A 288,358-nucleotide genomic window follows, 5' to 3' on the forward strand; every position below is an offset into this window, starting at 1 on the left:
AGGCAAAAGGGAGAGTCAGTCCTGACAAACCTTATGCCCAAAACAAGTTAGAACCCAGAGGAAGTGTAGTATTTTTATCCCAGAAAGCCACTGACTGCAATTCACTCTCACTCATAGTGACCTGCCCCACCCACTCATGCAGGCCAGGGGCCCACTGCTGCTTCCTGGTAGTGTCAGACAACTGTTGAGCATCATCTGGTCTCTGGTTCAAATATGGTTTACATTTTTAGAGACACTGCAGTGAACGTCTTTAAGAAGCAGATGTGGGCCGGGCACAGGTGGCTCACGCATGTAATCCCAACACTTTGGGAGGCCAAGGTGGGTGGATCACCTAAGGTCACAAGTTCGAGATCAGCCTGGCCAACATGGCGAAACCCCGTCTCTACTGAAAATACAAAAAATTAGCCAGGCGTGGTGGCGAGCGCCTATAATTCTAGCTACTTGGAAGTCTAAGGTAGGAGAATTTGCTTGAACCCAGGAGGCGGAGGTCTCAGTGAGGAGAGATTGTGCCATTGCACTCCAGCCTGGGCAACAAGAGTGAGACACCATCTCAATAAAAATAAAAATAAAAATAAAATAAAATCCCACAAGAGAAACTAAAATGTCATCTTAATCTGATGCATCTTAAATTTTAACTTTTAGATCCATGCCATAGAAGAGAAAAGATGATTATTGCTAGAGCTGTATAAGATGAAAAGAGGAAGAGTAGACTGAGGAGACAACAAATCTGAGTTGGACAAATATTTGGTATCAGAATGTCAGAATAGGCCGGGCATGATGGGGTGGCTCATGCCTATAATCCCAGCACTTTGGGAGGTGGGCAGATCACTTGAGGTCAAGAGTTTGAGACCAGCCTGGCCAACATGGTGAAACCCTGTCTCTACTAAAAAAAAATACAAAAATTAGCCAGGCATGGTGTCGAGCACCTGTAACCCCAGCTACTCGGGAGTCTGAGGCTGGAGAATCACTTGAACCTGGGAGGCAGAGGTCGCAGTGAGCTGAGATCGCGCCACTGCACTGTAGCCTGGGTGACAGAGTGAGACTCCATCTCAAATAAAGAAGAATAACCTCGGAACAACCCTTTGGGGAGCAAGGAAAGCAGCTCTAGCTGTAAAGGCACTGACTGATGCAATCCTCAGCCAACTCTTCATCCAAAGACAGACTGAGTTCCAGAGGGAAAAGCTGCTCCACAAAGGGGTGCAAGCCAGCTGTAGAAAGATGGGAGACTCAGGCTCATGGGCAAGGGACTCAGCCCCAGAGGAGTGGTGGTGGTGGGATAAACTCAGTAGAAAGGATCCGAACACAGCTTGGTTAACAAGAGTTGCTAAGGAGGCTGATTCTTCAAAGAATGGCTCCTCAGAATCCCTAGTGTAGAGCCAGGTCACAGGCTGAAGCCACAGTAGCTATGCAGGGCCTCCCTGCTGAGGCTGAAGGTGCAGGAGCTGAGCATGTCTGCACCCCAGCTCTCCTCCTGAGGCTCCTATAGTTAGTGAGAAAATTTGAAGACTCTGGGCACTAGGCTGGGCATCTCTCCTTCACCCCTTCTACCACCACCACCACTAATTTTGACAGCTTTGGTGCCGTACGCATGGACATTAGCTCCAAACTAGAGGCAATTTATTTTTGTTTTTCAAGGACTTTTTGTTAACTAACTTTAATTGAGGTGTTATAAGACAAGAAAAAAGAAGGAACTAATATTGATTGAACACCTACTTGTGTTGTATAGTGATTTGTTTTTTCCAGTAACAAGCTATGTTAGATAAGTATTGTCATTTCAATTTTACAACTGAAAGAAACTAAGGCCCAGAGGGGACAATTAACAAGTTCAATTCCCAGAGTGAGGTGATGATGGATCCAAGCATGTCTCACACCAGCGGCCCTGTGGGCGCTCCACCACCTCCATCAGGGGTGTCCAATCTTTTGGCTTTCCTGGGCCACATTAGAAGAACTGTCTTGGGCCACACCTAAAATACACTAAGGAAAGCTGATAAGCTTTAAAAAAAATCGCAAAAAATTCATAATGTTTCAAGAAAGTTTGCAAATTTGTGTTGGGCCACATTCAAAGTCGTCCTGGGCCGCCAGGTTGGACAAGGTTTTGACCTACAAGGGTCTCACACCAAGAACAGTGAGTGCTGGAGCGCTGTCCATGGTATTCTTGCTTTACACTATTAGTCTGGGGCTCAGTTTTGAACTGTCTCAACTGAATGACTACAAAGCGTCCAATGCCTGAAGGTTATACTGTCACCTGAAAAAGGTAGCTTCAGATAATTTATTTTGCGGATATCGGCGTGCCCTATGTCACGTGGGTCTACAGCCTCGCCAAGACAACTGGGTAAGGACAACTAAATCAGTGTTTCCCAAACCTTAAAGTACATATGTGTCACCTGGGGCTCTGTCATGACGATCAAATAAGAGACAATTAGATCAGAGGCAATTGAGAAGGTGGGTGGTGAGAAAAGTTTAGGATGTTTTGAGTGTGGGCCTCTCAAACATTACCGTGTATATGAGGATATTGTTAAAATGCAAAATCTGACTCAGTAGTTCTGGGGTGGGGCCTGAGAGTCTGCATTTCTAACAAGCTTCCAGGTGATACCAGACCACAGTTTGTGTAACAATTGTTTATACCACTGGCTTGTGAGGAAGATCAAGAACTCTGCCCACCAGGTGTACCCCATGTTAGATGGTTTCTAATCAACCCAATCAAGTCACCACCTTTTATTAGTTCGAACATCATACATTGCAGATAAGTTTGGGGCAGTAGTAGAATGAGAAATAGGAAGAAAATAAATCAAGACCCTAGAAGAACAATTAGAACAGAGAGTAATGTGTATTTCTTCTGAGAGACTGACCTGATGCCCAAGTGCTGGGAGCTGAGGGAGGAAGTCATGGGGAAGGAGAGATGTAAGGGAAGGGGACAGGAGATAAGAGAGAAGACAGAGAATAGGCAATTTATTATGTCTCTGTTTCACTACCTGGGTGATTAATAATATCTGGAACATTTTTCAGGCATCAATACAAAGAGCATAAACAAATGAACAAAATAATTTACAAATTTAATTTATCCTAATCATCTTTTATCAGAATGATATTACACTTGATGTTTTAAAATCGAGTTTAAGAGATTTAAAGCCTTGCTCCTATAGTAATAAGTGGATATGATGTGGCACTATTGCTGGTTTTTACATAGTAACATTTACTATGCTGTTGCATTAAAATATCTCTATGTTATTCAAATGTAGATACTTTAATTGATAATATTTCTGTGAATTTTGTTGTAAACTGCTTTCTTGGCTTGATTTGTGGAGAGGACATCTCACACCGAACTACCCACCTGGCATAGCAGAATTCTTTTTTCTTTTTCTTTTTTTTTTTTTTTGAGACAGAGTCTAGCTCTTTTGCCCAGGCTGGAGTGCAGTGGGGCGATCTCAGCTCACTGCAACCTCCGTCTCCCGAGTTCAAGCGATCCTCCTGCCTCAGCCTCCCAAGTAACTGGGATTACAGACGCCTGCCACCATGCCCAGCTAATTTTTGTATTTTTAGTACAGACAGTGTTTCACTGTGTTGGCCAGGCTGGTCTCAAACTCCTGACCTCGTGATCTGCCTGCCTCAACCTCCCAAAGTGCTGGGATTACAAGCGTCAGCCACTGCACCCAGCCCATAGGAGAATTCTGAATCCTAACTAACATTATAGCTGGAAGCCAGTCTCTCACCTCTCACCATAAGGTACTTTGTCTATATAATTTCTGATCCACTGGACTTGAGCATTTTATAAACCATTATGCAACTCTCAGAAAGCATGTCCTGTAAGATTAACTTGATGCTGAGAAAAGATATGCAAATAATAACCAGGCTCAGATGAGTGAGAGGCAATTCAGAAGGTGAATCTTGAGAAGTGTAGAACATTTTGAGTTTGGACAGTGTATTAGTTTGCTAGGGCAAAGAACAGAACCCTAAGAACATCATATTTAGAGAATGGGCAAAGAAAGAGGGAAACTGAGAAGGAGCAACAAGTGGGAGGGTGTCAGAGCCACAGAACGGAATAGGGAGTTTCGAGAAATTTAGGGGCAGGATCAATAGTGTCACATGCTCCCAAAAAGTCAAGTAAAATAAAGTTAGCCAGTAGGGCAGACATTACTGACCTTTGTGGGTGAGTGAGTGCATTCAAGTGTTGCGGAGGCAGAAACTAGCTTGAAAAAAATGTTACTGTGAATAGTGTTCAAAGTGTCCGTTTCCTCGTCCTACCCTTACCGTACATGATATTGTTAAATGTTTTGATCCTCCCTAATTTGAAAAAGCAGTGTCTCCTTGTAGTTTTAAATTTGTGTTTCTCTTATTATGTGTAAGGTTGAATGCATTTTTTGGAAAGATGTATTTCTATTTTTTTGTGAACTGTTCATTTGTTTTGTCTTAAGCGTCAAGTCTCACTATGTTGCCCAGGCTACACTCGAACTCCTCAAGTGATCCCTCCATCTCAGTCTCCTGAATAGCTGAAATTATATGTGCATACCTGGTCCTGAACTATTCATTTTTCACTTGGCATTATTTACTTATTTATTTATATGAGCTCTTAATAGAAATAACTCTTGGTCTATAAATCAAAGTGATGCAAATATTTTCCCCAGCTTGTTATCTTTCCATTTTTCTTTTTATTTTACATATTTATTATTTTGAGACAAGACCGCTCTGTCACCCAGGCTGGAATGCAGTGGCATGATTACGGCTCACTGCAGCCTCAACCTCCCGGGCTTAGGTAACTTCAGATAATTCCCTGAATTATCAAGCGATCCTCCCACCTCAACCACCCCAAGTGGCAGGGACTATAGGCAGGCATCACCACTGCCACCTAATTTTTTTTGTGTGTGTATTTTTTGTGGAGGTGGGGTCTCACCATGTTGCCCAGGCTGGTGAACTCCTGGGCTCAAGCGTTTCATCTGCCTCAGCCTCCCAAAGTGCTGGTATTACAGGCATGAGTCACTGCCCCAGTCTCTTTCCATTTTTTCTTCTATGGCTTCTTGATTTTCTATTATAGTTTTAGAGTGGCCTTATCCTCTGAATGGGATGCTCAAATCTATTATTTCAATGTTCCAGGGTGATCTCAAGTGCTGGGGTGTATTAAAGAAAAAATTATTCTGATACTTGTTAAAGGCAGTAAAGAAAACCTTTTTCAAGGGACTACTTCAATGGGGCTTTGCAATAGGGGAGAAAGATTGAGCTTAACTCCAAATACAACAGGAAAAAGTGAGGATTTACAGCCAAGTGGCAGGGAGAGGGGAGAAGATGTCAGGGGATGGAGAATTACTACGAGAAGACATCAAGGCTAGAAGGCTCAACTGGCCAACAAGATTCCTGATGAAGACAGCCCTGGGTGATCAGATGCCACCTGGGAAATGAGATATTTGATCAGATACTGAAGGTGATCAAATATCAAGCATGGGGGAATCTGGCTAAACTGACTTAGCAGAATTCTCTCTAAAATTGGGCAATGCAAACATAGACACAGAAGTCCAAATGTTGAGGCTTAGTTGAGAAGAAGGCTTAGTGGAGCCTGACTAAAATTTCATCAAGGAGAGGTCTTTGTCAGTTGTGACCAGGAAGGTAGAAGCCTTTAGAGATAAGGGTCTGTTGCTGACAAGATAGGACACAGACCATCCACAAGGACAGAGGAGTTATTCATGAATATGGGAAGACTTAGGAAGAGTAGAAGAAAAAAGATGCTGTGATTGAGGGGTGTGACCAGAAGTGGGAGTTTGGAACAGAGGAGGAGTAGAGGATGAGAGAGCTAGACCTGAAATTTGGAGAAGCATGAGCTTTTACCCAAAAGTAATGGCAGGGAATGAAGAGGATATAAAGCCCATCTCCAAAGTCTGAGGTTCATAGAAAATGTGGGACTTCTTCCGGGTGAAATCATGTCCTCATAGGACAGCAGGTTTCAGTTGAGGTAGGAAGTAAAGGGCACTACAAAGAGGACTTCAGAAGGTAGGGTAATTGGTATATCATGAAATGGGCCTTATAGGGGTTGTAGCAGAAAATTATAGAAGATCAATGGGAGTTAGGCAAGAAAAATTCAAGAAACACTCTTAAGGAGAGATTCTGAGAAAGAATCACTATGGGGTGTCTACATGTTGGGCAATGACTAGGGATAGCAGAGATCCTTATCAGGCTATAGGAATGGCACAACCATCTGGACTCAGTGGCTCCCGGGAACACCAATGACCTGCACTTGAACTGATTGTTCCCAGGAAAAGGTGTCATCTAAGGAGCACAGAGACAAACACCAAGCCTGTTTTAAAGTCAAGAAAGGAATGGAGATCTTGTGAGATGTCAGTGAGTTCTATATCCATTTGGTTCTGTTCCTCAATGAGAAACAAGGATTCAGATCTAGCTGAAGTGGGAACATCTCATGTCCATATTTACTTTGAAACTCTCTACTCCCATTCTTAGCTCTGCCACCACATCATCTTGAGAACATATTTTTTTTCTTTGGGTCCAACTGGTGCCTTTTATCTCCTAGACAATGGTTCTTTATATGTGCCGCATCACTTTTTTGCTCAGATACAAGAGGTTTATTGAACTCACAATCCATTTTTTTTACTTAATTTTCATGCAAACAGTCAGTGTCAGCATTTTTGATACAGAAAAAGTTTGTATGTCATTTGCATCTCATCAGTAATTGTCAAGTAAGAATCTCCCTTCTAATAGAGTCACATTGTAAGTTAATTAACATCATAAGTTAACCAAAACAATTATGTGTTGGCTATACTAACACTTTTATCTCGTCTTGTTTCCATCATTATTTCTACATTGACATTTTCTTAGATGCTCAGACCTCCTTCTGTAGCCTATAATAATGTAAATATGTTAAATGGAATTGTGGGGACCTCAGCAGTCCAGGTTTAAAAAATATTCCCAGTGAGCATGACTTGAGCTTATGCCTGGTTACTGAACAGTCTCTAAAACTTTATGCTTCTCAATGTTATATCTATTCCAGGCCAGTAGTAACACAGAAGCCCTCTTGAGTGTCCCTAGGACACATCAAAGGGCTATTTCAAATAGTGTCCAAAATTTTGACTTTTGTGCTTGACTAAGATACTTTCAATGTATTATATTTTAACTTGATGCTTTTCTTCAAGTTAACACTAATATAATAGTAAAACATCTAAGTATAATACAGAGAGTAAGGATATAATTTTATGCAGGGTATTTAAAGCATTTTTATAAAGTTGCAATTAGTAGCTCGTAGTTGTTTTAATCATAGAAGGGGAATTATTCTTTAAGAGAACTGAGTCAAGAGTCCAGACTCAGGCTTGCTGATGTTCTGTCTGATTTCAATATTTTTGAAGATGCTGCCTTGCATACAGACAATTCAAATATGTCATTAAAATAATCCAGCTGTGCATGGCTATGCTACTGCTATGACTATATGATGGCATGGACACTAGATACAAGTATAAAAGGGGTGAAATGCACAGGCTCAGGAATCAGACTGCCTGGCTTCAGATCCTGGCTCTGTCTTCCTAGCTGTGTGATGCTGAACATGTCAATGTCACTCAACATTTCTGAGAAATGAAGCTAACAATAGTTTCTACCTCATGCTGTTGTGAGGATTAAGTGAGATTGCACGTGCATAGCATTTAGCACAGGATTTGGCACTTCATAAATCCAAAGGATTACAGTAAATAGCCAAGAGTAACCATAATTTTTTTTTTCAGACAGAGTTTCGCCCTTGTTGCCCAGGCTGAAGTGCAATGGCACAATCTCCATTGACTGCAACCTCCACCTCCTGGGTTCAAGTGATTCTCTATCTTCAGCCTCCTGAGTAGCTGGGCTTCAGACACGCCACCACCACACCCGGCTAATTTTTGTACTTTTAGTAGAGACGGGGTTTCACCATGTTGGCTAGGCTGCTCTCGAACTCCTGACCTCAGGTGATCCGCCCACCTCAACCTCCCAAAGTGCTGGGATTATAGGCATAAGTGACCGCGCCCGGCCAATCATGAATTCTTTTTAAAATGAAATGTGACACAGAGACAATAATCAATGTAGGAATTCTTTTCTTGGCCAACTCAAAATCATAATTTCACTAACATTTTCTGCTAACTTTTGATTTTGAAAATTTTCAAATTAATAGAAAAGTTGAAGGAATAGTAGCCTGTGTACCCTCATCTAGACTCATCAACTGTTAGTCTTTTCCTACATTTACTTCCTCTGTTTCTACATAAGCAGGGACACACACACTCTCAGAAACTTAAAGTTCTGAAAAGTATCTCATCTGTCTTTCTTTATCTGACTATTCCCATTTGCCCCTTATCAGGTTCTAACAACATGGCCTGTTTCCATTTTTTTTTAGCCCTTTGAACATAAGTTGCAGGTATTTTACTTTTCAGCACGCAATTCCTTAGAACAAGGACATTTTCTTTCATAAACATAATATTATCACACACAAGGAAATATATAATTCCATAATGCTATCTCATGTCCAGTACATATTCAAACCATATTCAAAATTTTCCAGTTGTCTCAAACATATTTTCTAGTTGTTTGGTTGTTGCTGTTGTTTTTTCTGTCTAGAATCCGGTCTTGCATTGCGTTGGTCACTTTTAACCTACATCCCAGTTTAGGCCTGTTAATTTGTAGAATGCCTCACATTTTGGATTTGTCTGGCTTTCCCCTTATAGTTTCTTTTAACGTGTTTCCCTTTGTCCTATATTTCTGGAAACTTAAGCCTAGAAGCATAATTAGATTTAAATTTTTTTTTTAGCAAGGATACACCATAGATATCATGTACTTCATATTGCATCATATCAGGAGGACATAATGTAAGGCTATCCCACTATGAGTGATGCTAAATTTAATCTTTCCATTGTAAAAAAAAACACTTACTCATTTGGAATTAGTAAGTAATCTGCTGGGTGATACTTTGACATCCAATAAACATCCTGTTCCCCTCAACTTTTATATCAATGGTTTTAGCTTTGTGGAAGTTATCAGTATCAAAATTGAGTCACTTAAGTCATATTCTTTCAAAATGCAGCTGAGAAGCCACGAAGAAGGAGCCCTCACACATCTATATCTGTAATGGAAATTATTGCAAGAAATTCCTCAAACCCTCACTATTCCAGATAAGCCACTGGCAAAGGACACTCGCCTAACAATGGCTGTCTCCAGTAATAGGCCAGTGCCAACTCATGCAACAAGCCTCTGTAACCAATGGATTTGTTTCAAAGCAGCTTACATAGATATCTCCTTTTTTTTTCACTTAAAAACTTTCCCTTGCCCCAGCCTCTTTGTATGTGCCTATGGTGAATCGCATTCTGAATGGCAATTTCTTGCTATTCCCAAGTAAATTCTTTGTTTTGGAGAGTCAGCCTCTCTTTTGCTTATTTTAGATTGACAGCTTTCAGTGATGACCATTGCCTGAATCAATTATTACATTGTAGGCAATGCAAGTGCTTTTAATTTTCCATTTGAGTGCCTGAATAGGTCAGTTAAAAAAGAGTAGAGACAGTGCTTAAAGGGAAGAAGAATATCTAAAAGTCGACAGAAATCACCATGGGCTTGGAGATTGTGTTCCTCCACCATGTGTAAAAATGATCTCATTTTATAAGTATGTATGTTTCTTGGCTAGATTTCATAAGACAAGTATTTATTCATTTCAACTCTTATTTAATAGTGGCTGTATGTGCCAGAAATTACACTAGAAATATAGAGATAAGACATGCAGTTCCTACTCACAAAGAGCTTCCTAATAGAGAATTAAGGGTACTAAGATGTTATAAACACTTGATAGAATAAATATAGGATAACAGAGTGGGGCAGGTAGAGGATGGAAAAGGGTGGCTCTAAGATGTGAATAATCAGTTCTACTTGAGTCAGAAAGCTGGTCAGGAATGGGTTCATGGAGGCGATGTTTGGGCTGAGTCTGGAAGCAGGTTAACTACTCACTCAATGGACAAGAGAGAGAAGGGTTCTGAGTGAATAAAGACATGGACGTCTGCCATTGCCTCTCAATTGTCTTCATCCTTATGTCATCATGGTCCCCTAGACCTGAAGTGGTCATTCTTATAATGATTCCTAAATCATTGCTTTCCTTTGTGTGGGATCCTCCAATCAACAGATGTGAGCTTTGTTTGGGTTATTTATCCCTGCTCTCTAAGTGGTAATTTGGCTCTAGGTCTGGATGTTATGGTAAAGCAAGCTACAATAAATTAAGATTTTGGCTGTGAATGACAGAAAACCCAAACATCAGTAGCTCAAACAAGTTGATTCTCTCTGCCTCTCTGTGTTTCTCTCTCTCTCTTCTCTCAAGTATGGAAGTAAACAGCCTAGGGATAACATAGTACTTCACATCTCAGGCTTCTCAATCTTGTTTCTCCAACTGAAAGTCTGAGATGACTGCTCCAGTTTAAGCCATCATGTCCTCTTTTCAGCCAGCAGGAAGAAGGAAAGGCACAGAAAAGGGCATATTCTTAAGGACACTTCTTGAAAGTTACACATATTATTTCTATTTACATTTCATTGGCCATAACTAAAAGGCATGGCCACATCTAGCTGCAAAGAAGGTTGAGAAATGTAGCTAAAATACAGAGTTATTTTGCTACAGAAGGGAAGAGGTTTAGAGAACATCCATCAGACTTGGCTATGTCTGTTCACAGGTGGCTAAGAGGGTCACTGAGGAGCAGTTAGTGGGGAACAAAAAGGAGGCTCTCCAGGCATTGGGGATGGCATGGGTTAATCTTCAGAAAGATGAAGACAGGCCATATTCTTAGGAAAAGATAAGGGGAAATTGAGAATAAAGACAGGCAGATTAAATACTTTTCAAAACCTCAAGAAAATTGTTTTTATTTATTTGGCCTTCTCTGAAGGTGGTAGTCCCAAAGTGAAAAAAGCATAAGTTTTGAACCTATTATTCACAAAATTGGCTGAGCGTGGTAGCTCATGCCTATAATCCCAGCACTTTGGAAGGCTGAGGCGGGTGGTTCGCCTGAGGTTCAGGAGTTCAAGACCAGCCTGGCCAACATGGTGAAACCCCGTCTCTACTAAAAATATAAAAATTAGCTGGGCATGGTGGCACATGCCTGTAATCCAAGATACTTGGGAGGCTGAGGCAGGAGAATCACTTGAACCTGGGAGGTGGAGGTTGCAGTGAGCTGAGATCACGCCATTGCACTCCAGCATGGGCAACAGAGCAAGACTTCGTCTCCAAAAAGAAAAAAAAACCTACAGTAGTAACCTGTCAGATATCCAGATTACTGACTTTATTGGAACTTTGTTGGAATATATTACCAACACTTCATTCATTCATTTTTTTATTCAATAAACACATATCATGTGCCAGGCACTAAACTGGGTCAGGGGATGCAATAGTGAACACAGCAGAACAGTGGTCCCAGCCCACACAGTACTTATGTGAGACAAATTCGAATCAAATATTCACATGAATAAATCTAAGCCTGCAATTGTGGTAAGTGCTACAAGAAAGGAAATAAAGTATAATATTAAAAGGGTATTGCCCTAGTCAGGGAGGTCAGAGAAATGTCCCCAGGAGAGGTGATGCTTGGGCTGAGGTCAGACGGAGAAGTAGAGTGAACTAAGTGAAGGGGTGGGTGGCTAGTGGTGAGAGAGTTTAAATGTTCCTGACAGTGGAGGGAGAACTGAGCAACAGTTCCCATAACAATGTAACAACATGAAGCCTGGGACAAAGTGCAAAACACTACCAATAGTTTGCCACTTTTCATGTAAGCAAGAGGGGAAATAATATACATTTCTGTTCATTTCTGCAAAACCCACAAAACCAGAAGAATAATGAGATTGGTCACTTACAATGAGTAAGCAGGAATGGATGGAAAGAATGGGGCAGATGGAAACAGAGTAGAAGGGATATGGGGGAGTGACATGTCTCTGAGTATAAATTTTGTATAGTTCTGACTTTCAGTACTATGTTAGTGGCATGTATTTCCAAAGGAAATAATTTAAATTAGCCAAGATGTGGGCAAAGACAGACCCAAAATTAAATATCAGGCCAGATGCAGTGGCTCACGCCTGTAATATTAACACTTTGTGAGACAAAGGCAGAAGAATCACTTGAGAGCAGAAGACCAGCTTGGCCAACATAGTGAGACCCTGTCTCTGCAAATGATTTTTAAGAATTAGCTGGGTAGGGCCAGGCGCAGTGGCTCATGCCTGTAATCCCAGCACTTTGGAAGGCCGAGGTAGGCGGATCACGAGGTCAGGAGATTGAGACCATCCTGGTTAACACGGTGAAACCTCGTCTCTACTAAAAATACAAAAAAATTAGCTGGGCATGGTGGTGGGCACCTGTAGTCCCAGCTACTCGGGAGGCTGAGGCAGGAGAATGGCATGAACCCGGGAGGCGGAGCTTGCAGTGAGCCGAGATCATGCCACTGCACTCCAGACTGGGTGACAGAGCGAGACTCCATCTCAAAAAAAAAAAAAAAAAAAAAAAATTAGCCGGGTAGGCTGGGCACAGTGGCTCATGCCTGTAATCCCAGCACTTTGGGAGGCTGAGGCGGGCGGATCACTTGAGGTCAGGAGTTCGAGACCAGCCTGGCCAACATGGTGAAACCCTGTCTGTACTAAAAATACAAAAATTAGCTGGGTGTGGTGGTGTGCGCCTGTAATCCCAGCTACTCAGGAGGCTGAGGCATGAGAATCGCTTGAATCCCGGAGGTGGAAGTTGCAGTGAGCCGAGATTGCACCACTGCACTCCAGCCTGGGCGACAATGTGAGACTCCGTCTCAAATAAAATTAGCCGGGTATGGTGGCATGCACCTGTAGCACTAGCTACTCAAGAAGCTGAGGTCGAAGGATCATTTGAGCGCAGGAGTTCAAGGCTGCAGTGAGCTATGCTTGGGCTACTGCATGCCGGTCTGGAGTGAGACCTGTCTCAAAAAATATAGATACACACACACACACACACACACACACACACACACACACACAGAGTACCATAAGAACCCAACTGTGTTACAAATGAATAACATGCTGAGACAGATGAGAAGGAAAAGAACTAACTCGCAGTGGTATGGGTTAGCAATTGTGAAACTAAGCATTCTGGAATTGAGTAAATAACTGAATATACTGTGACTAATGAGAGCTAGGTTTCTCATTGTTAGAGAAAGGGTTACAAATAAAGAAAGGAGGAACGTTGGAATAAACCCTGTGATGTTGGATTGGAATCAGAGGTATCAGTATGAATTCATTATTATATACACACAAACAACACACCACAGATACAGAAATAGAGATATGTATATTTGTATGCATTCACATATTTCCTAGCTATCTGCTGAACCTGGAATCAATGACACCTCAGTAGTTACAAGAGTAATTAGTGCTCAGATATTGGTTTCTAAATACCATTCTCCAATTAAAGGTATTAGAGTCCTTCAATTTCCAGGGCTGGTTCAGGAAAAACGCAAGTTGAACCCAGAGCATCTTATGGTGCCAGAAAAAATGTGGTGTTCAAAAAATTAGGCTGGGCATGGTGGCTCACGCCTGTAATCCTAGCACTTTGAGAGGCCAAGGCAGGCAGATCACTTGAGGTCAGGAATTCAAGACCAGACTGGCCAACATGGCGAAACCCTGTCTCTACTAAAAAAATACGAAAATTAGCTGGGCGTGGTGGCAGGCGCCTGTAATCCCAGCTAGTCAGGAGGCTGAGGCAGGAGATTTGCTTGAACCTGGGAGGCGGAGGTTGCAGCGAGCCGAGATCACTCCACTGCACTCCAGCTTGGGTGACACAGCAGGACTCTGTCTCAAAAAAAAAAAAAAAAATTATGGGGACATGAAAGGACACAGGAGTGGTTCCAGTGGCCAAATCTGGGACAAGTTGAAAAACAAAATAATAATGAATAATAATTTCATGAAATGGTAATGAATAATAATAACCCATCAATGATAATAAATATCCATGAGTCTATATGGATGTAAATAAATAAATAAGTAAATGGAGGAAAAGGGACAGCTCTTCCTTTCAGAAGAATTCCATTAATAAGTGTAGAAAGAGACAAACATCATAGGCATAATAGTTTCTTTTTTTTTTTTCTTTTATTATTATTATTATTATTATTATTATACTTTAGGTTTTATGGTACATGTGCGCAATGTGCAGGTAAGTTACATATGTATACATGTGCCATGCTGGTGCGCTGCACCCACCAACTCGTCATCTAGCATTAGGTATATCTCCCAATGCTATCCCTCCCCCCTCCCCCCACCCCACAACAGTCCCCAGAGTGTGATGTTCCCCTTCCTGTGTCCATGTGTTCTCATTGTTCAATTCCCACCTATGAGTGAGAATATGCGGTGTTTGGTTTTTTGTTCTTGCGATAGTTTACTGAGAACGATGATTTCCAATTTCATCCATGTCCCTACAAAGGACGTGAACTCATCATTTTTTATGGCTGCATAGTATTCCATGGTGTATATGTGCCACATTTTCTTAATCCAGTCTATCATTGTTGGACATTTGGGTTGGTTCCAAGTCTTTGCTATTGTGAATAATGCAGCAATAAACATACGTGTGCATGTGTCTTTATAGCAGCATGATTTATAGTCCTTTGGGTATATACCCAGTAATGGGATGGCTGGGTCGAATGGAATTTCTAGTTCTAGATCCCTGAGGAATCGCCACACTGACTTCCACAAGGGTTGAACTAGTTTACAGTCCCACCAACAGTGTAAAAGTGTTCCTATTTCTCCACATCCTCTCCAGCACCTGTTGTTTCCTGACTTTTTAATGATTGCCATTCTAACTGGTGTGAGATGGTATCTCATTGTGGTTTTGATTTGCATTTCTCTGATGGCCAGTGACGGTGAGCATTTTTTCATGTGTTTTTTGGCTGCATAAATGTCTTCTTTTGAGAAGTGTCTGTTCATGTCCTTCGCCCACTTTTTGATGGGGTTGTTTGTTTTTTTCTTGTAAATTTGTTGGAGTTCATTGTAGATTCTGGATATTAGCCCTTTGTCAGATGAGTAGGTTGCGAAAATTTTCTCCCATTTTGTAGGTTGCCTGTTCACTCTGATGGTAGTTTCTTTTGCTGTGCAGAAGCTCTTGAGTTGAATTAGATCCCATTTGTCAATTTTGGCTTTTGTTGCCATTGCTTTTGGTGTTTTAGACATGAAGTCCTTGCCCATGCCTATGTCCTGAATGGTAATGCCTAGGTTTTCTTCTAGGGTTTTTATGGTTTTAGGTCTAACATTTAAGTCTTTAATCCATCTTGAATTGATTTTTGTATAAGGTGTAAGGAAGGGATCCAGTTTCAGCTTTCTACATATGGCTAGCCAGTTTTCCCAGCACCATTTATTAAATAGGGAATCCTTTCCCCATTTCTTGTTTTTGTCAGGTTTGTCAAAGATCAGATACTTGTAGATATGTGGCATTATTTCTGACGGCTCTGTTCTGTTCCATTGATCTATATCTCTGTTTTGGTACCAGTACCATGCTGTTTTGGTTACTGTAGCCTTGTAGTATAGTTTGAAGTCAGGTAGTGTGATGCCTCCAGCTTTGTTCTTTTGGCTTAGGATTGACTTGGCGATGCGGGCTCTTTTTTGGTTCCATATGAACTTTAAAGTAGTTTTTTCCAATTCTGTGAAGAAAGTCATTGGTAGCTTGATGGGGATGGCATTGAATCTGTAAATTACCTTGGGAAGGACGGCCATTTTCATGATATTGATTCTTCCTACCCATGAGCATGGAATGTTCTTCCATTTGTTTGTATCCTCTTTTATTTCCTTGAGCAGTGGTTTGTAGTTCTCCTTGAAGAGGTCTTTCACATCCCTTGTAAGTTGGATTCCTAGGTATTTTATTCTCTTTGAAGCAATTGTGAATGGGAGTTCACTCATGATTTGGCTCTCTGTTTGTCTGTTATTGATGTATAAGAATGCTTGTGATTTTTGCACGTTGATTTTGTATCCTGAGACTTTGCTGAAGTTGCTTATCAGCTTAAGGAGATTTTGGGCTGAGACAATGGGGTTTTCTAGATATACTATCATGTCATCTGCAAACAGGGACAATTTGACTTCCTCTTTTCCTAATTGAATACCCTTGATTTCCTTCTCCTGCCTAATTGCCCTGGCCAGAACTTCCAACACTATGTTGAATAGAAGTGGTGAGAGAGGGCATCCCTGTCTTGTGCCAGTTTTCAAAGGGAATGCTTCCAGTTTTTGCCCATTCAGTATGATATTGGCTGTGGGTTTGTCATAAATAGCTCTTATTATTTTGAGATACGTCCCATCAATTCCTAATTTATTGAGAGTTTTTAGCATGAAGGGTTGTTGAATTTTGTCAAAGGCCTTTTCTGCATCTATTGAGATAATCATGTGGTTTTTGTCTTTGGTTCTGTTTATATGCTGGATTACATTTATTGATTTGCGTATATTGAACCAGCCTTGCATCCCAGGGATGAAGCCCACTTGATCATGGTGGATAAGCTTTTTGATGTGCTGCTGGATTCTGTTTGCCAGTATTTTATTGAGGATTTTTGCATCAATGTTCATCAAGGATATTGGTCTAAAATTCTCTTTTTTTGTTGTGTCTCTGCCAGGCTTTGGTATCAGGATGATGCTGGCCTCATAAAATGAGTTAGGGAGGATTCCCTCTTTTTCTATTGATTGGAATAGTTTCAGAAGGAATGGTACCAGCTCCTCCTTGTACCTCTGGTAGAATTCGGCTGTGAATCCATCTGGACCTGGACTTTTTTTGGTTGGTAAGCTATTGATTATTGCCACAATTTCAGCTCCTGTTATTGGTCTATTCAGAGATTCAACTTCTTCCTGGTTTAGTCTTGGGAGGGTGTATGTGTCGAGGAATTTATCCATTTCTTCTAGATTTTCTAGTTTATTTGCATAGAGGTGTTTGTAATATTCTCTGATGGTAGTTTGTATTTCTGTGGGATCAGTGGTGATATCCCCTTTATCATTTTTTATTGCATCTATTTGATTCTTCTCTCTTTTTTTCTTTATTAATCTTGCTAGCGGTCTATCAATTTTGTTGATCCTTTCAAAAAACCAGCTCCTGGATTCATTTATTTTTTGAAGGGTTTTTTGTGTCTCTATTTCCTTCAGTTCTGCTCTGATTTTAGTTATTTCTTGCCTTCTGCTAGCTTTTGAATGTGTTTGCTCTTGCTTTTCTAGTTCTTTTAATTGTGATGTTAGGGTGTCAATTTTGGATCTTTCCTGCTTTCTCTTGTGGGCATTTAGTGCTATAAATTTCCCTCTACACACTGCTTTGAATGCATCCCAGAGATTCTGGTATGTTGTGTCTTGGTTCTCGTTGGTTTCAAAGAACATCTTTATTTCTGCCTTCATTTCGTTATGTACCCAGTAGTCATTCAGGAGCAGGTTGTTCAGTTTCCACGTAGTTGAGCAGTTTTGAGTGAGATTCTTAATCCTGAGTTCTAGCTTGATTGCACTGTGATCTGAGAGACAGTTTGTTACAATTTCTGTTCTTTTACATTTATTGAGGAGAGCTTTACTTCCAAGTATATGGTCAATTTTGGAATAGGTGTGGTGTGGTGCTGAAAAAAATGTATATTCTGTTGATTTGGGGTGGAGAGTTCTGTAGATGTCTATTAGGTCCGCTTGGTGCAGAGCTGAGTTCAATTCCTGGGTATCCTTGTTGACTTTCTGTCTCGTTGATCTGTCTAATGTTGATAGTGGGGTGTTAAAGTCTCCCATTATTAATGTGTGGGAGTCTAAGTCTCTTTGTAGGTCACTCAGGACTTGCTTTATGAATCTGGGTGCTCCTGTATTGGGTGCATATATATTTAGGATAGTTAGCTCTTCTTGTTGAATTAATCCCTTTACCATTATGTAATGGCCTTCTTTGTCTCTTTTGATCTTTGTTGGTTTAAAGTCTGTTTTATCAGAGACTAGGATTGCAACCCCTGCCTTTTTTTGTTTTCCATTTGCTTGGTAGATCTTCCTCCATCCTTTTATTTTGAGCCTATGTGTGTCTCTGCACATGAGATGGGTTTCCTGAATACAGCACACTGATGGGTCTTGAGTCTTTATCCAGTTTGCCAGTCTGTGTCTTTTAATTGGAGCATTTAGTCCATTTACATTTAAAGTTAATATTGTTATGTGTGAATTCGATCCTGTCATTATGATGTTAGCTGGATATTTTGCTCGTTAGTTGATGCAGTCTCTTCCTAGTCTCGATGTTCTTTACATTTCGGTATGATTTTGCAGTGGCTGGTACCGGTTGTGCCTTTCCATGTTTAGCACTTCCTTCAGGAGCTCTTTTAGGGCAGGCCTGGTGGTGACAAAATCTCTCAGCATTTGCTTGTCTGTAAAGTATTTTATTTCTCCTTCACTTATGAAGCTTAGTTTGGCAGGATATGAAATTGTGGGTTGAAAATTCTTTTCTTTAAGAATGTTGAATATTGGCCCCCACTCTCTTCTGGCTTGTAGGGTTTCTGCCGAGAGATCCGCTGTTAGTCTGATGGGCTTCCCTTTGATGGTAACCCGACCTTTCTCTCTGGCTGCCCTTAACATTTTTTCCTTCATTTCAACTTTGGTGAATCTGACAATTATGTGTCTTGGAGTTGCTCTTCTCGAGGAGTATCTTTGTGGCGTTCTCTGTATTTCCTGAATCTGAATGTTGGCCTGCCTTGCTAGATTGGGGAAGTTCTCCTGGATAATATCCTGCAGAGTGTTTTCCAACTTGTTTCCATTCTCCCCGTCACTTTCAGGTACACCAATCAGACGTAGATTTGGTCTTTTCACATAGTCCCACATTTCTTGGAGGCTTTGCTCGTTTCTTTTTATTCTTTTTTCTCTAAACTTCCCTTCTCGCTTCATTTCATTCATTTCATCTTCCAGGGCTGATACCCTTTCTTCCATTTGATCGCATCGGCTCCTGAGGCTTCTGCATTCTTCACGTAGTTCTCGAGCCTTGGTTTTCAGCTCCATCAGCTCCTTTAAGCACTTCTCTGTATTGGTTATTCTAGTTATACATTCTTCTAAATTTTTTTCAAAGTTTTCAACTTCTTTGCCTTTGGTTTGAATATCCTCCCGTAGCTCGGAGTAATTTGATCGTCTGAAGCCTTCTTCTCTCAGCTCGTCAAAGTCATTCTCCGTCCAGCTTTGTTCCGTTGCTGGTGAGGAACTGCGTTCCTTTGGAGGAGGAGAGGTACTCTGCTTTTTAGAGTTTCCAGTTTTTCTGCTCTGTTTTTTCCCCATCTTTGTGGTTTTATCTACTTTTGGTCTTTGATGATGGTGATGCACAGATGGGTTTTTGGTGTGGATGTCCTTTCTGTTAGTTTTCCTTCTAACAGACAGAACCCTCAGCTGCAGGTCTGTTGGAGTACCTGGCCGGCCGTGTGAGGTGTCAGTCTGCCCCTGCTGGGGGGTGCCTCCCAGTTAGGCTGCTCGGGGGTCAGGGGTCAGGGACCCACTTGAGGAGGCAGTCAGCCCGTTCTCAGATCTCCAGCTGCGTGCTGGGAGAACCACTGCTCTCCTCACAGCTGTCAGACAGGGACATTTAAGTCTGCAGAGGTTACTGCTGTCTTTTTGTCTGTCTGTGCCCTGCCCCCAGAGGTGGAGCCTACAGAGGCAGGCAGGCCTCCTTGAGCTGTGGTGGGCTCCACCCAGTTCAAGCTTCCAGGCTGCTTTGTTTACCTAAGCGAGCCTGGGCAATGGCGGGCGCCCCTCCCCCAGCCTCGCTGCTGACTTGCTGTTTGATCTCAGACTGCTGTGCTAGCAATCAGCGAGACTCCGTGGGCGTAGGACCCTCTGAGCCAGGTGCGGGCTATACTCTCCTGGGGCACCGTTTTGCCCGTCGGAAAAGCACAGTATTCGGGTGGGAGTGGCCCGATTTTCCAGGTGCCGTCTGTCACCCCTGGAAGGGGAACTCCCTGACCCCTTGAGCTTCCCGAGTGAGGCAATGCCTCGCCCCTGCTTCGGCTGGCGCACGGTGCGCTCACCGACTGACCTGCGCCCACTGTCTGGCACTCCCTAGTGAGATGAACACGGTACCTCAGATGGAAATGCAGAAATCACCCGTCTTCTGCGTCGCTCGCGCTGGGAGCTGTAGACCGGAGCTGTTCCTATTCGGCCATCTTGGCTCCTCCCCGGCATAATAGTTTCAAGCAAGAAGCATCAATGGATGATACAACTAATGGGTAAAATATGATGAAAAACAGAATATTTATATATTTCTAGGGTTATCTTGCTGCAAGATATTCATCCATTTCAAAGGGAAAAATACTAACTTTACCTTGAAGGAACCTGGTAGACACCACCTTAGTCAAGTGATGAAAGTTAACATCACCAGTAACAAGGCAAATTGACATTATGTATCTCCTGATAGGATGCACTGAGGTGGAGAAGAGTACAGTATCATGTCTGTGGTATTCTTTCCAAAAATGCGTTATCAGAATTTAATCACAAAGAAAATTCAGAAAAACTCAAGTTAAGATACATTCTAAATAACTCTCCAGTGCTCTTCAAATGTCAAAGTTATGAATGTTAAAGAAGGATGGAGGAACCATCCCAAATTAAAAGAAACTAAGAAGACATGACAATTTAATGCAATGTGGGATCTCGTTTCAAAAGGAAAAAAAAAAGAACCCAACTAGTGGCACAATTAATACAATTTAAATAAGGTTTTTAGATTAGATAACTGTATTGTATCAAATTTATTTAATTTCCTGGTTTTTATAATTATAATGTGGTTAAAATTGTGAACATTTGGAGAAGCTGAATAAAGGATATATGGGAACTCTTTGTATTACTTTTGTATCTTTTATTCTAAGTCTGAAATTATTTTTAAATTATTTTAAAAGGTAAAGTTTAAAATAATGCAAAAGTCTGGGCGTGGTGGCTCACGCCTGTAATCCCAGCACTTTGGGAGGCCAAGACAAGCGGATCTCTTGAGATCAGGAGTTCGAGCCCAGCCTGGCCAACATGGTGAAACCCCATCTCTACTAAAAATACAAAAAAATTAGCCATGCATTTAGCCTGTAGTCCCAGCTACTTGGGAAGCTGAGGCAGGAGAATTGCTTGAACCTGAGAGGTAGAGGTTGCAGTTAGGCAAGATCACTCCACTGATCTCCAGCCTGTACAACTGAGTGAGACTGCATCTCAAAAAATAAAATAAAATAATGCAAAAGACTTGTAATGAACTGTTCTGTCATTCAAATACAGCAAACTTGTCAAAAAGCAAACAAACAGGCTTGAGAAGTAGGTAGGGCAACATGTGGGCACTTGGTAGCCGTGTTAAAGGATTTAGGTCTTGTATCTTAGGAGCAATGAGAAACCACTGAAGAAGAGGTCGGGGCATGGGGTCAGTATATCTTTGAGGCTTCCAACAAGAAAGAGATGGCATGCTCAAAATAGATAATTTGAGGAAGATTTGTTTACATAGAGATTGGGTAAATTATGCTCCTATGTAAATGATACTCCTGACTTCTAAATCCTGACATTATCATCAAAAATAGGAAGTTTTCTAAGCTTACAGTTGTAGTAACAGTGACATTTTCATTTGAGAACACTCAGGCATAATTTGAGGAACGGATGCTGACAATTCTAGTGCCTCCTGAAAGATGTAAAATAAAAGAAAGATTTTTGTTGTCATGTTTTACTATGAGGAAATATGTAGAACATGCACATGATGTTTTATTGATTTTATTCATTACCGTTGCTAGTTTCTGGAATCTTGCCAGAAGGCTCCTCTAGGTTCTATAGGTGTTTTGTGTGTGTGCTGGGTGCTGGCTTCTATGGTTCCTTATGGATGTTTTTGAAAAAGCTACACCACTTGACTTCTCTCTTGTGTCTCTTCCTACCATCATTTATTACTACTTCCAAGTGGTGAAAGTTTTGCTCTCCTAGTGCTCATAGGTCTGAGAGTCAACTTTAAATGGTCTAGGAGTTTTTATAATTAGTAGCCCCACTGAGCAATCTGACTGCCTTCATGAGGCCTATGTGAGTCATCTACTTTTATAAGTAGGGTATGCATATTCATTCAGGTCATCTCTCAGCTTCCCATTGCTGTTCCTCTGACCCTAAACCAAAATCCCAAGCAAATTCACCTTCCTGCTCTTTCCAGCCTTGTTCTTTTTCTTCCTAAGACAGATCTACGGTCTCTTTTGCTGGACTATCAGCCCTGAAGTTTCCACCATTATTTATTGCAGGGACTCTTACGCCCCCAGGGTTCCTAAGGGAAGATTTGCATATTAAAGTTCCTACTATAACTGTAATTGATACTTTCCTGGTTTTCAAAAATAGGTAGTTCTCAAAATTAGAACTTTTCAGCTGGGTAATCCTCACTTTACAAATACACATTTAAGAAATTGTAATGTCTTTTAAAAGTCTATTTCTTCTGGAATATGATTGAAGTTGGCCTGCAAGATCAAATTAGATTATATGTAGAGGCAAGATATATTTTTATCTATTAATTCCAAAGGAATTAATAGAGGTTACAGTGAGCTGAGATGGTGCCATTGCACTCCAGCCTGTGCGACAGAGTGAGTTTCTCAAACAACAACAACAATTTAGTTATGGAAATTTCCTTTTTCAGCTAACATTTTTATGATGAAAAGGACTAACTTGAAATATATTTTTATGCCTCTTGAAGTACGTGACTCTCTGGCTTTTTCTGAAAATCTGGATGCTGCATAAGGACATACACAGAACGTGTTGGCCAAATGTGACAACACAGATGGATGCTGTGTGGCCCATGTAGAGGTCAGCTTTTACTTTCTGCCTTTTCCACTTTTCAGTTCATAGGTTTTCTATATTCTTTTGTCAATGTCTGTTGGTTTAGGTTCCTTGGGCAAACACTTCCCAACTATCTTAGCTTTTTTTTTTTTCAGTGGCATTTTAGGGGAAGAAAGTGAAATTTCAAGAATTAGAAAAAAAATTTTAACTTCATTTGCCAGTGACTAATTAGGGGACTAAAAATTAGGAGTTTCCACCAGACTTCATCTAAAAGTTTGATTCTTAGTCTGTTTTCTAGTGGTTTTCTTAGTAAATTAAGCCTCCTCACTCTATCTATTAGAAGTATTGGTATTAAAGATTAATCTAAGAAATATGTAATGGAATTGCTTCAAAAGCAGTCCCCAAAACAAAACTCATTTATTGTAGAAAGAGATGCCTAACTTTCACAGTTATTAAATATATACATTGTTAAGTACTAGAAATTCAAGATGATTCAGTAATAATTGCTTCAAGATGATTCAGTAATAACTGCATATCACTTATATTTGAGAAGATAAAACATTTTTTTTTCCTTTAAATTTTACTTTGTTGGAAACCAAATGAGTTGTTAAATATGTGCTGGATTTGGATTCAAATATTAAATTCAAGAATTTCAGGTTATTTTGACATACTTTTGTATACGGTTCCTTAAATGTTTTATGGTGCTTTTTTTTTAAGTAGAAAGGATTTTTTAAACACTCAGTTAAAAAATTTAGCTATAGCACATGGACACAGGGAGGGGAACATCACACACTGGGGCCTTTCAGGGAGCTGGGGGTAGGGGAGGGATAGCATTATGAGAAATACCTAATGTAGGTGACCGGTTGATGGGTGCAGCAAACCACCATGGCATGTGTATACCTAGGTAACAAAACTGCATGTTCTGCACATGTACCCCGGAACTTAAAGTATAAAAAAAAAAATGAGTTATGGGTCGGGCATGGTGGCTCATGCCTGTAATCCCAGCACTTTGGGAGGCTGAGGTGGGTGGATCACCTGAGGTCAGAAGTTTAAGACCAGCCTGGCCAACATGGCGAAACCCTGTCTGTACTAAAAATACAAAAATTAGCTGGGTGTGGTGGCTGGCACCTGTAATCCCAGCTACTCGTGAGGCTAAGGCAGGAGAATCGATTGAACTTGGGAGGCGGAGGTTTCAGTGAGCCTAGCTATGAGATAGCGCCACTGCGCTCCCACTTGGGGGCGACAGAGCAAGACTCTATCTCAAAAGAAATAAAAATAAAAATAAAAAATAGCAAAGCATGGTGGTGCATGCCTGTAGTCCCAGCTACTCAGAAGGCTGAGTTATGAAGATTGCTTCAGCCCTGGAGGTTGAGGCTGCAGTAAGCCATGATCATGCCACCACAATCCAGCCTGGGCAATAGAGTGAGACTCTATCTCAAAAACAAATTACGGCATATATATATATGTATACATGCAGAATATATATATATATTTTTTATGTATATATATATGTTTTTTGTATGATGAAATGAATATGCATACCCTAGTTATACAACAAAGGTTGAGGAACTTAAACTCCTAGATCACGCAATATCTTGACAAAACTTTTTGTTCATAGAATCACTTGAAAGTAGCTATTAGACGAAATAACAAAAACTTTTGTCCAAGGTTTTAGACCTTTTTATTGACCTTCTTTTCTTCATGATTCTCTCTCAAAGGATAAATTGTACATTTCTTGTATTTGAAAACATCAGATATCCAAGCCATATTACTACAGTCCTCAGAAACAATTCATTTCTTCAGCTCTTCATGCACAGCTGGATTGGTGCAGGCATTAGCTTGGAGCTCTTCTGTTTCTCCCTTTAAAACAAACTCAGCAGAGGTTGGGTGTTCCTGGACCCTGGATTTCATAGCATGAGCTGCATAGTTAAGGCTGGTATTTTCAGTCCAATGCCAGTAACCTGAGAAGGGGTTATAGAGCATTCCTACCACCGTTTGAACTGACAGACCATCTGAAAAAATCAGAAAGAGTAGATTTAATAAATATTTTCCTTCCAATTTCCAAGAGTTTCATACAACTCTCTGTATTAAAAATGCTGAGAGCACACTAAATTGATAGGAAAAGAAGAAAAAAAAAAGGATTCCTAACTTAATGGGCAAGCATACTTCGTAACTATGCACTAATCACAATTTACTGCAGAACTTCAGTAAGTCGCAGTTAGGACACATACTCCAAAGCAGTCTGCCTGGATTCAAATCCCAGCTCAGGTGCCTATTATATGGTGACCATGGGCAGGCCACTTAACTTTATAAATCTCAGTTTTCTTAACAGGTACAGAACTTGTATCATAGAACTGTTAGAATTAGTTGAGGTATATGTGTAAACTAGCACAATGCTTGGAGTTTGGTAAGTACTCAATAAATGTTAGCTGTTATTAAAAAATATGTGCCAACAGGAGATCGTCCCCATAACGCATCTTTAAAACATTTTTTTCCTACTTTATTTTCTTTCTTTCTTTTTTCTTTACTTTTTCTTTTTTTGTGTGTGAGACAGAGTTTCACTCTGTTGCCCAGGCTGGAGTGCAGTGGCACAATCTCGACTCACTGCAACCTCCATCTCCTGATTTCAAGTGATTCTCCTGCCTCAGACTCTCAAGTAGCTGGGATTACAGGCATGCGCCACCACACCTGGCTAATTTTTGTATTTTTAGTAGAGAAGGGGTTTCACCACATTGGCCAGGCTGGTCTCAAACTCCTGACCTCAAATAATCTGCCTGCCTCAGCCTCCCAAAATGCTGGGATTAGAGGCATGAGCCACTGCGCGGCCTTACTTTATTTTCAACAAAGTTACTCACAGAAATCTTTAGAATTTACTACATTGCTATGTACTGATAATATTCCAAGTAAAATCAAGTCTACTGATAGACTTATATGAAAAAAAAAAAGCATTAGAAATATACGAGTCTAAGTACTCAACAGGAATACCAAATGCCAAATAAATGAACTGACAAGCACTATTACTTGACTGGAATTCATCACATAAATCGAGAGCTCACTCTGTGTAAAGCAGAGCTAGGCATTGTAGAGAGTACAAAAAGGAGACATAGTCTTGCCTTCAAGTAGCTTACAGGCCATAAAAGGATGAAAAAAAACACCAAAATAACTGTAAAGTCATGCTGTAAGTCATATAAAATACATAAAAAGTGATACTGAAGTTCAAAATATATGTAACTGTGGTAGAATCAGGAAAAATAATATGTAAGATAAGCTGATAGAAGCAGGGCTCAAGAGGGCAGACTGAGAATGTGTAAATAACAGACACTTGTATCTCTTTCTTAAACAAGTAAGGACTAAATAGCCAAAAAGTATTCATTGATCATCTGTTATCTGCTTGGCCCTGGGTTAGGTGGCGACAGGTAAAAGAGAAGTGATATCTACTACTTAATCCTAACTTCAATGAGTTTATGACCTAGTTGAGGAGATAAAACCAACATTCAAAAACATAGTGGCCTATTTTATTAAGTGCTAGGCTAAGTGCGTAATAATTACTGGCATATTAAAAGTTCAGCTAGGCCTGGAAAATTGGAAAAAATTCTCTTAATACTTACTTGATTCCAGAATGCTCTCTAGTGTTTCAGGTGAAACAAACTTCTCCCATGTATGAGTACCTTTTGGTACAATACCTGCAATTTGCTCTGAAAAAACAATTCCCAAGGCATAGGAAAGTTGTGTTTTGTTGATTGTAGTAATGAATAAAGAACCACCGGGCTAAAAGAAATGAAATTATATAGAAGTAAAATGTAAAAGGTTAAGTGTATCAGTTAAGTAAAAGCTAAGTTCCCCCTCCCTCCTCCTTTCTTCCAAATAATCTGAGTGCCGTTAAAATATATATGTATGCATAAAATATAATTCACCAAAATAGCATTTTTTTTTCTCTTGGGAAATTCACCATAAAAGGCATTTGAGATGTACTCAGTGAGTATATACAACAGTGCTTACAACTCTTAAGATCATATATAATTATGATTTATATTTATATATTCTTTTGTACATATCAAACACTTTACAATAAAAATGAGATCAGGCTGCTCTTCCTTGTTACATGTCCACATTCACATTCTAACATATGTCAAAATGGTTTTCATTGTAAGGGCTGAGCCTGTCTTAACTCGTTTGTTACAGCACAGAGCTATACATCTTGCGCAGGGAAGTACCACCAATAAGTGTTCTCTCACTGAAACATTAATGATTAGGTTTGAACATTTTTTGTTTTTATTTCATTTTTATAAAAAATATAAAGAGTGGCCAGCCGTGGTGACTTACAAACTGTATTCCCAGCACTTTGAGAGTCTAAGGCGGGCAGATCACTTGAGATCAGGAGTTTGAGACCAGCCTGGCCAACATGGCGAAACCCCCGTCTCTACTAAAAATATAAAAATTAGCTGCGTATGGTGGTGAGTGCCTGTATTCCCAGCTACTCAGGAGGCTGAGGCAGGAGAATCACTTGAACACACGAGGTGGAGGTTGCAGTGATATATATTTATATAAAGAGAACAACATGAGCACTGGGATGAATGCAAAGGATTTATAGGACTATTCAGTGTGCCAGTTTATTTTATCTTTGAGACAGAGTCTTGCTCTGTCGCCCAGGGTAGAGCGCAGTGGCACGATCTCAGCTTACTGCAACCTCCACCTCCTGGGTTCAAGCGATTCTCCTGCCTCAGCCTCCCAAGTAGCTGGGATTACAGGTGCCTGCCACCACGCCCGGCTAATGTCTGTATTTTTAGTAGAGACGGGTTTCACCATCTTGGTCAGGCTGGTCTCAAACTCCTGACCTCGTGATCCACCTGCCTCGGCCTCCCAAAGTGCTGGGATTATAGGCGTGAGCCCCTGCACCTGGCCTCGGTCTGTCATTTTATAGTAAATATATTTATGGTGTTTCCTATATTGTCTCACAAATGGCAAGGATATTAATGTCCCCTCTCTCTTTTATACATTCTCATTAGCCTGATGAGGAAAAAATGCCAAAGATTCCCTCCAAAATAATCATATTACTATAGACATATAGAAAGAAAGCGAGAAAGAAAGGGGAGTTAGGAGAAAGAGATAATGTATCTTAGATACCACTCTATGCCAAAAATAAAAAAGACAAGAGAGGGCCCTGAAATATTGGAGTATGCCTTTAAATTAAACAAAAATATCATACACTATATTATCACACATTTTAACTTTCCTCTGTAAAGCTCTAGTATTCTAAAATATCTTTTTTTCCCTTTAATGGCATGATCACAGCTCATTGCAACTTCAAACTCTAAAATATCTCAAGAATCACTTCTAGGCCAGGCATGGTGGCTCATGCCTATAATTCTAGTGCTGAGGCAGGAGGATTGCTTGAGACCAGGAGTTCAAGACAAGCCTGGTCAACATAGTGAGAACCCCATCTCTACAAAAAATTTATTTAAAAAAACTGTCAGGCATGGTGCTGAGCACCTGTAGACATAGCTACTTGGGAGGCTGAAGTGAGAGGATCACTTGGGCCCAAGAGTTTGAGGTTTTAGTGAGCTATGATGGTGCCACTGCACTCCAGCCTGGGTGACAGAGGAAGACCCTGTCTCTGAAAAAAAAAAAAAAAATGTCACTTATGAATAGCTAATCTGTGTTCTACATACTCGTACTTTAAGGAAATGGTAGTAAGCAATAGTCATTTTTAAAACATAGGCTTTCCATTAAAGCAAAAATTAGTTTTCAACCCTACAATGCCAGCATCCCCCATATGTGTCAAAGAACCTCCATTCACACACACTGACATATAAAACAAGAATTAACAATCAATTAAGAAGTTTTATTTGGAAAATAAGAGATAAGCCTAGTAAAACTCTACTTAAGAGGAAACAAGGGCTAGGCACAGTAGCTCACACCTGTAATCCTAGCACTTTGGGAGGCTAAAGTGGCAGGATCCCTTGAGCCCAGGATTTTGAGACCAGCCTGGGCAACAAAGGGAGATCCTGTCTCTACAAAAAAGTAAAATATAAAATTAAAAATTAAAATTAGCTAGACATGGTGGCATGCACCTGTGGTCCCAGCTACTTGGGAGGCTGAGATGGGAGCACGGCTTGAGCCCAGGAAATGGCTGCAGTGAGCCGTGATCTTGCCAGTACACTCTAGCCTGGGTGACAGAGTAAGACCTTGTCAAGAAAAAAAGAGGAAACACCAAGAAACTGTCACAGATTAAAGAAGACTAAGGAGAAATGACAACTAAATACATGTACAAGTCTGGTTTGGATCCTGTAACAGCAAACTGACATTAGCAAAAAAAAAATTAATAAAATTTAACAAGCTCTGTAGTGCAGTTAGTAAGTATAATGCTGATGTTAATTTCTTAGTTTTGAGAACTGTACCATGTATAGGGCTAAAACTATAGGGCACAGAATTGAAATAGGCAACCCCTTTCAGGGTATGCAAGTGCAGGGTCAGCACCTGAGAGGGGCTGTCTCCTGCAATTTTGTGCCCTAGGTGTCTCACTTGACTCATCCTAGTTCGTACCCTTATGATGTGAGACGTTAACCTAAGGGGAAGACAGGTGAAAGGCACACTGTACTATCTTTGCAATTTTGCTATAAATTTAAAATTACTTAAAATTTCGATAAGAGCTAAGCATTTCATTCTTTTAGCTTTTGACCTTAGGATGTCACCTCCTAAATATGTGAACGACAGAGTCAGTATAGTAATAATAATAATACTTTAGGGGTATTTATTAAAAGAAAATTTACAGCCACATTCAGAGAACAAAGTCTGTTGTAAATTATACTATATAAGCATAGTAAGTAATGGAGAGAACCAAACTTGGAGTCAAATGGTCTGGCCTTAAGCCCCACTTAAATGCCTAGTGACCTCTGACATCTCATAAATCCTGAGTCCTCGTAGGTGAAAGGATGTGATAACAATACCTGCCTTTCCTTCCTCACCTAGTTGTAGGTAAGATCAACTGAGATCATATTTATGAAATATTCTTTTATAAGCTGAAAACTATTATGCATTTACCATGTACAGAATTACTTGTTATTTAATTAAACTTATGCTAATAATTATTTTTATTGATGTTTAAGTATTCATCCAAATCAATTTTTTTTTTTTTTTTTTTGAGACAGTTTCGCTCTTGTTGCCCAGGCACGATCTCGGCTCACTGCAACCTCTGCCTCCCGGGTTCAAGCAATTCTCCTGCCTCACCCTCCCGAATAGCTGGGATTACAGGCATGCGCCACCACGCCCAGCTAATTTGTATTTTTAGTAGAGATGGGGTTTCTCCATGTTGGTCAGGCTGGTCTCAAACTCCCAACCTCAGGTGATCCACCCGCCTCCGCCTCCCAAAGTGCTGGGATTACAGGTGTGAGCCACTGTGCCTGGCCTCAAATCAATGTCTTATAATTGTCATTCAATATCTATTAAGTATTTAATCCCAACTGCACCAATGGAAAAATACTGCTATAAGTGTATGGTTTTCCAGTGTTCAGCACCAATATTTTTCTTTTCTTTTCTTTTCTTTTTTTTTTTTTTGAGACAGGGTCTCACTCTGTTGCCCAGGCTGGAGTGCAGTGACACGATCTCGCCTCACTGCAACCTCCACCTCCAAGGTTCAAGCAATTCTTGTGCCTCAGTCTCCTGAGTATCTGGAATTATAGGCACGAACCACCATGTCCAGCTAATTTTTTCTATTTTTAGTAGAGATGGGGTTTCACCATGTTACCCAGGCTAATCTCCAACTCCTGGCCTCAAGTGATCTGCCCACCTTGGCATCCCAAAGTGCTGGGATTACAGGCATAAGCCACCATATCCAGCCAGCACCAACATTTTTCAAGATCCCTGGACATCCAAGATATTAACAGGACACAGGAAGACCTTGGTATTGAGGGCAAGCTGAGGAGTAGAAGAAATCTACAGCAGAGATGCTGTCCCCTTATCCAGGCTTCCTGGTTTCTTCTCTACTATACCTTGCCTGCTGGACTGCTAATGCATTACGGACCATTTTGTTGCTATAGATATATATACACACACTCAGAAGAAGAAACCAAGACGTAAACTCCATAAGCCTTACTTTTAACACTTGACAGCAGCACTGTAAAAATGTTTCTAGATCAATCACATGTTCTACAACTTCAGAAGCTACAACAGCATCAAATGTTTCTGCAGTCTCTTCCACAATCTCTTCCAGGGAACACACTGTGTACTCTATTCTCTTATCCAGGACGGGATCAAATGATTTATGGCATTGTGCTGTTTTAATGTTCTCATCCACAGGATCGATTCCAATAACTGAAGCCCCAAGCCGCCCTAGAGGCTAATGGCATTAAAAAAACCGTTACTCTCAGGAAGAAAATAGAACACGTTAGCAATAAAAAGCTTATCAAAAATGAAACAAGATTAACCATGAGGTGATAAATACTGGACATCATTTATGGGTACGTGGAAATTCATATACCATTTTCTCTAGTTTTTACACATTTGAAATTTTCCATAATCAAACACTTAAAAGTTAAGAAGAACAATGAAAACAACAAAAAACTGATAAAAAACTACTTGAAGACAATGAAAAAAATTTTGTCTATGTACTCTAGATACACTTACTTGCACATAGTACAGTATTAACATATTTAAAGTGCAATAAATGTAACATTGAAAAAACAGCAATCATTTCTGAAATATTCAAATTTTCTAAAGAACAATCTTTTCTCAAAAGTTTTTTTCTCTGACTAGAAATGATTTTTCATAGCTAATTCTTCTCTCAGCTTTTGTATTTAGTCATTTCCCACGACATGCCCAAGTTTTTAAACACAGATTGGCCAGGCACGGTGGCTCACGCCTGTAACCCCAGCACTTTGGGAGGCAGAGGCGGGTGAATCACCTGAAGTCAGGAGTTCAAGACCAGCCTGGCCAACATGGTGAAACCCTGTCTCTACTAAAAATTAGCTGGGCATGGTGGCGGGAGCCCATAATCCCAGCTAGTAGGGAGGCTGAGGCAGGAGAACTGCTTGAACCTGGGAGGTGGAGGTTGCAGTGAGCTGAGATTGTGCCATTGCACTGTAGCCTGGGCAACAAGAGTGAAACTCTGTCTCAAAAAAAAAAAAAAAAAAAAAGATTAAAATCAATATTATGGACTTTGTTTTGTGACAGAGTCTCTCTCTGTTGTCCAGGCTGGAGTGCAGTGGTGCGATCTCAGCTCACTGCAACCTCTGCCTCCCGGGTTCAAGCGATTCTCCTGCCTCAGCCTCCTGAGTAGCTGGGATTACAGGTGCCCGCCACCACACCTGGCTAATTTTTGTATTTTTAGTAGAGACAGGGTTTCGCCATGTTGGTCAGGCTGGTCTCGATCTCCTGACCTCAGGTGATCCAACCACCCCGGCCTCCCAACATGCATTTCTTTTTTTAATGAATAATATTATTTGTTGAAAGAATAAATGAGGCACAAGTCTACTTCTTAATTTTTTTCCCCCAGTTAAAAATGGCAGCAAAGCTGTCACTTACTTCAGTTAACAGCCCACCACCACAGCCAACGTCAAGAATCTTCATCCCCAACAAAGGTTTTCCTGGCTGGTGATCAGGAATTGTTTTCAGAAGATTGTCCCTTTTTTAAAAAATTCAAAACATACCAAAACAAATAATTAATTTTATCAATGAAAAGTCACAAATATATGTAGTTTTCAAGGAAATATTAACCTCCATTTAAATAAATTATTTATATTTTTTGATAAATGGGTCTTTCAACATTGACATTTAATTTATAAAATATTTTCAATAATCAAAAGCAGGAGGCTTAAAGGTCTGAAATAATCTAGTAGCAATTATGACTTAATTATTGTTTTAGTAATAATATAAAGAAAAAATTTCAAAATAATCTAGATTAACCTAATTTCAATTGCTTGAGATATCACGACACGTTTTGGCTTTGCTGTCGATACTTGCCAGACCCATTTCATGTCAGCAGCAAATAGGTTATTTTATAGAGCTTAGAAAAAGCAGATGGGAGACCTATATTTTCAGAATTTGTCTATATTCCCTTCAAAATAAAATTTCTTTTAATCTTCTAAATGAGTGGTGTTTTCATGTATGAGCATGTAAACAGGCATCTAAATCAAGTAAACTTACTTCTAAGATAATCATGGTAATTACTTTACCTATACAAACATATGTATACAGACATATACACACAAGTATATATACACCTAACAGTATTGTAAACTAAACATATATATATATTTAGAGAGAGAGAGAGAGAGGACTATGTATAAATTTTAATTATACTTATATTAAAATAAATATTATTCATAATGAGGATATCTTAAGATATCTTCTATTGCCATTAAAGTTAATTGAATTCTAAGAATAACATGGATAGTGGTTAAGTAGATCATTTTGGAAAGTTATAACATACAGAAAAGACCCATTTCAAATGAAGTCGATCCATTCTTTAAATCGCAGCTAAAATGACCCCTTTATATCATAATTTAGATCATATCACTTTCCTTCGATGGGTTCTAATTATGCTCAAAATAAAATCTAAACTTTAACCATAGCTTGCACTGCCCTGGGTTATGTGTGATGTCTAGTTATGTGTGGTGTCTCAGTAGTTTGTATAGAGTAATTATGTGTTACGTGTGGTTTATGTGTGGTGTCTCAGTAGTTTGTATAGAGTAATTCTCAAACTTAGTATACATCAGAATCACATAAAAAGTTTGCTTAAAATGGAGTGCTGACCCCTCCCCAGAGCAGTAGGTCCCTGATGAGACGGGATAATTTGCATCTCTAATGAGTTCCTAGGTGAACTAATGTCACTGTCCAGGGCCTACACTTTGAGAACCAGTGTTCTAGCTTACAAGAATGACATTTCTGTTTTTCTTTGCTTTGCTTTGTCAGTGGTATTAAAGGATGTCAGTATTTCCCTTTTTGGTATACTAATTCTGGATGAACCAGCAAAAACCAACCAGGAAGTTCCTTGAGGGCAAAGTCTGAGTCAGATATTCTGTGTCTGTTACAGTGCTTTGCCCAAAATTGTTTGATGAATACATAAATGGACAGAGGAACAAATGAACAATTTCTTAAATGTAAGCCCTGATGAACTCTTGCCTTTCTTTAACTCCCACAGCAACCTATAAGTTCCCGAAGCACACAGATTATGTTTCATTCATCTTAGAGTCTTTTACAGTCTAGCCCCTGAGCTCTGTATGAGGTAAGTTCTCAAAAAAATTTGTTGAATCAAACTTTACCAGAACTGCCTAAGTCAATGACGCCACTGTAGGTCTGTAGTTATAAAATGGCCTTGGGCCAGGCACGGTAGCTCATGCCTGTAATCCCAGCACTTTGGGAGGCTGAGACGGGCAGATCACCTGAGGTCAGGAGCTTGAGATCAGCCTGGCCAACATAGTGAAACCCTGTCTCTACTAAAAATACAAAATTAGCTCTACTAAAAATTAGCTGGGCATGGTGGCAGATGCCTGTAATCCCAACTACTCAGGAGGCTGACACAGGAGAATCACTTGAACCCAGGAGGTGGAGGTTGGAGTGAGCCAAGATGGTGACATTGCACTCCCCTCTGGGAGACAAGAGCAAGACTACATCTCAAAAATAAATAAATAAATTAAATAAATAATAAAATAAATCAAATAAAATGGCCTTGATGCCATAAGACCCTAGTTTGCTTTTATAAGAACTTAATTATAATTAACTTGATAATGTACAAATAGGCTTCAAATTAAGCTATGAAAGCAGCCTAGACCTTGCATGATATTATTAAAAATTAATGGTTTCAAACAGTGGTAACTGAAAAGAATCTCCCTAATTTCCAAAGCAAACTTAATGTGCAGCATTTTTTAACTAGGTATAAACTAAGAAAAAAATGAATGTGAAATATGAATTCTTAAAAAGTTCCATTTAAAAAGACTTAGAGTTTCTGGAATGTTACCTAATAAATGGCACCCTCAGGTCATTCATGGAATGAAGAGGTGCATATACTCCTTGCTCATCCCACCATTTGTGAGCCAGGGCCAAGAAGGTTTTTACCTCACTGCTGTCGACAGTGGTTTGGGAAGTACTGTACAGTCTCGCCCAAGGGTACCTAAGAGGTGAAAACAAAGAACCAAGCAAATACTGCTGTTTTGAAGAAATGTTTAACATGGGATATATTATGTAGAAAGATAGTCTTATTTATAATTTATTATATTCTAAATCTGTATATTGCTCAATATTGATGCTTTAAAACCAAGTTTTCTTATAATCACACTGCTTATAAATACATATATTCACAGACGAAACAAAATTACTTTCCAAGTAAGTTTCAATTCAAAACAGAACTTTATAAAACTTAGCCTTCTGGGTCATATCTAATAATAATCACAATAATAATACTAATAGCTGGCTGGGCGCAGTGGCTCACATCTGTAATCCCAGCATTTTGGGAGGCCGAAAGGGGCAGATCAAGAGGTCAGGAGTTTGAGACCAGCCTGACCAACTTAGTGAAACCCTGTCTCTACTAAAAATACAAAAATTAGCTAGGCATGGTAGTGCATACCTCTAATCCCAGCTACTCAGGAGGCTGAGGCAGGAGAATCGCTTGAATCCGGGAGGTGGAGGTTGCAGTGAGCCGAGATTGAGCCACTGCACTCCAGCCTGGGCGACAGAGTGAGACTCTGTCTCAAAATAAATAAATAAATAATAATAATAGCTACCATTTATTGAGTACTTATTAAATTCCAGGTATTGTTTAAGAGCTCCACATATATTACCTCACTTAATCCTTCCCACAACTCTGCAAGGTGGGTATTATTATTATCCCTGTTTTACAGATAAGAAAAGGGAGGCTCAGAGAGATTAAGTAAATGGTGGAGCTGGGATTTGAACACAGGTGGCTCCATCTTCTCTGCTCCATTTCTGCTGCCATAATTCTAACCCAAGCACCCATCATCTCTTGCCTGAACTAGTGTCCTAGCCTTCTAACTGGTAGCTGTTTCCTACCTCATCCCTTTCCAATCTGTTCTCCATGATGCATCTAGAGTAATTGCTCCAAAATACAAATTTGATTGTTATTTTCCTGAATAAAATGCTTCCATATCTTCCCAGTGCCATTAGAAAAAAGACCAAAATCCTTAGCATAGTTTACAAAGTTCTGAATTATTTAGTGCCCAGTTTTCTCCCTTTCCAAACTCACTTCCTTCTATTCTCATCCTTCCCCCTCCAACCACGTGTCCTTTTTCAGTTCTTTGGACTGGCCGTGCATGCTCTTTCCTCAGGCACTTCAAATAGGTTGTCCCCTCTGCCTGAAACATTCTTCCCACATGCTTCCTTTCGTCTCCCAAACACCTAATTAATTCCTTCTCATCCTTCAGATCTTAGTTTCAATGGAATGTTATCTAAGAATCTTCCCTGATCTGCTGCATGCGGTGGCTCACGTCTGTAATCCCAGCATTTTGGGAGGCTGAGGCAGGTGGACCACCTGAGGTCAGGAGTTCCAGATCAGCCTGGCCAACATGGTGAAACCCAGTCTCTACCAAAAATACAAAAATTAGCCAGGTGTGGTGGCAGGTGCCTATAATCTCAGCTACTTGGGAGGCTGAGGCACGAGAATTCCTTGAAGCAGGGAGGTGGAGGCTACAGTGAGCTGAGATCATGCCACTGCACTCCAGCCTAGGTGAAAGAGCAAGACTCCGTCTCAAAAAAAAAAGAATCTTCCTTGATCCTCAAAACTGGGTCATGTTTGTTCCCCTCATCCCCCATCCCCCTATTTTAACTCCTATACCACTTTGTACTTCTTCATGGGGCTATGTGATTATCTGATCGATCATGTCTGTCTTCCACTAGACCACAAGCACTATGAAGGCAAGGCATGGACTGTCTTCCTTACCATTTTATTCTTAGTGACTAGTACAGTTCCTGGAAGCACTTGGCAAATGAATAATCTGAAGGAAAAAGCCCAGAAAAGTATATAATTTGCCTAAAATTTTATTTAATTAAATGGGATAAAACAGGAGTAAAGAGGAGTTAGATAGACACTATACTGACTTCCATGTAGAAGTATATAGTATAGAAAAATCCTTCAAAGGGCTGCTCAGGTAAAACATAGTAAGGATGTTAACTTAGAAAAGGTAATGCCATTCACATTTTTATTAAGTTTTTTTAGCCACATAACGATAGCATATTCTACATTCATTACTTTTTATTCTTTTAAGATTCAAATGTCATTCCTCTTTAATATTAATATTATCTTAGGAATATTAGCCCCCTTGTCCATGCTTAATGCAAAGCCTCAGTAATCAAGGACTAATTTACAATAGGTAACAGTAGGTGGTTGCTCATTTGACTAAGAATGATTTCATATAAACCCAAACTCAAAGGGGCTCATTTACAAGGAGGAACAAGCACTTAGAAAACAGAGTTCAAGGCTGGGCGTGGTGGCTCATGCCTGTAATCCCAGCACTTTGGGAGGCTGAGGCGGGTGGATCACCTGAGATCAGGAGTTCAAGACCAGCCTAGCCAACATGGTGAAACGCCTTCTCTACTAAAAATACAAAATTAGCCGGGTGTGGTGGCGCATGCCTGTAATCCCAGCTACTCAGGAGGCTGAGGCAGGAGAATTGCTTGAACCTGGAAGGCAGAAGTTGCAGTGAGCCGAGATCGTGCCTTTGCACTCCAGCCTGGGCAACAAGAGCGAAACTCTGTCACCAAAAAAAAAAAAATTAGCTGGCTGTGGTGGCGGGCGCCTGTAATCCCAATGACTCAGGAGGCTCAGGCAGGAGAATCGCTTGAACCCGGGAGGAGGAGGTTGCAGTGAGCCAAGATTGCACCATTGTACTCCAGCCTGGGCAACAGAAGTGAAACTCCACCTCAAAACAACAACAACAACAAAAAATAGAGTTCAAGTATTAATGCTATGCAATATTTTCACAAGGTTAAAAGTTGGCTTATAAAATACAAATACAGAAAGATATTACTTTCATTCAATTTTGCTACCTTAGCCACCTTATCATATTTATGCAGCACCCAAATCACTTATGATTTCTAAAAATGTTAAAATATTGTATTAGGTATTATAAGTAATATTTATGATTTTAAGCACTGCATTGTTTCTGTCTTGTCATAAGGACATTATGAGGAAATAAAAATTCTTCTCTAAGTAATAGCCTTATATTGAAAACAAAAGCTATCTCTGAATCTGAATGAAGGTTATTTATTGTCTATATACTGTATTATTCTATTACCATTTCTGTGGGTTTGAAACTCCCCAAATTTAAAAATTGTTAGACAATAAATTAGTTGAGACTACTTAAATAAACACAAGCTACTTTAATCAAGCCACATGAACTATTACATACTGACTGGGTTTATTAAAGATAATACTAAAAACCTATTACATATAATTACGTGAATATTTGCCACAATAATAATAAACTCACCTGAAACTCTTTATTCTGTTCAAACAGGAAAAGATCGTCCTGTAGGATTTGAACCATATGGTTCTGTATTCATTGAAAACCCCTGATTTAATCTGTAGAGTCCAACTGAGCTGGTTCTTCACATAAACTGAAAAAAAAAATTAAATATCTAGAGAAAAGCATTGCACAGTAAGAATCCCTGATATGCATGTAATTGAAGATTCTATTTTATTTTATTATTTATTTTATTTTAGAGTCTTGCTCTCCCACCCAGGTTGGAGTGTAATGGCACAATCATGGCTCACTGTAGCCTCCACCTCCTGGGCTCAAGCAATCCTCCCGCCTCAGCTTCCCAAGTAGCTGGGACTACAGGCGCAGGCCACCAGGCCCAGCTCATTTTTGTTGTTATTGTTGTTGTTGAGATGGGGTCTCCCTATGTTGCTCAGGCTGGTCTGAAACTCCTGGGCTCAAGGGATACTCCTGTCTCAACCTCCTAAAGTGCTGGGATTTACTGGGCCTGGACAAAATTTTATTTTATATGGTAATACTATGTTACATTACAATTGATAAACAAAGGGTTTTTGTTTGTTTTTTACTTAATTTAACATTTTACCTAAAAAATAAAATAAAATAAAGGTCTTATATTCTGGTATCTAACTCTAACCCAGACATTTCTAAAATTGTAATTAGCCAAAACAAGTAATGCATATGTTTTTAAAGTTTTTCATGCCATTAGTTTTTACATCTACATTATGTACATAAAATGACAGGAATGATATTCAAATATAAAGTGTTATGTTTTAAACTAGGATAATATTAATTCTGAAATTATTTGTCAAAACTAGTTCAAATTCTGTCAGTTCCATATTAGCTACATGAAATGAATTTTTGCATATGCTCAATACCCTTTACAGAGGAAAAAAATGTATGTGTATATATAAAACCTAAAATAAACATTCACCCAGTCTATATGCTCAACTTACACAGGGGCCTGCTTTATGAGCCAGCAGCTGTGTTGCAGAACACTCAGTTGTTCAATAAACATTCAGACAAAGTAGACTTTAGAGCAAAGAAAGTACCAGAAACAAAGAAGGGCATTACATCACAATAAAAGGGATAATCCACCAAGAAGAAAAAGCAATACTAAATGTGTATGCACCAGCAAGGCGCAGTGGCTCACGATTGTAATCCCAGCACTTTGGGAGGCTGAGGCAAGCAGATCACCTGAGGTCATGAGTTCAAGACCGGCCTGGTCAACATGGTGAAACACTGTCTCTACTAAAAATACAAAAATTAGCCAGGCATGGTGGCGTGTGCCTGTAATCCCAGCTACCCAGGAGGCTGAGGCAGGAGAATCACTGGAACCCGGGAGGCAGAGGCTGCAGTGAGCTGAGATCGAGCCATTGTACTCCAGCCTGGGCGACAGAGCAAGACTGTCTCAAAAAACATGTGTACGTACCAAACAACAGAATTTCAAAACACATAAAGTAAAGACTCATAGAAATGAAATGAGAAATAAACAAATCCACAATTGTAAGTTGGAGACTTCAACACTCTTCTCTCAGTAGTTGATAGAACCACTGGATAGAAAACCAGCAGGGATAAAGAAGAACTGAACAAGACCATTATTCAATAAAATCTACTTAAAATGTGTGAAACACTTCCCCCAAACAACAAAATATACATTCTTTCAAGCATGCATGGAACATTCATAAAGATAGACCATATCCTGGGACACAAAACAAATCTTCATAACTTTAAGTGAAATCACACAAACTATAGTTTTGACTGTAATAAGATCAAATAAATAATAGAAAAATAATGGTAAAAAGCAAAACACTTGGAAATTAAACAACACACTTCTAAACAATTCATAAGTCAAAGACAAGTCTCAGGGATATTTTAAAAATTGAAGTAAATGAAAACAAATATACTACATATAAAAATCAGCAGATATAGCTAAAGGAGCACTGAGAGTGCAATTTATATCACTGAAATAATCATATTGAAAAGGAAGAAAGGGCCAGGAATGGTGGCCCACACCTGTAATCCCAGCACTTTGGGCACTTTGGGAGGCCGAGGCAGGCAGATCACATGAGATCAGGAGTTCGAGACCAGCCTGGCCAACATGGTAAAACCCTGTCTCTACTAAAAATACAAAAATTAGCTGGGGATGGTGGTACACACCTGTAGTCCCAGCTACCCGGGAGGCTGAGGCAGAAGAATCGCCTGAACCTGGGAGACGGAGGTTGCAGTGAGCCAAGATTGCGCCACTGCACTCCAACCTGGGTAACGGAGCAAGACTCTGTCTCAAAAAAAAAAAAAAAAAGAAAGAAAGAAAAGAAAAGAAAAAACAAAAGGAAGAAAGGCCTCGAATCAACAATCTAAGTTTCCACCTCAAGAACTAGAAAAAGGTGAGCAAAATAAACACAAAGCAAGCAAGCAGAAATCGGAAAATGATAAAAAATAGAAATCAGCCGGGTGAGGTGGCTCACATCTGTAAACCCAGAGCTTTGGGAGGCCAAGGCAAGTGGATCACTTGAGGTCAGGAGTTTGAGACCAGGCTGGTCAACATGATAGAAGCCTATCTCTGCTAAAAATACAAAAATTAGCCAGGCATGGTGGCACATGCCTGTAATCCCAGCAACTCTGGAGGCTGAGGCACAAGAATCGCTTGAACCTGGGAGGCAGAGGTTGCAGTGAGCCGAGATGGCGCCTCTGCACTCCAGCCTGGGTGACAGAGTGAGACTCTGTCTCAAAAAATGAATAAATAAATAAATAAAAATGAAAATCAATGACATTGTAAACGAAACAAAGCCGGAGAAAATACATCAAACCTCAAGTTAATTCACTGCAAAAATCAATAAAATTGATAAGCCTCTAGCAAGGCTGACAAAGAAAAGATGTAAATCACCAATATCAAGAAATAAAGAAAGGATATCACTATAGATCTGACAGACATTAAAAGGTTGATAAGGGAATACTACACATAACTCTACACTCAGAAATTCTACAATTTAGACAAAATGGACTAATTCCATAAAAACCACAAACTACCAAAATTCATATAGAGAGCCTGAATAACTGATAACTACTAAAGAAATTGGATTCATAGTTAGAAGCCTGAAAAACAAATCTCCAGTCTCGGATGGCTTCGCTGGTGAATTCTACCAAACACTTAAAGAGATAACAACCAATTCTACTTAATCTCTTAAAAAAATAGAAGGGTGAGGAATACTTCCCAGGCCATTTTATGAAGCCAACATTACTCTGATACAAAAATCAAGGAGTACAGCAAAGACTACAGACCAATTCCTCTCAGAACAGACACAAAAATTCTTAGCAAATATTACGACAATATAATTCAGCAACATATAAATAGAACAATACAGCACAACCAAGTGAGATTTATTCTAGGTATGCAACACTAGTTCAACGTTAAAAAGCAGTTAATATAATCGACCATATTAACAATAAAAAAGAGAAACACACCAGGCAGGGTGGCTCACACCTGTAGTTCCAGCACTTTGGGAGGCTGAAGAGTCAAGATTGTTTGAGCCCAGGAGTTCGAGACAAGTCTGGGCAACATAATGAGACCCTATCTCTGCAGAAAAACTTAAAAAATTAGCCAGGTATAGTGGTGTGCACCCATGGTCCTTGCTACTGAGGGGATTGAGATGGGAGGACTGTTTGAGCCTGAGAGGTAGAGGCTGCAGTGAGCCATGATGGCACCACTGCACTCCAGCCTAGGGTACAGAGCAACACTGTCTCAAAAAACAAACAAATGAAAACCAAAAACCAAAACAAAACAAATACCAAACATAATCATGTTGACTGATACAGACAAAGCATTTAACAAAATCCATATCCATTATGATTAAAAACTTTTGGCAAACTAAGAATGTAAGGGAAATTATTTTACAAAACAGCTATAAAAACCTATAGCTCACATAGTACTTAATGATGAAAGACTAAGCCCTTTCCCCCTAAAATCAGAAACAAGGTAAACACATCCATTCTCACTACTCTTATTCAACATAGTACTGAAAGTCTTATTCAGTGCAATGAGGCAAGAAAAGGAAATAAAAGGTATATAGAATGTTAAGAAAGAAATTAAACTGTCCCTATTGCCTATGTAGAAAATACCAAGAAATCTTTAAAAAGCTCCTGGAACTAATAAGTGAATTCAGAAAGGTCAAAGATTACAGGCCACACAGTGGCTCACACCTGTAATCCCAGCACTTTGGGAGGCCAAGGTGGGTGGATCACCTGAGGTTGGGAGTTCGAGACCAGCCTGACCAACATGGAGAAAGCCTGTCTCTACTAAAAATACAAAATTAGCCGGGCATAGTGGCACATGCCTGTAATCCCAGCTACTCGGGAGGCTGAGGCAGGAGAATTGCTTGAACCCAGGAGGCAGAGGTTGTGGTGAGCAGAGGTCGCACCATTGCACTCCAGCCTGGGCAACAAAAGCGAAACTCCATCTCCAAAAAAATAAAATAAAATAAAATTAAAAAAGAAAGTCAAAGATTACAAGGCAACACAAAAAAGTCAGTCTTGTTTCTATATATTAACAATGAACAAGTGGAAGGCAAAATTCAAAATGTAAAATGCTTTATCATTTTAAATCATTCCAAAAAAAATTTCATTGTTGCATAAATCTAACAAAAACATGTACAGAATCTATATGCTTAAAATTACACAACACTGATGAAAGAAATCAAAGAATAAACGTGAGACATATTGGAAAATTCAACATAGTAAAAACATCAGTTCTCCCCAAATTGACCTATACATTTAATACAATTCCTATCAAAATCTCAGTAGCCTTTTTTTTTTGATAGACACAGACATGCTGATTTTTAAATTTATATGGAAAGGCAAAATAGGCCTGGCGCGATGGCTCATGCCTATAATCCCAGCACTTTGGGAGGTTGAGGCAGGTGGATCACTTGAAGTCAGGAGGTTGAGACTAGTCTGGCCAACATGGTGAAACCCCGTCTCTACTAAAAATAAAAAAATTAGCCAGGTGTGGTGGTGGGCTCCTGTAATACGAGCCACTCAGGAGGCTGAGGCAGGAGAATTGTTTGAACCCAGGAGGCAGAGGTTGCAGTGAGCCAAGATCGCACCATTACACTCCAGTATGGGTGACAAGAGCAAAACTCCATCTCAAAAGCTAAATAAGTAAATAAATAAAACACTAATGTATACACGCACACACACACGAGCACACACACACACACACACACACATCCTCACTCTCTCCCACAATGAGTGCATGTACAGGTGGCAAAAACCAAATAAGGTCTGTAGTGGAGTCAATTATCATTCTAAAGTTGATTTCCTGGCTTCAACAATGTACTATGGATGGTATCACCAAGGAACTGGGTGAATAGTGTATGGAAATTCTCTCTGTTTGTTTGGGGTTTTTGTTTTGTTTTGTTTTGTTTTTTGGGGGAATAGGGTCTCACTCTGTCGCCCAAATTGGACTGCAGAGGCATGATCTCAGCTCACTGCAATCTCCGCCTCCCAGTTTCAAGTGATTATCCCAGCTCAGCCTCCCAAGTAACTGGGACTACAGGTGCACACACCACCATGCCCAGCTAACTTTTTGTATTTTTAGTAGAGACAGGCTTTCGCCACGTTGGCCGGCCTGATCTCAAACTCCTGACCTCAAGTGATCCGCCCGCCTCGGCCTCCCAAAGTGTTGGGATTACAGCCATGAGCCACCACACCCAGCCTCTCTGTGCTATTTTTGCCACTTCTTGTGTCTTAAATTATTTCAAAATAAAAAATTTAAAAAATCAAAAAGTACAAAAGGGTACAGTACAAAGCATCTCTCCTACCCGACTGTAGCTATCTAGTTTCTCTCCCTACAAACAACCAATCTTACTAGATTTGTATGTAAGATTCCAGAGGCATTTTATACATATGCAATCATTTTAAAGTATCAGTTTCTCTCATTTTATATAAAATGTGGCAAAATACACTCATTCTTCTGAATGTTTCTCTTCACCTACCAACATATCTTGGAAATTATTTCATATTTTTTAAAAGGCTGTGTGATAATTCATTGTATGGCTATATTATTTATTTAAGCAGTTCCCCAAAAATGAGCATTTGGGTAATTATCAAAACTATGAGATTAGGGCTGGGTGTGGTGGCTCATGCCTATAATCCCAGCGGTTTGGGAGGCTGAGGTGGGCGGATCACTTGAGGTCAGGAATTTGAGATCAGGCTGGCCAACATGGCATTAGCCCGTCTCTACTAAAAATACAAAAATTAGTCGGGCGTGGTGGGGTGTGCCTGTAATCCCAGTTACTTGGGAGGCTGGGGCACAAGAATCACTTGAACCTGGGAGGTGGAGATTGCAGTGGGCGAGATCACGCCACTGCACTCCAGCCTGGGCGAAAGAGTGAGACTCTGTCGCAAAACAACAACAACAACTAGAGATTAAATTATGTAGGTTATTTCATTTCATATGTGTTTCAGAGTCCCTGTAGGTAAAATCTCAAGAATGATGTCAAAGGGTACGTGCATTTGTAAATCTGTAATTGCCACTAAATAGATGTTGAACCAATTTACAATCCTATCAGTAATCTATGAGAGTGTCTCGTGTTGGTTTTCCCACACTGTCACCCATACAATGTTAAACTTTTTTTTTTGAGACGGAGTCTTGCTCTGTTGCCCAGGCTGGAGTGCAGTGGCAAGATCTCAGCTCACTACAAGCTCCGCCTCCCGGGTTCACGCCATTATCCTGCCTCAGCCTCCCAAGTAGCTGGGACTACAGGTGCCCGCCACCACGCCTGGCTAATTTTTTGGATTTTTAGTAGAGACGGGTTTCACTGTGTTAGCCAGGATGGTCTCGATCTCCTGACCTCGTGATCCACCCGCCTCGGCCTCCCAAAGTGCTGGGACCACAGGCGTGAGCCACACACCCGGTCTTTGTTAAACATTTTTATGTTTGCTAATCAAATACGTGAAAATGGCATCTTAGTGTAGTTTTAATTAGTTTGTTTGTTTTTGTTTTTGAGACAGGGTCTCACTCTGTCACCCGGGCTGGACTGCAGTGGCACAATCTCCACTCACTACAACTTCCACCAAGGTCACCCAAGCGATCCTCCCACCTCAGCCTCTCGAGTAGCTGGGACTATAAACATGGGCCCCATGCCCAGCTAATGTAGTTTCAATTTATCATGAGTGAGGTTAAGCATCCTTTCTTATATTTAATGGTCATTTATATTTCACATCTTGTCTTTTTGTAGTCTCTGCATACTTTTCTCCTGAGCTTAAGTTTATTCGGTTTTATTTTTTAATCAGCCCTTCACAGTCCATCCCAAACCCATTACAATGTTTTTTTTTTAATAAAGTTCATGTGTCTAGGCTTTTGCTCATTTTATTTATTTATTTATTTATTTTTGAGACAGGGTCTCACTGTGTTGCCCAGGCTGGAGTGCAGTGGTGGGTTCATGGCTCACTGTAGCTTCTACCTCCTGGGTTCCAGTAATCCTCGTACCTCAGCCTATCCAGTAGCGAGGTCCACAGAAGCACACCACCATGCCTGGCTAAATTTTGTATTTTTTTTTTTTGTAGAGACAGGGTTTTGCTATGTTGCCCAGGCTGGTTTCAAACTCCTGAGCTCAAGCGATCCACCTGCCTCGGCCTCCCAAAGTGCCGGGATTAAAGGTGCTCGGCCGGGCTTTTATTCATTTTATTTCCCTTTCCACCAACTCTATCTGGACTACCTTTTAAGACACAGTTCAAATATCACCTCCTGCATGACTTTAGGTAGATACATGAGATATTATTTAAGAATAAAGTTTAACTATGTAAACTGTGATACATAGATAAGGACATATAAGGTATTACTATTATGAAACTAAGCCTTAGAAATTTTAACAATATCTGCCTTCTACAGACAGACAACCCTTGATCTCTCTCTTACTTCCTCTATTTCTGGAAAATGAATCCCTAAGTCATCAGTATTGCTACAATTCTCAAGAGGTTTAAAAACCACCTTAGGCCAGACGCAGTGGCTCAACGCCTGTAATCCCACCACTTTGGGAGACCAAGGTGGGTGGCCCACTTGAGCCCAGGAGTTCAAAACCAGCCTGGACAATGTGGTGAAACCCCTTCTCTACTAAAAATATAAAAATTAGCCATGCATTGTGGTGCCTGCCTGTAGTCCCAGCTACTTGGGAGGCTGAGGTGGGAGGACCAATTGAGCCAGGGAGGCCAAGGCTGCGGTGAACTGTGGTCATGCCACTGCACTCTAACCTGGGATACAGAGCAAGACCTTTTCTCAAAAAAATAATTAATTAATCTAAAAAGTAAAAATAAAAACCACTCTACCACCTTACCACAACTGAAAGAGAGTAATTGAGTTTGTATTTAAACAGAATGCTACCAATTCCTTCTCTACCTTGAATCTGCGATCATCCTGGTATTTGAGATTTTAAAGGAATGGGAAAAGGTTTTTTTCATTTTATTTATTGAAAAGTCATTTATTCAGCATCTACCAGGCACCATGCTGATGGTGAATAAAACAGGTGACAGACTTTTACCCTGCCAATACTTTATTTCCAGCAATCCTAATTTATTGTCTGGATTACTCTAAGGTCTTCCTGGGCCTAGACTTGCCTGACTCCATCCCACTTTCTATGTAGACAGCTGCTGCCAAGTGTTATTTCTTAAACATAAATCTGCTCATGTTGCTTCTTCAGTGATTTCCACTGTCCGCGGGATAGTCTACCTCAGGAGGTGTAAATGGCCTTTCATGAATGTGTCATGGCCAAAAAGGCCTCTTGCCTCATCCCTCGCCACCCCCTGCCTTTACCTCCTGCCCTCCACACTTTACTTTTCAAGGAACCTTGCAGTTTCTCACAAACTTTCTCACAGATTCTCAAGCTGGTCCTTTTCCCTCTCCAACTGTATTTTTTTTTTTTTTTTTTTTTTTTTTGAGACAGTCTCACTCTGTTGCTCAGGCTGGAGTGCAATGGCGTGATCTTGGCTTACTGCAACCTCTGCCTCCCAGGTTCAAGCGATTCTCCTGCCTCAGCCTCCCGAGTAGCTGGGATTACAGGCACCCGCCGCCACGCCCAGCTAATTTTGTATTTTTAGTAGATAGGGTTTCACCATGTTGGCCAGGCTGGCCTCAAACACTTGACCTCAAGTGAGCTGCCTGTCTCAGCCAACGGCTTCTAAAACTGGCCACCTCCTTCAAGATTTCTCTAAATATCCCATTCAAGAAGTTTCCTTGATCCCAAATATGGATTAAATGCTCCTTCTATGTTCACCCCTCAAAACTTGGAACTAGGTTTATTATATCTTTTCTAAATTTTTGATTATAAAAGACACATGTTTACTAAAAAAAGTTCAGAAAAAGAAAAGTATATAAAGGATAAAATGATAGAAAATCACCTACTCTACCACAGGCAATCACTGCAAAATTTCTCTATATATCTCCACCTATAAGTCCAAGTTCACTATACATACCGATTTGTAACTTTTTTTTTTTTTTTTTTGGCTCCTTCCAGGAAACAATTAAACTTTACTTTCTTAACACTATACCTTACTACTTTTCCATGTGGGTACAAATAGATTTAAATCATTTTTATTGGCCGTACTATTTTTCACTGTATGATAGTACCAACTAATAACCTTTATTAATGGGCGGTTAGATTCCCCATTTTTTTGTTCATTATATCCTGATCTTAGGTTTATCCTAACATTTTTAAAGAGATCCTTGTGGTGTCATTCGTTTTTAAATTCCCAGTGCTCATAACAGTGTCTGGCATACAGTATTTGTTAAGAGTTCCATGTAAAAATGAGCTTAAGTTTCTACTTAATACTGAGAGTTCGAAAATCAGACTGCTGTCTACAAGCACTGAGCAGTCCGTTATTTTCTTGATCTCATTTGCAAATGCAGTCTGTTGGATTAACCTATTAATCATAAAGTAGTACAGCTGCCCTAAATTCTTTCTGAAAAAACAGCAAGCTTTGTGCACACAAAACACAGATACAAAGCTGTGCATAACTACGAGGCGTGAGTTATTCCTGCCCTGGCAAAGGAAAGATGCATGACCTTCAGACTGCAGCACACGCAGAGCGGGTCGCCGGCTCCTGGGGCAAGGAGCTCAGCCACAAGAGACCCGCGGCCTGCGCTTTTCCAAACAAAACCACCGGTCCTGAGCTCTTTTCCCCGGCGTCCGCCAAGGGGACTATGCGAGGTTTACAACGGAGAGAGATGGGGCCAGGCCCAAGCCTTAGGTTTCGAGCTGACCCCTCGCGAGGTCCAGAGACAACCCACCGCCCCACCCCCAGCGCATGCGCAGAGACGCCAGCCCGCGCAATTGACTGCATGCAAGGGACCTCCGCGCACACACTCACCCGCCGAGGAAATTAGGGGACGCGCAGCTTTTGTATTCCGGCCTCCAGGCCCCAGCACTCTTAAAAACCAACCCCCGGAGGAGCCCAGCTTACGGCCACCCCACATCGCGACAAACGATCCCACCTCTTTTCCGGTCCCTCCCGAAAAAAGATCCCCAACATAAAGGTTCCGAGATCACTTTCGCCATCTGCAGCCGACTTTTTTTTTTTTCTTTTGCCGAGTCTGTTCTGTTGCCCAGGCTGGAGTACAGTCCCCATCTCGGATCACTGCAATCTCCGCCACCCGGGTTCAAGCGATTCTCCATGTTGGCTGCTCTCGAACTCCTGACCTCAGGTTATCCGCCCGCCTTGGCCTCCCAAAGTGCTGGGATTACAGGCGTGAGCCACCGCGCCCGGCCTGCAGCCGACTTTCATGATTGTATTGTTGAGTGTTATGTATGTATGGCTATACTTTCACGTTCATCTAGCAAATTGTACATGGAATGAAACTGTAAGACTTAGTTTTTACTATCTAACAACTTTGAAGATCCTTTATTTCTATAGGACCACCCCAAACCTCATGTTCGAAGTTGACCTCAATCAGGCCATTACTTCGTGCTGTGTCTTCTTTTATTGCCATGTAGCTCTATTTCACACTTAACAGATGTCTCTTCAAGGACTTTTATATTCCTGTAAGACACTGACCCTACTGCTAAGAATGCAAGAGTATGGGAGCACTTCTTCCTCAAGGGAAGAATTGTTTCCCCTTTCAAGGCACTCAAATATCAGATGGCCAGAAGGCCAAATATAAAACTTATTTTCTGCAAATGACTATTATCTTGTACAGGGTATATACATCATGTAGTAGGAGGATTCTGTGGCTCAGTCTAGGCAAACTTCATTTAGAGCTAGGAACAGTGATCAGTAACATTTTACCTCTAAATGCAGTCTTTCTTTGGGTAAGAATAATGACAAATCTCCAACATTGAAGACAAAAAATTATTCTGTATTTTCAACACGTAGGGTCAAATTGGTAAAGGGTTCTTTCACTTAGTGAAATTTACCACTCAGGAATCTTTTTTCTTTTTTTTTTTTGAAACAGCCTCACTCTGTTGCTCAGGCTGGAGTGCAGTGGCAGGATTTCAGCTCACTGCAACCTCCGCCCCCCTAGGCTCGGGTGGGATTCTCGTGCCTCAGCCTCCTGAGTAGCAGGGATTACAGGTGTATGCCACCATTCCCGGCTAATTTTTCTATTTTCAGTCAGGGTTTCACCATGTTGGCCAGGCTGGTCTCAAACTCCTGACCTCAGGTGATCTGCCTGCCTCAGCCTCCCAAAGGGCTGGGATTACAGGTGGGAGCCACCTCACCCAGACAGGAATAGTCTTTCATTCATGGTTCTTAGCTAAAATATTGACCTCCTCCTAAGGGTGGTCGCACTTTTTAGTTGCTATGTCCTCTTCAGAGCTCCTCTACCCTTAGATACATGATCCTCTCTCCACATGAAGGCAGAAAGCTCTGCACAAAAGAAAATGTAGCACGTGTTGTATTTATTGGAGTGACACATCCAAGGAAAAAGCAAAGTGCAAGCACGATTAAATAAAGTTCTAGGAGTTTATATGTACTTTCTTTGAAGGCACCACACATCACTGGGCTTCAGAGCCTTTCCACTACATTTTAACAAGAAGGGGAATCAATGATTTGCTTTATGCTGACAAGTACGTCTTTTGAACACCCAGAACTAGTCTGGCCCAAGTAAGCAAAACTAGCTCATAGTATTTCTTGCTACAAACATCAACAAAGGGCTTTCCCAATGACCCTTAAGCCTAAGTGGTATTGGAAAGTTGTAATGGCTGTAATGCAGTATATGGCCATCGTTGGAGATATTTCCCCATACTATTATTATTATGGTCTCACCCGTAAGTCTACATATTTATTTTGCTCTAAAACTTTTAATGTCTATTTTGTAATTCAACTTTATAAACATTTTTTTCCATCCAAGGGTAAAGTGCTCCCTTGAAGCTTTGAAATGATATACAGCTGGGCATGGAGGCTGACGCCTGTAATCCCAGCACCTTGGGAGGCCGAGGTGGGCGGATCACCTGAGGTCAGGAGTTCAAGACCAGCCTGGCCAACATGGTGAAACCCCATCTCTACTACAAAAAGTACAAAAACTAGCTGAGAGTGGTGATGGAAGCCTGTAATCCCAGCTACTTGGGAGGCTGAGGCAGGAGAATCACTTGAACAAGGGAGGTGGAGGTTGCAGTAAGCTGAGATCACGCCGTTGCACTCTAGCCTGGGCAACAGAGCAAGACTGTGTCTCAAAAAAAAAAAAAAAAAAAAAAAAAAAGAGATATACCACTACATCCACTCAGTTTAACTGGTAAGTTTTCACATTTACTTAAAAATTTTACATAAATTGGTAACTTAGAATAATTCTATCAGAACTTCTACCAAAATCAGAATGTGGCAGATTTAACCAAGCTATGCCAACATGAAACCCTGTCTCTATTAAAAATACAGAAATTACCTGGGCATGTTGGCGCACGCCTGTAGTCCCAGCTACTTGGGTGGCTGAGGCAGGAAAGTTGTCTGAACCTGGGAGGCGGAGGTTGCAGAGCCAAGATCATATCACTGCACTCCAGCCTGGCAACAGAGCGAGACTCCGTCTCAAAAAAAAAAAAAAAAATCTAATTCCTCCCTTACACAGCTGAAGAAGTTAAGGCCCATGGTGATTTAGTGATTTGCCTAAAACACATCAAGAAACAGAGCCAGCTCAATCCAATGACACTAATACTACTTCCATTTACGCAGTCGGCTGGGAGCGGTGGCTCACGCCTGTAATCCCAGTACTTTGGGGGGCCAAGGCGGGTGGATCGCCTGAGGTCAGGAGTTCGAGACCAGCTGGCCAACATGGCGAAACCGTTTCTACTAAAAACACAAAAATTAGCTAGATGTGGTGGTGGGTGCTGTAATCCCAGCTACTCAGGAGGCTGAGGCAAGAGAATCACTTGAACCCAGGAGGTGGAGTTTGCAGTGAGCTGAGACTGCACCACTACACTCCAGGCTCGGCAGCAGAGCAAGACTTCATCTCAAAAAACAAAAAACAGCAACTATGCAGTTGCTTAACTTGGGGACATGTGACAAATGTGTCATTAGGTGATTTCATTGTGATGTGAACATCATAAAGTATACTTACATAAACCTAGATGGTATAGACTACTACACACCCAGGCTACATGGTATAGCCTATTGCTCCTAGGCTACAAATACTATATTGAAAACTGTAGGCAACTGTAATATCATGGTTTTGTATATTCAAACACAGAAAAGGTACAGTAAAAATACCACATTATAATCTTATGGGACCACTGTTGTATATGTGGCCCATCATTTACTGAAACGTCGTTATGTGCTGTATGACTGTACTCAGTACATTTTAGAAACTTCAGTAAATTAAAATACATTTACATTTATATACGAGAAGAAAAACTCAGTTTAGATGTAAAGATTTCCATAAGGCAACACTACAGGGACTAGAAACCTAATACAACTCCTATGTAAAAATTCCCAAATACAGTAAAAAATTCTTTACTATTACCTTTCATGTGTTTAAGGAAACAAAAAACTCAGGACACTAAAAATAGATTGCGAAATTTACCTACTTGGTATTACACCACTAGAAACAGATGCTAAAAAGGTAATTTTATAGTGGCAGAAAACATATACACTAATGAGATTCCACACCAATTTTTATTTATATTTTGGGGCCTGAAACAAATCTTATAATCACCTCTTTCAAATTACATTTTATTCCCTTAATGGTGTGGTTTACCCCCACTCCACAAAAACAATTATGACTAATACACTAGAAATATTTTTTAATAGAACCTCTTAAACAAGACGTTTTCATTAATCAATCCAGACCAAGGATTGTCTCAAAAATTTAATCTGTTAATTTTCTGGTGGTATTATTTTAGAAAAGATTTCATAACCAAATTATACATCTAATTAACTTATGTGTAAGTTTTCGCATACATATCCTAAATCACGGAAACCGTACCTTATAAAACCTTACCACTCAAGGTAAATAAATACTGTATCACGTCAAGAAAATAAAGAATTCTCTAAATCTGCCACTAAAAGTCTGAAAAATCCAAATATCAAATTATAACACTAGTTTATGTACTAATAATCACAAATATCATGACGGCTTTTAAAAAAACTACAGACTTAACTGATAAGCTTGCAAATTACGGCAGAGTAAATAAAACTGTCAAATACTACTTTTGGCTCTAGTTCATAACTTGCCCAAAAATGTGCATATCATAGCCAACAGAATTTTTCTGTAGAATTTTATTTTGAAAATAATATTTCACTTCAAGATTGATCTAAAAAACATTTTAAGATATGAAAATGTTATACAACTTATCTATTACAAATTAATCAGATAATTCTGCAATTAGGTACACTGTGTTAGCTCGCCTACATAAAAAATATTGCACATTTTCCTTTGTCTCCAGATGTGATTGTTGTCTAAACTATATAGAATTTCAAACTATTTTAAAGTTATTCTGTGAAATGTCATCTTTATAAATATCAGAACTAAATGCACTGTAAACAGCCATTTTGGTAAACATGCATTTATTCACAGTTGATTTATTTCCTTTAGATAAATGTGTAACTGCTCAAAATTATATAATAACCTATGTAGAGGTACAAGAGCACACTATACAAATCTATTTCTATCTTCATGTTGAGGAAACACTGATCTTGGCAAAAATCTGGCATGATTTTTAAAATGAACTATTGCTGGTAAGAAGGCATACTTTAAAACTTTTCTGTGGCCTGCACCTGTTTTCTTTTTAAATTAAAATGTAAAAGCATTTGTTTTCAGAGATTCATTTATCACTGAATAAGTGATTACATTAAAAAATGGACCCTGAAAGCAACTGAGTTAAAATGCTTTGAGAGCCCCATTCTATTTGTAAGTTATCAATGCCTTAAACTGTTAGACCACTCACTAATCATAATTTTAAGAAACGGACAAAATCAGACAATTTTAATGTCATGAAATTGACACAAACCTGCATAATACAGCATTCCTCCATTGATTTGAGGTCATATTATACTTTAAAAATATAAATAAATATATTGAATCATGAGTCTTATTTCTATAACCCCAAAAAGTGTTTCAAAATGCTTCTAAAACAGAAGTGGGTGACTGTAGAATATAGTTCCAGACTTGACTATTACTGTCAAACACAATCGTTCCTTACAAATAACTCTACTGGTGCACTGGCTTGATTGATTCCAGCAATTTCATTTTACAGGAGTGAACCACACGTTATACACACAGAGAATATATTACTTGAAAATCCCCAAAATAGGAAGAAAAGTTTAGAAAGTTGTCAAATACTTCCAAATGAAAAGTAAAGGTCTATTTCTAGCCCTCTTTCATACCCTTAAAGTTGGAATCTGGCAAAAGTCCATGGGTACAATTTACAAACTTCGACAAACTATTAAGTAAAAACCATTTTCTTTGGGGGAGGTGAGAGAAGGTACCTTTAAAACCTGTTATACAAAATTCCAGCTGCCTTTTTATAAAAGTACGTTCCTTAGATTAAAACCATAAAATTAAGGTGCAAGAGTTTAACAAAAATGAACTAAAGAGCTTTATTGACATCACAGTACATTCAAGAATAATTTTAAGAACATTACAGCTGAAAGAGAATGGCATGTTTATAGTCTTATTATGCACTATATTTTTTGAAAAAAAAAAACGTAATACAAAGAAATCCTATTAAGTAACTTGGAGCAGCATTGGAAAAAGTACACCTATTTACAGATTAAAAAAAAAAAGATTCTGGTTTCACCTACACAGCCACAATGTGCCTCTATAATGAGACAAGCCCTTAAAACTCATGGAATTTTTTTAAACAACATCATGGCATTCTTGCCACATCATTCCTCAGCGTTTACGACGGGGAGGGGTTGTTGATCTGAAAAAAAAGGGAAAAGACAAAATTTAAAAATAAAAATGTATTTTAAACTAAAAATCTGCAATTTTAAATAAATAATATTATATAGGATTTCTAACATTTAAGACTATGATTATTTATCAAGTACCAAACTGAGTTTATTAAAGAGAGAGAGAAAGGACACTTTCAACTTTGAATAAATTCAGTCAAATTTTTTTAAAAATCAGACAAAATACTTTAAAAAGTATACTACCTTGATCGGGACTTAGACTTGTGTTTGCGGCTTGCCTTCTTACCAGACCTTTGAGATTTCTCCATGGATCGCGATCGACTATGTTTAGGCTTCTTAGCCTTCTTTTCTTTGCTACTTCCTGGAGACTCAGAACTGCTCCTTCCACTAGAATCAGAGCCTGAATGTTTTTTACTATCTTTGGTAGTACTTTTCTTACTATCCTGTCTAGAATCATGTCTTATGATTTTAACAGATACAGAACCACTCCTAGAGAATGTTCTTTCACTTTCTCGTTTCCTTTTTAATCTATCATCCTGACTACTGAACTTAAAATCTTTTTCTTCCCTTTTTTGTTTCTCTTTTCTTTTATCCTGTTCACGTTCCCTTTCTTTGTCTTTCTTTTTCCTATCTTTATCTATACTTCGACTCCTCTCCTTTTTCCTCTCTTGTTCTTTAGCCTCACCTTTATGCTTATGACTGTTCCCACTAAGATTTCCACGTTGATCATCAATTTTACGCCTATCTCGACTCCTACTGCGACTGGCACGATTGGTTCGTCTATCCCTTGAGCGACTTCTACTTCTACGTCTCTCTCGGGAAGGACTCCGATTTCGTCGTCTTTCTCTTTCAATGCTATTTCTATTAGATCTCCTCCTATCTCTAATCTTTACCCTAGCCCTATTGCTCTCTATTTTAATTCTGCGAGAGTAGCTTCTACTCCTGCTACGTCTAGCTTTGATTGTTGGAGATCTACTCCTACTGTGTCTCTTTTTCCTTTTAGGAGAAGAAGACCGAGAAGAAGTACGACTACTACCTGAGCTAGAACTGTATGAAGAGCTAGAGACAGTACTACTAGTACTACTAGTTCTGCTATTGCTACTGGAACTACCACTACTAGAACTTCCCGACCTACTCCTTCCTTGTTTTTCTTTTTCTTTATGCTCTTTTTTTGGTTCTAAAACTGATGTGGTTTCATTTGGAGTTCTCTTCTTTTCATTAACCACATCACCGTCTGCTTCTCTTGCTTCTAGTAGTGATAAACTATTTTGCTCTTTATGGATAAATTCATTCATCTCTTTTGTAACCCTTTCTGTTTGCTGCTTTTCTTCTGAAACAGAAAAAGACAAAAACACTAAGAAAATGTGCATGTAAAATTCTCATGCTACCAAATGTCAAGCTACCAGACTGTAATAGAACACCACTTTCAATAGAATTACAATGCAAGCCATATAAGTAATTCAAAATTTTTTAGTAACCACATTAAAAAAGTAAAAAGAAACAGGTAAAATAACCCAATATACCAAAAATATTATCATTTCAACACATAATAAATTAAAAAAAATTGTTTTCTTTTTCAAGTAAAGTTTTTGAAATCTAGCATGTAATTTATATCCACAGCACATGCCTAGCCACATTTCAAGTCTTCTATAGCTTGTAGTTAGTTATGTTACCCCTCCTGGACAGTGTAGCAAAATACAGTATCAAGATGTAGAGGTGCGTGTGAGGCAAGTAGGAAAAGACTTCCCTTTTGTCCAACTAAAGCAAAATTTTAAATGCAAGTAAGTGGTTTATAGGGAAGTCTTAGCTGCTAACTCTTAATTACCTTTCTTAGATTTTTCAAAGAAGAAATTCTAAGTAAATTTTCTCTTTTGTTATTCCTAGTATTAGGTAAAGTATCTTAAGTTAAAAACTTCTAGGTTCTGTATTATCCTTATATATCCTAGCTACAAATTACTTTTCAATAGTCTTACAAATATATTTTTTCCATTTCAAAAGTCATCTTTTTCATTTCAAGACTTTTAACAAGAAATAAAAATACCCTAAATAGCTTGGCTTATAGCCACTGCAATGAATGGCTCCTAAAACCACCAAACAAAAATTGTGACTTTAGTTTCAGTTATATCACATATTATTTATAATATAGCCTTTATTTTATCCTTTGATATTTTTAGGTTGGTTAAAAAATAAAAAGAAATACAAAACTGAACCAAAATTAAGTCTAAAAGGTATACTACACCTTCCATCTGTTTATCATGTAATAGCTGCTGTTCTTTTTCTTTTCTCCAAAAAGCTTCCTGTTTTTGCCGGATTCGATGCCGTAATTCTTCATCATCAGTGTCAGATGACTCAGATCCTCTGTCACTCCTCTCATCTTCACTGTCTCCTGATCCATAACCACCCAGTCCACCTGTGTGCATAAAGCTCAGTCTATCATATGAAAAAAATTATACTATGCACTAAAAACTTTTCAAGGTCTGAGAAGAAAGCTCATTTCTTTTTTCATTGCCTTTTCCCAGAAGAATACGCTTATTCGGGGTGGGGAGAAATATACATTCAAATGCTTAAGGAGTTCACAGAACCTTCAGGCAAAGGTTACTTAATATCTTATTCTTTCTGGACTATTTCATATTTTTCTCACTGTAAAGGAATCATAATGGGTTTGCTGTACTGTCCATACTAACCAACAAAACTACTTAACAGGGCAGTAACAAAGCCACGCTAAAGCTTAATGATGACCCTGAAAGTATTTCTAAAATTAACTTTTATTGTTCAAAGTTTAGAAATCCCTAGAGCTAAGCAATTTTTCCCTAAAAAAATTAGAATCCTATAATCTCCCTGGTACAGAAATATTATGGTGCTGAAAATACTCCCCACCCTGAAATGATCTAAATAACCATAACAAAACCACATGGGCATTTGGTTCTACCCACTACTCTGGGTCCTCACAAAAATTAATTTGAAATGAAGGTGTGGAAAAGGCAAATTCAAGCTTTTACAGCCTTGATAATATACCATGCAAATAGTAAATTATGAACACATCACTACTATTTTACTATGATAAGATAAACCCTTTCCTTTATATTAAAACTTGACTTGCCACAACACAATCTATGTAAGTTATTAAAAGCATTAGTGGATAGGTTCTTCCCTAAGGCATGTATGCAATAATTCTGAAAGTGAGCTTAGATACTATCATGGCTAAATTATGAATTATTAAGTACAAACTATAGGTGTTCATATATAATTATATATATATATAATGCATATATTGGAGCAATAAGGAAATCTTCCAATATAACCTGCCCCAATAAACCATGAATTAACCATCACATTTATAAATTTCTCACTGTGAATGCATTAGTCAAAAAAATAGGCAAACCTTTTTAAGACAGGATGACATAACCCTAAGACCTGGGTTTTTATAAACTGAGTAGGACTAATACAGTTTCAAAACAGAACACGTAGAGAGACAATGTATGTGTGATTTTTCCCTTTAGGCCCTCTCACAAATATGGAAAACACTTACCGAGTCCAGTGAGGGAAGCCAGTGCACTGGACTGTGCCAGCTGTTTTGCAGGAGCTTTGTATCACATCAACAACAGGAACAACATGTTAACACAAATAGCCACGATTTCATAGTCATGAGTCTATGGTATTGTTAAATCTACTACTATTGCTGCTTTTTGGGGAGAGAAGAAACATTAAAAACATAACATTCATTTTAAACCAGTATCATGTCTGGCTTTGAAATTATAACTCTGATGTGAGCTGAAATTGGTTTATAATGAGAAAAAATGTTGACAAGTATATCTGTATGTCTACTTCTGAGATTATGACATGTAACTTAATTTTTGTTTTCAATACATTTTTAAGGTGTTACTAAAAATCTAGGGGTAGGGAATCACTTGCTTCTGTAAGAGATAAGTGGTAAACTAAAAATTGTAGGTTGATAATTCAAAATTCATTAGTCAAAATAAACTGTTATCAGAAGTCACACAACAATGCCATGTTATCTATTGAAAAAATCAGGTGAAATAAACTGAACATCAGGAATTTTCCACAATACATTTTAGAGGACAACAGCATGATTGCTAATTTGTACTCATGTAGGTCAGATAAAACAAAAATATTTGTATAGCTTTAATATGGTGTCTACAAATCTAATCTTTAAGAGTTAAAACATGCAAGAGAATATTCAAATATCTGGTAGAAATCCAACAAGGACAACAAAAAAGGCCAAAATAGTCATCAGAACCAAAATACCCCAGGAAAAGCAAAACCAGAAACACCAAAATATACCTTTCGTTGCTTTGCGGTGTGCATCTTTGGCTACGTAATAAATTTCTTCATCTGTGACATCCAGTAGAATTTCTGTCAGAAGCATTTTTGTCAGCAACATCTAAAAAAGAGCATTTTATACAGTATTTCTAATTATTATAGCTACTAATAGTGTGACATCTTCAAAAATATTAAAATGCAAAGCCATTTTTTTCTTTTTTTTCCAGACAGTCTCACTCTGTTGCCCAGGCTGGATCATACTGGCATGATATTGGCTCACTGCAACCCCTACCTCCTGAGTTCAAGTGATTCTCTTGCCTCAGTCTCCCAAGTGGCTGGAACTACAGGCGTGCACCACCACACCCAGCTAATTTTTGTATTTTCAGTAGAGATGGGGTTTCACCATGTTGGCCAGGCTGGTCTTAAACTCCTGATCTCAAGTGATCTGCCTGCCTTGGCCTCCCAAAGCGCTGGGATTACAGGCGTAAGCCACCGTGCCCAGCCACAAAACCATTTTATAAAATATTTTAAGACATCAGAGCAGCCACTCCAAGGAATAAAGTATCTTGAACATTTTTCTGTGACATCAAAACTTCAACAAAATTCCAGGCTGGGTGCAGTGGCTCACACCTGTAATCCCAGCACTTTGGAAGGCCGAGGTGGGCGGATCACCTGAGGTCAGGTGTTCAAGACCAGCCTAAACAACATGGCAAAACCCTGTCTCTACTGAAAAAATACAAAAATTAGCCAGGCATGGTGGTGGGCACCTGTAATCCCAACTACTCGGGAGGCAGAAGCAGGAGAACTGCTTGAATCCAGGAGGCAGAGGCTGCAGTGAGCCGAGATCCTGCCATTGCACTCCAGCCTGGGCAACAGAGTGAGACTCCATCTCCATAAATAAATAAATAAATAAATAAATAAATAAATAAATAAATAAATATTCCAAAATCATACGGATCAAAGAAAAAAATATTATAAATGTATCTGTATAGTAGAGATACTGAATTCAAAACACTTTTTTCTTTCTTTTTTTTCCGAGACAGGGTCTCACTCTGTCACTCAGGATGGAACACAGTGGCACTACCTCGGCTCACTGCAACCTCTGCTTCCCAGGCTCAAACAATCCTCCCACCACAACTTCCTGAGTTGCTGGGACGGCAGGTGCACCTCACTATGCCCGGCTAATTTTTTGTAGAGACAAAGTCTCACTGTAGTGCCCAGGTTGGTCTTGAACTCCTGGACTCAAGCGATCCTCCTGCCTTGGCCCCCTGAAGTACTAGGATTACCCCAGCCTGAAATCAAAACATTTTAAAAAGTCCCTATTAATAAAAGTTTCTATAATTGTTTTAAGTTAAAAGGAGTATCTCTTCAATTAATAATACTGGTCAGCAGTTCTAGTTTCTATTTTTTCCTCTAATTCTGTCTCCAAAAAAAATTGCAAACAAAATAAATCCGTGTACATAGTAAGAACTTTAACATTCTACCATTTGATACTCTTTCTCCTCTTCAGTCATCTCAGGGTCACTGTGCTCTTCTTGAGGAACTGGGGAAGGACTTCTGGTGACTTTCCCACTACTTGCAGCCTCAACATTTTCAGTGTCTTCTTCTTCCTCATCACTATCCTATAAAAAATAATAGTATGGTAGTCCAAATTCATGTGTATAATGTAAAATCCTTATCTTACATACAGAAAATCTTAAACCCCAAATTAAAAAGTCTATGAAACAGAAATATGAGTGTAACTGCTATCTAAATTACATTTACTACAGATTTCATTTGATAATTTAAAAAGTATAACCTGGGAAAAATGTAAAATTACAAGAAGGCTTAGGAAAATAAATTGTTTTTTCAATTTTCTTTTTCCCTTAGTCAATTTTAACCTTATTTTATAAATACCCAGAAAAACATAATGCCCAGAGACTGATTTAATTACTATCTATTACATATAATGGGCCTGAAATGAGACGCTTATAGAACTTTGGATAAATGGACCATAGACATATTATTCAGTATAACTTTTACAGCTATATATTTAAGCTATTTACCTAAAGTTGCACGACTTAAAATGAAAAATCTCTAATCAGATTTTTCAGGGCCAAGATCTCAGCTGGCCCTGAAACTCAGTAAAACTTGCTTCTTTTTAGCTCATAATAAAAAGATAAAAATGAGGTCTACTTCAGATTAAACAAATGCCAGCAATTTGTCTCCTGTCTTTGTATGGTTTTAGGTTTCAGGATCCAGATAGCATGTGACCCTTTCCTTTGTCAGAGAAGTGTCCCCTAGTCACTTCTAATAATCCCACTAAGTAAAAGACAAGATGACCACCTAAATACTACTGTGGAAAGACTACCTGAACCAGGGGAAAAATATATGTAACACAATCCCACACGCATTTGGAAGGAAAGAGGAAGGATAATTTCCAAACAAATTTTTGATGCTTAAAAAAAATTTGGAACACCACTATTTCATGTAAAGATTTTTTTTTAAAAAGACTGGACAGAGTGGCTAACATCTGTAATCCCAGCACTTTGGGGGGCCAAGGTGGGAGAATCATTTGAAGCCAGGAGCTCAAGAAGCCAGGAGTTCAAGACCAGCCTGGGCAACACGGTGAAATCCCATCTCTACAAAAAATACAAAAATTAGGTGGGAGTTGTGGTGTGCGCCTGTAGCCCTAGCTACTTGGAAGGCTGAGGTGAGAGGATTGCTTGAGTCCAGGAGTTCAAGGCTATGCTGAGCTATGATTGTGCAACTGCACTCCAGCCTGGGCAACAGAGTGAGACCCTGATCCCCCAACTGCCTAAAAAGACAAAAAAAAAAAAAAAAAAAAAAAAAACAAGACTAACTTTTAATAGTGTTTTTCTGTTGTTTCTTATTTTTGTTAATTAACATCTAGAATAAAAACACAGATTTGGCATAGGTCTTTTGGGAAAAATAAAAGTAATTTATGGAATTTAAGCAAAACTAATGCCTGCCAAAATCTAGTTATTCTGCTCTTCTTGAGACTTATTTCTAAAGCAGAAAATGGCCGTGGAAGACAGACCAATTTCCTGAGTTGCATACTGGCCAGTGCTGTGGCTATCATACCTGCTGAATAAAAAAGTTCCTAAACTACTCAAGCCATCTAACTGATGAAGATTTAAAGACTTAAAATGTTGTTATACTTCCAGTGCTCACGTCAAAAACAATCAAAATTATTACATCTTCAGGTATATGTTTAAATGTTCAAAAGAGGGAGATTTTATTTCTCCATTACTATTTTAATGTAGATTTGTTTTATAATCTACCACCAGGGAGTCAACTGTACCACAATGAACGAATACAGATTGTTTATCAAGATCTAGCCAGCTCTCTGGAATGAAATGTTTATAAACTTGTTGTCCCATTTTCTCCTTACTGTATCTTCAGTAACACATACATAAAATCATAATCCTCAATATACTTAGTGAACGTAATCTTAGGAACATCACTCTAATACTTTCCTATAGGCTAAAATATCTATTTCAGTAAAGTTTTCACACAAACAAGATTTTCACATGGAGTTTCATGTTGGGGATTCTACTTACAAATTTACTTCTCTGAGGTAAACGAGGGCCATCCGCTCCTTCAGCATCTTCTGTGGCCTTTTTTTCTTTTTTGGACAATTGTGAACGTTGTTGTTCCATTCTTTCTTTCTCCAATTTCTTCTGCTTTTCACGTTCCATTTTTTCAAGACCTTCGCGAATCCAAGCGGGAAGAGTCCTGCGTTTTACTGCATCTGTTTCACATGGGAAAAATATACACAAGTCAGTTAAGTAAAATATTTCTACAAACTTGTGAGGAAATTTTAAAAATATCCCATTAAATATCATGCTTTTCTTCAATGCCATCACTTTTAATAACAGCAGGGAACACTGCTCTAGTGCTTACAATCCGCCAGGACACAACAAAAGCATGTTAAACCATCATCTAATTTAATCCTTACAAAAGCCCTCAGAGCTCACTACTATTACTCCACTTTTTTCCACAGGTGAGGAAACTGAGATCAAAAAAATTAAGTGATTTGCTAGTAAGTTAGAAAAGCAGTAAAGTTAGAATCTTCCTAAAATGTAAAAAGTAAAGATTTATTAACAAATGCTCCTGTCCATTAAATACTGAACAATTTAGAACTTTCCAGATATAAAGTGGCATAAATATGTATTTGTCACTTGAAATAGGCTGGCTCTACAATGTTATTTAAAAAATTGAAATTTTCTGCCAAAATACTTAGGGGAAGTGAAATAACCAGAGGAAAATTAATCTGACAGCAGTGCATCAGATGAACTAAGAGTGGACAGAGATTGAACAATTAGATTTAAAAGGAGAAGGGCTCATATATCTGTATAATGTACTGAAATGCCTACACTGAAGAAAATACCAACATGCTATGGCTAGCATAAATTTTCACTTCATCACAAAATCTGGAATTTAATGTAAAGGTTTAAAGAAAATTATTTAAACCTTTTTAGACCAGTATCATTTTTGTAATTTTAAGCTTTATGACCATAAAAAATAAAGTGTCAATTCCTAATACATCAGAGATACTCAAACAATTTTAAGAAAACAAGACATCCTTTTTATATGATAAAAAAGTCAAGCCAGTTGTGGTCCACTAAACTAAGTTAAATAGCTACCAATTTGTGGAGGCTCCTGCTTCACAGGAAGTGCAATAGGCGAACGCTGACGATCCCTGAATGATGATGGCCTTTCTCTTCGATTCTGGGGAGGTGCTGGAGGTCCTGGAGGTCCTGGTTGCCAATAAGGAGGATGAAATCCACCTTGCGGTGGACCAAAAGCAGCCCCATGCTGAAAGAGTATTGCAGTTTATTTTTTCTTCAAATTAATACAATATACTCTCTGGGACACACGTGTGTTATGAACTGGGACAGTAGAAATCCATGTGTGCAGCACATCCAAGAATTCCATGGCTCTAATATCCACCGATACTTCTATAGTCCCAAGAACCTAGGCTTACTTTTCTTAAGATTTTCCAGCTATGTAAATGCAAAGAGGCTTCTAAAAGCCAGCTGATAAGCTGCTTTCAAGAAGTATATGAAATTCTTCATTCTGAATCCATTTACAAGCTAATCCTACCAACACTAAGACATCAAATAGATACTAATTTCTCTTTAACTAGACATTTTTGTCAATTTCAACATCCTACTTACAGTGAACAAAAAGTGAACTAAACAACTTAAGCTGTTTCTATAATCTTGCAGATATATTCATTTATCAGCAAAGATAGAAGTTAATGAATCATTAAATATTTTCTGCAATTTTGCTATTTTCAGAGGCTTTTCTAGGCCAGTTGCCAATACAGCTCTTTGTCTTGTTTACATGGGATCTACCACGCAAAAGTAGGGTAAGCAGATGCTTCCTGCCATTATATTTCTTCAAACAACATAAAAACTGTTGTATCTGTATACCAAGTATACAAGTATCTGAATATTTATCAATGAGAGGATTATCATCTCAAGGTGAATACTATATGTCCATTATCAAATCTACCCTAGAATTCATGAAATAATTTTTCTTTCAAAATTTTAAATTATGATAGCAGTTTATAAGTTAATAATTGCAATCAGTTATTTCAAAATGACACCTAGCACTATAATTTAAGGGTAGACCCTGGCAGAGGGAATAAAGTAAATAAAGCCCAACATATGACACTATTCCCCACAGAGTTCTATGTCCCTAGGAATGAATTGGATGCTACAGAGGAAATTATATACAATTCCATTAACATGTCATGTCAGAATGGAAAAAAAATGACACTAGAAAAACAGTCATAATTCTACATAACACAAGGAATTACACTTAGGAAAATGATCTATGTTCATGTTTTTTATTCATGTCTTAACCATAAGCTATATTCAATTACTGTGCATTCTCTAGTCTTTAACATTTAAATATACCATTTTGAAATATAAATTAGAAAACAAAACATCATATAGCTATTGCACTTACACATTTTTAATTTTTTCAAAAATTTTCCCTAATGATCTTTTATACCATTTTCCTAATGAAATAAAAAAATCAGAAAACAAATTCTAATTATTTTAATACTCAAAAATTGATAACTGAGACAGAATGTGCTTATTTATACAAGTCTGAAAAGTGAAACACGTATCTTAGGTATTCTTGATGAGACACTTCCAAAGAATGGATTACGTGCACATCTACAATATTAAAGCAACAAAATATCTTTCACCTGATAGTCAAACTGGTTCACTGGCCCCACTGCAAAATTATCGGGTGGTCCACCAAAGTTGTGATTGTTCTGGTTAAATATATGCCTGTTGTCAGGGGCAAATTCCCCACTGTCCTGACTGTTGCTGTCTTCAGAAGGAGGAACAATGTCCATTGGGCCTGGTGTTGGTGGCATCCATGGCTGATCTGGAGGGGGGTGTGGGGGTTGCTGATGCATTCCCCATTCTATTTAAGATTTAGGCATAAAAACATTCAACAGGGGGTTATAACAAAATCAACACAGAATTTTAAGATCTCAAGAAAGATTTTTCAGTAAACATACAGATTTAAAAAACAACTTATGACTTCTTGGTCAAATTCCTTTTGTCTATCTTAAAAATAAGCGATGAACTAAACTGTCATATATAATTCAAAATGAGCTAACTCCACTCTAATTCATATCCTAACCAAATGCCCGAAGTTATTTTTAACAAATGTAACAAAATCCAAAGCACTATTTTTGTTGAATTTTTATATTTGTTTAGTAACAACACCACAAAAATAATACCTTGAGGTTTTATATAATTTCTTTCTTACACGAACACATTTATCCTCACAACATCCCTGTGAGGTAGGGAGAAATTAGGTATTATTTTTGCCAATTTCGGGAGGGAAAATTGAGGCACACAGAGGTAAATCACTTGCCCAGGGTCACAAAGTAGAGTAAAACTAAGGGGTAGGGATGCCAGGGGGAGTCATTTAAGAACTTAAACTTAGGAACTAAAACATTTTCAAATGTGGGGAAATTTCACTTTCAAGAAAGCTAGAAATGAACCACCTCTCAGTATCAAAGACTAGAATATTTATGTTTTTAAAAGTAATCTAAATTCTCGTTTTTTTTTTGTTTGTTTTAAATGAGGGACTCATTCTGTCACCCAGGCTGGAGTGCAGTGGCATGATCACAGCTCACTGCAGTCTCAATCCCCTAGGCTCAAGCAATCCTCCCACCTCAGCCTCCCAAGTAGCCGGGACTACAGGCATGCGCCTCTATGCCTGGCTAATTTTTAAGGTTTTTTTTTTTTTTTTTTTTTTGTAGAGACAGGGCCTTGCTATGTTGCCCAGGGTGGTCTCGACTGAGGTCTCCATTCTTATAAGGAGAAACAAAAAGTATTAATAGGGAAAGGAGGTTATGACTTCACCATCAGCATACCCAAATGTGAGGCTGATTCCTCCATAGTTTCAAGTGACTATTAAAAAGGAATAACACAAGCCATGGAAGACTGAATTAGCATCAAGAAATCTACATCATACTGTGAAATAAAAAAGTAAAACACACAAAAACTTATGAAAGATCTTCACTATCTGAAAAAAAAAAGGGAAGAAAAAGGTAGGCGGATGGTAGGGGCAGAGTATATTTGACAGACTAATTTGTCACACAGTGACACAATTTTTCTTTAATTAGAGGCTAGACATGTTTTACTCTGCCAGTGCTGCTTCTGAAAAGGCCAGAGGTTGCAATAGAGAGACAAAGAATGCTCTCTTCCCTAGATGCCAAGTGAGGTTTCCAGAGTGTTCCCAGCCCCTGTCAGCCTAGGAATGAAGAACCAAGAAAAGAATCAAACTGAGTGCCACAAAGCTAGCAGAATGAGTACAGAATAATTTTAACCACAAAATGTCAAAGTCAAATCAAATTGAAAACTGCCTATTCTTTAAGAAGCATTAATTTCCAGAAGTCATACAACTAAGCAAATTTAAAAATTTAATAATAATCTTCATTCTGTTTTTTAAAAGTCTTAAAATTGTGAAAACATAAACAACAAACCTGGTTGCCACATTCTGTTGAAGTTTGAATCCCCTTGGAAATTCCCATGATTGTTTGGACCAGATTCCATTGTAGACATATCTTGTCCATTTGGCATCATTCCTGGTGGTTGTTCTACCATGCTTTGCTGTCCTGAAGCTTCTCTTTGGGCAATCCAAGCTTGGGCCAATGCAGCCCAATCAATCTGGCCTAACGTAAATTAACACTGAATTCAGCATTCACAATGTAGGAGCTAAAAGAATAGTGCCTCTATTTAAAACAAGCATCTCAATTATTCCTTAGATCTTAAATATTTCAGACAGAGAGGGTATGAGGGATATTAGAAAATTTTTTTTTGAATGAGATCTTAAATATTAAAGCATGCTGTGTCTGAAAGGGTGCTTAGCAAATAACTCATATTCAGGCTAAAAAATAATATAAACTACTTACACTTTCAGAAAAGAACTCCACAAAAAACACTTTTAACCCATTTCTAATATTAATTCATATAAAATTTATCCCCTGCACGTTAGTTTACTGAATTTTTAAATGTCATCACCTTTACAAAAAAAATCACCACAAAAATAATCAAACGCTATCATTTCTTCCTTCAACATGTCCTATTTATCTTTCCAGGCCTGCATTCGAGCCTATAGGCCTTTGATGAGAGCAGCTACCTAACTCTGTTTTTCCTTATGGTTGCCCTTCTTTAAATAAGGCTCCCTTCTCTAGCCAAAACATGACTAGTGCAATCTGGCTACAACTTCTTAGCCAGTCTTTACTCAAAATTCATTTCCTCACTATCTTGAAGACTCTCCTCCCAAGATACATTTTTTTAATTTCTAAATTTTTACCTATCTATCTATCCATCCATCCATCCATCCATCTATTCACCCATGATCCATCCATCCATCCATGTAGAGTCTGGGTTACGAGCCTGGCTAATTTTTGTATTTTTGGTAGTGATGGGGTTTCATCATGTTGCTCCAGCTGGCCTCAAACTCCTGAGCTCAAGCGATTTGTCCACCTCAGCTTCCCAAAGTGCTAGAATTACAGGCGTGAACCACTGCACCTGGCCTCTCTTTCCAAGCATCTACATTTAACATTTCAAGATCTTTTTAATAATTTTTATTTTGCAAGTCCACCCAAAAATGCATTAAGATCTAATATTAATAAAGTAAACAAAGTAGAATAAGATATGTTTTTCTGCATCTTACTTTAATGAAGATTAAATAGGTATTCTCATACAGTTTGAAACACTGGCATAACCCCTATGGGGTTACACGTGGCAATGTGCACCTGAAATTACCGTGACTTAACAAACCTAGCTCTTTTCATAAGAAAATAATTGGACAAGTGAATAACAATATGTACACAAGATTATGCTAATTGTTTCAAAAAGTGAAAAACTATAAATAATACAACATCCAAACGTGGCTTTGTTAAATTATGGTACAATCCTACAATAGAATGATACATGGCTATTAAAAAAAGAAATAGCATCAGATCAACCCAGTGAGGGCAGAGCAATGTAAGTGGTCTTACGGATGAAACAAAATTGGCCACTAGTTAATAATTGTTAAAGCTAAGTAATAAACAAGGGCTCCCTATACTCTTCTACCTTTGTATGTGTGCCTGAAATAGTCCATAGCAAAAAGAAATTTTAAAATGATATAGCATACCATTCAGTTCAATATGATATACAACTTTAAGAGTCAGAATTCACAGAAGTGTGTTCTTCGTAAGCAACATATTTTAGGCTTTTCTCTTTCTTTAGAAAAACAAGGACTAAATCAGTTTAAAAAATGTAAAATCTTCAAAAAGCTTTCTACATTTTGAGAGTCTTCCAAAGGGAAGTCCATTTCCTGCTATATATGCTATGGCAACGCTATTTATGAGAAGATTAAATTCTGACCATAAAATGATCCAGTACACCAATTTCAATTCCATATCCCTTAATTCCATCATGTGTCTTCTACCCATTTCCACATATCCAACCCCACCCTTTCAAATTCAATTTGTTTCCTTACTTGGATCCTGTTGGTGCTGGAATGACTGCATCCATTGTTGCTGGTTCAAGGGCCACTGCTGCCAAGGCTGTCCTCCTTGATCCCACATCCCTTCTTTTAAAATATACTTGATTTTCTATCTTCAATAAATTAAACAGTTTAAAAATTATAGTGAGTTAATCTTAAAACCTCACATCAGAAATTATTATATGATGATACATTTATTTCATCAGAGGTCTAAAATTCTTCTCAACAGCTTGCCAGAGGCAATTAGAATTTTTAGGGTACCAAACAAGAGGCAGAAAATTTTATGTTAATCCTGGTCTCAGAATTTGGTGGCAAGCATAACACAATGAATTTGGCTCAAAAAAGACTTAAAAAAAACCTCTATTTTTTGTACAATATAAATTTCTGGATATTTAATTATTTTGAAGATTGTAGGAAAAAAGTGATTTCATTTCTCCCCAATCAAGATTCCTTTAAGATAGTAACCAAATAGCTTCAGCTGATGAAGAAAAATTCTTCCTTATAAATAATTACAGCTAAAAAAATGAAGAATGTAGAACAGAATTAGAAAACTATCATATTGCCAAAAGTAATAAAATATTAATTCAGGAAACCTTACAAGAAAAGTTGATGAGAAATCAGAAATTCAAAGGTTGCCAAAATATCACCCCTACAGATTATTAGGTGTCTACTATGCTCCCAGAATCACTAAGAATTCTCATCAAAAATGTTTAACTGAGTCCAACTGGGCTTTTGGATTTTACTTCCAATATAAAGCAATTTTAAAGGATAAAGAAATGAGATAAACTGTATTAAATCCAGAAAGTAAGACAGCCTCCAAGACCTGGTTTCTTAACATATAAATAGCATGGAAAAGATGGGAGGGAAGGTACTTTATGTTAATAACTATTAAATTTAGGAGATGGTATGGGGGGGAATCATCACACTAGCCCAGCTTTTCTGTAAGCTAGTCTGAAAACATTCCTAATAAAAGGTTTAAAAGTCTTACAAGTCTAATATCTTTGCAGTTTATCCAACACTGATACACAACCCTGTTCAAGAATCAGTGACTCACATAACCAGGGCATGGTTTCTTCTTTATTTTTTGTATCCCAAGGCTTAGCTCATAGCAGGCATTTAATAAATGTTTACTAAATGAATCCTAGATTGATCCTTTCCTGTATGCTAAAAACAAGATAAAAGCAAGCCTTTGTATTGCAGGATCACAAAAAGTAGGCAAGTTGGGTAACAAAAAAATAGAGATATTAACTCTAATAGGACAATTGGCGATTACAATTCAGGCTTTAAAAAGTTTCCAACTCCAGTCTTCGCAGCATTCCCAAAATGCCATACAGGTATAATTCTATCTGCGGCAGATACTAATCCCTCAAATGAAGAACACTGTGAATTATGGGAGGTGTATTTCTTTGTTACCTTGATTTACTTATGAGTCAAATGTACCTGTCTTCAAGTTACACTAATGTAATCAATTACAATGACATTATTAGAATATGGCAAAATAGGCACTACATAGCACAAATGAGGCCAACAACTGGTTTGGGTATCAGTTCCAAGTTAAACATATTTTTTTCTAACCTCTCTTCAGTGTTTCCTTCTTCCTCCCTTTTTTGTCCTGTCCAGTTTCCCAAGTACACCTTTAGAGTCCTTTAAGGCTAAATAGGTTATCGGAGCCCTTGAAAAGTAACTTCACTTACAACTTTAATTAAGAGTTAACAAATAAATAGGAAACACCAAGAAGACACACCAACTGCTATTTAAACTGACCTCAGAGGTTCACCTTCTGTTTAAAACTTAGGTTGATTCAGACTACAGCTTCGAAGCATAGCAGCAAGATTATGTATGCCCTAGGGGGAAAAAAAAGTAGATGTCTGCTTATAGATTATCATGATTCGCATAAAAATAAATTCTAGAGATGCAACATAAGTGTGATCATCTCCAAGTTAGTCACTTTTCCTTGCATTAACTTTATAATGGGGAATTATTTTATCATAATAAAATTAAGGAAAAGAGATACACCAGAAATGAAGAGGCAAAGCTTTTTAACATCTTTTTTTCTTTCCAAATATCTCTTATTTACTTGCACAATTCCTTCATAATAAAAAACAATGTCAAACAATTTAGAGATTGAGAAAAAAGGAACAAACATTTGAAATGAAGATCTCATCCACCTGTTATTAACTTAGATGATACAAGGTAATAAAATGTACTAATTTAAATTTTCCTATAGAATTCTATGTTTAGAAATTAACTTTAGCAAGGAGAGAACAGTTTGTTCCTGAAATGGTTTAGTTTCCTTTTTATTCAATCAACAGCTTTTTACAATTGAAAGAAAGACAAATTTATTCATCTTTTTATCTTCAATAAGGTACAAGAAAGCATCTTGCACACAGCAGACACTAAATAATCAGTGTCTAGCTATTACTTTCTGTTTAAAGGCTAATGATGAGGAAGCTGTTAAGTTCTACTTATGAGAACCAAAAAGCCTGCTGTGCTTTCCAACGCTTTAACAGCTTATCAGAGTCCAATGCATAATTTTTCTGTCTTAAGTCGTAAACTCATATAATACAGACATTATCAACAGCTCTATAAAGTGCCTACTGAAACTGAAAATGTGCACTTACTAAAACCATTTAAATGATGAAAATGATGTATAATGACTCCCTACCATCATTCCCAGTCCATAAATTTACTTTTCCAGAAATTACTCTAAATAAAGGTTGTTTTTCTTACTCATGTTTAATGGTTGTCATGAACAACTTTTTTAGTTCCCCTTTTAAGTTTTCTGGTCACCACTTGTCACCTAGACTTCAGAGCACAGGCTCTGGTTCAGGATGCCTACCTATATCCATTCGTTAGTGGTGTGAACATAAGTTATGCTCTAACCCTTGGTTTTCCAATCTGTAAAACAGAAGACCTAAATGTCTATATCCCAAAGGATTATTGTGAGGATTAAATAAGAAACACATAAAAACTAAGCATCAGAAGTTTCAATTCGTGGTGATTAATATCAATACTAGAGCTTTCTCACCATCACTTTTGGTAGCACTCTTCAAGTTAACAACTATTAGGGGGTTTTAAAAAAAAAGGTGATCGGCCGAGCATGGTAGCTCACGTGTGTAATCCCAGCACTTTGGGAGGCCAAGGCAGGTAGATTACCTGAGGTCAGGCATTCAGGATCAGCCTGGCCAACATGGTGAAACCCCGTCTCTACTAAAAAATACAAAAATTAGCCGGGCATGGCGGCGGGCGCCTGTAATCCCAGCTACTTGGGAGGCTGAGACAGGAGAATTGCTTGAATCTGGGAGGTGGAGGTTGCAGTGAGCCGAGATTGTGCCATTGCACTCCAGCCTGGGCGACAAGAGAGAAACACCATCTCAAAAAAAAAAAAAGGTGATCAAGCCAACCCACTTCTGCTCAACTCCATTTTCTTCTCCAGAAGCAATCTAAAACTTACAGAGGTTTCACTTTATCTTTGAAAGAATTCTTTAGTCTAAATTTGTCTTCCTGTTTCATGGGTTGAAACTTTTATTGTTATCATTATTATTTTTTTTTTTTTGAGAGGCAGTCTTGCTCTGTCGCCCAGGCTGGAGTGCAGTGGCGCGATCTGGGCTCATTGCAACCTCTGCCTCCTGGGTTCAAGCGATTCTCCTGCCTCAGCTTCCCGAGTAGCTGGGATTACAGGTGCCCGCCACCACGCCTGGCTAATTTTTGTATTTCAGTAGAGATGGGGTTTCACTATGCAGGTCAAGCTGGTCTCGAACTTCTGACCTCAAATGATCTACCCACCTCGGCCTCCCAAAGTGCTGGGATTATAGGTGTGAACCACCGCACCCAGCTGAAGCTTTTATTAAAAAAAAAAAAAAAAAAAGTTTTCCTATGCACAGAGATTTTAATTTGCATATTTTCAAGAGTTTGATTTGGATCACCTATGATCATTTTTCTGTATGTTTAAAACAGCCACTTCTACTTTTGCTATATTTTTAGAAGCTTTTCTTCCCCAAAGTTTTAATGGAAGCTACTATTCAAGTAATATAACGTTTGGGACACTTAGGCTGAGAAAAATAGAAAAAAGATGTGAAATTGGGAAAAACAGAGCAGAATAAAAAAACAGTAAAGAAGGTGATGGTAAGTTAAGGAAGTTAGAAGTTAGGGGCTATTTATTAAAGCGCTTTAATTAAGTCTGGAGTTGAGAAACTTGATTTAGTTATAGAGGATGACTACTGGATGAGGGCACAGGTGGAACACCAAATGGTTAGTCTTTTTAAAAGACGATTTACCGGCTGGGCACGGTGGCTCACGCCTGTAATCCTAGCACTTTGGGAGGCTGAGGCGGGTGGATTACCTGAGGTCAAGAGTTCAGGACCAGCCTGGCTAACACGGCGAAACCCGTCTCTACTAAAAATACAAAAAAATTAGCCGGACATGGTGGCACGGGCCTGTAGTCCCAGCTACTTGGGAGGCTGAGGCAGGAGAACTGCTTGAACCCGGAAGGTGGAAGTCGCAGTGAGCTGAGATCGTACCACTGCCCTCCAGCCTGGGCGCCAGAGCAAGACTCCGTCTCAAAAAAAAAAGAAAAAAGGCAATTTACCATTACGGCATCTTAACAAAACGTACATGCACATCCCTCTGACCCAGCAATTCCACCGCAGGGTCCTAAACCATGAATATGAATATTCATATCATAATTCAAAAATCGGCAACATATTTTGTAACAGTAAACATCTGGTTTCAGTGACATTAAAGGCAAGTTAAATAAGTTAGAGTGAACCATACAGTTGATTCCTATTCAGCCATTAAAATGAATAAGGTAGACTGCTACATACTGGTACGTATTACCGTACAAACTGCATTAAGCGAAAAAAAAGGGACTACAATCTGTTCCTTTTCTACAAAATTTTAATATAAGTCCAAATTTCATTTTCATGACCAGAGTTACCTGTTTTGGATAAGATTATCAAAATTTACTCTAAATCCTATAAGAAAATGAGATAGAGGACATCTGCCCAATGTCTCACAGTTGAAAAAGTTTGTGTAATGTTTACTGCCTGTACTAGTCATTATGGACTGTGTTCATTAGCTTCATTTGATTCTTTGTATCTTTAAAAATCTGTATTTTTTCTAAAAATACACATTGACAGAATAAAATAATTAAAAGAATACAGAAAGATATAAAGATTAAAAATACCTGATTCCTATTTCCATTTCCCAGAGCTTAGCAGTTTTGAAAAGATTTTGTAATTTAGTAATTTTCTATACATAACTGCATTCTTTTCTTTTTGAGATGGAGTCTCGCTTTGTTGCCCAGGCTGGAGTGCAGTGGCGCGATCTCGGCTCCCTGCAAGCTCTGCCTCCCGGGCTCACACCATTCTCCTGCCTCAGCCTCCCGAGTAGCTGGGACTACAGGCACCTGCTACCACGCCCGGCTAATTTTTTGTATGTTTAGTGGAGACGGGGTTTCACCCTGTTAGCCAGGATGGTCTCAATGTCCTGACCTCATGATCCTCCCGCCTCGGTCTCCCAAAGTGCTGGGATTACAGGCGTGAGCCACCGCGCCCGGCCCATAACTGCATTCTTAAAAAGAAAAGGCCTCAAGTGGCATCATTTTTCATGCATTGGGCAAATGTCCTCTGTCTCATTTTCTTATAGGATTTAGAGTAAATTTTGATAATCTTATCCAAAACAGGTAACTCTGGTCATGAAAACAAAATTTGCACTTACATTAAAATTTTGTAGAAAAGAGATAGATTGTAGTAAAGACTTGTTATAAAACTAGGAAATACTTAAACTTTTATATGTGTTTCAGCACATAGCACAATGCTTGATAAGGAGTTTCATTAACTATTTTTAAATTAAACTATAAGATTACTAGTGATTTTATGGCAAGGATTTAGGAACACTACTCTTTCTTCCTTCATCTTCACCATGGTATCTTCACTACTAACAAATCTAACAAATGCAAAACCTAGAAAACAGAAGGAATACACAGGCACAACACACAGTAATCAATGGATACATATTTTAAATTTCACTATGGTTTAATGAAATAACATAACCTTGTACCATTAAAAATGACATGTACAAGTTGGTTTAAAAATGATTTGGAAAATGTTGATAATTTAAGGATGGGCATTTGCTACCCTCTTCTTTATCACTGTTTGAAAGCTTTCATTTAATAAGTTAAAGATGACATACAATACTTTTTATAGAGGGTCTGCATTAAATTTTCATGATTTTGTCTTGGATCAAACAAGAATCTTCTTTAGGGGAGAGAAAACATTTTATAATAATTTAAATTCCCCATAATGTTTTGTCCATATTAAGTGGTTAAATATTTATAATTCACTGAAATGTTAGCAAGTAAATACATTAATGTTCAACCATGAAAATGACATTCCAATATTGCTACCGTGATTTTACAATATCAAAAATTGATTCCAATTTATTCACTCTTCCTTTAGACTTAATTTTAAAGCTTGTTAGGCTTGAGTTTTCAAGTTTGGAGAAATTTGATTAATGATGGGCAAGGCTGCAAGACTTTCCTAAGAGTATTTCCCTTTATGGGGTAAAGTTAACTGCTATTTCCTTGGAAAACAAATGGGGTCTGGGAAAAACAGAAAGATGAATAACCAAGGTTTGTATCAGATCATCAAAACCACCACACACTGCTGCAAAAACATCAAGTGATAGCTATCACCAGTGTTATGGAATGAATTGTGTCCCCATCCAACAGATACACTGAAGTCCTAACTCCTGATACTTGTGAGTATGTCCTTATTTGTAAATAGGGTCTTTGCAGATGTATTCAAATTACAGTGAGTTCATATTTGATTGGGAGGGCCTTATTAAAAAAGAGACATAGACACTTACAAGGAGAATGTAACATGACCACAGTGGTACAGATTGGAGTAGATGGCTCTATAAGCCAAGGAACATCAAGGATTGACAAGAACTACCAAAAGCTAGGAAGAGACAAGGATCCCCTACAAAGCCATTAGAGAGCATGGCCCTACCAAAACCTCAGTTTTACACTGTTAGCCTTCAGAACTGTGGAAGAATAAATTTCTGTTGTTTGAAATCAGCCAGTTTGTGGTAATTTGCTACAGTATCCCTAGAAAACTAATACAACCAGAAATGGCCATCATCCATTTTATCCTTTTCTTAAATGGATCTATATTAGAACTTCATCGCTTTGAGGTCCTAAAACAACTTGTTTAAATGACAATCATTTATTTATTATTGAGACAATCTCACTCTGTCGCCCAGGCTAGAATGCAGCGGTGTGATCTCGGCTTACGGCAACCTCCACCTCCCAGGTTCAAGCAATTCTCATGCCTTAGCCTCCTGAGTAGCTGGGACTACAGGTGCATGCCACCGCGCCAGGATAATGTTTGTATTTTTAGTAGGGATGGAGTTTCACCATGTTGCCCAGGCTATCCTCGAACTTCTGGCCTCAGTGATCCATCCTCCTCAGCCTCCCAAAGTGCTGGGACTACAGGCATGAGCCATCCTCGGTGGCCAAAATGACAATCATTAATATTTACAAAAGTCACTCAGAGACTGTGACAGAGATGGATGAGAATTAAAATGTGGTATTTTAAAGTCCTTGAGCATCAGCTACAAAATCAAAGAGCTGCAGAAACACATCTATCATTTGATGCATAAGGATGAAATATTTCTCAAATCAACCACAAAGCTGACAAGCCAGAAAATACAACAATCCTCTTCACCCCTGACATTTCAGTCTTACATATGAGTTGATTGACCTCAAAGTCAATAAAGAATTTATTTGTTTAATTCAGATTAGGTGGAAATGGCACTGGTAAAGATTAATCTTGTAATCATTTGAAATGTGGAAAACAGAAATTTTGCTACTTTATGTGACATGCATTTTAGTACATACTGAAATATTTGCAGCTTGTAGCTCAAAAGACTATTTTAAAAGTGGAGGACAAGCATGGTGGCTCATGCCTGTAAACCCAGCACTTTGGCAGGCCAAGGTGGGTGCATCACTTGAGGCCAGGAGTTCGAGACCAGCCTGGCCAATATGGCGAAACCTCCACTCTACTGAAAATACAAAAATTAGCCTGGCATGGTGGCACATGCCTGTAGTCCCAGCTACTTAGCAGGCTTAGGCAGGAGAATCACTTGAATCCGGGAGGCGGGGGTTGCAGTGAGCCAAGATTGTGCCACCACTGCACTCCGGCCTGGGCAACAGAGTGACACTCTGTCTCAAAAAAAAAAAAAAAAAAAAAAATTGGAGAATTGGATAGTTGGTTATAAATACCCCCCCAATAATAATTTAAAAATAAATGTAGAGAGAGAGCCCAAAATGACACCCTAGTAGCAACAAGCACACCTAGGCACGAGAACTTGGTTTTAATATCATTCTTCAATAAAAGGAATCAGGGATCCTTAAAGAAATAGCTGACTCTAGGACTGCAACAGGAAATATAAAAGATGAGTCTGGAGCATGTATACTGCCAGGAAGTAATAAAGTGCTAAAAAAAAAATTGATAGGAACATGTCAAAGGAGAACAGTAGACAACTCAAAGAGCTGCCAATGGCCAAAGCTGGAACAATTTGAGCAACAAAATAAAGAAGTACTGGATTATAATACAAGTTATGTAATAAACATCCACAAGCCCATAAGGATATGATAAAATAAACCAACAAATAAATGTGAGGGAAGACACAAATCTCCCACAGAGAATTCCAAATAAATTATGTAAATATTCCACCCTAACTGAGGAAGAGCACAACTGTCCATTCAGTAAGCGTGGGCTCTGCAAAGTGACTTCCTTCCAAAGAAAACAGTATAAAAAGGGGTGGTGGAAGTAACTTTACAGTGGAGAAATCTAACAAACACTACTCCAGAAGGATGATGAAGGTCAGTAATAATGTGATAAGTCACCTTGATAGTATGTATCCTCGATAGCATGTGTTGAAAAGGGCATCTTACCTCTGTGATCTTCCCCTGACATAGTCCGTAAGGCCATTTTAATCATGAGAAAATCGTCTGGCAAATTCCAATAGCAGGGCACCCTACAATATACCTGACCCTTACTCCTCAAAAATGTCAAGGTCACTGTATTAGTTTAGTATGCTTGCCATAACAAAGTACCAAAGACTGGGTGGCTTAAGCAACAGAAATTTATTTCCTCACTGTTCTGGAGGCGTATAGTCTAAGATCTATGGGGTTGATTTCATTGAGGCCTCTCTCCTTGGCTTGTGGATGGTTGTCTTCTCCCTATGTCTTCACATGGTCATCCCTCTGTGTTCTACTCTCTTCTTATAAGGACAACAGTTATTAATATATTGGGCTAAGGTCCACCCTAGTGACCTCATCTTCTTTAAAGACCCTCTCTCCAAATACAGTCAGGTTCTGGGGTACTGAGGTTAGGACTTCAAGATACGAATTTTAGAGGGGCACAAGTCAGCCCTTAACAGTCATCAAAAACAAGTTAAGCCTGAGAAACTGTCACAGCCAAGAATATACAGCCTAAGAATATACAACAACTAAATGTAATGTGATATCCTAGCTGGCATCCTGGAACAGAAAAAGGACTTTAGGTAAAATGTGAGGAGGTAGGAATAAACTATGGACCTTAGTTAATAATTTATCATTATTGGTTCATTAGTTGCAACAAATGTACCATACTAATATCTATTAATAAGAAGAGAAACTGTGTGTGTAGTGGCGACGTCGTATGTGCTCAACGTAAACAAAAACTGTTCTAAAACATAAAGTCTATTAGTAAGTTAAAAAAAAAAAAAAACCTCTCAAGAACATCTTTAAATAACTGTTTTATTTTCTCTATAAGCCCTTTGCCACTTTACAAAAAAATTCCACAAGTAAAATCTTTAGTAGTCTGGTTTCTGTTGTTTTCGCCCTGCTGCACTCAAATGAGGAATTCTAAGTTTATTTTGTTTTATTTGGGGGCAGGGGGAAGTAAAAAGATGTAACAGATTAATGTTGAATTAAAATCTTAATCTAAAATGTTAATTTAACAACCCACAAACAAATTTGTCTAGTGCTCAATTTGTTCAGATGATACTATCCACCACAGGGTAAAAAACTGAAATATTGGATACTACCTGTTCCTTTAGCGAAGCTTAACACATAATATCCATCATTGGGTAAGAATACACGAAAAACACAAACTAACGACTGCGCCTGCGTAGTCAGAGCCTCAAAGGGTATAAGCTCCAGGTCGGGAGCCCCCGCCTCCTCCGCCCCGCTGAACCCCCTTCCCACAAGGGGGTTCCCACTGCGCACGCGCAGTCTTTAACGGCCGGTCAGGAACCCAACAATTAGTCCCTTCTCGTCCGAGAGGAAACTCTGTGAGAAGATGGGGCCGTGAGCACTCTCTTTAACAAGGACATTTCCTTTTCAGCGAAAGCACCGCTCTGATTTACCAAGTCTGGCGGACCGCACCGCTTTAAAGGAATGAGGTTCCAGCGGCCGCGCCAAGCAGCGTACGCAGCCTATTTTAAGTTATGCTACCTTCGCCACAGAAACCAAGAGGGTTGTAATGGTCCGGCAAGTGCCCACGTGTAACTGTTCTCCATCACTTACCCACTCTAGTTCGGGAACACCCTTGTCGCCGCCGTTCCGGTAATAACCTCTCCAACGCTTTCGATGCTTCTACTTCTTCGGGAACAAGACAAGATGGCGCCCGATTTGTCTCACCCGGAAGTAAAGAATAATAACATCCGTTCGTCATCTGAAGCCATACCATCTCTCATCCAGGTTTGTGAACACGTGATTGTGCGGATTGACATGTTTCGGCGCCATTTTTTTTGTGGGCAAAACTATTTCTACTCTGGTCAACACCGGGCAACTGAACCATTCCTGCACATTACATTTTAATGTAGCTGGCGCCATTCCCGACCCATCTTTATAGTGGCCAAAAAGCCAAAAACGTAAGTGTTCTACACTTAGGGCGCCTTCAAATTTTTTACTTTAGCAACGTGATCTTCCTTTAAGGGGAAGTATGTTCTCTCCTAGAAACACTCCCGCCTTGGAGAAGGGGTTGAGTTCGCAACTCCACTTACAGACTACGGAGGAACCCCAGGGTCAAACCAAACCAAACCAATTCTGGCCAGTTGCTTAGCGCATTTCAAGTTGCTTAGTGCGCTGGAAGCGGCATTTCAGGCAGTCCAACTTCTGGCTCGAACCTTCTCAGAGTATTCCAAGGATGGAATACTCTCACTTGAGCGCTGCTGAGGGTTCCGCTTGAGGGAAACATGAGTTTGTGAAGGTGAGCAGTCTGGGTCGGTAGCGAAAGCAGAGACCTTAGCTGACCCCGCAGCTGTCTTTCTCTTTGTTAACCTCAACACATCGCGCCCCCTTCCGGGAACACTTGCTCTTCTCTCCTTGGCTTAACTAGTCCCCGGTTTTTCATTCTTTATCCGTGACCTTTAGGGAACCGTGGGGGGAAGTCTGGTTGCCGTCTTGCTGCTTTCCTTCAACTACAAGATGGCTTCTCAAAAGGACGCATGCACTGCTATTCCTCAAAGAGAGTATGTTGATTTCACAGTGTTTTTATATGAACAACGTTCAAGTGTCAAAAGTATCAATTTCGAGGCTAGGAGCTACAAGTTAAAAGGAAAACAAAAATGCTCCAAAGATACAGTGTTTATTAGCTACATCTTGGGAAGTGCCTTTCCAGAGAGTAACATGAAAACTTTTGCGTGACAAAGTGCACGAAGTATCTGAATTATTTCATTGGGCAATTGTCGTGCAAAAGAAATAGCAAATTACCGTAGAAACAAAATAGTAAGAGCACAGCTAGATGGATAAAGATACAGATGTGAAAATATAGATGCCCTTTGCATGAAAATTCAGTTTTCCTCAGCACTATAGACCCAGATACTCCTGAATTAGCATTATAATAAAGTCCTCACTAGCTAACCATCTGCCTTTCCTCCAATCCACGGACGTGGTCCTCAAAATAACATTTTATCTTGTGAGAAACCTTCATTAATTACATCTGACAACACCATGACGCAGGTTCATGAGGATACTACTGAAGGCAAAAGGAAATCCCTATTTCTCTGTTTCCCTAATTTCCACTTAGCACAAATAAGAATACTCGACAATCTGATTTTAAAAAATCACTGTATGGGCCGGGCGTGGTGGCTCCCGCCTGTAATTCCAGCAGTTTGGGAGGCTGAGGCGGGCAGATCACTTGAGGTCGAGTTCAAGACCAGCCTGGCCAACATGGTGAAACCCCGTCTCTACTAAAAATACAAAAATTAGCTGGGCGTGGTGGCAGGCGCCTGTAATCCTAGCTACTAGGGAGGCTGAGGCAGGAGAATTGCTTGAACCCAGGGTCAGAGGTCGCAGTGAGCCGAGATCCCGCCACTGCACTCCAGCCTGGGCAACAGAGTGAGTCTCTGTCTCAAAAGAATAAAATAAATAAAAACCCACTGTATGGAGCAAAAACTAAAAGGACATATACCACGTGTTATCAGTAATCTCTAATTTTGCTCTGTGATTTTGTGCATTTTCCAAGTTTTTTGCATCAGGTCTGATTTTCAAGTTTAATTCTCTGAGAAACATTCTCATCAGAGGAATGTTCTATCTTCTTGGAGAAACCTGATTGGCCTAGTGAAACTGTCATGTTCCTACTCCCTATAATCATATTGTAATTGTTTGCTTGTTTCCCTAGTGAAGGTGAGGCAATTTTCGGGTAAGGGTTTTCCCCCTCACCTCTGTCCTCAAAGTGCCCAGCATCTGTTTTGCACACAGAAATTTTTACATCTGCTATATGTTTGCATTAATATGTTCAACAATGATCCTAATGTAGGCCAGTCATTTCGGAAATGCATTGCGAAGTGGAGAGGATTATTAAATACCTCACATTTTGTTCCTTGTGCCAGTTTAATGAGACACCCTCAGCAATTGCTGTTTACCAGACCAAAAAATGAATTTTACAGTTCCAATTCCAGTTCCCTTTCTCTAACCACTCTGTTCTAAGAGTTCCCCATAATATTATGATCTTATGGACACATCAGGTAAGTATATGTATTTCAACACAGAATTTTCTAAGAATGTGTGTTGTGTTAAATTTCTTTTTTTTTTTTTAATGGCGCAGAGTATTTAATGATATTAAGATGCAGAATGGCAATTTAAGACATTTATGCTGCCTCCCAGGGAGTTTTGTAGGTATACAGGCTAATTTTCAGAAGGGTTGCTGGGGGTGGGGGAGGCATCATTTGCCTACATATGGTGAGGTATAATCACTAGTACCTTGGCATTTATTACAATTTGGAAGAAAGATGGAAAAAAAAATCAGTCTACTTTATTGAAATCTTTTGCAGAAATATGACACAACCATTTTTTTTGCAGCATCAGCTCAACTGTATGCATTTTATTTATTTTTTATTTATTTATTTTTGTTTGTTTTTGTTTTTTTGTTTTTTAAGTATTTATTGATCATTCTTGGGTGTTTCTCGGAGAGGGGGATGTGGCAGGGTCATAGGATAATAGTGGAGAGAAGGTCAGCAGATAAACACATGAACAAAGGTCTCTGGTTTTCCTAGGCAGAGGTCCCTGTGGCCTTCTGCAGTGTTTGTGTCCCTGGGTTCTTGAGATTAGGGAGTGGTGATGACTCTTAACGAGCAAGCATGCTGCCTTCAAGCATCTGTTTAACGAAGCACATCTTGCACCGCCCTTAATCCATTTAACCCTGAGTTGACACAGCACATGTTTCAGAGAGCACGGGGCTGGGGGCAAGGCCATAGATCAACAGCATCCCAAGGCAGAAGAATTTCTCCTAGTATAGAACAAAATGGAGTCTCCTATGTCTACTTCGTTCTACACAGACACAGTAACAATCTGATCTCTCTTTCTTTTCCCCACATTTCCCCCTTTTCTTTTCAACAAAACTGCCATCGTCATTACGGCCCGTTCTCGATGGTCGCTGTCTCTTCGGAGCTGTTGGGTACCCCTACCAGACGGGGCGGCCGGGCAGAGGCACTCCTCACTTCCTAGACGGGGCGGCCTGGCAGAGGCGCTCCTCACCTCCCAGACGGGGGCGGCGGGGCAGAGATGTTCCTCACTTCCCAGACGGGCTGGCGGGGCCTAGGGGCTCCTCACGTCCCAGACGGGGCGGCCGGGCAGAGGTGCCCCTCACATCCCAGATGGTGGGCGGCCAGGCAGAGATGCTCCTCACTTCCTAGACGGGGTGGTGGCCGGGCAGAGGCTGTAATCTTAGTACTTTGGGAGGCCAAGGCAGGCGGCTGGGAGGTGGAGGTTATAGCGAGCTGAGATCACGCCATTGCACTCCAGCCTGGGCAACATTGGGCATTGAGTAAGCGAGACTCCGTCTGCAGTCCCAGCACCTCGGGAGGCCGAGGTGGGCAGATCACTCCAGGCCAGGAGCTGGAGACCAGCCTGGTCAACATGGCGAAACCCCGTCTCCACCAAAAATACAAAATCCGGTCAGGCGTGGCGGCGCGCGCCTGCAATCCCAGGCACTCGGCAGGCTGAGGCAGGAGAATCACAGGAGCCCGGGGCAGGGAGGTTGCAGCAAGCTGAGATCACGGCAGTACAGTCCAACCTCGGCAACAGAGGGAGACCGAAGAAAGAAGGGAGACGGGAGAGGAAGAAGGAGAGGGAGAGGGAGAGGGAGGTGTTGTGTTAAATTTCTATGTAAGCAGCTGTCATGTGCATGATCTGCTGCAGTTTGATCATCCTGCACCTGGATCACCAAATGCTTAGCAGCCATCATTTTACCAGTCTTATTTGACAATCTGCTGTTAATGACTAATAACCAGGGGACTTTATAGGTTAAAATTTTTATTAACTTCCTCTGTTTTCAGTGTTTAAAGTAGAAAATTTGGCCAACCACTGTGGCTCACGCCTGTAATGCCAGCACTTTGGGAGGCCAAGGAGGGTGAATCACCTGAGGCCAGGAGTCCGAGACTAGCCTGGCCACCATGGGGAAACTGTCTACAAAAAAATACAAAAATTAGCTGGGTGTGGTGGCCCAGCTACTCAGGAAGCTGAGGCATGAGAATCACTTGAACCCGGGAGGTGGAAGTTGTAGTGAGCCGAGATCGTGCCACTGCACTCTAGCCTGGGCTACACAGTGAGACTCTGTCTCAATGAATGAATGAATGAATGGAGTGAAGCAGAAAATTCTAGGGGAGGATATGTCACCTTCCATTATTACAGAAACAAATTATCCTTAAAGCAAAATGGAAATAAGCTAAGTAAGATGATATGTGGAAAATATATCGAAATAGGAACTATTGCTGTTTCTTGAGATTTGAACCTTTATAGTGTTATTAGGTGCCATATCACATCCATCTTAAAACCTAATAAAAATTTAAAGCTGTGGCATATATATACAACTGAATATTATTCAGCCTTGAAAGGGAATGAAATTCTGATACATGCTACAATATGGATAAACCTTGAAAACATGCAAGATGAAATAAACCAGACACAAAAGGACATACATTGTACGATTTCACTTAATATGACGCGCCTAGAATGGGCAAATTCACACAGATGGAGAGTAGAATAGAGGTTCCCAGGAGTTGGGAGAAGGGGGTAATGAGAAGTTATTGTTTAATGGGTACAGAATTCCCGTTTGGGATGAAAGAATTCTGGAAATGTGAATGCACTTAATGACACTAATCATACACCTAAAAATGGTTAAAGTGGTAAATTTTATGTTGTATATATTTTACCACATAATACAATGGTGGATGAAAAATATTTAAAGCTAGTATGCTACAGGCACATCATTACAAATTACAACTTTTTTTTTTTTTTTTGAGATGGAGTCTCACTCTATTGCCAGGCTGGAGTGCAGTGGCGTGATCTTGGCTCACTGCAACCTCTGCCTCCTGGATTCAAGCGATTCTCCTGCCTCAGCCTCCCAAGTAGCTGGGACTATAGGCGCATGCCACCACGCCCCGCTAATTTTTGTATTTTTAGTAGAGACAGAGTTTCACCATGTTGGCCAGGATGGTCTCGATCTCTTGACCTCATGATCTGCCCACTTCAGCCTCTCAAAGTGCTGGGATTACAGGCGTGAGCCACCGCACCCGGCCTACTCTTTGATTCTTAATATAGTTACTTAAGCATTTCCTGGAAAGTAGTGAATCTGGCATAATGAAATACGAGAGTATAAAATAATACTTACTTTAGTTATTTAACAGTAGATCACATTGGGCTTTATGCAGGTATTGTCCATTTAGGCCAGGTTGGAGAAAGTAAGGTAAACTTATGTTCAATGACTGCCTGTTCTTACCTAAAATCTTTTGTGATTCAAACTACTGTTTCTGTACTTAATTCACTGGTATGACGATTATTATTAGTAAACATCACTAGTGTTCGATAGTATGATTCTCCACAGGCTTACTACACACAGAAGATTGAATTTCTAAGCCCCTTAAAGTTAGGGAGTACTTTATCAGTTAGTTCTGGCCAATTCATTGTGGGTTGAGTAATGAAGTAATTTGTCGACCTACACTTACAAGAGTTGGTGCACCGTCCTCAGGCTGCATGTTTCAGATAATACACCATGTTTCAGACAATGCAGCTACAGGTTGGGAAATCCTCTGTCAGCCTGGATAACTGAGTTGCTTCATGGGAAACAGTTGCCAGGAAGATCCTCAGATCTGTAAAGGACTTTGTAATGACCACAAGATAAGCCACTGAAATTCTGGGTTCATTTGATAAGACAGCATAAGGCTAACCTATCTTGAGACAAATATAGACATTGGTAACAGGAGTTGGGTGCTGCTGAAACAAAGAACCTAAAATAAAAAGCATTAACTTAGGATTGGTTGGCAGAAAAAACTAATATTGGAGACTTGAAACATGGCACTTCACATTATGCAGCAATAAAGCATTTGATATAACTGTTACCGATGATAATCTGGGAGGCAGATAATGTACATAATGAATTTCAAGCTAGGGGAAGAGGTTTAAAAACCAGATACTAGTGTGTGGTGGGTGCTTTTGGATGCACTAGACAAGGTATTGTAAGAAAGAGTAGGGCTCAGGAAAAAAGAGTTGGCTTATGAAAGCTGAAACGAGTGAATAGAGGCAACCCAAAATTTCAAGACTCTCAGGGTTGGTTTTTCAACTCCAAGCAGAAGATAAACTCGAGAAAGCTTTTAAGTGACAAAGGATTATTAAAACTCAGGCTTGCAACAAAGATAACTAAGGATGTAAACTTTATATCCATTTTGGAAAAATTTTCAGTGGATTAAAGATGTGGAACCTTCGTTTTTTCCTCTTGGAAAAAAAAAAAAAAAGCCTGAGGGTGAAAATGTAATTAAGAGTATGTCTTTCCCAGCCGAGTGTAGTGGCTTGCACCTGTAATCCCAGCACTTTGGAGGCCGAGGCAGGTGGATCACTTGAGATCAGGAGTTCAAGACCAGCCTGGCCAACATGGTGAAATCTCCTCTGCTAAAAATACAAAAATTAGCCCGGCATGGTGGCGAGCACCTGTAATCCCAGCTACTCGGGAGCTTGAGGCAGGAAAATCGCTTGAACCTGGGAGGCAGAGGTTGCAGTGAGTGGAGATCACACCACTGCACTCAAGCCTGGGTGACAAAGCAAGACTGTCTCAAAACAAACAGAGAGTATAGTATGTCTCTCTCATAAAATCTTGTAAGTAATTGCCATAAAGTGAGGTGTGGGGGCAGGAAAACAAAGAAATATAGCAAACCCAAGAACTATGTGACAAAAAACTCTGGTATGGTTGCTGGCATATGAATCTATCTACAGATGAGAAGCCTACTAAAATTTTAAGAATTGTATTAAAAACACACACAAACCTTGGCTACAACAACTTGTGGCTATTCCAAATTAAGAGAAATTACAGTCCCTAGTCATCTAAGAAATGGTCTCAAAAAAGCTGTGCAACTCCCAAAGTTGGCATATATATCCCTCAATAGCTGTTCAGATGTAGCCATGAAGATTAAAAAAAAAAAAAACAAAAAAACTTTGCCAGATGCTGGACTCCAGTCTCGGAGAACAATAAACAAGGGAATTCTTCCTAGGAGATAGAAAAGAACCCTAATCATGAATATATCCCATACCCAGACTTAGGGATCCTAACTGTATCTCCCATTCTTCTTCCCCATTCAGAATGTTTATTGCAGATACAGTTCCACCACTGTACATTAAGTATGTGGAAAACAGAACATATCCTTTTGGTTCCTGGGTCTCCATAACAGTAGGAGCAAACATCCAAATCTGATACAGCACTTCCAGAGAGCCTGGTCTTGGAGGATAAAACTTTACCTTGATGGGACTTTTGGGCCCTGTCCCTTAAGAGTCACTGTGTTCCATGTGTATAAAGGAAAAAAAAAAACTATTTGGTGACCAGAGGGGTGGATTGTGGTAGAGACTTCTGTTAAATTCACATATCCCATTCTCCTTTTTTTGTAAGCCCATGGGAGACTCTTTCCTACCCATCTTTCCTTGCATTTAGGCAGGGTCATGTGATTACTGCTGGCCAGTGAGTTGTCAGAGACACATCCAAGATGAATAACTTAATTGCTGGTGCAAGATCTTTTAATGCTGTATTCTTCTGCCACAATGGGGAGACCTCATATTGAAATGGTACAGCCACAGACTGAATCAGCTTGGATTACCAAAATCGCCAGTTGGAGATCAGTTGCCTTTGCAGACTGTGCAGACTCACAGTGAACTTCAGATGTGCCAGAAATAACTTTCGTGTTAAGTCACTGGGATTTGGGGTTGTACTGCAGCACAACTCAGCCTATCCTAATACATATAGGAATGCAAACATCTCAGATATTTCTTCTTGGGTGCAATTTAAAATACGTATGAAATGGCTTCAGAAGTGTCCGTGAGCCTTCAAAATTACATACAAGAATTAGGGAGATACATTTTTCTGGGAACATACAGATGTTAAGACTTCCCTTCTCAGTCTCTATATTGCCAGAAGAGAGGGCCCCAGAATTAAAACCCCATCCTTCCTACAACGCTCAGCTTTCTCTCTCGGGAATATCAGTACTAATATCACCATGCCTTTTATCTCTAGGATATATTCATCCCCTGTACCTTAATTTCTGCATGACTTCATAGGGAGTCCATATTGCTTGATTTTTCTCCATATCATTACCATTAACATAAATTTTCCTTACATTCTTAGAATGTGTATTTCCTCACCTCTTAGATTTCTGGCTCTTATGTTGACTGCTGTATCCCTAGTACCTACCACACAACAGGTATTCAACAAATACTTTTTTTTTTTTGAGACAGTCTCTGTCACCCAGGCTGGAGTGCAGTGCTACAATCTTGGCTCACTGCAACCTCTGCCTCCCGGGTTCAAGTGATTCTCCTGCCTCAGCCTCCGAAGTAGCTGGGATTACAGGTGTGTGCCACCACGCCCAGCTAATTTTTGTATTTTTAGTAGAGATGGGGTTTTGTCATATTGGCCAGGCTGGTCTCGAACTCCTGGTCTCAGGTGATCTGCCCACTTTGGCCACCCAAAGTGCTGGGATTACAGGCATGAGCCACCGTGCCTGGCCTAACAAATACTTACTAAATGACTAAACAAATAAAAGATAGTTTCTAACTTTCATCATAATCTCAAAGAGCTTCATGACCTGGAAGAAGTTTAGACACAAATGGGTAGGCAAAATATTTCTTAATTGCTGGTGCAAGACCTTACCCTTGCCTTAATAATTATCCTAAGTAATACACCTTTTAAGAAACCCCTGAAAGGAAGATGATCATCCTTGGTAGATACTGAAATCTGAGTGAAAGTGACCCATAAGCTGTTTTGAAATAGAGAATTTCTAAAATATGTAGGGTATTTTGAATATAGCTGAAAAAGCTGCTATGAACTGAAGGTTTACGTCCCCTACAACATTCACAAATCCCGAATGTGATGGTATTTGGAGATAGGGCCTTTGAGAAGTGATTAAGTCGTGAGGATGGAACCCTCATGAATGGGCTGCATGAAAAAGGACCCACAGAGATGCCTTGTACTTTTCCCATGTGAGGACACAGCAAGAAAGCACTGTCTTTATGAACAGAAGTGGGCCCTCACCAGACCCCAAGTCTACTGGCACCTTGATCTTGAACTTCCCAGCCCCCAGAACTGTGAGAAATAAATTTTTGTTAATACACCACCTAGTTTATGGTATTTTATTATAGCAGCCTGAGTGGACTAAGACATAAGCAAATGCATTGTTGATAAAACTTTCTGTCAATAACATAAACTGTGAAAATTCCAGGACCAATCTTGCAACATGAGATAAATAAGAATATTTATTATGCATGTTTTATACAGTAACACCAAAATAATGCTCAATATGTTACACAGCTATTTTCTAGAAACATGGCAAAAGAAAAAAAACAGTAGGAATAATATAAATTTATTACTCAAAATTGAAAATAGTTATCTTTTAAACAGATTTGAATTCATGATTTCTATGTAACAAAAACATAAATATCTAGAAATAATCTTTTTTAACAATGCACTAGATACTATCTAAAGGCTTAATTTTATTGCACATATTTGGTTTAGGCTTATTTCATCAATACATGCAGAAAAATAAATTACAAACATGAATTTTTAAAAGGAATCAGGATGTCATTTTGTACTACAAAAATTAGATGAGGGTTGATACATTTCACAGCTTAATCTTCAGAAAATTTTATTCAGCTATTGCATAAAATCACTGATTAAAATCATCACACATGGAAGCTAAGAACTATTAAATACAGTAAAATAGCTCTGTTGGTACATTTAAAATAAGAGAACAGGCATCAACTATTCTTTGAATTGATACCAACTGTCTTCTTTTTATTTATTTTTGAGACAGGGTCTCACTCCGTCACTCTGCAGGAATGCAGTGGTGTGATCATGGTGGGCTCAAGCATCTTCCCCACTCAGCCTCCCAACAGCATGAGCCACCATGCCTGGCTAATAAATTGATACCAACTATCACTCTTCTTCTCAGCTACCTAAAAAGGTGGTCTTCACAAGTTTTAAGAACATTAAATGACAATATTGGCACATAATCAATATTTTATCATTTTATATTTGGAAAAAAACGGGAAGCTGGGGTAACCCAGTTTCTAAATAAAGCTAATGAAACTTTAATTCATTCAAACACTATGGTAGTTACGTTGATGATAAGTAAACATTATTATTTATTTATACTGTTTCCTGAGGGGATCCAGAAACTATTGTTATTATGGTAGACTCGCTACTATATACATTTACTATCCCTGCAAATGTGCTTTGGAAATACTCAAAATAAAAACAAAAATTTTAATGTAGACCCATGTGTAATTTAACATGCTTTCTCTGTTACAAAAGCTATCTTTAGGAAATTCTTAAGTATCAAAAATTGAATTTATTCCATTTTCAGAAGACAAGGAAAAAGCACTCAAACTCTAGGCCATAAAAAAATAGATTTCATAAGTAGCTCATTTAACATGAAGAAAATGACAATAAAAATATCTTACTGGCATGTTACTTCTGGAATAATGTCAAAAATCTATGTAGATCTTTCCATTTTAAATGATGTTAAAATAGTGTCAGCACTGTGACTGACTCATAGCAAGTATGGGTATCTATCCAAATATTTGTCTTTGAAACAAGAAACAAGTGACCATCCGATGAAAAGTGCATGCCTCTTAACAGTATCTTTCTGTAAGAAAAATTAGGTGATCTATATTTACATTTGGGCAGTGGGGGGATGAAAACTGCTCTTACCAAGATGGCTGACTTGAATAAAGACATTCAATATTTTTCAGAAAATTCACTGCTCTGGTACTGAGATCTCCATTGATAACACATTACAGTTAAACAGAAAATGCTGTAAAATACCTTTTACAGAACACAGCCTGACTTTGCAGATTAACTTAAAGATATATTTCTTGATTATTTCACTGTTAAAAATCAAGAAAAACACTACTAACATTTCAACATCTTAAAAATAGAATTTATGCAATGACATTTTTAAGCTGTGCATTTTGTATACTATCACCATCTTTAATCACAGTTATGTTCATCCATATATCAAAAGGCAGCACTGGTAACCTTGATAACATTATATATGCTTATGTGTTTAAGACAGTCTTGATTAAATATTTCCATAGATTATCTGCAGCCACTATTCTTATCCTTTCTTCCCAGGAGGAGAATGAAGTGGGACTAGGCATTTACCCAGCACTTGCCTGCACTATCATTCATTGGCACTAATGATTAGGATGCTTGAACCATGCAGTTTTGTTTCTATTTCAACAATATGACACTGAAGTAGCCATTATTTTTTGATATTTAAGCCTAAGTAATAGTAATATTCTTCATGCCAAGTTTTGACAGCTCAATAATTTGTATTCTAGAGGGGAAAAATGATATTTTTGCTATTATTTAATTATTTAAAAAGAAAATAAAAAATGCCAGCTTAATGCCATTAAAATAAAAGCTAAATTCACCTGAACTTATTAATGATGCTTGCTGAAGACAAAGTGATTTCAAAACCCCAAAACTGTGTTTAGTATTTACAAGAAGTAGAAAAAGTATATATTTTTCTGTTAAGAATATAATTCTCTATCATTTACAAATATAATTTGGTAATTTAAATTTCAAAGCTATCCTATGGTCCTATATGGATTATCAACTTCTAATTGCCAATTCTAAATGTTATAATCATCTATATTTTGCCTTGGCCAACCACTTGCAAGTTATCCTTAACTCCACCATGAAGAGGGTGCAAAAGATATGTTTATGAAATGCCTCAATATATTTCTAGTTTTTCAAAACCTCAAAGTAATAAGCTAACCAACAGATTATTTGTAAACCCACACTACTGAAATTACAGTGACACCCTTTTATATGGTTGAATTGTATAAAATATGACCAGGGAACTACACCATATTAGGTGTTACTTCATGAAATTATGTGTTATAGCAGTTTCCTAAATGGTAGTACACATATATACCACTAGATGGCCCTGAGATGATTTTAAGTTAAGTGGTACGTGGATAAACAATTTTTAATAGTTTTACTTTAATATTTATTATAAAAATATAAAAGCATATAAAACATGGAATATGATTGCTCAAAACAAGACTAAGGTTACAAAAGGCTAAAAATATATTTTTAAAAATAACCATGATACGGAATATGTGAGAGTTCAGGAAGGTGGCATTACATTTAGGAAACACTGTCTCAAGGAATGATTTGACTTAGCCAGCATCATTTCTGAATGCTTGTAATAATAAGCCACATCATAAAGGGGTTTCCTTTCCTACTATAAATTCTGGGAGGTTTTTGTACCCCAGAATAAATACCTGGAAACAGAATTCACATTTATTTTAAGACTATGAATTTTAAAGCATTGAGTAAATTTACTTTAAAAGGGTTCACCAAAATGGTGAAAAAGTTCAGGACCATTTGAGGAACATGCTATTCCTACTACAAAGGCACATTATATATTATAGTTATCATTGCGGCATTCAAAAACAAATGACCTAAATAATCATTACCATTAATAGTTATAATACTCTTTCATAGAAAAGAAGGTAGGCTTGTGCACTAAGCGCTCTTGATTCTGGAACCACCTGTACGTAAGTGTCACTAACATGGACCCACTGGCCTGCTGATTCACTATCAGCCTCTTTCAAACCTAGCAAAACAAAAAGAAGTACAATTTTAAAGTAAGTATGCTTTAGGTTCTTACTCTAAATTACAAACAATAACATATTCATTACAAACTCTATCTAATGCCAAATTTTACCTGAGAAGTCTGTTTTTTCTTGGGTTAAGCATTTTCCAAAAAGAACTTTTTTTTTTTTTAATTATATTTTTAAGTTCTGGGATACCTGTGTAGAACGTGCAGGTTTGTTACATAGGTATACCTGTGCCATGGTGGTTTGCTGCACCCATCAACCTGTCATCTACATTAGGTATTTCTCCTAATGCTATCCCTCCCCTAGCCCCCGTCCCCTGACAGGCCCAGTGTGTGATGTTCCCCTCCCTGTGTCCATGTGTTCTCATTAGAACAAATTCTTTCAAAGCATTAATATTATAGGGATAATTAATAATGCTGTCTGGCCCAGCGCAGTGGCTCATGCCTGTAACCTCAGCACTTTGGGAGGCTGAGGTGGGTGGATCACTTGCGGTCAGGAGTTTGAGACCAACCCGGCCAACATGGTGAAACCCCGTCTCTAATTTAAAAAACAACAGACATTAGCCAGGTGTGGTGGCAGGCGCCTGGAGTCCCAGGTACTTGGGAGGCTGAGGCAGGAGAATCGCTTGAACCCGGAAGGCAGAGGTTGCAGTGAGCCAAGATCGTGCCACTGCAATCCAGCCTGGGTGACAAAGTGAGACCTCATTTCAAAAACAAAACAAAAAAAGCAAAGTTAGTTGGATGGCCCATAAACAAAGCCAGCAAATTTTCAACTCCAACTCTTCTGACAATCTGATATGGCTTCAAAAACTTTTGGTATTGTTAAATAAAATGCTACTCCACTATAATACACAATGACTCAGTACCTTAAAATACCATGTCATCTCATATGACCTAGAAGGGTACAGTCTTCATAATATTTGAGATTTTCTAGGCACTCTTAGAGGGAATTCTCATTTAAGGTGAATCCAGTTGAGGCTGGGCATGGTGGCTCACACTTGTAATCCCAGCACTTTGGGAGGCTGAGGCGGGCAAATCACTTGAGGTCAGGAGTTTGAGGCCAGCCTGGCCAACACGGCAAAACCCCGTCTCTACTAAAAATATAAAAAATTAGTCACGTGTGGTAGCACGTGCCTGTAATCTCAGCTATTCGGGAGGCTGAGGCATAAGAATCACTTGAACCCAAGAGACAGAGGTTGCAGTGAGCCAAGATTGTGCCACTGCACTCCAGCTTGGATGACTGAGACTCTGTCTCAATCAATCAATCAATCAATTAAGTTAAAATCAAGCAAGCAAATCCACTAGAGGCATCTATGAAATAATAACTTAGCTCTCCCAGAAAAAGAAGCACATATTCATTTGTTTTTAAGAATAAAATAAACTTAGAATGGCATACCAGGCACATTTTTCTTTTTAGTGTTATGTTCTGATAATTTCCTGGAGGGTGTTCTCACTTTCACATAAGCAGTGTAGTGGCCTTCTCTCATCGAGCCACTGTGTTCCACTATGCCATAGAGACCGTAGAGAACTTTGTCTCCCATGCTTGCATTCTTTTAAACAAAGAAAAAACCCAAATTAGTAATATTTGTTAAATACTGTTGTAAGGAAAAGTAAGTAAATGTATATCTGCTTAACATAAGAAAAATGCATAGTAAAACTGAGATACTTTCCATACTTACTAGGCTGGCAAAATTGAAAAACCTTAACAAGGTTCTCTGTTGGCCGATTTGTGGGGAAAAGAGCACTCACACATATTGCATACGGGAATGCAAAGGGTACAATCCCTATGCAGGGATGTTTCTTTTTTTCTCTCTCTCTTTTTCTTGAGATGGAGTCTCGCTCTGTCACCCAGGCTGGAGTTCAATGGCGTGATCTCGGCTCACTGCAACCTCCGCCACCCAGGTTCAAGAAATTCTCCTGCCTCACCTTCCCAAGTAGCTGGGATTACAGATGTCTGTCACCACGCCCAGCTAATTTTTGTATTTTTAGTAGAAACAGGGTTTTACCTTGTTGGACAGGCTGATCTCAAACTCTTGACCTCAGGTGATCCACCTGCCTTGGCCTCCCAAAGCGCTGGGATTACAGGCGTAAACCACTGCGCCTGGCCTATGCAGGGATATTTCATGTTATCAGGCTAAGCTGTGTATGTATTACTCTTGGATTCATTAATCCTTTTTCTAGGATTTGATCCCACAAATACATGAGCAAAATGTCAAAAGACATGTACCATACTATTAATTGCAGGATTATCTGTAATATCAAAACACGAATTAAAATGTCTGTAAATTGGGGACTGGTTGAATAAACTATGATGCATCCACACAATAGAGTATTATGCTGCTTGAAAAATGGAGTGTAGACTATCTCTAAATGCTGCTATGGAATAAGCTCTAGGATATAATGTTAAGAATAAGGCAGAAAAAAGGATACACAGTGTCAGCTACCATTATTTAAGAGGGGAGATGAAAATATACATGCCTGTCTGCTTATATTTAAAAAAAATTATAAAAGAATAAGCCATAATTTTTAAAATGGTTACCTATAAGGGGAAGGAGCAAACAGGTAGAATGACATGGAGAAAAGCCAGGTATCTTTTAATTTACCTTATTTAGGTACATTTGACTTTGGACCTATGTAAATATGTTATGTAATTATTAAACAAAATTAAATTTTAAAAGAAATTCCAAAAAGTGAAAATTAAAAATTGCACAAATGAACAACAGATCCAGTCCTTATCTGGATACTAATTCATTTTAAAAATCACATTTATGAGACAATTGAAAATATGAACACTAGGTGATATGACAGAATTATTAAATGATATTGTGGTTATGTTAAAAAGTGTAGAGGGAGCAATTCTTATCTGTTAGAGATACATGGTGAAATATTATGGGTGAAATGATTCCTGATGTTTGCTTCAAAATAATAAAGGAGAAGAAAGTGAATTAGTGTGTGGATAGGGCAGGACTGGCCATGGATGTAAGGTTTTAGGGCTGGGTGCTGGAAGTTCATGGTACTGTTCTATTTGCTTTTGTGTATATTGGAAATTCTCCATAACAGGTACTTTTTAAAAATATGTTTTCATAAATTTAACACAAAGATTGTTAAATTTCATTATTATTTACCACATTATCAAATTCTAGGAATACTGAATATTAACAATTGACAGATAGTGCTGGTATTCCACAGCTGATACATTGTAATTCAACCAAAAATTGCATTTAAGATGATTTTGTTTTGATTATCAATGTGCTGAAAGTATTAAGTTCAATAAGCATTCTATTACATAACACAAAATCTAGACTTCTAGCCAGTAATCATGAACAGGACAATATGTTACCCCATAACTGCTTCCTTCAAGGAAGATCAAGTCATCTACTTCATCTACACAATTCTTACATGTAAAATAAGCAGTGATAAGCCAGTCTGCTTTCTGTACCTAATTATTAAAGTAGCAGCAGTTTTGAAGTATCACACTCCGCTGACAAGTACACTACTCTCACTAGTACACATGAAGTGGCACGAAAGACAATTCACTTCTACACTGATTTGCAAAAGATACAGAACTCCGCAAATAGTTAAAACTACTACTGATTAAACAGTTCACAAGGAACAAGCGAGGACACAAAACCTCACTTCCCTCAGCAACCATCAGCTTCCAGTAGCACTTACAAACAGCTTATACCTTCATAACCATCATGCCTCATGCCTTACCTTTTCAATTTTCCTTTGTCTCCCAAAGGACAAAAATCATATTCAATGTATTAAGTGTTCCACATATTACTGATTTAATCACTGGCTATTAAAATTCCCTTTCAGAAGAGGTTTTTTTTTTTTAGAAAAAGCATTGTCTAGTAATATATAGGATACTTTCAAGCATATTAATTTATAAATCAATTAAATATCTTAATATACTGTACCTTACAAGTAGCAGAACAGAATGGTGCTAAATCGAGCATAAGTGGAAAATCTACATGTCTGTTTACTTTACGAAGACTCAAGCCAGCCTTAAAAAGACCAAAACATTTTTGAAATGCAACAATTAGATATAAAACATTGTGTTTGTTAATTAAAACCAAAAGAGAAATTGTAGGAGTTAGTTTTTTCATAGATAAAAAATGTGACTAATGTATAGTCTAAAATTAATATGACTAAATTAAAAATTAGGTTTCATAAATTGTTACTACAAAGATTATTCATTTACGTGGGGATTTTTACCACAAACAATAGGGGGAACAGTTACTTTCATTATGACTTTTCAACACTTATGGAAAAATAAATTCAATATAAAAGCTAAGCTACTGACACATATGCTATCATTCAACTAAATATATTCAACTAAAGAATAAAGAGATTGGTGTTCTAGGCCTAACTCAGTGACTGGTTGTCAACTTGATTCAAGATACAAAAGGATGAGATTATTAGGTCTTTTTCAGTTCTAAAATTCAATTATATTCATTCATTAAAACAAACAAACAACCTGAACACTCAAAACATTTTATCAGTAAAAGTAAATGCTATATATTACATACATAAAATTGTACTTTTCTGTTCTTAAATATGCTCTTTTTCTAATTTTCAAAGGCAAACCTTAAAAAGTGTATGCTTTGCATTATGTAATGGTAATAAAAACTAGCTAATAAAATATCAAAGGTATTGAGGAGACCCATAAACAGAAATGGACTCTGTTGGAATGAAAAGATACCTAAATCTGAAATGAATGGGTAGACAAAAACGAAAAGAGGCAACCTTTCATGACATCAATGACTGATCTTTCATTTGCATACTAATCACAAGTTTACTGTAGATCTGTTGCTTTTTTATGGCTTATCTTTCTTTAAAGACAAAAAACCCTTATTTTTTTGCCGAAGTGTATCCACTTACTGATTTGTTTTTTCAAGTGTTCTTTAGAAGGCTTGAAAATAGCTGACATGAAATTATGAGGTCATATCCCAGGAATATTTTATCTACATTCAATTTCTTTGCCTTTTTCATCAGGTGACCTCTATAAGCACCCAATACCAGCACTGTCTGAGATCATTTCAGCTACTGTGTTGTCCTCAATCAGTACTTTGCTGTTGAGAAATTACCCCATCATACGAGAGACTGTGTGAAGGACTTTAATATAAGATGAATATTTTTTTAGGTGGTAATTTTTGGAAAATATCTAGACTTATATTTGCATATACAGTCTCCTCCCTTTTTCCCTTTAATGGAATGATACACTGCATTTTCCATATTAAAATATAAATTTGATATCCTGGACATTGGACATTTAAGCTAGGCCTTACGTCTGGCATGATCTGAGTGGGACACACACAAATTTTTGTGTATATCTCTATTTCCTTGTGGTAGGTTCTTAGTCAAGAGTAATTAGCTTTGTTCAAAAATTGTTTTGTTTAAAACATTACTCGGCTGGGCATGGGGGCTCATGCCTGTAATCCAAGCACTTTGGGAGGCCGAGGTGGGTGGATCACCTGAGGTCAGGAGTTCAAGACCAGCCTGACTGACATGGTGAAACCCTGTCTCTACTAAAAATACAAAAATTAGCCAGGCATGGTGGTGGGTGCCTGTAATCTCAGCTACTCAGGAGGCTGAGGCAGGAGAATCACTTGAACCCAGGAGGCGGAGGTTGCAGTGAGCCGAGATCGCGCCATTGCACTCCAGCCTGGGCGACAAAAGCGAAACTCCATCTCAAAAAAAAAAAAAATTACTCAATGTTCTTCATATTCATTACTAAATTGCTTTCTAGCAGGTGTTACCAACTTACACTCCCAATGCTGGTAAATGAAAATGTCTCTATCTCAGTTCATCCTTATCAACACTACTACATCTTTGCTAATTTGGACAGGTTGAAAAAAGAATCTGCCATTTTATTTTGCCTTTCTTTGGCTGGGAAGGATGGACCTTTTTCATACTTGCCTGGACTTTGTACTTCTAGAAATGTCAGTTGATATTCTTTTCCCATTTTACTATTAGGGTCTGATATTTTTCTTATTGATCTTTAAGACTGTTTATATACTTACAATATAAAAATTTTGGCATATTTATGACAAAGATCTCTATCCAGTTTCAGATTTGCATTTAAGTGTTGTGGATGTTTCTGATATACAGCCCTAAAGCTACTATAGAGAAGGCGTTCAGGGATTATAGAACTAGAAACACAGGCATTGCTTAGGGACTCTGCTCCCTACAAAGCCCAAACCCTGGGAATAAGAATGTGGCTTTGCTGACATTACATTTAGCTTGAGAGAAAAAGGGACCTAGATGGATGTCCATAAATATTTCCCTTTAAGGGCAAGAATTATTTCTGTAAGTTGTTTCTAAACAGGGATGCAACTACCAAATATAAAATAACTGCGGTGCATCATGAAATTAGCTTCTGCAATCTGGCATTATCCTCTCTTATTCACACAGAATCACTGCAGATGTACCCTTTCCATTAGGCGCTCTGATATGGCAAGGCATAATACATCTGCTTCTCTTCTCTGTGTCATTTCAGTTCCATTGAGTTTCTATAACCTTGGCTATGGAAGAATTCAGAACTTAATCTAATCTGTGGATAGGGATGGCAGGATGGAGAAAAATCTCTTCTTGCACATCTGGATCCCACCTAAAATGTTGCAAATATGTAAACTATCAATAGTTTTCCTTGAGATTTCCTTCTTAAGGTTTTATATTTAGAAAGTCTTTCACACAGAGGTCAAGTTAAATATTCATTTAAGGGCCAGGTGCAGTGGCTCACGCCTAAAATCCCAGCACTTTGGGAGGCCGAGGTGGGCGGATCACCTGAGGTCAGGAGTTTAAGACCAGCCTGGCCGACATGGTGAAACCCCATCTCTACTAAAAATACAAAAATTAGCTAGGTGTGGTGGCACACACCTGTAATCTCAGCTACTCGGGAGGCTGAAGCAGGAGAATCACTTGAACCCAGGAGTTGGAGGTTGCAGGGAGCCGAGATTGTGCCACTGTACTCCAGCCTGGCAACAGAGGGAGATTCTCTCCCCTACCCTCCCAAAAAAATCATTTAAGTTTTCTCCTTGTTTTCTTGATGATTTGTTTTATACAATTAAAATTTTTATTTGAAAATTGTATGGGCTGGGCGCGGTGGCGCACGCCTGTAATCCCAGCACTTTGGGAGGCCCAGGCAGGTGGATCACTTGAGGTCAGGAGTTTGAAACCAGCCTGGCCAACATGGTGAAATCCTATTTCTACTAAAAATACAAATATTAGCCAGTGTGGTGGTGGGCACTTGTAATCCCAGCTATTTGGGAGGCTGAGGCAGGAGAATTGCTTAAACCCAGGAAGTGGAGGTTGCAGTGAGCTGAGATTGTGCCACTGCACTCCAGCCTGGGTGACAGAGCAAGACTCTTATCTCCATCTGGTCTCGAACTCCTGACCTCAGGTGATCTGCCCACCTCGGCCTCCCAAAGGCCAAGGGAGCCACCATGCCTGGCCACAAAACTTATTTTCTATTACCACACAAACATACACAGAGATACCATTTAGGTTCCTGCTGCCTAAATTTTCAAATATTGTGAATTAAACAATTTTAATCAGGAAAGTCTTATAAACTATTATGGCTAGATGAGCAGTAAATCTCACATGACACATTTTAAAATGCAGTAAGTTACTGGTTATTGTCTAACCCTTGACAATATTCTATAGGACTTAAAGCTCTGTAAAACACATGATGAAAATTATGGTGCTACTGAAGAAACTTACCTGATGAAATCTTTTCAGATGGAGAATTAGGACAGCTGGAACAGCAGAAATGAGCAATTGCTTCCTGGCATTAGTATAAACTCCTTCTACTTTCTTTTCTACATAAAATACAATAAACTTATTTATAAAATTCCATTTTATACATTATCTACCATATAATAAAAATTTATACAGAGGCATCATACCACATTTTTAAAAATGTTAAAGAAATTAGACTTCTGATGAAAGGGCAGTCTTTACTCCTTCCTAAAACTCTGCTAAAATGAAAGTAAAGGAATTTTTTTTTTAAGGCACGCAGTTAATAAGAACAAAGAATAGGAGAGGTTAACGCTTGAAACAAAATTTTGGAAGGTAGAAAGCAGATGGACTAGAATTAATTTCTGTCAATGCCCTCCAGCCAAAAATCACCAGAAGCACATGTAGTTGAAGAATTTGGGTTTAAAAAGATTTCTAGATGTCTAAATTTTTTTTTTTTTGGAGATTGCTGTTACCCAGGCTGAAGTGCAGTGAGGTGGTCATGGCTCACTGCAGCCTTGACCTCCCAGGCACAAGCAATCCTCCCACCTCAGCCTCCCAAATAGCTGGGACTACAGGTGCATGCCACCCCACCTGGCTAATTTTTTAAACATTTTTTTGTAGACATGGATCTCACTATGTTCCTCAGACTGGTCTTGAACTCCTGGCTACAAGCAATCCTCATGCCTTGGCCTCCCAAAGTGTTGGGATTACAGGTGTAAGCCACTGCGCCCAGCCCCAATTTCTAAATTCCTAAAATTTATGTTAGTATTTGAACATTGCCAATTGCATATAGGTATTTCTTCCTTCTCCCATTTCTTTATTACTAGTGTATTAAGTATGTCTTTATTCTGATGTTTTGACATCTAGGGTCTGGTTAACATTGGAGGGACAACCCCTCCCAGGGCTAATTCCTAGAGATAGTAAACAACTTGGGTATGCATGCCTTTCATATGCAAACCAATCCAGAGCCCAGAGCACATACCCCAACAACCTCCTTCACTGGGCTCTTACACTCTGGAACACTATCTACTTGCTGTAATCACTCTAGGACCAGGCACCTGATAACTAGAGACAGCTCCTATATCCCAGAGCCCACTACTATTATTCAAACTAGCCAATCCTAAGCCTGCTTAGCCTGCCTTACCCATTTCTTCCTTTAGAAATCACACCAAAGGCTCCTGCCCATGTTTTCCCCTCACTCCCCCACCTCCTGACTGACGCTGGTGCTTCCCTGTGGGCCTGTGCAGCATGGTGGGCCCCCACTTCTTGGGAACTATGAATAACACACTATTTCTTCAGTGGCAATTATCTCCTGATCTTTTAGCCTCACCATACCTGAATAATAAAGCCTACATTTTAAAACAAGTAGTCACTAAGAATCAGAGTGTTCTTTCCATTTATTCAAGGATAAAGATGAACTGAAAATTTCTTATTTTCCCCTTCTCCACTTTTCTCTGACCAACAATCATGGTAATTATAGCACTAGCTTTATGATATGCTACTATTTAAAATCTTCAAAATTTATCTTACGTTGAGTTTACAACAGATTGATAGGATCTGTGAAACACATTAGCCTCATCATTTATCTTACCAGTGATACAATTAGAAGTTTTAGGGAGGCCGGGCATGGTGGCTCACACCTGTAATCTCAGCACTTTGGGAGGCCAAGGCGGGTGGATCATGAGATCAGGCATTCAAGACCAGCCTGGCCAAGATGGTAAAACTCCATCTCTACTAAAAAGACAAAAATTGCTGGGCATGGTGGCAGGCACCTGTAATCTCAGCTACTCAGGAGGCTGAGGCAGAATAATTGCTTAAACTCAGGAGGTGGAAGTTGCAGTGAGCCGAGATCGCGCCACTGTACTCCAGCCTGGGCAACAGAGTGAGACTCCATCTCCCAAAAAAAAAAAAAAAAAGTTGTAGGGATATTTCTTCTGGATAGATTTCAGATAGGGAGTTCCCTCAAATAAGATTATATGGGTTTGCATTTTCAAGGCAGAGTTGTATACTTCTGCTCTTCAATTTATTTAAACAAAAAAACTATTGAAAATCTGTTCTGCCCAGTATTGTAAGTGCTCAGGTACAAATATGAATGAAACAATCTCTGTGCCTAAGTAACACAAGTATAGAGACAAGATTCTCAGTAAAATTCTCAGTGAAATTTGTAACTCACTAGACACTATCAGGAGATCAATAATTATTTAATTAAAAAAATAGTTACCTGCAAAACTGGTTTCTTCTTGGTACTTCTGTTTGTTTTTAGTACAATTCTCACATAGAAGCTTATTATTCCCCATTAGTAATTCCATAGATGTAAACTGGTAGAGACAGGACTGAATTGAACATTCTTTAGAAGTAGTTATATAGCTCTGAGAAAGGGTCTGAAAAGCATTTTGGGGACTATGAGACCTCAAATGCTTCCCCTCTAAAAAACATAAATTATTTGAAATATTTAGTGGCTGATTTTCTCTGTCAAAATCTTGATCTCCAGTTACAGTGCTGCTCAAACGAAGTTCAGAAATAGCTTCAGCCATTTCCTTATCACCACTGTCAGTCTCCTTGGTGTACAGCAGTTCACCTGCTGACAGACGGTAAAGGGGTCCATCTGGGTGCACACTGGATCCACTACTGGATCTGAACAGCCCAGTCTGCTTTGAAGCACTTTCAGATTCTGAAGGCTCACTGTCAGCATCAACATTGCTTTCAGAATGGCTGGCTTCTTTTTCACTGTCATCAGTAGGGCTTTCATTCAGACGTGACTCAGAATTCATGAGGCTGGCAAACATTAAAGAATCCCCATTCATTTCAAGGTTTTCATTTTTCTGGTATGTGACAACAGTTTCTCCAGATGACAATTTTCTAATACATTTTCGGTCATGAATTAGTTGACTCTGTAAGTTGACAGTGTTTTCAAAGAAAAGAGTCTTGTAACCTCATTGAAAATAAATGCCAATAATTCTTAAACATATCATAGTTATTAAATACCATTTCTCTCAGATCCATTTCCTAAGCCTACTGAAACTAAGATCACTAGAAGATATACTAAAAAATAGTTCTATTTTAAAAGTAAATCTTCACACAAGAAACTAACAACAGTGTAACAGAAGCTATTTGTGGGGAAGGAAATAGGACTTTTGTAGAACAGGGCTATGAGGGAGACTTTTTTCTTTAAAAAAAAAAAAAAATCTCTTTTAGAGACAGAGTCTTGCTCTGTTGCCCAGGCTGGAGTGCAGTGGCACAATCACAGCTCACTGCAGCCTCAAACTCTCGGGCTCAAGTGATCCTCCCACCTCAGCCTCCCATGTAGTTACTACTACAAGCATGTACCACCATACCTGGCTAATTTTTAAATTTTTTGTAGAGACAAAGTCTCGCCATGTTGCTTAGGCTGGTCTTGAACTCCTGACCTCAAGCAATCCTCCCACCTTGGCTTCCCAAAGGAGACTTTTCAGTTACTGTATAAGCCTTTCCATACTTGTTCATTTTTAAACACTGAAAATGTATCTATTTTTTAAACAAATTAAAAAGTAACAAAAGTAAACTATAAACTATTACGACACAGTGTTGCTTGGCTGCCATAGATCTGGAAGAAAATTAGGGAAATAAAATAACCTAAGTTTGGGAAGGGGGGAATCAACTAATAAAACATTTTAAGCTACCTGAAATGTTTCACTAAAGTTACCACACAGCTGACAGCTTGAAGTACATTTTTCTTTTCCTATACCTTGGCTGAAGGGTCAAGACAAAAAATAAAGAAAAGACTATCACGAGTAACTGATACTCAGTTTTAGTTATTCAGGGGAAGAAGATGAGTAAGTTATACAAAGTGTCTTGCCTCAATTTTTTTTATCTTCAAAATCAGGAAAAATAACATTAGCCAACAAGTTCCACTCTGCTGAATTTATATAGTACTTTTTTTGGAAACAAACTGTCCTACTATATATATAATACTAATAGTTGGTAAACAAAATGGCTGGCCGGGAAGCTCGAACTCGGTGGACCCCACCGCAGCTCAAGGAGGCCTGCCTGCCTCTGTAGACTCCACCTCTGGGGTCAGGGCACAGCTGAACAAAAGGCAGCAGAAACTCCTGCAGACTTAAATGTCCCTGTCTGACAGCTTTGAAGAGAGTAGTGGTTCTCGCAGCACAGAGTTTGAGATCTGAGAACGGACAGACTGCCTCCTGAAGTGGGTTCCTGACCTCTGAGTAGCCTAACTGGGAGGCACCCCCCAGTAGGGGCAGACTGACATCTCACATGGCTGGGTACCCCTCTGAGACGAAGCTTCCAGAGGAACGATCAGGTAGCAACATTTGCTATTCAGCAATATTCGCTGTTCTGCAGCCTCCGCTGCTGATACCCAGGCAAACAGGGTCTGGAGTGGACCTCCAGCAAACTCCAACGGACCTGCAGCTGAGGGTCCTGTTAGAAGGAAAACTAACAAACAGAAAGGACATCCACACCAAAACCCATCTGTACGTCACCATCATCAAAGACCAAAGGTAGATAAAACCACAAAGATGGGGAAAAAACAGAGCAGAAAAGCTGAAAATTCTAAAAATCAGAGTGCCTCTCCCCCTCCGAAGGAACACAGCTCCTCGCCAGCAATGGAACAAAGCTGGATGGAGAAGGACTTTGACGAGTTGAGAGAAGGCGTCAGATGATCAAACTTCTCCTAGCTAAATGAGGAAGTTCGAACCCAATGCAAATAAGTTAAAAACCTTGAAAAAAGATTAGACAAAGGGCTAACTAGAATAATCAGTGTAGAGAAGTCCTTAAATGACCTGATTGAGCTGAAAACCATGACATGAGAACTACGTGACAAATGCACAAGCTTCAGTAGCCAATTTGATCAACTGGAAGAAAGGATATCAGTGATTGAAGATCAAATGAATGAAATGAAGCGAGAACAGAAGTTTAGAGAAAAAAGAGTAAAAAGAAATGAACAAAGCCTCCAAGAAATATGTGAATATGTGAAAAGACCAAATCTGCGTCTGATTGGTGTACCTGAAAGTGACGGGGAGAATGGAACCAAGTTGGAAAATACTGTGCAGCATATTACCCACGAGAACTTCCCCAACCTAGCAAGGCAGGCCAACATTCAAATTCAGGAAATACAGAGAACGCCACAAAGATACTCCGTGAGAAGAGCAACTCCAAAACACGTAATTGTCAGATTCACCAAAGTTGAAATGAAGGAAAAAATGTTAAGGGCAGCCAGAGAGAAAGGTCATGTTACCCACAAAGGGAAACCCATCAGACTAACAGAGGATCTCTCGGCAGAAACTCTACAAGCCAGAAGAGAGTGGGGGCCAATAGTCAACATTCTTAAAGAAAAGAATTTTCAACCCAGAATTTCATATCCAGCCAAACTAAGCTTCATAAGTGAAGGAGAAATAAAATCCTTTACAGACAAGCAAATGCTGAGAGATTTTGTCACCACCAAGCCTACCCTACAAGAGCTCCTGAAGGAAGCACTTAACATGGAAAGGAACAACCAGTACCAGCCACTGCAAAAACATGCCAAATTGTAAAGACCATCAATGCTAGGAAGAAACTGCATCAACTAACGAGCAAAATAACCAGCTAACATCATGACAGGATCAGATTCACACATAACAATATTAACCTTAAATGTACACGGGCTAAATGCTCCAATTAAAAGACACAGACTGGCAAACTGGATAGAATCAAGACCCATCAGTGTGCTGTATTCAGGAGACTCATCTCATGTGCAGAGACACACACAGACTCAAAATAAAGGGATGGAGGAAGATCTACCAAGCAAATGGAAAACAAAAAAAGGCAGGGGTTGCAATCCTAGTCTCTGATAAAACAGGCTTTACACCAACAAAGATCAAAGGAGAAAGAAGGTCATTAAATAATGGTAAAGGGCTCAATTCAACAAGAAGAGCTAACTATTGTAAATATATATGCACCCAATACAGGAGCACCCAGATTCATAAAACAAGTCCCTAGAGACCTACAAAGAGACTTAGACTCCCACACAATAATAATGGGAGACTTTAACGCCCCACTGTCAACATTAGACAGATCAACGAGACAGAAAGTTAACAAGGATAGCCAGGAATTGAACTCAGCTCTGCATCAAGCGGACCTAATAGACATGAACAGAACTCTCCACCCCAAATCAACAGAATATACATTCTTCTCAGCACCACATCACACTTATTCCAAAACGGACCACACAGTTGGAAGTAAAGCACTCCTCAGCAAGTGTAAAATAACAGAAATTATAACAAATTGTCTCTCAGACCACAGTGCAATCAAACTAGAACTCAGGATTAAGAAACTCACTCAAAACCGCTCAACTACATGGAAACTGAACAACCTGCTCCTGAATGACTACTGAGTACATAACAAAATGATGGCAGAAATAAAGATGTTCTTTGAAACCAATGAGAACAAAGACACAACATACCAGAATCTCTGGGACACGTTTAAAGCAGTGTGTAGGGGGAAATTTATAGCACTAAATGCCCACAAGAGAAAGCAGGAAAGATCTAAAATCAACACCCTAACATCACAATTAAAGGAACTAGAGAAGCAAGAGCAAACACATTCAAAAGCTAGCAGAAGGCAAGAAATAACTAAGATCAGAGCAGAACTGAAGGAGACAGAGACACAAAAAACTCTTCAAAAAATCAATGAATCCAGGAGCTGGTTTTTTGAAAAGATGAACAAAATTGACAGACCACTAGCAAGACTAATAAAGAAGAAAAGAGAGAAGAATCAAATAGGCACGATAAAAAATGATAAAGCGGATATCACCACCGATCCCACAGAAATACAAACTACCATCAGAGAATACTATAAACACCTCTATGCAAATAAACTAGAAAACCTAGAAGAAATGGATAAATTCCTTGACACATACACCCTCCCAAGGCTAAACCAGGAAGAACTTGAATCCCTGAATAGACCAGTAACAGGCTCTGAAATTGAGGCAATAATTAATAGCCTACCAATCAAAAAGAGTCCAGGACCAGATGGATTCACAGCCGAATTCTACCAGAGGTACAAGGAGGAGCTGGTACCATTCCTTCTGAAACTTATTCCAATCAATAGAAAAAGAGGGAATCCTCCCTAACTCATTTTATGAGGCCAGCATCATCCTGATACCAAAGCCTGGCAGAGACACAACCAAAAAAGAGAATTTTAGACCAATATCCTTGATGAACATTGATGCAAAAATCCTCAATAAAATACTGGCAAACTGAATCCAGCAGCACATCAAAAACCTTATCCACCATGATCAAGTGGGCTTCATCCCTGGGATGCAAGGCTGGTTCAACATACGCAAATCAATAAACGTAATCCAGCATATAAACAGAACCAAAGACAAAAACCACATGATTATCTCAATAGATGCAGAAAAGGCCTTTGACAAAATTCAACAGCCCTTCATGCTAAAAACTCTCAATAAATTAGGTATTGATGGGACATATCTCAAAATAATAAGAGCTATTTATGACAAACCCACAGCCAATATCATACTGAATGGGCAAAAACTGGAAGCATTCCCTTTGAAAACGGGCACAAGACAGGGATGCCCTCTCTCACCATTCCTATTCAACAAGTGTTGGCAGTTCCGGCCAGGGCAATCAGGCAGAAGAAATAAATAAAGGGTATTTGATTAGGAAAAGAGGAAGGCAAATTGTCCCTGTTTGCAGATGACATGATTGTATATTTAGAAAACCCCATCATCTCAGCCCCAAATCTCCTTAAGCTGATAAGCAACTTCAGAAAAGTCTCAGGATACAAAATCAACATGCAAAAATCACAAGCATTCTTATACACCAATAACAGACAGAGAGCCAAATCATGAGTGAACTCTCATTCACAACTGCTTCAAAGAGAATAAAATACCTAGGAATCTAACTTAAAAGGGATGTGAAGGACCTCTTCAAGGAGAACTACAAACCACTGCTCAACCAAATAAAAGAGGATAGAAACAAATGGAAGAACCTTCCATGCTCATGGATAGGAAGAATCAATATTGTGAAAATGGCCATACTGCCCAAGGTAATTTATAGATTCAATGCCATCCCCATCAAGCTACCAATGACTTTCTTCACAGAATTGGAAAAAACTACTTTAAAGTTCATATGGGACCAAAAAAGAGCCTGCATTTCCAAGAGAATCCTAAGCCAAAAGAACAAAGCTGGAGGCATCGGGCTACCTGACTTCAAACTATACTACAAGGCTATAGTAACCAAAACAGCATGGTACTGGTACCAAAACAGAGATATAGACCAATGGAACAGAACAGAACCTGCAGAAATTATACCACACATCTACAACTATCTGATCTTTGGCAAACCTGACAAAAACAAGAAATGGGGAAAGGATTCCCTATTTAATAAATGGTGCCATATGTAGAAAGCTGAAACTGGATCCCTTCCTTACACCTTATAGAAAAATTAATTCAAGATGGATCAAAGACTTACATGTTAGACCTAAAACCATAAAAACCCTAGAAGAAAACCTAGGCAATACCATTCAGGAATAGGCATGGGCAAGAACTTCATGTCTAAAACACCAAAAGCAATGGCAACCAAAGCCAAAATTGACAAATGGGATCTAATTAAACTAAGGAGCTTCTGTACATCAAAAGAAACTACCATCAGAGTGAACAGGCAACCTACAGAATGGGAGAAAATTTTGCAATCTACTCATCTGACAAAGGGCTAATATCCAGAATCTACAAAGAACTTAAACAAATTTACAAGAAAAAAACAAACAACCCCATCAAAAAGTGGGCGAAGGATATGAACAGACACTTCTCAAAAGAAGACATTTATGCAGCCAACAGACACATGAAAAAAATGCTTATCATCACTGGCCATCAGAGAAATGCAAATCAAAACCACAATGAGATACCATCTCATACCAGTTAGAATGGTGATCATTAAAAAGTCAGGAAACAACAGGTGCTGGAGAGGATGTGGAGAAATAGGAACAGTTTTACACTGTTGGTGGGACTGTAAACTAGTTCAACCATTGTGGAAGACAGTGTGGCTATTGCTCAAGGATCTAGAACTAGAAATACCATTCGACCCAGCCATCCCATTACTGGGTATATACCCAAAGGATTATAAATCATGCTGCTATAAAGGCACATGCACACATATGTTTATTGCGGCAGTATTCACAATAGCAAAGACTTGGAACCAACCCAAATGTCCATCAACGATAGACTGGATTAAGAAAATGTGGCACATATACACCATGGAATACTATGCAACCATAAAAAAGGATGAGTTCCTGTCCTTTGTAGGGACATGGATGAAGCTGGAAACCATCATTATCAGCAAACTATCACAAGAACAAAAAACCAAACACCGTATGTTCTCACTTCTAGGTGATAATTGAACAATGAGAACACTTGGACACAAGAAGGGGAACATCACACACCGGGGCCTGTTGTGGGGTAGGGGGAGCAGGGAGGGAAAGCATTAGGAGATATACCTAATGTAAATGGCGAGTGAATGGGTACAGCACACCAACATGGCACATGTATACATATGTAACAAACCTGCACGTTGTGCACATGTACCCTAGAACTTAAAGTATAATAAAAAAAAAAAATAAAAATAAAAAAAAAAGGCATCCAAATTGGAAAAGAAGTCAAATTGTTCCTCTTCACAGATGACATAATCTTACATATAGGAAAACCTAAAGACTTCAACAAAAAACTCTTAGAACTGATAAACAAATTCAGTAAGGTTGTTGAATGCGAAATCAACATACAAAAATCAGTGGTGTTTCTATACACTAACAACAAAGTAGCTGGAAAAAAAAAATCAACAAGGCGATCCTGTTTATAATGGCTACAAAAGAAAAAAAAAATCCTACCTAGGGATAATTTAACTGAGGAGGTGAAAGACCTCCACAAGGAAAACTATAAAATACTGATGAAAGAAACTGAAGGAGACACAAACGAAAAAGCATCCCATGCTCATGGATCAGGAAAATATTAAAATGACTATGCTACCCAAAGCAATCTATAGACTCAATGAAATTCCTATCAAAATTCCAATGACGTTTTTCACATAAAAAGAAAAAACAATCCTAAAATGTGTATGGAACCTGGCTGGGTACAGTGGCTCATGCCTGTAATCCCAGCATTTTGGGAGGTTGAGGTAGGTGGATCAACTAAGGCCAAGAATTTGAGACCAGCCTGGCCAACATGGTGAAACCCCATCTCTACTAAAAATATAAAAAATTAGCCAGGCATGGTAGTGGGCACCTGTAATCCCAGCTACTTGGGAGGCTGAGGCAGAAGAATCGCTTGAACCTGGGAGGCAGAGGCTGCAGTGGAGCTGACATTGCACCACTGCACTCTGCCCTGGGCAATAAGAGTGAAACTCCATCTAAAAAAAGAAAAAAAATTGTATGGAACCAAAAAAGAGCCAGAATTACTAAAGCAATCCTGGGCAAAAGGAACAAAGCTGGAAGCCTCACACTACCTGACTTCAAAATATACAAGACTACAGTAACCAAAACAGTATGGTCCTGGTATAAAAACAGACACATAGACCAATGCAACAGAATAAAGAAATAAATCCACATACTTACAGCCAACTGATTTCTGACAAAGGGGCCAAAAACAAACACTGGGGGAAGGACACCCTCTTCAACAAATGGTACTGGGAAAACTGGTTATCCATATGCAGAAGAATACAACTAGAACCTTATCTCTCACCATATACAAAAATCAACTCAAGATAGATTAAAGACTTAAATGTAAGATCTAAAACTATAGAACTACAAGAAGAAAACATAGGAGAAACACTCAGGACATTAGTCTAGGTAATGATTTTATGGAGACCTCAAAAGCACAGGTAACAAAAACAAATGGGACTACACTGTAAAAAGCTTCTGCACAGAAAAGGAAACAATCAACAGAATGAAGAGACCCCTGTTGAATGGGAGAAAATATCTGCAAACTCTTCATCCTATAAGGAACTAATGTTAGACATTTCCCAAAAGAAGACGTCCAAATGGCCAAGAGGTATATGAAAAAAATGCTCAACATCCCTAATCATCAGGGAAATGCAGATTAAAACCACAATGAAATATCATTTTACCCCGGTTGAATGGTTATTATCAAAAAAGACAAATAATAAGATGCCTTCAAGAATGTGGAGAAAAGGAGTCTGAAACATGGTTGGTGGGAATGGAAATTAGTACAGCCATCATAGAAAACAGTATGGAGATGGCCAGGTGCAGTGGCTCACGCCTGTAATCTCAGCACTTTGGGAGGCCAAGGAAGGTGGATCACGAGGTCAGGAGTTCAAGACCATCCTGGCCAACATGGTGAAAATCCTGTCTCTACTAAAAATACAAAAAAATAAGCTGGGTGTGATGGCAGGTGCCTGTAATGCCAGCTACTCGGGAGGCTGAGGCAGGAGAATCACTTGAACCCGGGAGGCGGAGGTTGCAGTGAGCCAAGATCACACCACTGCACTCCAGCCCGGGTGACAGAGCAACACTCCATCTCAAAAAAAACAAAAAACAAAACAGAACAGTATGGAGATTTCTCAAAAAACTAAAATAGGGCTGGGTGCGATGGCTCACACCTGTAATCCCAGCACTTTGGGAGACTGAGGTGGGTGGATCACTTGAGGTCAAGAGTTCGAGACCCAGCCTGGGGAACATGGTGAAACACTGTCTCTAATAAAAATACAAAAATTAGCTGGGTGTGGTGGCACACGCCTGTAGTCCCAGCTACTTGGGAGATGGAGGCTGAGGCATGAGAATCACTTGAACCCAGGAGGAAGAGGTTGCAGTAAGCCGAGACTGTGCCACAGCACTTCAACCTGGGCGATGGAGCGAGACTCTGTCTCAAACAAGAACAACAATAAACTAAAATGGAACTACCATAAGATCCAGCAATCCCACTACTAGACATTTATCTAAAGAAAAGAAAACCAGTGTATCAAAAGGATACTTGCACCCCCATGTTTATTGCAGCGCTATTCACAATAGCCAAGAAATGGAATCAATCTAAGTGTCCATCAGTAGATGAATGGATAAAGAAAATGTAGTATATATCCACAATGGAATACTCTTCAGCCCTAAAAGGAATGAAATCCTGTCATTTGCATCAACATGGATTGAACTGGAGGTCATTATGTTAAGTAAGGCAAGCTAGGCACAGAAAGGCAAATATCCCATGTTCTCACTCTTACGTGAGAGCTTAAAAAAAAAAAAAAAAAAAAAAAAAAAGTTGTGGCAGGCACAGGGGCTCATACCTGTAATCCCAGCACTTTGGGAGGCTGAGGCGGGTGGATCATGAGGTCAGGATATCGAGACCATCCTGGCTAACAAGGTGAAACCCTGTCTCTACTAAAAATACAAAAATTAACCGGGCTTGGTGGCGGGTACCTGTGGTCCCAGCTACTTGGGAGGCTGAGGCAGGAGAATGACATGAACCCAGGAGGCAGAGCTTGCAGTGAGCCAAGATCGCACCACTGCACTCCAGGCTGGGCAACAGAGAGAGACTCTGTCTCAAAAAAAAAAAAGTTGATCTCATGAAAGTAGAGAGTAGAATGATAGATATCAGAGGCTTAGAAGAGAGCGAGTGGGGCTGTAGTGGAGAAGCTAAAAAGAGAGGTATGTTAGTGAGTACAAAGACAGAGTTAGATAGAAGGAATAGTTCTAATGTTCCATAGAACAGTATGGTAACTACAGTTAACAACAATAGATTATTTATTTCAAGGTAGCTAAGAGAAAATCCGAAATGTTCTCAATGCAAAGAAATGATAAATGCTTAAGGTAACTGATATCCCAAATACCCTGACTATTGCGGGAAGTCAGGGACCCCAAACTGAGGGACTGGCTGAAGCCATGGCAGAAGAACATGGATTGTGAAGATTTCATGGGCATTTATTAGTTCCCCAAATTAATACTTTTATAATTTCTTATGCCTGTCTTTACTGCAATCTCTAAACATAAATTGTAAAGATTTCATGGACACTTATCACTTCCCCAATCACTACCCTTGTGATTTCCTATGCCTGTCTTTAATCTCTTAATCCTGTCAGCTGAGAAGGATGTGTGTCGCCTCAGGACCATGTGATAATTTCGTTAACTGCACAAATTGTACAGCATGTGTGTTTGAGCAATATGAAATCTGGGCACCTTGAAAAAAGAACAGGAGAACAGCAATTGTTCAGGGAATAAGAAAGATAACCTTAAACTCTGACCTCCAGTGAGCCGGCGGAACAGAGCCATATTTCTCTTCTTTCAAAAGCAAATGGGAGAAATATCGCTGAATTCTTTTTCTCAGCAAGGAACATCCCTGAGAAAGAGAATGCGCACCTGGGGGTAGGCCTATGAATGGCCACCCTGGGCGTAGCCGTCTCTTATGGTCGAGACTGCAGGGGTGAAATAGACCCCAGTCTCCCATAGCGCTCCCAGGTTTATTAGGAAGAGAAAATTCCCACCTAATAATTTTGGTCAGACCGGTTGCTCTCAAAACCCTGTCTCCTGATAAGATGTTATCAATGACAATGGTGCCTGAAACTTCATTAGCAATTTTAATTTCACCTCGGTCCTGTGATCTCGCCCTGCCTCCACTTGCCTTGTGATATTCTATTACCTTGTAAAGTACTTGATGTCTGTGACCCACACCTATTCGCACACTCCCTCCCCTTTTGAAAATCCCTAATAAAAACTTGCTGGTTTTTGCGGCTTGTGGGGCATCACGGAACCTACCTACATGTGATGTCTCCCCTGGACGCCCAGCTTTAGAATTTCTCTCTTTTGTACTCTGTCCCTTTATTTCTCAAGCTGGTCAACGCTTAAGGAAAATAGAAAAGAACCTATGTGACTATCGGGGCAGGTTCCGCGATACCTGACTTGATCACGATACATTCTATGCATGTATCAAAATATCACATATACCTCATAAATATGTACAAATATTATGTACCAACAGAAAATTAATGGTCAATGGAAAATATAGCCCCATACAGGTTTTTAGTAACTTGTCCAAGATCATATAACTAATAAAAATAGCTGTGTCCAGAATCCAATTAATCTAATTTCTGATTGAATAGTTTCCAAACTCAGGTGATTATCAGACTCACCTAAGAGGGCTTGTTGTTTTAAAAGATACATATCCGAGACATTACCACTAAGAAATTCCCATTAATGATGTCTGAGGTTGGGTATGAGAATTCGTTTTAATAAACAGGTGATTCTCATGATCAGCTGGTCTTAGGAACTTTTGAATGAGACTATTCTATCTATCCCTTTTATCCTCCTACTCCTAGTGAAATATAAAAGTACCCATTCCCATCCTTATTTTTTGAGACTATAGAAAAGCCCACAGAGCACTGACTAGCCCACAGTAAGCAGCGTAAGTATCAGCTATTATTACTATTATTATTATTTTGAGACGGAGTCTCGCTCTGTCGCCCAGGCTGGAGTGCAGTAGCGCAATCTCGGCTCACTGCAACCTCCACCTCCTGGGTTCAAGAGATTCTCCTGCCTCAACCTCCCAAGTAGCTGGATTACAGGCGTGTGCCACCATGACTGGCTAATTTTTTGCATTTTTAGTAGAGATAAGGTTTCACTGTGTTAGCCAGGATGGTCTCCATCTCCGGACCTAGGGATCCACCTGCTCGGCCTCCCAAATTGCTGGGATTACAGGCGTGAGCCACCGCACCTAGCCAGTATCAGCTATTATGATTGGCATCAATCATGAGAATGAGCTCAGTGGTCTCCCTAAACACCATCCATGTACAAAGCACTGAACTAGGCATCTGAGACATAGTGGCAAGAAGGACAGACTCAGTTCCTGTTTGCAGATCCTGCAATCCATCCCAATAGAAGTATGGTAAGACATAAGTTCAAGTCAGCAGGGGGCAGTATACGTGGTTAAGAACATGGTCCTTGTTTAACCTGTCTGAATCCCCATTTCTGACAGACTGCTTGTATGATCTTAGGCATGTTATTTAATCTATCTCTTGGCTCAATATAATAGGTGTAAATAACTGAAAACAGTGATCATGACATAATTAAGAACTCAAATGTTAGGTACAACTTTTGTTATGATAGGAGAAACACAGTGCTATGGAAAGCCAGAGGAAAAGAACTAATCCAGAATTGAGTGGATCAGAGAAATATGCAGAAATTGAGCAGAGGCTGCAGGATGAGAATGGGACTGTTCCTGGCAGAAGTTCAAAGGCCCACAGGTAAGACAAAGAACAAGAAATTAGGGAAGTCTAGCTAGAAAATAGAGTACAAGTGTGGGGAGGTGAGAAGGACACACAAAAATTAACCAGATGCATATAAGTCACAGACTTGTTTTTGTTTTTCATTTTGAACAGCAATGAGATTTCTTTTTTCAACTTTTATTTTAGGTTCAGGGTACATGTGCAGGTTTGTTATAAAGGTAAACTTGTGTCACAGGGGTTTGTTATACAGATTATTTCTTCACCCAGGTACTAAGCCTAGTATCCAATATTATTTTTTCTGATCCTCTCCCTCCTCCCACCCTGCACCCTCCAGGAGGCCCCAGTGTCTTTGTTCCCTTGTGTCCAAGGGTACTCAATGTTTAGCTCCCACTTATAAGTGAGAACTTGTGGTATTTGGTTTTCTGTTCTGCGTGAGTTTGCTAACAACAATGGCCTCCAACTCCATCCACGTTCCTGTAAAAGGCACGATCTTATTCTTTTTTTATGGCTGCATAGTATTCCATGGTGTATATGTACAACATTTTCTTATCCAAACTGTCACTGATCAGCATTTAGGTTGATTCCATGTCTTTGCTGACTAGTGCTGCAATGAACATTCACCTACATGTGTTTTTATGGTAGAATGATTTATATTCCTTCAGGTGTATATCCAGTAATGGAAATGCTGGGTCAAATGGTAGTTCTGTTTTTAGCTCTTTGAGGAATAGCCACACTGCTTTCCACAACGGTTGAACTAATTTATACTTCTACCAACAGTGTATAAGCATTCCTTTTCTCTGCAGCCTCACCAGCATTTGTTATTTTTTGACTTTTTAATAATAGCATTCTGACTGGTGTGACATGGTATCTCACTGTGGTTTTGATTTGATCAGTGATGCTGAGTTTTTCATATGCCTGTTGGCTGCATGTATCAGACATGATTCTGAGGGCTACAAGGAATACGATGACCTATTTTGTATTTTAGAAATATTGCCCTGTCTGCAATGTGGAGCACCAAATGGTGGTGGGGAATAGGGAGAGGAGTGGGGTCTAGGGAAACAAAAAATTAATCAGATGGCTACATTATAATTCCCTATCTTTTCCCTCAGACCTTTTGGGTAGTGCTTTTTTTGCCTCACATAATTTTCCAATAAAAAATTTCTATTCACTGTTTCCTTTCACTATTTTTTAAACTTTCTAAAATACTCAGGCCAGATCTTTTGCCTTTCCACCAGTGCTTTCATTTGTATTCACATTACCATATCTTGGTTTTATTTCTCCTTTTTTCCTCACCTGATGCTTATCATCCTTCATATTTAACTTTGTTCAGTTTTAATGAGATAACTGTAGTATAATTTAGCAAAGAGAAGAAGTGAAAAACTCAATTTACTATCAAATCAGTACTTGTACTTCTATTATTAAAAGATGCAAGGAGCTTCTCTTTTTGTTACAGACACTAAGTACAGGGGAAAAGCCCACTTTTAAACTTTAAAAATATAAGAAATGAAAATGATCAAAGGGGAGATACATGACCTTCTCTGGGTGTTTCCAAAATTCCCAAGAGTAAATTGAGCCAACACCACATGATAAACAAAAATATCCTTGCAACTGTTTTACTTGGACTTTAAAACTACTAAGTATCTGTTCAATTTGATCCTTAAAAAAATTTACATAGGTTAAGTTGCCATTTTCTCAAATACCTCTGTATAATACCTTCAGCAATTTAGCACCTAGGAAAAATGGTAAAATCAGGTAAGATTCCTTTGAATACAGGGTTTTCCTCAAATCTATTTTGAACTATATTGGTAGATACCGCAACTACACAGTATTCTTTTGGTGACTGGTCTGATTGGTAAAATAATAGAAAGATTGAAATTTTCCTAATTTCTTCCATATAAATAAGAGGACTATGATTTTCTGAATATAACCCCAATGATGAGAGGCACAACACAGGTTTCAGCAATTCCATAATAACACCTTTTATAATAACTAAAAAGAAAACAGAGGAAATAAGATGGAACACAAAAATTATTCAATTAAAACCAAAAGTGCATGAAAAGTAGAAACAGAAATAACAGATGGGATAAATAGAAAAAACAGCAAGATTCTGGTCTTCTAATTGAATGCAAGAGCTGAGTCTCAAAGAGCTTAATTGGCAAAACGCTGCGCAGCTAACAGGTGGTGGGAACCAAGGTTCATGTAAATTGCACCAGAGCACAATGCACTTCTGATTCTGGCAGAAGTATTATAGTTTTATGAAATAAAAAATCTTTCATAAAACTAATATACTTATGTGTTGAAGCAGCTCAGAGAATTGAACTTTTGGATTTCTTTCTGAACTAATGAGCTGAGGCAGGATTTTATATAAGGATATCAATTTGAGATTTTCCAGTCTCTACAATTATTCAATCAGCATGACGGTTTTTTAAAAAGCTGTGGGGAGGGGAAAGAAGGGAAGAAAAATAGCCTATGGAATAGACTTCACATAATATCTTTTGGTAGCCATTTGTTGCAGCTCATTTTACCTTAGTTTTTGGTTCAAGAAGGATGTTTATATATGCCTATGGCTATTTACTCTGTTTATATATCTGCCTCCTGTTACTATTTTTTCTGTATTTAGGCCAGAAATTGCACATATTAGTTTTATAGTGCTTTATTTAACTGGATTATTTGCCTCTTATCAGTAAGCAAAAGAAAATGCACTTTTTCAAGGTACTCAGAGTTAACATCTTCCAACTTGAGGGCAAGATTTTCTCAGCTAATTTCACTATTATTTTTCTGTAATTATTTTTATCATTCTTCATATTAAGTTTTTGTGTGGTTTTAATGAGATAACTAATATAATTTGGCAAAGAGAAAAGGTGAAAAACTCAAAAACTTATGATCAAATCATCAGTACTTGTACCTCTAGTATAATTCTAAAAGATGCAAGGTGCTTCTATTACTGTAAGAGATTAAAGAATACTATAAAGAAAAGTTTGTCACAAATATCTTTATACTCTTATTAATAGCTTTACTGATCAGCAAAACCAGACTTTATTGATCTTTATAAAACTAGTACTGAAATTAGTTAACTACTGAATCATTCTGGTTCCATGATTAAACTGGTTATATAGTTGAACTATTGGAAATAACTTCTAAACATAAACTTCCTAATGACTGAAATACATTTATGTCATTTAAATTTTCGCTTCTTGAATATAGTACCTTAAAGATGTTATTAGAACTGTACTTTTCTAATTTTAGAACCGTATGCAAACTTGCACTTTTCCCCATCAAAACCAAAAAAAAGGTAACTCTATTACATGAAAAAAACGTTCAATAAAGAATAGGTCCAATAAAAAAGTAACAAAAAATATTATATGAAAAAAATTTTCAATAAAGAGTAGGTCCAATTTGTTCAGCACAAGCACAAGTTATATCCATGTGGTGTCCAGATCTTTGAGGTACAGACAGTTTCTATATATCATATATGCATATTCTCAGTTCCTAACCAATATTGTGTGGGAAGTATTTCTCTCATACATTTGGATAGCGGATATATTAAAACTACTTTGGCCAGTACCACAGAATCTCCTAACTCTTTAAACTAAATAAAAATAAAGAAAAAAAAATCACTACACATTTATATTTTAATAACCAGTGCTTTTTAGGGGAATAGCAACACAATTAATGCTTTAACCTTTTCAAACTCCGTAAGATGCTTTGTTTTATACCATTAGAATAAAGCATGTGCTCAAGTTGAATTTAACTGTCCTATATATCTTATGAAGCAAAATTAGCTTTTATTTAAAGAAAACATGTTGTCCTTTCTGAAGTCTTGTGACTTCTAACATAAGTCTTCTAACAGAGTAAGTTAAATTCAGGCCCAGTGCCGTGGCTCACACCTGTAATCCCAGCACTTTGGGAGACCGTGGCAGGTAGATCGCTTGAGGTCATCAGGAGTTTGAGACCAGCCCGTACAACATGACAAAACCCTGTCTCTACAAAAAATAACAAAAATTAGCCGGGCATGGTGGTGTGCACATGTAGTCCCAGCTACTTGGGAGGCTAAGGCACGAGAATCACTTGAACCTGGGAGGCTGCAGTGAGCTGAGATCGTGCCACTGCACTCCAGCCTGACTGGGCAACAGTGTGAGACTCTGTCTCAATAATTAATTAATTAAAAGAGTTAAATTTAATGTTAATTTGCCAAATTAATACAAATCATTTCATATAAAAAAGTTTTTTTTGCTGAAGTATAAGTTCAGATTGATTTCTTTCCATTTTCATGGGATAATACAACAGCCAGGTATGTCCCTAGTGAAATAATAGGTCTAGACAATGGTTATCAATTATCACCATTTCATGGAATAATTTTCCATTTTCATGGGATAATTCAACAACCAGGTACGTCTCTAGTAAAATAATAGATGTAGACAATGGTTATCAGTGACTGGTAATATCATAGAAAGACATAAAACATTATGTGCATCTAGCTGATGGAAGTATACATGCCACCACCTAAAAGTTTTCTTGCTAAAAATTAAATAAGTAATTAAACCTGAACCTAACTAGGCCTCTAGATCTAAATGTCTCAGAGGAGAAATAAAGGTGACAGAGGAATCTGTTAACACCATGCTGCTGAAAAAAAGGACCTGATTTCTTCAGCAAATAAACTGCAAAGGAGGAAAAAGAAGGAGAGGGAATCTGTAGATGAAAAGAGATTTAAGAGACATGGCAATCATTGGGAGGCCGAGGCAGGTGGATCACGAGGTCAGGAGTTCAAGAGCAGCCTGACCAACATGGTGAAACCTGGTCTCTACTAAAAATACAAAAATTAGCCGGGTGTGGTGACATGCACCTGTACTCCCAGCTACTCAGGAGGCTGAGGCAGGAGAATCACTTGAACCTGGGAGGCGGAGGTTGCAGTGAGCCAAGATCATGCCACCTGGCAACAGAGCGAGACTCCCATCTCAAAAAAAAAAAAAAAAAAAAGAGGCACTGCAATCTACAGACCTCTTTTAAATCCTAAAATCCAAACTTTAGAAAGCAAAATAAAAAACTGAGTACTTATTAGACAACTGCAGAAATTTAAATAATGACTGAATCTTTATTTATTTATAATGAATTAATATTTTTGATATGATAATGGTACTGTGGTTTTTGGTTTTTAAAAGAGTATCCCTCTGTTAGTGCTGAGTGCAGTAGCTCACTCCTGTAATCCCAGCGCTTTGGGAGGCCGAGGTGGGCAGGTCACCTGAGGTGAGGAGTTCGAGACCAGCCTGACCAACATGGTGAAACCCTGTCTCTATTAAAAACACAAAATTAGCCAGGCATGGTGGCGCATGCCTGCAATCCCAGCTACTCAGGAGGCTGAGGCAGGAGAATCACTTGAACCGAGGAGGCGGAGGTTGCAGTGAGCCGAGATTGCACCATTGCACTCCAGCCTAGGCAACGAGAGCGAAACTCCGTCTTAAAAAACAAACAAACAAACAAAAACTCTCTTTTAGAGATACACATTGAAGTATATGATATATTTGGGATTTATTTCAAAAATAATCTGGGATTATCCAAAAATAGTCTGGGATGGGAGGAAGGGGAGGATGTGGGATATATATAGTTAGTATACAAGTAGCCAAGTTGATAATTATGAAGCCAAAAAATGGGTACATGAGAGTTTATTACACTATGTTCTCTACTTTTAGATGTGCTTGAAACTTTTGTTAATAAACTGTTAAAAAACAGACATCTAACAGATGCTTATGGTCTTACCTTATCTTTAGATGAAGAATGCTTCTTGGCAGCTCTAGGCTGATGAATATTTTCTATAGTAACATTGCCACTATATCGATCATGATCTGTCTCCCGTAAACTTCTATATTTATTCATTCTTCCCGAAAGTAAAGGTTTTGAAACCTATGTAAATGCCACATACAGAACATAAAACCTCTTTAGTAAATTCTGGATGTCCTCATCTTAAAATTTTTAACTGACTTGAAATACAAAAAATTAACAAATTATCAAAATAAAAAGTGTTTAAGAGTTTAAATTCCTTGAGAATAAAAACCATCATACTTTATGCATACTTACACAAATCCCCAAATCAGACTCAATTATGAATACAAACTCAATTATATATAAAAAATAATGACTCTCTGATATCTGGTAATATACTCAACAAATGTTTAAATAAATGATTAAATGTTCTTCACAAAAGCTTCATCATTAGTTTTCTTCTCCTTACCCTTTCTTCTATTATAGGAAGTGAAATATCAATGAACGGATCTTTCACCGTGGAGATCTTAAAAGGAAAACACATTGAAAACTTCAGTTAGAATTCTAATATAACATATAGTTTTGTAAAGTACAAAGAAATCAAACTTCCCGGGCAACCTAAAATTTTACGTTAAAAAATGTTCCTAAAAAAATAGCAATTTAATTGGGTACTGCAGCACATTGTTAATCAAAACAAGATATTCTCAAACATCAGTGAACGTGATCCAATTGAATTTTATATTACTGTCAATATGACTGGCCTGTAATATTTAAAATAACTTTAAAAAACTGTTTTATTAAACAGATTAACTAAAGAGACTAGACATTTTTGGTGAGCTTAGGGCTGTAACATAAGTAAACTATGAAATGTTAAGAAAAAGCCATGAAAAAAGCAGAGAGCTTGGCTGTGTTTTATAGATTCTTTAAGATAATTCTGTTTTAAAAGATACTCTCTATCTTGTGAGAGAGAAAACAAATTCTGTGTTGAATAGTCTAGAAACTTAAATAATCATGGTCATGCATTCTGTGTTTCAATGTGACAGGCTAGAATGAGATATATTTTATAATCCTGCTTCTTTAAGGCTAGAAAACACAGAAAAATACTCCATAATCTGGGACAGGAAAATGAATAAAGGCTCCTTTTACTATTAAAATCTAACAGAAATTTAAACCTATCATACTCTAAGTCATACACTTACAGAAATATTCCTTAACAAGCAATTGAAAATCTACAAAAAATTCATACATGCTTTAAGTTGTTAAAGATGGCATTCAAAATAAAAATTATTAAATTCAAAGTGAGTGAAGTCTACACAAAAATCTTTAATATGTCATATCAACTTTAAATCAAATGTGATATAACCACCCTAAATTATGCTAATACATTAAGTTATTTCTATTGGAATTACTTTTTTTTTTTTGAAACTGAGTCTCACTCTGTCACCCAGGCTGTAGTGCAGTAGCGCGATCTCGGCTCACTGCAACCCTGCCTCCTGGGTTCAAGTGATTCTCCTGCCTCAGCCTCCCAAGTCGTTGGGACTATAGGCACCCACCACCATGCCTGGCTAATTGTTTTGTATTTTTTTTTAGTAGAGATGGGGTCTCACCATGTTGGCCAGGCTAGTCTTGAATTCCTGACCTCAAGTGATCCACGGGCCTTGGCCTCCCAAAGTACTAGGATTATAGGCATGAGCCACTGCACCCAGCCTGGAATTACATTTTAGGGCACTGCAATGTAGCACAGTTACTCTCTTCACAGAAGTTTTTCTCTCACTTCGAACAGATAGCTAATGAATTTCAGTGTATTAAGACAGGCTAAAACTGCCTCATAGGTGTGTCATGAGGAAAAATAACACAAAAATACATTTACTTTTAAAAATATATAAATTATCACATTTACTTTCTAGGAGTGTAGCGTATAAAAAGACTTTCAAGAATTATTATGTAATCATCTGTCAAATTTTAAAAATGACTGCCAACAATTATATGTGAAAGAAAATATAATAAAAATGATGTGATTGTAATCCATTCCATGCTGAATTGAATTCTAAAGTACCTACATTTGCACATTCTTCACACATGACCGTGCTAGTTAATTCACCAATAAAGATCCGATCTATGAAGTTCATTTTCACACCTTCTTTTCCATATGCTGTAAAAATCATACTTTTTAATGCAAAAAACATGTCAACCATCCATCTAGCAGTATAATAGGCTATCTTCTGGTTATTCAAAAGTAATCTGAATAAGATATTCTGTACTACATTTAATAATACATTTTACTATACATACAACATTCTAAAGTCTTTCTCCTTTACAATTTTGTAGCAGATTTACAACTATCAACTACTTTAGTCTTCTCCAAGAAATAATGAACTATTCTTAAACTTAAGAGGTAAAACAAAACAACCACTATTCATACCACACCTCAACCACTCCTATTAAAACTTATAAAACCTCATGTCTAACCAATAAGTACACAGAAGAATGGAAAAGGAGATTATGCTATCAGGACTACAGATGCCAGGATCACGGCTATGAAAATAACAGTCGTAAAAGGCAAGTGTAAGGAATTAACGTAGGTAATTAAGAACTCAAGAACATGGTTATATTTTTAAAAGTTAAAATTATTCTGCTTAGGAAATATTTATAAATTAAAAAAAATGCCAGTGACTTACTTTAAAATAACCTGAGGTTGGGAGAAAATGGATTAAACATAAACCATGAATGCAGTTTAAGTTGGGTGACAGATATAAAGGGCTGCATTATGCTATTCTTTCTACTTTAATAAAAATTTGAAACTTTCCATCATAAACCATGGGAGGAAAAAGTATATTAACAAACCTATTCACCCCTCTTTCAAACTTCTTTTTTGAGCCTCTATCTTCAAGTTTCATACAAACAATATTTAAAATCATTTAAAATATTAGAGCACTGAATGACAGAAAACATATCTGAATATATCAGTAAACATTAATTAAAATTGTATGTAGAAATACTATAATAATAAAGATGTTTCATCTAGAAAAACTACAAGGGATTGGGAATAGAGAGTACAAAACTGGAAAGAAGGGAAAGAAAAACGGGGCTGTTATTCTAAACATCCACGAGATGGCACTATCTCAACACAAAAGAACAAGGCATATTTGAGCAGCTACGTTTTTTATTTTTTTTTATTTTTTATTTTTTCATCATAGCAGAATTTCTTTATTAAAAAATGAAAATGAGACTGCAACTAAAGTAAGTTTCTGAGTGGCTCATTTGTTAGCCAAACAAGTTAATCAATGGTGCGTTAATTAAATCACGTTCAATTGCAGCAGCTGAAGAAATGTGTCTAGAGAAAATAAACTTGCTTAAGACTACCAGCTTTTGGGTGAAGAGTGAGGGAGGACATTGGGCACAACATCAGTAGTCAATTAAAAAATAAGGCACATGATTTTGAGTGATTTTCCTTGGTTCTTGATGAATTTACAGGATGTTTTTGATGCTGTTTAGTTGTTTTTTTGAGGAATTAATGCTGAGTTTGAGATGACTAAATAATTAGCTTCCATAAAACGTTCATGTGGAACAACTATGTGCAGAGATGTTTTCAAAGTACAGAAAATACTAATTTCCTGAAGTGAAATCTGCTAAGAAATGTTACAACTGATGCTAAAATACATGTGGAGAAGAAAAAGCCTTTTGGAAAATGTTCAAAGCTTGTAAACATGCAGTGTTTAAAGCCTGTGATTGTTCATTGTACTATCCTTCAGCAGACACTTTGCAGAAAATAGTTGAATCTTTCATATGCATTGAACCAGTGGTGTCAATGGAGAACTTCATTCACTCCTGTGAGTTAACTATGGCCAGTTTTGTGATTTTCTTAATCAGATCTAGAAGCTGAATATCCTTACTTGTTGTACAGTGCAGCAGTTTGATAGCTTAGCAGTTGTAAAGTTTTACTGTGATGTTTTGAGCTCAAGGCTAAGATTAGATTTGTTTTTTGTTTTGAATGAGAAGAATCACCCTCATTCACTATTTTTTTTTTCTTAAACTTTCATTTTAAGTTCTGGGGTACATGTGTAGGATGTGCAGGTTTGTGACACAGGTAAACCTGTGCCATGGTGGTTTGCTGCACAGATCAACCCATCACCTAGCCCAGCATCCATTAGCTATTCTTCTTTATGCTCTCCCTTCCCCCACCCACAAGGCGCCAGTGTGTGTGGTGCTCCCTGCCATGTGTCCACGTGTTCTCATTGTTCAGCTCCCACTTATAAGTAAGAACATGTGATGTTTGGTTGTCTGTTCCTGCATTAGTTTGCTAAGGATAACAGCTTCCAGCCCCATCTATGTCCCTGCAAAGGACATGATGTCATTCCTTTTTCTGGCTGCATAGTATTCCATGGTATATATGCACCACATTTTCTTTCTTTTTTTTTTATTATTATTATTATTATCATTATTATACTTTAGGTTTTATGGTACATGTGCGCAATGTGCAGGTAAGTTACATATGTATACATGTGCCATGCTGGTGCGCTGCACCCACCAACTTGTCATCTAGCATTAGGTATATCTCCCAATGCTATCCCTCCCCCCTCCCCCCACCCCACAACAGTCCCCGAAGTGTGATGTTCCCCTTCCTGTGTCCATGTGTTCTCATTGTTCAATTCCCACCTATGAGTGAGAATATGCGGTGTTTGGTTTTTTGTTCTTGCGATAGTTTACTAAGAATGATGATTTCCAGTTTCATCCATGTCCCTACAAAGGACGTGAACTCATCATTTTTTATGGCTGCATAGTATTCCATGGTGTATATGTGCCACATTTTCTTAATCCAGTCTATCATTGTTGGACATTTGGGTTGGTTCCAAGTCTTTGCTATTGTGAATAATGCAGCAATAAACATACGTGTGCATGTGTCTTTATAGCAGCATGATTTATAGTCCTTTGGGTATATACCCAGTAATGGGATGGCTGGGTCGAATGGAATTTGTAGTTCTAGATCCCTGAGGAATCGCCACACTGACTTCCACAAGGGTTGAACTAGTTTACAGTCCCACCAACAGTGTAAAAGTGTTCCTATTTCTCCACATCCTCTCCAGCACCTGTTGTTTCCTGACTTTTTAATGATTGCCATTCTAACTGGTGTGAGATGGTATCTCATTGTGGTTTTGATTTGCATTTCTCTGATGGCCAGTGATGGTGAGCATTTTTTCATGTGTTTTTTGGCTGCATAAATGTCTTCTTTTGAGAAGTGTCTGTTCATGTCCTTCGCCCACTTTTTGATGGGGTTGTTTGTTTTTTTCTTGTAAATTTGTTGGAGTTCATTGTAGATTCTGGATATTAGCCCTTTGTCAGATGAGTAGGTTGCGAAAATGTTCTCCCATTTTGTAGGTTGCCTGTTCACTCTGATGGTAGTTTCCTTTGCTGTGCAGAAGCTCTTGAGTTTAATTAGATCCCATTTGTCAATTTTGGCTTTTGTTGCCATTGCTTTTGGTGTTTTAGACATGAAGTCCTTGCCCATGCCTATGTCCTGAATGGTAATGCCTAGGTTTTCTTCTAGGGTTTTTATGGTTTTAGGTCTAACATTTAAGTCTTTAATCCATCTTGAATTGATTTTTGTATAAGGTGTAAGGAAGGGATCCAGTTTCAGCTTTCTACATATGGCTAGCCAGTTTTCCCAGCACCATTTATTAAATAGGGAATCCTTTCCCCATTTCTTGTTTTTGTCAGGTTTGTCAAAGATCAGATACTTGTAGATATGTGGCATTATTTCTGACGGCTCTGTTCTGTTCCATTGATCTATATCTCTGTTTTGGTACCAGTACCATGCTGTTTTGGTTACTGTAGCCTTGTAGTATAGTTTGAAGTCAGGTAGTGTGATGCCTCCAGCTTTGTTCTTTTGGCTTAGGATTGACTTGGCGATGCGGGCTCTTTTTTGGTTCCATATGAACTTTAAAGTAGTTTTTTCCAATTCTGTGAAGAAAGTCATTGGTAGCTTGATGGGGATGGCATTGAATCTGTAAATTACCTTGGGCAGTATGGCCATTTTCAGAATATACACTTAGGGCAAGGTATATAAACCCACACTGTAGTATTGATAATGACAAATAACCAACTTTGATTAGGTAATCATCATTTGGGGCTCATATTTTTATGGATGAATAGCAAACACTAGGAGTAGGCAAAGTGCACTTACACTTGACTTACCAGCACTCTCTTCAATAAACGGTTTATTTGCAGGAGTCTTTGGAGCACTTAAACATTTTGTCTAGTTACATCTAAAAAATATCCATAAATCCATTGATCCAAACACATGTCAAATGATACAATATGATAAATATGAACTTCCAAGTGTGGTTGCTACTTTCAACAACCTTTCAAGTTTCCCTTAGAAGACCTCACATAAAGGTATCAGTGTCAATTTGTATACTTGGTATTAGCTTTATTCTTATAAATTCACATGAATACATTCTAGCATTTTCTATGTTCCACTAAAGTATTTTTCAGACACTGCAGCAACTATGTCCTCCTTTTAAAGCCACTACTTTGGTGGATTAGTTCACATAATGCTCAGTTCTTTTTCCAACTAAAATAAAATTTTAATATTTTCTTACAGAAAAAAGTTTTAACAAAGAGTCAACATACCTTTGACTTTTTTTCTAGTTTCATCATCAGCAGTTTTAGTAGTTGGGTTGTTAAATGCTTTTAGAATGCTAGCTTGTATTCGCTGTAAAACAAAGTTAATAGATTCTGGTCTAATAATAGTTAACTCAGGTCTCATCCTCCTAATAAAAGTACTTTCAAACAGCAAGGTACACTGTGGATTTCAGCTCCCTAGTCTGAAAATAAAATGACCAAATTTTTAAAAAATGTAATTTCTTCCAGGTCTCAAATTCCATGAATGGATTGCTCTAATGTCAAATTTTCCCAAGTAAGAGTCAGAATTTCTACATTTAGGTTCTCTCTTGGATTTAATGTATTTTTATCAGTGTACAAAAAGCAAGCAGCCTAGTCCTGTTGCTTAGAGTAAATTCATTTGCCCTCTTTCTTCCTTCTCCCTCTCTCTAAAATGACACTTCTTAATTAGGACCAAAAAAGAAAACAGACCATATGAAATTTATTGTCTGTGAAGACCTTTCTGTATTAAGAAGCTATCAAGCTGGTTACTATAATCTCTATGCTATGTGGACTACCTCATTTATATACACATATAACTAAAGTCCAAATTTATCAATTAATGTCCATAGCAAGAAGAATCCCCCAAATTTTAATTATGGTTTTACTTGAACTTAGTTGTCAATAATGATTATGTCTTCAGCAGCTCTCAGTAAATGACAAGGTTTATATTAACTATTTCTACATCTCTTATGTATGTTTTAGGAAAGATCCAATCTCACAGAAAAGTTTCAGAATAAAACTACATACTCCAAGAATAAAACTTAATAAGTGACCTTTTTACATTAACTATGCCCCTAATTGGTGGATGAATTTTGTCTTCCTAATTCAGATTATGATAGTAGGATGAGGGAAAAGTTTGTTAATTATCTTTCAAAAAAAAAAAAAAATTTTCTTTTTTTTTTTTTTTGAGAGTGTCTTGTTTTGTTGCCCAGGCTGGAGTGCAGTGGTGTGATCACTGCCCACTGCAGCTTTGACTTCTCTGGGTTCAAGTGATCCTCCTGCCTCAGCCTCCCAAGTACCTGGGACTATAGGCACACACCATGACACCTGGCTAATTTTTAAAAAATTTTTTGTAGAGATGGAGTTTTGCCATATTGCCCAGGCTGGTCTTGAGCTTCTGAGCTCAAGCAAGCCACCTGCCTCAGCCTCCTAAAGTGCTGGAATTACAGGCATGAGCTGCCACACCTGTTTTTTGTTTGTTTGTTTGTTTGTTTGTTTTGTAGAGACAAGCTCTTCCTATGTTGCCCAGGCTGGTCTCGAACTCCCAAAGTGCTGGGATTACACGTGGTGCCTGGTCCTTCCTATCTTTTGATCAGAAAAGATGACTATGATATATTAAGTGAAAAAAGACAAAGTACAACAAGTTATATATATGGTATATGCCACCTTTTGAATAAGGAAAAAAAGAGCATAAAGGAAGAAAGACAAGAACACGGGATATAAACAATGGCAAAGTCAAAACACAAGAGAGGCAAAGGGAACTCTCAGGAGCATGGTTAGGAGGAATTCCAGAGTGACACCTGTACATCAGATACGAGAGGTAAAGAACCCAGATTGGAGCAATGAGACTTATGAATCAGACATACTGTCAACACCAAGATCCCCTTCTGCCATTATAACATGCTTTTAATCTAAGAACCCAATATTACATGGAGAGGGAGGTGATCACATTCTTATTCTCGCTCCATGCCCTGCTGCCTGGATAAGCAGAAGACACTCATGACCCCTCAGAATTGTTCTGCTGTGTATGATTTATGTTTCTTCTGTGTATGATATATGTTTTTTAACACATTCTCCTCCAATAATTGTGAAGCTGAGTTTCACTTATTACTAACTGGCCTGTGATTAACACATTATATTTCCTATAACTGTTTACTGTCCTCAAGCATATTTTGAAAATTAATACAAGATTCAAAACACTTAAATATTTTACAAAGTAGGGGATAAAAGCAAACATACAGCAATTCATACCGTGTGACACAAGTCCTGAAATACACTTATATACTATAAAGAAATCAAACAATAAAATGTCTCCCAGAAGCTATTAAATAGTGAAATAATCTCCAATTCAGACTCAATAAATTTGAAAGTTGATATAATTCAGACATTGTCTAAGCTAAAGTTGACTTTTACACCTTGAAAAAAGAATTTATTGAACTAAAGTAAGCAAATTGGAATTGTGTAAATTCCATGCAGGAGAAATATTTAATGAACTTAAATGAAAAATTCCAATAAATACCAATGTTCACCCGTAAATATTTCATATAATCATAACATTTCAAACAACTCAAGAGGAATACTTCTAACTCAACTTAGTCTGTAAATTTATCCTACAATTTAAACATTTTACTAATTCAGACATGATTTTTGATATGATTTAATGAAACTTTGCTATATATCCTGAAATGTCGTATCACTCAAAAGAAGCTAAGAAGTTACCAATTCAAGCAGCAGGAAAAAAGCTAAAAAGCTGTGATTACACCCTAAAAAGAGTAAAATGAAATTGTTTACATTATTAACTTTTAAATATTAGACTTTTGCTTTTTAATTTCGATCCTAACCATGAATTTACATTCTCTACTCTAAACTGTTTAAAAGTCAATTAATAGGTAATTCATCAAGTTGAGGAAAATAAATGAGTTTATGTCCATATACAATTCCACACTGTTAGGAGTTATGCTTTGAACAATTTAGGTTAAAAGAAAGATACATACTTTGGTCAGGGAGCTGTTAATAACTGTAGCACTTAATCAATTAGCAGTATCACGGTTCAACTATTTCAAATCTCCACCTTATACTTTAAAAACAAGAATGAAAATAATGTACAGTTTAAGTTAGCTGAGATATTGTCTTTAAAATAATTCTAACCAAAAATATATTACAGTAATAAATCTTGAAGATAATAAAAATGTAATATCATTAATTTAGTGACTGTGCAAATTATAAGGAAAAAACAAAGAAGCATAAATGTATAAATTAAAAAGACTGCCTTATAAAAGAACTACTTCTAGGAAATTTGATTTTGTACATGAAAAATTTACAATTTCTGCACAAATGATCCCTTAAGTACTATATTCAGCAAGAGTATATTCCTCAATGTTGTAGTTCAGAAAAGACTTCAATGAAACCATATGAAAGGAGGTCAGCAGTTTTTCATCATTACTAAAAGATTCTGGTGGCAGACATAACACTGTAGCCTTCTTCAATCAAGAAACACATGGCAGTGACACACTACAACAACAGCACGATTAACAGCTGTGGAGTTCCCAGGCCAGACAATGCAGCTCCTGCCCTGATACTCACTGTAGCTGACCGTCAGGACTGTCCTCGCTTATGAAATTGAATAGATCCACAGACTTGACATTTTAATTTTACTGTACCATTTAAAGCCCTCAAATAGTGCAAGAAAGATAAGAGCTTTCAAAACCAATGTGTCCTGCTGGGCTGCCTAAGATACTGTGTATCCCAATGCACCATTATGACTAAACAATAATTTAATTATAACAAAGACTGCTACCGAATTATAGAGGTAAGACAGAAAAAAGTGACAGGGATATATTTTACTTTTTTTTATAACATCAACAGAAAAAAAACCCCAAGACATAATTTTAACCTATTCACATGACTTTTAACTTCACTTACATAATTTTTTTTTTTTTTTTTTTTTTTTTTTTGAGAACGTGTCTCACTCCCTCACCCAGTCTAGAGTGCAGTGCCACGATCACGGCTCACTGCAACCTCCACCTCGAGTTCAAGCAATTCCCCTGCCTCAGTCTCCTGAGTAGCTAGGATTACAGGCACGCACCACCATGCTTGGCTAATTTTTGTATTTTTAGTAGACACGGGGTTTCACCATGTTGGCCAAGCTGGTCTCGAACTCCTGACTTCAGGTGATCTGCCCATCTCAGCCTCCCAAACTGCTGGGATTACAGGAATGAGCCACCATGCCCAGCCCACTTACATAATTTTTAATTCCATTTAATGATACATGACCACCACATAGTAAACGTATTCCTGCAAATCATGGGGAAAAAAATAATTCTAGCAATTGATAAATCTGAATTAATCTTAAAGTAACTCATATCATCTGTAGGCCCATTTATTGTTCATAATATAAAGAGCAACCTGTTCCCACAGTGCCAACAACATGCATCTACCCCTCAACAAGAACAGCAATATACCATAATTATTGAATCCGCTTTAATACTTTTACAAATAGTAAAATAATTGTGGTTACATTTTAAATAGCAGACTTAAAATCATTATTTCTACTGACTACAGATGTCCAAGCATTAAAACTAAACTTCAATCAGCAGTATTTTATAGAATTAGAAAGATTATTAGTTTGGGAGTCAGAAAGACTTGAGTTTGAAGCTCAACTCTAAGTATCAGTTCCTAGCTCTAAGAAAATGTGATCAAATACTAGCTAGGGGACTATCCTAATATCCTCAATGGTTAACTAATTATAAATCTCTTTTTTTTTTTCTTTTTTAGACACAATGTAGATAAAACAACACAGTATTATCCTGTCGGTTTATTAGTTTATTCAAATACAACATATTCAAAATAATTGCAAATCAAAAGAAACTAGCTAGTATAACACATAAGAATAATTATTTTGATTTCTTCCCAATTCAAATTCTCAAAAAAAGTTGCGTTTAAGGTTAAGCACATACAACTCATTCAAAAAACATTCACAGGGAGCCCAGAGTGGCAGCTCATGCCTGTGATCCCAGCACTTTGGGAGGCCAAGGCAGGCAGATTACTTGAGGTTAGGAGTTTGAGACAAGCCTGGCCAAAGTGGTAAAACCCTGTCTCTACTAAAAATACAAAAAAAAAAAAAAAAAAAAAATTAGCCAGGCTTTGTGATGTGTGTCTGTAATCCCAGCTATTCAGGAGGCTGAGGCAGGAGAATCACTTGACCCCAGGAGGTTGGAGGTTGCAGTGAGCCGAGATCACAACACTGCACTGCAGCCAAAGCAACAGAGCAAGACACTGTCTAAATAAGCAAGCCTAGTCAACACAGTGAAACCCCATTTCTACTAAAAGTACAAAAATTAGCTGGGAATGGTGGCACACCCTGTAATCCCAGCTACTCGGGAGGCTGAGGCAGGAGAATCACTTGAACCCGGGAGGCAGAGGCTGCAGTGAGCTGAGATCATGCCACTGCACTCCAGCCTGGATGACAGAGTGAGACCCTGTCCCAAAAAAACAAAACAAAACAAAACACACATACACACACACACACACACACACAAATTCACAGAACACCTACTATGTGCAAGGCACACAGGACAGAGACAATACATAGTACCATTCCTCAAAAAGATCACAATCTAAGAAAGCTGACAGATAGGGACATAAATCTAAATAGAAAGTGGTAGGGTTTATGATCAAATATGTAAAAGTAGAGAGGTGGCAGAAAAGGAATGACACCTCTAAAAGCTGAATTCAATTAGCTTAATAAGAAAGTCAATAAGCAGACAATTAAAAATAGGATTGTGCTACATGATGTTTTATAGCAGGAGAGAGTAATTAACTCAATCCTTATTTTTAAAGGAAACTTTAAAGAAAATATTAGAACTCTAATTTTCTCTTCACTGGAAACTGGTCACTAGGAGTAAAGAGACACTGCCACACTACAATTAAAACAGGATTTTTGTTGTTTTTCAAGGTAGGCTCTGCTCTGTTGCCCAGGCTGGAGAGCAGTGGTGCAATCACAGCTCACTGCAACCTCCGCCTCTTGGGTTCAAGCGATTCTCATGCCTCAGCCACCCAAGAAGCTGGGATTACAGGTGTGCACCACCACGTCTGGCTAATTTTTGTGTTTTTAGTAGACACATGGTTTCACTATGTTGGCCAGGCTGGTCTGAAATTCCTGAGCTCAAGTGATCTGCCCACCTTGGCCTCCCAGAGTGCTGGGATTACAGGCATGAGCCACCATACCTGGCAGAATTTTTTTTAAAAGAGGAAGGTCCATCTTGCCTAGCACTACTTATCACAAGCACGTATGCACTTCACTGAACACTTGGCTGCTTTTATTACATATTACCATATAGATTAAGAAATATATTTGCCTTGAATGGAAAACAGGTTTTCATCTATTACTCCAATTATGACTGACAACGGCTGCCCACAATGGTGTGCTCAGAAAATAATTCTGAGGCTGAACCCAAACTCATCTGGACTGTTAGGAACGATCAGCAATGTCTTCTATGAGTAAGAGGGAGGAAAACAGAGAATGTGTGCTGTGTATCTGACATCCTTAATATCTTGCATTTTCTCTGATAAACTGAATCCTATGTGCACAGGAAACCCCTCCCCAGAAGAAGTTGAATTTAACTAATTTAACATTAAAGTCAATAAAGAGCCAATCAGTTAGGGGATAGGCCTACAATCAACACTGGGGAATCTATCCAGTCCACAGGCTATTCCTTTTCTGAGAAATGCTCTCTCATCCAAGAGGCTGGGACTCCTCTCTCCTAGCCACAAACAACTGATCCATGAGTGGAATCTAATCCAACATGGAATAATGAAGTTTCTCTCTACTGGGAATTTAAAAATAGAGAATCATGAATAGCCAGTATAGTTTTTACACACATGGAACTATGACATGCAAATACTGCTTGGTCTGCATGGAGAAAAATGAAGAAAATCTACAGAGCCAGAGAAACTAGGATAAGAAGAAGAATGCTTTCTGGATTCCTGACAGCTTTCCTGTTCTTATATCCCCCAGGAATATCTCCCTGCATCTTAAGATTCCTTTTTTTTTTTTTTTTTTAATGGCATTTCGCTCTGTCACCCAGCTGGATCTCGGCTCACTGCAACCTCCACAGCCGGGGTTCAAGCGATTCTCCTGCCTCAGCCTCCCAAGTAGCTGGGATTACAGGCACATGCTACCACACCTGGCTAATTTTTGTATTTTTAGTAGAGACAGGGTTTCACCATGTTTCCCAAGCTCATCTTGAACTCCTGACCTCAGGTGATCCACCTGCCTCGGCCTTCCAAAGTGTTGGGATTACAGGCATGAGCCACCAGGCCTGGCCACAATTCCTTTTTACTTAAGCTAGTTTAAATTATTTTATTTACAGCCAAAGGACATTAACTAAAAAGGACAATAGGGCTGTAAAAGGATAAAGGTAAATATCTTACAGAAGAAAGAAAAAATATCTAGAATATTTATTCTAAAAAATTAAATTATTTCTCAACTGTACTTTTAAATTGTAATAGAAATTACTTACTTAGTTGTTTTTTGTTTGTTTGTTTTTTGAGACAGAGTCTCACTCTGTCACCCAGGCTGGAGTAGTGCAGTAGCGTGATCTCGGCTCACTGCAACCTCTGCCTCCTGGGTTCAAGCAATTCTCATGTCTCAGCCTGCCAAGTAGCTGGAACTACAGGCATGCACCATCATGCCCGGCTAATTTTTATATTTTAGTAGAGACAAGGTTTCGCTATGTTGGCTAGGCTGTTCTGAAACTCCTGACCTCAGATGATCCACCCCGCCTTGGCCCCCCAATAATCCCCTAGTTTTGTATCCTCTTCTTGAAGAGAATACATGATATACATAAAGAAACCTGACCTTTGTTTCTTCTGTCCTCACTGCATCCAGAAGATAATGAAGAAGCTCCTGACTGTCCTGTTGCTGGAAATCTTTAAATCGAGGTGCCCTGTGATTTAAAAACAAAAGAGGAAAGAAAAAAAGAATATTCATTCCATGGTTCATCAACACTTTTCTCTAAATGCACTTGAAATAGCGTATTATTAGCCGGATGCGGCAGCCTACGCCTGTAATCCCAGCATTTGGGAGATCACTTGAGCTCAGGAGTTCCAGACCAGCTTTGGCAACAAGGCAAAACCCCGTTCTCTACCAAAACACACACCCACACACACAAAATGGCATAAAGACGCAGTTTATTACTTTTCCAACTAAATAGATGAAATGTGATTACTGGTCCAATTAGGGTGTGATCTTAAGTGTGCACTGAGAATATGGCTATCATTTATTAAGCAACTACTATATGTTAAGCACAATACTAGTAGTTTTTCACATGTTCAGGCATAATCCTCCAACAACTTTGTTGGGATGTACTGTTTTCTCCAACTTACACATGAGGACTCAGCGGTATTGTTTAAATCATTTGCAAGGTCATACAGTTAGCAAATAAACCAGTATTCAAACCCAAGCCACTGTGATTTATTATCTTCCTACCTTAACCAAAAGGAAAGCAAGAGAGTGTTCATATTTCATATAAAGGACTATAAGTTGATCTCCCTGTGAATATATTTTTTAAGGACTTGATAATTAAATTTCCTCTGTATTAACTTAATAGAAAGATCAGGTACTATTCATGGAGACACTGACATAGGAAATATTTGTTTGATTTCAGTAACTTTAAAAAGTAACCTACAGTAAACTCTAATGCTAAAATGAACATTTTGCCTTAAGTGCAGACAAGTATTAAATCTGGAAAGTGTTCTGACCTAAGATGAAGAAATAATTCTGTCAAAATACAAAATAATGAGAATATATCATAGTAGAAGACACATTTACAACTATTTATGATATTTACAACATATCTCATGTGATATACAAAACAGCACTGTTCAGGAATTTATAATTAATATAAGTTCTACCTTATGCGTGAGAAAATTGAAGAACAAGGTAAGTGCCACTAACATAACTACAGGTCTTTTGACAGAGTGCAGTACTTAATTATTTTTAATTATTATCTCATTTTTATTTTTGCGAGATGGAGTTTCACTCTGTCACCTAGGCTGGAGCGCAGTGGCACAATCTCAGCTCACTGCAACCTCCGCCTCTCAGGTTCAAGCAATTCTCCTGCCTCAGCCTCCTGAGTGGCTGGGACTACAGTTGCTGGCCACACCTGCCATCATGCCCGGCTAATTTTTGTATTTTTAGTAGAGGTAGGGTTTCACCATGTTGGCCAGGCTGGTCTGGAACTCCTGACCTCAAATGATCCACCCACCTCAGCCTCTCAAAGTGCTGGAATTACAGGCATGAGCCATCATGCCCAGCCAAGTGCAGTACTTTCAGCATTATTCTTCATTATCTCAGGATAAATATTCATCCTAATAATTCAAAGAAAGTGAGTCCCTGACTGCTAAAACATTAACCGGTCATCAATCTAGCCTGTAAGAGGAAACACCACTCCAGACATTCTTGCTAACTAGCAGCACATAGCAACATGCTGACAATACTTTGTTACCTTGATGGGCTTCCCTACTTGCACGTGGTGGACAGAACCCACCTCCTAGATTAGAGATGAGGACAGAAACCAAGATGGACACATATTCTAATCCTATTTGGACCTCCACAGCTGGCATCAGGAGAGGCAGAAACTGCAGAACCGTACACTTATGCCGTACACTCCAAGGAAGGCCAGTGAAGTAGCAGATGACTAGAGGAGGGAACAGGAGAATCCTTCAGAGATCTTCACTAGCCAAGGTGTAGGTAGGAGGAGGGGGCAGTTTATGGCTTTCAAAGCAGACACACAAGGAGGAAATCATTCCTGAACAAAGAGAAACTGCCTCCACCATGTCTCTGCCTATAGCTCCTTCTCAACCAATGCAAAAACTATTTACTGCCTTCTAAACCACTGAAGAAAATTTAATAAACTTAGATTTTTTTTGTTTTGTTTTGTTTTGTTTTGTTTTTTACCTAGGAATGGGCAAAAAAAATCATAGGATGATTTCTAGACTCTATGATGGAGCCTATCTGAGCTACCCATACCAAGAGAGACTTTCAAACCTATTAAAGGATTAGAAGATAAAAATCACCAAACATATGAAAATATTCAGCCTATTCAAAATAAGGGGAACCCTAAGGATTCCCAGGAAATGTACTTTAGTAAAAGTATTGCCATGAGAAAGAGGAGAGGACTTTTAAAAACCTCAAGGCATGAGAGAAAAATATATGTACAAGCATAAATTAGGAGACTGTCAAGAAAAAGAAATTTAATCCACTTCTATGTTCATCACAGTGTTATTCACAATAGCAAAGACATGGAATCAACCTAGGTTTCCATATATGGTGGATTGGATAAAGAAAATGTGGTCCATATACACCATGGAATACTACACAGCCATAAAAAAGAACAAAATCAAGTCCTTTGCAGCAAGCAACATGGAAGTAGCTGAAAGCCATCACCCTATCACCCTAAGTGAACTAATGCAGAAGCAGAAAACCAAATAAAACAAACAAAAACCACAAAGTTGAAGACCTTGCTCCCAAATAAGGCTCATCACAAGTGGTCAAAGTGTCTGATAATCACCACTGTAACAGAAACTTCAAGAGACTGGTTCACGTACACACAATATGAATAAACCACAAATTATGCCAAGTGAAGGAAGTCAGATAAAAAAAGAGTACACCCTATATGATTCCATTTCTATAGAATTCCCCAAAATGCAAACTAATCTATTGCAACAAAAAAAAAAACAGGTAACAGGTATACCACCTAGGGATGGAGTTTAGGGGAGAGGTTCTAGAGAAAGGGATTATAAAGGGGCCCAACAAAACTTTGGGGGGTGATGGATACATTCATTATATTGAATGAATGTATGTATATATACATATATATACACACACACACACATACACAAAGTGTATAGATATGTCAAAACTTATCCAATAGTATACTTCATTTTTCAGAGAGACAGGGGTGACAGGAGTGCAATGACATTAACAGCTCACTGAACACTCAAAACTCCTAGGCTCAAGTCATCCTCCTACCTCAGCCTCTAGAGTAGCTGGGACTACAGGTGTGCACCATCACACCTCTGGCTAATTTTTTTTTTTCATAGAGTCTCCCTATGTTGTCCTGGCTAGTCTCAAACTCCTGGCCTCAGGCAGTTCTCCCACCTTGGCTCCCAAACTGCTGGGATTATAGGCATGAGCTGCTGTGTCTGGCACCAGTAGTACACTTTAAATATGTACAATTTATTTTATGTCAAATATACCTTACTAAAGCTAGTCAGAATATCCACCAATACAATTTACTATTCCAACAGCCAAAAAAAAAAGATTATTTGGATACAGAAAAAGCATTTTAAAAAAATCCATTTCTTGATAAGAACTCTCAGAAAAAAGAAAAACTAAGAATAATTGGGAATTTCCTCAACCTGATAAAAGGCATGTATGAAAAATCTATAGTTATTATCACACTGACGTGTGAAAGACTGCATGCTCTCCCTTTAATATCAGGAATAAGGCAAGATGCCTATTTCACCATTCTAACATTGTATTGGTGGTCCTTTTTCATTTTTTTTCCAAGAAGAGTCCTATTGCAATATGTATTGGTTGTCCTTGACAGTGATATAAAATGAGAAAAAGATATAAAATGATACAGATTGGAAAGAAATAAAACAATCTTCATTTGCCAATGACATTGTCTACATAGGAAATACCAACAAATCAACATAAAGCTAAGAGAACTACTAAAGCAAGTTGGGTAGGGTAGCGAGAAACAAGGTTAACATACAAAAATCAACTGTATTTCTGTATATTAACAATGAACAACTGGAAATTGAATTTTTTAAAAAGAGTACCATTTACAATAAATAGCATAAAAACATGAAATTCTTAAGATAAATCTAACAAAATATGTGCAGGATTTGTATGCTGAAAACTATACACCCTTGATGAGAAAAATCAAAGACCTAGAAAACTGGTAAGATATCACACATGAAAAGATTCAACATTGTTAAGATGTTGATTCTCCCCAAATTGATCTACACATTCAAAACAATCCCAACTGACAATCTGATTCTATAATTTACATAAAAAAGCAAAGGACCGGCTGGGCGCAGTGGCTCACGCCTGTAACCCCAGCACTTTGGGAGGCCAAGGTGGGCAGATCACCTGAGGCTGGGAGTTCAAGACCAGCCTGACCAACATGGAGAAACCCCATCTCTAGTAAAAATACAAAATTAGCCGGGTGTGGTAGCGGGCGCCTGTAATCCCAGGCTGAGGCAGGAGAATTGCTTGAACCCAGGAGGCGGAGGCTGCGGTAAGCCAAGATCATACCATTGCACTCCAGCCTGGGCAACAAGAGCGAAACTCCGTCTCAAAAAACAAAAGAGGACCTAGAATAGTTTGAAAAGGATGACCAAAATTTGAGAACTTACGCTACTCAATTGCAAGACTTACTATGAAGCTACAGTAATCAAGACAGTGTAGGCTTTGGGGTAAAGACATGTAGATCAATGAAACAGAATATAGTTCAGAAATAAACCCAAACACATGTGGCTTAAATCTTTACTTGATTTTTAAAAAATATATTTGTCTAATATATACTTCTTTTAAAAGTAAACGCCATAAAACAAACAAAAGGCAATTTAAAACTTTTCAGCCAAGCATGGATGATGCTCATGCCTGTAATCCCAGCTACTTGGGAGGTTGAGCAGGGAGGAATGCTTGAGCCCAGGAATTCGACTATGATTGCGCCACTGCACTTGAGCCTGGGCACAGAGCGAGACCCTGTCTCCTAAAAAATACAAAAAATAAATAAAACTCTTCAAATAATGTTTGATCTAGTTATTCTAAGAATTTATCCTACAGATGTACTTCCACAAGTACTGTGTATACATACAAAATTGAGTAAGTTATACACACATGTGCTAACATGGAAAGATGTATAAAATATCAAGCAAGTTGCAAAAGATTTGCATATGTCTGTATATGTATGATCACTTTTGGAAAGAATCAGTTAATAGTTACTTCTGAGGAGTAAAGAAAGGAGTTTGAATTTTTATCTATGAGTGTCCATTATTTTAATAATAATTTTTAAAATGTTAATAAACCTTTATAACCAGGAAGAAAATTATACAAAACAAGTTATTTCTGGCAAAGTCAGAAACAAATTTCTAAAGCATACAATGCCCTAATAACTTTTTTTGTTTTAATTTCAACTTTTATTTTAGATTCAAGGGGTACATGTGCAGGTTATCTGGGTATATTGTGTGATGCTAAGGTCCGGAGTACGAATGATCCCGTCACTCAGGTACTAAGCATAGTACCCAATAGTTAGTTTTTCAACCCTTCCTCCCTCAATCTCTCCCATCTCTAGTAATCCCCAGTCTCTACTGTTGCCATCTTTATGTCCATGAGTACCCAATGTTTAGCTTCCACTTATGAGAACATGTGGTATCTGGTTTTCTGTTCCTGCATTAATTCACTTAGGATAATGGCCTCCAGCTGCATCCATGTTGTCGCAAAGAATATGATTTCATTCTTTATTATGGCTGTGCTAAAAACTTTTTAACTCTGTGAGACACTCATGCCTCTGAGACTTTTGCAGGTTTTTTCGGTCTTCAGGCTTTGAAGAAATACCATTTGCCAACCAAATGAAACATACACTAAGCCCTCTATTTTGGACTATATTTAAAATATCATGGCATTCATTACTAGTTTTAATTAAAATGAGATTTTAAAGTCTATAGATATACAAAAATGCAAGCTCATATTCAAAGAATTTTCCTTCTACATATTTCAGTAATTGTGGACTGGACTAGCTTGTGAGTTCCATGGGGACAGGGTGCATTTGTGACGCAATATATGTTGTGTACCCCTGAATTGTAGCAAGCACCTCATAAAAATCAAGCTCTCAATTTTTTATATAAATGAATACATGAATGCATTAAAGTCAGATCCTTTATGTGTTTATTTCCAGGCACATAAGGATATGGTTTTTAAACATACTATAATACCTTGAGAAATTCACTTAAACTCTATTTGCCTCAGAGCTCATCTTTTAAAATAAGAAAGCTAGATTAGATGTTATCTTACAGTACTTTCTAGATTTTATAACTCTATGATTTTCTCACTTTATGGTATTACAACATAGGCATCCAAGTCAGGACAGACCTCTATTTGATTCTCAGCTTTTCACTCAGACTAGGTGAGCCATTTAATTTCTGTGTCTCCATTTCCTTATATATGAGGATAATCTGCTTCTTCTGAGGACTGAGATATAATTTTCATAAAGCAGAGAGCTATAACTAATAAATTTTAGTTCTTTCTCTTCATAGTCAGGGCAATGATAGCAAAGTTAGAGTAAAAATGACTATTCATGTTAAGTGATGAATACATTAGTATTTTGTAACTCATAATTATTTATATTAAAAATGTAGATGCACCCACTTCTGACAAAGCTGATTAAAAAGAACTTTAGGAGAAAGTGGTCCTTTTTCAGTCTCCTTCATGCTGTGAAGAAACAGGAACAAGGCTGAGGTCAGTGGTCCAGGCCTTGAAAGTTCCACCACTAATGGGTCCTTTAAAAACATGATCAACTCTATGTCAGAAATGTACAATTTAAAAATAACATTAAAAATCTGTGAGTTACACTCTGCTTAAATAACACCAACTAAATTGCCTCAATTGTATTAAGAAACTTTATTATTTCATAAATAAAATATATAAAAATGGAAAACAGAATACCTGCCTTGAAAAACACAAGTATTTTCATATCCTCTACCCTTTGCTTAATAAAACTATTAGATCAAATGATATCACCAATCTTTAGTTTCTTGTCACTGTCCTTTAATGCACTCTCCTATAAATAAAATCACTAATCTACTTAATGTTTGTACCACTCCACAAATAATCATACATTATTTGCTAGTAAATAATGTATGATTATTTGTGTATGATGTATGATTATACACCTTTCTTTTCCCCAAATATTTTACTAGTAAAGTAATAATGTGGAATCATGTAACAAATTCAGCATAACATCTCCCTCTTTTAAAGGGGAGAGACATCAAGCTTGACAAAAGCAGCTAACATTGGGTGAAGGATTAACCCATTTAATTCTAGAATTTTTTTTCCCCTCGAAATCTGGTTTCTAAAGTATTATCCCCACCAATAACACTTTCTTCTAAAGGACAAGGAATAGAAAGCAGATCCCAAATATAAACCTGGGACATTAAAGAATGTTATGTTCCAAGATAACTATTGAATATATTTTCCTATTCCTATATTCATGAAATAACTGTTACACATGTATTTCATAACAACTATCTTTAAAAATCCACTATAATCACAGAAAGGACAGGCTTTAATTTTCCATAGTTTTTTTTGTTTTTTGTTTTTCTTTTAAAGAGACAGGGTTGCCCAGGCTGGTCTTGAACTCCTAAGGCTCAAGCAAGCCTCCTACCTTGGCCTCTCAAGTAGCTGGGATCACAGGCGTGAGCCACCACACCCAGTCAAAATTACAGAGGACTCAAGATAGACTTTGGTTTTTTTTTTTTTTTTTTTTTTTAGACGAAGTCTCACTCTGTCACCCAGGCTGGAGTGCAGTGGTGCGGTCAGCTCACTGTAACTTCAAACTCTTGAACCTAAGTGATCCTCCTGCCTCCACCTCCTGAGCAGCTGGGACTACAGATGCATGCCAGCATATCCAGTTGATTTTTAAAATTTTTGTAGAGACGGGGGTAGAGAGGGGTCTCACTTTGTTGCCCAGGCTGGCCTTAAACTCCTGGCTTCAAGTGATCCTCCCACTCCAGCCTCCCAAAGTGCTAGGGGATTATAGGAATGAGCCATGGTGCTCAGCCTTCCATAGTTTTTGAATGTCAAAAGTGCTTTTCTGGGCTGGGTGCCATGTCTCACATCTGTCATCTCCACACTTTGGGAGGCCAAGGTGGAAGGATCACTTGAGCCCAGAGTGGAAGGCCCGCTTGGGCAACATAGGGAGACCCCGTCTCTGCAAAAAAAATTTAAAAATCAGCCAAGTGTAGTGGCATGTGCCTGCGGTCCGAGCTACTCAGGAGGCTGAAGTGGGAGGATCCCTTAAGCCCAGGCTGCAATGAGCCATGATGGCACTACTGCACCCCAGTGTGAGTGACAGAATGAGACTGTCTCCAAAAAAAAAGTGTTTTCTCTTCTGCTGTAAACCTAAAACTGCTCTAAAAAATAAAGTCTATTTTTTTTTAAAGTGTTTTCTGCCATGTTAACTGAAAGTTACCTGAAGGGTCAAAAGTAAAATCTAAGGTAATTTTAAAGTTCAAGTACCAAGTTGCGCTTCCCTTTTCCCAATGAAACTATTTTTTAGACAGAATAAAAAACCTTCAGAATGAGATGAGGAAATAACCTTAGTTTTAAAAAGTACATTGAGACCTGGCGCAGTGGCTCACGCCTGTAATCCCAGCATTTTGGGAGGCCAAGGCAGGTGGATCACCTGAGGTCAGGAGTTTGAGACCAGCCTGGCTAACATGGCAAAACCCTGTCTCCACTAAAAATACAAAAAAAAAAAAAAAATTAGCTGGGTGTGGTGGCACGCACCTACGGTCCCAGCTATTCAGGAAGCTGAGGCAGGAGAACTGCTTGAACCTACGAGGCGGAGGTTGCAGTGAGCCGAGATTGTGCCACTGCACTCCAGTCTGGGTGACAGAGCAAGACTCCATCTCAAAAAATAAATAAAATAAAAATAAAAAATACACTTAAACTTTGAAAACAAAAGTTTGCTGAAAACACAAGGAGGATGAATTTCACACATAATGTTGACAGAAGCCAAATGCAAAATAATGTATATAGTAAGATTCCACTTATATGCAGTATTAAAACAGGCAAAACTAATCTATCCTGTTAGAAACCAGGTTGGTGGTTACTCATGTGGGTTAGGGAAGTAGTGAATGGGGGCGGGGAAGTTGAAGGGGCCTTCCAGATGCTGGTAATGTTACTTGAGCAAGGTATTAGTTACACAAGTGTGTTAGCTGTGAAAATTCATCAAGCTATACACTCATGATATACATTTTTAAGAATATTTTCATTAAAAAGTTTTCCACACACATTGTTGATATGCACATAAATATTAAATTGAATCCAGCAGCATATAATATCATAACTAACTGGGGTTTGTAACAGGAATACAGCATAGGTTTAACATTTGAAAAAGGAATCAGTGTAATTCACCACATTAACAGAATAAAGAAGAAAAACCATATGATCATCTCAACAGATGTGGGAAAAGCATTTGACAAAATTCAACATCCATTCCGACAAAACTTTCAGAAAACCAGCAATAGAAGGGAATGTCCTCAACCTTATAAAGAACACCTCTGAAAATTGTACCTTCATATGTAATAATGGGAGAAGGCTGAATGTTTGTTCCCCTAATTTTGGGATTAAGGCAAGGCTGACTGCTCCCATCATCTCTATTCAACACGTTACTGGAGCTCTGAGCCAGCACAATAAGGTAAAAAAATAAAAATAAAAAAAAACGGTATATAGACAAAAGACAAAGATAAACTGGCAATTCAAAGGGCAGTAACCAACTCAAAGAACAGTGCCACAGCTCAGGTCAACTTTATGCCCTAAAAACCTAAGACATAAGATTGAAAATTACCCTGTTAGAATGATACAAATCTAAAGTTATTAACTACAGTATCTAATTGCCATATAGTAATCCTGAGACACAGCTCTGCATGTCAAATATTTAAACTCAACATCCAATTGCATTTAACAGGAAATCACATTTAACAGGTCTTTTTAAATGACTAGGCAATAACTTCCCTTTAGTAGTTTTAAGGATCTCACTACACTTTATTTAGAATAGGGCATTGGAATCTATCATTAAATTTTTAAGGGGCTGAACAAGAAATGTTTACAGGCTGCCTTTTGACTATATACACATATATATATGGTAAACATTTACATGTATAGTAAATATTTATATATTTAAAAAAGGAGATTATATATATAACAGTATGTTATATATATAATAATACTGTCTTTCAAAGCTATATATATATATATATATAAAACAGTACTGTCTTTCAAAACTGCCTACTGGGAAAAACAATCTAAGATTACTAAGCATTTTTAGAGGGCTAAGCATTTTTAAAACTTTTTAAAATTGTTTTCAAAAGTCAGATCATGAGCTATACATATACTCTAACTTACACACACACACACACAGGCTGATCAATTTCTCACTAGAATTATCCTTACTAGTATCAATACCCCCCAGCCAAAGTCCATCAGAAACATACCTATCGTTAAACTAGGTGGGTTTATTACTTGTGGCAGTGAGGGAGATCACACAGCATGGGGAACTACAGGGTGTCCTAGTAAGAGAGAGCTGTAAAGAACCTACCCAGGATTTAGCCTCTGGTTGAATAATCTGAAGGTGGGTTTCAGGAAGCAGAGGTTTACTCCAGAGTGAATGCCCTCAGAAAGCGAGGGTAATTCTATCATGGGACATCTCAATAAATCTTACATATTGTGGCAGTTGGTGGGGGAGACTAAAATGAGGATAGATCTCTAACTAGTAAAGTAGCAGTCATTCATTTCTCATTTTGGCTGAAGGAGGATGTTTGAGATTTTCTAAATGGCAAAGTGACCTTGTTTTAGACAAAATCATGAAGTGGCCTTGCTTTGTCTTATTTCATCGTAGTCTTAGAGAAACCTTGTATCAGATTGTTATCATGTGGGATTATCTGAATAACATGGCCTAACTGTGGGTGCCAGGCCAGCTTCTGAATATCAAGGGCTGCTCTTTCTTTCATCTTTCTCACTAGCTTAAAAATCTATCATCAGGCTAGGCTTCAAAAAACCTTTAGATGCGGCCGGGTGCAGTGGCTCACGCCTGTAATCCCAGCACTTTGGGAGGCTGAGGCGGGTGGATCACGAGGTCAGGAGATCAAGACCATCCTGGCTAACACGGTGAAACCCCGTCTCTACTAAAAATACAAAAAAAAAATTAGCCGGGCGCCATGGCGGGCGCCTATAGTCCCAGCTACTAGGAGGCTGAGGCGGGAGAATGGTGTGAAGCCGGGAGGCGGAGCTTGCAGTGAGCCGAGATTGCGCCACTGCACTCCAGCCTGGGCGACAGAACGAGACTCTGTCTCAAAAAAAAAAAAAAACCTTTAGATGCTCACTATTAAAATTTCATCTTCCTTTAAAGAACAAAAATGCTAAATTTAAACAAATGTCAACAGAAACTACAAAACAGGGGTCCATAGGCATTTTGCTCAATAGAAGTCACACCTCTTTTGTTTCTTCCAGTATGTTTATTTTAAAGCTGCCTTGATATCTTTTTATTATTTGATCCATGGCATATTGGAACCATAATATACCTTAAAGTTATGATTTTAGAAATTTTAAATCTGATTATTTTCACAGAATGCTTTTAAATTATTTTAAAGCCCCCTGACTACTATCTTAGTTGACTGATCTGCGAATTAGGAAAAGAGATTTTGGTAACATCAGTGGCTCATCTGAAAACAGCTGTTATTCAGTTATTACTCACCAGCTGAGAGTCTGAGGAAGGAAAAATCTTGAGTTTTGTACTACTTTCTTTGATCTCATTCATCAGATCAGTAAGAGTGTAAGTCTGTGCCAAGTTCTAAAAGAAAACAAAATTAAAGTCTTCAGATTCAGTTAAAATATGCCTCTGATTTTATGGAATATACTGTCAAATTTCATCTAGCATAGCAAAAATGTCTATTTCAAAAAATATTAAGATTTAGTTGAGTACATTTTACATTTAGTAAAGGTCACTATTACCGATAGAGCCACGGTAAAATACACGAAGACCTTTCAGAAGCCCTGTGTGAAAATAAGGTACATGTATACATATGGTGATGGCCCAAGATAGAGTAAACAAAAGGAAAACAGAGAAATTTCTAGAGGAACATTTAGCAGTCATCTGACAGTCTACAGGTGAGCCAATGACTATATAAATTAAGAGAATCTTTTACATATTACAAAGCTTTCTGATGACTCTTACCTGCATGACTGCATTAAAAAAGCAAGTGTTTCCTAAATTTGTAATTCCTCTTACAGATAAATGTCTGCATTTTCCTCCCTTCTGTATTTCATCTGTTTCACATTTTTCTTCACGAAGTTTCATGATTCTAGAAAATGCACCTACAAGTTAGAGAAAAAATAACTGACACAAGATGTAAAGATAAATATATGTCACTTAACATAATTTATATACATTATTTAAAATTAAATTTAAATAAGATGATCTCCCTGAATCAGTGTTCCTGAAGGGGAAGAATATAAACACAACTATCTTTGGTTTTATATTTTATTGCTAGAGCAATTAATTTAAACTTTAGTATACAGATCTGCACCTCACACTGTATTACAGAATAAATTGCAGATGAATTAAAAAACTAAATGTAAAAGAACAGTCGAGAACAAGTAGAAAAGGTCTAACTTCTAAATACCATTCCCCATGAAAAGGAAAAAGGACTTCTAGGGGAAAAGGCTGATTCTTAACCCAGGGTAGCAAACATGCAAAATGAACCCATAACATTTTGCCATGCCAGAGAGTAAGGAAGTGCTCAAAACGTGTGATTGGGAATAAGTCAAAATACACAGAGATTTTGACCAGGCTCGTTCAATTCAGATAATTTGACCATAAAAATAAGTAAGGGTAGTATAATAGATTATTATTCACAGAATGAATCTGAATTGGTAACAGGTTTTTTAAATGAGAAAAAGTAGGGAAGAGACTTCCTTATAAGAGAATGCCAGCTAATAGAAGAAATGACAGAATTAGGAAAATCACCATCCTATAGTGGCAATTTTTGTATTATTCTTGCAACATTTCTGTGAATTTGAAAATGTTCATATTAAAAGTTTTTAAAAAATAAATAGAACCACATTGTAATACAAAAAGTAAAATACCCAAGTGTATGACACATAAGTGTATGTTTTGTGCTTACAGATTTGTATAATTAATGCAGATTTGAAAATTATATTAGGCTGGCCACGGTGCCTCAGGCCTGTGATCCCAGCACTTTGGGAAGCTGAGGCAGGTGGATCACTTGAGGTCAGGAGTTCGAGATCAGCCTGGCCAAGATGGTGAAAGCCCATCTCTACTAAAAATACAAAAATTAGCTGGGCGTGGTGGTGCGTGCGTGCCTGTAGTCCCAACTACTCAGGAGGTTAAGGCATGAGAATCGCTTGAACCTGGGAGGCAGAGGTTGCAGTGAGCTGAGATCATGCCACTGCACTCCAGTCTGGGTGACAGAGTGAGACTCTGTCTCAAAAGAAAAAAAGAAAATTATATTATCAGTTCATGTTTACTAATATGAAAACAAAGAACAATTCCTAACATTTACTGACATGGTTAACTACATGTATTTAGCAGATTACTCTCTGAATCAAAATTATGATAATTTGAAGTTTGACAAGAAATTCCCAAGTTCTGAAATGCTTTAGTTTTAACTAGATGTTCTTTTAAATTCCTTTCAGCCCTCAGACTTTTTCTTTTTAAAAAACAGCGTCTCACTTTGTAGCCCAGGCTGAAGTGCAGTGGTGCAATCTCAGCTCACTGCAACCTCCGCCTCCCAGGTTCAAGTGATTCTCGTGTCTCAGCCTCCCAAGAAGCTGAGATTACAGGCACCCATTACCACACCCGGCTAATTTTTGTATTTTTTTTTTCTTTTAGTAGAGAAGAGGTTTCACCATGTTGGCCAGGCTGGTCTCAAACTCCTGACCTCAAGTGATCCACCCACCTCGGGCTCCCAAAGTGCTGGAATTACAGGTGTGAGCCACCGTAGCCGGCCAGCCCTCAGATTTTATAGTTCTTTACAATTACATGTTTTTTTCACCTAATACTGACATGCTGCCTTGCATTACTAATTAACTTTTAAATATTTGGCTGATTGATGGAAATAGGGGAACATCTCTTACTATTGCTCTTTCTGCCAAAGGGGTACAGCACTGGGGGGATTGTTCATAATAAAAATTCAAAACACATAAAAATTTGCAAGATTAAACAGCAGAACTAGTAGGTTAGCTTCTTACGTCTCTGACAAGCTCCTAAGAGGAAATAAATTATGACACCTGCCCCACTTCTGTAAACAACATTAAAGGAGATGAACCCTAGTGGGAGTGGCCCTGTTCTAAGGAGCAGGAAGTGCTGGGATTACAGGTGTGAGCCACCACACCCAGCAGAAGATGTTTCTTTCATTAAGCAAACCTATTTCATGGAAAAAAGTTTTCTTTAAGTTCTAACAACTTTTATCCGTGCTACAATAGTTTTTATAAACCCTATTAACTGGTTTTCCCCCCTTATTCCTGTTTTTTTTATTCTTTAAATGTTATTGGTTGTTATTGGAATCTGTTCAGATATTAAGGAGCTGTTTTTAACTCCCAACTCCAGAATCCTGAGGTAAAGCAGAAAAGAACTAGCAAGATAGGTCTCTTCTCCTGTCCTCCAAATATTATAATAAATAATAAACCCCACACTAGAGCTTGGGGGCAAAGGCCAGCACAATCAATGAAGTGGGTTACTGAAGTACAAACACCAGGCATGGAAAAAAGGAAAAGGGGAAAGAGGCCAGGTAGTTTTCAAATGAATATAAAAAGCAAATGAAAAAAGCCAGTCAGTATTTAAGAAGCACTACACAAACAAGAGGAACCCTGATATGGATGCTGGCTGGGTTTACAGACAGAACAGTCTGCTTCTTGTTTATATCTGAGACTGTAAATAGAACCTAGAATAGGATGGGTTCAGACTCTCATTATTGCTGTTGCCAAAAGGTGGTTTCATTGTGATTTTTGAGAGATTTAAGATGAGAGAGAAATTAAATCCAAGCATTACTCAATTTTTTCAGGCTGTTAACTCTGATTTTACATTTACAAAACTCAGTCTCCAACAGGTTAAGTGATATGCCCAAGGTCACAATGATAATCTTCTGATTATAAATTCATTGTCATTTTACCACCTAAATTCTTTTCAGTGATTTATGTACAATGAGAAGAATTATAAAAGACAGTAGGTCAAGATTCTTACAGATTTGGGTATATGCAACCCTAAACAAATATGACTCCTCAAAAATATCTTCTTTTTTTTTTTGGCTTCTTGCAAAACATGAAGCAGACTTAACATTCTTAATAAATGTTGGCACAATATTTTTTAGCTTATTAACATGAAAACAGAATGGCTGGAGGAAATAACCTATAGATAATAACTATATATGTTTTATATACTTATGAAATATATATACATGACGCCTACTGGGCCTGTTTTAAAACACATTAAAAAATACATATATACACAGACACACTATTCACTTGGGAAAATACTCCTAGAAAATTATATTTAATCTTGCAAAGACATAACATTTTAAAAACCATAATATGCAAATGATTTATGTATCTGTGTGCCACATTTATCCAACAGTTTTCAAAACATCTGGGATGGCATCCCAAAGTAAACAATGTTCATAAGACCATCTGGACAAAACTGCAGGCAAAATAAAGCATAAACATATGGAAAAACAGATTTTCCCCCTCCCTTCAGCAGTAAGGGATGACAAATGTCAAACCAAGATATATCCACGCTTCACTGTGCGATGCTTTTCAGCACCACCTGGCTCTCCATGCATAGCCACCAAATATGGACAGCACTGCCAGAAAGAACATACCCACAGGGCAGTGGCAATAAAAAGAGTTTATTTCATGGTTAAATAGCCACTTCACACAAGTGGCAAGAGTCTGTTCGTTTACATGTAAGTCTGTGAGAAAATATTAAAAATTATGCTATCAAACAGATAAGATAATTTAACTAGAAAACAGAATAACTTTTTTTTTTTTTTTTGAGATGGAGTCTTGCTCTGTCTCCCAGGCTGGAGTGCAGTGGTGTCATCTCGGCTCCACTGCAACCTCCGCCTCCCAGGTACAAGTGATTCTCGTGCCTCAGTCTCCCGAGTAGTTAGGATTACAAGCATGCGCCACCATGCCTAATTTTCCTAATTTTTTGTATTTTTAGTAGAGATGGGGTTTCATCACGTCGGCCAGGCTGGACTCCTGACCTCAAGTGATCTGCCTGCCTCGGCCTCCCAAAGCACTGGGATTACAGGAGTGAGGCCCCGCACTCAGCCAGAATAACATTTCTAAGAGCTATTTAAGTGTTTTACTTAAAATAAAAGTGCAAATCTTAAATTTTACTAAGTAGTACATTTACAAAATGTAACAATTTAAATTGATTTATCAATGCCCTTTGTGTATCAGGCACTATATGAACCACTATAACTGTTTACACCTAATTTCTTATTTATGACTGGAGTATAAGGAACTGATACATAGTAAACAGCAGAGACTTTAGGCCTTAATTTTTTTTTTTTTCTTTGAGACAGAGTCTCAGTCTGTTGCCCAGGCTGGAGTGCAGTGGCACGATCTTGGCACTGCAACCTCCGCTTCCTGGGTTCAAGCAATCCTTCTGTCTCAGCCTCCTGAGTAACTGGGATTACAGGTGCATGCCACCATGCCTGGCTAATTTTATATTTTTAGTAGAGATGGGGTTTCACCATGTTGGCCAGGCTGGTCTTGAACTCCTAACCTCAGGTGATCCACCTCCTTGGCCTCCCAAAGTGCTGGGATTACAAGCATGAGCCACCACACCCGGCCAAGCCTTAAATTTATGATAACTGTAATATCTCAGGAAAACGTTTAGACACTAAATATACTTGTTGTGCATGTGTTTACTAAGAAGCTGTCAACTGAGAGTTTACAATTCTAGTTTAAAACAGGAATGTCTGAATCAGTCTCAATTATTTGACATTAATGCAGGTACGTATGTATGTATGTATGTATTTATTTTGAGACAGAGTTTTGCTCTTGTTGCCCAGGCTGGAGTGCAATGGCATAATCTCGGCTCACTGCAACCTCCGCCTCCCCGGTTCAAATGATTCTCCTGTCTCAGCCTCCTGAGGAGCTGGGATTACAGGCGTCCACCACTACGTCCGGCTAATTTTTGGTGTTTTTAGTAGAGATGGGGTTTCACCATGTTGGCCAGGCTGGTCTCGAACTCCTGACTTCAGGTGATCCACCTGCCCGGACCTCCCAAAGTGCTGGGATTACAGGCACGAGCCACCGCGCCTGGCCTGTATGTTTTAATAAAAAGCAACTTATAGCTTCTACTGAAGAACTATTTTGATCATTTTGTTTTCAGAGATAACAAAGGTTTTCTCAATCTGGCAGTGCAAACATTTTAGATCATATTAAAAATTCTCTTCTTCCTTTATAAACACAGAACCAAATACAATAAGGAATGAACTTCACGGTGTTTTTAAGTATGGTATAAGTAAGACGACAAAGTTGCTACGACAATAAAGACAAAGTACACAAAATTTTTATTATCATTTCTTTTGTTCTCCTAAAATTTTCCCCACACCTACAAAAAAGTGGTCCGCATAGTCAAAAAGGTAAACACAGAGCTTCCAGGCTAGGTTATTTTATTAAAAGGGATTTATCTCACCTTGGGAAATAAATCAAAACTAATAAAAAATAAAAGCAATTTAATTTACTCTACTTATCACTTCTATAATACTAACACTGTCATCCTTTACATAAAAAGATAATATAGACCTAGAGTGCAAAGAACATTGAGAGCACACTTCCGGCACTTTAAAGTTTTTAAAGCTCTTGTACATCTCTGTAGTTTACCTTTAAGCCTATAATCTGAGTCCTCAAAAAGTAGCTGATTGAGTAGGACTGATCGGTTTTGTATGCACCTCAGGTCTTCTAAGACAAAACTGGCTGAAATACCAACAAAGCAAAAACAAAACAACAGAAACAACAAAACAACTTGTCTAAGAACTTTAAAAAAAAAAACTTAAGATATTACCTCAAATTTTTCCAGCATAAAAATGACTTCAACACTTAGAGATCCTATAACTATCTTTTTAAAAACTGAGTTCAAGGCCGGGTGTGATGGCTCATGCCTGTAATCCCAGCACTTTGGGAGCCGAGGCGGCAGGATCACTTAAAGTCAGGAGTTCGAGACCAGCCTGGCCAACATGGTGAAACCTCGTCTCTACTAAAAATACAAAAATTAGCTGGGCATGGTGGCGCTTGCCTGTAGTCCAAGCTACTCAGGAGGCTGAGGCAGGAGAAATGTTTGAACCCGGGAGGCGGAGGTTGCAGTGAGCTGAGATCATGCAACTGCACTCCAGACTAGGTGACAGAGTGAGACTGTTTCAAAAAACAAACAAAAAAACTGAGTTCATGGATATTAAATCATAAACATAAAAAAACTCAAAGTGCCAGCAAATTTTAGGTGAATATATTTAGAATCTTGGAGAGCAAAGACTTTCAAAGCATGACCCCAAAGGCTAAAAACAGAAAAGACTAATGACCTGGCAACAATGACATTAAAAACTTCATTATGGCAAAACAAAACTGAACTATAAACAAAGTTAAATATGGAATTATGGGCACTATTGTCAACTATACCCTTTGTACAAGCTTTCTTGAGGGCAGTTTTACAACAGTAATCAAAATTTATACTTTGGCCAAGAAATTCCAAAAAAATTTCACCTACAAAATAAAAGAGCAAGTATACAAAGATACAGCTTTGTTTATCACAGGAGAAAATTGAAAACAACCAATAGTGGGTTTGTTGTGAAGTAATATTAAATTGGTGTCTTTCTTTTCCCAAAGGTGTATTTGTGAATTGCCTTGGTTAAACCAAAAGTGGGGAACACTGGTTCTTCCCTTTCTTCCCATAGGCAAGGGGGAAGTGAACTTACTTTGCATTTAGAGTTGGAGAGTTTGAGAGCGTACCTCCCTTAAATTGTCACCTCTGATAACTGTCCCCATTTTAGAATTGAAGCATTTCAAAGATGAAACTGAGGTATACTGCTGGTTAGTGTTGAGGGAAGATTCAAACCCGGGCAGTCTAGCTTCAGAATTCGCATACTTAAAACATTATCTACTGTCTGTTATAATAAAGATGATGCAATTTATAAGTGTGATAGTAGTTTAAGACACTAACAAAAATGCCAGTGGTGATATGAATAGCAAAGCCATTACTCTTAAGTAAAAGCTGTATGTGATCAATTGCTGCATGTGTTTTGTGTTTGGATTTATAGCTTTTTTAGTCATGGTTTGTAGCCGTCCTTCTCAAATGATTCCTTAAAAAATTATGCCCTAACATCCTAGGTACCGACTGCATGCAATTAACTTCTCCCTGTGTATCTGGAAGGATACTAGTTATGTGACATCTTTGGGAAAACTGAGAAAATAGTCACTTTAATAATTTTACTGTGTTTTGTAGTTCCGATGAGGAACCCCAAATTAAAAACCCTATAGGTAAAAATAGGTTGTTTTTAAAATGTCATTATCTTTTTGAACCTAGCCCCTTGTATACACTGAAACAACTATTTTTAGTGCTTATTTTTGAAAATGCAAATTTCTTAGAAACATGACTGTCACTTTAGAGAACTGTATTACCTCTTAAAAAAACAAACAAAAATAAATAGAGAGAGGGTCATGCTATGTTGTCCATGCTCGTCCTGAAGAACTGGTCTCAAGCAATCTTCCCACCTTAGCCTCCCAAAGTGCTGGGATTACAGGCATGAGCCATACATGTGCCCAGCGTGTATCACCATTTTTTTTAAAGTATTAAATAATAATCAAATTGTTACTGAAACAGGTCATAATATTATACTCAGATGGAGTTTCAGATCCCAAACATACCACCACTTACTTTCTTACTTAAAAAAAAAGATACAGCAAACTCATACTTCATAAAACCCACATAATTCATGTCTATTGTATACCAGGAGCACGAGCTTAATAAATTCAGCAGGATATAGTATTTTGTCTTCTCTTTAACCTTGTTAAAAATGGCATCCCATCAATATTAAAATTATGAGCCAAATGTATTGGTTTAGAAAAGAACATGGGATTGTCAGTCATCTATTTCACAAAAAATAAACCAATATTCAACTACATTATTTCACCAGGAATTCCTATATTCTCTAAATATTTGTAGAACACTTCATGACATTTAAAAGACTATTAGAGTGAGAAATCTCATGAGCCTTTCAGAGGACACTGGCCCACTTTAAAAAAAAAAATTTTTTTTTCAAGCAGGTTTTAGGTTCACAGCAAAACTGAACATATGTTAATGGGAATTTTCCATATCCCCCCTACCCCAACACATGCATAGCCTCCATTATCAACATCCCCCACCAGAATGGTTCATTTGTTGTAACTGATGAACCTGCACTGTCACATCATTATCACCTAAAGTTCCTAGTTTACATCAGGGTTCACTCTTGGCAGTGTACATTCTATGGATTTGGACAGATGCAGAATGACATGGATTCAGCATTATAGTATCATACAGAGTAGTTTTATTGCCCTAAAAAATTCTCTGTGCTTTGCCTATTCACCCCTTCTTCTCCTCAACCCCTTTCAACCACTGATTTTTTTTTTTACTCTCTCCAAAGTTTTCTGTTCTACTTTTTAATAATACCTATTTCTGGGTGGGACTCACAAAAATGCTTATTTGCCCATTTTCAGTCTTGCATTATATATGACCTTTTTATTCCATGTATGGGGAAGCGGGAGGTAGAGGGAGTTTTGTTTCCATAAGCAAATACTAACATCAGATGTGAAATCTACACAGCTGTAAGCATTCTTCTGGGAACCTGAGCTGGGGTTCATCTCAACTGCTTAATGCAATTACCTAAACCAGTCATGTAGTATTAATGTAATCTGCCCATTTCTACAGCTGAAAAGAAGTTTAATATTTAAAGAGCGAGTAAAAAGACACAACTTGGTGCCCCACAATTCCCCTAGCTTGGAACCAAATAATAATTAGCTTGCCAGTTTATTCTCAAAATCGACTAACTTCCAGTTAACCATTATGCCTTAGAAATCTTTACTTAGTCATATGATAAATTGATATTAACATAATAAATGGGCAGTTATACATATATAGGCATTCCTATCTGTCTCCATACAAGTCAAACCGAGATCTAAGACACAAAATCACTGATCAGCCACTTCTCTGCTTAAAACTTAACAGTGGTTCCTCACTGCCCTCAGAACAAATTCTATCTGTACAAGGCCCTTAAATATCTGTTCTTACTTACCTCAAGTCTCACCTCTCACCATCTTCTACACCACAAAACTCAACTTTTCAGCTGTCTAGACTTCCCTGAACCATTCGAGCTCTAATCAATGAGCTAATTTCTTTGCCTGGAACACACAATCCGTTCCCTTTTTGCCCAGATAATTTCTAGATATTCTTCTGCTTCCAGCTAAGTTGGATTATTCCTCTAAATAGAATTGGCCTGGCTCCTCCAGTCGATGTTAGATACTATTCCAAATTGTTCTCACGGTCCCTGGTACTTGCTCCATCACAGCACTATTTAAACAGGCAAGTATAACTAAGTGCAATTTGTCTATATCCCTCAAGAGACCAAAAGATCAGTAATGACAGGAACTAGAAGTAGATCTGTCTCATTCACTACTGCATCTCCAACACCTAATGCAGCATCTGGTACAAAGCAGAAACTCAAAGATATTAAAAGACTGAATAAATAATTTTGATATTAATATTTAGGATTTTGGGGGGTGAAAGTGCAAAGCTTATCTATCTACTTCCTCAATAAAAACTGGTCACATTCTATTTGGTTTATTCAGCAAGTATTTACTGTCTACCCACATAAAAATCAAAAAGAATATAATCCAGAGTCCAGTCTTAAGGAAACTAGTCTTGAGAGAAAATAAGACATGTACAAACATAAATATGAAACATCAAAAAAGTGTGTTATTAGATTCTAAAGTGTACTGCACAGACACTGAGTGCCAAAAAAGAGATAAGGATTGGGAAAGCATCCTAGAAATAGGATTTGAGCTGAGCCTTAATGGATAAGTAAGGCTGAAGACAGAAAATGTAAAGACAAATGTGCTACAGTTCAGCAATTCTCAAAGTGGGTCAGAAGGCAACTTCCTTCTTTCAAGGGTACTTAAGGTCAAAAGTATTTTCATAATAAGCCTAAGATTTTATTTGCTTTTTTTACTTTCATTTACTCTCAGTTATACAATGCCGTTCTCCAGAGGCCATATGGCATGTGATATCACAAAAGATTAAATGCAGAAGCAGATGTGAGAATCCAGCTGTTTTCTACTAAGCCAGACACTTAAGAGTCTTATAAAAATGCAAGACAGTGCCACTCATTAAATTTTTGTTTTGAAACAGTTATCTTTCCTACAAATGTTATTTGTGTTAACATGGCATAGTATTTATTTCATTTTTATTTTTAGAGTCAAGTCTCGCTATGTTGCACAGGATGCTCTCAAACTCCTGGACTCAAGTGATCTGCCTGCCTCAGCCTCCCAAAGTGCTCTGATTACAGGAGTGAGCCACCCATATACTATCTGATTTTAGGATAGTGATGCCTAAAAGTAAAGGAATAAAAAAACAAAAGAATTAATGATATGCTTTAAAGAGAAAGAGAGAAAATTTCTGGTCATGCATAACTTCAAAATGTGTTTAACATACAGACTCAGGCTTTCTTCTCAATAACTATTTTTACTTAGTACAAAAATATAAAAATAACCTTTTAAAATCATACTTATCCTCTCACCCAAACACAATAATACGGTTTCATATTCCTTTTATCATATATAGGTATTTTCACAATGTTTCACGATTACCATTGAGATTATTGCAAAATCATATCCAGCATTCTTACAAACCTCAATAAAAACTTTCATATTTGATTTTCCAAACATTTTATAAAAACATACGGAAGCCGCATACAAGGCACAGTATGGCAAACTATTATATCCAAAAACTTATTCTAGAATGCCAAGGAATATTATTTTAAATCAAACTTGCCTGAGAGATCCTGTAGCTTGACCCACAAGGATAATGACATCTTGCCCTAGAACTGCCGAGAGCCTTAAACTAAGAACTACGTATCTCTCAAACTTTGAAAGCTCCACTCGCTCTCAAACTACCTCAAAAGCCCATGCCCCACCACTCCAGGTGCTATTCACGGTTCCATAAACACAATTAAGGCTTATATTAGTGCTTCCCATCACCTGAAATGATTTCTTCTCTCATCTTCAGCTGCCCAAAGTTCATCCTTTAAGGGTCAGCTTGAAAGCCAGCTCATCCATGATTCCTTTTCAGTTCCTATAACTGAATATTATATCCCTCTTTGGATATTTGAAGGACTTTGGTTGTTACCTAAAACAGAAATCTTACTCTACTTGCATATCATTACTTTTTAATCTTAACACCTTCTTTCAGATCTTTAGCCTCTTAAAGATTTAGTGACTGTCTTATCAATCTCTATTCCCTGAAGCACCTTGGAAATATAAAGTACTAAGGAAAAATGAGGCTTGCATAAACAGATTACTGCCTGGGGTCACACACCTAGTGACAGAGTCAAATTTGAACACCAGACCCCCTGACTCAAAGCCATCTACTGTCTTTTTTTCTTTTTTTTGAGACAGTCTCACTCTGTCGCCCAGGCTGGCGTGCAGTGGTGTGATCTCGGCTTACTGCAGCCTCCGTCTCCCGGGTTCAAACAATTCTCATGCCTCAGCCTCCTGAGTAGCTGAGGTTACAGGAATGTGCCACTATGCTCAGCTAATTTTTGTATTTTTAGTAGAGTCGGGGTTTCACCATGTTGGCCAGGCTGCTCTCGATTCCTGGCCTCAAGTGATCTGCCCAACTTGGGCTCCCAAAGTGCTGGGTTTAAGGCCTGAGCCACCACGCCCAACCTCAAAGCCATGTACTTTCCATCATACCATAATTCTATGCTCCCTTCCTAGCATCTTTCTTGTAATAATTATTCAAGAAATCAGTAAAATTGAATGAAAATCAGATTGGCTTTGTACTTAACCTTAGGGAACCTCTAAGGTAAAAAAAAAAAATCCAGAGAAAATAATTTCTAAACTTGTACTTTCATCACCCATGCCATCATATCCCTGCCTATCTTCTTATTATGGCCAACGAAACTTAATGCTCATTTTTCAGCAGACAGTATTATGACCAACTTCAGTTCCAGTAGTGTTACATGTCTTTCACCACCATATTTTCTTGGTTCTTTATTTGAGCAGAATTGGAGCTACAACTAGTATGCCTGGTGCAGAATAGAATTCAATAAATGTTTGTTGAATAAGTAAATGATAAGTGATCAAATTAATCATTTCTACTGCTGTCCAGGAGCCTGAGTTTACCTTCTCTGGTTCCTCCTCCAGTTCCTTCACCATTACTGTCTCATTAGGGCGATGGCTAACAAAAACAGCTGTACACTGGGCTATAGAAAACACAGTTGGCAACTATATTTTTATATAGCTTTTCAGTTTCTGATGCCACCTACTAAGCAATTCAATTCTGCTTCAAAGGCAATTCAAAATTATCACGCCCATTCACCTAGCTGTTCAGTAAAAATCCTGAGGTTTGTATTAATACTTGATTCCTCCCACTCTCCCTCCCTCACTACATGTAATCCACTCACTCCCCATGAGTATCTATCAGCCTCTCACCTGCCCCGCCACAATCACCTCCTTAACCCTCTTCATTATCTCCCCACCCCCGTGCTTAACTCCCTACAATCTGTGTGCCACATAGCAATCACTTATCTTTACTTAAAAAAAAATATATGAAATTACCATGATACCCCCCTACTTAAAACACTTTAGTAATTTCCATTACACTTCCAAAAAAATAAAAATTCCTTACCATGGAGTTCATTACAGTATCCATCATGACCAGCTCATCTACCTCATAACTTCATCTCTTTGCACTCTCTCCTAACAAACCACATTTCTGCAATATTAGCCTTTCTTGATCACTGTGACTACTACATTATTACCCAGCACTGCAATCTGTTCCTTTCTTTTGTAGCACTTACCAGAAGTCATTATATATTTGCATTTTTTGCTTGTTGCTCCCACTATAATCTAACACCTAGAGGGAAAGATAAAACTATTTTTGCTTTACTCTAATACTACAGACCAAATAAAATTTAATACCTGGCATGTGGGAAGTACTTACTATTTTTGGAGGAAGAAACTATTATCCTATACACTCTTAACATACGTTATGTATTATTTATTTGTTAGGTAACAAAGTATACAATAACAAAATACATAATATATAATACATTACTGTTACATAATAAAGGATCTGGCTGGCTTTTCTCCCCAGGTTCCTGGGAAGTACCCTCTAAATCCTTGGGATTTCCAGAGTGACAAGAGTGTCTGTTATTCATGATGGGTCCCTCAGGCCACATTTGATAGTTTACGTCAACAAACTGACTCACTGTGGGCCCCTAGACAGTTTATGCTGAAGAGATGAATCAGGATGGGGCCTGGCCCTGCCAGAAAGACCAACCATGTGATTAGAATGTTGGGGGCCTGGAGACTGAGTTAAATCAATATGGCCAATGGTTCAATCAATCATGCCGACACAATGAAATCCCAATAAAACTCTCCACACCAAAACTCCAGTGAGCTTCCTTAGTTACCAATACTCTGTGCATATTAGTGCACACGAATGCATGGGCTGGGGAGGGTGAGGAGAATGCGTCCTCATTCCCTCTGGAGTGGACACAGAAGCTTCACATTTGGGACCCTCCCCAGACTTTGCCCTATGCATCTCTTCCTTTGGCTGTTTTGTATCCTTTTTTGCTATATTAAAACTATAATTGTTAGTACAGCACTTTCCTGAGTTCTCTGACTCATTCTAGCAAATTATCACTGAACCTGAAGAAATGGTAGGAACCCCCAAATTTGTAGACAGTTGTTCAGAAATTCAGTGGTCTAGGAACCCTCGAGCTTGCAGCTAGTGTCTGAAGTGAGGGCAGTCCTGTGGGTAACTGTGCCCTCAGCCTGTGAAGTCTGGCCTAACTCCCAGTACTTAGTGTCAGAACTACACTGCAATTATGTAACAAATAACAGACACCATTTCATACATATGTGTCAAGTACTGATATGATTTGGATCTGTGTCCACACCCAAATCTCATGTCGAGTTGTGATTGCCAATGTTGGAGGAGGGGCCTGATGGGAAGTGACGGGAGCATGGGAGTGGGCTTCTCACGAATGGTTTAGCTCCATCACTTTGGTGCTGTTCTCATGATAGTCAGTGTGTTCTCACAAGATCTAGTTGTTCAAAAGTGTGTACTACTTCCTCGTCTATCTTTTCCTCCTGTTCCACCATGTAAGACGTGCCTGCTTCCCCTTCATCTTCCACCATGATTAAAAGTTTCCTGAGGCCTCCCCAGAAGCTGAGCAGATGCCAGCAGCATGCTTCCTGCACAACATGCAGAACTGTGAGCCAATTAAACCTCCTTTCTTTATAAATTACCCAATCTCGGGTATTTCTTTATAGAAATACGAGAAAAGACTAATACAAGTACTATACAAGTATTTTTACATGCACTATTTCTAAATCTTTAGAAAATATTATCTCTAGGCCTCATAGTAACTCCATAAGACAGAATTATCATCCTAATTTTATAAATAAGGAAACTAAGCAATAAAAGTGACCATGGCCAGTAAGTGGGGAAGCCTAAATTCAAACTTACTAGGACTGACTTCAAAGCCCATGATCTAGACACGACATACTTCAGTTTCTCTAATTGGTTATATTAAACATATAACAAGGTTGCCACCTAAGAACGCATGATACTCATAATATTTTTTTTTTTCTTGAGACGGAGTCTTACTCTGTCGCCCAAACTGGAGTACAGTGGCATGTTCTTGGCTCACTGCAACCTCTGCCTCCCCTCCCAGGTTCAAGCCATTCTCGTGTCTCAGCGTCCCGAGTAGCTGGGATTACAGGCATGTGCTACCGTACCTGGCTAATTTTTGTATTCTTAGCAGAGACGGGGTTTCACCATGTTGGCCAGGCTGGTCTCAAACTCTTGACTTCATGATCCGCCCACCTCAGCCTCCCAAAATGCTGGGATTACAGGCATGAGCCACTGCACCTGGCCAATACTCGTATCTTTATTCAAATTATTGGCTGGGCTGTCACAGTAGAATCTAAAGTATTCTTTATGAATTTATGAACTCTTTATATGAAATACTGTATTTTAACGCAGATTCCTTTAGTAATTGCTTAACTTACTTGTTTGTGTTTTAGAAGCATGTTTCTGGAGAAAATCAACTATCTGAGCCAAAACCTTCTTATTACAATGTGTTGATAATTTTTCATCACATTCATAACACCTGAAAAAATATAAAATTTAAGAAAATATTATGAAAATATCCTCAATAATTTTGCACATCAGATAACGAAGTTGGTATTTAGTTACTTTTGTCTTTAAATTACATGGGAGGGAATACAAAGGGGAAGCCACCAGGTAAGTCTAGAGAAATAAGCAAAGGACAATTCATACAGAGACTTACAGTTGAAATGAAAGTTTTGGCAATTTATCTTAGGTATAATGAAATGCCACGAGAGGGTTTTTAAGCAGGGCCATGATATGATCCAACTTACACTTCATTTATTTTTTATTTTTGAGACAGAGTCTCGCTCTGTTTCCCAGGCTGGAGTGCAGCGGTGCAATCTTGGCTCACTGCAGCCTCTGCCTCCAGGGTTCAAGTGACTCTCCTGCCTCAGCCACCCAGTAGCTGGGATTACAGGCGTGCACCACTACGCCCAGCTAATTTTTGTATTTTTATTAGAGATGGGGTTTCACCATGTTGGTCAGACTGGTCTCAAATGCCTGTCCTCAAGTGATCCACCCGCCTCGGCCTCCCAAAGTGTTGGGATTACAGGTGTGAGCCACCACACCCAGCCCCAACTTACACTTTAAAAACATCACTCTCACTAATCTAATAAACTAGATTGGAGGGATTGGAGGGCATTAGGAACAGAAACAGATTAGCGTAGTAGCAGAGGATCTGGAGAGAAATGGGCATTCTTTATATATATTTGCAGGTAGAAAGAGTAACAAATTAGATATAAAAGAGGAGGGAAAGGGAAGTGTCAAAATAACTGCCATGGGTAGGGAGAAGTGAGTGAGACAATGTCAGCGATTCTCAATGTTGTTGTTGAGAATCACTGATATTCTCAATGAGGAGTGATTTTGCCACCTAGGGGACATTTGACAGTTTTGGTTCTGACAGCTGGTGAGAGGACCACTACTTGTATTTAAGTGGGTAGAGGCCAGGGATGCTGATAAACATCCAATAACGTACAGAACAGCACAACAAGGAATTAATCACAGAGCATTAACAGTCCAAATGCCAATAGTATTGAGATTGAGAAATCCTGGCCTAGATGAAACAAGACTTGCTGTGAGTTGATAATGTTTAAAGCTGGAAAAACAAAAACAACAACAACTGAAGCTGGTTGATGGGTATAGGTAAATTCATTATACCACCCTGTTTACTTTTGTTAACAGGCTAAAAAATAAAATAAGATAAAAAAGGCAAAGGAAATAACTGCCAGGCTTCTAGCTTGATTACATATAGAGATGGGTAAGACTCAAAGAAACAGCTGTTCCATTTTGCTTGGCGCTTATTTGGAGGTAGAGGGTTAGGAAAGACATTTTCAAAAGCACATTCCAATTCAGAAAACTACCCTCAATTAAGTTTACTCATTAATATATCATATTAATTTGTTTCTTCTGTATATTTTAATTACCTGTTTCCTTTATCCTCATGAGATCCAGTGATCATTTAAGAACATGTGTTGGAAAGTGTTCAAAGTGTTTTATAAACATAATGCATTATGGCTGGGTGTGGTGGCTCACACCTGTAATTCTAGCAGTTTGGGAGGCCAAGGTGGGAGGATCACTTGAGGTTGGGAGTTCGAGACTGGCCTGGCCAATATGGTGAAACACCATCTCTACTAAAAATACAAAAATTAGCAGGGCGTGGTGGTGGGCACCTGTAATTCCAGCTACTCCCAGCCCAGGAGGCAGAGGTTGCAGTGAGCCGAGATCACGCCACTGTACTCCAGCCTGGGTGACAGAGTAAGACTCCATCTCAAAAAAAAACAAAAACAAAAAAAACAACAACAAAAAAATAGTGCATTACACCAATGCTACCTTACATGTTCACAATCTTCTTACCCACCTTTTTCTAATTCAGTAGTTCTTAAACTGTGGTCTCCAGACCAGCAGCACTGGCAACACTTGGGAGCTTGTTAAATGCAAATTCTCTGGCCCCTCCACCCCAGAACTACTAAATTACAATTTCTAAGACTGGGATCCTGCAATCTGTCATAACAAGATCTCCCAGAGATTCTCATGCACCTAGAGTTTGAGAACACTAAAGTGAAATCCTTATTGAACTGCCACACTATGGCACCATTGCTGTCTCCCTTGGTTCCAATGCATCATTTATATATTAAGTTCACTCTGTCCTTTCCTCATTCTCCCCAATACTACTACTTGGGACTCACAACAAAGAAAAACACAAATGCAGCTGGTGCCCAACCCTTCTGGCTGTATTAAAGATGATGACCTCTGACCTCTTCTGTGAGCCAAAATACCCTTATATTAATTTTAGACAAAATATTTTTATGTTAAAGAAAATCTGAGGACTCCTGAAAATTCATTCAAGGAACCCTTAGGAGTCCATAGATTCAAGCTGGAAAATTATTGTAAAACACAGAGGAAGCATTTCAACATAGTGTCCATTTATACCACCGAAACAGTGTGATATGCTAATAAGAAACTAGAAAATAAAAAAACTTGTTTTTGGTTTTTTTGAAACGGAGTGTCACTCTATCACCCAGGCTGGAGTGCAGTGGCAACCTCCACCTCCCAGCTTCAAGCGATTCTCCTGCCTCAACCTTCTGAGCAGCTGGGACTACAGGCGTGCGCCACCATGCCCAGCTAATTTTTGTATCTTTCGTAGAGACGGGGTTTCACCATATTGGCCAGGCTGGTCTCAAACTCCTGACCTCAAGTGATCCGCCCACCTCAACCTCCCTAAGTGCTGGGATTACAGGTGTGAGCCATTGCGCCCCACAAAAAACTTGTTTTAGTACCTGGATTTTTACTTCATAACCACAAAAAGGTAAATATTACATAGTTTCCTTACAGGTAACATAGGAAACTGGACTAGGTTCTCAACCAGGATTAAACAGCAGAATGACCTGAAAAGTTTTTACAAGCTACTTATGCCCAGCTCTTCCCTCTCCCTTCAGAAAATGACCTGACTGCTTCAAGTATCTTCCTTCTCTGCAACACTAGAGTTCTGTATTAGCAAGTTCACTACCAAAAAAAATCAACTAAAAAGAATTTTTCTTTACATTATACAAGGAAAATGATAGAGAAAAGTAGAGAGGCCAGGCGCAGTGGCTCACACCTCTAATCCCAGCACTTTGGGAGGCCAAGGAGGGCATATTGCCTGAGCTCAGGAGTTCAAAGACCAGCCTGGGCAACATGGTGAAACCCTGTCTCTACTAAAATACATAAAATTAGGCAGGCATGGCAGCATGCGCCTGTGGTCCCAGCTACTCAGGAGGCTGAGGCAGGAGAATTGCTTGAACCCAGGAGGCGGAGATTGCAGGGAGCCAAGATCACGCCACTGCACTCCAGCCTTGGCGACAGAGTGAGACTCTGTCTCAACAACAACAACAAAAAGTAGAGAGAGAGTTAAAATTTTTCCAATTTAAATTTTATATTCACAGGTAATATTAATTTTCTTGAAGTATCCCATAGATTGTGTTCAGGTTAAAAAACCATAAGCTGATAGAACACCTTTAAATATTTTACCTTAAAAGCTTAAAGAAAAAAAAATTGGGGGGCTGTGGTTAGTGGACACAAGAACTAACAAAATTTAACTTACCATATAATCCATGTGCTCAGATTGATTATAATACAATGCGGCTCTGTTCTGGAACTCTTGAAGTGCTTCAATGAATGTTGGCTTTCTGAGTTTTTACCACATCCCTGAAGATGAACAGAATTTTATTTTGTATGACTTACAAATGTTTGTTTCAAATTAATCAAAACTTAAATTATACTCACACTTACACTGAAAAGTTTTGTTTTTAATTTCAGGCCAGAGGAGAAAGTTTCAAAAAAGAAATATGGATTCTCATTAAATTTAATTTCTTGCAAACAGGCTAACATGATCAATATACAGTATTTACCTAAAACAATCATGGGCAAAGTTAATTTCCCTATCATTTAAAAATGTGCACACTGTGGAACACCCAGCATCCTGGCAGGCCAGTGGTGCCCTTCCGCAAACACACATTTCCCAATCCTGTACACAACTTCACCCCAACCCACTGCGAACTACTGAGACACAGACCAATCACAGCGATTTCCCTCACTAGGTAAGTAAAGAAATGAGATGCAATTCTGGTTAATGCAACATGAGGGGAAGTCAAATCTGCTGAATCTTTCCAGAAGGCTTTTTTTTTTTTTTTTTTTTTGAGAGGAACACAACCATGAGGTTGAGGATGGCACAGCAGAAAACAGAATAAACCTCAGTTCTTAATGTTCTTTCCGTTAAATTAACTAATCCTGAAGTGGCCTTACTTCTGGACATTTTGTGTGAGATAATGAAGATTTCTCTTATTTTTTTAAAAAAGTATATACTTTTAATTTCATTAGAAAATTCCTTTATTACAGATATCAATAACTTTTAAACTTTAAGATTTTTAATTATTTTGCAAAAGCAGCAGAATAATCTGTTTTGAGAGAGAAAAAAATTAATCTGAAAGGTGGATCCATTTCCTAAGTAAATACAAAAGGTAAAGACTGGTCCAGATATGGGAACTACTGCAAATAGGTTGAATTCCCTCTGCAAGTATTTATAAACCACACCTGATTACTTTCTGAACATAGCATATCTTTTACTTTACCTTAACAATCATTTTTAAGTTCATTCCTGGAAAATTTCTATCTAAATTGGAATAAATTTATCTTAACTCCTATGCATGACCAACAGTCCAACTCACAATAAGCATTTAAGGAAAACATTTCAGACAAACTCACATATAAATAACACTTTTCTTACCTGGAAGCCACACTTGAGGCACAACCAAATATCAGAAGTAAGTACTAGCTGCCCATCATAGACTCTTCTTTCTTTTAAACATTCTGAGCAAACTGACCACAGATTCTCAGCTATTGCTCTCTTTACATGATTCACGCTGATAGCATGACTTACATGTTGGCAAGTTAAACCTACTGAATAAGATAAAACAAAATCTCAACATTTTATTTGCTATACCAAAGTGCTACCATTACTGAGCAAACCTCAAAAGTATTAAATGCTGTTAACTAAAAGGCACAGAGATTGAACACACAAAATAACTAAAAAGATATATGCTATATAATTCCATTTATATAATGTTCATGAAATAACATAATTATAGAATGAGAGAAGAGATTCATGGTTGTAGGGAGCAATGGACGCAAGGCAGAGGGTGTTGCTATAAATGGACAGCACATAGGGTGGTGATGACACAGTCAAGTATCTTGATTGGTGGTGGTTATACAAAGCTATACATGTACTAAAATTGGATGATGTTTCGATAGCCAGTTTGCTGCACTGAAGGATGTCTGAATTATCTCTTTAAATATCATTAGGACCTTATCTGATGTCCCTAATTTATTACAGTTTAAATTTTTGAACTAATTTTAGATTCACAGGAAGGTACAAAGAAATATACAAGGAGGTATCATTCATCCTTCACTGAGCCTCCCCTGATGTTAATGTTTTGCACTGCTATAGTAAAATATCAAAACCAGGAAGCTGACGTTGGTACAATCCTTAGAACTTATTCAGATTTCAGAAGACATAGGCACTCATATGTGAGTGTGTGTGTGTGTATAGCTGTATGCAACTATGCATACCTAAAATGGAAAAAATATATTAAAAATATCCCTTTAAATGGAGAGAACTAGCAAGAAAGTGAGAAAAATCCTCAGAGGCCCAAATCAAAAGTATGAGGCTAAAGAGAAAACCAAGCCCTGAGGCCAGCAGCTCCCAAAAGCCATCTGCCAAGCTCTGGTGGCTTGGTGACATGGTTTTAATAGGCCATGAGAAAGAGACCAAAAAAAAAAAGCCAATCTAAGTTACTTCATGTTATAAACTAAACAAAATCCTAAAAAAAATGCCAACAGGATTTTTTGGAACTAGACAAGGTGATTCTAATATTTACGCAGAAAACAGTAAAAATAGAGAGTAACAGATTTCTTAATTAAAAACATATACAGTCTTCCTACAGATACTTGAGGCAGGGAGGTGGGGTGGGGTAGTTGGTTCTAGGACCTCCCCACATATACCCAAATCTGTGCATACTCAAGTCCCGCAGTGGGCCCTGTGGAATCTGCATTTAGGAAGTCAGCCTGCCAAGTATGCAGTTTTCACGCATCCCAAGAATAGTGTATTTTCCATCTAGGTTTGGTGGAAAAAAATTTGTGTACAAGTTGATCCTCAGAGTTCAAACCCATGTTGTTGAAGGGTCAAATGCATTGTTATTTCTTCTCAACACTATTTGGGATGCCAAATATCACAATTTACCAGCAATATCATCTGAAGAGTCTTCATCACGAGGTACAGTAGGCCTTTTACTTCTTTTGGCTTTCTCAGGTAAAGCTTTAGTTGGATCTTTCACCCGCATCTGTTATTTACTGAAGGGACTGAGGGAAAAAAATTCATACATTTTAGTCTTCAAAATTAAAATTTTATATTTTATTTAATGCGTATTAAAACTGAAATGACTTTAATTTCAATTGGTCTGGGAAATCAACAGAGGAATAAGAGGGGAACATCATTTGAAATGAAATAAATCTTTGTTAAATCAGTATACACCTGGTATATTCCATTGGCTTTTGCCAACTATACTGTTACGGACCAAATGTTTGTGTCCCCACTCCAAACTGATATGTTGAAATCTAATCCCCAAAGTGATGGTACTTGGAGGTGAAGCCTTTGAGAGGTAATTAGGTCATGTAGGTAGAGCCCTCATGAATGAGACTGGCCTCTTATAATAAGAGGCTAGAAAGCTACCTTTGTATCCACATGAGGATATACGAGAAGATGGCCATCTATAAACCAGGAAGAAGGCCCTCACCAGATACTAGATTTGCCAGCATCTTGACCCTGGACTTCCCAGCTCCCAGTATTGTGAGAAATAAGTCTGTGTTGTTTAAACCACCCAGTCTATAATAATTTGCTATACCAGGCTGAACCAAGACACAGCCCCTAAATATATGATGTCCAGGTGAATGACCAAAACTAAAGTTTTCATCAACGGAGTAAGTATTGCTTCTGGATAATGAGTTCTCTTTACCCTTTCCTCCCTTCTGCTAGCAAGGAAATAGTAGGAGCTGGATGAGCCACACTGGATCAAAAATGGAAGGTGTAAGCCAAGCATAGTAAAGCCACTCTATACCTGTGTTGTACGACTAGCACTGGAATATTAAGAGAAAATTAAATTTCTATCTTTTTAAGCTACTATATTTTTGGGGGTTTTTCACTCTAGCTTTTTATCATGAAAAATGTTAAACATCTACAAAAGTTAAAAGAACAGTATAATGAACACTCATATACTATTTAGATTCCACATTTATATTACTATTATTATTATTTTGAGACGGATCTCGGCTCACTGCAACCTCCACATCCTGGGTTCAAGCGATTCTCCTGCCTCAGCCTCCCAAGTTAGCTGGGATTACAGGCGTGTGCCACCAGGCCTGGCTAATTTTTTTTGTATTTTTAGTAGAGATAGGGTTTCACTGTGTTAGTCAGAATGGTCTTGATCTCCTGACCTCGTGATCCGCCCACCTCAGTCTCCCAAAGCGCTGGGATTACAGGCGTGAGCCACCGTGCCCGGCTATTATTATTTTTTGAGACAGAGTCTCACTCCTATGGCCCAGGCTGGAGTGCAGTGGCCTGATTTCAGCTCACTGCAGCCTCGACCTCCCTAGGCTCAGGTGATACTCCCACCTCAGCCTCCCAAGTAGCTAGGACTACAGGTGCACACCACCATGCCCAGATAATTTTTTTGTATTTCTTAGTAGAGATGGGATTTCCCCATGTTGCCCAGGCTGGTCTCGAACTCCTGGGCTTAGCAATCCACATGCCTTGGCTTCCCATACTGCTAGGATTACAGGTATGAGCCATGGTGCCCCACCAATTCCACACCTATTAACAATTAGCTATGTTTGTTTTTATCTAAATATCAATATGTGTGTATAGAGAGACACATATGTGTATGTGAGTGTATATATATATATTTTGTTGAACTATTTGAAAGTTGTAGAGATCTTGACAGTTCATCCCTAAACACTTCAGCATGTATCTCTTAAAAATAAGCACATTCTCCTAAATAACAATGTAATCATATCTAAGAAAATTAATAATTTTCTAATATCATCTCATATTCCATCATATTCTAATTTTCTTAGTTGACCCTAAATTGTCTTCTATAGCTGGTTTTTTGAAAAAGATTCAATCAAGGTTTGCACTTTATATTGGTTATGTCTCTTTAGTATCTTTTAATCTATTAACAGAACAGTTCTTCCAACCTTTTACTTGCCTAAGACTTTAGCTTTTTAAGGAAATCAGGCCAGTGCATGAGTCACCTTGAGGGTCTTGTTAAAATGAAAGTTCTGATTCAACAACTCTGGCACAAGACCTGAGATTCTACCTATCTAAAAAGCTTCTAACTGAAGCCACTGCTGGGGGCCCACAGAATACTCTTTCGACAGCAAAGTTGTATAATGTCTCACACTGAATTTGTCTCTTTCTTCATGGTGTTATTTACCTCTATCCCTTATATTTCTTAAAAATTCAGTTAATTATCAAAGATTTTAGATACAAGCTAAGCATTTTTTAAAACTACTATATTTTGGACTCTCTGTTAGAGTTAGCTTAGCCTACCTTTTACTCTCCTGCCTGGTGGCTAAGCAACATCACAATTTTCATGGTTGCTGACTTACTTTTCAATGATCAAGGTAATGAATCTTTCAATTCAGTACTAAATTCCAAATCTAGATTTATTCATTCCATAATTCACAATAAGGGAGCTTTCAAGTTTACCATTAAGTCCAACGGTCATCATTACTGAACTAAGTTGCAATAAATTAAGGGCTTCCAGGTTAGGAACACGTAAAAAGCCTCTGAGTTCCTTGAGCACTACATCTCTACCTTCTCCCTCCAAACTTCCTCATCTACTCTCCCCCACAGTTCCACCTTATAAAATCACTAATTTAAGTATCCCCTTCTCTGATAGCAACTTCCCAGTTCTTCCAACTTGCCTGATCAGCCACTCATATTTTCCTATAGTGTCCAGGCTGACAAGAGGCTGCATCTCAACAAGTCCTTCCATGACCCTTACAGCAGGGCAGGGAGAAGTGGAAATGGCAAATGGAGAGCTGCTTCCTAAAGCAAGTCACATGGCACACTTAACTTCAAGCAGACATGGAGAGGGGTTGCCCATGTACAAAGAGTGCAACATTACATGTACCCAAAAAGAGGTGAACCAGAACACTTGTGCAGAGCCTTAAGGACTACATCACCTCTCTCGCAGAACCCAATCCTAGATGAACCTAATTAACCATTTTCTCCATGTCAGGAGAAAGTCTCTTAAGAAAGCAGACTAGGTCCATTATTATTCTTAAGAAAGCAGACTAGGTCCATTATTATTCACTTCACCTTCTGGTCAACTTACATACTATCCACAAAGCCATTTCAAATCTTCTTCACTTTCCTTAAACCTCTAACCCCTCCAACTCCCAACTAACTTATCAAAAACTGATCTAGTCTTTTATAAGGGAAAAGAGACATAAGCAGATGGCAAATTTGATCTTTCTAACCCCAAATTTACAGACCTACCTCCATCAATTTAAATTTGATGTCCTGAAAAGAGATAGGTATAACTAATAAAGTACAGGGAAAATGGCCTATGAGAAACTGATTATATTTTCCCGCTGTGGTACAGATAAGCTCTTGATAAAGATGAGCATTAACACAGATAATGCTAGCAAAATAATAAACAAAACCAGGTATTTGACCTACATACTGTAAGCAACCTGTGCCTTTTCTCAAAAACACTGACTCAAACTTAACTTGGTAATGTAGAGGCAATTTCTGATGATTTTTCTGCCATATGTAACATGTCTAAACAGACAAAATAATTTGGTACAGTAACCCACAATTCGGCAATTATTTATCTGTAGTTTTCCAATTTCCATTTAAGGCAAAAGGGCAAAATTAAAAGTCCAATTATTAGAGCTTCCAATACTTTTTATCATCAAAATTGTGTCTGGGCACTGGAGACTGGGAAGGATGGGAGTGGGGTGAGGAATGAGAAATTACTTAATGGACACAATGTATATTATTCAGGTGATGGTTACACTAAAAGCCCAGTACCACTAGGAAATATATCCTTGTAAAAAACCGGCACTTATATCCTTTACCTTTATACAAATTTACAAAACTGTGGCTGAGGATCTCCGTGATCTCCCCCACATTTAGAGCTTTGATAGGATGCACGGGACTCAACATATAGTTGAATTCATGGCTGACATTTATTACACAATGCAGTATGGATATACAGGCTCATCATAATAGAAAAAGACACAAGTGGAGTCTGGAGGAATCACGTGTAGGCTCCTTATGCGGTTTCCCTCCCAAGAGGGGTCAAACAAAACACACCCTTCCTCCATCAATGAAAATGCAGCAGTTTCCGCGCAGGGAAGCCCATTAGAGACTTTTTACAGAAGCTGGTAATTTCGGCATAAAACATATTGTTCAGCACAAACCCAAAAATCTAAGTTCCCAGATGTCAAACAAGCACCAACATTGCAAGCAGTCCTTTCTAAGGATAGCAGTCTAAGGCCTACTATGTTAACTCTTTTTAGCACAAATATGTTCTGGCCATTTTTCTCATGCGGTTTTCCAAACAATAAACTTTAGTTTTCAAGTCACCATTACTTAACACTTGTCTTTTCTCTGAAGTAGGATGTGCAACTAAGTTGTTTAGAAAGCTTTTGTTTTTAAACAGGCTATGCAAAAAGCCCATATCCTTAAGAAAAAAAAATCCTTTTTTCGTACTCTTGGGCAATTATTTATGGGGGTTGGAAAGGGAAGAAAAGGTCACTATCTCCTTTTATATACCAAGCTCAAAAAGATGAGCAGCACTTATGGTTTTGCTGTGTATCACGCTCAGTTCTAAGCACTTCACAAATATTAACCCACTCAACCCTCACAACCACCTTAGGAGGTAAGTTGCCATTATTTTCCACATTTTACATTTGAAACTGAGAAAGAGAGGTTAAGTGATTTGCAGAGGTCCCAAAACCAGTAAGTGGTGGATGGAGATGCGGACCCAAGCAGTCCAGCTCCGGAGCTCCTAATACACGACGCTTCCAGAAAGTCATTAGACACGCTTTCTCTGGTCACCAACACACACACCCCGAGGATGTGAAGAGAAATGCGCCGCGAGGAGGCGGACGGAAGGGTGTGGGGCCGCCGCGCGCCCAGGTCACCAGGGGACTCGGGCCCCTCCCAGGCGGCCCCTCGGCCAGCCCCGACGCCCAGGGATTCTCCCGCGGCCGCATGGACCCGGAGCCGGCAGAGCGGCGCTCACACGGCCCTCGGTGACCGCCCGGCGCCCCCAGGGATCGGGAAGCCGAGTGGGGTGGGGAGCCTCTCTTCCAGCCTCGCCCACCCACAAGGGGGTCAAGGTCGCCGAAGCGAAGACCGAGAAACTGCGGCGACCATACCGCCGCTGTGACCAAAGCGCCGCGTCCCCAACTCACCCTGCCGGGCCGGGCCGCCGCATCTACAACCTCGGGAGACTGCGCCTGCGCGCCCGTCCCGCGCCCGGCAGAGGTGGGGCCTCGTCTGCCCGCCCCCAGCCAGGCCCGGGAGGGTTCCAGGCGGCGCGCCCCGGGCCGGGGAGCGCGGGGAGGGGTGGAAGGGCGGGGCCGGCTTGCGTGGCGCCTGCGTTCTGCCTGTCCGCAGAGCCCGGAGAGTCCCTGATAATTTAAGACTCATAGCCACCGACTAGCAATTTGTTAGGATCCTGGGCCAGCGTGCGCACCTCGGATGTTGCAGGAGTCCGGCTTAAGTCCCACTTGTTGCTGGCCACCTTCTGAAACAGCCTCCGATTTCCCTCCGTTACCCTCCTCTGAACTCTTTTTTTTTTTTTTTTTGAGAAGGAGTCTCGCTCTGTCGCCCAGGATGGAGTGCGATGGCATGATCTCGGCTCACTGCAACCTCCGCCTCCCGGGTTCCCGCCATTCTCCTGCCTCAGCCTCCCGAGTAGCTGGGACTACAGGCGCCCGCCACCACGCCTGGCTAATTTTTTGTATTTTGTTTAGTAGAGACGGGGTTTCACCGTGTTAGGCAGGATGGTCTCGATCTCCTGACCTTGTGATCCGCCCGCCCCGGCCTCCCAAAGTGCTGGGATTACAGACTTGAGCCACCGCGCCCGGCTCCGCCCCGCCCCGCCCAGCCCCCCCTCCCCCCCTCCCCCCCTCCCCCCCTCCCCCCCTCCCCCCTCCCCCCTCCCCCCTCCTCCCCCCCTCCCCCCTCCCCCCTCCTCCCCCCCTCTCCCCTCCCCCCTCCCCCCTCCCCCCTCCTCCCCCCTCCTCCCTTCCCCCCGCCCCCCCCCCGCCCCCCCGTCCCCTGAACTCTTAAAGTCGCATCTAACATTCGTCATATATTATTGTGGTTTTTTTTCCCCATTGCTGTTGTCTTACCTGTCCTTCTCTCTTCCTAACTAGATAGTACATTTCTTGAAATACACCTATACTTCCTCAAAGCCCGGTTATCTATTAAAGTGACCAGCACATTGCGTGTTTAGTAAAAGTAGTTGGTTTGAAAATATTTTGTTTGAGTCATGGATATTGCAAATGCCAACACTGGTTATGGATAGGTTCTGAAAGTTTCCCGATCTTTCACAACTCTTCAGCCAAGGGACAGATGTGGCTTTAAGGATAAGAGCATTGGCGTAGAAATCAGAAGATACGAGAGTTAAAATTGTAAACACTAAATTTTACTTTAAAAACTCTTCTTTTCTAACAGTATTTACATGTGGAGAACTTGGCAAAGAAGGTTGATATTTGCTTATATCGTACTTACAAGGACCATTCATTTAACAAACATAATTGAGCACAGATATGCCAGTTGCTGTTATAGGTATAGAGGTACACTATCATTTTGGGGTTAGGATAATTTTTTTCCCTAGGGAAAAAGAAAATACTCCTCAAATAAGAATAGGTCATGTGGTGTAATTTTGAAGGCAAAATTGCCTACTTCATAAATCAAAAGCTTTCATATATTTTAACGTTGGATTTGACCTAGAACTTGGAGGAACAAGAACAAGCAAACTTGAGCAAATCTAAATAATTTGCATCTTAATTGTGTCACTGTAAAAGAGATTTTTAAAAATGTATTATATGTGAAAATCCAGTTTATGATTGATTTTTTAAAAGGGATTGAATTAGATTCTGGAAATTTAGGTTCTTTTCTTCATAAGAAAAAATTTAGAAATTATCAAATACCATACAATACTTAAATTTTCTTGGAAACGACAAATTTCAAAGCTATCTTGAATTCCACTAGATGTACCCTTAGCATAACCAAAATCTCCAGAGATTTCAATCTTTGTTTCAAAACTTGGCATAAATTAAGGAAAATTCTCTAACACTAAGTTTTTATTTCTGATGTTCCTCATTTATCTTCTCACTTAATTGAATGTAAAATTTACTACTTGATGGATTATTCAAAGAAAGGAAATTATTTTTAAATATTACCCAGTAAGTATGTTTTAGTGCTATTACAATGACATTATAACAAAACATCAAATAAAAATATAGATTACCTTAAGATTATCTAACCATGTATTTTCCAAATAATGCTAAATATCTTAAATTTACCATCATGTTCTGTTTGGAAATATGGGGAATCTTTGTTAAGCTGTAGGCTATATATTTTCCTCTTACATTTCTATCAAGTGTATTTTTTTCCTTTTTTTCTTTTTTTTGAGACGGATTCTCTCTCTGTTGTCCAGGCTGGAGTGCAGTGGCATGGTCTCAGTTCACTGCAACCTCCGCCTCCTGGGTTCAAGCAATTCTCCTGCCTCAGCCTCCCTAGTAGCTGGGATTATAGGTGCCTGCCACCACACACAGCTAATTTTTTTTTTTTTCTGTATTTTAGTAGACAAGATTTCACCATGTTGGCCAGGCTGGTCTTGTACTCCTGACCTCAAGCAATCCATCTGCCTTGGCCTCCCAAAGTTCTGGGATTAAAGGTGTGAGCCACCGCGCCCAGCTCCTCAAACACCAAATTGAACCAGATATCAAGTATATATTTTTAAGATACACTCTTCATTTTAAAAGTAATATCTGCTGGTTTCTCATCTTCCCCTCCTTCCCACACTCCCATTTCCTCTTCTCTGCTTGCTGTTTTCTGATATATAGTTTTAGGCACTGTCTTTGTGCATACGCCAGGCATTTGTACCATGTTTTTATATGACTACCTTTATGCTAAAAGATAACACAGCCTAGATTACAGTCTACCTTCTCTTCTATGACTTGAATTTTTCACTTAACAGTATATGTCAGACATATTTTCATATTAACCTATTTTTTTTTTTTTTTTTTTTGAGACAGAGTCTCACTCTGTCACCCAGGCTGGAGTACGGTGGCCAGGCTGGAGTACGGTGGCATGATCTCGGCTCACTGCAACCTCTGCCTCCCGGGTTCAAGCAATTCTCCTGCCTCAGCCTCCCGAGTAGCTGGGGCAACGGGCATGCACTGCCACACTTGGCTAATTTTTGTATTTTTAGTAGAGACAGGGTTTCACCATGTTTGCCAGGCTGGTCTTGAACTCCTGACCTCAGGTGATCTGCCTGCCTCGGCCTCCCAAAGTGCTGGGATTACAGGCGTGAGCCACCGTGCTGGGCCATATTAGCCTCATTTTTTTGAGCAGTTGCTTAAGTCTCTTGTGAATGAATGTTTTTATTTTTTCATCAGTCTCTTGTTAGTGTACACTTGTCTTTGCTTACTAACACAAATATTCTCATTAAATAAACTGTTCACTGTGGAAATGCTGAATCAACAGATGTTCATTTAAAGTTTTGATAAAAATTCTTTAAGAAAAAGAGAATCACATGAAAGGCCATACATTTCCTAATTTTTCATTTTATTAGTCTGTTATATGGGGACTTAAAGTCGATTTTAAAAGAAATGGGTGTGAAATGACTTTATTGGTCAAAAATAAAATAAAAGAAAAAGAAATGGGAAAAATCCCAAGTCTCTTAAAAATTGTCTTCTTTCTGCTGGGCATGGTGGCTCACGCCTGTAATCCCAGCACTTTGGGAGGCTGAGGTGGGTGGATCACTTGAGGTCAGGAGTTCAAGACCAGCCTGGGCAACATGGTGAAACCCAGTCTCTACTAAAAATACAAAAATTAGCCAGGCGTGGTGGCTACTGGGGAGGCTGAGGCAGGAGAATCGCTTGAACCCGGGAGCCAGAGGTTGCAGTGAGCCGAGATCGTGTCACTGCACTCCAGCCTGGGCAACAGAGTGAGACTCTGCCTCAAAAAGAAAAAAAGAAAAAAAAAAGAAAAGAAAAAAAAGTCTTCTTTCCAACAGCCTTTCACTAACACATGAGTAACAACAAAAAATAGTTGTTTGAGAATTAATGATTCATATCAACTCAGCACTAGTAGATCTTTCTCAGAAAAGTTAAACTATTTCTCCCTCTTTTATCCATTTTAAGTCTTGCTTAAATTATTCCTTAACAATAATGGAATAACTTGGACACAATGATCAAGATAACTAGGAACAATGATCAAGAATCTCTTTTGACAAGATATTTTTGCTGCAAGGACTCTTAAATAAACTAAGTTTAGCAGTGTGCTATATATGGAAAGACATATTTATCTCCTCAGAAAGAAAAGTCCTACATAAAAATATTTTTAAAACAATAATTAGTCATAAGCCCTAAAAGAATAATTGTTTAGTAATACTTCTGCAAAAGCAGAAATCAGATTAAATATGATTCACTGGGGCCAAGTACATTGTTTCCCTATCTTGTGTTCATACTACCTGTGATTTATGATGTATATTTAGAATGAGGATGCCAGAGAGACTACATGAATCTACAGTATGTAGTGATATCTTAGTTAAAAGTGAATCCACAAAATAAATTACACGGAGACTATGGTTAAGCTCCAAATTATTTGGAAAATAATTATAAATGATGTCATTGGTCTAGAAATCTGAAATGGTTTATAGCTTATTAAATTATTGATAACTGAAGAATTTAAAAGTAAATGCTTAATGAAATGATTCCTTGGACATACACTTTAATAATGCCATTTAAACATGAATATTTTAATTTTTTTTTGAGATGGGGTCTCACTCAGTCACCCAGGCTGATCATAGTGCACTATAGCCTCATACTCCTGAGCTCGGGTGACTCTCCTGCCTTAGCCTGCTGGTAACTGGGACTACAGTTTGGCACCACAGCACCTGGCCAAATGTTTTAATTTTTAACTGTAAATCTGTTTGCAGTTAAATATAGCTTTTATTATGCTTGGGAACCAACCTGAGAATAAATAAAATATAAGATAATGAGAAACTTTATGTGGTAGGTTTAATAATGACCTCCTGCCCCAAAGATGTTCATGTTCTACAAACCCGAAACTTGTGAATGTGTTACCTTAACTGGCAAAAGGGATTTCGAAGGTGTGATTAAATTAATTATCTTGAGATGAGAAGATTATCATGGATTATCTCTGTGGTCTGAATGTAAAGGTCCTTATAAAAGAGAGGCAGCAGAATCAGAGGAAGAGAAGGAGATGTGATAACAGAAGCAGGAGTCAGAATCAGGGATTTGAAGCTCAAAGCTGTTGGCTTTGAAGATGGAGGAGGCGGCCGTGAGAGCCAAGGAATACAGGCAATCACTACAAGACAGAAAAGACAAGTCAAGAAATTCTACTCTGGAGCTCAGAAGAAACACAGGCTTGCTGACACCTTAATTTTAGCCAAGTGAGACTTCTAATCTACAGAATTGTAGATAGTAACTTGTGTTGTTTTAAGCCAGTAAATTTGGGGTAAATTGTTACGGTAGCAATAGGAGACTGACACATATTATACAATAGTTGGACATAACCCTGACAAAGTTATAGTCAAATATCATCAATTCGTGGAGGAAAGATGATAATATGACATTATTTTAATGCCTAAATCAGTTGAACCAGCTATGAGAGTTAAGAACAATTCTTAGAAAAGTTATCCATGTAGTCAGTCTGTTTTAAACAAATCCAATGTATGAAAATCATGTTATAAGGTAAATTGGAAAAGTTTATTTACATTAAATCTTTAAATAATGTGTCACATTTTCTGCTTTCTATTTTTAAACTTTGTGTCTCCTAAAAAATAATAATCAAAAACAAAAAAAGTAAGCATACCCCTTAGTTTCTTTCCAAATGCCTTTTAAGTTTTAAAGCAATAATTACACCTTGCGGCACTACTCGGTTCGGCCGGTGCCTGGCTGGAGGGCGCCGGAGAGCCTGGAGCAGCGCGCCAAGAGGCCGGAGTAGGAGGAGAAGGAGTAGCAGGAAGTGGTCAGTAGAGCGGCGGCCGCTGGCCCGCAATGGTGCTACCCTGGTTGCTGCTCGAGATTGCATGCAGAGCGGTCCTCGGGTCCGCGGAGGCTGCGCTCTGCGGTGAGCTTGGTGGGCCCCGGGGAAAAGAAGAGCGCCTAACCTTAGACTTCAGGCAAGGGTTAACATTGGTGGGGATGCTCGCTTCTTTAGACTTCCAGTTAAAAGTCGGACCCATCACTCTTGGCACCTGGGGATGTAACACCCACCTGGGGAAGATCTCGGGCTACCCGAACCTGTGGGCGCTCTGGGGACGCAGGGACAGACGTAAACATTGCTCCAGCGAGGTCGTGTGGGAGGGCGTTTATATTGGTAGTGGTGCTTAACTGAGCAATACATGAAGGCCAATTTCGCGACTCAGAGGAGCGAGCAAGATGGCCACTCCCTGCCCGCGATAGTCGTAATGCCGAACCCAGCCTTGCGAGTTACATTTGTGACCCGCTAGAGAGCAGCGCTCCGCGCTCCATGAAACAGCCACCTAGAACTATAACGTGTTAGAACTATAAAAATACCACCCCTCATTTTACCGATGAGCCAGCGGAAGCCAGAGAAGTGAAGATGGTTACCGGAGGCGTTGGGTTGGAACTCAAAGCAGTCCCTTCTTTTCGCTTTGCATGCTGCCTCTCCAGCACCAACTTTTATCTGTGGATGCAGCTACAGGGACCCAGCATTAACACAGCTTCCCCCTAGCCCCACCTACCTATTTTAACTGTTGGTAAGTCCTCTGTAGTTTAAGATGTGCTTTTGTATGCAATTTTTTTTTCTTTTCTCCTTTTTTTTTCTTTCTTTTTTAAGAAACAGAGTCTGGCTCTGTCGCCCAGGCTGGAATGCAGTGCTGCAATCACAGCTCACTGCAGCTTGAAATTCCTTGGCTCAAGCGATCCTCCCCTCAGCCTGCAAGTAGCTAGGACACAGGCGGAGGCCATCAGGCCCAGCTGATTTTGTTTGTTTTGTTTTTGTAGAGATGGGGTTTTAGCTATGTTTCTCAGACTGGTCTCGAACTCCTGGCCTCAAATGATCCTCCTGCCTCGGCCTCCCACAGTGTTGGAATTACAGGTGTGAGCTACTGCTCCTGGCCACAGACTGTTTCCTTTCACCTTTATTCAAGAATCATTTGGTGGGGTGCGGTGGCTCTTGCCTGTAATCCTAGCACTGGGAGGCTGAGCTTTTTGAGCTCAGAAGTTCAAGACCAGCCTGGCCAACATGGCAAAACCCTGTCTGTAGAAAAAATTAGCTGCTCATGGTGGCACACACCTGTAGTCCCAGCTACTTGGAGGGCTGAGACAGGAGGATCACTTGAGCCCAGGAGGTCGAGGCTGCAGTGAGCCGAGATCACATCACTGCACTCCGGCCCAGGTGACAAAGTAGAACCCTGTCTTTTAAAAAAAGAATCATTTATTGAGCTCTGGGACTGGCGTGGTGGCTCACGCCTATAATCTCAGCATTTTGGGAGGCCAAGGCAGGAGGACTGCTTGAGCCCAGGGGTTCGAGACTAGCCTGGGCAACATAGTGATACCCCATCTCTACTAAAAAAGAAAAAAAAAAACCCAGCATGGTAGAACACACATGTAGTCCCGGCTACAGGTGAGGCTGAGGTGGGAGGACTTGCTTAAGTCTGGGAGGTTTAGGATACAGTGAGTCATGATTGCACCACTGCACTCCAGCCTGGGCCACAGAGCAAGACCTTGTCTCAAACATGAAAAATCAATCATTTATTGAGCTCCTAAACTGCCGGGCTTCCTGCTGGGGATACGGCCTCTGCAGCTCAGTTCACCCATTTCTAGGGAAGGCAGACACAAGTAATCACCACACACAGCCCAGTCAAGTGACACTGCAATGGAAAGAACAACTGACTCTGAGTTCTAGAAAATATTAGAAAAAGGTATCTTTTTCATTTAAATTATGCTGTAATACAAAAATTAGCCAAGTGCTTGTAGTCCCAGCTGCTAAGGAGGCTTAGGTGGAAGGATTACTTGATCCTGGGAGATCATGCCACTGCACTTCAGTCTGGTCGCCCAAAGCGAGACCCTGTCTCAAATAAATATACATATAAAATTATGCTAGTGGTTGGGAACAGTGGCTGATGCCTGTAATCCCAGCACTTTGGGAGGCCAAGGTGGGTGGATCACCTTATGTCAGGAGTTCAAGACCAGCCTGGCCAACATGGTGAAACCCTGCCTCTACTAAAAATATAAAAATTAGCCAGGCGTGGTAGCATGTGCCTGTAATCCCAGTTATTCGGGAGGCTGAGGCAGGAGAATTGCTTGAACCTGGGAGGCGGAGGTTGCAGTGAGCCAAGATCGCACTATTGTACTCCAGCCTGGGCAACAGAACAAGACTCCATCTCAAAAAAAAAAAAAAAAAAAAAAAAAAGCTAGTATTAAATGATTCTATCCTCATATTAAAACAAAACAACATATGGCTCCTTTATATATCCTCCCCCTCCCGCCCTTCTCCCCAGATATGGCTTGATACCCATCCTTCTAAACACTTGTCTATGAATATACATAAATAAAAGTACATAAAAATACTGTATATACAAATGTGATCTGTGCATACTTTTCTGCAATTTTTTCTCAGGTATTCAGAAGCCTTCCATGGTGGCACATTAACTCTCTTAACTGCTGCATATATTCCACCATTTCACCAGTCACCTATTGATGAACATTTTGATTTCCAATTTTTTTGCTATTATAAAGTTGTTCAGTAATTATCATTGTACATACCACTTTTTGTATTTGTACAAATATTTTACTGAAATAGATATCTAGATGCGAAATTGTTAAAGGGGAGGTGGCAAGGGACATTTAACTGGGTCTTAAAGGAGAGTAAGAGTGTTACATGGAGAGATGAGGGAGAAAGATATTTCTTTCAGAATGGGCAGTATGTATAAATCAGGAAGGAAAGGCAGAAATAGATATTGATTGATTGCACTGTATATACATTACCTTACTTAAAGCTCATAGGTTTAAATGATAATAATATTACTATTTTACAAATAAGTAACTAAGTCCTAAAAATTTTAAGTAATTTCTGTAGGGTTACAGGGATAAGTGGGTAAGCCAGAATGTGAATCTAGGTTTATCTGACTCTAAAATCCCTTCTCTTTTCATTATAAAACTGTATTTAGAGCACACATATACTTTTTTTTTTTTTTTTTGAGATGGAGTCTCGCTCTGTTGCCCAGGCTGGAGTGCAGTGGTGCAATCTCCGTTTACTGCAACCTCTGCCTTGTGGGTTCAAGTGATTCTCCTGTCTCAGCCTCCTGAGTAGCTGGGATTACAGGCACGTGCCACCACACCCAGCTAATTTTTATATTTTTAGTAGAGGCGGGAGTTTCACCATGTTGGTCAGGCTGGTCTCGAACTCCTGACCTCGTGATCCACCCGCCTTGGCCTCCCAAAGTTCTGGGATTACAGGCGTGAGCCACTGTGCCCAGCCAGGAGCACACATATACTTTTGATGTAGCTGGAGGATAGGGCAATTGGGGCCTAAGAGGAGAAATGAAGGGAGGAGTGGGTTTGGTAAACTGTGCTAGTAAGGGGTTGTTGAAAGGCATTAAGGAACATACTAAGGAGCTTGGATTCTATCCTGTGATGTAATGCTGCAGTGAATATCCAGGTGATGTTAGGTTTACTAATGTGGAAACCACAAAACTGGAGGTTATTCAAAGGTTAGGCTGAAAAGGTAAAAATCAGGTGCAGTCTGTATTACTCTTGAAAATCCCTCTAGAGAACCACACATCATCTCTCAGTAAATCCCAAACAGCCAGTTTTTCTTCAGTATAGGAACAGATTAATGTTTCTTTGAGCACAAGATGAACTGGTTGATTTGCAAGTGGAGCACATGCTGTACATAAAAACACACACTATTGGCTTTAAATAATTAGTATGCAATAGAGGCTCATATCATGAGAGGCTTGGGGGAGCTGAGAGCCTCATCAAACAAATAGGCTTACTTCAGGCTTTTGCTCACTGAGTGGAAAGGCAAGAAATCTAGTGTTCACTGGTTATTTCCCCCATCCTCCACCTCCCAATAGGAGTATAATTGAATTATAGAAAGTTAAATATCAGTTAGATGACTACAAGAAAAACATAACTATCTTTGATCCAGTTAAAGAAGTTACTTGCGTCACTGTCTTTCACAGTGGCTAAGAGCCAGAATCTTGAGTTTAACATAAATTATAAAATTACCATAGTTTTCCAGTTCCTAACAATGAGAAGCAGTAATGAGCATTAATTCGGACTGCTGTCTCTTTATATTCTGGGAATTCAGAAAACAGCTAGCTGGATGAGAAACAGTTTGATTCCAGGTTAAGATCTAATCTTGTAGACACAGTGAATCAACTTTTCAAATCTGAAGGGGGTGAGGAAACCTATATTTTTAAGTTTTGTTTATTGTGGTAGAATATGTATAAAATGTGATTTTAACTATTTTGAATGTGCAATTCAGTAGCATTAATTATATTCACAGTGTTGTGCAACCATCAACACTTTTTATTTCAGTACAAAAATTTTCATCACCCCAAACAGAAACTCCCCATTCCTCCTCCCTCCAACTCCTGACAACCTCTAACCTACTTTCTCTCTATGAATTTGCCTGTTCTAAATATTTCATATAAGTGGAATCATATAATATTTGTCCTTTTGTGTCTGGCTTATTTCACTCAGCATGTTTTCAAGGTGCATCCGTATTGTAGCATGTGTCAGTGCTTCATTTTTATGACTAATATTCCATTATATGTATACATCACATTTTATTTATGCATAATCTGTTGATGAACACTTGGGTTGTTTCCACCTTTTGGTTATTGTGAATAAATATAAGCATTAGTGTACAAGTATTTGTTTGAGCCCCTGTTTTCATTTGAGCATATACATGGGAGTGGAATAGCTGGAAACCTATTCGTTTAAACCTTTATAGCTATTTGTCCATTTTTATGTTACTTTCCTAGCCATGAAAATGACAGATGAAAATAGAAAAGTGTGGCTGGTCTGAAGGTAGTGAGTTACCTCAATTGATTGTCCAGTCAGTTACAGATTGAACTTGTTCTACTCTTTCCCTCCTTCTCACTACTGCACTTGACTAGTCTTAAAAAAAAAAAGAAATAAAACAAAAGAGTGTCTGTTTTTCATAAGAAGATATGCTTTTTTTGCAACCTACTTTTGGCTTTTCTCAACTACTTAATACATGGAACTGCTGTTCATTTCTTTTGGCCTGTGAGCCCTGCAAAAAATTACCAAGGCATTAAGAGCATTGTAAACCCAGAAAGTTTGGGAACCTTAGGTTTATACATAATGTTCAACAACCAGTTTTTTAAATTCAATTCTATTTTGGACAACTTACATTAAATAATGCATATCCCATTGTATAAATGTACCACTTATAACAGTTGCCTTATTGATGAACTTCCAGCTTATTGTAGTTTTCTAATGTTACAAAGAATGCTACCCACAAACATAATTGCATATATATACATCTGTATTAACTCATACTAAGATTCCTGTAGGATAGATTCCTAAAACTAAAATTGTGAGGTAAAAAGGATATACATACTTAAAATGTTATTACAGCTAAATTTCCCTTCAAAAGTTTGTGACATTATACACTACCAGCAATGTATGAAAGTACCCATTTCCTCTTTCCCTCACCAATATTTGATATTATAAATTCTTTTAATTTTTACAAACCTGACAAAATAACAAAATTTTGTTTATATCTTGTATTTCCTTAATTAGTAGTGAGATCGGGCACCTTTTCACATTTTGTTGGCTATTTATGTTTCTCCTGTCAATCCATGTTCATATATTTTGACCACTTTTCTATGGGGATTTTTTTCTTTTTCCTAGTTATTTGTATGAACTCTATTTTATTAACACTAATCTTTCATTTTTTTTCTATGTTACAAGAATTTTCTTCCCACCTGTTACTTGTATTCAAAGTGTTCATTGTTCTTTTTCCATATGTAAATTTAGCATTTTTATGAGATCAAACCTTTATGATTTCTGGTTTTTGTCATGTTTAGAATGGCCTTCCTATCCTAAGACTTAAATTATCTACTCATGTTTTCTATGAGTACTTTTAAGATATTAGATTTTAGGGCAGAGCGCTGTGGCTCATGCCTGTAATCTCAGCACTTTGGGAGGCCCGGGTGGGCGGATCACGAGGTCAGGAGATCAAGACCATCCTGGCTAACACGATGAAACCCCGTCTCTACTAAAAATACATAAAATTAGCCGGGTGCGGTGGCAGGCGCCTGTAGTCCCAGCTACTCAGGAGGCTGAGGCAGGAGAATGGCGTAAACCCGGGAGGCACAGCTTGCAGTGAGCCGAGATTGTGCCACTGCGCTCCAGCCTGGGTGACAGAACAAGACTTCATCTCAAAAAAAAAAAAACAAATTCGATTTTAGGTTTATATTTGGAATTTATTTAAGCATAAAGAACGAGGTAATAGCCTGCTTAGTGTTTTCTCCTACTTAGTTGGCCTGTTTATTAAATATAATGTCATTTTCTTATTAATTTGCAATGTCACTATTAGCAGATACTAAATTCTCATATAAAGTATATTGTAAGTCTCTTTTCTGGACTTAGACTTTTAAACCTTTTCTTATGCCAGCTCTATACTACTTAAATCAATTTTACTATATTTAATACTTTAAACAAAATTTGAAGCATACCTGTATAATTTACCTTTTTTACTTTTTTTTTTTCTTTTGAGACAAAGTCTCACTCTGTCACTTAGGCTGGTGGAGTGCAGTGGTGCCATCACAGCCTTATTGCAGCCTCCACCTCGTGGGCTCAAACGATCATCCTGCCTCAGCTTCCCTAGTAGCTGGGACTACAGGCAGGTGCCATCACATCTGGCTAATTTTTTAAAAAACTTTTAGTCGAGATGGAGTCTCACTGTGTTGCCCAGGCTGTCTCCAACTCCTGGACTCAGGTGATACTCCCACCTCAGCCTCCCAAAGTATTGGGATTACAGGCATGAGCCACTGCGCCTGCCCTTATTTACCTTTCTTATAGTGGTCATTTTATTGTGAAATATGAACATTATTAATTTTTTTGTTATTTTAAAAATCTTTTGGATATTGTTTTTAAAAAAATAATTTTAGACCTGTAGAAAAGTTGCAAAAGTAAAAGTTTCCTTTATGCTTACCAACTTCACATAGTATGAACATCTTACTTAGTGCAATTACTGAAATCAGGAAATTAATATTGATATAATACTATTAACTAATCCCCAGACTTTAATCTTTCTTGACATTGACACTTTTAAAAAGGGTACTAGTTACTTTGTAGATTTTTTGTCTGAGGTTTTCTTCTAATTAGATTCAGGACATGAATTTTTTTTGCAAGAATACTAAGGAAGTGATATTGTGCGCTCTTCTCAGGGCCTCATATCAGGAGGCATATGTTATCAACATGTCTTATTACTAGTGAAGTTATCTTTGAATAACTAGTTAAAGTAGTATCTTTCAGGTTTCTCCCTTTGTAATTAGTAAGTATCTCATGGAAAGATATTACCTCATTTCTCATCACACTTTCACTCACTAGATCTATATCCATCAATGGTTTTTATCTGCAACAATTATTACTGGAGTGTTTGCCTAATGGTTTTCTGTTCCCATCATTCCTTCTATATTTATTAGTTGGAAGTTCCCATGTAAGGAAGATAATCCCTTCTCCCCATTTATTTATTCAATTATATCCTTATACCAGTATGGACCCATGGATTTATTTTATTTTATGGGTTCCAATACCATATTATGTTACAATTGTTATATTATGTTACAATATTATATTACAATACCATATTATGTAACAATATGTTGGCACTCTGTATCTGCAGGTTCAACTCCAGAGGATTCAAGTCAACTAGAGAGAAAATATTCAGGAAAAACTCAAAATAACAATACAACAGCAACAACAAAAACCCAAAAATACAGTATAACAACTACTTACATAGCATTTACATTGTACTAAGGATTATAAGTAAACGAGATGATTTAAAGTACACGGGAGATGTGCATAAGTTATATGCAAATGCTATGCCATTTTATATAAGGGACTTGAGCATCCACAGACTTTGGTATCCAAGGGAGTACTGGAACCAATCCCCTTCAGATACCAAAAGGCGACTGTATTTAAGAGATAGAAACAGTGTCAGGCTGGGCGCAGTGGCTCACACCTGTAATCCCAGCACTTTGGGAGGCTAAGGCAGGCAGATCACGAGGTCAAGAGATCGAGACCATCCTGACCAACGTGGTGAAACCCTGTCTCTACTAAAAATACAAAAATTAGCTGGGCATGGTGGCATGCACCTGTAGTCCCAGCTACTCAGGAGGCTGAGGCAGGAGAATTGCTTGAACCCAAGAGGCGGAGGTTGCAGTGAGCCGAGATTGCGCCAGTGCCCTCCAGCCTGGTGACAGAGCCAGACTCCGTCTCAAAAAAAAAAAAGAAACAGTGCCATTAAGTACTTACAAGTGTAGTATAAAATGTAAGGTCCTCACATCTAATCTATGGCTTAATATCTTTGCTTGCAAGGGGAAATGAAATTAAAATTTTCTTAATATTGTAACTTGGATTAAGATTTACAAATTATTTCCATAATTCACTTACCAGATGCTGAATGTATGTACAAGCTCCCACCAATTAAGGGGCTTGGAAAGAGTAAAATATGGAACTGACACAAGGCCCATATCAAACATTCAGGGCAGCACAGGCTGCATCCTGATGCTCAGTGTCAGGATACATGCATACATGGAAAAACTCCTTTCTCTTTTTTTGAGGCAGAGTTTTGTTCTGTTGCCAGGCTGGAGTGCAATGGCACGATCTCGGCTCACTGCAACCTCTGCCTCCCAGGTTCAAGCAATTCTCCTGCCTCAGCCTCCGGAGTAGCTGGGATTACAGGCACCTGCCACCACGCCTAATTTTTGTATTTTTAGTGGAGACGGGGTTTCACCACATTGGTCAGGCTGGCCTTGAACTCCTGACCTCAGGCAATCCACCCGCCTCGGCCTCCCAAAATGCTGGGATTACAGGCGTGAGCCACCACACCTGGCCTTTTTTTTTTTTTTGAGACAGGTTCTCACTGTCCTCCAGGCTGGAGTGCAGTGACGTGATCTTGGTTCACTGCAACCCCACCTCCCGGGCTGAAGAGATCCTCCTACCTCGGCTTCCCAAAGTGCTGGGATTACAGGCATAAGCCACCATGCCTGGCTGAAAAATTCTTTTCTGTACTCTCACAACACTTTTGACATGAGATGTGTGGGAGATGTGTAGGTTTTCCAAAACCAAGTAATTCTCCAATTCTCTGTGGACACTAACTGATGTTCTAAAATTTTATTTTGAACTAACTACTCAGAGTTAGCACAGACCCCACAAGCTAAGGGTTCAGTCCCACAAGACTGCCCCTACCTCAGATGCCAGTCACAAGTCCAGGCCTCCTACTCTTCTGACCAACTAGCTGTAAATTGGGGGTTCTCTTGACCCCTTCCTTGGGTTTGTTACTTTGCTAGAACTGCTCAAAGAAGTCAGAGAAACAAATTTATTGATTTATTTGAAAGAATATAATAAAAAATACAGATAAACAGCCAGATGAATAGGTACCTAGTGGGAAGTCTAGAAGGGTCCCATGCACAGGAGCTTCTGTCCCTATGGAGTTGGGGTGTGTTATCCTCCCAGCACTTGAATGTGTTCACCAACCAGAAGCTCTCTGAACCCCATTAGAGATATATATGGAAACTTCATCATGTAGTCATCAGTTATTAACTGAGTCTCCAGCTGCTCTTACCTCCTGGAGGATGAGAATGGGGCTGAGTTCCAAGCTTCTAATCATAGTTGGGTCTTTCTGGTGACCAGCCCCCATCCTGAAGCTATCCATGAACCCACCAAGAGTCACTTAATTAGAACAAAAGAATCTATCACCCAGGAAATTCCAAGGGATTTGGGAGCTCTGTGTCAGTAAGTGGAGTAAAAAATGAAATTCATTAAAACAAAAGATGCTCCTAGCACCACCCCCCACCCCCATTGCTCAGGAAATTATAAGGGTTTTAGGAGCTCTTGTATCAGGAACCAGGAGCAGAGACCAAATATATATTTATTATGTCACTGTGCAAAATACATACCTAGAATACATAGTTTATTAAAGCAAAAATTAACTATAGTTAACTGACTGGAACCAGGGGGAAATTCTTTTAATCTAGTCTTTCCAGCTATTAATAGTGATACCACTTTGAAGTTGCCTAAATTGTTTATTTTTGCCGGGTTTGACGTCAATAAAGGGAAACTGCCACGATTTTTATACTGCTATTTCTAAAGATGTCACTTATAAGGAAATTAAAAACCTGCTGAACTCTAAAAATATTATGTTAATTGATGTTAGAGAGATATGGGAAATTCTGGAGTATCGAAAAATCCCTGGGTCTATCAATGTACCATGTAAGTGACATGTGTCTTAATTTATTAAAAAACATATAAATAATTTACTATATCTAAAATCTAATTGAAATTCTTAACATTTTCTTTCAGTGGATGAAGTAGGTGAAGCTCTACGGATGAACCCAAGAGACTTCAAAGAGAAGTACAATGAAGTAAAACCATCCAAATCTGACAGCTAGTGTTTTCTTATTTAGCCGGAGTGAGAAGCAAGAAGGCCCTGGACACAGCAATATCTCTGGGCTTTCACAGGTGTGTAGATGAATGAAAAAATGGATTGATAAATGTATAATCCAATGTTTCATATATATTACATTTTTATATGTCTATTTAAGAATTTCTTGTAATTACTGTCAGTAAAGGCAGATAGCAAAACTAAGAGCCTCTTTTCATCTTACTCAAAAGCAACACAATCTTCTACATAGTTGTAGAGTCTAAATTGTATGGTGAATAGCCATTTAATTATTTATCTCTAAATTTCTGTCAATCTTCTGTTATAAAATACAGAAAATGTTTATAGCGGCCAGGCGTGGTGGCTCACACCTGTAATCCCAGCACTTTGGGAGGCCGAGGCAGGTGGATCACGAGGTCAGGAGATCAAGACCATCCTGGCCAACATGGGGAAACCCTGTCACTACTAAAAATACAAAAATTAGCTGGGCGTGGTGGTGCACTCCTGTAGTCCCAGCTACTTGGAAGGCTGAGGCAGGAGAATCGCTTGAACCTGGGAGGCAGAGGTTGCAGTGAGCCGAGATTGCACCACTGCACTCCAACCTGGCAACAGAGCGAGACTCTGTCTCAAAAAAAAAATGTTTATAGCACTATTTGATATATGTTTTCAGTGCTCAACACTATGCCAGAGGATGGAAAGAATGGGTAACCTGTGAATTTTCAGAAAAGAAACAAGGAAATTGAATTTCTGGAATACAAGTTGGCTCTTTCCTTGTGTACATGCAGCCTAGGATAGTGGAATGAGCAAAATAATAAAAATCTAGTCCTGGCACCACTGGTTATGGTAAGGGGATTTTTGTATAAGTCAATTAGTTGTTGAATCATTTTCTCATCTGTAAATTGAAAATGGCACTCTCCCCTGAGATAATGCATGTTACTTGCCATGGAAATATAAAGGTCGGGATTCTATGAATTAATTTTAAGTAGCTTAGTATCATTCAATAGTATTCTAAAAGACCAGGTTACTTATATTACCTATTCATGTATGACATTTGTGTTAGTATACCTTCTATTCATCAAAGGGGCTATGAACTAGACCTGCAGATTAACACGCAGATGTGGCCTTAAAAAAAAAATCAATTAATCTGGGATCCAGAGAAGTAGGTGGAATTTGAACAATGAAAATACGTTAATAGCTTCTAAAGATTTACAGCAGTGTTATGACCAGCATGGTAGTGATGAAATTTGCAATTTAAAAAATTAAAATTGGGCCGGTTGTGGTGGCTCATGCCTATAATCCCAGCACTTTGGGAGGCCGAGGAGGGTGGATCATGAGGTCAGGAGATCAAGACCATCCTGGCCAACATGGTGAAACCACCCCCCCGTCTCTACTAAAATATAAAAAATCAGCCAGGTGTGGTGGCGGGCGTCTGTAGTCCCAGCTACTCAGGAGGCTGAAGCAGGAGAATCACTTGAATCCAGGAGGCGGAGGTTGCAGTGAGCCAAGATTGCATCACTGCACTCCAGCCTGGTGACAGCGTGAGACTGTGTCTCACACACGCACACACAAAATAAATAAATAAAATAAAAATTATGATTAGTATGGGGATAATCAGAACAGTGGTTGCTGTTCTAGAGGGAAGAAGATTAACTGGAAAAGGCAAGGAGGGTGGCTCAGGCCTGTAATCCCAGAACTTTGGGATGCGTAGGCAGGCAGATCGCTTGAGCGCAGGAGTTCAACACCAACCCGGGCAACATGGTGAAACCCAGTCTCTACAAAAAAATACAAAAAATTAGCCAGGCATGGTGGCACGTGCCTGTGGTCCCAGCCACTTGCCACCTAAAGCAGGAGGATCACTTAAACGCTGGAAGATCACACCACTGCACTCCAGCCTGGGTGACAGAGTGAGACCCTGTCTCAGAACAACAACAACAAAATTAAAAAACAAAAAAACAAACAAAAAAGGCAAGGAGAGAACTTTCTAGGGTGATGGAAATGTTCTGTATCTTGACTGAGGTATTGGTACTTAGGTGTATACCTTTGTCAAAACACATTGAACACTTAAATGTATTTTTGGTAAGTGATTATACCTCAGTTTAAAAATAATGAAAACAGAAATGCCTAAATGTAAATGACTCCCACTAGCATGGGTATATTCGTTTGGAATGTTAAGTCTTACACTTATTAGTGTGCTAATGCACTGGTGGCAAAATAAACCTGTTTTCTCTTGTCTGTGCCTCTTTAGACCCATGTATTTTTAGACTCACTCATGCAGTCATTCTTGCAGTAACTATAAGGACAATGTCAGAAATATATATATTTCTGTCAGTGTGTATGTGTGTGTATATATATACATATATATGTTTGTATATATATACACATGTTTGTATATATACATATATATGTTTGTATATATACATATATGTGTGTGTGTGCATATATATATATATATATATATATATAAAGGCAAGGAGAGAACTTTCTAGGGTGATGGAAATGTTCTGTATCTTGACTGAGGTCAAGATATATATATATATACACACACACACACACACATATATAAGAGCCATAATCTCAGGGAGAAGGAAAGTTGTAGACAATGAACCAGCATTGAAGTACTGGGCCCATCAAGGAATAGGATTCTGGGTAAATACATCAGGCTTTTAGTCGGAATCCTGAAAAGGCTATGCCCTAGAAGTAGAGGTGAACCAGAAATTCACAACCCCCACAAGGACTCAAAACAAGCTTTGAATCAACTAAATCCCTGAATGAATTAAGGTGATCTTCCTAATATCTTAAGGGCCTACCAGAAGTAAATCCTCTCTGGAGAAAGATACCATTATCTAGCTAGAGCAGAGGCTGGCAATAATCAATCTTTTAGTCTTGTGGCCAATTAGGTTTCTGTTGCAACTGCTCAACTCTGCTGTTGCAGCACAAAAGCAGCCACAGACAATACATAATGAGAGTATTCCAGTAACTCTACTTATGGCCACTTAGGTTTGAATTTTGTTTCATGTGTTGCCAAATATTATTCTTCATTTGATTATTTTTCTATCATTTAAACATATAGCAAACATTCTTAAAGCCAGGCAAAAACAGGTAGCAGGTCAGATTTGGTCCATGGGGCATAATTTGTAGATCCCTGAGCTAGAGCCACAAATTTTCCTTACAATTTTTCACATACAATTTCACCTTAAAATTTTCACATACAATTTCAGGTATTCTATCAAAAATTACTAGGCACAGCAGTCAATAGGACCTTATGATTGAGAAATAATGGAAAAACAAGACAAGAGAAACGGATCCAAAGAAGATCTACAGATTGGAGTTTTCAGACACAGACTTTAAAATAACTGTGATTAATATATTCAGTAACTTAGATAACAAAATTACAGTAATTGAAATTAAACACCCAATAGAAGGTAGATAGGTTTAATGGCCAATTAGACACACCTGATGACAGGATTAGTGAAAATGGAAAAATCAGAGGTACCTGTATTAACATGGATGACTCTTACAATATTGAGGGAAAAAAGCAAATTACAGAAACATACTGTATAGTTTTTTTTTTTTTTTTTTTTAAGACAAGCTTTTTCACTGTTACCCAGGCTGAAATGCAGTAGCAAGATCACAGCTCATTGCAACCTATACCTCCTGGGCTGAAGCAGTCCTCCCACCTCAGCCTCCAGAATAGCTGGGACTACAGGCACGCACCACCACACCTGGATAGTTTTTTCACTTTCTGTAGAGACAGGGTCTCGCTATGTTGCCCAGGTTAGTCTCGAACTCCTAGCCTCAACTGATCCTACTGCTTCTGCCTCCCAAAGCACTGGAATTACAGGCATGAGACACCATGCCTGGCCAGTATAGTTTTTAAACATACAAAATATTATATTATTATTTAGGCATATGGACATATATAGTGTAAGTATAAATAAATTATAAAAATATCTACTTCTGAATGGTTTCCAATAGGGGAAGGGAGAGGAACACAATAGGCTTTAACAGTATTGTTGACAATTTTATTTAATATGTTTGGTAGATAAGCACTTATTTTTACCTTTTGTATGCATGGGACAGGAACTGTTGTCCCCACTAGGCTACACTTGAACAAGACTATGTACTTTTGGATTCCTGGTACCCTTTTTTTTTTTTTTTTTTAAGAAAAAAACTTGATAATGTATTCTATTTACCCAAATAAACAAAAGGTTAATAAATTAGAATAATGTATCTTTTATATTAGATCAAACTTAGACAATTTTAGTTGTCATTCTGATACAAAGATTTAACAAATTTTATGTGTGTATATATATGTGTGTATATATATATATGGGTTTTTTTTTTTTTTTTTGAGACGGAGTCTCGCTCTGCTGCCCAGGCTGGAGTGCAGTGGCACGATCTTGGCTCACTGCAAGCTCCACCTCCCGGGTTCACGCCATTCTCCTGCCTCAGCCTCCCCAGTAGCTGGGATTACAGGCACCCGCCACCATGCCTGGATAATTTTTTTTGTATTTTTAGTAGAGACGGGGTTTTACCATATTAGCCAGGATGGTCACGATCTCCTGACCTTGTGATCTGCCCACCTCAGCCTCCCAAAGTGCTGGGATCACAGGCGTGAGCCACCACACCCAGGCTTTTTTTTTTTTTTTTTTTTCTTTTTTTTTTTTGAGACAACGTCTCGCTCTTTCTCCCAGGGTGGAGTGCAGTGGTGCGATCTCCGCTCACTGCAACCTCTGCCTCTGGGCAAATTATACTTTTTAAACTGCACTGACTTATACAACAATTTTTTTTTTTTTTTTAGACAAGGTCTCACTCTGTCTCCTGGCTGGAGTGCAGTGGCATGATCACAGCTCACTGCAGCTTGACTTCCTGGGCAGCTCACGTGATTCTCCTGCCTCAGTGTCCTGAGTAGCTAGGACAACAGGCACATACCACCACAGCCAGCTAATTTTTCTATTTTTTGTAGAAGTGGGGTTTCACCATGTTTCCCAGGCTGGTCTCAAACTCCTGGGTTCAAGCAATCACCCTGCCTTGGCCTCCCAAAGTGTGGGGACTACAGGCATGAGCCACAGCACCTGGCCTTATGCCAACAAAACTCTTATGAGTAAAACCATTATTAAGGTCTGTAGTATCAGAGACCTCAAAATGTGAATAGACAGCATATGATTTAATACATCACTTAATAAATGTCTGTTTATTTCAATAATGGGAGAATATCACTTTTACTTTGATAACACAAGGGTAGATCAAAAGTTTCAGATATGTATGAGAAAAGCCAGATTACATTTTTAAATGCTATATGTACTCTACATCTCTTTCGTAATGGAATAGGAGAAAGATGTCCTGAAAAAACTGGCAACAGTGGATAGCCTCAGAGTTCTAAATTAATCAAAGTATTAATTTAGTTTCTTTCATTCACATCATCTTTCTTCCGTGCTTATGATCTCAGTGGGGTTTCTTGGATTCTGAGATAATGTGCCCTTTTGCTATCTAGAATGTGTATGCCATAGAACTACTGGACAGAGGTAGGATCAGCAGCTAATCTATGAGAAATTTTGTATGATTAGACACAAAAAATTGAATGCTTATCCTACCATCCAGTAAAAAATATTTTTCAGTGCCCCCCAAAATAGCAATTTATTAATGGAAAAATATAATTTTATCACTACCACTTTTTAATGCTACAAGTTTCTCCAGGAGCAAAGGATAAGAAGAAAAAAAGAGAGAAATTTTAATAAGGTATTATTATTATTTTTTTTGAGACAGTCTCGCTCTGTTGCCCAGGCTGGAATGCAGTGGGTCCATCTCAGCTCACTGCAACCTCCGCCTCCCGGGTTCAAGCAGTTCTCCTGCCTCAGCCTCCCAAGTAGCTAGGAATACAGGCGCACACTGCCACACCTGGTTAATTTTTTTTTTTTTTTTTTTTTAGGCAAATTTTCATTCTTATTGCCCAGGCTGGAGTACAATGGCGCGATCTCAGCTCACCACAACCTCCACCTCCCGGGTTCAAGCAGTTCTCCTGACTCAGCCTCCCGAGTAGCTGGGATTACAGGCACCTGCCACCATGCCTGGCTAATTTTGTATTTTTAGTAGAGACGGGGTTTCTCCATGTTGGCCAGGCTGGTCTCGAACTCCCGACCTCAGGTGACCCGCCCACCTCGGCCTCCCAAAGTGCTGGGATTACAGATGTGAGCCACCGCGCCTGGCCACACCTGGCTAATTTTTTGTATTTTAGTAGAGATAGGGTTTCACCGTGTTGCCCAGGCTGTTCTCGAACTCGTGAACTCAGGCAATCCGCCCGCCTCGGCCTCCCAAAGTGCTGGGATTATAGGCATTAGCCATCGCGCCCGGCCAATAAGGTATTATAATGGCAGAATGTGGTTGAAGTGAATCCAAATAAGGATAAATAATAGTTCCTACTTCACAGTAAAGTTTTGAAGATTAAATCAGATAACATGTCAAATATTTAATACTTTGCTGCTATTCTTACTGTGTGAATATGTACAATATGATACCTGTTTGTAGGCAGCTGATATTTTGTGTTACTGTTTGCATTAATTTAACATTAATGGGTAAAGACGGCAGGTGAAAACTCCTAAACATCTGGGGGCCGAAATGGCAGTGGACTCCTTACTGAAAACAAGGAGATAAAGTGAAACTCTGCATACTGAACAATGAGCTAGCTTTTTGCCTTATTTCGTCTCTGAGAACTGACAGCTCAGCTCCTACTATACCTGAGATAGATTTCTCTCCAGAAAAATTGACCCATCCTGAAGAAAAACCTTTAAAAAATAATGCTGGGGGTGTGAGGCTAAGGAAAATGTTTTGCTGTTCCCTTACCTATAATGAAGCTCACCACTGAAAAGTCCTACCCATGTACACAGAGATGTTCCAGTTAGCTTTCTCTGTGTCTCTCAAATATGAAGGATCCCGAAACAATTACCGCCAAGCTTCTAACTTGAAAGACTATGACCAAACCAAACAGCAAAAAGGAACTTAAAGGAAATACAGGTTTAATAGCCCTTATCTGAAACAGCTGGAACCAGAAAGTGTCTCAAATTTTGAATATCTGCCTATATATAATGAGATAGCTTGGGGATGGCACCCAAGTCTAAACAAAATTCATTTATATTTCATGTACACTTAATACAAATAGCCTGGAGTTAATTTTATACAGTATTTTGAAATAATTGTGTGCATGAAACAAAGTTTTGACCCATCTCATAAAATCAGATAGGGAATTTTCTACTTGTGGCATCATGTTGGCACTCAAGTTTTGGATTTTGGAGCATTTTGGATTTCAGATTTTCAGATTATGGATGCTCAACCTGTAGTGTTAATGCAGGGAACAAAGAAAATTTTAAAACAACCAAAAAAACCTAAGTTAATATCCTTAGAATTTTGAGAAGCCATTGCACTCTCCAGAACAAGGTACTACTTAAAAGACTTGGATTACCAGCTAAGTGCAGTGGCTCATGCCTATAATCCCAGGGCTTTGGGAGGTCAGGTAAGAGGATCACTTGAGGCCAGGAGTTTGAGACCAGCCTGGAAAACACAGTGAGACCCCTCCCTATTTCCACAAAAAATTTAAAACTTAGCTGTGCACCCATAGTCCTAGCTATTCAGGACACTGAAGTGGAGGATTGCTTGAACTCAGGATTTCAAGGTTACAGTGAGCTGTGATCGTGCCACTGCACTACAACCTGGGTGAGAGAGGAAGACCTTATCTATGGTGAAAGAAAAAGACTTGGATTCCCCATATCTCTTAAATGCAAGAACAAACAAAGGGAAAGTCCCAGTATGATCAATTCTATTATGACAACTGTGTTACTTGGACAGTAGTCAGTCCTGACTGAAGGCTGTAGAACTCCAAGAAGTCTCCCTGTGATTTGGAAAATAAAAAATGACAAACGATTCTGATGATCAATTAATAGAAGATACAAATGAAGTTGAACAAATTACAACCAAGACAATTACTACTTCCAGAAATACAAAAATATTATAAAAGAAAGAAAATGTAATCATGGTATGCTATAGAAGACAATATTATCTATGTACATTTATATATTCGATATGAATTTAACAAAAATTATACAATTAAGTAATGATGGGAGTAGAAGTCCCAGTGTAAGATCAGGTTGGGGAAGGAGAATAGGGGGAGAAGAATGAAAAGCAAAATCTTCATCTTCCATAGCAGGGAGTTAGATAATATTTATAATTAAAAAAAAAAAAAGAAAAGAAGAAATGAGGGGAGTGTAAGCAGAGGAGGTAATATGGTAATATATTTGGAGATTAGATGCCCAGGTTTTAAAAAATGCTTTATTTATTGTTTAATAAACAGATACAGAGTCTGGCTTTGTTGCCCAGGCTGGTCTCGAATGCCTGGCCTCAATCCTCTTGCATCAGCCTCTCAAAGTGCTGGGATTATAGGCGTGAGCCACCACGTCTGATCAAATGCCCAGATAGTAAGAATTAGAATCTAATCCAAGCTCTGTCACTTACTTAATCTGTGACTGGGTAAATTACTTAATATTTCTGCTCCAAAGTTTCATCATCTTTAAAATGATTGTTCTAAGAATTTACTTCATAAATGCAGACAGCTTAGAACATAATTGGCACATTTTTAATAAGTGTTCAAATAAATGTTATAATTAAAACCTTTTCACTTGGAAATGTGGAAGTAAACAGCAGAGAAGTGACTAAAAGTTGAAAGTGGCTGCCTCTGGAGAATGGGAATGAGAGGTAGGGAGAATGGGACACGGGTCTAACATTTTCTCTATAATGTCTTACAGCAACACTGTCCAATAGAATTTTTTTTTTTTTTTTGAGACAGAGTCTCATTCTGTTATCCAGGCTGCCCAGGCTAGAGTGCAGTGGCATGATCTCAGCTCACCACAGCCTCTGCCTCCCAGGTTCAAGCAATTCTCCTGCCTCAGCCTCCTGAGTAGCTGGGATTACAGGCACCGGCCACCAAGCCTGGCTAATTTTTTTTATTTTTTAGTAGAGACGGGGGTTCACCATGTTGGCCAGGCTGATCTCGAACTCCTGACCTCAGGTGATCCACCCGCCTCGGCCTCCCAAAGTGCTGGGATTGCAGGCGTGAGCCACTGCACCTGGCCCAATGTAATTTTAATGCAAACCATTACATGATTTTAAATCTTACACTTAAAAAATTTAAAAAGAAAGTGAAATTAATTTCAATGTTTTATTTAATCCTATGTATCCAAAATATTTAAAATATGTAATCATTATAAACAAATTAGAGATTTTATATTCTTTTGTTTTGTACTATTTGAAACCCAACATATATTTTTACATTTACAGTACATCTCAATTCACACTAGTCACATTTTAAGTGTTCAGTAACCACATGTGGCTAGTAGCTATCATACTGGACAACTATGGTAATATTTGATTTTTAAAAACAATACATATCATCAATGGCTGCTATTAAATCATAGAGAAACCCAGCCACTTTATGTCTCCTGATTAAACACTACTTTATTTGTACAGTGGTCTACTAAAAAAAAAAAAAGACAGAAAAAAAGAAAGCAAGCAAACAAGCAAGGCTGAATCTGATCAAGCCTGTAGATTCAATTACCAATTTATAGAAAATATAGAGGAGAAAATAACATATTAAATGGCATGTCAAGGATGCAATCAGCAAAATCCAGATGGTGAGTGACTCTTAGTAGACAAGCAAACCAAAAACAGGAATTTTAAAAATGTGACTGAGAAGGAATTCATGAATTTAAAAAGACATGGCCGGGTGCAGTGGCGCACGTCCGTAATCTCAGCGCTTTGGGAGGCTGAAGTGGACAGATCACTTAGGTCAGGAGTTCCTGACCAGCCTGGCTAACATGGCAAAGCCCTGTCTCTAATAAAAATACAAAAAATTAGCCAGGTGTGGTGGCATGCGCCCGTAGACACAGCTACTCTGGAGGCTGAGGCAGGAGAATCACTTGAACCCAGGAGGCAGAGGTTGCAGTGAGCAAGATTGCACCACTGCACTCCTGCCTGGGCGACAGAGTAAGACTCCATCTAAAAAAAAATAATACAAATAAAATAATAAAAAGACAAAAGATTTGTCAATAAATTGTAATGTGTGATCCTTATTTAGATCCTGACTAGAACTCTAACAATTTTTATACTTGTGAAATAACTGAAAATCTGATATTATTTTTACTAATTCTTTTTGAGGCACAATAATACTTTTAGTTTTTTTAAAGAGCTATTATTTCTTAGGAATATATGCTGAAATATTTATGGATAAAATTATATGATATCTAGGATTTGCTTCAAAATAAGATGGGGGATGGTAACTTATAGAAAGTAGGTGGGAGTTTAGATGAAATGAAATTGGCCATAAATTGATAACTACTGAAGCTAGATGATAGATACATGGAGGTACCTTACTTTACTCCTGTATATGTTGTTTTAAATCTTCCACAATAAGAGACTGAAAACAAAACTATGAGGCATGGTATTAATTTTAAAAATAAACACTTAAAGACTATAGGTCTTACCTAAGCCCAACATTAATTCCTTCAGACCTGAGGAGAGCTTTTTTCTTATTAAGCCTGGGAAACCTATATATGTCATCAGTCTGACTTTACACATAGTCTCCCTTTCCAGCTCAACTGATACCCTCCATCAGAAATAAATTTTCTATTTAAAATCTGTTTATAATGATTTGAAATTACCCCCTTGACAACCTATAAAAGGCTTTAACACTTAACTAAATGAAGAAGAATTCTCAAAAAACAACATCAGGCAAATTCAAAAAGATAAATTCAAGACACTAGTCGATACAGCTGGAGAAGTTACTTTTATTCTTGCAGTTTTAGACTAGGAAGTCAACATTTAATTTAATAAGCCATCATCCACAATTGATTAAAAATGTTTAATCCTTAAATTGTGCATCAATATCCTATGACTCCAAATTTTATTTATCACTCTCCTTCAAGTCTGAAGAAAATGATTAATTTGCTAAGTTCCACAGACAGTACAGTCCCACTGACATAACATTTAGTATGATGTCCTACTCTCATATTAGAATTAAGGACAGCCAGTATCAAACTGGCCTGAAACCTGATTGTGTTCTTGGTTCAGAATACCTGTAGTAAATCTGTAAATCCACACCAAGACACAACATTAAACTAGGGCACGTATATCTTATAAAAAACTTTTCACAGTAAAAATCAACATTAAAATTTTACCAAATTCCAACATTATGGTTTTTGAATCCAATTAAGCTTTCAAAATGCCTGATTAGCTGTGAATTAATTATAAATAACTTCATGTAGTTTGCCCAGCATTTCAAAATGGTTATGGACTATCATGTTTAAAATGTCAAAGTATGCTATACATATTGCACTTTTCTGCTAGGCTGGGCTAGTATCTTCCATGGCAAGATCCTCAAACTATTGAATAAAATACACTTTTAAATCAATATAGGTACTTGATTAATTTCCCTGAAATTATCAACATCATTACCAAAATCTTCCAGGATTTTGTAAGATTTGATTCCTTAAATACAGTTTTAAAGTTAAACTTATGGAGGGAAAAAAACCCTCATAGATTGACTGTAAATTTTACGTCCTTTTTTGGTCCCTCAATGACCAAAGAGAATTTTAAACAAATTATGCTTCATGTTTCCTGGCTTAATAAAAAGCTACAATTTCTATTATCCAAATTAAGAAATATTATACTAATCAAAAGCTATTAATTTTGAAATGTCTATGTATGTCTGTCTGTAGGTCCCCTTAGAACCTTTCCAAACATTTATAATCAAGAGATTTTAATCAATTATGTACTAGAATCATATTAGATAAAGAAAAACTTATTTTGCAAAAATAAAATCACTTTCCAATATGCTTGACAGAAACAAGCTATTCATTTTCATTTGTGTTCCACTGAAGACATTACTGAAATCTGTCCAATGGTTTATTTCCAAGTGGTCCACTATGGAATTCTTCGGAATGTTTTAAGATTGGCTGTAGCTAGAGTTCTGACTTCCATTTGGACCCTGCTCTCCTTCACTGTTCAGATGGGGAAGAAAGAGATTTTATACCAATTAAAAGATCCATTTTTACACCCTGATAAGCCTACTGACTTTTAAATTCATTATTCTGTGGCACAACTATACAAAACAAAGACATTCCTTATTATAAGACACATGAAAAATTAAAATCCAGAAGACTAACATTTGGTTTTATGTTTTTATTCTTATATAACTTTGTGCCCTCACATATAACAAGCATTCTGGAAGTTAGTGTCCATATATACTCAAAAACTTTAAATTAGGGTATGGGATTTCATTGTTATTACAGGTATCACTCAACATAGAGATTACAGCTTCTTCTAAACAAATTTCCTATAAAATTAAATCTTACATATAAAATCCTATTCCTACTATTTATGAAAAACAAGAAGTGTTCTTCAAAAAAAAAAAAAACCAAAACTGTTGTCCAAAGGCATAATAAAATCATATATAAATAAAGCAAACCTTTATAAGTCAGCAAGAAATATGGTAATTTCCTGGAAAATGCTGAATACTTAAAAATGCTGAATACTTAAAAATAACTAAAACTGAAAATACCAGTAACTTTGGCAATAGGATTATTGCCTTATCTTGTCCACCATCATCTTGCAGCTTCAGGCCCTGCCACTAGTGGAGAATCACTCAGGGAATTTCTGCAAAAAATGCATCCAAAGGTAGCTGTTTGAATGACTGCCTTAAACAGCTCCTTGAATAAAGTATTAACTTTTCCAAATTGTAACATTAACTTATCAGAAGCAATCCATAAATCTATCTTGTTATATAACAATTATTTTTCTAAAGAAACAATTAAGATGGATGGCATTTCTTTATTTCCCTTCTGACTTTTTCTCCCTGCCCCAAATGAACTGATACACAGTGAGGGCTGAGAACCACTGAACTAAATGAACAGATCTTACTTAAAACACACACACACACCCCAATAACAACAAAAAAACCCTCTTAGCACAGGTGATTCATTTTTAGCAAAAATATATTCTTATGTGCTGTGGATCTTAGGGTCACTTAAAAACCAGAATTCTTTATCTTTACAATATCAGATCATTCATTGAAATTTTTGAAAATTGCTACTGAAATTTATAAAACAGGACAATAGCCAGCAGTGAAAAAAAAAAAAATGATGGCACAGAATCAAACTGACATGAAACTACTACAGTTCTGAATTCTGCCCTGAATTTCAGATGAACTTGCCTAATTCTGTCAGCTTTAAATTTATGGTATGTGACCATATGTTGAGAGATACCTGTAATATACCTCCACTGCATTAGGAAAAGTTACTAATCAGATTAGTGATTTTTTTAAATGAGACATTCTCAATCAAATCACAAATTTAAAAAATAAAATTAACATGGATCATGAAGTTTTGGAAGAAATGTTTTAAAAACTACAAAACAACATAATCTAAGAAAAATATGCTAAGTATGATATATAATTAAATGACATCAATAATTAAAGTCTACAAAGTACCTGTTTGGAGGTGGTTTTGGTTTTGGCATCTTACTAAGAATGGTTGCCATCTCTTTTCTCTCATCGAAATTCTTCCACTGCTCATATAGTTTTAAAATAACCCTGATTATTTCCAAAATCTAGAAGAAAATATTTGAAAAGTTCTCAGTGGCAAAAACAAGCAACATTTCTTATATAAAGAGCATACATCACTTACTACACAACCCTCAGAAAACAGTAAATAGTCTCTGTCCTTAAATCCTGATAAATTTGAAAGCAGTATTTTTCACCACAGTGCTGTTTAGGATTTTCCTTCTAGCCTCTCATTTTTCGGCATGTGTGCATTGTCCATTCTTATCTATCTCTGCAGTTGATTTCCTTCCATCTGATGATATCTTTTAAACTGAAACATACTAAGAATAAAGGTTCTAATCATGAGGGAATATACCACTATAGAGCACACTCCTCTAGTATAAATTATTTTAAACAACTTAATCGGGGGTAGTGCACAAAAGATGTTTTGATTCTCTGTTAACTACACATACATTAAGGTGCTCAAAAACTGGCAGCTACAAATTTGAAACAACTAGTTTCCAAATTAGCTATTTTTTTCCCACCTGAGTAGAACCTAACCTTAGGATTAATTTTAATGCATTAACACTTGAGCAGAAAAGCTAGAAACACAGCAAAAGCTATTCTGCCAGGAGATAGGCTATGTTACAGAAGTTCACAGTAGTATTCAGTGGTTACCAGGGAGCTTTTAAAATAATCCTGGGAATTAGAGGCTACTTTGCAACTAATTAAACCAAAATTTAGGATTATACCATTCTGTTTAATCCTAAACTGAAAAGAGATACATAACTTAAATAATCAGCATTAACTCTTCCTACCAAACTTTTTTTTTTTTTTAGACGGAGTCTCGCTCTGTTGCCCAGGCTCACGTGCAGTGGCACGATCTTGGCTCACTGCAACCTCTGCCTCCCAGGTTCAAGCAATTCTGTCTCAGCCTCCCGAGTAGCTGGGAGTACAGGTGCATGCCACCACACCCGGTTAATTTTTGTATTTTCAGTAGAGACGGGGTTTCACCATATTGGTCAGGCTGGTCTTGAACTCCTGACCTCAGGTGATCCGCCCACCTAGGCCTCCCAAAGTGCTGGGATTACAGGCACAAGCCACCATGCCCAGCCCATGTTTCTTAATATTTTGTAACCAATAATCTCGTTAGCCTGGTGGACATCACAAGATTTTAGGCTCATGATAAGTAAATATGACATTAATTTTTAAACATTCAAGTTTACATACAACTAAGGGAATACCTTTTCCATATCCACAGAAAGCTCAGCAAACCATTGCCTGGCATCTTTCTGCTGTACAACACAGGCTACATGTAGGCAAGCTGAAATGAAAATGAGAGACAACTGTCCATGTTTAACTGCCAACACAGAATATGTGATCTAACAAAGATTTTTCACTATTTCCTGTGTATTTTCCAACACTCTTTAAAAAAAATTAAACAGCTACATATGAGAGTTACCACTGACCATCTCATCAATGTAATCCGAGACAGAAAAAATTACTAAATTACATCAAGTTCTTGACATCTGGTCCTCACTGCGTGCTAGTCATGGTGCAGTTGCCTTGAGAGTCAGGCACATTAAAGAGGAAAAACATCCAATGAGGAGAGCAGAAAAGGGAAGTTATCCCTGAGTAGTGTACAAAGTAGCAGTTAAACTGCACCCAGAAGTCAGTGTGACAAAACAAAACAAACAAAAATGTCAATTAATACACTAGGTTTTAACAATGTTGACTATGTTTCCACATTTCAGTTAAAAGCAGTGTTGCCTGGCCTTTTTTCTTTCTTTTCATTATTAGCACATGATCAAGTTACGTGAAAGCTGGGCACATCCTTACAGAATTCAGTGTTGTAATCAAATAAAGGTTAGAAAATAAATGTAATATACTGTATACAATATTAGTTATATATGTTATATACAATATAAACTAACAAAAGAGAAGAATCTACATCATAATTTTGCTTAAAACAATTTCTACTGAGCAGCCTGGATACTCTGAACCCACCCCAGCTTAAGTTATACTCCGTGGTCTGGTTATCCATGTCTTTGCTAAGGATGACATTCTAGGCAAATAGCAATTCAAATGTGAACTGACACACTGGTTGCCCTAAGTCAAGCAAAGCTATGAGTAGGGCTTAGGTCAAGAAGGGGTTAAAAAACCAAAGGACTGAAATGATAAAAACAGGAAATTAAAATACAGTGGACAATACTATTAACATGGAAATGCACAGAGTACACTGAAGGTTGAGGAAGCATCCTAAACCCAGACTGAGGTGATGCTGAAAGGGTGGGGGAGGGTCACTGAAGAGGTGGTAAGTCTTAAAAAAAAATGAGTGGGAGAAGAGAATAGTATGTATATCAATTGGGAGACGAATTCGGCTAGCTCCGGGTTTCTCAATCTTGGCACTACTGACATCTTAGGTTGAACAATTCTTTGACACTGTCGTGAATACTACAAGATGCTTGGCAGCATCCCTGGCTTCTACCCACTAGATGCTATAGTAGCACCCTACCCTAGTTATGACAACTAAAACCAAACATTGCCAAATGTCCCCTCGGGGCAAAATTATCCCCAGGTGAAACCACTAGCCTAGCTCAACAGTTTGGAGGATAGATAGGCTCTCTGAGGATGGGAGTGCTGGAGGCTAATAAGCCAGTTAGGAGACTGCTGTGGTAACATGGATAGAAATGAGAAGATGACTATGAGATTACAGAAGGAACAATCAAGAGGAAGGCACAAAATGTACTGGTAAACAACTACATGTGGGTATTGAGGGAGATGAAAGGGCCTAACTGCTGGGTTTCCAACTAAGGTATACAACTAGTGCTATTCACCAAACTGGCAAAGACATTAAAAGGAGGAACATATTTTGGGGCAAAGTGATGAGCTCAATCCTTATCATGAGTCTGAGGTGCTAGTGGGATGCCAAGTGGAGCTATGTAAAAGGAAGATGGATATAAAGAACTGTCAAGTGGCAAGATCTTGGCTAAATAAAGAAATTTAAATGTTTCAGCACGTAAGTGATAGTAGAAGCCATGAATCTCAAGTGAAAGTACCCAAGAAGAAGACAGCAGGGATGGCAAAGATGTGACACATGTTCTGTTATCCCTTCCTTCCTACCTATGCAGATCCCAGTATTCCTACCCACTGGGTAGGACACCACTTCAAAATCCTTTCAAATCCAGTCCTTTCAGGGAACTGCCAGTAATACAGAAGTGTAACTATTTGTCAGCCCTGATGTAAGAAGGCCAAGAAACATCAACATTTAAGGAATAATTGAACAACTGAACAAAGACAAACCAATGGAAAATAAGAGGGGAAAATCAAGAGGATGGAGTTATAAAAATCAATAGAAGGGGCTGGGCGCAGTGGCTCACGCCTGTAATCCCAGCGCTTTGAGAGGCCAAGGAGGGTGGATCGCCTGAGGTCAGGAGTTCAAGACCAGCCTGGCCAACATGACGAAACCCCGCCTCTACTAAAAATACAAAAGTTAGCCAGGTATGGTGGTGGACACCTATAATCCTCCTGTAGGCAGGAGAATCGCTTGAACCCAGGAGGCAGAGGTTGCAGTGAGCCGAGATCACACCACTGCACTCCAGCCTGGGAGACAGAGTGAGACTCCATCTCAAAAAAAAAAAAAAAAAAATCAATAGAAGGAAAAGGAACAAAAATTAACAAGTGCCCAATATATAACAGGCATTATTTGGTGCTCTACAATCTATCTCATTTAATTCTTCAAACGGCTCAGTGGAATTATTAGTGTTCTCTCCATTTTACAATTAAGGAAACAAACACGGAAAGGTCAGATAATTTTCCCACAATTGTAAAGGAAGTAAAGTTTAAGCCTAGGACTATCTGACTCCACCCATTACAGCACTGCTTTCCACAGACAGTAGAATGAATGTACTTAACATCTTCCTCCAGCCAAGCATTATGGACCACAGATGCTCCTTTACTCAACCTCTGAGTATTTGTTTGGGCTCAAGATATGAAAGCCCCAATTATTTTACATGCTACAACTAATATTAGCTGGCTTAATTCTGAACTTTTCCCTCTAAACAAACAAATATGTTCTATTCAGACACTGATTAAAACTATTTTGAATGGTTTAAAAAAAAAAAAAACTTACCAAAAAAAGGGGGTGGGGGAATAATAATCCTGATTTGTGACAGTTGCAGTTCATATTATTGAAAGCTCACATGCAAGGATTAGTCTATTACTTCATGGAACATAAAAACATAAAGTACAATAGGGTGAAATTTAGTTTAGGATGACCTAAATAAGTTTATAACAATTTAACTCATAAAGGCACACCATGCTTACATACCTAAAGCTATCATGAAAGGAGGATACAGTAGGCAAAGATCCGTTCTGTAGGTATCATTCACTATCCTCCTATAGAAATGTAAATCATATTATTACTGAAAGCAGAACTACCTCATCTGATTGTACATTTCCTCCAGAGAGGGCCAGATTTCCCATCTTTGCACACATTTATTTCCTTTTATACTACTGAAGCACAGCTATAAAAGTGAAAACATCAAGGCAAAAGGATGGATACATGAATGTGACAACAAATAAGCACATATCAATGAATAAAATTACAGCTAAATATATTTTAAATTTCAAAATCTCGTAACAAATTATAAACACATTTTTCTAATTTTTTAAAAATCAGAAAAATCAAATTAAAAAACCAGAAATTAGACAGTAAATTTATATGTATGTTGCATACTACCAAAAAGTATTCTGATTACTTTAAAGATAACTTTAGTCTTAATTTTTATGTTACCAGTCTGTGTTTTGTATAAAATTAAATTTTAATAGGTATATTTATGGAACAGATAATAATTTAGGATTTTCATTTTGGCATTTATACCACTATAGTTATTAAAATTCAACAAGTGGTATTTTGCTCAACATAAAATATCTTGGGGCAATAGTTTAATGACTTTAAAAATACTGAACTTCATATTTAATTGTCAACCTTCCTATCTAATAACATGTTACACTATTAATAACTTCTGTTCTAATTACCATGCAAGGGGAAGCAACATGTCTTCTTGGCCCATGTCCTGCACATACTGGAGCAAAGGTCTATAAGGATGATACACTATCAAGCAACAATCCTAGAAACAGTTTAAAAAATGTGTATGTATAAAAAACAGATTTATTACAACACAAAAATGTTATCATTACCCAACTGATTTGTAATTGTGTATTTCAAAGTGAATTTCACTAACTCATGCTTGCTTCCCTTTTATTCTCTTAAGCTAGCAGTGTGACAGCCCTAAACTCTACTATAATAGTGAAGGCAGTGCTCTCTCTGGAATATACCTTGATAAATCGGTTGGCAGTCAGTCAGCATCCATTCATTCCCTTAGAGACTCAAAGTGTCACATCTGCAACACACTGAAACCTCTTATTAGCCTATAAATTCATAATTCCCAACTGGAGGAGCAGAATTCTGCCAAAGACATAATCTATCTTTAAATAACACTGCACACACACACAAATTGTGCACATAATTTACGGTGGTTTAATGTCCTGACTTGTCTGTTTGTAATCCTTTCATTATAGTTACTTACTATAGAACAGAAAAATTTTCCCATCCTAAGTAGGATATACAAATTATTTTACAGGCTTCAGAGAGACTCTAGATGCTAATATAAATAGGCTACCATGATTTCACCATCACATATCAGGTGGATGGTTTTAAAATGTACCTCTCTAAAATCATTTCTTTAAATAATTTCCAACTTCATTTAATTTAAAAATGTTTTAATCTATTAATCACAGAAGATTTACTTACCATTAGTTCTAAAAGATAGAATTCACATTCTAATATCTGTTTAAAACAAAGATTATCAATGAAATGTCAATATAAAACCAAATTAGATAAGTCCACTTAATCTAACATAAATTACAGACATTATAGTAATTTATCAAAAATTTTTACTAAAAAGTTTTAAAAATCCAGACAATAAACATAGTTTATATTAAAATATCTGCAATAAAAAATTACTATTATATTAGAAATGCAATTATGATTATAAGGATTTTAATCCTTGTAAGGAAAAGCCAGCTTCTCACAATCATTCTTATTACTCACTTTTATTTAAAATATCATGTAAAACCATCAGATTTTCCAGTATACTTTCTACTCAGCAAATGCAAAAATACAATTATTTCTACTTAATTAAAAAAATGTAACTTAAAGAGAATAAACAAATCCCTTGCAAGGTGGAAAAAGGACATACCTATTAAAATGTCAATAGAAATTCACCTTATATTTCATATTGTTCCATTAGCTTTTAATCCCAGCTGAATAATAGTATCACCTGGGAGCTTTTACACAGTACCAATGTTGGGAGCCCCAAGCCTGAAAATTCTGATTTTGTTGTTCTGGAAAGGATCCAACATCAGTATTATTTACAAGTTCCCAAGGTGATTTAATGAGCAGCCAGGGTTGATAATCACTACTATGAAGTATTTTTTTTTAAATGGTAAAAGCTATTTAGCTTTAATTTAGAATAATGTCTGTATTTATGTAATATTTGAAACTGCCATTTCTAGGAAACTATTAAATTTAGTCTAATATAAAATAGAGCTAGTTTATATATAGCTTTGATAAGTGTTCCATTTTATACCATATACTTACATGATTCATCCTATAAGGAAATTCCTTTGGAAAGGCATATGAAAATCTAGTTTTTACTGCAGAAAATAAAAAAAATATTTAAACTGAGAAAATGGGAAATAAATTAACTCAAAATTCCTTTAACAGAGCAGAATATTAGAGGGTAGAGCAAAATTATTTTCAGTAGGAATTCTTGGCAATACTTAGGGACCCAGATTTTATTTATTTTCAGGGAAGGGGAAAGACTGGGTGGCAGGACACTCTACACAGCTTCAATTTTATATTTACTACCTTAAGAAAGGGTTCTGATGTTTAAAAAAGAAAAAGATCAGGAAAAAAAAAAATCACTGGCTTTTATCATTTCTAAAATCTTTTTAGCTACGGAATGGTTTTCCAGTGACTGAGCTTAGAAGGAACACAGGGGTTATATATGTGTTTACAATATATACAATTGGTAAAAAATATACATATAAAATATTGGGAGGATAGTACACCAAAAAAATGTCAACAATAGTTATTTGTGAGATTTAAGAACTTTTTACTAATCTGCACTTTCTAAACTTTTTACAATGACCAGGTATTTATCAAAATATATATTTTAATAAAAGCATTAATACATGTGCAAAGGTCTATAGAGTTACTCATAAAGTAGTAGTAGTAACACATAAAGTTAGTACTCTATTATCTATTACTTTATTGGTTAGTCACTAAATAAAGTACAAATGAAAAAACAATGTTAACCATCAATCCCCCATCTCCTTAAAATGGTGTGAGCATATACATATAAGTACTATTTGAGAAACTGTATTCAAGCCATTTTGACACATTTAATTCAACCAAGTAACTACTGACAGGTCCTAAAAAATGTTTGGTGTCAGCTTCCATTTGTACAAAGCCCAAGTGATCTCACTGAAATTAAAAGAAATTCCATTTCTGGCCAGGCACAGTGGCTCATGCCTGTAATCTCAGCACTTTGGGAGGCCAAGGTGGGTGGATCACCTGAGGTCAGGAGTTCGAGACCTCCTGGACAACATGGTGAAACCCCATCTCTACTAAAAATACAAAAATTAGCCAAGTGTAGTGGCATGCACCTGTAGTCCCGGCTACTCGGGAGGCCAAGGCAGGAGAATCCCTTGAACCCGGGAGGCAGAGGGTGCAGTGAGCTGAGAACACACCACTGCACTCCAGCCTGGGTGACAGTGAGACTCCATCTCAAAAAAAAAAAAGAAAGAAATTCCATTTCTTCTATGCACTATATTTTCAAAAAGATTTGTTTTGCAAATTAAGTGCCCTACAGCTAATTTAGATGTGTAATATCTGCCAGGATTGGAAACCTAGAACAATTTAAACTTGACATTAGGAAATTTATAATCTTTCCTTTCTTCTCTCCTTTATTTAAATTTAAGACGTACCTATTAAGGTTTCTGAGTTTTACAAATCCTTGTGATGTAAAGTATACCAGCACAACAGGTTCTTATATAATGGTAGACAATCAACAAAGTAAAATTATCTCTGTATATAAAACAAATCTACATCCCCATCCCCTGGACCTTGACACCTAACACCTCTATTGAGAATATATTTACCTGATACTGTCACATGTCTGTTACTCCACGCTAAAACTGCTCTGCATTTTTTTCTATCTTTTAATCCTTTTCTTCCAACTTGGAGAAAAATACATCCCTCCTCTCTATTGTTTGTCTTACCACTTATACACTTGTTATCATCTATTCAATTGATAACTCCTACTATTTTTTCATCTTTAACCTTTCCTCCTTCGGTAAATCTTCCATCACATACTAATATGCTCAAATTTCCCTTGAAAAAAGCAAAACAAACTCTACCTAATTATATTCCTCTGCCTTTTATTTTTGTAGACTCAAACACTGAGATCATGCACAGTTCTTTTATACCCACCGTTATTGACTTCCCAGCCTCCAGAACTGTGAGAAATAAATGTCTGTTGTGAAAGCCACCCAGTCTATGGTACTTTCTCATATTAGCCCAAGTGGACTAAGACATGCCTTCACCCAGCTTCTCCTACTATTAACATCTTACATTAGTATGGAGCATTTGTTACAATTACTGACCCAATATTGAAATGTTGTTATTAACTAAACTCTGTACTTTTTTCAGATCTCCTTAGTTTGTACCAATGTCCTTTTTCTATCCTAGGGTCTTATCTAGGATACCACATTAATTTGTCATGTTTCCTTAGACTGGCTGTGACAGTGTTCTAGCCTTTCCTTGTTTTTGATGACTTTGCCAGTTTTTAGGAGTACCAGTCAAGTATTTTGTCAAATGCCCCTCTACTGGAAGTTGTCTGATGTTTTTCTCATTAGACTAGAGAAAATGGGTTTTTGACAGGAAGACCACCGAGATAAAGTACCATCTTCATCATATCACATCAATGATACATGATATTAATGTGATTTATCACTGTTGCTACTGACCTTGATCGCCTGGCTAAGGCAGTATTTCTCAGGTTTCCCCACTGTAAAGTTACTTTCTTCCTCCCTTTCCATATGTACACACTAACAGGAAGTTAACATGTATAGCCAGCACCTTAGGAGTGGGGAGTTATGCTCCCTCTACTTGAGGGCAGAATAGTTACATATATTATTTGGAATTCTTCAGCATGGAAGACATGTCTCTTCTCCCTCATTTATTTATATCCGTATGGACTCATGGATATTTAGTTTATACTTTGAGTTATTATCCAATGCTATTTTTAAAATTTTGATGCTCAAATTCTTTCAGCTTTGGTCAGTGGGAGCTCTCTTAGTTGGCTCCTATATCCTTTTGACATATCCTCATCAATGTAGGTTTTTGTTTTTCTTGTTTGTTTTGAATACTTCTTTATTACTGGCATTATGAGATGGTCCAGGTCCATCTTGTGTATTTCTTGCCCCAGTCCTAGAATCAGCCATTTCTCCAAGGAGTCCTGATACCTTTTATTGGAGAATGGGTACTAGGTGAGCTCATTGCTACTGGGATGTCATTGCTTATAGACTCTTTCAGCTGAGAAAGCCAAGAAATACACACACTAACCCATGTATATACACATATCTATAAATATTTCTATATGTAACCATCTATATTGTATTAAGGTACATGAGTTCATGCTGTTTCCAGTCCTTTGCTTATCTGTAAATTCCCACTCCAACAACGAGAAACCCGGCTCTCAAACATTTGCTATTGATTTACGTAATTGTTTTAATTCCCATATACATGTATAGCATTATCAGAATTGTTAACTTGTACACCCATGGGTAATAACGTTATCAACTAGAGTACAGTGTTTATGTATAGTTCCTTTTGCCTTTACTCTTACACTCTAATCATTTCCAAAGCTACTTATTTCAACACCTTTCCCCCAATTCCCTTCACTGAAGTTGTTTCATATATTTTTAATATAGTTAGACTATTCCTTTCTCAGCACCTACTTGCTTCTTAATTCCTTTCAATCTGGCTTCTACCTCCACCCCCACATTGTTAATGACACTATGTTCTCTCTCAAAGATCTGTTTTTTTCTTTGGTTCACGTCTTTTTCTATGCAGCATAAAGACATTGTGCAACTTTTTTTTTTAATTTTTAGAGACAGTCTTACTCCATTGCCCAGGCTGGAGTGCAGTGGCATAATCACAGCTTACTGCAACCCTGAACTCCTGGGCTCAGGCAACCCTCCCACTTCAGCCTAGTTGAGTAGCTAGGACTACAGGTGAGTAGCTAGGACTACAGGTGTGTGCCACCATGCCCAGTTAGTTTTTCTTTAATTTTTTGCAGAGCTGGAATCTTGCTATGTTGTCCAGGCTGGTCTTGAACTCCTGTTCTAAAGCAATCCTCCTGCTCTAGCCTCCCAAAGTGTTTGGATTATAAGCAGGAACCACCATGCCTGCCCTGTGCAACTCTTAAATGTTATCAAATTCCAAATTTCTACTGCTGGCCTCACATTTTTAAGAGGATGTTCTACTAACATATTTATACTTAGAATGTCAAAGATTAAATTTAATTCTTTTCAGAACTCACTTACTCTCTTTTTCAGTACCAGCTTCAACTCCCCAACCCCCAGGCAAAAAAACCTCAAAACACATTTCTGACTCTTCTTAAATCCCTTCTTTTTACAAGAACTGCTGACTCTATCGCTCAAATCTGACTCGTTTGTTCTTCTTGCTGGCTGCCAACGTTAGTTTAAGCCTTCATTAGTGTTCACTGGGATGACTTCAGCAACTTAAAAATTATTTTTTCCACTTTAAACTTGTTAGGTTTTATTTCTCACAGCACCCTGTGGTAAGTGACAGCACTCAATAGAGTTTGCGGTTTTACTGTATTTCAGAAGGTTTTTGTTTTTAAATTGCGTTAAGATATACAAAATTTTTGCAAAACTGAAACTCTGTATCCATTAATCACTCCCTATACCACCCTTCCTCCAGCCCTACCATTCTACTTTCTATCTTTATTAATTTGACCAAGTATTCCATGTAAGTGTAATCACACAATATTTGTCTTTGTTACTGGCTTATTTCACTTACCATAATGTCCTCAAGGTTCATCCGTGTTGTGGGATGTAAATAACTTCAAAATTTGTCTAATTCTACCTGCCCGCTCCTCCAATTCATCTTACAAAATTCTGTCAGATTTACCTTCCTAATGCACAATGCTAGCATTACCCTCATGTGTAAAAATAAATAAAACTGGCCAGGCACAGTGGCTCACGCCTGTAATCTCAGCACTTTGGGAGGCTGAGGTGGGTCAGATTTACCTTCCTAATGCACAATGCTGGCATTACCCTCATGTGTAAAAATAAATAAAACTGGCCAGGCGCAGTGGCTCACACCTGTAATCTCAGCACTTTGGGAGGCCTGAAGTGAGGAGTTTAAAACCAGCCTGGCCAAAATGTTGAAACCCCATCTCTACTAAAAATACAAAAATTAGCCCGGCATGGTGGCACACACCTGTAATCCCAGCTACTAGGGAGAATGAGGCAGGAGAATCGCTTGAACCTGGGAGGCAGAGGTTGCAGTGAGCCAAGATCGTGCCACTGCACTCCAGCCTGGGTGGCTGAGCGAGACTCCGTCTCAAATAACTAACTAACTTTCATTACTGTCAATAGAACAAAGTGCAGATTCCTTCATTTGGCATCGAAGGCCCTCTATTAGCTGATATTAGGTAAGGATTTTTCCCCACTATTTCCTTACTCACCATTCAGTTAATCTAACTCATGAGCTTTCCCTATTTGACTAAACTATTCAGTGTTCTTAGACTGTCTATCTATTGCATTTCCCCAGTTCAACTTCCTTCACCAAATTCTACTTAATCCTTTCTGGATTCATGAAACAATCTTTTCCCACCCAAAACATTCACAGCATTTTCTGTAACTCTCTTATACTATTTATTTCCTTCTGTATTAATATTTTTATGTGTCTGTCTTCTTTTTTTGTCCTTAAATTCCTTGTATTTTATCTTGGTACCAATGCCACTGCATTGGTACAGTGTTTTCCAGTGATAATGATGTTGTTATTGAAGATGATGATGATGATGATAGCCCCTAAAGTTTATTGAGTATTGTGGACCAATATATGTCCCCCTCCAAAATTCGTATGTTGAAGCCCTAACTCCTAGTACCTCAGAATGTGACTGTATTTGGAGAGAGGGCCTTTAAAGGGATAAGATTAAATGAGGACAGGCCGGACGTGGTAGCTCACACCTGTAATCCCAGCACTTTGGGAGGCCGAGGCTAGTGGATCAGGAGATCAGGAGTTCGAGACTAGTCTGGCCAACATGGTGAAACCCCGTCTCTACTAAAAAATACAAAAATGAGCTGGGCATGGTGGCACATGCCTGTAGTCCCAGGTACTCAGGAGGCTGAGGTAGGAGAATCACTTGAACCCAGGAGGCAGAAGTTGAAATGAGCACTCCAGCCTGGGCGACAGAGCAAGACTCTGTCTCAAAAAAAAAAAAAAAAAAATTAAATTACATAAGATTGGGGCCTAATTCTGTAAGACTATTGTCCTCACATGAAGATGGCAAACCAGGAGTGTGTGTGCTCAGAGAAAGGTCCATGTAAGAACAGCCAGACACCTTGATCTTGGATTTCCATGCTCTAAAACTGTGAGAAAATATGCTTCTGTTGTTTAAGCCACCCATTCTGTGGCATTTTGTTATGGCAGCCTCAGCAAAGTAACATACTAAGCAAGGCACTGTTCTAAAAGTTTATATTAACTCATTTGGTCCTCATAACAACCCAACAACACAGGAACAGGTTTGCACATAGATATTAATATCTACCCATAAGAATGACATAATAGTCATTAGAAAACAATAAAATACAATAAAATTCGGAAACAGAATTTTTTCTTTACTCTTACAAGATTAAAAGCTACTGAGTTGATGTTTTTGGATTGATAATTACTATCCATTTTAACATTAAAAGTAGTATCTTTATATCTTTTTAAAAAAACCTTTTTTAGCTTGATTTTTTGCCAAATACATTAGACATAAAGGTATCCTCAGGAAATTTAATAAAGCCAACCAATCTCTCATATGTCTCATAAACTAAAAAAAAAAAATATGTACTCTGAAGCTTTCTTTAGAATTACATCCTTAAAGCAGATATACTTTTTGCACTTACATACAGAAGTAGCAGCAGCAATCAATCTTGTATTTGAAACTACTCCAAATTCCTAAAGAAAGAAAAGCAGGTACATGTTAACCCAATGAATCTAAGGGTATCTGAACTCTATTCAAAACAGAATTTCCTTGCTCCCATTTACAATCTGTTCACCTTCTAACTACTTGAGGCGTGAAGTACTTAAACCCCTAAATGTACAGGTTGATTACCCCTTATCTGACATCCTTAGGATCAGAGATTTTTCTGATTTAGGAATATTTTGCATTACACTGGTTGAGCATCCCTAATCTAAAAATCTGAAATGCAAAATGTTCCAATGAGCATTCCTTTGAATGTCATGTCGGCCCTCAAAAAGTTTCAAATTTTGGAGCATTTAGGATTTTCAGATTAGGGATATTCTGCCTGTATTACCTTTCCCCCAAATTGCTACAACTTACACATTTTAAAATAATATTATAATTTAATAACAATAAAAAGTAACAAATTAGAAACCAAGCCTTAAGGTTACAGTGTCAGTTTTTGCATTTAAATTAGTTTCCAAGAAGATTGTTTACATTCTATACTTAATTGCAAGAATATTAAGTATGTTTCCTATTCAATTCAACCTGTACTAACAGATACTTCATGCCATTTTGATAAAACAGTTGAATCTGTGAATAAGATAAACCTTAATCACCAAAAGAACTAAAAACAAACAAACAAACAAACAAAAAAAACCATATAAACAGTTACTATCCTTTTTAGAACAGGGAGATAGGAATTATGTAAGACTTCCAAAGTCAGTTCCCATTTCCTCTTTCAACTGAACAACCACCATTGTGAAAATACTAAAATTTATTATGATCCACCTTATATATACTGTTTCATTTATTGTCTCATAAGATTTCTAAAGCCTTCACTTCATTTTAAAATAAAAAAATCAAGAGTTGGTTTCTTATCCAACAAAAGGAGCTAAACTAAAAATCTATTTAAATACCTTCAGCCTACATCCTTATCCTGTGTAGGGGAAATGTATGTGTACTAATATATTTGTTTTACATTTAAACCTCCAACTATAATAATGGAAAAGAAAAAGTAAAAGCCTGAGACATGTTCTTAAATGAGATTTCCATACAATTTCCATAAAACCAGAGAAAATACAGAAAGATTTGGTCACAGAGATAAAAAAAAATAATAATGCTACAACCAAATCTGAAAGACTACATTCTCTTTCTCAGGAATAATTCTTTTTTTTTTTTTTGAGATGGAATCTTGCTCTGTCACCCAGGCTGGAGTACAGCGGCATAGTCTTGGCTCACTGCAGCCTCCACCTCATGGGTTCAAGCGATTCTCATGCTTCAGCCTCCCTAATAGCTAGGATAACAGGCATCTGCCACTACATCCGGCTAATTTTTGTATTTTTAGTAGAGACGGGGTTTTGCCATGTTGGTTAGGCTAGTCTCAAACTCCTGACCTCAGGTGATCCACCCGCCTCGGCCTCCCAAAGTGCTGGAATTACAGGTGTGAGCCACTACACCCAGTCTAGGAATAATTCTTCACCCAAAACTCAAAGGGAAAACTTTCATTCAGTAAATCACATCACAGAGTTCTACTCAGTAAATCAAATAACAATATTTAACAAGATAGATAGATTAAAATCCTCAAATTAATCTACAAGATTAAATGTTTGTAAAGATTTTTTGTCTTGGTCCTCCATACTGCGTGTGCTTAAGAGACTTAAAATTAAATTATTACATGGTAATATTTAAATAAAATCAAATATTACATAGAATTATTAGAATTAGAAAACTCATCCATAATAAGGACCTTTAATAAACACTTACTTTTCCATTAAAGAACTTAACAAAAACAAAGCTGATTCTGCCTTCTTAAACTACCACTCACAATTAGAAAACATAAACTTCTAGAAAGCTTTCTTAATATTATTTCTAACAGAGTCAATTGTCATTATTTAGGTAATAGTTGGGAAAGATGTCATGGATAATCTTAAATCATGACTAAAACAAAACTAAATCAAAGTGGGTGCCAAAAGGAATGTAAACTTACTAGGTAAAAATCACATTCAATATTCAAGAATACAACTCTAAGACATTATCCAAAAATAGAAACATAATGCAAAGATTTCACACCACCAAAGACTACATTAATTATTTATGAAAAACAGCCAATATCTGCTATTATTTTCTGGACTTTAGCTGAGCTCTTTCAAAAATACTACAAAGGTAAAACAACTGAACAGATATTCAGTCTCTGCTGCAAGTTCCTATCTATCTTCTCTCCCTTACCTAATTTCTCTACGCTCACAACCTCAACTTTTACTTGTTAGACTCTATATAGCTATAGCTTCCCCTAATCCTTGCCTTCCTTCTGGCTTGGTAGGCAGCCAATCATCAGGATGATGGGAGGGAAGACAGGAGAAGATAAGCATATGGGTGAGAAGGATAAGGGACATTCTCAGGTTATGGTAGGCAAGCTGTGGTACTTACTGAATACTACTCAGTGCCAAACAATAGATGTCTCAAAGGCAGCAGAGGAAAGTAGTTAAGAACACAGGACTGGTAATGAGACTTCCATGGTTCAAACACGGGCTCTGACACTTACTAGCTATATAATCTTAAGCAAGTTCTTCATCTCTGTCTCAGTTTCCTCATTTATAAAATGGGAATACTACTACTATGTATTCCAGTTTGTTACAAAGATTAAGTCAGTTGGTACACAGTAAGTGCTGTATGTGTCTGTTAAGTGAATATATAAGGATATGTATATATTTCTTTGATTTTGTACAATTTTAGTATTTTGCATAAATTACCATTTATTAATTTTACATAGGCCATGTGAAAACTGGGGCAGATTAACCAACATACATTGACTACGCTTTGATGAAGAACAGAAAATTGTTTTATACCTCTACTTTGGATGCCAAAAACACACATGTAGGAGCCATTAATACAGGATCTATACTTTTCAGAGAATACCTAAAATATGATAAAACAAAGTTAAATATCATTCATATAGAAAACACACTGGGAAAAAATCAAGATAACTCTATGGTAGACACATGATTCATTTACACTGTGCTAAGGTTCATCAACATTAGACAAGAGTTCAAATAAATAAAATAAAATAAAAATAATCCTACCTGGCATAGAATCTCTTGAAATATACCGTAGCAGTGGCAATAACTTGTTGTCTTAATTTAAGATGTTCACCTAATGCTTGGATAACTAAAAGGTAAATAATGACATTTTAAATGTATCTTCTGGTATCATTATAATATTAACATTAAACAGTAACTTCCATGTGGTTAAATCATAATTATGTTCATTTTTAACAAAGGAAAAAACCTACACATGCTCTATGTGAGTCACAGTGGTCTAATACTAGGATTTGCAAATGTGTTAAGAAATATATAGGTATGCATAAACAACAATAAAACAACAACAAAACAGAAATTGCCCCACAGCAAAAAATTATTCATCCATTAAGGAAGTTGAATAAGTATTTCCCCTCTATCTTCTAAATATTTTTAATGCTTTTCATATTATCTTTATAATAAATATAAAAAGAAAATATTAGACACCTATGAAACTTGTTAATACTACCACCTTTTGTTGTTTTGAGACAGAGTCTCATTCTGTCGCCCAGGCTGGAATGCAGTAGCACGATCTTGGCTCACTGCAATCTCTACCTCCCAGGTTCAGGTGATTCTTGTGCCTCACCACGCCCAGCTAATTTTTGTATTTTTAGTAGAGGGAATTTCACCATGCTGGCCAGGCTCGTCTCAAACTCCTGGCCTCAAGTGATCTGCCCACCTCTGCCTCCCAAAGTGCTAAGATTACAGGTGTGAGCCACCACACTTAGCTTTATACAGCTCACCAAAATAAATAAATAAAAATCCATAATGAATCCTCAAAAAAAAGAGGTAAGTTTACAAAATAGTGAACTGAAAGTTAAAAAAATTATGTGACAAACCTACTACATGTCAGAGTAAAGATCTATCCCTACATCTTCTTCCCTTCAAAGCAAAGTTCTAAGAGAAATGACCACTATAGGATGTCAATCCAAAGAATGATTTGTCCTCAAAGTACTTTGCTTTAGCCAACCTTGAACTGGGTCTAATAATTATTATAAAGTCTTAGGGAGATTAGGTAACACTTTCAAATTGTCTTGAGTGCTGGTGATATGTAAAATTCACACAAAAAAACTTTATTTGGATCACTAAAAAGAACGATAAATGAATAAGTTGTAAAAAGAATACCTGTATAAATAAAAATGTTAGGTATGCACTATAACAGTTCACAAATTACCACACAAAAACATTTTTATTCAGAGGTAACCAACTATACAATTTGAACCAATTTTTTAAAAAGTTTACCATTTGTAAAAAATATTTGTAACTTCCAATATTCTTCCTCTGAGAGAAACTTTAAATCCTTTTGGCGCTCCTTCAACAGATCTTGTTTATCCAAAATCCATTGCAAACTAGAAAAGACATGTTACAGAAAATCAACAAGCAAAGTCAGAGGCAACACTCTAAGATTGAACATATTGTTCATATTCTGAGAAGTACAAAGTGCAAAAAGCAACCTTAAAGACAATTATTTCTCACATTTCTTGAAATGTGACTAATAAGAATTATCTCACTAATAAATGTAAAATGTCCTGAAAAAAATTCTGCTCTAATCTTTTCCTTCTTCCTCCTTAGTCTGTTACTGGCTTGTATTTCATCGATTCTGGCTCTGATATCAAGATATGTCTTACAATCTGTGCTGCCTTCATGTTTTAATTGGCAGCATGTTTATTCTTTCTTAGTGATATAAGATAATGGTGGAATTATTTGGCACCAATTGATGGTGGCTTAGATTTGAGGAAGTATATAGTTTTCCAGTTGTTCATGGGTAACTGCAGCATTTAATTTCCTTACTTCACAAATCTAATTATATTAAAAACTGCCTCAGAATGTGTTACACTGATAGCCTCCTCCTCTTGCCTAGTCAAGTGTGCTATTTTTAACCAGATATGAAATTGACATGACTCAAAGAAAAAACTATCTTGAACCTGTGTTTGTCATTCAATATGCATTTGAAGTCTTATGTCAATGAACTTGTTATTCAGCATTCTTTTATACAGCTTTATGGATGGATCATTATTTAGCCAATCGCTACTGATGGAAATATAGGTCATCATTTTTCACCCATATTTTCTGATACCCTTAAGGGCTTTTTTCCTTCAATTTATGATCCATCTGGAATTTATTTTGGTACAAAGTAGGGATCCAGCTAAAATTCTGTCAAATGCTTATCCAAATGCATGGAGGTATTTCCTGACTTATAATTCTATCATTATACTTGGATCTTCTTTATAATTTCCTACTTTTTTCTTGTTCATATGCTATGCTATTTTAGAACACAGAAAATTAAGTAATTAATAGCTGGTATAAAAAAATACTCTCTTGCTACTATCTTCCTGAATGATATTCTTCTTAATGAATATCTTTGTAATTCTCCTTATATATTTGATTAATAATATATTTGAAATAACTTCCCAGAATTAGAATTAATGGGTCAGTGTTGCTGGTAACTTATTGATACACATTGTGAGTTTACCCTCCAAAAACATTATACCAATTTCCATTTGTATTAACAGTTCATGAGTGAATCTTATAATATTTAATCCTGGCCTGGCGCGGTGGCTCATGCCTGTAATTCCAGCACTCTGGGAGGCCGAGGTGGGCGGATCACCTGAGGTCAGGAGTTTGAGACCAGCCTGACCAATATGGTGAAACTCCGTCTCTACTAAAATTACAAAAATTAGCTGGACGTGATGGCATGCGCCTGTAGTCCCAGCTACTTGGGAGGTGGAGACAGGAGAATTGCTTGAACCCGGGAGGTGGAAGTTGCAGTGAGTTGAGATCATACCACTGCACTCCAGCCTGGCGTACTGAGTGAGACTCTGTCCAAAAAAAAAAAAAAAAAAAAAAAAAAATCCTATGGGTTACTGCCACTTTTAAATACTTTGTAACTTAAAGACAAAGTAGTATGTCACTGTTTCTTTTCCCTGTAGTTTACTTTTGAGGTTAAACATCTTTCCATGTCTTTATTGGTCAAATACAGTTCTTTTGTACAATGTTAATTCTAATATGACCATTTTTCTAATGGGATTACCGATTTTTTTAATGATTAAGAGATTCTTCTGATCTAAAATTTGTACAGTATAAATAATAAATCATTTGTTTGTCAAATAAGTGCAAAATTTCTCCCAAGTTTAAATATCTCTCAGTATTTAATTATTTGTAATACAGAAATCAGAATCACTTACTTAAATCTACCTTTTACTTTCACGTTTGTCAGGCATAGCAAGGCCTTTCCTGATTCAAAACGATAAAAAACAATTCACCCATATTTTCTAATACCCTTAAGAGCTTTTTTCCTTCAATTTATGATCCATCTGGAATTTATTTTGGTACGGAGTATAAAGTAGGGATCCAGCTAAATATTTTGTCAAATGCTTATCCAAATGCGCTAAGGCATTTCCTGATTTATAATTCTATCATTATACTTGGATCTTCTTTATAATCTCCTGTTTTTTTCTTCTTCATATGCTGTGCTACTTTAAAACACAGAAAATTAAGTAATTAATAGGTGATATGAAAAATACTCCCTTCTATTCTTCTGCAAATTTCTGACTATTCTATCACAATTATTATTCTAAGACCCAAACTTTAGAAGCATTATGTCGAGTCCTAAAAAAGAATATCCATTCAAATTTTGTGATTACATTACATTTAAAGATCAATATAGGGAGAAATGACATCTTACCGAGAATTCAAACTTTATTAAAATCTGTATGTGCCACTATGGACTTTTAAAGTTTTCTTCCTACAGGTTCTGTATATTTCTTTATATTTTTCCCTTTGTATATTTTCTGTTGCTAATGTAAATTATGCTTCCCTATCCATTTTTAAGAAGCTTTTATTTTTGCATTTTATAACTGGTCACCTTCCTAAACCTTTATTATTTCTAATAACTTCTCAATTAACTGAGTTTTCTCATTAATTTTATTTCCACGTATTGATAATTTTGTCACTGTTTTGTCATTCTTTCTATATCTCCTTTGTATCAATTGTATTGACTAGCATATTGGTAAAATCTTAAATAGGCACCCTAATTATCTCAGTGTTTCACCACTGCTGATGCTTTATGTTTTTCATGTTAAGGAAGCATCCTATTTCTGTTTTAGTAAGAGCTTTAGTCAAGGATAAATGTTGAATTGTATTAGTTTTTTAATACCTTTACTGCGTAATAGATTTCTTAATACTGACTATATTTCTGTAATAAAATCCAATGTCACGTTTTATACTTTCAATGTAATGTTAGACTGCATTTGGTAATAATTCATTTACAATGTTTGCACCAATATTCAAAAGTGAGACTGTTTTTAGTGTTCCCTTTGCTAGATTTTTCTGTGTTATCATGGCTTCATAAAGAGAATTAGAAAGCTTTTCTTCTTTCTGTATGAAATGGAACAATTTCAAAAGGAGATTCTCTTGAAAGATGGAAAGTATTTACCCATGAAATAACGCATAGCTCTTGGGTAATACTCTTAACTTGCTTTGGCTTTCAAATTTAAAACCCTGGAGATAACCCAAAAGTACCCCTGGGTTTACTTTTCTCATTCCTAATTTTGTATTTTTGTATCATTCCTTTTTCCCCTGACTTAACTAGCAGTAGTTTGGTCTACTGTTTTTGTTTACTCTAAGAATGAGCTTTTATAATTTTTTTCCTTTTAATATATTAGCATCATTGTTATCTATTTTAAGTCCTTCTTTCTGTTTCTTTAGGGTTATTTCATGTTTCCTTCTTAATATTATTAAATAGAATATTTCTATTATCTCTCAATTATTCAGGATATTGATTTTCTAATACATTCAAGCTTTGGTTACATTCCATATATGGTACTATTATGATGTTATTTTCTAGATAGTAAGTAACTGTATTTTCAGTTTCCTTTTTCACACAATAAAGTATCCACAGTTAAGTTTTGTAGTTTTTATTTTTGTTACTTGTTCATTAATGCATTCAATTAACCAGCAAATACTTAGTGCTCTTCTAGTTCATTTTGGTCACAGGCTGTGTTTTGTTCTACCTCAACTATACTGTGGTTTGCTAATTAATTTCATCCCCACAGAGTCATTTTATGTTTTTAAAAAGATAAATTTCACAAACATTTTATGAGTTTTCCTCACAGAACTTTGTATGGAGGATAAACTAAGAAAATTTATAAATACTGCATTTCATCAAATTTAAGATTACATCTAGGATTCATCATTATTTCATATGCTATGAAAGAAACTGCCATGCTGATTTCAAAGATGTTAGTGTGAAAACGTGCATCTTAGAAGCGTGAAATATAGCATATTTAATATCAATTGCCCTCTTTCACCAAATTCACCTAAGACAATGGCCTTTCCTAATCTTTTCGTTTGCTTTTCCAGAATTGTCTTGTCTTCCACACTCGTTACCTTTTCCAGATGAGAAACTCCATGACTGCTCAAGGGATTTGAGCAAGGCAAAGTGGTCCCTTCTTTTAGGACTATTTGAATTGGGAGAAAAGAATAGTTTCAAAGAAGTACACTTAACTTTATAATAATTTTATATTTGAAAAGTGAAAAAATATTTTTAGAATGCTATGAATAAATGAAAGCATAATGAGAACACTATTGAAAATAAGGCAGGATCTTTTTTTTTTTAAGTTGAAAAACTGAAAAATCAACAGCTACTTGTCAATTCTCTCAGCTTCTTTCAAAGTTTATCAGAATATCTCTTCTCCACTACCTAAACTTTTTTTTCAGGAGCTCTAACTCCAATACCTAAACTTTCGATACTTTAATTTTGCCCAAGCAATATTTCAGTGTGTGAAAACAATGCAACATATATACACATATCTCTATATATATATACACACACATATATATACACACACATATATGATCAGTGGTAAAGCTTCTTTAACATGTCATCTCCACAGAATCACTTTATAGCAAGAGGAAAACCTGCTTTTCCTTAAATAGGTTACCGAGTTCATTGTTTCTTTTTTTCTCCTTGCAAAGGGCTAAAAAATGAACATCAGGAACAGATCCTATTCACAGAATCGAAATTTAAATTACTTACTAATGCTTTCTTAGCATAAAAAATTATACTAAGATACCTTCTTTGCCAAATTCTGTTCATCTTTCAACTATACAGTGGAAAGCCTACTCAATGTTCAATTAACCCCATAACGCACCTTCCTGCCTGCTTAAACAAATGTATTTAGGGATAAATGTTTTTAATATTATTCTAGCTCTCACATGGTCACTGACAGAAACAAGAACTTATTCATGAAAAAGGTTAAAGAAATAGGTAAACAAAGTCACTGGAAAAATAGGCCTTTAAAACAAAATATAAAGCACAGGCTAATGAAATGGATAAATTTAGAGGGCACCTGCCCTAACCTTATCAATATAAAACTCCATCTAGACATAAAGTACGGGCAAAAAGCGGTTAGTAGGCAGAAACAAGCCAGACTCTCTCCTCCCCTCATAATATTAAATCCACTCAAGATATACAGTGAATGACAAAAGACCACGACGCCGATCACCCGAAGAATCCCCAGGCAAAAGCACGCCACAACTGTCCTGAACAGGTAGCCTCATAGTCTTGAGCTGAGTCACACTTCCCGTACCTGTGCCCACTCTATCCGACCCCCCGCGGCCTAGCTAAACCAAGAATCCGAAATTAAACTCCGAAACGTTCCTTCCCGGGAGACTAAACTCTCTCCCACCCCTCCCCCTCACAGATCCTTCCCTCCCCGAAACTGGGGCTGGGGGCGGGAAGGGGAGTCGCCTCAGAAAAGCGCATCTTGATTTTGGCCGCTGCGGTCTCCCGTGAGGACCCCGGCACTCGGAACTGAGCCGGGATCCAGGCCCAGGGGAGTCACAGGCCCCGTCCTCACAGCCCCCCCAAAAACCGGCCCCAGGTGAGAAGACGGAAGATCGCTTACTAGTGGGAGCTCTGCCAAAAGTTCCCTGCCATGGAACACAGCTTGCCCTGATAAAAAAGCACCAGCCGGCGGAGCGGCCCGCGGAGCGACCATAGACCCAGCCCGTCCGGTAACCGCGCTCCTCGATCAAATCAGCTCGGCTCGACTCCGCTCCGCGGCGGCGACGGCGAAAGGAAGAGGATGGCCCCCTAGTCTCCTTCACGCCGGCCGACAACACTCAACTGTGCAAACCCGTTCCTATCGACAAAAGTTCCGGCCCGCGGTAGCGGAGGGAGCTGGGGGGAGGTGTTGACCTTTGGAGGTGCTGAGATAGAAGAGAACTAGTGCTCACGAGAGCTCGCGGCGGTTGGAAGGCTCTCGCGAGAGCGTCTCGCTAATTCTGGCCGGGGGCCCACGCCGCTCGGTCTCAAGTCCTCAGCACGGGAGTTGCTGAGTGGGTCTAACCTAGGCGAAGTGGCTCAGATACGGGGTTTTGTTATTACCTCTTCCAGGACTTCAAAAACAGAACAATGGCATTGTAATAAAGTAAAAGATTTTGTGACTTATTTTTCCTGTGATTGGAAAGAGAAATAAATGAAGATGACTTTGTTCTCAGGGATCAAGTGTTCTTTTTTTTTTTACTTTATTTATTTATTTATTTATTTATTTATTTATTTTGAGACGGAGTCTTGCTCTGTCTCCAGGCTGGAGTGCAGTGTGGCACGATCCCGGCTCACTGCAAGCTCCGCCTCCAGGAGTTCAAGCGATTCTCCTGCCTCAACCTCCCTAGTAGCTGGGACTGCAGGCGCGCACCACCACGCCCAGCTAATTTTTGTATTTTTAGTAGAGATAGGGTTTCACCATGTTGGCCAGGATAGTCTCAAACTCCTGACCTCGTGATCCGCCCTTCTCAACCTCCCAAAGTGCTGGGATTACAGGCGTGAGCCACCGCACCCGGCCTGTTTTTTACTTTTGAGACAGTGTCTGGATCTGTCACCCAGGATGGAATGCAGTGGCACAATCTCGGCTCACAGCAACCTCTGCCTTTCGAGTTCAGGTGATTCTGCTGCCTCAGCCTCCCAGGTAGCTGGGATTACAGGGATTACAGGCGCGTGCCACCACGTCCGTCTAATCTTTGTATTTTTAGTAGAGAGGGGATTTTGCCAGGCTGGTCTGGAACTCCTAACCTCAGGTGATCCATCACCCTCAGCCTCCCAAAATGCTGGGATTAACAGGCGTGGGCTACCAGGCCCGGCCTGGATCAGGCGATTTTTTTTTTTTTTTTTTTTTTTTTGAGACGGAGTCTTGCTCTGTCGCCCAGGCTGGAGTGCAGTGGCGCTATCTAGGCTCATTGCAACCTCTGCCTCTCAGGTTCAAGCGATTCTCCTGCCTCAGCCTCCCAAGAAGCCGGGACTACAGGCTAACACCACCACGCCCAGCTAATTTTTGTATTTTTAGTAGAGACGGGGTTTCACCATGTTGGCCAGGACGGTCTCGATCTCCTGACCTCGTGATCCGCTCATCTCGGCCTCCCAAAGTGCTGGGATTACAGGCGTGAGCAACCGCGCCCGGCCGTGATCTTTTTTTGAGACGGAGTCTCGCTCTGTCGCCCAGGCTGGAGTGCAGTGGCGAGATCTCGGCCGCGATCTTAATGGAGTTCTTTTGGAGTGATAAAGTGCAAACTTACAGAGCAGCGGAACCAACAGTTTTGCAGAACATCTAAAAACATTCATGCATATATGTATGCACATGTATGTACATGTATGCACCAAATAGAAACATACTGCAAGAAAAGCCATAATTTAATTTTACAAGATGAAATATTTTGTATTTTCCATTTCATTTTCATTGTAGCAATGCATTTATTGTAAAACTTATAATTATTTTTCTAAATAATTGGACACGCCAGAAACTTGTTTATAGACAGTCAGCATCTGAGGCAACTTAAGACAGTATTTTTCACATTGTGGGTGGAGACCAATTAGGGTGTGGTAAAATTAAGTATAATCATTTTCTTAAATAGAACAGAAAATACTAGGTAAATCAGAAATAGCAAGGATATTATATTTAAATTTGGTTCAGTTATGTATGTGTGTGTATATACATACACAAACACACATATACACACACAGTCAAGATGTGAAATGCATTTATTTGTATGTGAGAATTAGTCTGTGTCAGGTGTGGTGGCTCACGCCTGTAATCCCAGCACTTTGGGATGCCAAAATGGGCAGATCACTTGAGGTCAGGAGTTCGAGACCAGCCTAGCCAACATGGTGAAACCCTGTCTCTACTAAAAGTACAAAAATTAGCTGGGTGTGGTGGCGTGCACCCGTAATCCCAGCTACTTGGGAGGCTGCGGCACAAGAATTGCTTGAACCCAGGAGGCAGAGGTTGCGGTGGGCAGAGATTGTGCCACTGCACTCCAGCCTGGACAACAGAGTGAGACTCCAAATCGAAAAAGAAAAAAGAAAAAAGAATGAATTAGTCTGGATAAGCTACACTAGGTGAAATTGTGGTAACACCTCCCCACCCCCACCCCTAATCAGCATAGCTTAACATCAAAGTATTTTACATGTCATACGTCACTCCCATAAAGTCCCATAAAGTCGGCTTGCTCTCCTTGGTGGTTGTCTTCCAGATCTTCAAGAATGTAATATTTATATATCCTTCAATTACTCCATCTTGATGGTCTTTATTCTAGGTTTAAAATCTTTCTAGAGAGAGCACAGAGGACTCATACTAGCTCTTACCCAGGGTTAAGACCCTTGAAACAGAAACAACCTAATCACTTTCTCTCATGGGCCATTGACCAGAATAGACACATGCCTCCAATTTTTAACTGTGAAGAAAGCTGAGGCCAGGCACGGTGGCTCACGCCTGTACTCCCAGCACTTTGGGAGGCCGAGACAGGCGGATCACGAGGTCAGGAGATCAGACCATCAAGGCCAGCATGGTGAAACCCCGTCTCCACTAAAATACAAAAATTAGCCGGGCGTGGTGGCGCATGCTTGTAATCCTAGCTACTTGGGAGGCTGAGGCAGGGGAATCGCTTGAACCTGGGAGGCAGAGGTTGCAGTGAGCCAAGATCACACCACTGCACTCCAGCCTGGGTGTCGGAGTGAGACTCTGTCTCAAAAAAAAAAAGAAAAATAGAAAGCTGAGAAATGTAAAGGAGTGTGTAGTATACTTGATGAACACTACTGTCTGTTACACTACAGATCACAATAGAAAATATTGGCAGGGCGCAGTGGCTCAGGCCTGTAATCCCAGCACTTTGGGAGGCTGAGGCGGGCGGATCACGGGGTCAAGAGCTCGAGACCATCCTGGCTAACACGGTGAAACCCCGTCTCCACTGAAAATACAAAAAATTAGTCGGGCGTGGTGGCGGGTGCCTGTAGTCCCAGCTACTCGGGAGGCTGAGGCAGGAGAATGGCATGAACCCAGGAGGCGGAGCTTGTAGTGAGCTGCGATCGAGCCACTGCACTCCAGCCTGGGCGACAGAGTGAGACTCCATCTCAAAAAAAAAAAAATATATATATATATATATTTATCTTTATATTTATATTTAAAAGGCACTACCTTAAGAAACTCCAGGCCATGGGCTATTTCACAGATTCAGGATTTCTTCAACTCTCTCAGGGTTTGTTTTGTTTGTTTGTTTTTGTGAGCCTGGCATCATCCAGAAGATAAGGATACTGCAACGAATTAGTATTACTAATGTTTTATTCTAAGCGATCCTATTACACTTTGTTGCTATTACTGGACTAGCTTTTTTTTTTTTTTTTTTTGAGGCAGAGGCTTGCTCTGTCACCCAGGTTGGAGTGCAATGGCTTCAGGCGATTCTCCTGCCTTAGCCTCCCAAGTAGCTGGGATTACAGGTGCCTGCCACCATGCCCAGCTAATTTTTTTTTTTTTTTGTATTTTTAGTAGAGATGGGGTTTCACCATGTTGGTCAGGCTGGTCTCAAACTCCTGACCTCAGATAATCCACCCACCTCAGCCTCCCAAAGTGCTGGGATTATAGGCGTGAGCCACCGTGCCCCGCAATTTTGTTTTATACCTAATTCTGCACTCTTCTTCCTACAAAACAGTGAAATCCTTCATCTTTGTATAAATCTCTTATAGAATTTGGGGGATGTGCTTTGATATAACATTACGGATACAAAATTATGTTGAAAAGTGAGTACTACATTTAGAATGCAAAAAGAGCCACAACAATTTACTAGAGCTGTGGAAATTCAGGTCCTTTCCTTCCGTGAACTCTTTTAGGCAATTTACCATAAGTGCTACATAGAACCTCTTCCTGTTTGTGACCTGGTTTCTGCTTCCACCAAATGCCCAGCAGCTCCCAGTGCTCATGGGGGCTGTGCAAGTGACAGGCCTGGAGCTTAGGCTTCCTTAGTTTCAGAGTAAATTGCTTTTGAGGGCATTCTATAAATGTAGGTTGAACTAAATTGACTTGAACCAAAAGCTAACTTCATTTAAGAATATCTCTAGTGGAATAGAGAAATTTACAAAAGCTGTTAAAATGCATAGATATCCCAGCTTACCTGGATGCAAAAAGATCATGAGCTATCTAGTAGATTTGCCTTTTTTCACTGATGATTTTTTAAACTTTTCTTTATAATTTTAGGAGTATTGTTTTTCAGGCCTCACTACCCACTAATTTAAACTTGATGAAATAAATTAATGTTGTCCCTTCCAATTTTCAACTTACCTTGTGCTTTTCAAATGGGATGTGTTCAATAAATTCTTTTTAAAAAAAATTTTTATTTTTCATTTTTGTGGATACATAGTAGGTGTGTATATTTATGGGGGTACATGAGCTATTTTGATACAGGCATGCAATGAGTAATAATCACATCAGGGTAAATGGGTATCCATCATCTCAAGCATTTATCCTTTGTGTTAAAAACAATCCAATTATACTCTTTTAGTATTTTAAAATGTTAATAAATTCTTGATGCTAGTGTTCAATCTCCTGTGACAAGAAAGCATTTATCCTTTTTCTTCTTACAGTGCTTTCTCCAGCAGCATGAATACTATTTCTGGTAAACTAGGAGCTAGAAGGTTAGTGGCTTTATCAAGCTCACTTAGTTAAATAGCGGCAAGAATACCTGGAATCCGATTCTTCTGATTCACAGTGCAATAACTTTTTTATCCAACTAGACAGCTTCAACAGAACTACTATGACTAAACTGCTATAAGCACATTATTCCAAGTTTGTAGTACAAGTTTTTCTTCTCAAACACAATTATTGGAGATAATCCTCTCATTTTTAATTAAATTATTATCATAATTACTTTGCTTTGTTATTAATAGTCCTTATTGTGAAAAACATCCTCTTCTTTATGTAGTCATCCCCTGTACTTCCCTTTATTTTCGTTCTGGTATACCTGTATTTGTTGAAGATGAATACACTTCTCAATTATGGAAAAGTGTCTTTGTTTTGTGCTATAAGAGAATAGCACAGACTGGGTAATTTATAATTGTCGACCAAGATAACAGAGAGAGGCTCTCTAAAAGAAAATGATCTTTATTCAGGAATAGGGCATTGCAATAGCAGCATGTGCACCCTTAGTAAACTACATGGGTATTTAGGGAGGTGAAGGAACACAAAGGTTTTTAAAGAAAAAATTAAAAGGATTACATAATTGTTTTGAGATAATTTAGCCATGGCTACGAGGATCAATTACAAAGGTGATACGAGTCCAAGGTTAGATAGGCAGTTGCTAGGCAGATATCCTCACAGAAATACTGTTTTGTGTGCAAGGTTGCTGTGGTGTTCGTGCAATGTTACGGTTTTTGCAGCATCTTTTGTGATAGTTTTTGTTACCAGGCATTTATTTGTGAGAACCATTCCTTCATGGCCCTTTGAGGCTCTATTTTTTATTTTTATTTTTTAACCCAAGTGACTCCATTTTGATCTTGACAACTTTCACATAGTGAACAGAAATTTATTAGCTCATGGGTTCTTGAGGCTGGGAAGTCCAAGATTGAGGGGCTGGCATCTGGTGAGGGCCTTCTTGCTACATCATCCCATGGCAGAAGGACAAAGAGAAGGTGAGAGAGAGAGAGAAAGAGAGAGAGAGAGAGCAAGACGAGGCCAAACTCATCGTTTTTATAAGGAACCCATTCCCAGGATAACAGCATTAATCCATTCATGAGGGCAGAGGCCTCATAGCCTAATCACTTCTCATTGGGCTCCACCTCTCAACATCATGACATTGGGGATCAAGTTTTCAACATGTAAACTTTGAGGGACATATTCAAACTGTAGTATAAAATGTATTAGTTAAGAACTCAGTCTCTAGACTGATGAGGTTCAAATAATAGCTCTGCCACTTACCAGTTGTCTAACCCTGGTCAAACTACTTAGTCACTCTGAGCCTCAGTTTCTTCATCTGTAAAACAGGGATAATTATTGGTAAGTCATAGGGTTGTGGTGAAGTTTAAATGAACTTAAATGAAATTAGAATAGTGCCTGATACATAGTAAAAGCTCAATAACTTTTAGCTTTTTTTAAATTTAGAACAAATCTGGACTCTATAACATGGACTATAAAGAACTTTGTTTTCAGAGATGAGGAAGATCTCTTTGTATCTAGCTTGATACAAGGAGGAACATGCTCTGTCTTTTAAGACAAGCCTTTGACACTGTAATGCAGTTGTATTCTTCAGGGAACAATAATCTCTGTGTTCGGTTACAATATGCCAGCTTACTCATGCCATTAGATATTTGTCCTGCCCTGTACTCTCCTAGATTTGGTGTCCCCAGACATTTGGAGGGATTCCAGAATTCACCTTTCAGTTTTGGTTAGTCTAGAATGGCCTTTGAGAGAACAAAATGTAACAATAAGAAATCTTAGAGCCAGATCTCTTCAATCCTATTGTCTGGAGATTCCCAGGATCAAGAAATGGCCCGCATACAAGATTTGCCAGAATAAAAAGTGTCCAAATAATTGGAACACCAATTAAGGTGATCCAGCTGGAGAAGCCTGTCTGGATTGTGATGTAACTAAAAGTTTACACCAAGTTATTATATTAGTTTGCTTTAAAAGATGGTGAAAGGAAAATTTATGGAATCCATAAATAGAGGTCAGAAAGATCAAATTTTGGCAGGGTGTCTGTGTTCATTTCCCATTGTTGCTATAACAAATTACCTTATTTTACAGTTCTGGAGGTCAGAAGTCCCAAATGTCATCCTTTCCTTTCACTGGTGTGCCACAGCAAGATGGTGGTGCAGTTTTCCAAGAAGAGGAAGTTTGTCATTGATGGTATCTTCAAAGCTGAACTGAATGAAGTTCTCATTCAGGAGCTGGCTGAAGATAGCTACTCTGGAGTTGAGGTCTGAGTTACACCAACTAGGACAGAAATCTTTACCTTAGCCACCAGAACACAGAATGTTCTTGGTGAGAAGGGCTGGCATATTTGGGAATTGACTGCTGTAGTTTAGAAGAGGTTTGGCTTTTCAGAGGGTAAAGTAGAGCTTTATGCTGAAAAGGTGTCTACAAGAGATATGTGCCATTGTCCAGGCAGAGTCTCTGTGTTACAAATCCCTAGGAGGGCTTGCTGTGCAGAAGTCCTGCTATGGTGTGCTGCGGTTCATCATGGAGCATGGGGCCAAAGGCTTCAAGGTCATTGTGTCCAGGAAACTCTGAGGACAGAGAGCTAAATCCATGAAGTTTGAGGATGGCCTGATGATCCACAGCTGGGACCCTGTTAATACTATGTTGACACCGCTGTGCACCATGTGCTGCTCCAACAGGATGTGTTGGGCATCAAGGTGAAGATCATGCTTCCCTGGGAACCAGCTGGTAAGATTAGCCCTAGGAAGCCCCTGCCCGACCAAGGGCAGGGGACCCATCTTTGGGTTCATGGAACCCAAAGATGAGATACTCTCCACCATTCCCATCTCAGAACAGAAGGGTAGGAAGCCAGAGCCACCTGCCATGTCCCAGCCAGTCCCCACAGCATAACAGGGTCTCCATAGCAGCTGTGTCTGGAGTCTGGATGTTGTTCTGTAAAGAACTTTAATAAAATCTTGTACAAAGAAAAAAGTCCTAAAGTCGTAGATGCCTCTCACTATGCTAAAATTAAGGTGTCAGCAGGGCTGTATTCCTCTCTAAACAATCTAGAGGATAATCTGTATTCTTGCATTTTCCAGCTTCTAGAGGTTCCCACATTTCTTGGCTCATGGCCCCCTTCATCTTCAAAACCAGCCATGGCCAGTTGAGTCTTTCTCATATTGTGTCACTCTAAATTGTACCTCCTTCTTCCACATTTAAAGTACCCTCGTGATTACTACCCTGGGCCTACCTGGATAATCTAGGATAATTTTCTTATTTTAAATTCAGCTCACTAGCAACCTAAATTCCATCTGCAACCTTAATTCCTTCCTGCCATGTAACATAGCATATTCACAGGTTCTGGGGATTCAGATGAGGACATCTTTGGAGACTATTATTTTGACTGCTACAGTGTCTTCAGATTGTTAGTCAGCTCTGGCCCACAGACTTAAGTATCTAGGCTCTTCAGCAAGTATGTTCTTAGGATACAAGTGGATGCATCAGATTGTTATAACTTGACAGCACTAACTTCAACCAACTTCTATTGATCTAATTTTGTACTTATGAAGCAGTCTTTCAATAATAATTTTGTTTCCCACATTAATTTGCCTATGGAAATATAATGCTATGGGCAGTAAAAAAAGTATTCAGTCAATTGGCAACTATATTTATAAATCAATTAATTTGTATTGTTTTTTCTTTTTTTTTTTAAACTCTAATCCCATGACAGATTATATATTAGGTTTTTTGCAGGTTTTTTTTTTTTTTTTTTTTTTTTACAGATGGGGTCTCACTATGTTGCCCAGGCTAGTCTCAAACTCCTGGGTTCAAGTGATCCTCCTGCCTCAGCCTCCAAAAGTGTTGGGATTTACAGGTGTGAGCCACTGCGCCTGGTTGGGTTTTTAATGTATGAGTTTCTATGAGCTTGATCAATGTATTTACACCCAAGAGATAGACTAGATTTAGTAATCTGGCAGCTCATGTTTCTGAGTCTGCAAAAATAAAGACCAGATCTGCAAACTCTGGGGAAGTCTATCTGTCTAGTGGTCTTCTGAAATGATTGATTTTGATGTACTTTTCAAACTAAAGCTCAGAACGGATCTCCCTTTCTGGCTATAAACTGAATACTCCCCTAACTTCTTTCATTATGTTATTTATCCCTGCAGCATTGGCCAATTCTCTTCCTTGTTTTTATTCATTGTTTTTCACATCTACATACTATAATTGAACTTTTTTGGTTGCAAAGTTACTTCCATAAATTTACAGTTCATTAAAAAAAGAAACGTGGATTGGCGCTAGAATTGTAACTAGAAAACTGTCTGGAATTGAGACATACTTCTTTTTGTGTGTTTCTTGTTTTCCTGTTCCAACTGGCCTATAATATTTCTCCATTCTGTGTGTTTTCTGTCTGCTTCATAGTCTCTGCATTGTAACTTTAGTTTGTATGCTCTTAGTTTTTCTCTTTATCATGAACTTTCAGCTTCAATTCCATTCTACTTCATTCTCTCCTTATTTCCTTTGTTTATATAGATAGAGGTTTCACAACAACAACAACAAAAAAAGTGTCTAGGGCCCCCCACAACTAGGGACAGCCCTGATGAGAACAACCATAATTGGCTTAGGATGGTTGGTGGTCCTTAATCTTGACTGTGCTTTAGACTTACTTGAGGCTGCTTCTAAAACAATCATCCTTTTCAGACTTGACTTCCGGACCAAATTTCTTCTATAGAATAAATACACATACAAACATATTTATATGCCTGTGTACTTATTTACATCTAAGCAAGAAGAAATAAGTGGAAGAATATATATCAAGACATTGAAATGATAATGGGAACAACCACATGATAATGAGCAACAACTATATTAGTCAGGGTTCTCCAGAGAAGCAGAACCAATAGGAGATTATATATATAATTGGCATACTTGATTATAGAAGCTGAGAAATCCCACAACCTACCATCTTCAAGCTGGAGATCCAGAAAAGCCAGTGGTGTAGTTCCAGTCCAAGCCTGAGGGCTTAACAACCAGGAGCACTGATGTCCAAGGGCAGAAGATAAGATGGATGTCCAGACTCCAGAAGAGAGAGTGAATTGACCCTTCCTCTGTCTTTTTGTTCTGTTTAATCATGCAACAGTTTGGATGATGCCCACCACATTGGTGAGGGCTATCTTCTTTACTCAGTCAACTGATTCAAATCTCTTCCTACTATGTCCTTTTTCTCTTCCAGGAGAAAAAACTTCATAGCCACACCTAGCAATAATGTTCTACCAGTTACCTGGGCATACTTAGCCTAATCAAGTTGACTCCTAAAATTAACCATCCGTAACAACCAAACAGTATAGTATTTTAACCCAAATAATAAAATAAATATACCTGGATCTATGCTGACATACATATGTAAGTATATGATTAAGTAAATAAATAAATGGGTAAAAGATAAATCTGCCTTACTAAAGAATTCCAAATAATACATGTAGACAGTTTCCCCTCCAGGGATGGAACTTAAAGCTTCACCCCTTGAGTATGGGCTGAATTTAGTGTCTTGCTTCCAAAGAATAGATTATGTAAAGTGAAAAAATAGTAACTTTACAGCAGAGACACCTGGCACACACTACCTGAACAAAGCGATCAAGGTTAACATCAACAGTGATAAGTCATGTTGGTAGTATGTATTCCTGACATGATGTGATAAGGAGAGAACTCTACCTTTACCTCTGTGGTCTTCCTCTTAAAAGTCTGTAACCCTATAACTAGTCATGAGAAAAAAAAACATCATCAGACGAACCCAAATTTAGGGACATTATACAAAACATCTGACCAGCACTATTCAAAAATATCCAGGTCATCATAAACAAAGAAAGACTGAGAAACTGTCAGAGACCAGAGGGGAATAAGGAGACTTAATGGCTAAATGTAATGTGGTATCCCGCGTGGGATCCTGGAACAGAAAAAAGACATAGTAGGAAAAATTGGTGAAGTTTGAATAAACTGTGAAAATTGATTAATAGTCATGAAGCAATAACAGTCTCTCAATTTTAACAAATGTGCCATAGTTAAGATGTTAATATTAGGGGAAACTGGGTAAGAGACATATAGGCACTCTCTGTGCTATCTTTATAACTTTTCTGTAAATTTAAGTTAAATTATTCCAAAATAAAAGGTTTGATATAGTTTGGATATTTGTCCCTGCCCAAATCTCATGTTGAAATCTAATCTTCATTGTTGGAGGTGGGGCCCGGTGGGAGGTGTTTGGGTCAGGGGGAGGATCCCTCTTGGCTTGGTGCTGTCCCCATGATAGTGAATGAGTTCTGATGAGATCTGCTTGCTGTAAAGTGTGGCCCTCCAGCCTCCACCTCTTGCTCCTGTTCCTGCTGTGTGATGTGCAAGCTTCTGCTCCACCTTCTGCCATGAGTAAAATCTCCCTGAAGCCTCCCCAGAAGCCAAGAGATGCCTGTTTTGTACAGCCTGTGGAACTGTGAGCCAGTTAAACCCATTTTTTAAAATAAATTGCTCAGTCTCAGGTATTTCTTTATGTCAACACAAGAATGGCCTAATACAAAGTTTACTTTAAAAATATACTCCAGGCCAGGTGCGGTGGCTCATGCCTGTAATCTCAGCACTTCGGGAGGCTGAGGTGGGGAGATCACTTGAGGTCAGGAGTTTGAGACCAGCCTGGCCAACATGGTGAAACTAAAAATACTAAAAATACTCTCCACTAAAAATACAAAATTAGGTAGGTGCGGTGGCATGCGCCCGTAATCCCAGCTACTTTGGGAGGCTGAGGCACTAGAATCGCTTGAACCTGGGAGGCAGAGATTGCAGTGAACTGGGATCATGCCACTGCACTCCAGCCTGGGTGACAGAGTGAGACTCTGTCTCAAAAAAAAATTTTATATATATAATATGTGTGTGTATGTATATATGTGTGTATATATGTATATATATGTGTGTCTGTGTGTATGTGTGTGTGTGTATATATATATATTTGTGTGTGTGTGTGTGTGTGTGTGTGTGTATGTGTGTTTATATATACTCCAAAGATGCTGAGGTGCGGGTTGGTACAGCATTTCACTTACCTGAGTCTGAGGGCTGCATTGATTCCCATTTACCTTGTATGTGGTTGGTTTAGGCATGAGCAAGTGACAATTCTAGCCAATGCCATGGAGGGGAAGTCTGCTGAGAACTTCTGAGCGAGGTCTTAAACTAAAGCATTTGGAGGAAAAAAAAAATCAATCTGTTTTCTGCTACTGACTGTTGTATCTATAGTGAGCAGTTCTGGGGATGATTTTGCCCCCACTCCCCAAGGGACTTTTGGCAATGACTGAAGAGTGAAGACACTTTTGCTTGTTGTAACTGTGGGGAGAGTGCTATGCGCATCTACTGGGTAGAAAACAGGGATGCTGCTAAACATTCCACAATGCACAGGACAGCCTCCCATAACAATGAATGATTCAGCCCCAAATACCAACTTCCAAAATTGAGAAACTGCTGTATGTGATCACTGTTGTGTGGCAGATGTGCTACGACTGTGAAGACAAGGCTGAGGATGACAGAACCAAAGGGCATGAAAAAAATTAGTTCATGGTGACAATGTTGAGGAACCATTGAATTAAACAACCTCTCAAGTGCCTATATCTGGATTTTTTTTTTTTTAGTTGATTTGGCAGGTGAGTTGTTACACACTCCTTAGTGGATTCCAACTTCCATGATCACTGTCCTGCCAGACTTTTTTTAGGTGAAAATAAATCTCTTTATTGTTTAAAAACTCTGTTGGCATTCTAATTGACATAGAAAAAGAAGAAGGAGTACAACAAATTTTGTGGGACTACAAGCACAGGGTGTCCCGGGGAGGGGAAAAACGGTCCATCTGATAGAAATTCTAACTGAAATCCCACTTGCTTTGAGAAGTCACCAAAATAACTTTCAGTGTTGTCAAGACAGACGCTCAGCTGAACACTTCTGTCACAGTAGGCTATGCTTATTTTATTTGTTCCACTTATCAGGATTTAGAACAAAACTTATCTGAAAGTGACTTGAAATCAGGGAACATTGTTACAGTTTTTATATATTCTTTGAAGAAACAGCTCCCAAACTTTTCTGTTCAAAGATGTTCAGTTTATTATTATTATTATTATTATTATTATTATTATTATTATTATTTTTGAGATGGAGTTTCGCTCTTATTGCCCAGTCTAGAGTGCAATGGCATGATCTCGGCTCACCGCAACCTCTGCCTCCCCAGTTCAAACGATTCTCCTGCCTCAATTTCCAAGTAGCTGGGATTATAGGCATGTGCCACCACGCCTGGCTAATTTTGTATTTTTAGTAGAGACAGGGTTTCTCCATGTTGGTCAGGCTGGTCTTGAACTCCTGACCTCAGGTGATCCGCCCGCCTCAAGGTTCTAAAGTGCTGGGATTGCAGGTGTGAGCCACCGTGCCTGGCCAGATGTTTAGTTTTTTATTAAAAATTTTAAAATATACATTTGTTCTTTGTACTAACCAAGAAGCACTGATCTTCAAAGACATTTAAAGTGCTGAAAAGGAGAAAATGACATAATCTCTTTAAATTTGCAATTTAGACTGGATGCAGTGGCTCATGCCTGTAATCCCAACACTTTGAGAGGTCAAGGAAGGAGAATCGCTTGAGCCTAGCCGTTCAAGACTAGCCTGGGCAACATAGCAAGACCGCATCTCTAGAAAAAAATTAAGGCTTGGCAACATGGTGAAACCCCATCTCTACCAAAACTAACAAAAATTAGCCAGGTGTGGAGGTGTGTGCCAGTCCCAGTTACTGGGGAGGCAGAGGTGGGAGAATAGCTTGAACCCTGAAGGCAGAGGTTGTAGTGAGCCAAGATTGCGCCATTGCACTCCAGCCTGGGCAATAGAGAGAGAGACACCCTGTCTTAAATGAATGAATGAATGAATACATAAAATAAAATAAAAATAAAAATAAATTAGCCAGGCTCAGTGGCACACACCTCTAGTCTTAGCTACTCAGGTCTGAGGCAGGAGGGTGCCTTGAGTCCAGGAGTTTGACGTTGCAATGAGCTATGATTGCACCACTGCACTTCAGCCTGGGTGACAGAGGGAGACCCTGTCTCAGAAAAACAAACAAACAAAAAAAATTGCAACTTAGAAACATTTTTGGGCCGGGCGTGGTGGCTCACGCCTATAATCCTAGCACTTTGAGAGGCCGAGATGGGCGGATCACGAGGTCAGGAGATCGAGACCATCCTGGCTAACACGGTGAAACCCTGTCTCTACTAAAAAAAATACAAAAAATTAGCCGGGCATGGTGGCAGGTGCCTGTAGTCCCAGCTACTCGGGAGACTGAGGCAGGAGAATTGCTTGAATCCGGGAGATGGAGGTTGTAGTCAGCCAAGGTCGCGCCACTGCACTCCAGCCTGGCAACAGAGCGAGACTCCGTCTCAAAAAAAAAAAAAAAAAAAAAAAAAAAAAAAAAAATCGCAATTGAAATTGGAAAATAATTTTTATGTGAATTATTAAAATGGTGGGTAAATGGGAATAGATAAAAATGGAGAAAAAGCTGTTATATCTTGTTTTTTTTTCTCCCTTTTTCAAATGTGATAGGAGGGGGAAATCAAGGCATATTGAGCATAAATTTAAAAGTTTAAATGGTCTTACATGAACTATTTCTTTAAGAAGAGACAATTAGTGACAATACTGGAGGCAAGAAGATCAGGCTCCTATGGCCAGGGCCTTGGATGTGCTAATTTAAAAGTTTTCCTTAATGTGAAAGCCATGATTTAGTCAAGTTATGATAAAAACAATACTTGCGTTTGGTAAGCTAGTGATACCACTTTTTATCTAGGATTTTATTTTATGTAATGCTACCTTTACTCACAAATTGTAAAGCCAGTAGAAACACATTTAATCTCACTAGTCTTTTAATGCACATTATTAAAAACAAAAATCCTTATTCAGCTCCCGGGTAATAAATTCTTGATCTACCTATGTAAAAATCTAACTCAGCAGTAAACATCTAACTCAGCTACCTGAAATGTTACCATAGTTAATAACAGTTACATGCACACATTTTATTTGGTCCTATTAACAAGCCTATTAAGGAGGTATTATTATGATGCTCTTTTTATGGATGAGAAAACTTAGGCTGAGAGAGGTTAAATAACATGCCCAAGTCCACATAGGCATGAGTACGCTTTGGAGACATTGTGGGTTCATTCCCACATCACCACAATAAAGCAAATATTGCAATAAAGCAAACCACACATTTTGTTTTGGTTTCTCAATGCACATAAAAGTTATGCTTACAGTATATTGTAGTCTATTAAGTATGAATAGCATTATGTCTAAAAAACAATGTATGTACCTTACACAAAAAATACTTTTGGCCTGGCGTGGTGGCTCACGCCTGTAATCCCAGCACTTTGGGAGTCTGAGGCAGGCAGATCACGAGGTCAAGAGATGGAGACCATCCTGGCCAACATGGTGAAACCCCATCTCTACTAAAAATACAAAAATTAGCTGGGCATGGTGGCAGGCGCCTGTAGTCCCAGCTACTTGGGAGGCTGAGGCAAGAGAATCGCTTGAACTCGGGAGGCGGAGGTTGCAGTGAGCCAAGATTGCACCACTGCACTCCAGCCTGGCAACAGAGCGAGACTCTGTCTCAAAACAAACAAACAAACAAAAAACCCCCAAAAACAAAAACAAAACAAACAAACAAACAAAAACTTCATTTTTGAGAGAGAGTCTCACTCTATCACCCAGGCTGGAATGCAGTGGCATGATCTCAGTTCACTACAACCTCCACTTCCCAGGTTCAAGCAATTCTCATGCTTCAGCCTCCCAAGTAGCTAGGATTACAGATGTGTGTCACCACAACCAGCTAATTTTTGTATTTTTAGTAGAAATGCGATTTCACCATGTTGGCCAGTCTGGTCTTGAACTCTAGACCTCAGGTGATCCGCTCACCTTCGCCTCCCAAAGTGCTGGGCTTACAGGTGTAAGTCACCATGCCCGGCCAAAAAACACCTTACTGGTAAAAATTCTAATGATCACCTGAGCCTTCAGTGGGTCATAATCTTTTTGCTGGTGGAGAGTCTTGCCTCGATATTAATGGCTGCTGACTGATCAGGGTAGTGGTTGCTGAAGGTTGGAGTGGCTGCAGTAATTTTTAAAAACTAAGACAACTTATGATTTGCTTTATTCATGGTAAACTTACTGAAGTGTTCTGATTTGAAAGGTGTGTGTTTATTATTATACATTTGTGGGTACAGCGAGTTTGTTAATTATGTGGTTAAATATTTTATATCCTTACTGATCTTTTTGTCTGCTTTTTTCTATCAGTTACTATGAGAGGTGTGTTAAAATCTCTCTCTGAAAGAAAGAAAGGAAGAAAGAAAGAAAGAAGAAAAGAAAGAAAGAAAGAGACAACCATGAAGCTTGCTGCATCAGTGGACTCTTTCTTTCACAAAACATTTTTCTGTAGCATGCTACGCTGTTTGACAGCATTTTACTCACAGTAGAACTGCTTTCAAAATTGGAGTCAGCCCTCTCAGGCCTTGCCAATACTTTTTCAACTAAGTTTATGTAGTATTGTAATTCCTTTGTTGTCATTTAAACAATGTTCACAGCATCTTTACCAGGAATAGATTCCATCTCAAGAAACCACTTTCTTTGAGCATTTATAAGAGGTACCGCCTTATCTGTTCAAGTCTCATCATGAGTTGCAGCAATTCAGTCACATTTTAAAGCTGTACTTCTAGTTCTCTTGCTAGTTCCACCACACCTGCACTTGCTTCCTCTACTGAAGTATTGAACCCCTCAAAGTGATATATGATGGTTGGAATCAACTTTTTCCAAACTCCTATGAATAACATGTTGATATTTTAGCCTCTTCCCATGAGTTACAAATTTTTTTTAACACTTTAACTTTTTTTTTTTTTTGAGACAGAGCCTTGCTCTATTGCTCAGGCTAGAGTGCAGTGGCACAATCCCAGCTCACTGCAACCTCCACCTCCTGGGCTCAAATGATCCTCCCACCTCAGCCTCTGAGTAGCTGGAACTACAGGTGCATGCCACCATCACCAGCTAATTTTTGTATTTTTTGTAGAGATGGGGTTTCACCATTTTGCCCAGGCTGGTCTCGAAATTCTGTGCTCAAGCAATCCATCCACCTTGGCCTCCCAAAGTGCTGGGATTACAGGTGTGAGCTACCATACCCAGCCCACAAATGTTCTTAATACTTATGACAAATGATGAATCCTTTCCAGAAGATTTTCCTTTAAAGTTTGAAGCCAGGCATTGATTTCTCTCTAGCTATTAACGTCCTAGATGGCATCTTCTTCCAATAGAAGGCTGTTTCACCTACATAGAAAATCTATTGTTAAGTATAGCTACCTTCATAAGCAATCTTAGCCAGATCTTCTGGATAGCTTGCTGCAGCTTCTGCATCAGCACTTGCTGCTTCACATTGCACTTTTATGTTTTGGAGACCACATCTTTCCTTAAATCTCATAAGCCAACCTCTACTAGCTTCAAACTTTTCTTCTGCAGCTTCCTAACCTCTCTCACCCTTCACAGAATTAAAGAGAGTTAGCGCTTTGCTCTGGAATAAGCTTTGGTTTAAGGGAATATTGCGGTTAGTATGATTTTCTATTCAGACCACTCAAACTTTCTCTGCATCAGTAATAAGGCTGTTCTGCTTTCCTATCATTTGTATGGTCACAGGAACAACACTTTTAGTTTTCCTCAAGAACTTTTCCTTTGCATTCACAACTTGGCTAATGGTTTGGTGTAGGAGGCCAAGCTTTGTACCTGTCTTGTCTTTCCACATGCCTTCCTCACTAAGCTTACCATTTCTAGCTTTTCATATAAAGTGAGAGACTTGCAACTTTTCTTTTCACTTGAACACTTTCACTTTTCACCCTACACTTAGAGGCCATTGTAGGGTGTAGCTGACCTAATTTCAACACTGTTGTGTCTCAGGGAATAGGGAGGCCCGAGGAGAGGGGAAGTGATGGGGACTGCCAATTGGTAGAGCAGTCAGAACACACACATTTATCAATTATGTTTGCTGACTTATATAAATATGGTTCATGGAACCCCAAAACAATTACAACAATAACACCACAGATTACTGATCGCAGATCACCATAACAGATAAATGGCACCAATAGATGTACTCAATGCAGAGTTGCCACACACTTTCTATTGTAAACAGCACAATATCTGTGAAACACAATAAAATGAAGTGTGGCTGTAGAATGCTGCAGCCAGGAAGTAATTCCAGACTGTGTGCCTAGAGTGTGTATGACTTCTATATTATACTGATAGTGCCAAGAAGGAACAAAGCAGGTATGTGTCAACGTTGAACATATTAAGGACCAGCAAATAGCACACTTCCACAGGCCTTCCTACTGTGCTGAGCTACTAATAGGTCCTCAATAGATATTTATTGGTGAAGTTTTAAAATTTTTTTCCTGTTGCAGAATGGTGGGCAGAATGCTGAGCTGAGTATCAGACCCAGATGCTAACAAGGGCTCCTCTATTCATCAACCATGTGGCTTTGGATAAGTAACTTATCTGAGGCTCATTAAAAAAATTAGAATAATAATAACTGCTAGGCCTACTTCCTAATATTGGGACTATGTATGGAATTCTTCAGAAAATGTGATTAAAAAAAAAAAAAAACAAATGAAAAGCTTTACAGACCCAAAATCTAAGTTCAAAGAGGCCCACTAGACAGGGTACCACACTTCTGAAAAAAACAGCTCAACCTCTTAATCACAGACTGTAAACCTAATTCCACATCCCAGTAAAAGTCTGGCTAATAACTTAGGAATCTTTCATTTGGTCTTACTTCCCTGAACTCATTTTCCTGACTTTTTCTTCTGACTCCATCACCCCTCCACCCAAACTAATCAGTTTCCTTTACAAAGTCATTTTCAGGAGCTGAAGTGAGAAAAGTGTGCCTCCCAGAGGTTAGACTCTCAGGGGCATTCTGTTCAAAGAACATAGGAAGAAACACTTTGTCCTTTTTCTCTTACCTCAGGCCTCACAGGTCTTTTTCAAAGCCAGAAGCTAAAGTGGCTTAAGAGAAAGCTAGAAGTATTGGGGTAGTGTTATTCCCACTTCAGTGTGAGGTTGTCAGGACGTACCTGTTTTATGATTCTAGTCCCTTTGATTGGCAGTCCTTGAACTAAATTAAAAACAGAGAAAAGTTCATATGATTTAAACTCATGATGCTTCTTTGTGAAAAGGGAAAATGAGACATGTTGTTAGCCCCAGCATCTTTTTTGAGATGGGGATTTTACTATGTTGCCCAGGCTGGCCTCAAACTCCTGGATTCAAACTATCCTCCCCCGTAGGTGGAATTACAGGTGCATGCTACCGTGCTTGGCTATGGGCTTGTTTTTAATCGTTGGACGGTTTGGGTGCCCCTTTCACTTTATTCTTTTTTTCCCCTTTCACTTTTTTTTCCTCTCACTTATTAAGTCTTTGTCCTCTTTAAGTCCTCTTCCAAAAGACTGGAATTGCAGGTTACATTTATACCTAAATCTTCCTACCTAGGTAAAGAGAAAATAAATTCCATAGAAAGCAGGTAATTTGTCCACAGGACACAGAGCTGATCACTGTGGAAGATCCCTTCAATCACATCTTCGATTCTCTCTCCCTCTTTCTTTCCCTTGCCTTTGCTCTCTCCATGTGACGTGCCTGCTCCCCCTTCACCTTCCACCATGATTGTAAGATTCCTGAGGCCTCCCTAGAAGCTGAGCAGATGCCAGCACCATGCTTCCTGTAAAGACTGAAGAACCGTGGGTCAACTATACCTCTTTCCTTTATAAATTACCTGGCCTCAGGTATTTCTTCATAGCAACGCAAGAACAATACCTTATTGTTTTCCCATTCATCCAAACTACTGGAAATTAAGCTTCCTGAGGCCAGAGGCCCTGCGGTGTTTAGGACATAGTGAGCGCTCAACAGACACATGTTAAATGAGAGAACCAATACTTTACTGTGCGCTGCTGTGTGCCCGGTATCGCTCTAGGAGCTGAGAGTAGAGAGGTAACGACTACACTGAGCTTCCTTTAGAGAGAGACACTGGAGAACTAAAACCGACCCAAGCGCTAAGCGATCTGCCTAATAGAGGGAACGCCGGCTGAGACCAGCGCAAGGCGGGCGCTGGGTGGCGTACGCGACCGCAAAGTCTGGCGCGCCCAGGTTCTGCTCCTTGGGCTCCTGCTGCGTAAGCCGATCTGCAGATCCAGCAAAAGACCCGAGAGTGGCTTGAACGCCAGATGATTCCTCCCTGAGGATGCGCCCCGGGCGTTCTGCCCTGGCTCCCAGCCGCCTCCCGGTGCTCCGGGGTTCGGCCTCACACACCTGTCGACTGCGTCGGCCCAGCTGCGGCCCAGGCCTGTGGGACTCCGGGGAGCGAGGCGCCCCCTGCTCCAGGCTGGGAACCAGAAATGCAGCAGGGCCTCAAAAAGAAACAAAATTCTTTCCCTCGGGGTTGCTGCTGCCGCACAACCTCACCCAGCCCGCTCTGCGGATGGGGCGTAGATTCCGGTTGGAAGCCGGAGGAAGTGCATAGAGGGCAGCTTCAAAAGCCGAGGCTGCGCTGCTCTGCGCGGGGCTTCTTCCCTCGCGTGCCCGCGCCGGGTGCCGGAGGAGCCTCCGCAAGCTGCTTTCATCTCGGTCGGCCGGGGCAGGGTCGAACCGCAGCTGTGGGGCTTCTCTCCAAGCTTCGATTTGAGCTGGATGGAGACAGAAGAGCCCGTGGTGCCCAGAGGCCAGTCTCACGGAGTGTGGGGGCGGGTGGGATGGGATCAGAAAAAGCTTGAAATTCCTCCTGTATCTTAAACCTAAGCAGCTGCGAGAGCCCCAGAGGAGGAAGCGCGGCTGCGGCGGAGAAGCTGGAGGAGGTCCGGGACGGGGAGGAGTAGCCCCAGCAGCAACAGCAGCCAGCCCGGGGGTGTCCTCTCCCAGCGGTGTCCAGGGCCAGCCTTTGCCAGCCTGCCCGTCCTCGGACCCCCGGGGAACGTACACACACCCTTTTGCTTAAGCAAGGCGCTCCGAAGCCGAATTACGTCTGCCTGGCATCCCGAAACACGGACGGCCCTGCCATGGCTGTGGGCAAATTCAGGGGTGGGGGTGTGAGGGGGGGACTAGCAGAGAAAGAGTTAATCTCCCAAGAGGAATATACATCAGTACTCTCCTGTCACTTGCGTTTTATTTAATGGTAATGTTAGACTTCACCAGATATTTCAACTGACAATTTCAACATTTTCACCTACAGAATTTCCTGGAAGGAAAAAAAAAACTTCTTAATAAACATGTTTTCCTGTCTGTGCTTCATAATATTGTCCACTATGGATACAGGAAACCAATCAACCGTTTACAATCACAGTCATCATTTTGTGGTGCTTTTTCTTAGGGTATGAATACTTACATTGACTGCAAGTTTAGTTGAGCTATAATTGTAACTCTTTGACTAAATGGAACTGATTTTACATATTCAAACCTTTTTAAACAAAAGTAATAGGGCAGGATGGCACTCGCAGCTGTTGGGAGGCTGAGGCAGGAGGATCGCTTGAGCCAAGGAGTTTGAGTCCCGCCTGGGCAACACAGGGAGATCCTGTCTTAAAAAAAAAAAAAAAAAGGTAAACAGTTAAGCATGAGAAAAATAATCTTTCCAGTCTTCCTAGTCTTCCACAAGGCAGTGACTGACGTCCCTCAAACCATCGACTTTGGTGCATTTTCTCCAGAGGATCAAAACGTAGGCCTGACTCTGGCATGGAGCCTGGAACAATGCAAGTAAATTAGACATCCTTTTCCTATGTATGACTGTGCCTTTCTTTGTCATGGTCACCAGGCTCTCCAGACCTTTTGAAAACTACGTAAGTTACCTTGCAGTGCTCCTGAAAACACGGGGGAAGTTTATATTTGAGAGGCCTGGGAGGGGCTAGGATGATCCTAGTCAAGCACGAGCAGGGCCGCCGCACAGTAAGTGCTCATTGCGTGTTCACGGAAAGCATGAATGATGGTCACAGCAAGAGATCTGCTACCAAACTCTTACAGAAGAATGTGAGCGCCAGGATCTCTTTTATTATTATTGATGTCATTATCATCAGTAAAAAAGCATTTAATGAAATTATTTTAAAAGGCTTCTTGCCTACAGAGTCCAATACCAGCTTGGTACAGTCACAGCGGGCATCTGCCTTCCTTCCCCTCCTCGCCTTTCTCCCACTGTGCGAGCTTCGGAACCTTAAGGCCGGCTCACTGCGCATTGCCTCCGGCAAGTTAGCGGCGCTCCCCGAGGGGTGTGAGGCGGATCGGAGGCACCAGGTAGGGTGCAGGGCGCGAGCGCGGGGCGGTGGTGCCTGGCGGGGGCGGGGTGCCCGCAGATGAAGCCGCCTAGCTCTGCCGGCTGTCCTGAGGCAGCTGCTGGCGCCCGCCGGGAGGCGCGTGGCCACTCGCACTTCAGCGCGCGCTTCTCTCTCCTCAGGCTGCTTTCTAGGATTTGAAAGGGCCATAGCGACAGAAGCAGATCTCTAAGAAGGCATAAGCTCGGCCTGAGACGTGAGGAGAGACACTGCAGAGAAGAGGCGAAGTTCCAGCGCGGAATGGGGGCTCCGCGGGGCCCTGGGATTGAGGAGACAGGAGCGAGCCTTCCCTTTCCGTCCTCGCAGGAAAACAGCCTGACCTGCTGGCACGTCCACCCCCAACAGAAGAGGGACCCCGGCGCGGCGTCCTTACCATCCCCATCCCCCTACCCCTGAGGAAGCCAGGGCTCTCTTCTTTCCCTGGACGCCTGTCACAGGGGCAGAGGCCGGGCCTCAAGCTTTTCTGCACTTGAGCTCGGTCTTGAGCTCGGTCTTGAGCTCAAGCTTTTCTGCACTTGAGCCAGCAGAGTCTTCTGGCTCCCGGGAAAGCAGCGTGGCGCCGCCCTAGCCCCGTCCCCAGACTAGGGATTGGGAGGTCAGTCACTGGCTGCAGGTTACTGGCCTGGGCTGGGCCCACAGAGATCCCAAGCGCTCCTACGTCCGTGCTTCCTCAGCGTCTGCGTTTCCGCAGATGCCCGAGGTCAGACAGTTTCGCAAGGGGGCTGAAGAACCAAATGGGGAAACTGATAGAGCCTCACAAGTTTATTCCTTTCTCACGTCTGTGTTTGTCTAAGGGTGCTTTCTGTGCGGCTTTCTGAACTTGAGCATCACTTTGATGGAATGAAGTACAATCTTATGCCCTGAGCCATAACTTCTTATCGGTGATGACCCATTTAATCACTGGAAAATCTAGCTGCATTGCTCCAGAGAGAGAAGTCTTTTTGAGATTCCAGCGTTCACTGTAACATTTCTTGTATCAAGAATGTAGAATCTATTGTTCACATTTATTTTCGGAAAAGGAGATAGAGTTGTAATGTTCTTACAAGTTTCTAACCAGTTTTTAAAAGACCAAACAATACTGAAAGGTAAAATAATTGCAAGCATAGGAGGCAAAACATTAGTTAGAAAAATTAGTCAAAACACCCTCTCATTTCAATTCCCAATGTGCAAGAGAAAGAAGCAAAGCAAAATACCTACATCTCACATTTAGGTTACAGAAACTATTGCCTAATTATTCAAATAAACACCTAACATTTCTTTATTCTTTGATGTGGATGTTGGTTTCTGTCCTCAGGTTTGTTTCCTCACAATTGATTGCTGCTTTTCTAAGAATCTCATTCTCACAAAACATGCAAAGACAGAAATAATGGAGACTGTTTTCTTTTAGACACCCCTTTTAAGATGAATGAAAACGGTTCCCATGTACTTCCAAAATATTTGCTCTCACGTGTTTTTTTTTGTTTTTTTTGTTTTGTCTTGTTTTGTTTTTGTGAGAATTGTTTCACATGCCTGTTCCTAAACCGGTCAAAAATGAGGGTAAATGAACTACCATGACTGACTTAAGTTAACCAAGACTCACCTCTTGGAGTCTGGAGGGACTTTGCATTCCCTGAAGCACTTGACCACTTTTACACAAACTCAGGGTTCTGCTAACAAAAAACATATGGGGATGATGGTTTTTGGGTTGATATCTTAATATCTTCCACACCTGTGATCAGTCTCCATCCCCAGTTTGTTGGCTATCTCTTGTCTAAATAGTTTACCTTCTCACATTTCTAGACCACTGATCATTTGAATCAAGGCAGTCCCCCCTACATTTATCTCTGTTGTATTTAATTATATTCATTAAGAGGAGGTATAGCTATCTATTATCTGTCATTGAATAACTAATTGGTCATTAAAACTTAGTGACATAAAACAACATTTTATTTTTTCACCATTCTGCAATTTGGGTTGGGCTTACCTGGATGGATCTTTCTCTAGTCTCACCTAGGATCACTAAGTGGCTGTACTCATTTGGTGGAGAGCTGAGGGCTGGACCTCTTGCTCCATGTGGTCTTTTAAGAAGACTAGATCAGGCTTCTTCATATGGCAATCAGTAGCATATTAAAAGGGGATGACACAAATGTGCAAGTACTGAAACTTCTGCTTGCGTCACATTTACTGATGTCCCATTGACCAGAGCAACTCATATGGCAAAGCCTAAGATCATTATGAAAGGAGATTATACAAGAGCATGAATACCAGGAGGTTCAATTCACTGTGGATGATTATGAAATTAACCCCTGAAGTGAGAAAAAACAATCACTGGAAAGATTATGTGGAAATCAAAAGAGCCATTCTTTTTGGCAATATTACACAACTTCTCTAAGCTGTGACTGAGTGAAATGTAAAAATCAGAGAATGAGAGTATCAATTCTACAGAATAAAACTTTTGCTATGCATGATTTGTTATATATTTTAAAAATTAAAAGTAAGTAATTAAAAACTGAATTCATGTATGCTATGAGGGCAACAGAATAAGGTAAAGGATAAAGATGAAGCATCTTTCTAGATATTTTTCATATTCAGAAACAACCAAGTCCTGTCCTGACTTCTCTGTCAATTGGTTTTATTTTATCCAGCATCATTGGGTTATAAAAAACAAAGTTAAGTTGTTGTTTTAAAACAAGAACAGGAAAATTGCCTTCAACTTGTCAAGTTCATTAATTACTCAGCAACATATTCTAAAAAACATGTCCTTTCCTTTCTGGTCTAATGATGAAAGAGTAAGTAGCTTCTGATTGCTGCTCTGTGTCAAGCTCCTCTTTCTGAGGCAAGTAGGCACTGAAATGTCTGTCATGTTATCACAGAAGATAAAGACTTTTGCTGAATTATATTTTTTTCTTATAAAGTATTTAATCCAGATGCTGTCCTGCAGAATCCACCCCTCCCCATATTTTCAGTTATACTAATCAGCAAATCATTCCATTTTTATCTGTTGCTCAAGTATAGAAACTTATTTCTAATAGCTTCTCACTTCCTCTTTTCTTTTACTTTTTTTCTCCCAACCCTTTATCATCTATTTCTCTCTACTGAATTCTTTCTTATTATTTCTTTCTATCAAATCATCTCAACCCTCACATGACTCAAGATAAAGCAGCTTAAATTTTTTTAAGTCCTCTGCATCACCATCAGTGATAAAATTAAGAACCATATAATGATAGCCTTTGGTTTGACCTTGGGAGCATGTATGGGTATCTCTTTCATGTTCAGTGATGTGAACCTACTTCTCCCTGCACTTGAAATATTTTTGCATTTGTTACTTTTCCCTTAGAAGCCTAAAATATATCACACAGCTGGTTTAAGATTAGGAATGAATAAATTGATCAATTCTGAAGAAGACAGATGCTGTATGAAGAAGATAGATGCTAGTTTAATATCCTTCGTTAAACATCTACTAAAATATAATTAAATGTTGGGTTGACAATATCCGGAATTTAGACCACAGACCACGCTATTGGTTTGATTGTGTTCCCCAAAGCTCATGGGTTGGAAAGTTAATCCTCAATACAATGGTTCCGGGAGAAGGGGCCTAATAAGAGGTGATTAAGTCACAAGGGCTCTGCTCTCATACATGGACTAACGTTGTTATCATTATCCTGAGAGTGGCTTAGTTACTGGGGGAAAGTGCTTGTTGTAAAAGTGAGTTCTGCCCCCTCTGTCTCTCTTGCTCTCTCGAGAGCACTTTCTTGTCCTTCCACCTTCTTTTTTTTTTTTGACAGTTTTGCTCTTGTTGCCCAGGCTGGGGTGCAATGGCATGATCTTGGCTCACCGCAACCTCCACCTCCCAGGTTCAAGCAATTCTCCCACCTCAGCCTCCTGAGTAGCTGGGATTACAGGCACGTGCCACCATGCCTGGCTAACTTTTTTTTTATTTTTAGTAGAGACGGGGTTTCTCCACGTTGGTCAGGCTCGTCTCAAACTCCTGACCTCAGGTGATCCACCCACCTTGGCCTCTCAAATTGCTGGGATTACAGGCATGAGCCACCTTGCCAGGCCATTGTCCTTCCACATTCTTAACAACTAGAAGGCCCTTGCCAGATACCAGTGCGGTGCTCTTGGACTTTCCAGCCTCCAGAACTGTAAGAAATAAATTTATTTTCTTTGCAAATTACTCAGTCTGTGGTATTCTGTTATAGCAACACAAAATGAATCAAGACAGACTACAAATTCATAAATGCACAGCAATGATGTCCTGGATTCAAAGGATGTCTTTATTTTTAAACATTAAGTAGCAATTTTCAGAAGAGTGGTTCCTATGTTAATGACTTAAACATTTGTTTTTATTCTCCAAATATTTTTGGTAAAATAAAATCAATAGTATCTCATTTTAAAAGGTATATTTATATATAAGCCTCTCAAATATAAAAATGAATACAAATTACAAGGAAATCTAAAAAGTTAATTCATTGATAACACACACAAAGCCAAAGCCCAAAAGGAAACAAACTGACATCTTCCATATGTTAGCAGTGCCACTTCGGGATTGCTATCAGCCTTGAGTAAAAGAACTTTCTCCCTCCCCCTGCCAAGTAGTGGTTTAGACACCAGAGTTTATTTTCACCTAAAAGAAGTCCAGCCATAGGTAATCCAGGGTTGGTGTGGTTGTTCCATTAAGTCATCTGGGATCCTGCTTCCTTCTATCTTTCTGTTTGGCCATCCTCAGTACATGTCTTCTATACACAGGATTATATCATGGACCAAGATGGCTTCTCTAGCCCCAGCCATCATGTCTGCATTTCAAGCATGAGGAAAGTCAAAAGGGGGCTGAGTTGTCTCCTTAGTCTTAAAAGACACTTCTTTTTACATCGTATTGACCAGGACTTACATAGCCACAAAGAGGCTGGGACACATAGTCTTTGTTCCAGACAGCAATGCAACTAGCAGTAATATAATACAATCACGATTCTATTAGAAGATGGAAAAAATGAATACTTGGGAAGGTAATAGAAGACTTTGTTACAGCGATTAAGGCAGTGTAGTGAAATTGTATCATGCTTATGAAGACCTTTCAACTATGACTGGGAATATCCTACCTTATGGCTCCATCCTTTCCCTATTTATAAATCAGATGCTTATTTTCTCAGCTTTCTTATTGCATATAGGACATAGCAATATGGCTGAGGTTCTAAGACAGAAACTACCACCCAAGACTTTGATTTGGAAATAAGTAATGTGAAAAGGAAACACCTGTGTGGAATCCCTTTTTGTGAGGTCAGCAGCAGAGTATCAAACTTCTTAAGGCAGTAGGGGCAGAGAACCATTCTCAGAGATAGCGGTGCAATTTGTCAGGTCTGTGTCCTGTGCCTTGGCTGTGTTGTCTCCAGTCGAGCCATATTATGGTTTAATTTGGTTTTCTTGGGGAAGTAACCTTGAAGCCAGTATTTCTTACATTTACATAAGAACCATCTCTTATCCCTTTCTGCTTCAACCCTTCACAGAGAGTTTTTGGTGTTTGTACTTGTATCAGTTTGCTAGAGTTGCCTTAACAAAGGACCACAAAACAGGGTGGCTTAAATAACAAAAATTTATTGTCTGACAGTTCTGGAGGCCAGAAGTTCAAAATCAAGGTTTTGATAAGATTGATTTCTTCTGAGGGCTGTTAAGGAAGGATCTATTCCAAGCCTCTCTCTTTGCTTATAGGTGGCTGTCTTCATGTTCACATGACATTCTCCCTACATGCATGTCTGAGTCCAAATGCCTCTTCTTATGAGGACACCAGTTATATTAGATTAGGAGTCAACCTAATAAATTCATTTTAATTTGGTTATCTTGTTAAGACCCTATCTCCAAATAAGGTCACATTCTGAATGAGGTACTGGTGGGTAGGACTTCAACATGTTAATTTTGGGAGGACACAGTTCCACATTACCTTAGAACCCTCACTGATCCAGACATGTCTTAGGATATTGTTAGGAGCACAGTATCCTCAAACTGAGGGATAATACTGAAGACTCTTCTCCTCCATGCTATCTTCCAAACATGACTTTGAGGCTTAAAGGTCAAGGATGAATGTGGAATAACTTCGCCGATTTTTTTTTTTTAACAAGGAAGGTATTTGTACAAATAAAATGAATTCAGGCCATTATAATTGACTTAAGTTCAGACCACATTTGGTGGTTCCTATTCCAACTGAGAATAGTAGAAAGAGTTTTATTCAATGCCACAGAAGTACTTTTTTTTTCATTGAGAAGCCTGTGGATTTCTTAGGTCTAGCAAGGTACCACTGTAGCTTTGAAGATTCCAGGCAGCTATTTAGATTGTACACCCTGCAACTTAGCACATTCTCTCTAGCCCATAGCTGGTATTAGCTTCTTAAAAGATCACAGAAGCAAAGAACCTGTTTTTGCTTTTTTTTTCCCTCTCAGATTTGAGAGCATGTACACATACCCACTGACTGTCTCGCATCTCTTCTCCCCTACTGGACTTTTAAAAAAAATCTTATTTTTGAATAATATTTTATTTTGAAAAGTTCCAACACATACAAAAATAGACAGAATATTGTAACGAATGCCCATGTACTCATCACTCACTCAAATTGGATAATTATCAACTTATGGCCAATTTTGTTTCATCTATACCCACTGGTTCTCAACAGAGGGTGATTTTCTCTGTCAGGGACATTTGTCAATGTCTGGCACCACAATGGGGGAGGGATATTACTGGCATCTAGTGGGTAGAGGCAAGGATGCTGCTGAATATTATACAATGACAGGACAGCCCGTACAACAAAGTCCAAAATGTCATTAGTGCTTAGGTCGAAAAATCCTGATCTATAAAAATCCTGGCCTATACCTCTACTCATTGCCCTCTCACCTTAGAATTACGTAAAGCAAATCCCAGACATCATATTTCTTCTGTGAATATTTCAGCATGTATCTGAAAAATAAGGATTAAAAAAAACATAACCATACTAAAATTATTTCATTTAAAATTAACATTAATTCCTAATATCATTAAATATCTAGTCAGTGTTGTAGAGATATCAAGGAGGAATGTGCAATGACCTAGTCTCAAAAACCACACACTGTCACCTCTGCCATATTCTGCTTGTTACAAGCAAGTGATTAAATTTTGCCCACACTCAAGGTTCCGCTTTTTGAGGTGTGAATTGTTAAAGAATCTGTGGACATATTTTTAAACCATCACACTCTAAATCTCTTTAAATGTATTGGTTCCCCCTCCCCCTCCCTTTCACCTTGCAACTTATTTGTTAAAAATAAAAATGATTTGTCCAGTAAGGGTCCCACAGTCTGTTTTTGTTTTGTTTTGGTTTTGCTGATTGGGTCCCACCGATTTGTTTATCATGTTCATCTGTCCTCTCTATTTTCTATTATGAGAACAATCAGATTCAGGTTTGATTTTGTTTATTTGCTTGCTTGCTTGTTTTGGCCAGATTATTTCACAGGCGGTGTTGCCTACTTCCATTCAGAGGCACATAATATGTAGTTGTCTTGCTTTTTGTGCTGCTAGCCATCACTGATGATCATTGCCTGGATTCATTATTTCACTAAGGGTTCCAAAACAATAATGCTTGAATTCTCAAACTCTTTATTCATTTATGAGATAGAATACATCTATAAAGAGAGGCTTCCCTTCATCAATTATTTGTTGCCCTGAGCTATGCATGACTGTATCTTATGTGACTGCCCAAGTAGCCTCTGGTGCCAGAAATCCTGCTCCATTTAATTTATCGTATACAATCCCTAGCCTAACAGTACAAATACGTTATCATAGGGCTCAGTAAATGGTGAGCATAGTATCATTGTAAGAATATTAATAAGTAACATTTCTAAGTATATCCTATGTCTTGAGTGCTCTGCTGAGTACTTGTGAAGTAGGTCTTTTTATTACTCATATTTTACAGATAAGGAAACTGGAGAATAGAAAGGTTACCCTTGCTCAAGTTCACGTGTCTAAGTGTCAGAAGAAGGATTTGAATCTAGGCACTCTGTGGAGCCCACTCTCTCAACTACTAGGTTGTCCCGTGGTAACTTAATCATTTGCATAGAGAAGAACAGATATGTGACATCAATTAAGCCCCTTAATGCAGTGAGGTCAAGTGTAAATGGCCTGGACTTTAAGCCCAGAATGATGTGAGAGAAATTCTGTCTCCATTGTTTACTGTGTGACCCCAATAAGCTTCTTAAGCTCTTTGAAATTTTCTCATTGGTAAAAGATAGATAATAAATTCTACCTCATAGTGTTGTTATGATCATTCAACCTAATAGCCTGTTATGTGTTGGGCATTTAAAAAGTTATAAAAAATGTGTGTGCTCAATAATTAAAAGACAACCAAATTGAAACATGGGCAAAGGACCTAGATAGACATTTCCCTAAAAAGGATATATGAATGGCAAAAAGCACGTGAAAGTATGTCTGAGCATTATTCATTTAGCCATTAGGGAAATGCAAATCAAAACTACAGTGAGACACCACTTCATCCCTACTAGGATGGCTATAATTAAAAAGACAGATAATAAGTGTTGGCAAGGATGTGGAGAAGCTGAAGCCCTGATACACTCCTGGTGGGAATGTAGAATGGTGTAGCTGCTTTGGAAGACAGTTTGACAATCCCCCCCAAATTAAACATAGTTATTATATGGCCAAGCAATTCTACTCCTAGGTATATATCCAAAAGAAATAAAAACAGCTGGGTGCAGTGGCTCACGTCTGTAATCCTAGCACTTTGGGAGGCCGAGGTGGTTGGATCACATGAGATCAGGAGTTCGAGACCAGCCTGGCCAACATGGTGAAACCGTGTTTTTACTGAAAATACAAAAATTAATTGGGCATGGTGATGCACACCTGTAATCCCAGGTACTTGGGAGGCTGAGGCAGGAGAATCTCTTGAGCCCAGGAGGTAGAGGTTGCAGTGAGCTGAGATCGTGCCATTGCACTCCAGCCTGAGCAACAGAGCAGGACTCTGTCTCAAAAAAATAAAATAAAATAAAACAAAAACATATATATGTGTGTGTATATATATACACACACACACACAGACACACACACACACACACACAAACATGTATACCAATGTTCAAAACAGCATTACTCATAATAGCAAAGGCCTATTAACTAATGAATGGAAAAATAAAGTTTGATATATCTCTACAATGGAATATTATTTATCCACAAAAAGGAATGAACTCTGATACCAGGATGAACCCTGAAAACATGCTAAGTAAAAAATCACGACCACATGTTGTATGATTCCATTTAGATAAAACGTCCAGAGTAAGTAAATCTTTAGAGACTGAAAAACACTGGTGGTTGCCTAGAACTGGAGAGGCTGGGGATGAATGGGGAGTGGTAGCTACTGGGTACGAGTTTCTTTGAGTGAGGGAGATGAAAATGTTCCAAAATTAGCTTGTGGTAATCATTGTACATCCCTGTGAACTGTGAATACACTAAAAAAATTGTACACTTTAAATGGGTGAATTTTATGGCTTGTGAATCTCAATAAAACTATTTTAAAAATATCTTTGTGTGTATGTACATAAAATGTACCTTGTGTAACCTTACCAAAATTTTAGATTGTGATTATTTATGTGTTGGAAAGGTTATTTGAATGTTTATCCTACTGTAAAATGAAGGATATATAAAATTCAACTATACTTTCAGAAAATTGAAATGTATCATCACTTGCTCATGCATATAAATAACATGAGTGTGGATAACATGAGTGATAGCATTGCATCAGACACATAATTATTGGTGACAGTAGAAGAACACACTGATCCTACTAGTGAACTTTCTAATTGCTATTCAAAGATGCTGGTTATGAACCTAAATTTGGCTCTTAGTTGTGACATAAGCAGGAAATTTGTATTGTTTTGTTTCTTTTGCTATCATGGTGACCACTGGATCAACTTCAACTGCTCACAGGTTCTCCCAGGGGCTACCAAGTTATCTGCCAGGCTAGTTTCCTCTGATAATGCATTACTTTCCAAAAAGTTTAAAACTAGATTTGTGGTTAAAGGAAAATCCTGTGCCTCCTGAACACTGATTCACATGTTCTTTCTTTATGAGGTGGGCTAGCCTGGGGGAGAAAGAAGATGTTAGGAATTGAAGGAGAAAGAAAATATTCCACTCATGGCTTGACATGGTTGTGGGGTGGGGGGAGATTGTCACTCTGTCACATGGTCATCTCCTTTATCCAGAATCTCCTTTGTAGTTGAAGAACACAGCTTCCCACCATGGCTAAGCCTGTGGTTAGCAGGTGTTTCTAGAGTGAGTTTGGGAGCCTAATTTTGAATAGGAATTTATTATAAAAATTGCTGGTTGTCATCTCTTCTTCATATTTCCACGTTACCATCCTTTTATTTCTTCCCTCTTTTCCCCTTGCCCTCATACAGATTTAAAAAATGTAATATCAAGAATAACTTATTATTAAATATTTTTGTAGACACAGGGTCTCATTATGTTACCCAGGCTGGTCTCAAACTCTCAAGCAATCCTCCAGCCTCAGCCTCCTAAAATGTTGGGATTATAGGTGAGAGCCACCACATCCAGCAAGAATAACTTTTAATTGGAAATATATTCTTATGGTACCAAATCCAAAATGATACCAAAAGGAATATAGTGAGAAGTCTCTCTCCTATCCTGAGCTCAGACAACCAGAGTCTCTCACTTTTCCTGGGAACCAATGTTTGCAGATGAATTAAAAAAAAAAAAGAAAGAAACAGAAAAGAAAATCAAGATAATTTCAGAAGTATCTGCTTTCCCCCTCTTTCTTTTGTTCAGTGTTCATCTGTCCTTTCTGGCTTCCCTGCTCCTCAAGGGCTAAAAGAGGCTGTCACTTCTCTCTGCTTAGACAACTGTCCTAGCCTCAGTTCCATGTTGATTTTTAGGTTTTAAAAGGCCTTGTGGGCTGGGCACCATGGTTCATGCCTGTAATCCCAGCACTTTGGAAAGCTGACTTGACCCCAGAAGTTCGATACCAGCCTGGATGGAATCTCCAAAAAATAAACAATAATTAAAAAATAGCCAAGTGTGGTGGCTAACACCTGTAGCCTCAGCTACTCTGGAGGCTGAGATGGGAGGATCACTTCAGCCCAGGTGGTAGAGGCTGCAGTGAACCATGATGGAGGCTCCAGTGAGCCATGATTACTCCACTGACCTCCAGCTTGGGTGACAGAGCAGGCGGTTGGGGGAAGCTTTGTCACTTCAGCTCAGAAACCCAGCAGCCAGTTCTAGGTGGAGATTTACCACACTATATATCTACACCCAGTCTTAATTATATAAATACATATTATGATTGTGTTTAACATAGCATGTGTATACTTTACACACACATTCATAGGTCAGAAAATACTTTCATTGATTTATTTGGGTGTGAAGTCTTCAACATACACACACAAAAAAGATATTTTTGTTTCTTTTGTGACTTTTCCCCTCTCTAATTCGAGTACCAAATTGTTCTTATTATTGCTCCAAGAGAGGATATGTTATTTAGTGTGGGTGTGGGAGGGCACAGATAAAAAGAAATGTATCCAGGCTCTTCAAGGAAAAGAAAAAAAAAAAAAAGAAGAAGAAGAAAAGAGGGAAATACCCTCTGGGAATCTCAAGAACATCTTTATTTCGCCTTTTAACTCTCCGCCTTTCTGATTAAAGAGTTCAGACCTGTTCCCCCGCCCGCGTTCAATTATTCCCCAGCATCTTTTCTCAGAAGCTGTCACCACCACTTGCGGAACCGCAGCTCCATCGTGAGCCATTAGCCCGGTTGTTTCCCGTTTCGCTTTTCTTTCCTCAGTTTCTCCGTGCAATCTTTATAAATCTCCCCTGGAGGAGGAGTGTCCGAGCGGGTGGAAGTTTGAACACAATGCAACCTGAGAATTTCTGTCACTCTCTGCATATGCTCCTAAGTGCTTTAATCCCAATTAGGGGCGGCTGACACACGGTCCTATTCATTCCCATCAGCTCTTGAATACATTTGCCTAGAAATGAACTTCACAAATAGAGGCGCTCCTAAATGTGCCCAACAGCAAGGAAAATCGAATTGAGTGCGGGCTCATTCGGCAGCGGCCGGCAGAGAAGCGCTGAATGTGGAGGTGCCCCGAGACATTGCAATTCAGCAACACGCTCGCTGACTTTTCTTTGCACCATGTCAACCGAAAGAACCAAGAAATAAGTTGGAGAACTCCGGTTAAAAGGCAACTTGAGAGGGATTCTGAATACTTTTATTGAGCCGTTTCCAATGGAGGACTTAAAAAACAACAAAAAAGGCACCACAAAACCCACCAGCGGCGTCCGGACTGTGTCCTGGCTGCCACTTTGGAGCCTCCCGGCCGCCGCGCATCCACCGGCCATGCAATTAAGGGGAAAATGGCCTCATCGCCGGCGTGTCATCTGGTGGCGTTCCCAGAGCCCATCGCCGCCGCCCTATTCAGATCCGGCCTTAATGTCCCACCCGCGCCTCGGGGGCCGCGCAGCTGGTCCGAGCTGACCCGCCCGCCGGTCCCGCGCGGACACCCTCGGGGGTTGCAGCCCAGGCCACCTCAGGCCAAAATTCGGCTACTGAAAGCGGGGCTTGCAGGCCTCTCTCTGCTTTCCCTAACCTCCTTCGCCTCCAGTCTCTGACCCCGCGCGGCTCTCTGCATCCCCGGGTTCAGGACTCCTCCGGCCCCAGTTTCGGGATTCCGCGCTGACCTAGGAGGGAGGGGTGTTTGGTGAGTCACCAGCACCAGGGTCTCCAAGGCTGAGCCCGCCCCCTCAACCCCCGGGACAACTCCCTTGGTCCCCGTGGGGACCCGAAACTCAAGGCCTTTGAGCGACGGTGAGGAGCAGCCCCGGAGAAGTGTGGTCGAAAGAAGCCGCTCATCTCAGCCTCAAAATCTTAAGGGGCTCCTTTCCTCTAGGCGGAGCCGAGTCAGGTCACACGTGCTCGGCGCCGGCCGCATTCCCAGCTCTTCGCTCATTCGCGACTATGTGCCAGGCGGTGCCGCCCCCGAACGCTGCCGGGTTCGAAAGCCGCGCGCGGGTGGGACTTAGCTCTCCGCAGCCTGCCCCTCGGAGGGCCGGCGGCTGCTGGTGAGCATTCCAGCCTCGTTAGGGCAACCTGTTACCGGAGCGGGAGCCTTGCCGGAACGGTTCCACTGTGGGCAGGGAGCAGGACCGCCCCTAAACCGCCTTTCCCCGCACCTCGGTGTAGGAGAGATTTCGCTTTAACGGGGCCTCTGGACGCCCATTTCAAGTCGATAAAAAAAAAAAAAAAAAAAAAAAAAGCCGAGTGGAATGTTTTGATTGAGTCTCAACATTGTCTTTGAATAAGGCTGAGACCATGTAATTAATGTGTCTTTTTAATAAGAGACAATACGGCCGTTCAAGCTATTTAATTTCATTTAATTTTCCATCCCATTTGCTGCACAGCCCGCTTTTACTTTTAACACCCAGCCTTTCACGGCCCATCTTGCTCCACTGGGCACATTAGATTGGTTTCACCCTTGCTTTTTAGGGGAGGAAAAATAAAAGAAAATGTGTTCCTTTTCTCCTTTGTGGACAATTTATTTCACTTGGGGAACTTCAACTCTGAGCCACAGGACAGAATAAAACTCGGCGAGCTGGTGTGAATGCCTCTGGCGCAGTCTCTTTCTTCTCGAGGGGCTGGGAACCAGCCACAGTTGGCTATATTAATAAATAACTTTCCTCACAGTCGGCCTTTACATGGTCCTATTGATAAAATTGTTCGCGTGTCGTTCACGCTTTTTCACTCATTAAGGAGGGCCGGGGAGGCGCCCCGAACCCAGGCCCAGCGCTCGCCCCTTCCCGCTTGCAGTGCTGGTAATTTAAACTGGGTGTCATCCCGGAGTCGCCAGGCCAGAGGTTAGAGGGACATGTTCATGGCTTAAATTTATTGCCCTGACTCTTCGGAGCGGCTTCCTCTCCTCCTCCCCACCCCCCGGCTTTTGCCATTCATGGGCCGCTGGATCAAAGGCTCCCTCTTCTCCGTTGAGGGCAGCCCTCAGAGGCGCAATTGGAGGCTTCCGAGGAAAAATCAGTGGCAGCTCCCTCAGAAAGTGACCTGGGCATAGTGTGGCTGCACGGTCCCAGAGGCCACAGTGTGTGGCCCTCCAGACCTTTCAAGCGGCTCTTCTCTGCCTCGGCAGCCCTGTATACACAGGCCCTGGAGTTGGCCCGAGGCCAGCCTTCCGTGTGTCCTCTCACGGTCTGACTTGAGATGCTTAGACTTGAAACCTTTGGCCTGGCCTGGATTTTCCCATTAGGCAAACAACCAGTTTTGGAGCTTCCAGAATGCACGCACTCTACAGATTGTTGTTACAAACCTAAGTGAACCGTGGAGAGGAAGCAAAGGGTCTGTTTGTATCCATCATTCCCACTTTACAGACTAGGAGGCTGAGCCTCCGAAGCAATCCACTAAAGGTTCCCCGAGTCTTGAGTGGGAGAGCACAGGGTGAATGATCCTGAGTGTCCTGGACCTGCCCAGTGTGGTGAACATAGGTTTCAAGTGAGGGGCACCACACGGAGCTTCTTCGAAGACCCTCCTCAGATAAACTGCTGAGTTGCAGGTGTCGCCACCTTGCGTCCTGCCACCCTTGCTAACCACAATCACTCCAGCACCTTCAGCCGACAAAGCCTAGAGGAGAAGCTAGCGTGGGCACTGCTGAGGGCCCTCCGCCCTTTTGTGCAGTGGTTGGGCCTCTGGCGCTAGGCTTGAAAATACACCACCACTCAGGCCTCTCTTGGAAGAACTGCATCGGGCTCGGGTGCTGGCGGCATAGGATTTGGGGAGCTGTGCCCAGAACTAGCAGCACGCGGCAGGTGCCGGCAGAAATCACAAATATCTGATGAACTTGATTACTCGGCTACTATTTATGAAAATAAATGTCCTCACGCCAATTGGAGGCTTCCCTAAAAGAAAACGGGGAGCTCTCCGGTATAACTCCGAAGTACAACGTCTTGTTAGTTCACAAAGTAGGCGTAAGAAAGAGTTGTCCCAAACGCCCACTTCGCCCCTCTTCTCTACAACCTTTAACAGATTGCGGTGATTTTCGTTTTTGTTTATTCTTTTTTTTTTTTTTAATAGAAAAGTCCAGGTTGTTGGTTTTAGGGGAGTTAGTCCAAGGACCTCTTCCAGGGGACGTGATCAATAACCCACTGGTAGAACTTCTTCTTCAAGACCGGGCTGTGGACCGGGGCGCAGGATCCCCATTCGAAACTGTTCGTTCTGGGGCTGTTTCCCATTCTCCAGAGAAAGTGCAGCCCCGGGGTGTGCCCGAGAAAAGTGATGAACAGTTGATCTCGCCTTCTCAACTTGGTCTGGAGGCTTCATCATATTTTGGGACGAAATGGGACAGAAGTGAGAATTAAAGCGGTTCTAAATAGACGACTGGCCTGAACCCAATCCCCTGAAATGGTAATATGGTTGTTATTTAAAAAGTGTAGGTATTTTCTGGTGTTTTCCCATCAAGTACCTGCCTAATTTCTGTATGGCACACGCCAGAAATCAATAGAAGTTAACAAGTCTTCCAAACAGTCTCCATCTCTTTGTTTAATCTCCTTTACAATAAAGCCAAGGGGAGAGAATTAAAAATCTTTGAAGTAGACCACGGCTCAAAGGAATCAGCCAAGTAGACTTAAAGTAGTCACTTATTTCCCAAAACTGGTTTGTCGGGAAACAATAAAAGGAAGTAAAATTTATGGAGAAATTATACAGTGGATTTGTCACTTAAAATATCGTAACTGTCTGGAGGACAATACCCCATGCTGAGGATTAATGGTCCCGCCGGACCTTTGATTCACCAGTGCCTTTTCTTCGCCCTTGACAAATTGGATTTTTAGGAATGGGAAGGTCGCCTGGACCATTGTGTGCTAGCCATTCAGAGGCCTCGATTATGCAGGGGGGCTAAGGGAACCACTCCATGTGACCCTCTCGGGTGGGACTCTGCAGCTGCTTCGCGGCGCAACTCTCTCACCAAACTCCGCGCCCTTGCGCTAGCGGTGCCAAAAGCCTCCCGCCCGATTGAAAAGGCGCAGTGCATGCTCGCCCGCGTCACTCCGCGGGTGGAGGACGCACGTCGGGGCGCGGCTCCCTGGCGAGCGCGCAGCTCCAGCTCTGTCACTCGCGCCCTTCCAAGGACCTGGAGCACCCGAGCGCCTGCCTGGCGGCGGCGGCAACAATGCACGGAGCCGCCAGAGCTCCAGCCACCAGCGTGAGTGCCGACTGCTGCATCCCGGCCGGCTTGCGCCTCGGACCGGTGCCTGGTACCTTCAAGCTGGGCAAGTACCTGTCAGACCGCAGGGAGCCCGGGCCTAAGAAAAAGGTATTGACCATTCAGACCTCTGCCCACTGCCGTTCGCCTCTCAGTGCCCTGACCCGGGAAAGGGGTACGAGAGAAAGTGGAGGAAGGGAGTGATTGGTCGTTACCTGCTAATTCTGCCAGGTGGAAGGGGACTCCTATTATTCTGAGCAAGTAGCCTCTTTAACTGTGAGAGCTGGACGGGGTCGGGCTGAGAGGAGAGGATGTGGCCGAGAGGCGACAGCCCTGGGTGGGGTGCACTGAGAGCTGTAGGTGCCGGGACCATTCGCAGCTTGTGTTTTCCCCTGCGCTCTCGGGTCTCCTCAGTCAGAAGCCAGAAGCCCACCCTCGCACGCTGTCCGCAGATCTCTCTGCAAAAGCACCCTCTTTCTGGGGGCTCAGGGCATCGAGACCCTTTCTTCCCTTCTGCCCTTCAATATGTTAATTTGAGGCCTAATTTCGCCCTAAAATAATTTTTTTCCCAAAAAAAAAAATCTTTGGGAGGCTCTCAGTTCCTAGAACCTCCTCAGATATTTTTTTTTCCCCTTGCCGATGTCGGCTTGTGGGTTTGCGGCATATGGACAGAGGATGAGCAAGGTACTGGCTCTGACGCGGGCTCCAAGGGCGAGGGGCGCCCATTCGCGCGGGGCTCAGGGTCAGAGCGCCTGCAGCGCGGCTCTGAGAGTCCAGAGTCCCAACCGGGAGGCGCCAGGGCCAAACCGCTAGCTTTGACTCCCACACTCCACACACCGTCGCAACCCCTGACCAGAGAGACTTAAAGCACTCGCCCGCTTTGGGGGCGTCCCAGGAGCCAAAGGTCGGCAAACAGCGACAGGGAAATAAAGGCAGAAGTCTGGGGTAGAAGGAAGGACTTTGGCTTCCTTGGCTTTAGCTTGCCTTGCTTGGAGCTTTCTAGTAAAAAGCTCCGGTGTCCAGCCAGCGGGACTTGCACCTCGCTCCTCCTGCAATCACGCCCCCCCACTACAGTCTAAAGCAGGGTTTGGTGCCCACCGCGCATTCCTCTTTAAACGCATTTTAATTGCTTTTAAATGGCCTGCCAGCTGCGGGCAAGCTTTTCCCCGCTCGGGCTTTGTTCCGAGACTTTAGCTGCAGGGCTCACAGGCACCTAGGTGCGATGCACACAGAATACAGGAGGCATGAGATAATTTGTTTGTTTGTTTGTTTGTCGGGGAGACGCTCTGGGCCCTGGGACTGATCTAGAAATGTCTCTACCGTGGTGTTAGGGCTGCTCTCAGAACTGCAAATGGGAGAGCTGGGGTAGGGTGTGGGGGACAACTTGGTACAAGATGTGCCTAAGCACTCAGGGAGGATGCTCTCAACACCCCTCCCCCCTCCCCGTGTTGCCAAGGTGGGGCGCAGGGAAGTGGGAGTACTGTTAGCATTAGGTAGACTTTCCTCTTTCTCCCTCCCCCAAGCAAGGTTCTAAGGAATTCTCCTCCTCCCAGTAGCCCATAGTGGTCTGGCCAAACCAAAAACAACCACTTTCCTGTGTTGGGTGGGGGTGGAGGATAAACTTTCTGTCTGGGTTGTGGGCCTGGCCAAGGTGCGGGGGAGAACGACCACTGCTTGTGTTGCAGGTGCGCATGGTGAGAGGGGAGCTGGTGGACGAGTCGGGGGGCTCCGCTCTGGAGTGGATAGGGTTAATCCGGGCAGCCAGAAACTCCCAGGAACAGACTCTGGAAGCTATTGCAGACTTACCCGGAGGACAGGTACTGCGGGCTTCTCTCCACACCCCCCACTCCCCACCGCCAATTCAGTCTACCTAACCGTCCCTGCGGTGGCCAAAAATATTAAGAGCAAAGTGCTTTAGCTAGACGTCTCATTTAAATGTCTCGACAACCCTTTAAGGTAGCTACTATTGTTTTTCCGTTTGAAGGATGAGGGAAGTGAAGTTCAGAGAGCTCCAGTAGCTTCTCCAGGGTCACACAGCATCAGAATCGGGATTTGAACCTTTCTTCTCGGTTGCTTTTTGACTGATTACCCAGGAAATGACATTGAACTGTTCTATTCCTTGCGACCCAGATCTTCTACCGAGCATTGCGAGACGTCCAGCCAGGGGAGGAGCTGACAGTGTGGTATTCTAACTCCTTAGCTCAGTGGTTCGACATCCCCACCACGGCGACTCCGACTCACGACGAGAAAGGTACCCACTCCAAAAGCGTGGATGGGCAAGAGTCCAGCCCTCCTCCTCCTGTCTTGAAGCGAGTCCCTAGACATAGCTCAACCTATGTAAAATGGAATTCACATTCCCTGTATTTCAAGGCAAAGAGGAGAGAGGTCGCCACTACCTCCTTAAAATCAACCATAAACGATAACAGTGATAGTAGTAATCTGGCTCACAATGGCAGGGGAAAAAGTAGGCTCTATGAACTTAAAGGGGCCATCCTTTTTCTGTTGCATATTCAAAGAAACCATCTGCTCAATTAAAATAAAAAAAAATTAGGCGCGGTAGCTCACACCTGTAATCCCAGCACTTTGGGAGGCCGAGGTAGGAGGATCACTTGAGGCTAGGAGTTCAAGACCAGCCTGGGCAACATAGTGAGACCTCTGTCTCTACAACAAAAATATAATTAGCCAGGTGTGGTGGTACATGCCTGTAGTCTTAGCTACTCAGGATGCTGAGGCAAGAGGATCACTTGAGCCCAGGAGGTCAAGGCTCCAGTGAGCCGTAATGTTACCACTGCATGCCAGCCTGGGTGACAAGTGAGACCCTGTCTCAAAATAAATAAATACATAAATAAATAAAAAATAAAAAAGGAGCCTTAAGTTGTTGTTACAGTAATTACATCATGAGTTCCACAGAGTATAACTCAAACCTGGAATGCTTTTACAAAGTCCATGGACATTTCTTCTCCACTGGCTTTCCAGGAGAGCAGTGCATTTCTACAGCATTTTAGAAGTATTACGGTACTTAACAGCTGGTCAGTTGGCAGGTACTGAGACCCTTCCATTTAAGTGGCATTTATTCATCTCCCCTTGCCTACTTAAATTGAATCTGGGATGTATCCCAGTTTCTTCTCAGATTTATTTGATCCCTTCAAAGCCAAGAGCGGATTTATGCAAATTAAGGTGCAGTAACTAAACAGAAAAACATTTTTAAACCTACCCTTGAACACTGAAGAACACTTCCCGTGGAAAGAAGTTTAGGAAGTGCTAGAATAGTTGAGGTCTTGGAGACTTCCTTTTCACACACAAAGCTTCCATGGCTTTTTTTCCTTGACAATTGTCTGTAATTTCTCCTAAAGACACATTTATTATTTGACATCAAAATAATGAATGCTGTGAAATATTCTAACATGCTGTCTTCCTGAATTGCCTGCTCAATCTCATCCCTTTAGAAATAGGTTTAGAGAAATTAATACAAGTATGTGAATTAGGAAACACTTCATGAATAACACAGAATGAAGTTTATTCAAAACAATGAGTCACTTTACTTTAAAGTATCATCGTCCTCTGTAAGTTAATTCTGTTTATTTTGTATGTATAGTATTCAAATTATCCTAAGATAGTTTGTTCCTTGCATCACATTATATTACATTCTCTTGTCAACTTCTTCCAGTAAAAAGAGAAGTATAATAAAAGCCACATAGTGGAGAACTCTCAAATCTGCCACTATAGAATTTGGCGGGCCACTAACCTTTAGTAGCCAGCCGTTTCTACAGAGAACACCCTTTCTTAGGTAGTCCCAAATAGTACAAAAACAACTGGAATAGCGGTCCTTGTGTTTTCCTTTCAGCCAATTGAGCTTATAAACATCATATGGTAACAGATGTCAAAATAAACATCATTTTTTTTTTTTTCTGGAGGTGAGAAGGCATGGGTGATTTTGAACCCTGACTTCCCCAGCTTGGAGAAGTTTGAACTCTTGACCACCTTAGAGTTACATGAAGAGGAGGCAGTCACTTGTTAAATGTGTTTGATACTCTTGGCATGATTTGGATCTCAGAGTCTGGAGAACATGTCAGTTGGTTAGGATAACTGAAAAAAAGTATACATTAAACGTACGCTGCTTAAAGCTTGGAAAAAGGAAGAAATAAATGGGGATAGCTGCTATTCTCCTAATACTAGCTAATTTCAGTGGGTTTCAATTTCATAGTAAGATGGAGGAAAATACTGCCCCTTCATTTTAAGAAAAAAGCTTATGTGGCTTTGCATTGAGCTGAGTCATTCTGCGGCAGACTCTGAAAACTCCCTCTTTCAAAACGGGTGATGAGCGAGAGAAAGGCTCTGAAGTTAGAAGGAAGGTTATTTAAGACAACACACCCACCAAGAGAACCCAGGAGGTCTATTCTCTCTTTTTTTCAAGGTTCATTTTACATGAATGTTCAGTACAAGGTAACAGAACATTGAAATGGTTTTATCTAAGACTTCTATAAACAATTAGGATAGGGTGTCATCGGCAAATACTCCTCTCCCCATTTTTCTTTCTGCTCTCCTTCGACTCAGTTGGAATGCAGTGCTTATCACTTGAGTTTTCACAGGTCTTACAGGGTAGGGGGTGGGAGCTACTTGTGTTATGCAAGCCCAGAAGTTAATATACATAAAGGGAAAAAGATCTGGAATTCTTCCCTATTGTTATTTCTGTAGTAATATTTCAGAAGTTTGAGCTGCTTGTATATGCAGAGGGAGAATTTAACTTTCCTGTTAAATTTTATGAGACTGATGTATATTTTGGATATTTCCTTGTGGTTCAACTAACTTCTTTCTCACAGCCATCTTTTCCTTCAGTATTATCAATCAACCACATTTTAAAAGAAACCCAACTGCAAGATCATTTCTCTCTACAGCAGTAATATGACCTTTTAAAGTGGAAATTAACTTCTAGTATGTGATCAGAATGTCTCATATATGTGTCTCTTGATTGTGTTCACAAACTCGGGCAAAACGAAAAAACTGATGCTAATAATACTAAACACAAAAAAAGATTTGACACCAAACACGTATATGGTGCCTGGTAGAGAATTCTGCACTTATTAAAAGCTGAGTATCTATATTTATTTATCGATCTATATCATTTATATATATTCATATAATAAAAAACTAATATATTTTCTCCAAAGACTTTACTAAGCTTGGATTTGTGCAGCTATCTAGGAGTTAATTAATTACCAAGTGGCAGACAAGACAAGACAATGCAACATCATCCTTCTTAGATTATCATCACCCTTTTTAGAGTATCAGGGCATAAGAATTTTTTCTTTTCTCCCAGCAAATTAAATGGGGTTAAAGAGGAAATAAAAATACAAATAATTTTGAAGAATGGCAAATCATAGTCCCTATGTGGTCCTTCATTTGGTCACGCTCCAGGAAAACCTCAGGCAAAGTGTTTAAGGCTGGAAGGGGGTGGAATGGGTGGGTAGGGGACACAAAAGACATTGTCCTATGAAAAGGAATGATTACATATGGCCTATACATACAGGATATTGTCTCGCCTGGTAATGAGGCGCTCACGACCATTAGATTGGTCTTTGTTCAGTTTATCCAAACTCCTTGACATACGCCACCTATTCTGCAAACGCCAACAGATGGGCCCAGGCACTGCACAGCCTCAACACTTGATTTAAAGCAACAGCTGCTCTTTGCTCTTACACGGCCAGCCTGCCTGAGTGCTGCCCTTCCAACGAAGATTTTGCTCGGATGGCCTGGAGGAAGTCTTCGTTGGAAAGGCCCCGTCACCTTTTTTGGCCTCTGAGTAGTCCCAGAGGATGGAGACACTGATAAGGATTGGCCATTTGGGGCTTTTCGAGGTCCTTGATACAGTAGGGCTACCGAACTTATATTTCACCCTCTCCCCATACCGCTAGTCGAAACTTGGGCTTTGCCTTGGGTGCACTGGCGCTTTCTTTCTGTCTCGCTTGTTCGCCTCTCACCGGGTCGCTTTTCCATTCTTTCTTGCCCAGGGGAGGAGCGCTACATCTGCTGGTACTGCTGGAGGACGTTTAGATACCCCAACAGCCTTAAGGCACACCTGCGTTTCCACTGCGTGTTCAGCGGCGGTGGAGGCGGCGCCTTTCTGCACCACGAACACGCGGCTCGCCAAGGCGCCGTCCCAGCGGCTGATGGCCTCGGTCTCTCCCCAAAACCCCCGGCGCCCGATTTCACCGCGCCTTCCCAGGCAGGAACTTTGCGACCCCACCCCCAGGGCCCGCCACCAGTTCAGGCCTGCGGTGCGCGGGAGGGCATCAAGCGCGAGGCCTCTTCCGCGCCCTCGGCCACCTCGCCGACCCCAGGCAAGTGGGGGCAGCCCAAAAAGGGCAAGGAGCAGCTGGACCGTGCCCTGGACATGAGCGGAGCCGCCCGAGGACAAGGGCACTTCCTCGGCATCGTGGGCGGCTCCTCGGCGGGGGTCGGCAGCCTGGCTTTCTACCCCGGCGTGCGCTCAGCTTTCAAGCCCGCCGGCCTAGAGAGGGCGGCGGCGGCCGCTCACGGCGACCCCTACCGGGAAGAGAGCAGCAACAAGCAAGGGGCCGGCCTCGCTTTGGGCAGGCTGCTGGGCGGGGGCCGGGCGTGCGGGCGCCCCGGGAGCGGGGAGAACTCGGCGGCGGGCGGCGCGGGTCACCACCATCACCACCATGCGCACCACCACCATCATCCCAAGTGCCTGCTCGCGGGGGACCCGCCGCCGCCGCCGCCGCCTGGCCTGCCCTGCTCTGGGGCCCTGCGCGGCTTCCCTCTGCTCTCCGTCCCCCCGGAAGAGGCGTCAGTCTTCAAGCACGTGGAGCGCGCCCCGCCCGCAGCCGCCGCGCTGCCGGGAGCGCGTTATGCGCAGCTGCCCCCTGCGCCCGGGCTGCCCCTCGAGCGCTGCGCGCTGCCGCCCCTCGACACTGGCGGTCTCAAAGCCTATCCGGGTGGTGAGTGCAGCCACCTGCCCGCCGTCATGCCGACCTTTACAGTCTACAACGGGGAGCTGTTCTACGGCTCACCGGCCACCACCGCTTATTACCCGCTCAAATTGCACTTCGGCGGGCTGCTGAAGTATCCGGAGTCCATCTCCTACTTCAGCAGGCCCGCAGCGGCCGCCCTAAGCCCCGCCGAGCTGGGCTCGCTGGCCAGCATCGACCGAGAGATCGCCATGCACAATCAGCAGCTGTCCGAGATGGCTGCCGGGAAGGGTCGCGGACGCCTGGACTCGGGGACGTTGCCACCGGCCGTCGCGGCGGCGGGAGGCACCGGGGGCGGCGGCAGCGGAGGCAGCGGCGCAGGTAAGCCCAAGACCGGCCACCTGTGCCTCTACTGCGGCAAGCTGTACTCGCGCAAGTATGGGCTCAAGATCCACATGCGCACGCACACGGGCTACAAGCCACTCAAGTGCAAAGTCTGTCTGCGGCCCTTCGGCGACCCCAGCAATCTCAACAAGCACATCCGGCTGCACGCCGAGGGCAACACGCCCTACCGCTGCGAGTTCTGCGGCAAGGTACTTGTGCGCCGCCGGGACCTGGAGCGACATGTCAAGTCCCGCCACCCTGGCCAGAGTCTGCTCGCCAAAGCGGGCGACGGCCCGGGTGCCGAGCCCGGCTATCCCCCGGAGCCTGGGGATCCCAAGAGCGACGACAGTGACGTGGACGTCTGCTTCACAGACGACCAGAGCGACCCCGAGGTTGGGGGAGGCGGGGAGCGCGACTTGTAACGAGTCTTCCCGGGAAGGGGCGGGGTGAGGACAGAGAGGAGTCGAGGGTTTATTCTCTCAGAAGAGGAACTCCTGGTGGTGGGAAGAGGGACCCAGTGGACAAAACCGTTTTTGTTTTTGAGAGGGCGCCAGATATGAAACAGTGAGAGGTCCCACATCTGGTGCTGAAACTCAGGGCAACAGTTCAGAGGTGGCGTAAATCTGGCCACCTGGACAGTTCGAGGGCGACCAGTACCTCCGCACCCCGGGCCTCTGGACTTCTTGGATGAGCTCACCCTGAACCGCCCAGGCGGTCTGCTCTTGGTGTTCAGAATCACATCAGTGCGAACGTCACAGCGCCTTCGAGGGCGCAGATTTTAACTGCCACGTATTTTTAAGTTGTACTTTTCTGTGGAGGAAATTGTGCCTTTTGAAACGACGTTTTGTGTGTGTATTTTACATTAGCATTTCATTGCATAGGCAAAACACTAGTCACAATTGGGTAGATGTGACGTCCATATATTTGTTTCCATTTTATCTGTTCTCATGTCAAAGACTACGCCTTGCCCCGTTGAATATATAGTGGTAGCAGGTGTACAAATTGGTCAAGTTGCAATTATTTATGAAAGAATAATGATAAATGTAAAATATCTAAAGCATGAATCTAAGAGCACACAATGTATAATTTTAAAGAAAATATTCTATTTGGTAGAATACAAATGTGGCGTGTGTTGTTTTATAATGACTGCTGTACAGTGGATATAGTATTTTGGTTTTGGTTCCAGATTGTGCAATCTTTAAGAAAAATAAAGATACAAATGAGAGTTTGTTCACTTAGTGATTTCAGCAGATATTTTAAAGAAGTAGTTTAATTTGAAAACAGTTTGCGAGGAGACTGCATAATAAAGTAAATCATTGGAGACTTGAATACTTTGACTATTCATAAAATAATGTTAAGCAATGTTGTATTATAACAGGGAAATATACCATTTTCAATATGTGCATTTCACAGGCTCCCAAACATCAGGCAAAACAATTGTTTTCTAAAACCATTGTTAATTATGCTAAATGCTTTCATGGTTACTGAAAGAAGTTCATGACCTTCAAAAAGAAAAACCCCACATATTGTCAAAAAAAAAAGTATGGAACTGTAGAATCACTATTTCTTGTTGTGTTCCATTTTGACAGAACTTTCCTTGGGAAGCAAAAAAGGAAAACTTACTCAGTGTCTTTTATGATTCATATATTTTATTATTAATTCAACAAATACTAAAGGAGGGTCTGTTTTGTTGGAAGTGCTGATCTATTTGCTTTACTCATAAGTTTCTTTTTCCCATGTATTTCTTCCAATGATCTTCTGCTGTCAGTATTGGTCCTATCTTACAGAGAAGAAAGCATACTCTTTAAGGTCACTGGGATGCCCATAATTAGAACAGCAAAATTAGAAGCAATGACTATAGTTACTGGTTTTAAAAAAATGCTAGCTAATGGGCAGATATGATAAATAATATAATTTTGTTGACTAAAATTGGAAAGCACCCATCTTCCTCCCCATATACACTCTGGGGAGGATTTCACTGTAGAAAGTGCAGGATCAGTCAACCCCTTAGCTAAGGGCAGGTATCCGAAGGGCCCATGTCCGCAGCACTTTTCAGAGATCAGTTTGAAGATTCTGGCCAGTCACCCAAGGGTCTGGATGTGACTCTGATAATTTAACTCAGTTAAAAATGCCCTTTATTTTCTGAATCCTGAATGATTTGCAGGTCTTCACCTTGTCTTCCTGTTGGCAACACTGCTTTAGTTACCTGGTGGCTGGTGGAACATTTTCTGGCACATCACAGCAGGGGGGCATGGATAGGTGAGGGCATGTGATTTCTATTGGTGGTGATCTGCAAGATTTCTTCTATGAGAAAATGTATGCTAGGAATTATAGGTTTTTAGTGTCAGCTGACCAGAAAATGTTTCGCTTTGTAAAAGAAAGCTAACACACAGAGAGAGAGAGAGAGAAAAAGTATCAACATGTAAATATGGTGACAAATATACTACCATTGATTGAGGACCTATACTATGCCAGGTTCTTATGCTTCTTGCAACTCTTTCCTTTCCATGGAGGAGGATCATCAGCTTGCCCCACTAGGTTCACAGTTCGTCACACAGAACTAGAAGTGAATTCAAGCATCTGCCTGCTAAATCGGCTCCAAGAGCCCAGAGCTTCTTGCTGCCTGCTTAGTATTGTGGTCCTGCCCCTTTGAAGCAATTATTGCTTCAAACCAAATCGTCCACTATAGAAGAATATTGGAAAAGCTTTTCTGAAATCAGAGCATATGAGTTCTTAAGGAAAGTGACAAAGACTGCCCAGATTGGAAACATGGGAAACATTTTATCAGCTATAACAGTATTGCTCCCTTCTCCCGTTTTCTGGCTCAGTACCAACTCCTGTAACTTCTGAAAATAGCTCATAAAAATAAATTAAAAATAAGCCGGTGGCAGTGGCTCATGTCTGTAGTTTCAGCAACTCAGGAGGCTGAGGCAGAAGGCTAGCTTAAGCCCAGGAATTCAAGGCTGCGGTGTGCTATGATCATGCCTGTGAATAACTACTGCACTCCAGCCTGGGCAACATAGTGAGACCCCATCTCAAAAAATAAATCTAAAATTAGTTTGGTTAAAGGATGTACATTTAGAATTTAATAAAACAAAGGACCCAATATTCTGTTTCCCCTTTGTGAATTGATATCTTCTAGACGTTGTTAAAATAGATTCCAATACAAAAAAATTGAACAAAGTGTCTCTTAATCAAAAGTCATGAGTAATTCTCCATAGGTTGCCTCAGATAACCCATATATTTGTTCATGTATGTGCATACTATCATACATAATGCCATTATTCATTTTAATGACAAAGTCATATCAGTGATATACAATCAGGAACAATAACATTGTTTAAGTGCCTCAGTTGAATTAGTGTTTCTCAGATTATTTCTTTCTGTTTCCTATCCCCTTCTCTCTTCTTCCTGCCACCCACCATTCAACTCTTCTTATCTTGGTGACCACAACTAACTTTGAGGGTTATGCTAACGCCACTGGAAGTTTCTGGGATTCTAACTGAATATTTTGTACCAAATTTTTTTTTTAAAGATAGGAGGCGTATTCATTTTCTTTAGAAGTGAAAGACTCTAGATTGCTTGAACCTAGTTAGTTTGGGCATTAAACTGTTTTGTTAACCTAAATACCTCAGACAGACCTGGGTTCTAGTCCTGCCTCTGTGACTTAGTAGCTTTGCATCTTGGGCCAGTTTCTCTATTGCCTCAATTTCCTCACTTGTAAAAATAGGGCGAAATAAGCAATAGGATAGTTGTGAACATCAAATGAGTTAACGCAGGCCAGCAGCTTAGATCACACCTGACGCATAGTGAGCCATCAAACGATATATATATTTCAAAAAAACCCTAAATTCTAGCAACTCTTTGTGTTTTCATTTCGAAGATATCAACCTAAGGAGATAAGGGTTGACAGCCTTGTATAACACTAGCATCTTTTTGCAGAACACTCTCCTCTTGGTTCACTTCTAGCCCCCAACTCGCATCAGCTTCAGTAAATAAAGGCTTTCCATGCTTTTGCTAAGGAGAGACTTCTTCAGACCTCTTCCTTCTCAGGCCATCTTTCCATTTTAAGCTGAGACAAAGGTTCGAATAGTTCATAGAGGCCAGACAACGGTTCAAACAGTTCATAGAGGTCAATCGCGTGGTAAAAATAATTCTCGTTTGTTTTCACTAATTTTTGAAAAGCTGGGCTGGGCATCGAGGGATGAGCTTAAGCAGAAGAACGCAGCGGAGGTGAGCGCGCGTGCATGTCTTCCTGAGCCGAACATAAGCTGCAATTCCGCAGGACTCTACTCAGGGAAAAGTATATTTAATGTCTAGACTCTGAGGGAAGGACGGGAGTGGCTAGAACTACCGTTTGGCGGAGTTACAGGAGTAGTGATGACACTGCCGGTGGGTTTCCAGGGCCGAGAGGGCGGTGACTGGTTGAGCCTCGTTACTCCGAGCGCTCCCATTGGTGCATTCCTTGGAGCCAGGGTTGCTATTGGTGGCGAGCTGGCCGCGGCTAAAGAACCCCGGCCGCTTGGGCTAGTGCGGCGGTGGCCAGGCGGAGGCCAGAGGTGAGAGTGCGAGCAGCATCCCGTGGCGCGGCGCTCCGTGGGCTCACAGCCTGGCGCTGCCTGGGCTCACAGCCTGGCGCTCCCTGGGCTCACAGCCTCGCGCTGCCTGGGCTCACAGCCTCGCGCTGCCTGGGAACAGGGGTTTCTGGGGTCTGGTTGGGGCAGAGGTGCGGGAGTGTCGCCGCGTTTAGGTGGACAGTCCAGGAGTCCTGCCGGAGAGGAGGACCCGGGAAGACCCGCGATGCCGGCAGGAGGACGGTAGAGTTTCAGGCCTAACTGTTCCTTGTGGAAACCGCCCGACGCCGCTGTGGAGGGGAGCTGCGGCACCCGCGCGGTGCGCTCTCGCCATCTGCCGCCTTCCCAACGGGAAGAGGGCAGAGGCGCCGGCGCCATCGCGAGGTCAATCGTGACCCTTGGCCACCCAGGTGTGAGTTGTGAAGAGGAGGACTCAATAGACGCCTGGGCCAACGTGTTTAGTTCCAGAAGGAGCGTGGCGTTCGCCCGGGGCTCGGCGACCTCCCTACAAAAGATGAAAGGAGGGCTTCTGTCATATGCGACTGTAGTTTAATTCAAATTAAGCCCTTGTACCACAGACAACTGGTTAATGCCTTTAGCTTGCAAACCCTCCAAGAGTCCTTCAAAAAGGGACCGAAAGTGGGTGGACTACACGTATGCATGTAACCCCTCTGAAGACACTAGCTTTATTTCAAGTACATTTTAATTATTTAAAGTTTAAAGTTTCATGTAAATGGCCAATAAAGACGAAATCATGAATTCATTAAAGAATATACAAGTCATAGATTTTTTGGTAATTTCAGTTAAACAGATTAAGAGAAATGTTTTCAAGTAGAGTGAGGAAACTATTAAAAATGAAATAAATATCCAAACATCATGAGCGTTCTCTACTTTTTTTCTGTCCATATATACTTTTGCATAATTTGATATTGCAGGAAATGGCTGCAAATACAAATTTTCTATTCTTAATGCTGGTAGTGCAGCAGTTTTCCTGGAAGTTACTTTAAGTAGAGAATGACTTTCATGGCAAGTTGTATTTGAGTGGGAGACACTTAAATCTAGTGATTTGAGTAGAAAGCCTTAGGTGGAAATGTCTTATGTGAGAGGAGATATAGTGGAGATAGATGCAATAGCAGATGGCTTTACATAACATAGCAAAGGTCAAAGATTGTTTTTAATCTTGTTTAAATCCCTGGGAAAAAAAGGCAGAGAGATAAGATTCTATACTTGACACTGAGCAGTTGATTCCTGAATTGTCACCTTAAGGGAAATGGAGACGTGACCAGGTCAGATTCAAGCTCTCTTGAGGGCATTGGACTGTAGCAGCACACATCTGTGAGCAACAAAATGCTTTCAGGTATGCTAAAAGTCAATCCAATGAGAAACAAGTCAATGTAGGATGTCGCATTTTATAAGCTTATTTGTGATTTTTCAGAAAGCAAGAGAAAGAAATGCCTTAGCAACCAAGAGGATGTAGAGAAAAGAAAATACATCAGAGGGTTTATGGGATAGGCTTTCGGAATTATTTAAAGCTAACATGCTGAAATGTGATCTCAGGGTACTGGCATTGCCATCTATAGGTGTTTGTATATATACTATGCCCTACAGTGGTTTCTAAATCAATTTGTGTATTATTGTATTGAATTAGTAGTTTGAGACTTCATCATAATTATATGGGCCAATATTCTCATAAAGTGGAAAAAAAAATAGCTTTGCCTCAAGGTTTCCTTGACAGCACTCATTTAATTAAATATTTATTATCTCATTTAACCTTTATAACAATCTATTTTATAGATAAGCGAAATGGGGCTTGTTTCAATACCAAGCTAGAAGTATTCCTAAGATTCATTCCTAAGCCTACTGACTTCACTACACAGCCTTATTCTCAACATACTATTAATGTATGCCCTCTTGTTCTATTCATTTATTTATTTATTTAGGGCTTTGTTGTTTTTGTTGTTTGTTTTTGAGATGGGTTCTCAATATGTTGCCTAGGCTGGTATGGAACTCCTGGGCTTGAGCCATCCTCTGGCCTCAGCCTTCTGAGTAGCTGAGATTACAAGCACATGCTGCCACACCCTGCCATATGACCTCTTTAAAACAGTGTCACCTGATCAAAGAGGTTTCCAGAAATTCGATCTGAATCCTTTGTAACAAGATCCAGTGAATGTTTTACAGGGTGATGATGAGGTGAACTGAAAGATAAGTGGGTCCCCAGGCTTTTTAGCTGGAACCAGAGTTAAGTTAGAGACCGTCTTTGGCTTGTTATGTATTTGAAGACATTTGAATTCTGGTAAATCCCTGCAAGGCTGTGTCCTGTCTAGTCTAGGCTTACTTGGTTTTATTAAACAAGATGTGTATAAGGATAGATTTAAAATGGCCCACCTGTGATCCTGAGGACCCTAGGAAGGAAGGTGTAATAGTTTGATTCTGTTGAGAATTTCAGGACTATGGTGCACAGCCAGAGAATCACTGAATTCCCAACTCGGTACCTAAAAAAGTTCCCAGTTTCCTAGCATCCCATGGTATTGGAGATCATTTGTGGTGTGGTTTATTCAACTTTCAAATTCTTTTCACATGTAGCAGGCTATATTCCTGGAAATCTGGGCCAGGCAGGGGGCAGAGGTGGGGCTGGGGTGGTCTGAAGCTGCTCTATTGATGACAGAGCTGAGGGTGATCAGAAAGAGGGAAATACAAGGGCAAACTCAAAACAGAATGCTAGGCACATTGTCATCAGGAAAAAGTCAGGCTGAGGGAGAATCCCTGCAGACACAAGGTTGCAGAATGGAGCCAAACTTAAATAAGATGATTGAGATGCTCAGGTGAGGTGCTTCATGCCCATAATTCCAGCACTTTGGGAGGCCAAGGTAGAAAGATCACTTTGAGGCCAGGAGTTCAAGACCAACCTTGGCAACATAATGAGACTCCTGTATCTACCAAAGAAAAAAAAAAAGTTTGGTTTTGCATTCTAAATAAGAAATATACTCACATTTTCAAAGATCAAAACTGTCTAAATAGGTATCTATCTAGGAGTCTTAATCCAATCTCATTTCTGTGCCCTTCTGTCAGCTCATAGGTAATCACCACGGGTAGAGGTACCACGAAGCTCACTGGCATGAAATCCTTATATAAGACCTTGATATGGTCTGGCTGTGTTCCAGCCAAATCTCAACTTGAATTGTGTCTCCCAGAATTCCCAAGTGTTGTGGGAGGGACCCAGGGGGAGGTAATTGAATCATGGGGGCCGGTCTTTCCCATGCTATTCTCATTATACTGAATAAGTTTCAAGAGAGCTGATGGTTTATCAGGGGTTTCCGCTTTTGCTTCTTCATTTTTTCTCTTGCTGCTGCCATGTAAGAAGTGCCTTTTGCCTCTCACCATGATTCTGAGGCTTCCTCAGCCATGTGGAACTGTAAGTCCAATTAAACCTCTTTTTCTTCCCAGTCTCAGGTATCAGCAGCATGAAAATGGACAAATACAGACCAGTACCTAATTCTGTGTTTTATTTCTTAAAGTAGATCCCACAAATTCTATGAATTTCAAACCCTAAAAATCTCTATCTATACTTGTAATCACTTACTTCAGTTTCTTGTATACATCTAGTTTTCTTTTTGTAAATACAAATATCCAAGAATGAATGTATTTTTATTTTCTTCCCTGTCTTAAATATTTAATATTCACTCTTCTGTATCCTGCTTTTTATTCAAATTAATATACTGTGGAGAAATTTTCCATGATAATTCAAAGAGAGCCTCCTCACTTTTTTGTTCTTTTATTGCTACATAGTACTCTATTGTGTAGATGTAGAAAGACAGATTTAACCAATTCTCCTGTTGATGACCTTTGGGTTGTTTTCAATCTTTTATTACCTTAAAGACACTTCAATGAATAACTTGTGTTGAGTGATTTTGTAGGTGGGGTGCAGGTGTGTTTCAGAAGGTGTTACTGCTTTGATTGCAGTGAGGAAAGAGCTATTGAGGACACTGAGCTGGCCAGGACAGTGTCAGAATCAGACCAGCCTCTGGGAGAGGGATGATTGGCTGACTGTTCAACTGGTCCTTCTCTCCATAGTTGGAAAACTCAGAGTTACCTTTAGCTCTTGGTCATACTCTGTACATAGGGAGACAACAATGGGGCCTCTACCCCATTCTTTTGTTCTCTTGGGAATTTGGCAAAGGATCCTTGGGAGGCCTTAGCTATAGAACTGTACCTCTCCAGGCCTAGCAATATAGAAATCCTAATGTTGGGCTCACATGGGAAAAGCGTATGTTTGCATGCACATGCATTTGAACTTTTAGTTTTTTCCTGTGAACACTATCACCAAATTTTGATTTCCCAATGATGCATATTATTTAAAAATACCTTATGTAAAACCATCTTTGGGATTATGATTCAGACTTGTAACTGGATGACTAGAGCCTGAGCCTATGGTAAGTAGCAGGTACTGAGCACAACCCACACCAGCTGTAGAATAGTGACAAGCACTCCAGTAGGGAAACAAACAAATGCAGATGAGATGTACTTGGCCATGGAAAAAAGATGAAAATGACATTCACTTGTAAATGAGTTTTCTGTGTTTGATGTAAACAGAATGACATGTATTTTGCAGGAAGATCTCTATGACCTTCGGACAGTTGTTGAATTCATTACATGTAGCTGCACATGTTTCTGACATTTCATTATTATTAATGTATCTCATGATCTAACAGTCTCTAGGTTTTTAATTTATTTAGAAGCATTTCCACAATTTTCTGTCCTAGGAGACGATCTTAGAGTTAAGGTGAGATGCTCATCATTGAAAGGTTAAATGCCTTGGAACACAACTTGAATCTGACACTTTGCTCTTGGATAAGGAAACAGCTGATCTGATAGAATTCAAGAGCAAGAGGAAGATGATCAACTTCTCAGCTTTGCCATTTATAGCTAACCATGGTCCCCAGCCTAAGCATTTGCTCAAACATTAGATTTAGATTATTGATACGTGGCTTTGCTTTCTGAGCCTTGTACATCTTTCGACCCCATTTAAAATCTTCTCTTTTCTCTATAGCCTTCCCTGACTGTCCCGGCCCAAAACTTTAATACATACATTAGACATAGTAGATAGTCAACAAATATTTGAGAATTAGTTGATTAAACACCTTTATTTCTTATTCTGAACATTGATGAAGCACTGAGAGCCCACTACATGCCAGGCACAGCACTGGCTGAGGACATATGGATGATTAAGATGGTCTCAAGCCAGGTGCAGTGGCTCACATCTGTAATCCCAGCACTTTGGAAGGCCAAGATGGGCTGATCCATTGAGCTCAGGAGTGTGAGACCAGCCTGGGCAAAATGGCAAGACCCCATCTTTATCAAAAATAGAAAAAGTTAGTCGGGCATGGTTGTGTGTGCCTGTGGTGCCAGCTACACAGCAGGCTGAGGTGGGAGGATTGCTTCAGCCCAGGAGGCAGAGGTCGCACTCTAGCCTGGGTGGCAGAGTGAGACCTTGTCTAAAAACAAAACAAAAAACAAAACAAAAGGAAACAGAAAGATTGTCTCAAGCTGCTCATGGTCTAGTGGAGAAGGCAAACATAAGAACAGAAATTGATAACACAATGTGGTGGGTATAGTGATGGAGATGAACACAGAGGAAGGGTACCTCCTTAGAGAGAGAAGGGTGAGGGCAGGGAAGGAGTTATATAGGAAAAGCCTTCGTGGAGGATGCAACAACTGAGCTGAGTCTTAAACAAGATGGGTAAGAGTCATCTAGGTCATGGTTAAAAGGAGAAGGAAGGACATTTCCAAGAGACAGAATAGCATGAGCATAGTGAGTGGGGAAGCAGCACGAATGTACATGAGGAATTTCAGGCATTACAGTGTTGTTATGGGGCAGAATGGCTAACAGGCAGTATTGCTGAGAGATGAAGATCCACCTGTGAGGAAGTGTGATGCAGTGGTTAAGACAGTATGTGGGCTTTGGAGTTAAGTAGAGCTGAGTTTGCATCCTGTCTCTGCATCTTTCTACCTGTGAGAACTTGGTGAAACTACTTAACCTCTATATGCTTCAGTTTACTCATCTGTAAAATGGGAACAACAATGGCATTGTATTTAAAACATTCTTATAAGGGGTAATTGAAGTAATGTTTGCAAAGTGCTTAACTCAGGTAAACATTAAAAGCATGTTGGCCAATTGTTATTGAGAGACTGGAGAGTTGTGGGGGAGTGTGCAAGGGGTTGAGGGGACATAAAGGGAGGGACTCTGGAAGGTTTAAGCTGGCACTAGTGGCAGTTTTGCATTGCAAGAGGACTATTTTGGAGACAGGAAGACTAGTTAGAAGGCAGTTACATTCAGCATTTCAGGTGACAGATGATGAGGGATAGTGGTAATAGAGATGGAGAGGAGAGGATAGAGTTAAATATTTAGGAGGTAACGTTGATGGGATTTTGTCACTGTGTGGAGGAATGTGAGAAAGAGTAAGGGGTCTAGCATATTAATGATAAGACAGTTATAATGTTCTCAGTAGTTTGCACTGTGTTGATCACTACTGGCAAATGCACTGTAGGTCAAGATGATCTTAGAAGTGTTTGGTTTTGTTGGGAAATAAAACCTTAAGAAATTAAAAGACCAATATATTGGAATGTATAGACAACAAAAGCTTATATTATCTCTCCATACAAACAAAACAAAACTGAACTGAAATAATGATAACACAGCCTAAGAAAAATAATAGCTTTGTCAAGAATAGAAGATAATAGCAATATGTAAATAGTTCATTAAAATTTATGAGAAAGCGTCATGATTCCAATAGATAAATAACAAATGATAAGAATTAACCATTTTAATTATACTTTCAAATTCTGGCTCTCTAAGGTCAGCTAGCTAGGTTTCATGTTCAAATATCATTGTCAAGTACTTCCTGTGATTTTGTTTGAAAAAAAAAATCCTGAGGCTGGGTGCGGTGGCTCATGCCTGTAATCCTAGTACTTTGGGAGGCCGAAGCCGGTGGATCACTTGAGGTCAGGAGTTCAAGACCAGCCTGACCAACATGGTAAAACCCTGTCTCTACTAAAAATACAAAAATTAGCCAGGTATGGTGGCTTGTGTCTGTAGTCCCAGCTACTTAGGAGGCTGAGGCAGGAGAATCGCTTGAACCTGGAGGCAGAAGTTGCAGTGAGCCGAGATCACACCATTGCATTCCAGCCTGGGTAACAGAGCCAGACTACCTCTCCAAAAAAAAAAAAAAAATCCTAAATAAGCTTAAAAAAAATTAACCAAGTTGCCAGTAAACAAAGATGTAAACATCCTTATATATGAAAATTTGATAAAAATTTAAGAAAATGCTAGTAATGGTCTGAAACTGATACAAGCACATTTTGCTGATGTCATCAAAACCATTTGTCCAGCAACGTAAAAAGTTTTGCCAGGGACATATATATACATATGTTTTTTGTTTGCTGTGAAATTATAGTACTATGCTTATGGAAGAAAATGTCCTTGAGGCACACTACCCTATTAAAGGATAGTATATCATAATGACTAAGATGTACTTTAAAATATTTCAGCAAAGAAAAAACACTGTTCAAGGAAATAAGAGAGGACACAAACAAATGGAAGATCATTCCATGCTCATGGATAGGAACAATCAATATCGTGAAAACGGCCATACTGCCCAAAGTAATTTATAGATTCAATGCTATCCCCATCAAGCTATCATTGACTGTCTGCAGAGAATTAGAAAAAAACTACTCTAAATTTCATATTGAACCAAAAAAGAGTCCTTTTAGCCAAGACAATCCTAAGCAAAAAGAACAAAGCTGGAGGCATCATGCTACCTGACTTCAAACTATACTACAAGGCTACAGTAACCAAAACAACATGGTACTGGTACCAAAACAGATATATAGACCAATGGAACAGAACAAAGCCCTCAGAAATAATGCCACACATCTACAACCATTTGATCTTTGACAAACCTGACAAAAAAAAGCGATGGAGAAAGGATTTCCTATTTAATAAATGGCTGAAACTGGATCCCTTCCTTACACCTTATACAAAAATTAATTAAAAATGGATTAAAGACTTAAACATAAGACCTAAAACCATAAAAACCCTAGAAGAAAACCTAGGCAATACCATTTGGGACATAGGCATGGGCAGAGACTTCATGACTAAAACACAAAAAGCAATGGCAAGAAAAGCCAAAATTGACAAATAGGATGTAATTAAACTAAAGAACTGCACAGCAAAAGAAACTATCATCAGAGTGAACAGGTAACCTACAGAATGGGAGAAAATTTTTTCAAGCTATCCATCTGACAAAGGGCTAATATCCAGAATCTACAAGGAACTTAAACAAATTTACAAGAAAAAAAAGAAACAACCCCATGAAAAATTGGGCAAAGGATATGAACAGACACTTCTCAAAAAAAGACATTTATGTGGTTAACAAACATATGAAAAAAAGCTCATCGTCACTGATTATTAGAGAAGTGCAAATCAAAACCACAATGACATACCATCTCATGCCAGGTAGAATGGCAATCATTAAAAAGTCAGGAAACAACAGATGCTGAAGAGGATGTGGAGAAATAGGAATGTTTTTACACTGTTGGTGGGAGTCTAAATTAGTTCAACCATTGTGGAAGACAGTGTGGCGATTCCTCAAGGATCTAGAACCAGAAATACCATTTGACCCAGCAATCCCATTACTGGGTATATACCCAAAAGATTATAAATCATTCTACTATAAAGACACATGCACACGTATGTTTATTGCAGCACTGTTCACAATAGCAAAGATTTGAAACCAACCCAAATCCCCTTCAGTGATAGACTGGATAAAGAAAATGTGGCACATAGACACCATGGAATACTATGCAGCCATAAAAAGGGTGAGTTCATGCCCTTTGCAGGGACATGGATGAAGCTGGAAACCATAATTCTCAGCAAACTAACACAGGAACAGAAAACCAAACAATGCATATTCTCACTCCTAAGTGGGAGTTAAACAGTGAGAACACATGGACACAAGGAGGGGAACATTACACGCTGGGGCCTGTCAGTGGGGGGCGGCTAGGGGAGGGATAGCATTAGGAGAAATACCTAATGTAGATGACAGGTTGATGGGTGCAGCAAACCACCATGGCACGTGTATACCTATGTAACAAACCTGCATGTTCTGCACATGTATCTCAGAACTTAAAGTATAATAATAAAAAAAGCAAAAAAATTAATAATTACTGAACACAGGTGACAAAACTAGACTTACTAAAGTAAAAACAAAAGAGCAATGTAGTGTGCATGAGAATATGCATAGTCTAGTACAACTACTTTCATTTTTGCATATTATTTTCCAGTCTTAATCTATACAAATACGTATTCTTAACTGCAATCATAATAGACAATCATTTTCAGTCAGCTGTTCTTATTTAATATTTTCAGTTTTCCATTGTTTTGTCTACAAGTTATTTTTAACAATACTTTATAATGTGCCATATTGATACTCTCTAAAACACACTACCTTAATTTTGAATACTTGAGTTGCTTCCTCCATTTTTTTGTGGTATGACTTAATGCTGCAGAGAAAAACAGTGTGAATATAGTTTTATGCTTTTGTTAAATTGTTTCACTAAAATAAATCCTCAGAACTATAAGAATGGAACACAAATATGTACATATTTATGTTTTTATTATGGATTGTATATTTGTACATTTTTATTGTATTCTATAGTTTATTATATATTTATATACTTTTATTATATAACTATAATATGTAATAAAATTATATTATATAACTATAAATATGTACATTTTTATGCTCCATTCTTATAGTTCTGAGGATTTATTTTAGTGAAACAATTTAACACAAGCATAAAGCTACATATACATGGTTTTTCTCTGCAACATTAAATCATACAGCAAAAAAGCAGGGGAGCAACTCAAGTATTCAAAATTAAGGTAATGTTCTTTAGGGAGTATCAATATTATGGCACATTATAAAGTATTGTTAAAAATAATTATTAAGACAAAACAGCAGAAAATTGAAAATATTAAATGAGAACAACTGACCAAAATGATTGTCTATTATGTTTGCAGTTACTTAAGCATATGTATTTGTATAGATTAAGACTGGAAAATAACATGCAAAACACGAAAGTAGTTGTGTGCTAGACTATGCATATTCTCATGCGCACTAC

At 39.3% G+C, this 288,358-nt stretch overlaps 5 protein-coding genes and 1 pseudogene across 27 annotated transcripts; 2 read left to right on the plus strand and 4 right to left on the minus strand.

Annotated features, from left to right (window-relative positions):
• Positions 1-24,337: 24,337 nt before the first annotated feature.
• Positions 24,338-48,627, minus strand: COQ3 (coenzyme Q3, methyltransferase). 2 transcript variants are annotated; one of them, XM_054492513.2, is made up of 7 exons: positions 48,486-48,627; positions 38,118-38,244; positions 34,634-34,786; positions 32,200-32,299; positions 30,773-31,015; positions 26,289-26,448; positions 24,338-24,692 (listed from the first exon to the last, which is right to left on the minus strand). In XM_054492513.2, the coding sequence occupies exons 1-7, from the start codon at positions 48,589-48,591 to the stop codon at positions 24,472-24,474; spliced, it is 1,110 nt and encodes a 369-aa protein (XP_054348488.1). In that variant the 5' UTR covers positions 48,592-48,627; the 3' UTR covers positions 24,338-24,471. The 2 variants fall into 2 exon arrangements, with proteins under 2 accessions (XP_054348488.1, XP_063522513.1); XM_063666443.1 differs by lacking the exon at positions 34,634-34,786.
• A 5,485-nt stretch (positions 48,628-54,112) lies between these two features.
• PNISR (PNN interacting serine and arginine rich protein) lies at positions 54,113-79,452 on the minus strand. Of its 6 annotated transcripts, XM_054492526.2 has the most exons (13): positions 79,351-79,452; positions 70,539-70,618; positions 68,769-68,887; positions 66,760-66,948; positions 64,960-65,183; positions 63,383-63,554; positions 62,297-62,487; positions 60,218-60,355; positions 58,755-58,854; positions 57,982-58,035; positions 56,692-56,862; positions 54,696-55,782; positions 54,113-54,463 (listed from the first exon to the last, which is right to left on the minus strand). In XM_054492526.2, exons 3-13 carry the CDS (start codon positions 68,854-68,856, stop codon positions 54,433-54,435), a joined length of 2,445 nt encoding a protein of 814 aa, XP_054348501.1. In that variant the 5' UTR covers positions 68,857-68,887; positions 70,539-70,618; positions 79,351-79,452; the 3' UTR covers positions 54,113-54,432. The 6 variants fall into 6 exon arrangements, with proteins under 6 accessions (XP_054348501.1, XP_054348507.1, XP_054348505.1 ...); XM_054492532.2 differs by lacking the exon at positions 57,982-58,035 and having other exon boundaries at positions 79,351-79,445; XM_054492530.2 differs by lacking the exon at positions 70,539-70,618 and having other exon boundaries at positions 79,351-79,444.
• Positions 79,453-89,034: 9,582 nt separating this feature from the next.
• Positions 89,035-174,939, minus strand: USP45 (ubiquitin specific peptidase 45). Of its 15 annotated transcripts, none has more exons than XM_054492515.2 (18): positions 174,579-174,939; positions 169,049-169,167; positions 167,537-167,709; positions 166,355-166,458; positions 162,675-162,775; positions 147,550-147,689; positions 147,070-147,165; positions 141,963-142,093; positions 135,381-135,468; positions 127,769-127,850; positions 123,199-123,290; positions 121,608-121,664; positions 121,136-121,279; positions 102,394-103,063; positions 100,155-100,252; positions 96,350-96,436; positions 93,826-93,979; positions 89,035-92,426 (listed from the first exon to the last, which is right to left on the minus strand). In XM_054492515.2, the coding sequence occupies exons 2-18, from the start codon at positions 169,146-169,148 to the stop codon at positions 92,296-92,298; spliced, it is 2,448 nt and encodes an 815-aa protein (XP_054348490.1). In that variant the 5' UTR covers positions 169,149-169,167; positions 174,579-174,939; the 3' UTR covers positions 89,035-92,295. The 15 variants fall into 15 exon arrangements, 11 of the variants coding, with proteins under 11 accessions (XP_054348490.1, XP_054348489.1, XP_063522514.1 ...); XM_054492514.2 differs by lacking the exon at positions 174,579-174,939 and adding an exon at positions 174,295-174,381; XM_063666444.1 differs by lacking the exon at positions 174,579-174,939 and adding an exon at positions 174,295-174,367 and having other exon boundaries at positions 167,537-167,706.
• Positions 174,940-190,718: 15,779 nt separating this feature from the next.
• Positions 190,719-235,678, plus strand: LOC129038967 (small ribosomal subunit protein uS3-like; annotated as a pseudogene).
• On the minus strand, positions 201,572-228,009 carry CCNC (cyclin C). 3 transcript variants are annotated; one of them, XM_054492537.2, is made up of 12 exons: positions 227,658-228,009; positions 221,992-222,098; positions 220,756-220,840; positions 220,522-220,591; positions 217,617-217,668; positions 211,006-211,061; positions 210,157-210,192; positions 209,382-209,473; positions 208,672-208,739; positions 205,586-205,665; positions 204,291-204,409; positions 201,572-202,803 (listed from the first exon to the last, which is right to left on the minus strand). In XM_054492537.2, the coding sequence occupies exons 1-12, from the start codon at positions 227,687-227,689 to the stop codon at positions 202,749-202,751; spliced, it is 852 nt and encodes a 283-aa protein (XP_054348512.1). In that variant the 5' UTR covers positions 227,690-228,009; the 3' UTR covers positions 201,572-202,748. The 3 variants fall into 3 exon arrangements, with proteins under 3 accessions (XP_054348512.1, XP_063522517.1, XP_054348513.1); XM_063666447.1 differs by having other exon boundaries at positions 227,880-227,975; XM_054492538.2 differs by lacking the exon at positions 201,572-202,803 and adding an exon at positions 202,970-203,458 and having other exon boundaries at positions 227,658-227,982.
• Positions 235,679-266,058: 30,380 nt separating the features above from the next.
• Positions 266,059-274,830, plus strand: PRDM13 (PR/SET domain 13). The gene is made up of 4 exons (XM_054492540.2): positions 266,059-266,403; positions 267,978-268,109; positions 268,423-268,543; positions 272,301-274,830. Exons 1-4 carry the CDS (start codon positions 266,260-266,262, stop codon positions 274,025-274,027), a joined length of 2,124 nt encoding a protein of 707 aa, XP_054348515.2. The 5' UTR covers positions 266,059-266,259; the 3' UTR covers positions 274,028-274,830.
• The last annotated feature ends 13,528 nt before the right edge of the window (positions 274,831-288,358 follow it).

Source organism: Pongo pygmaeus, chromosome 5 (assembly GCF_028885625.2).
Source record: "Pongo pygmaeus isolate AG05252 chromosome 5, NHGRI_mPonPyg2-v2.0_pri, whole genome shotgun sequence".
NCBI lineage: Eukaryota > Metazoa > Chordata > Mammalia > Primates > Hominidae > Pongo > Pongo pygmaeus.

Excerpts from the sequence above, each read along its gene's own strand:
- COQ3 (XM_054492513.2), bottom strand. The coding sequence starts at position 48,591 with ATGTGGGGTGGCCGTAAGCTGGGCTCCTCCGGGGGTTGGTTTTTAAGA. Across the intron at positions 31,016-32,199 it reads GTGGTGGGCTGTTAACTGAA|CCTCTAGGGCGGCTTGGGGC; the intron begins GTAAGTGACAGC and ends TAATGCCATTAG. Across the intron at positions 24,693-26,288 it reads AGAGAGCATTCTGGAATCAA|ATGGTCTGTCAGTTCAAACG; the intron begins GTAAGTATTAAG and ends TGATTTTTTCAG.
- PNISR (XM_054492526.2), bottom strand. The coding sequence starts at position 68,856 with ATGTGGGATCAAGGAGGACAGCCTTGGCAGCAGTGGCCCTTGAACCAG. Across the intron at positions 58,855-60,217 it reads AGGAGAAAGAGTATCAAATG|ATGTTGCTGACAAAAATGCT; the intron begins GTAGAATGTTAA and ends GCTCTTTTTTAG. Across the intron at positions 55,783-56,691 it reads ACATGATAAACAGATGGAAG|AAGAAAAGCAGCAAACAGAA; the intron begins GTGTAGTATACC and ends TTTCTGTTTCAG.
- USP45 (XM_054492515.2), bottom strand. The coding sequence starts at position 169,148 with ATGCGGGTGAAAGATCCAACTAAAGCTTTACCTGAGAAAGCCAAAAGA. Across the intron at positions 147,690-162,674 it reads TGCTTCTAAAACACAAACAA|GTGCATTTTCTAGAATCATG; the intron begins GTAAGTTAAGCA and ends TCTAACTTGTAG. Across the intron at positions 103,064-121,135 it reads ATTCTTCATCTAAAGATAAG|AGTCAACTAATTCATGACCG; the intron begins GTAAGACCATAA and ends GTCAACTTACAG.
- CCNC (XM_054492537.2), bottom strand. The coding sequence starts at position 227,689 with ATGGCAGGGAACTTTTGGCAGAGCTCCCACTA. Across the intron at positions 205,666-208,671 it reads TCCTTTCATGATAGCTTTAG|CTTGCCTACATGTAGCCTGT; the intron begins GTATGTAAGCAT and ends TTTTCATTTCAG. Across the intron at positions 204,410-205,585 it reads TTTCTGTGGATATGGAAAAG|ATTTTGGAAATAATCAGGGT; the intron begins GTATTCCCTTAG and ends ATTTTCTTCTAG.
- PRDM13 (XM_054492540.2), top strand. The coding sequence starts at position 266,260 with ATGCACGGAGCCGCCAGAGCTCCAGCCACCAGCGTGAGTGCCGACTGC. Across the intron at positions 268,110-268,422 it reads CAGACTTACCCGGAGGACAG|ATCTTCTACCGAGCATTGCG; the intron begins GTACTGCGGGCT and ends CTTGCGACCCAG. Across the intron at positions 268,544-272,300 it reads TCCGACTCACGACGAGAAAG|GGGAGGAGCGCTACATCTGC; the intron begins GTACCCACTCCA and ends TTTCTTGCCCAG.